The following is a 288,358-nucleotide window of genomic DNA, read 5'->3' as shown; positions in this document are numbered from 1 at the left end:
CCATGATCAAGTAAGCTTTATCCCTGGGATGCAAGGTTGGTTCAACATACACAAATCAATAAATGTAATTCATCACATAAACAAAACTAAAGGCAAAACCACATGATTATCTCAATAGATGCAGAAAAGACTTTTGATAAGATTCAACAGCACCTCATGTTAAAAACTCTCAACAAACTAGGTATTGAAGGAACATACCTCAAAATAATAAGAGCCATCTATGGCAAACCAACAGCCAACATCATACTGAATGGTCAAAAGCTGGAAGCATTCCCCTTGAAAACCAGCACAAGACAAGGATGCCCTCTCTCACCACTCCTATTCAGCATACTATAGGAAGTCCTGGCTAGAGCAATCAGGCAAAAGAAAGAAATAAAGGACATCCATTTAGGAAGAGAGGAAGTCAAGCTATCCCTGTTTGCAGAAGACATGATTCTATATCTAAAAAACCCCATAGTCTCAGCCCAAAAGCTCCCTAAGCTGATAAACAACTTCAACAAAGTCTCAGTACTTTGTACAAAATCATTAGCATTCCTATACACCAACAACAGCCAAACCAAGAGCCAAATCAGGAAGATATTCCCATTCACAATTGCCACAAAAACAATAAAATACAGCTAAGGAATACAGCTAGGAATACAGCTAACCAGGAAGGGGAAAGATCTCTGCAAGGAGAACTAAAAACACTGCTCAGAGAAATCAGAGATGACACAAACAAAGGGAAAAACATTCTGTGCTCATGCATCAGAAGAATCAATATCACTAAAATGGCCATACTGCCTAAAGCGATTTATACATTCAATGACATTCATGTCAAACTACCAAGGACATTATTCACAGAACTAGAAAAAACTATTTTAAAATTCATATGGAACCAAAAGAGCTCAATAGCCAAGACAATCCTAAGCAGAAAGAACAAAGCTGGAGGCATAACATTACCCAACTTCAAACTATACGACAGGGCTATAGTAACCAAAACAGCATGGTACTGACACAAAAACAGACACGTAGACAAATGGAACAGAATAGAGAGCCCAGAAATAAGGCTGCACACCCACAACCATCTGATCTTTGACAAAGCTAACAAAAACAAGCAATGGGGAAAGGACTCCCTATTCAATAAATGGTGCTGGGATAACTGGCTAGTCATATGCAGAATATATCAAAACTGGACCCCTTCCTTACAATATACAAAACAAAACTCAAAATGGATTACAGACTTAAATGTAAAGCCCAAAACTATAAAAACCCTGGAAGACAACTTAGGCAATACAATTCTGGACATAAGACTGGGCAAGGATTTCATGATGAAGATGCCAAAAGCAATTGTAACAAAAGCAAAAATTGACAAATGGAATCTAATTAAACTAAAGAGCTTCTGCACAGCAAAAGAAACTATCAACAGAGTAAACAGACAACCTACAGAATGGGAGAAACGTTTTGCAAACTATGCACTGACAAAGGTCTAATATACAGTATCTACAAGGAACTTACACAAATTTATGAGAAAGAAACAAGCAATCCCATAAAAAAGTGGGCAAAAGACATGAATAGAAACTTTTCAAAAGAAGACATACATGTGTCCAACAAGCATATGAAAAAAAGGTCATCACTGATCATTAGAGAAATGCAAATCAAAACCACAATGAGATACCATCTCACACCAGTCAGAATGGCTATTACTAAAAAGCCAAAAAATAACAGGTGCTGGCAAGGTTGCGGAGATAAAGGAACACTTACACACTGTTGGTGGGAGTGTAAATTCGTTCAACCGTTGTGGAAAGCAGTGTGCAATTCCTCAAAAACCTAGAAACAGAACTACCATGGACCCAGCAATCCCATTACTGGGTATATAGCCAAAGGAATAGAAATCATTCTGACACAAAGACACATGTATGTGTTCATTGTAGCACCATTCACAAGAGCAAAGACATGGAATCAACCTAAATGCCCATCAATGGTAGACTGGATAAAGAAAATCTGATACATATACACCATGGAATACTATGCAGCCATAAAAAAGAACAAGATCATATCTTTTGCAGCAACTTGGATGGAGCTGGAGGCCATTATCCATAGCAAACTAATTCAGGAACAGAAAATCAAATACCACATGTTCTTACTTATAAGTGGGAGCTAAAGATGAGAACACATGGACACATGGTGGAGGGGGACAACACACACTGGGGCTGGTTGGACAGTGGAGGGTGGAAGAAGGGAGAGGATCCGGAAAAATAACTAATGGGTACTAGTCTTAATACCTGGGTGATGAAATAATATGTACAACAAACCCCCATGACACAAGTTTACCTATATAACAAACCTGCACATATATCCTTGAACTTAAAAGTTAAAAAAAAAAAAGAAAGAAAATGGGATGAGAGGAGCAAGCCCCTCCTCCAGGGCTGTTTTTCTTCTTTCTTCTTATTAAAAATGGATTGTGAGATTGGCTTCACAGTTGTCAAGGGGTGGGGAGACTGCCATGTGATCGGAGCCCACCAGTAAGTAGCCAGCTCACCCAGATAGAGCAGGGGCCACAGGGAGAAAGGGCAGGGTGCTTAAGCTGTTTTTAATCAGGGTCCCTGAGAAACCTGGAGAAACCCAGGAGGAGCCCAATGTGTGCTACACTTAAGCTAGGAGCACAAGCTGCCCTCTGCTCGGGCATGTGAAATGCATGTGTTCTGCTCTAGGGGTAGCAGATGATGGACGTTGACCTGCATGAACCGAGTTTAGAGAGTCCTCAGCCTCCCTTATGACTCCTCAGGTGTCACACTGTCCTTCTTGAGGAATCTCTCTGGGTTTCCTGGGGATCTCTCCAGACAGAATTGGGGTAGATGTTGCTTTGCAGGGTTAGGTCTGGTGCAGTACCCTAGAAGCTTCATGGGGGGCTGAGTCAGTCCTGCCTCAGAGGAAAGGACAGAGAGGAAGAGGCTACAGAGAGCATGAAGAGACTCCATCAGCTGGGAGAGGGAGAGGGAGAGAGGATGGGCAGGAGATCTCTCTGAGAAAACCTAGAGCCTCAAAAGCCCTGTTTCCCTGATTTTTTGGAGGAGTAAAAGGATTGTCTACCAACACCAAGCACCTGCCTCCCCAACACTGCCCAGAATTCTTGGCTATGCCAAACTTAAGACTCATTTAGGAGTTGGCAAACGAACCAAATCTGGGCCACTACCTGTTTTTGTAAGTAAAGTTTTCTTGGAACACAGATGTGCTCATTCTTTTATGTGTTTTCCATGGCTACTTTCACACTGCAGTGGCAGAGGGAAGTAGTTGTGACAAAGACCGAATGGTTCACAAAGCCTAAAATATGCACTCCCTGGCTGTTTTCAGAAAATGCCAGCTATCTCCTGATTTAGGTTAACTAGAAAACTTTCAAAGATTTTTATAGTAAATTAACTTGGGTTTTAATCCTCAATCTGCAACTTGCTAGTAATACGAATTTGTGTCTCTTAACCCCTCTAGGCTACAGTTTCTCAGCTGTGAATTATTTATAGCTACCTCCCAGCATTAAAAGAGAATTGAATGAGCTTAAGCATGTAGCACACTCAGCCCTGAGACTGGGACCTGGAAATCCCTGGAAATGCACTGTGTATGTGCCACGTCTTAGCCCAGTCCCTGATGTCCTCTGCATTGTGATTGTGTTTAATTGTGGTAAGATACAGATAACACACAATTTACCATTGTAACCATTTTTTATGTGTGCAGTTCAGTGACATTAAGTACATTCACTTTCTTCTGCAACCACCATTATCATTTATCTCCAGAACTCTTTTTATCATGCAAAACAGAAACTCTGTACCCATAAAACAATGTCCTCATTTCGCCTATTCCCAGCCCCTGGCAACCAGCATTCTATTTTCTGTCTCTCTGAATTGGACTACTCAAGGTATCGTATATAGGTGGACTTATATAATATTTGTCCTTTTGTGACTGGCTTATTTCACTTAGTATAATGTCCTCAAGGTTCATCTGTATCGTAGCATGTGTCAGAATATTTTTAAAGGCTGAATGATATTCCATTGTATGTATATGCCACATTTTGTTTCTCCATTCCTTTGTCAGTAGATACTTGGGTAGCTTCTGCCTGTTGGCTATATGTGAATAATGCTGATATGGACATGGATGGGCAAATATCTGTTCAAGTCCTTGCTTTTTATTCTTTGGTGTATATACCCAGAAGTGGAATTGCTGGATTATAGGATAATTCTATTTTGTAAATTTTTTGAGGAGACACCATACCATGTTATACAATAGCTGCACCATCACATTGTAATTTTAAGGTGCAAGTTGTCTGTCCTGTCTTAGAGAAAAGAAACGGGCATTTCTGCTGAAAAGGGAACCTTCCACTCGTATCCAGCTGCTGTTATTCTTTGTGTCCAATCTACATGAGTGGTGGCAATTTTGCCTCCTGAAGGACATATGGCAATGTGTCATGTTCACGACTACACCAATTGTCATGCTTGGGGATAGGTTCCAGCCCATGCTGAGGTCCGGAGGGAGTGAGTGGATGAGCAGAAACAATACTCATGGGGCCATAGGCAGGTGAATATGGTTTTATTCAGCAGCAGCTTTCATCAACAGCTTTCTCACACTGTCCACCCTGTCTTGGCTACTTAATCTGGCGGCCCCCACACACAGCTGTGTGGCCCGCTCTCCCTTGCCTTCAGGGTCAGCAGCTTAATTCTTTCTTTGGGCATGTGTCCTGGCTCCCCGCAGTCTGTCTGCAACGACAGACAGCTCTGACTCTCTCTCTCTGGGCACAAGTGCAAGCATGCCTGCACAGTGTCAACAGGACAATTATACCTTTTACAGACAATAGTGGTGTACAGCCAAGTGATGGCCTTCTCATGTTATGGCTACATGGCTGTGATAACAAGTGGAATTATACGCCTGCACTCTAAACTTGCTGAGTCACGCAGGATGTAAACATTCTACCTCGGTCTATCTTTGACCAAAGCACAGCCATATTCCTTACACAATGTATGGAGGCATTTTTTATTGAAACGACTGGTGAGGGAAGTGCTGCCGGCGTTTAGCAGGCAAAGGCTAGGGATGCTGCTACATATCCTATAATACACAGGATGGTCCCTCCCCAGCCTTCCCCTCCACTACCCCCTTAACCAAAAATTGTCCATTCCAAAATGTCGGTAGTGCCAAGGTTGAGAAACTGTGGCCTATACCACGTAATCAGCCCAAGCCAAGCACATCAAGGTGCAAAGCAGGATAAAGGTTGATCCTGCCCTCCCACCTCCCACTCTCGTCCTAAAGAGATTTTGTATAGCTGAGCTGTACCACATGGAAGAGGGTGGTTGGTGCTGGAATGGGGGTCTGAAAAGAATGCTGTGACTGCCCCAAAAGGAGGGCCAGTGTAATTCTGGACATAAAAAATGGATATCCTCTGATTTTCTCCTCAATAAAAATGTCATGGAAGCATGTTTGAAGCTGTGCAACCGTACACTTGAAGCTACATGGGGTATGTTACTGGGCTGGTGACCAGGAAGGTAAAGGAGCCTGGCTGGAGTGCAACAAAAGACATCACTTTCCCGTGGCTCTGGGGCATGAACTCTCAGTACTGCCGCTGTAGATACCTCATGTTCTAGGTTCTGGAAGGTTGCCAGTCACTATGAGTCTTGCTGAGAATTAGCAGTTGGGCTGGTCAGGATCTGGAGTGTGTGAGGTCTAGACCAGCACTCTGTACATAGGAGCTCAGGGTCTCCTGCCATTGCTCTTAGTCAAGCGCTTATCTATCCCTTCCTTCAACACTTATCTAAATAGTCCATGTTTGTCAGCATTGGGCTAGATCCTGGGGACACAACAGTGCCTAACGAGTGAGGTCCCTGTTCTCAGAGCACTGAGGGAGCAGACGTTCATCAACGAATCACATCTATCAGTATATAAAATGCTAATTGGGAAAGATTTATGAATGAGAGAAAGGTAGTTTGGGGAGCTTGTATAACCTGACCTAACCTGGGGAGGTGCAAAGGCCTTACGGAGGACGTGATGCAGGAGCTGAGAGTGAAGAAAGAGTGAGGCTGGTGTTTAAAGGAGCCAAGGAGTTCTCAAGAGCTCCTAGGGCCATGGGCAGTACGAATAGGAAGCTGAGTTCCTCCTCATGCCTCTCTTTTTCCCTGGCCCACCCTTCCAGGTGTGTGAAAAGCTGTGCGTGCCACAGGATCTCTGGAAGGCTGGGTCTTGGTGCTGGCAAGAGAGACTTTGTGTTCTGATTTTGGTGGTGCTGGTAGGTGGGTAGGTGTGGGAGGTAATGAAGGTGAGGGAATAACAGAATGAATGCCCTGGAGAACTATTAGACAGTTGCTCAAGCCCTGGATGGAAAATCAGTTCTTTTCCCAGCTGTGGTCTGCACTGTGACTTTAGGCTAATCTCAGAGCCTCACAGGCCTATTGCACAGTGGAATAAATAATCTTGCTCCCCTCCACCCTGCTTATCTCACTTAGTTAAAAATGTAGGCCAGGTCCAGTGGCTCAAGCCTGTAATCCCAGCACTTTGGGAGGCGAGGCCAAGGCAGGTGGATCACAAGGTCAGGAGTTCAAGACCAGCCTGGCCAAGATGGTGAAACCCTGTCTCTACTAAAAATACAAAAATTAACTGGGTGTGGTGGTGGGCGTTTGTAGTCCCAGCTACCCGGGAGGCTGTGGCAGGAGAATCACTTAAACCCGGGAGGCGGAGGTTGCAGTGAGCCGAGATCACACTACTCTGCTGGGTGACAGAGCGAGACTGTCTCAAAAAAAAAAAAAAAAAAGTAATAATAAAAATAATAAAAATAATGTAAACAGTACCAGGGGACCATACCAGAATAAGCTGGTTTTCTGTAGCTCTGCAGGCCCTGAGCAGAGCGATAAATAAGAGATAATTATGGTTATTAAGACTAAAAGATTTTTCAAGGAGGGCCAACAAAACAAGGTGAAAGAATCAGGTGTAGTGAAGAATCAGGTGTAGAATCAGTTGCAGAGAAGGCTGAAGAAGCGCTCAGCGCTGACTTGCTGGCACATGAGTAGTAAGAATTACTTGGAACCTATAATATTGCTTTCCCCATCTTTGCTGACAATGGGAGGAGGAAACTGGCTTGAGATGTAGACAAGAAGAACTGGGATTAGACAACAGGGGGATTTGGGGTTCGAAGTGCTGCTGGATTCAGGAATGGTGCCTAAGGTGAGCTGTGAACTAGCCTCTCCTGGTTCATGCTAACATGAGAAAAGTGTGTGGGGTGTTTGAGTGAAAGGCATGTTGAGGATCCCGTTGATCTCTGGAATTTTCTTGCAGCTCATTTCTTGCTCCAGCCCAGTGCGAGAGACCACATTTTGAATCAGATCCAGCAATCCTAGGCTGAGGGTGGGGAAGGAGGAAGGATTATCCCAAGGAAGGACTGGAATGTGAGCGTGACAGGAGCTTGCGCTTTTACCCTACCTCAGGTGTGATGCTTCTTATTTCCAATGATGCTAATAAAATCCCTGCTTGCCAAATTGACTCTCTCCTCACCCGTGTTCTCCTACTGTAGCTTTTGAGACAGCTGGTTTATGGATTGTTGATAAGTCAGAGATTCTGCTGAATGCTAAGCAGATGTACTTCCAGAATCTTTGCACACTCTCTCTCACTCTCCTTCCTTTTCTGAAAAGCCCATTCATATTTAATTCAATTCTTCTAAATGGCTTCCACATCAGCCTGTCTTCCCACTTTATAATGCATCATAGTCTCCCTTAATGCATGTACCTGCCAAATTAAGCTTTATGGCTTATCAGCTAGAACTGCCATAGGATCAAGCCAAGTATTCTTGCCAATTATGTTATGGGCTTTCACACCTGCCAGCTCTTTTTTATTGTTGAGGTTGGTATATACCTTTCTTCTTACAAAGCCCTGCATTCATTGTTTTCAGCTGTCAGTCACTTCCACACTGGCAATTTCGCACAGTTACCGCTTAGGTAACTGGGAGGAAGGGAGATGATCGGCTGAGATGTAACTCTCTGGGGAGTTCTCATTTGGAGACCTAGATTATTTGGGTATGAGGGGACACTTGCTTCAACTATGCAAATTAGCCTTGGCTTGGGACCATTGCACATCAGGCAGAAGGCCAGAAGGGAGCAGCAACAGCTCAGCTACTTTGCTCTTGGGCCTATTAATTGTTCTCTGCCCTTCCCTCCTTATGAGGTCTGAGTCTGCTCTAGACTCAAATCCAGCGATAACCTCCTCACACTATCTTGTCCAGTCCCCCTTTAACACACAAATACTCTTGGGGCCTTGATACTTTAAGCCAATGGCAGTTGAGATCTTATTAGGAATTCCTTACCAGTCAGCAGGGAGCTGGAGTGGAACCTGGACTCGGGGCCTGGGTGTGGGTCACTCAGAGGTAGGAAGGGGGATTATCCCATATCCCCTCAGAGCTCAAGGACCAAAATGTGTGTCCACAGACACTTACAAATGCAGTGCTGAGGCACTGGGACACCAGGGGCCTCCAGCAGGAGAGGCCTCTAAAAGTAAGTGACCCACACACGCATCATGGTACGGGAGAGGAAAGGGGGCTTAGGGAGAGCAGGGAAGACAGGGTTTGAAGCCTGGCTCTGCCATGTACTTCCCTGAGGGGCCTCAGTGGGCCATGAGTCTCTCTCTCTCTCTGCCTCCCTACTACTTTATATTGAATGCTTTCTGTATGCAGGCACTGTTATATGCTTTACATTCACGATTGCATTCAACTTTACAGCACCATGCTGTGTGAGTATTATCCTGAAAGTATTTGGTCCTGTACAGTTTGAGTCCTTTACAGATGTTGAGAGTGCTGGCTTTGGAATCAGAGCTGGATTTGACTCCTGGCTATGTCATTACTAGCCATGTGACTTTGGAGCAGGTAATTTCACCTCAAACTTCATCTGTAAAACAGAGATAATAGTGCCTAGCTCAGAGTGTTGTCATGGGAATTAAATGCAGATAGATAAATAAATGCATATTTACATATTTGTTTATTTATAAATCACCTAGCAAATGGCCTAGTACATTCGTAGGCACCCAATCAATGGTAGTTGTGCTAACATGCAAAGGAGGAGAGGGATGGTGAAGCAGTCTGGATGCAGAAGCTTTCTACTGGCTTTTGTAGGACTGGGCCGAACTCTAGACACTTTCTGGCAGAAGGCTCTGCAGTCCCAGGTCACCTCCCCCACCAGTGAGTGTCAGTGTTAACCAGTACACTCTGGGTTGTTTTCAGAGGCTGCATAAGGAGCTACCGCTCAGCCTGGAGGAACTGGAGGATGTGTTTGATGCCCTGGATGCTGATGGCAATGGCTATCTGACCCCACAGGAGTTCACTACTGGATTTAGTAAGTTCTGATGGGTGCTGGGGACCTCAGGGTTATGGGTCTACCTAACACTGTATAAGGTGCATTCCTGTCCCTTGTAGACCTGGGGGGCAGGTAGTAAAGCTTTCCTGCCCTCCTTTCAGGGACCTGGAGCTCAAGGTCTCCAGGCTCTAGATTGCTTGGGCCTCCTCACATGCCCGTCTCAACTGCTTACATTGCCGCTTGCTCAGTGCCCACTGCACTGCCATTACCAAGCTCCCTCCCACTGGGACTGGCAAGGGAGATGGATGGAAGCTCTGCAGAAGGCATAGCATAAAAGGGGGAGCTGTGATGAGATTTGCAGCCTCTCCTTTTCTGCCTTCATAGAAAAATGGCCAAAAGGTGGGACAACTGGATGGCTCATTCCAACCCAAGTCTGGCTGAATTTTCCAGGTTGAGGGATAACAGCTATCAGAGGAATTTCTAGAAGGTTTGAACAGACTAGACATTCTCAAGGTAACCAGGATGAAGAAGAATCGAGATCTATGAACAATATAAAGAAACCAGACACACTATCCTATCAGATACATCAAAAGCCATACATCTGCCTTATGTGTGGGGCCATATAATTTTCTTGTAAGTGTCTGATGCCTTTCCTGGCCTTCAGGAGCTTCTAATTGACTTGGGAGGATAAGACAGACTGCTGTAACACTGGACAGTATGAGTATGGAGGAAGTACACTGGAAACTGTTAAGGAGCTTGTAGATGTGAAGTCCAGTGATGCTAGCGGGAGGATGACTAGGATGACAATAGGAGCCTCTGCAGTCAGGGTGCTGGAATGCAGTGCAGGGAAAGGCCTTGTTGCTTAAAGAAGAAATCAACAGAGATGCGTTCTAAGCCAGATGTTAAGGGACTGAGAACCACAAAGGAGACACCGTATCCGTCTTACATTCTGCCATTCCCAGATTCTAGCATCACTGATGGGGTGTTTGTGGAAGTGGAAAAGTCACAGAATCTGGAACGTGTCCACGGACCCATGTCCATGGATCTTTGCTGGAGGGGCTTTCCCTTCCCTTTCCTTCTCTCAGATGAACCTTCAATGATTCCTGGCAGGTGAGAAAGCTGAGCTCTTCCTGGATGGGTATGGTCTAATTTGGATCCTTGTGCCCTGCACCCCCCAGGTCACTTCTTCTTCAGCCAGAATAACCCAAGTCAGGAAGATGCAGGTGAACAGGTGGCCCAGCGCCATGAAGAGAAGGTGTATCTGTCCAGAGGGGATGAGGATCTGGGCGACATGGGCGAAGATGAGGAAGCCCAGTTCCGGATGCTGATGGACAGACTTGGAGCCCAAAAGGTGTTGGAAGAGTAAGTGGTGACAGTGATTTGTAGAACGGAGACCAGCGTGGTAGGAACCTCTTCCTGTGTCCATTCAACAATTAACATTTGTTAACCATGTGGTGCTGGTCCCTGCACTGGAATGCATTGAAGGGAAAGGCCCGCTGGTTCTGCCAATGGGGGCCTGTCCTTTGTGATGACCTGGCTGTGTGTTGGGCTCTGTCTCTGCTGTTTACATTTTTTTTTCTTTAGGAATTATTCCTATTCTCCTTCTCTCCCATGCCCTCTACCTTCCTTACTCCTGGCCATGCATTATCCCCCAGTCCTTGGCTCAGCCTTGCTCCTCATGAGGCACTCACACATCAGAGGTCTGTACCATGCTCTCAGGGTTTTTCATGGAGTTCTCCCTAAGGCTTCCTATCACCATCAGCTCCCCAGCATCTTTACCTCTCCTGGGCCTCTAGAGCTACGGTGCCTCCCAGCTGCCCCAGCTGTGGGTGCCTTCCTGGCCAAAACCCATCATGTGGAAGCATTTGCACACAGTGTCCTCGGCAAACCAGGCTTGTGCAGGAAGCCAAGGTGGGAAATGAAGCAGTTTTTAGCAGGCCACTACTTGGAAAATTGTAGATGGCTGAGATCTCAAACAAAACATAATTACCCCTCCACCATTTTTTTTTCCTAAAAAGTGCTTTGGAATAGACACAGGGATCTAAGCCCTGACATTGAAGTAAAGTGAAATAAAATAAGGAAAATGTGGTGTTACAGCTAGTAGAAACCAAACAGAGGGCCTGAAAAGCATGTAATACCTTCTGCCTCTTTAGCCTTTGCCTTTGGCCTTTTTGTTTTGGGGTCCTTAGGTCTTGGGTTAGGTGTGTGTTTCCTGTAGTGTGGGAATGCCCTACTGATTACAGCTGACGTTTCCTGAGCTTGGGAAGAGAAGGGGCTATGGTGGAAAATGATAAAGAGGAGACAAGAGAGAAGAGGCCTGTATACGATTTGCAGGCCGAAGCTCTGTGAATTTTTCAGCAAACAATTTGGTAGACTGTGGCAGAACTGGGAAAGGCTGGCGAAAGTGTGTTCCAGGCAAGAAAGGGATAGGCAAGTGCCTGGGGAAGATCCTGGTGGGGGCGCTACACAGGAAGTGGAACTCAAGACCAGCAGCAGTAGCAGCTTTGCTGAAGGCCTGGAAGGGGCTGCAGCAGGTATCCACCGCAGAAGGTGTAGCTGGCAGGTGGAAGGGGCACAGGTGGGTGGGAAGTTCATTAGTCATACACCTGACCCAGCTTCTCCAAGGACAACAGGCCAGAGCACAGAGACCATTCCTGGTGACAGTGTGACACCTCCTCCTGGAGAAGGGGGAAGGAGAAGGCACTGCAGGTGAGCTGAGGCACCGTAATGGAAGGAAGGGGCCTCTCCGCCCAGCCCTCACTGCAGGGTAGCAGCCTTACTGGCAAGGTTCTCAATTAGAGTCCACCAGACGTGACTCTGAGGACCTATAGTAAGGCCAGTGCAGAACTGAGCCAAAATGAGATGTCCCGAAGAAGAGGAGGTTTTGTGGAGGTTTCAAGAGTGGTCTGTAAAAGATGATACACAGAAGATGGTGACCAGCCACTTCCATCCTCACTGAAGTGGGCTTAGATTGCAGCATGAGGGAAACATTCACGGCTGTGAGACCTCAGATAGGGAAATAGAAAAGGCTATGAATATTTGAGGGCTCTTTAAAGATTTTGCTCACCAAAATGATTTGTGTGTTGTTCTGGAAGCAGTGAAATGGATTGATAAACCTCCCAGAATCCTTTCTAGCCTATACTCCCGTATCCTCCCAGGAGGGGTGGCCTTGGTGTGTTCTAGAAGTTCGAGACTGGGCATCTGCACTTTGACTTTTCTTGGTGGTCTGATTGGCTAAGCGATTTGGCAGCTTAGTGAGCTTTGGCTTGTTTTTCATCAAAAGTTGAAAGACTTGTCCCTTCTCCAGAAATCTGGGGCAAGATGTTGTTGCCATGACTAAGTAGTTCAAAGAGTGTTGGAAGAGGAGCAGGTGGGTCTGCAAATCTCACTGGGGACTTGAGCTCAGTTGGCTCCATCAGGAACCTGGCAGGTGTGGACAGACAGACCTGGGCTGGCAAGGTGAACCTTGATTTTACAATGCATTTACTTCATGGTGGGGTGTCTCAGTCCATTTGGTTTGCTGTAATACACTGCCATAGATGTGGTACTTTATATAAATAAACAAAATTTATTTCTGGCAGTTCTGGAAGCTAGGAAGTTCAAGATCAAGGTGCCAGCAGATTTGCTCTCTGATGAGGTCACATTCCCTCATTCACAGACAGTTGTCTTCTCACTGTGTCCTCATATGGCAGGAAGGGTGAATGAGCTTCCTCTGGCCTCTTTTATAAGGGCACTAGTGCCATTCGTGAGGGCTCTGCCTTCATGATCTAATCACCTCTCAAAGTCCTCATCTTCTGGTACCATCATGTTGGGGTTAGGATTTAAACATATGTAGGAGATATAAACATTCACACTACAGCAGGGAACAACCTATAACAGGGATGGGAGGTCACCATGGTGTCTCTCTGAGACCCTCTTATCTCTGAACCCTTTGCCACATCTAAATTTTACCTATAGGATGAAATAAGACCCCCACAACATGCTGTGTGTGTGTTGTGGGGCTGGGAGGAATGGAACTCATTCTGAGAAACAGAGAGGTTCCTTACCTCCTTTTCTCCCATTTCCCAGATTCACCCATGACATCCAGTACAGTGCAAGGTTTACAACAGATCATAATAAATACTTGTTGAGTTAATAAGGAAATGGGTGGATGGATGGATGGATGGATCGATGGTCTAAATAAGTAGGCGGATGTTTGGATGGGATAGAAGAAAGAATTGGTGGAAGTGATGGAGCAAGGAAAGGAGGGAGAGAGGGATGAAGTGTTAGAGATGACCAGATAACTGATCAGAGGTGGGCCTATTTCTCAGTGGTCCTCTTCTCTGCTGGGTGCAGAGAGTCATGTCCATTTCCCAAGAGCATTGCTAGCATGGCACTATTGAATATCCCTTCTGAATAAGGTTTCTAAAATATAATGCTTAATACGCAAGCACAAAGGATTTTATTCCTTCTCCTGAGGGTTCCTTGTCAGAGCTATCCTCAGATCTTCTGTTTCTGGAATTTAATGGAAGACAAGTCACATTTACGTTTCTATTTTTGTGGTTTTTGTCTTAAAGTGATTTATTAGTGAGGTACTCCCAGAAGAAACTGGTAAGGGATTTGGGGAAGTGGGACAGGGAAAGGAAGTAAAACAAATAATGGCATAATTTTAGGAAGAGTCCTGGTTCTCCAGGGGTATTATTTATGTAGTCATAATAGTATAAACATTTATTTAATATCATATTTGGGAGTTAGCATACAGAGTTTTAAAACAATACTAATTATAGAACACAGTGTCAATGGCACTAGTCCCATTTGTGAGGGCTCTGCCTTCATGATCTAATCACCTCTCAAAGGCCTCACCTACTGATGCCATCATGTTGGGGGTTAGGATTTAAACATATGAATTTGTAGGAGATATAAACATTCACACCACAGCAGGGAGCAAGCTGCCACAGGGATGGGAGGTCACCACCCATTTCTCAGTGGGCCTCTTCTCTGCAGGGTGCAGAGAGTAATGTCTGTACCACAGGGGCATTGCTAGCATGACACTAACAAATATCACTTCCGAAGAAAATTTCTAAAATATAATGCTTGTTATACAAGCACAGATAATTTTATTCTTTATCCTGAGGATTCCTGGGGAGCCAACAGGAATCTGTTGGTGGCAGATTGTCAAGGTGCAGATGACTGTAATGGACAAGCAAATTTTGGAAAGAGCTCAAGAGAAGTATAGGCATACAGATAACTTTATCCTCATAAAACGAGGGTCATAAGCGATTTTCCATAATTAGGTTAAATTAATTAAATGTGAAATATACATTACATAAAGTCTCAAAGTTTAACAGAGTAAAAAATCAAAATGTAATTATGTTGAAAGGATGGAAGGAGGTGAAGGACTTATATTTTCAATAGCTGGAAACTTGAAAGATTAAGACACAGAGTGAATATTTAAGTAACAAAAGACTTTGAGAGGACAATGAACTGAGCTAGTTATTACATCTTGTTATATAGATGTGAAAAAAGTGTTGGAAAATACATATGTGCCCATTAATTTAAAAAATCAAAAGCCTGATTGTTTGCGGGATAAGATTTATATTTATTCTCTACTTTGCTAGAATAAAGTTTAATTGATAATTTATAATAAACTAGCCTGTGAAATTTCACTTGAACTCTACTGTTTATTATTATATAACTTTCAAACTTGATGCTATAACACTCTACTGTCTGCTAGCTGTGAGAAATTATTAACTTTTATTGAATTAAAACCTATCCTCTTTCAGATTTATGTTTAACTTAGCTTGATCATTGGCCACAGATTTTTTAGTTTCTCCAGAAAGGGAGAACAGGGTCCACCATGTGTCTCCTCCTCATTCCCTCCCTGGGTGTCAGCCTGAGCCCCTGTATCTCTGTCACTGAGCTGTGTACACACGTGCCTCTGTGCCTTTGTCTATTGGCCTCTGGGTCTCCCAAGTCTCTCTCGCCTTGTCTTTCTGTGTGTGCACATCTTTCAGACTTGCTCCTTCCCTTCTTTTTGCCTGTCAGTCATCCCTAGTGCCACTAGGCCACAGTGAGGTGCTGCATATTCTCTTCCCTTCCTGCAGTGACAATTGCTTTCTGCCATCCATCACATGGCATGTCTTTACCTCTCAGCAGTGAGGACCATCCTTCCTGGGGGCAACGAGCTCTCTGCTTTAGCTCCATAGTGTGTGTCCTTTTACATGCACTGGGCTCCTGTCCTCCTGTCTTCTTCCTGGCATTTGGAGATGCACCAGAGCACGTTGCTGTGCACACTCAGCCCCATGAGCCTGTCGTGAAGGCCACGGGAGAACAGAAGCAGCAGAGCGAGGTGGGGAAGGAGGCCAACACTGGAGTCAGACAGCCCTGAGCTGGACCCCTGACTCCATCAGTTACTGCTGGGTGATCTTAGACAGCTCACTCCACCTCTCTTCACCTGCTTCCTCATCTGTAAATGGGGTAATTGCAGCTCCTGCCTTGTAGGGTTATTGTGAGGACGAAATGAGCTGATATCCTTGAAGCTCCTCACATGCAGCAAGCATTCGGTCCACGTTAGCTACTGTCATCTTTATAATGATTCTGATGGTACTGTTTCTGGCTGTCAGTTCCTGTATGGGAACCTCTGTATTTCCCGTGAAGCCTCATCTCCACACTTCCACATGAGCGTCCCTTCTCTTGCAGTGAAAGTGATGTCAAGCAGCTCTGGTTGCAGCTGAAGAAGGAGGAACCTCATTTACTATCCAACTTTGAAGACTTCCTGACCAGAATCATCTCCCAGCTCCAAGAAGCCCATGAGGAGAAGAATGAACTGGAGTGTGCCCTAAAAAGGTGGGTACCCCAGTGTCAGCCGCTTTCTGTAACTATGTGTGAAAAAGAGAGACACACGGTGCACTTTCTCTTAGATCTTCTGCCAAAACATCGTGCAATGCCTCCTTTTGCTGTCTGCCAAAGTGGGGACCGGGCCCTGTGTCTGTCATGATATATGTATTTTTAAGTTCTCCGTCACCTTTTTAAGCTATATGGTAGGCACCATTCTAAATACTTTTTATACACTAGCTTATTTAGTTCTCACCACAACCCTTTGAAGGAGGGACTGGTTATCATTTTGCACATTTATTATCTGCACATTTTGCAGGCGGAGGGTTGGAAACCCAGAAAGGTTAAGTAGTACGCCCCAGAAGGCATAGCTTGTGAACAGTAAAGGCAGGACTGGGAGTGAGCTAGCCAGGTGCCCGTGACCAGAAGAAAAATCACTCTGCTTGCCTCCAGGCAGTAAGACCCCAGCATACTGGGCCATCCCCCAGGGCCAGATCAGCCCACTTTGCAGAGGTGGCGTGTTTGGTAAGGTGACCTGTAACCCTGCTGAATGTCCCTCCTCCTGGCCACTCTCTCCCGTCACGGCCTCATGTCTCTTCGTCTGCCCTATTTGCCTCTAAGACCTCTCCAGGAGACAGGACCAAGCATTGTTAGAAACAACCCAGAGTCCTCCTCACTCACAGCCCTGAAGAAGCTGCTGAAGAACTGAACCAGAGTCAGAACAGGCAGGTATATCACAAAACTGGGGCGAGCCCACTAGACACTAGTCCCTTCATGAGAATTAATGCATGGTTATGGGCACTGTGCTGTTCATAGTCCTTTAACAAACATTTACAGCCATGAGCTCGCATTTTATGAACATGGACTTAGATGTGGTATGACTAGGGATGGTTCATAACCCTGAAGGTGAGGCTACAACACAGAGCTGGGTTTGAGTAGAGCTTGGAAGCATACAGAGGAGGCCCTGCCCCATGCTTCTGCCATGAAATCTTGTACACACCCAGAGATTTGCTCATTTTCTGTAGGAAGCCTCAACAATCCCTTGGCTATGCAGTTCCACAGACCACCTGCTCCTCCATTCAGATACTTCCAGCAAAGCCTGGAAGGCAGTTTCAGAGTTTGTGCTGAAATAGTCTTAGAGCAAACATGCAGCCTCTAATTGAACAAGAAGAGATCACCATGTGTCTTGCTGTGTAGATCATCTATTTACACATTATTCTGAGTCCCGGCTCCTTTTCGTCTTGTGTCTCCCCGACCTTAACTCTAAAAATAACTTGTTGAGGTCCATTGGGTATACACAGATCTGGGGAGAAAGGACTTTTAGGACTCTGCATTATGAGGAAGCTGAGGACAAGTATCACTGGAGGAAACATAGTTTGGCTGGAGAACTGTTAAGAACATTCTGGGGAGAGGCTCCCAAAGCTCAGAGAAGGGAAGGATTAAAGGGTATATTTTTATGTAGCCATTACCTAATTAAGAATCAGACAGAACTGAGTTTGATTCTTGAGTCTGCCATTTACTAGCTATGCAACTTAGGACAAGTTACCTAACCTCTCTGAGTCTCAGCTTCCTTATCTGTAAGATAGGGACAGTATCCATCTCACAGAGTTTTCAGTATTAAATGAGATAATGCATGTAAGTATTTGGAACAGTGCTGGCACATAAGTATTCAATGAATGTCAAAATGATAATTATTTGTACTTTAAATAATATCTTTGTTAGTCTTAGAGGATTTGTCTGGCTGAAGTGGAGAGTTTGAGCCTGAATATAATCAGAGGCTAAGTTTAAGGATCCCTGTATCCTTCCAGACAACAGTGTAGAGACTTGCTGTTGAAAGTGTAGTCCATGGACCCGCAACGTTGGCGTCATCTGGAAACATCTTAGGAATGCAGAGTCTTGCCCCCAGCCCCACTGAATCTGCATTTTAGCAGGGTGTCCAGGTGCTTAGTGTGTAACTTTGGGAAGTGGGAGGCTCGGAATCAGGAGTTTCTGGGTTTGAGTCACGTGTGGCTTTGCAACCAGCTAGCTCTGTGACTCTGCTCACATTTCTTGGCTTCTCTTGAGCCTTGGTTTTCCTATCTATAAAATAAGGGGGCTAGATTAGTGGCTGACCCCACTTCACCCTTTCTCCTCTCTGACCCCAGCACTGATCACCTGGAGGAGCCACAGCAAAAGTTAAGTGGTCTCTCCCAGAGAGGAAGGCATTCTTCTGTTCTCTAAGGAGATAATTGCAGTCTGAAACAGTGGGCAATTACCCAGCCTTAGCCTGGCATCTCATCTGCAGGACCTCCTCTGCTGGCCTGCATTTCTGCAGGAAGAAACAAGTACCCCTGACTTGCTGGAGAGCTGCTTAGCCCTGGCATCCATCTTTAAGGGCCTGTATTAGTGGTTTGTCCTCATTTAGTAATTGTGCTCGAAATGTTGTTGAGATAAAAGTCAAGCCACTCTTGGCTGCATGTGCAAAACCAGCTCAGCCAAAGGTTCCAGCCTCTCCATGCCCATCCTCAGTCAGTATCCCTGCCAGCCATGCTTGCTCTGGGGTCAGCTGATCAAGGCCCACTCCCTGCTAGGGAACCGTGTTAGGATTGGGGACTCACTGAACTCTTTGGCCAGTCCCATTCCAGAGGTATTCTCTGGATGCAGAACCAGAGAACTGCAGACTGTTTTGAGCAGGGCACTGAAATAGGAGGCAGGAAGGACTGGAGCTCTTGCCCAGCCACTGGCACTTACCAGCTGTGTAACCTCAGGCAACTTGCATTACCTCTCTGGGCATCAGTTTCCTTATTGGCAACATCGGATGTTTTCTACTAGAGCCTCTTTTAGTCTCTTCTATTTTTTAAAAAAAGGTGGGTCACACCTTGCTGGTGGACCTATGTATAAAGGCACTTGTAACTCAGACATCAAACAAGAGACTGGAAATCCCAATAGGGTATAGGATACGAAAATGGGATTTTTGCAAATGACTCAGGGTGAGGTTAGTGATTCTGAGACATCTAGAAAGTGAGTTTGGAGGTGTGAGGTTGTTTGTGGGAGGGACATTTTCAGGTTTTAGAGAGGAAGTGGGAGGAATCTCTTGGGGATGGCCTGATTTGGGAGGGAGCCTAGAGGAGTCCCAAGAAGAGCGGGTTCTGGTGAGCTGTAAGAATATCTCCCAGGCGCCTCCACACACTCACTTTTCATTACAGTGGATGACATTTCAATGAATGCCTATCCCAGAAGCTGGGGATGACAGCTCAAGTCACGACTGCTGCATGTCTGCCCCAGGCCAGGCACCAGGCGGAACACAGTCTGTGTGTAACCAGTAGCTAGCATCGAACCAGCACTCCCTCCATGCCAGGCTCTGAGTTAAGCAAAGGGAACATAGAGTCCCTCTCCTTGAGGAGTTCATGATCACACCAAGGAGATAGCGCTCAGATGCCTGGAAATTCTGCACAAGACAGACCAGAAAATCCTCCTGCAAATGAAACATTAGACAGCGTTGCCATGGACAGCATAGCCTCTAATTTTTCTCCTTGTGCAGACCACACACCTTTCTCCCACAGGGCCAGAGAAAATGAGGCTGACCTCTGGGGGAGTCTGGCCTAATGCAGGTTAGGCAGGACACACACTCCCTGTCCCCAGCCTCCCAGGCTGGGCCATATCCCCCAGGTCGCACTGTGCCTGTGAGTGGAAAAGGCCCACCCCAGCTTCCTCCTCACATTTACCCCACTTCCTGGGAGGGAGGAGGTGGCAACTGAGGTGGCTGAGTGCTAGGCAGCCCTCAATAGCTAAGGCCAGGAGAACCCCTCAGAGTGTCCTGGAGCATTGTTAGAAACAACCCAGAGTCCTCACTCACAGCCATGAATTTTTTTTAACCTGCATATCAGAAATAGGAACAGGAAAGGAGTCTGGGAGCATTCAGTCTCCCACACCCTTGTCCTTTTGCACAGAGGTTGAAGAAATTTCGGATTTGAGCCCCTTCTGGGCCTCTACTTCTCTCCAAGGAAGGGAGGTGAGACTTCCACTGAGCAAGTCCCTTCTGCATTCACAGTGCAGAGGTGCGGAGGTCTTCACACTTTAACATGAGGGATATAGTGTGGACATTGGGGAGAACTTAGAATTGGGAATTTCTTTGCCATGGAAAGCATCCCCTGCATTTACCTTTTTCTAACAAAAGCTTGAGATCTCCAGGGCACATAGAGCAGTGCTGTCTGGAGGCAGCAGTAGATCCAGACTTTTCACCAGAACCATTTTGGGATGCCAGAGGTCCCACCCCAGGGGCACCAGTTCACTTGTCTGAGGTGGGGGCTTAACGTCTGTATTTGTAATGTATGGGGGCAAGGATAAATTAGGCAGCATCTGAGTGGGGTGCTTTGAGCTGTGAAGGAAAGTGTTTTCTAGATCAAAGGCCAGCCCCAGGCTGTGTTCTGGGAGGGCTCCGGCTCAATCCTCTGCAGCTCTGTAGCCTGGGAATACCAGCTGGCTGCCTGTTTGGCATCACTGGTTGTTGCCTGTTTGGCATCGGCCTTGACAAGCTTAGCAGCAGTCCCCATGCCCTCTTTGGAATCAGCTCCTTATCTGCACAGTGTTCCCTGGTCCATCTGAATCAGACCTCAGGCAGTTTCTTAGGAGCTCACAGGCCCTTAAGTTGCAGCCCCTACCAGCTGCTATTGAGCCACTTCCTGTCCATGGTGATTCCCTGTGCTCTGGGAAGGTGTCCAGACCAGGAGGGAGTGCACCTTACAGACTGACAGGCAGCCCCAGCTATGATGGCCTGCACACCCACACAAGCCTAAGGATCGGCAGCCTGTGTTGTGGAGCCTCGAGGACAAGGAAACTGTCCCCAAAGCTTTTCAGGGAAGAGATGTCATCATGTCACTGGCCCTGCCTCCAGATAGGGCAGCAAATAAAGCCTCATATTCCTGGCAGGTGGCCCTTACATTCCACAGAGTTCTTAGGGACCTTGGGGAAGGCCTCAGCTGCATAGTTCTTGAATGGTAGGTTGCTTAGATTTACCAGAGGATTTTTAAATTAAAAGGTAGTTCCTCCTCCCCTAGAGAGTCTAAATCGGTGCGTCTCAGGGAAGGGGCCCAGGAACGTGCACCATAACACACATCCCAGGTGGTTCTGATACAGGCAGGCTGTAGACCACACTCTGAGAAATGCTGCTTTAGCCAGTTCTTCCAGAATCAGTCAGCCAGCAAAAGGTATATCCCATGGTGCCCTTCCAATCTGGAATGCTAGTCCTATTCTTAGGGTGAAGTTCTCGGCGAGGACTCTAGGTGATGAGGTTGTGACTTAATCTAATGCATGTCTTCTGTGGGTATATTATTATGTTGAGCATATTGTTAACATTGCCCTGAGAGCAAATTGAAAAGTGAGGACGGTTTGTGCTCTGTGTACACCATGGGCATGATTTGTAAACCTGACTAATAAAAGATGGTTTGCTTTATAGAATAGGATAAAGCTGCAAAGTTGGTTTATACAGGCAGCAGAATCTAATTTGGAAGAAACCATCCATCTTGAAAATCCAATCGGCAATTTCACAGCCTTTGCAGAATTTTCTACAAACTCTTACGTTTTCCTTTCATTCAGCTCTACTCTAATCATGCATGTATGTGTGTGTGAGAGAGATGGAGATGGAGAGAGACAGAGATAAGCAGATAATTACAGAGACTGAGAGAGACTGATTTCAGGGGAACAAAACTCTAAACAGGATTTTTCTAGTGAGAGCTTCTTAGCTGTCAGAGGACTGCAGCTGCCTGAAGAAGGTGGCAGAGGGCAGTGGGGAGTCTAAAACCCTGTTTACCATTCCCATCCCAAGCACAAAACTGGCTGAGGCTGAATTTGCTTCCATGTTCTTCTCTTGCAAAGAGCAGACTTCTTGAGACTTCTGCAGTTGAGGGTCTTCATTCTGTGATCAGCACGTTGAGGCGGGGGGTGGGAGGGAATGTGGGTAACATGGGGGAATGGGAGTCAAGCCCCTCCCATAATCTTGCCTCTCTTTGGCCATGGCAGTGTGGACTCTTGGCCCCATAATCTTGCTCCAGTTCGTGCTCACTCCCCAGCTGACAGATTCCAGGTGTAATTTGGAAGACTGACAATTCTAAATGCAAATGTATGGAGTTATCTATTTTACAACCTAGGCTGCTGGGCCAGACATTGTAGTGATGTGAATGGAACCATGGGACCCGAGTCAAGGCCTGGGTTCTGCCTGCTACTCTGACCCTTGGAAATGTGGTTACTTCACTGTTCTGACCCTCATTTTCTTCACTTGAAAACCAAAGGCATAGGGAATACATGAGCTTTATAAGCTTTCATTCTGTGATGGGGAGGAGGGATTCTCCTTCTCTTTGCATCTAACTTTGCAAACCGGGAGACATAATTGATCAAACCGCAGCCCCAAAGACACATGCAATCAGAATGGCAACTCTCCAAGGCCAGGGGCCATTTCTGAAACTGTGCCTTGAGTTCAAGCTCCTGAAATGTACCTAAATTGTAGAGAAATGCCATTTCTTCTCTCCAAGGCCAAGCCTACACTTTCATTTACGAAAGGCAGAAGCTACATTTTTCTTGGAATGATTTCAGCACACCCCTGCCTACAACCTAGGCAGGGGAATGGACGACTTTCTAAGACCCTCTGAAATCCCAGCAGATTTTATTTAAAAGGGAGGGCAAAGGAGAGAGAAAGCAGGAAAGAAATCTTTTGACCAAGCAGGAAGGCCCTGGCCTGTGTGCCGCTAGCTGGAGCTGCAGTGATGTTGAGTATCAATGCTTCGCTCCGGCATAGCACCTCAACTCGCCATGTGCAAAACACTCTGTGAAGGTTAATTAATTTTCACAGTTCCTGTGGGAGGCTGGCAGGATAAGTTAACGCTAACTGCATCTCACCTTCTAGTTCCCTGCAAATTATCTGTAAAGGCCTCTCAGAAGCTACGCTTTGTATTTACATTAGAATAATGAATTCTTCACCCCTATATCCTTGTTTCATATCCCATCCGCCTCCCATCCTTAGCTCCCCAGTAACCCAGCACCAGATGTACACATGAGCATGTGTGCGCGCGTGCACACACACACACACACCACACACACACACCACACACACACACACACACCCCCCACACACACACACCACACACACACACACACACACACACACAGCCGTCCTTTAGGGAGGGACATTTGCCAGAACCAGATATCTTGGGTGAAGATGTTTAATGCCCTGAGCTGGACCTGGGTTTTCATCTGGGTTTTCAGTAGGACTCATTCTTTCCAATCCACTGCTGCCCTTATGGCATCCGCAGTATCTCACTGGTACTCTCTCCCCTCTGCTGTTGAGAATCTCCCTATTCTGAACTCACCTCTTCTTAGCTTTTCCCCTGATAACTCCCCGCTCCTCCCCACCACCAGAGCAGGTAGCTTCCTTTACTTCCCCCTAGCAGGGCTCTGAGGTCACAGATGACCATCAGCCAGAACCTAGGAGGGTTCTTTTGGGTCTGCCTCATGGTGCATGGCTTCTTCTATCAGTTCCTTTCCTCCCTGCCACTATAGCACTGGGCTCAGTACTCTTAGATGCTAAATTACACAGAAAGTATAACTTCAGTCGAAAATATTTTGCCCAGAGTCATACTGTAAGAAGGGCTTCATCAACACTTTTCAATGTTGGCGGGATGTATGGACTTCTCTTTCCACATTTAGTCTTCTCTGTTGAGCCTCATCAGGTTTTACCCACCCCTGTGTCTTCCGTCCCCAACTCCTTCACCATTCCTGCACACATTTCTTCACACCACATACAACAAGCTGCCACTTGATCCTCCACCCCCCAGTTTCTACTTGACCCTTGGCTGACATCTGAAGGAGCTATAGAGCAGTGGCTCTCAGAATGGGGTCCTTGGCCTCTGGAGAATCAGAAAACTTATTTAATTAGAATTTGTTAAATGTATCTTATTGTGCTAGACACTTCCACATGCATTATCTTTTTTAATCTTCACAACTTCTATCTGAAGTAGGTATTACCAACTGATTTTTCAGATATAGGACACTTCAGGCTTACTGAGGTAATGTGACTTATCCAAGGCCAGAAAGTTTGTAAATGTCAGAACCAAGACTTGAACCCAGACCTTCTGTTTCTGGATCTAATGAACTTTGAGGCAACCATACCCGTGTCAGCAAACGGTCTGTGACCTAGACTACCCTGAAACATGCCAGAAGAACTACCCAGCTATCATGGGGAAAGAAAAGGACGGGGAGGATAAGTATTAGTGCTCATGACTGTTGCTAACTCTGGTCCTCCACATCTTTGTCCTTCTCTTCCACTGAGAACTCATGTCTCTTGCCCTCACTCTTCTTTCATCTACCTCTTCTTCGTCTCTTCTGCGTTACATAACTCAAAATGATTAGGGTCAGATGGTAGAAAATGAAATAATTAAATAGATACCATTTGAGTTCTGGGAGCCAGGTGAAAAAGTGTTTGTTTGTTTGTTTTTGAGACGGAGTCTCACTCTGTTACCCAGGTTGGAGTGCAGTGGCCTGATCTTGGCGCACTGCAACCTCCGCCTTCTGGGCTCAAGTGATTCTCCTGCTCCAGCCTCCTGAGTAGCTGGGGCTACAGATGTGTACCACCACACCTGGCTACTTTTTGTATTTTTAGCAGAGAGGGGATTTCGCCATGTTGGTCAGGCTGGTTTTGAACTCCTGACCTCAGGTAATCTGCCCACCTTGGCCTCCCAAAGTGCTGGGATTACAAGTGTGAGCCACTGTGCCTGGCCAGAAGGAGTGTTTTGAGAATGGCTAAGAGAAGATAGGTTGAATAGCTATGCCTACATGTCACTAATTAACATCTCAGAGATCTCTGCTACAGGTTGTCGTCCTCATTTTGTCTAATATTTTTCCAATGGCATGAGTATAGGAAGATAAACAGGGAATGTTTTGAAGTAATAAAAAAATTCCATCCATAAAGAAGAACAACATGTATTAAGCTTTGTGCACCAAACAACACAACAGGAAGACACATAAGGCAGAAGCTTTTAGAAAAAATAAAGAAAACTTAATAAAAAAAAAGACTTTAGACTTTAACAAATTTGCTTCAGATTTGACACATTAGTCAGGCAAAAGTACAAGAAGGATATAAAGTATTTGAAGCCATCAATGAATACACTTTAGAGATGAATATAGAATTGTGTGCCTTACAAATAGAATATATACCCCTCTCATAGAAGTTGTACAAAAATTGATCATGTTTGTGGCTACAGAGGAAAGATAACCAATAGATTCCAAAACCATTTCTTACTATAATATAATTAGAAACCAATAGTTTGTACCTTTTAATAAACTGTCTTTTAAATAACTCTCAGATACATTAAATTATAAAAACCAACATTATAGATTATTTAGCCTACATCCTGATTGAAGATTTAAAATGTCAACGAAACTTGGAAGGTCATTGAAACACTGCATGACCAACTGAAACCTATTAGCATAGTGACAGGCTGGAAAGATGGACTAGAAATAGCAAACACAAAATCTAACAGAATTACATTTGAGATGTTGCTCTGTGTTCAAAACGCCAATGGCAGAAGCACAAAGTGGAGGAGATATGATTCAGTAGTACTATCTTTAAAACAAAAATGATCACACAGACATAAGATTTAGAGATTTTAGTTGACAAATGGGTTCCGCATACGTCAACTGTAATGTGGCTGCCAAGAAAAGTTAATGAGGTTTTAGGCTGTATGAATAGATATGCAGCATCTAGAACAAGAGAGGCAATAGTCAGCTCTAATCTGCACAAGTCAGACTCATACACTGGGCATTCAGTTTGGCACTGCCATGGCTTGAGAAAGATCATTACGGCCCATCTGAAGAAGCACGAAGGGAATTGTAAAGGGATTTGTAAAAAATCCATGTGAGACACAGTTGGAGGAAGTGGAGAGGCTTGACCTGAACCCAAGGCAACTCCTTGAAGTCTTGATGCCGTTCTGAAATACATGAAAGGCTTTTATGCAGAAGAAGAGTAAGGTCATGGAAAGACAGATTTCTGTGAGCCAGAATATCCCAAAGATGAAATAACTGCTTAGAGAAACAGCAAGTTCTCTGTCACTGGGGGTATTCTAACCTAGTCTGGGTAAGTCCTTGACGTGGTATTGTCGCAAGAATTTTAACACTGGAAAAACAGGTAGTTAGATCAGACAAACCTTCCAACTCTGAAGTTCTTTAACTCCCACGGTATCTAGTATTCCCTCGAAATGGTCCATGAGCTTCTGAGTTCGGTACCCAAAATTGTAAATTGAGTTTTTACGGGTTTTTGGCATTAACATTTTGAGTTCAGGCCCTGTGGGTGACATAAATGCCTGCGTTTATAACCTAATTGAGACAACATGAACCCAAATGAAACAGTTGTTCAGGACTATTTAAGATTCATTGTTAAATGATCAAATGAAGACATATGCTGTCATCCGAGTTCAGAGAAGGGGTCATGAGGGTTGGAATAGATGGCAAAATCTTCACAGAGAAGACTTCAAAGTCCATTTATATGCATTAGGCAATAGAAGTGGTTTTAGAAATTGTGGCAACGAGGATGTATATGATAAGCAAACATGATGAGTTGTCTCTTTCCCCGGATGGCAGAATATGGCGAGCCTTGCTGAATGTGACTCACCATATGTGCACATCTTTTTAGTGTCTCTTGCTGCCACTGCCCGCGCAGCCACTGCGGGGCTCCTGCAGACACAGGCTCCTGGCTCTGCAGCTCCTGCTCACACACAGCCTGGGTCTCCAATGGATTGGTCTGACAGGCACTTTTATTGACTGAGTTATTTCTTCTTCATCTTCCCAATTGCATCAGCCTTTCCAAACCCAGCAGGTCTTTTATCCTTGAAACCAAGACTCTCTTCCCCTTGGGGAGCACTGCCCTTTGTCCTCCACAGTCCATGATTAAAATGACAGGAGTAAATAATCCCTTACATTTACTGAGGGCTCTGTGGTTCTGACACTTTTCACATCCACTCTCGTTTGTTCTTTATGACAATGTAGGGAGGAACATAGGGCAGGTACCGCCTCAGGATGTGAGGAGGTCAGAGCACTTACCCAAGGTCACACTGAGGAAAGGAGCTGGTTCTGGGATCAGAATGCAAGTCTTCTCGTCCCTGCGCTGGTTTAGTGACATGACTGGTATGCACAGCACCTTAATCTTCCCCATTCCTGGGATTAGTGTGTTCTAACCGAGGCTTCTCATAGTCATTCAAGCCTGGAGAGTCTCACAGCAGACCAGCTTTCTAAAAGCTTGCTTCCATATATGAGTCTGGTTGGGCCCAGGATCTCTGATGCCCACCTGGAATCCTAGGGCTTCTCTGTGGTAGGCCTAGCCTTTGTGAGTGAGGGCTAGGAGGAGGCACCCTTCAAACCCTGTATCTATCTTCCTGCCAGTTATTTTTTAGTGGTTTGTAAAATAACTTAATTCACATACCAGCAAGCTGGTATGTGAGCATGAAAAACTTAGAGTGTGTTAATTTAATCAAATAAAAAGTAGATCAAAGTTACTATAGCACATTTAATTATATTATAGAATTAATGCCCCGCATGGTTATTAGAAATAAATGGTAAGCCGTTTATATGAATAACTTTATATGAATTGCTTTAGCAGAGCCAAATCAATGTTTAAGTTTCTCTCATCTTACTTTATTAGTTTTACAGTATTTATATAGCTGGAATCTCTGTCTAAAGTTTTCCTTGATATCATTTACCATCTAGCATCTGAGTTTCTTCAAACACAGGAAGGTCATTCCAGGGACCAAGAGAAAACATCTTGCTTTCTGAAAGTTCCTTCAAACTGTATCTGCTTCTGTCACTGAAGTATCAGGGTCAATAGCATGAGCCTTTTTCCTTACTTTCCCTCCAAGATTTTATTTTAATTCTTATGAGTTAGCTCAGAGCAAAAGTAACAATCCCAAACATCGGTCATTTAACAAGAAGAGATTTCTTACTCTTAGCCAAAAAGAGTAAGGGATGCAGGACGTATCCATAAAGACGGGGTCCCGGCTTGTGGAGGTCTGGGAGGACTGTCATCTCTTGCTGAGCCCACCCTGGACCGTTATTGTACAGTCACTCAAAATCAAGTTTCTGGTCTTGGGGGTGCAGCCAAGCAAGGGAACTCCAAGGCTGTGCTCTGTGATGAATGCCCCTGACCATGGAGTCTCACACACTGTTCCTTTGTCTGGGTCAGATTTGTGGTTTCTGTAAAGCTGGAAGGATGCCAATCAAAACGACTCCTGTTCATTATTCACCTGTGCACATGGTGAAAATGCTCTCCCAACAGGTGGCAGGTGAGAAAGGGACAGAAATTGGGCTGTGGCAAAGCCTTGGACAGCAGAGAAGGTCTGGTCCTGGATTGGAGGCCCAAGTGGACATGGGAGGTAGGGGTTAAAATGATGGAGGGCTCAGGGGAATAAATATATTCCCATCCTTTATGTTCAGTTCAGAAATCTTCCTAGTACCTCTTAAAACTGAGAACCAGGGCTGTTTCCTCAATTATTGAAGTCTCTTAAATAAAGGGCACAGTGGGCTTGCCATCATTTAAGTTAGAATGGCAGGGGCCAAAATTTTGTGTGTGTGTGTGTGTGTGTTGCATGTTCAGAACAGGCCTTGATAGCCACATTAGCCTGTTCACAGAGCCTGAAGTTTCCTTAACAGGATGGGGAGAGGATAGGGAGTAGGGGCCACAGAGAGGGTCTTTCACTGCATGGTCAGCAAAAAAGGTATGAAAATGCAACTGCCTGGGAATGTTAATAATTCAGTGTGGTAACTCCCAGTTTCGGTTCCAATGCTACTACCAGATCTTTCCTGTTTGAATTTGGAGGGGCATTGAAGTTGGATGTATCATGGGGAGAGGGGGGAAACAGAAAAGGGTCATCCATGGGGATGACCTACAAAACTTGTCCCCATGGCTGTGTGTTTGTCTCCATCTCTCTAGGTACTTACTTTCTGACAGGGGAGAGGAAAGAGTGGGGAGAGGATGCTGAGAAGGAGAGTGGGGATGAGGACATCTCATTGTCATCGCCATCCTCCAACCAGTCTCGCCTGTCTCACACTGTCTGCCTGTGCCCTGGAGCCTGAGATGGCACAGGCACTAGACATTGTGGCTTTTGCTTTGTGGTGGGGGGGTGTGGTAGCTCTTGTTGTCATCATCATGGAATCTCTTGAGAATCTCATGAGAAACATGGATCACACAAACTCAGGCATACAGGGAGAGTCCCCTGAGAGTGCAGGGTCAGAGGGTCCTGATGTGGACAGGCAGAGAGAAAGCATGCAAACAGGAACAAGATAAACCAGGAAACGGAACAGGAAAGAAACCCACACAATGCAACTTCATATAGTCTATGAGCGTGGGGATCAGCGGGAACAGGGATGATATGTCTGGCAGAGGCCTGTGGGCTTGTGTTGAAATAAAGTAAAATAAAGGGAGATGGTCCAGGGAAGCTTCACCGAGGAGCATAGGGATCATCTAGGAGTGATGGCTGGGGGACAGGAGGAGGAGAGCCACATGAAACCTACCAGTTGCAGGGGCAGGTCTCGCAAGGCCTCTGTGGTCTGCATCCCTTGTCGGGTTAGCTGATCCTGAGGGACTGATCTTATAGCCTTGGCTGACCTGACCTATGCTGTCACCCCCACACCCACAGCTCCAGAGTGGGGGACTGGTGTCTGAGCTCCAGGAGCTACCGCTGTGGAGTAGTGGAACCTCAATGAGACTCTCCTTTTGCCACCTCTGTAGGAAAATTGCTGCTTATGATGAAGAAATCCAGCATCTCTATGAGGAGATGGAACAACAAATCAAAAGTGAGAAGGAGCAGTTTCTCCTGAAGGTAAGTGTACGCTCCCCAGGCTTGGCTCTGAGGCCAGCTTGACATATCTGCTCTGTCTCCCCCAGGTTTAAGATTTTGGTGCCCCCATCCATGCACTATTGATTCCCTCTTTCTCTGCTGTATTTTTTTTTTCAAGGCATTTATCACCTTCACACAGGACATGTAATATCCTTGTTTATTTTTATTGAGTGTCTATCTCCTCCTGCTAGCATATAAGTTGCAAAAGAGCAGAGATTTTATCTTTTATTAACTAAGGTTATAACTTTTATTAACTCAGCACGTAGACAATGCCTGGAACATACTAGGTGCTCAACAAGTATTTGTTAAATGAATGAATGAATGAACAAGTGAATGAATGAAAGGATGGAGGCTCATGCTTTCCCTGTTAAATTGGATCTGACATTGACTTCCTAGATTTATATGGCAAATGCACCCAAATGCACCAGCCCAGTTCACCCTGTGCCCAGCAGCTCCCCTAAGTGGACAAGCATTAGAGCCTGTGCTACCCATCCTTTACCCTTAGACACATGGAAAATTTAATAGCCAAGAAAAAACAAATCCCACCTTCCACAGATACCATGGAGGAAGTGGTAACTCCCTTCCCTCTTCCTGGTCTGACCCTTATCAGCCCCTTCCCAAGCCCTGCCATCTGTCTCAAGAGGTCAGGATTGGCGAAATCCTCTTCTTTGCCAAGGTAAGCAGGATCTTTCTGGAAACATGTTCATAAAACTAATCTTAAAAAAAAAAGCTTCAGAGAACTCTCTAGTACCCATTTTTGGACTATCTACTTGGTGAGTTCTCTGCAGAAAAGGCTTTGATCTTAGATGGCAGCCTCCCTTGCCGCTCAGCACTAAGCCCGGCTATTCTCACAACCCCTTCTCTTGAGCCAATTTTAAGTTTTATGCTGCCTCAGATTATCGACACCACTGCTGCATTTATTATCACAGATGTCATTCAAACTGAGGGAATCGGAGTGCTTTTCAAGAAAATCTGGTCGTGTCCTCCAATTAGCGCCCTCTGGAGGCTTGTCAGCATTTCCAGGCCTCCTCCCTCTTGTAGCGCCTGAAAGCATTCTGGCTGCTCCTGCCCCTCAACCTAGTTGACGGCAGAGAGAACTCACACACTTTTCATCAGCAGATCCCAAAATAGTTCCTGAGAACAGCAGCTCCCCACCCCACCTCCCCGCCATCGGACAGCCACCCCCTTTATCCCAAATGACATCCTGCACAGAGAGGCTGAGCTCCATGGGGCATCTTGTCCCCTCTGCCTGGGCCATGACTATAGGTCAGAGGTCCTAGCTAAAGGAAAAGACGTATTTTGGAAGTAAATGCTGGGCCAGGGCATGGGGAATGGGCGAGGGCAGAGGTCAGAGGAAAAAAATTCAAGGACAAGTTTGCATCACTGTAGGTGACCCAGCCTTCCTGTCCCCTTCTGCTCCCTCCTTCTCCCTTCTTGACACCAAATACCTTTAAAGCTCAGTGCTTAGATTTATGCCTTCTGCGTGAACATGGAAACTGCTCAGATGTTTTTGCAGCACTATTAAGCCATTAGATACAAAGGCTTTTGCCTGGAGATAGATCAAGGATAGTGGCGCTACAGTTTCTGACATCATGGAAAAGGCTGGACCCTCGGACCAGAATTTGGATCCTGGCTTGACACTTACCAGTTTGTTTGACCGTGAAGGAAGTACCTAATCACTTGCACCTTCCAACCCCAGGATGTGATGCTAGACCCCCTGAACGCCCTGTCCTGGCACATTGTGAGGATGCTCTGTAGGCCCATTGTGGGTACAGCCACATCATCATGGGGATTCTGGAGCCACTCGCTACTCCCAGCATTTTTCACAGAGAGCAGCAGCCAAGCTGAAGGAGGCAAATTCCCTGGGGCTGATTCTCTGGAAGCAAATGTTGGGAGCAGGTGCTGTCTGGTCAGATCGTACCTCTGCCATTCATGTGGTTAACATGAGGATAATCACAGGCTGTCCCAGTGGTTCTTCTGCCCATTTACCAGCCTAGAAATGGGCAGAAGAACCTGGTAACATCCATAGAGGATGCGCAAGGAAGCATCCTGAGCCTTTGAATGGAGGTGTCCAAAGGCCTCTGGCCCGAGGGGGCCGTGTTCCCCCACCACGCTGCTGCTGCTGTCATGCCAGGACACCCGTCTAGTGCAGCATCCCACGCTGTCCTCCTTGGGAAAGAGTCCTTCCATATCACAGGAACCCCAGGGGGCTCCGGTAGTGAGTTATATGGCAGTTACAATGGTTTCTTCTCTTCCTGCACATTTTGTACCTCCATTCCGCCTTCAGGCAAGTGGAGTGCTGCAGATGGCATGGGTATTTTTGTTTCTATTCTGTGAACAAACAGTGATCCAGAAGAATGAAGCAAGTTGGTTGGATGAAGCCAGGGCTGGAACCCAAGTTGTGTCCCGCTCGGCTCAGGGGCCTTACACCACAGATCTGGCTCTGCTGAGAGCATCAGGCACCTGACAGCCCACACTCTTTCCTCCTCGTCCCATAGCCAGGCCCCTTCTCACCTGCTTCAGCACCTCTCTGTGGGGGAAGCCCAGCCTAGGGAAGGAGCAGATATGAAAACATCCTGAGGAGCAGGGCTTGGGAGACTTCAGTCACAGTGGGCAAATATGAACACTTAGACCCTCAAGAGGAAGAGGAAATGGCCCTGTGTTTCCAGAGTGAGGCCAATTTAAGGGATCCGATGCCAATGCCCAACCTGGAACAGAATATCCAGGTCGGAAGGTGTCCGAGGGGTCATCTGCCTCCCCCAGTCGCCCCCAATTTGCACACGAGGAGACCAAGGCCTGATGTTTGAACTCAGCCCCAATTCTCCCCATTCAGTATTCCACAACTGGCTGACACTGCCCCTTTTTTGGCGAAGAGGAGGGTGGTGGTGCACAGTCATTGAACATGGCCACGCTTGCTGGGAGTTTGCATCCTGCCTCACTAAGCGCTTGCACTATCTCTGTCTCATTTGGTCCTCCCTGATGGGGCAGGCAGGTTACCAGAGCCCTGCAGTGCTGTGGGAAAAGCCCCATGGTCTAATAGGATGGGCCCTGATGTTGAGTAGGTTCAAGGTGGGAAAAAAAAAATCTATAACCCGGGTGTGCTACATTTGGGTCCTGTGTGTCCCTCTTTCTGGCTTGGCAGGACACAGAGAGGTTTCAAGCCCGCAGTCAAGAGCTGGAGCAGAAACTGTTATGTAAGGAGCAGGAGCTGGAGCAGCTCACCCAGAAGCAGAAAAGGGTATGTTGCCATCCGTGGCCCCAGAGTACCTGGCTCTTCACTCTCTCCTTTTCTCTGCCTCTTGCCCACTTTCCCTGCCATTCACTTAAGGACTTTTGAGTTTTTAACCTGAGAAGAACTATTTAGTCGCGCAAAAGATAGCATTTAAAATCACAGGTGATCCCAACATAAAACCTTTACTTCTCCAATACCAGGTGTTTCACTTGGAAAAGTTGCCGAGCATTCCCCCACGAGGTATCTGCAGACATGTTCCTATAATTATACCCAGGAGCCACGAGAATGCCAAAATTTGAATTTGTTTCCTGCCTCCTGTATAAGAAAAGAGGGGAATGCTGAGGTACAAGAGACACTGTCTACCACTATATCTGGGGGGAGGCTGCAGATAAGTTTCTTCCCTCTAGAATATGGCCATGGATACCTCTGCTGGAACAGGTTCTTCCAAGGTCAGCCTGTCTCTTCCCTGGCTGTGTGGTGCCTGGACTGGTTCATTGGCATCTTTTGTGGCTGCTTCCATCCCTGCAGGAAGGATGCAGACACCAGACACTCCTCTCTGATGTACCCGAGCCTCCAGGAGGCAGGCTGGGTGGTGCCCTCTGCAGGGCAGTGTCTATATGGCTGTGTCTCTATGGCTGGGAGTACCTGGCTAACGACCCCAGAAAGACTGACTACCTAGGCAAGCCTCCTACTTAGTGGCCTCCACTGCTTAGCAAGGGCTCCTGAGGGAGACAGGCTAGGGTGCCACTGGCATCCTGTTTTGTTGTGCCTGGGGCTGGAAGGAATCCAGCTCTGGACAGACAAGACACATTGCTTCCGTTTCAATAGAGAGGGCTATTTTTAGCAGCACATCAAAATCTACTTGAAGACAGCCCTGCTAAGACTAGAGACTATTCCACTGCTGCTGCTACCCAAGCTATGAATTTAGGTCTCTTTCCTTCTGCAGCAAGATGATTTCTACTCCGGGAACTGCCAGCTGCCTCCCCATTTCCCCATCCACAGTTGTACCTTGCTTCTCCTACTCTTTCTCTTCCTCTCTATTATGCATTAAGTTCCTAGCAATTACATTTATCCCTCAAATGAATGATTGCCACTGGATTTAATTACTGCATGCTTGCCCGATTACACAGGAGCCTCTTGAGAATCAGCCAAATTCCTTGTTGTTGCTTCTTCCTCCCCTTGCTGGCCACATTCATTAAACTAAATTTATTATGATATATGTACCTTGGTTTGATTCTTCCTCTGGTGAGAGGATTGGAAGCTCTGCAAAGCATAATCAACAGCCAAGAAAAGCTGAAGCTATAAAAATGCAGGGTTTTTAGTTGCTTTAGGGACATAGAAAAGGTCTATGTTCTGTTTGAACTGTTTTAGTTATTTCCTAAGAATTTTCAGGGCTTCTGGCTACCCTTAAAAGCTTCTCTAGATTAATGGAATTGGAGTTGAGAGGAGAAAAGGGAATATATAGATTTGCTATCAGCGTGCAAAATTGGGAAGGATGGTTTTATGAAGCAGGCCATTTAGCTGTTCCCCTTCTCCATCAAGGACCAAGGAAAAGAAATGGGCTTAAAGGACAACAAGATGGATTTAGGTTAGATCTCAAGGCCATTCACACAGACGGATTGTGGAAGTTCCTTTGCTAGTGGTCTTTTTGAGTGTAGCAGCTCCTCCTGGACTATTTAGTGGTCCTATGTGGAGACAGGGGAGAGACAAGATGTGTCTGAAAGCTCCTTCTTGCCTAGAGGAGTGTGTACGTGTGAACTGAGGAGAGGACAATGCTGATTTAGGCTTGAGGCCAGTGAGGGGTGGCGGTGACGGTTCCTGCCTGCCAAGCAGAGAAAACAAGGTGAGGCCAGGGCAGGCCCTCCTGAAAATGGTGGTCACTCCTCATTCCCCTCTGCTCCCCATTCCTTTGCAGCTGGAAGGTCAGTGCACAGCCCTGCATCATGACAAGCATGAGACCAAGGCTGAGAATACCAAGCTGAAACTCACTAACCAGGAGCTGGCCCGGGAGCTGGAGCGGACTTCCTGGGAGCTCCAGGATGCTCAGCAGCAGTTGGAAAGCCTCCAGCAAGAGGCCTGCAAACTCCACCAAGAGAAGGAGATGTGAGTCCAGCCTTTGTCCACTCCTCTGCTGTCCTCCCGCACCACCCCCCACTATGGGCATGTCCCCTCGCCGCTCAGAGACCCTGTCTCCTTGCCTGTGAAAAGAGGATGTGGGCTTGTTGCTCCCTGAGACTCTTCTAACACTCTTCTAGGATTCTGACACTATTAAGCAGACCAGTTCTGTGTCCAGCATTGCCTAGGATTGACAAGAAATGTACAGCCCCATTCTCAGAAAATGCATTCTGTGATTAGAAAGACATGTTATTCCGCAAACAAATATGAGGTTACTCATATGTACTCATATGTTACTTTATGACTATATAAAACAAGTACTTACCAGAAGTTGTTTTATATAGTATGTGGGCAAATGCTGAGTGAGCACACAGACCCTAAGTGACTGTGGTCGTGTAGAGACCTGGGAGGCCAAGAGGGACCAGAGGGAAGCAGGGAGGCTTCCAGGATCAGCATATGATCTGATGGAGCATGTGTCACTGCCCTGGACTCGCCTCTCCATCTCTGCCCATTTTTTTCACCATGTTCCTCAGATTCAACTGTGTGGTCCCAGTAGGGGGAAACCCCACATCTCTCAGGGCCCGACCTGCCAATGGCATCCAGCCATGGGGGTTAGTTTACTAGGCAGAGGCACACCTGAGGCAGAATCAAGCCTGGGTCTGCACCTTAAGCTGGAGGAGTCCCTGAAGAGTCAGTCATTTATCTTGTCTTGGGAGTATTAGGTTTTAGAACAAATGTACTCTGAGGCTCAGGGCAGAGGATTCTCATTTGTTTATTTGTATATTCATGTATCCATATAGTCAATGACTTATTCATTTGGCAAACATTTATTCTGTGCTAGGTACCGTGCTGGGCATTCAATATATCTCACTTATGTCGATAATTTGACATCCTCTCGTTTGATCTTTAAATCATCCTGGGCCAGGCGCGGTGGCTCACGCCTGTAATCCCAGCACTTTGGGAGGCCGAGGCGGGCAGATTACAAGGTCAGGAGTTCAAGACCAGCCTGACCAACATGGTGAAACCCCATCTCTACTAAAAATACAAAAATTAGCCAGGCATGATGGCGCACACCTGTAATCTCAGCTACTCGGGAGGCTGAGGCAGGAGAATGGCTTGAACCTGGGAGGCAGAGGTTACAGTGAGCCCAGATCGTGCCACTGCACTCCAGCTTGGGTGACAGAGTGAGACTCCCCGTCTCAAAAAAAAAAAAAAAATTATCCTGGTATAGCAGGTTCTGCTATTATCGAGGAGGAAACTGAGGTTCAGAGGTTTAAGTAACTCTCCCAAGATGCTAAGAGTTAGGCACGTCTTGCCGATTTTCCCTAGAGAATAACAAGCCTGCAGAAAATATTCTTACAAGAGTCGGACTGGCTATCATTTACTCACGCATTCGTTCATGCACTCTTCATTCATTTATTTATTCTGAAAAAGGTAGTTGTGTGTCTGATCCTGAAAGGTACCAGGTAGTACTGAAAGTCTGATTTTAGGGAAAAGGGCAGTGCTACTTACCGGAACTTGTTTTATAGATGTTAACTCCCCTTGTTCAAAAGTGAAGGTGCTCACTCTGTCTGACTGCTGGCAGGATTTTGGTCTATAGGCCTAAATAAAACTGCTCTGCTGGTTTGACTTATGTGCGGAATCCTGTACCATTTGGCACTAATTGCCTGGGGTAAAAGGAAGGAGACATGTTTGAGCTGGGAATTTCACCCTAGTAAGATATCCCTAGTTAAAAAAAAGCAAAAACAAAAAAACTCCCAAGTAGCTGACTTAAAATAAGCCCCTCCATTCCAATTCTTGGATGACCAGTTGTGGAAGGACAACATATTTCATTGTGAACAAGCAAAATCAGTTAGTTCCTCCTCATTGAGAACAGGTCAACAAGGTACAGGCATTTAGCTTTACAAACAGAATTAAGGATGCAGGCTCTTGAAATTCAATCGAGCTCTAAAAGCAACAAACATCTGAAGGCACAAGCATTAGAACAGCAAATGGAAATAAACACCCAGTGCTGGAGCATCACATCACAGCATGAGGATTCAAAGCTTTCTGAAGTCTTATCTTAATTAACCAAGCCAGAGACACAATCTCTGGAGGCTGGGAATTGAAAAAGAGGGAGGGAGGGAGGGTTGGGAGGAAGAGAGAAATATGACTCCAGAACCTTCACAAACTTGTTTTCAAGAAGCTTGCAGTTTCTTGTGCAGCCGGTGAGCGTGCTGGGGCCCGGAGAGCGTGTCCCGTCCAGGGAGGCCGGGAGAGCAGTGCAGTGAGAGGCTTAGCTTGTTCTCCATAGAGTGGGGTTGCAGACCGGCAGATGGAGAGGGCTTTGATGCTCTGGGTCACTTCCTTCATTTCATACATGAAGATTCTGAGGCTCAGAGAGGTGTAGTGACCTGCCCAAAGCCATGCAGCTAGCTAGTGCCGGATAACAAGGACGGAGCCCAGTTCTCCTGATAGTCCCATGCTCTCCGACAGGGTCTTGCTGCCCCATGCTACTGCAGAGCAGCTGGGAGAGGAAAGGGTGGAGCTGGGAGGTAAACAGGCTTAGTCACTGATCAGCAAGAATTCTGAACAGGCAAAATTAATTTTCCTGATCTCTGAAGATGCTCAAGGTAGCAGAAGTAGATTTTAAAATGAGATAAAGAAAGAACTATCAAGCAGAGAGATAATGTAAAGATGAAGGTCAGCTGAGAAGCAGCAACTCTGTTTTTTAATTAACTTTTATTTTGAGTAAGTAGTTATGACAAGGCAGGAAATTCAAAAGGCACAAAAGGTTATACGTTCAAAAAGAAGTCTGTGTCCCCCACATGGCCCTGATCTGCAGTCATCAGAGCCACTGGCCATGGTTTCTTGTGGATCCTTTGAGAGTATGCTGTGTATATGCAGGGACAGGCACATATATGTGTGTGCACACACGTGCACACGCATGCATACACACACACTTTTCCTTTATAAAACAGTAGCGTACTAAGCATACTGTTCTGCATTAGCATTGCATTTTTCACTGGACAGTATGGCTTGTGAAGTGCTCCATAGCTCATCCCTCCCCTAAAACAGCCAACAGCAGTTCCCTAAGGGTAACCATAAACGCCTCACCAATTACCACTCCAAACAAACGCAGGTTCTTTCCCTTTCAGTTTACATATTACCCATGTATACACTTTTAGAACCTCTAGGTTAGAAGGACTTTAGAGGTCATTTAGTCAAATATCTAAGTGTCTTTCTTTTTTCAGAAGTGCCTTTCTTTTGTTGACACAAAAATATATTTCTGAATATATGTGTGTATATATGGATGTACAAATATCCAAGCAGATATATGTTTACTAGACAAATAGAACAGTACCTGTATTCACATGTATTTCTAATACATATGTATGGATATGTAGCTCCAGTGGTCACTGATGCTGTGTATGCAGAGCCAGAGAAGACTTAGAATTTGGGAACTGGCTATTTGGTAAAACGCTCCGTGAGAACCCAGACCTTAAGTCCCTGGTGAATGATTTTCCTGAGCAGAGGAAAAAGCTGTGAGCTCCTGGCCACCCCTGGAGAGAGGCAGGACACAGGGTGGGGTGGGGGGGCCCTAAAGCACAGCACCAGGATCTTCAGCTCCCAGGGCCCAGAGTCGGGAGCGGGCAGCTCTGCTCACAGAGCACTCATCACAGCAGAGTGCCAGACAGGGGTTTAGAGACCCAGTTTGGATAATGGGAAATACATTGTTTTACTTCAAGTTGAAATTAAATATAATTGGTAATAAAATGTCAGGAATTTGCATCTCTGCAGGAGCCAGAGAAAGTTTGTTGCTCAATTGGAATTGTCTGTGTTGAACTTAGAATTTCATTCAGCCTGTTATTGCTGTAAATTAACTTTGCAATTATTCTATAAAGTGGGGAAAAAAAGAAACATCGTGCTTAAGGAATCAGGTTAATAGGAGCTTGGCAGGAGAGTCCTGTGGGCCAGCATGTTGGTGCAGTTTTTGCCAGCTCAGTAATGATACTGATGGGGTGGCAGTGGGGTCCTTGCCCAGCCCAGTGTGTGCACAGCCTGGCAGCCCTGACAGCCCATGGAAAGTGACGCCTGTATCAACTTGCGAGATGCTCCCTACATGAAAAGCTGTGCTGCAGTTTGGAAACGTGAAACTATGAACCCTTGTAGTAAGATCGGAGGATGATTAAAAAATGTCTAAAGCATGGTATAGAACACAGAAGGAAAAATGAAGACAGAATTGTGAAGTTAAGCCAGTTTCCCATTATCACCTAAGTTCTTATTTTTTTCTTTCCTTTCTTCCCTGAGTGATGCTGAAGACCTCCCCAATTACCCCATCTTTCCTTCCTCTTTTTTCTTCCTTCTTTTTCTCCTTCCTTCATTCCTTCCTTCCTCTCTTCCTCCTTCCCTCCCTTTCTTCCTTCTTTGCTCCCCCTCACCTCTTTTACTCTCTCTCTTTTCTTTCTTCCTACAACTATTTGCTGATTACACCTCCATGCCAGGCACTGTGTTGAGGGTATCGATGTAAACAAACCAGACACAGCCCTTACCTCCCCACCTGAGTTGCCCTCTAGTTGCCCTGATTCACAGCCTCCCTGCCTCTCTCTTCCTTTCCTCACAACTCCTGTTATAATTAACACGTTTGCACAGTGATATCAATGATTATAATAGATACATTCAATCTCTGCATTACAGCTGGATCATAAGTCAGAGAAATGAGTGCCCAATAGTGAAAAGCCCAGATATCTGGAGACTTTGGGAGGAGGGTGGGAAAGAGAAGGTGATTCTTCCAGAGCTCCTAAAAACATACTGAACCAGCCTCTGGGTGGGGTGAGATTGGGAGGGAAGGTAATACAAATTCTGCTCTCACCCTTCAAGATCTGGCTGGAGAAGAATATTGATTTGAATTTCCTGAAGTCTGGATAGGATAGGGCAGTTTGGAGCCTGGACAAACTCTTTTTTATTTATTTATCTTATTATTGTTATACTTTAAGTTTTAGGGTACATGTGCACAACGTGCAGGTTTGTTACATAGGTATACATGTGCCATGTTGGTGTGCTGCACCCATTAACTCGTCATTTAGCATTAGGTATATCTCCTAATGCTATCCCTCCCCCCTTCCCCCACCCCACAACAGTCCCTGGTGTGTGATGTTCCCCTTCCTGTGTCCGTGTTCTTATTGTTCAATTCCCACCTATGAGTGAGAACATGTGGTGTTTGGTTTTTGAGCCTGGACCAACTCTTTAGTGACCATCCAGCCTATTCACAGGTGGCATGTGAAGTGGCTGTGGAATGAGCTGGGTCTGGGGTTAGGAGGGGACCCTGGTTCAGTCGCGGATTGTCTGTGTGAACTGGAAAGACTTAGCAGACTTCTTTGATGGTCAGAGTCTGTGAAATGAGGATGAGTTCACCTCCCAAATTGGCCATGTGTGATGCCCAAAGCACTTGCATACCGTAGGAGCTCTCCAGGAGGAGGCCACGTTCCTCCAATGCCCTCCGTCCCCAGCGCGGCATCACCTGCTGGTCTCCAGCATGAGGGGTCCGGGCATCCGGCTTCCACCTGGGAGCTCACTGCCATGTGTTTGCCTCCTCCTCAGGGAAGTGTACCGTGTGACGGAGAGTCTACAGCGCGAGAAGGCCGGGCTCCTCAAGCAGCTGGATTTCCTAAGGTGCGTCGGTGGGCACTGGCCTGTGCTGAGAGCACCTCCCAGAAGCCTGGGGTCGGAAGGACCAGTCTGAGGGTCATCCTTGCCTACGTGCTGGAAAAACGTGCCTGCTGAGAGAGTGCCCTCAATTCCCTTGGTCCCCAGTGCAGGGTTTGGACCACCGAGTAGCCACTCTATTATGTTTGGTCCGTTTACACACGCGCCCACATCCAGTTTATTCCTCCTGGTGGGGAGGCTCTGCCCCACTCCTCTGAGTCCCTCACAGGACTGTGCTTGGTACTTGATCACATGCGAGCAGAGCTGGATTTAATGAGCATTTAATCTATGCTAGAAATATTATCTCGTTCATTGTCAGCAAAACTGTTAGGTGAGTAGGGCAGTTCATTCACAGGAATTTACTGATGGGAAGTTGATATTAGAGGAAAGAAGTAATTTACCACAGGCGACACAGCTACTCGCTGATGGGGCCAGAATGGAAATCCGTAACTCGGCTGTGTTCTGTTCATGTTTGTTGAATGAGTAAATGAATCACAAACAGAGCACCAAGAAAAAGCTTTCTCAGCCTTCAAAGACCCCCAGCAATAAACTCAAAGTTTACTGGTCTGGAATGTGCACCACCCTCCCCTCCTCAGAAAGACAAACCTGTGTGGGGAAAGATGGAATTTTTGATGTTGCCCATGAAGTTTCTAAGTCACTGCCTGCTGAGCACCTCTTGGGGAATGGTGAGGAAACAGAAGGACTTTGGGTTCTGATTTTTGAAGTGCAAGTGGTTTTGAATCACTTCCTAGTTATGTTATGAAGGTTTTTGTTTTTGTGAAAGCAAGGGAAGCTCACTGTGTCTGGCATCTATGATGCTACCAAATGGAAAAGTGCTTTAACCTGAATGCGTTTCAGATTGATTGTGCTCAGTACATGATTCAGCCTCCAGAGCCAGGGAACATGTAAAGGGGTTCTTAGGTGACCAGGCTATAATCCATTTGCGCGAAGGTCTTGATTCTTAGGAAGACTTTAGTAAAAGGAAGAGAACAAAACGTATAAGGACAAGTTTGGGGTCTTTTTTTTCTATTGCATTTAGAAAAAAATGAAAGGGTAGATTCAAAGAGAATGAGCAGGGGAGAATGACAAGGCAGCTCTCTACAAATACTTATGGGTCTTTTTAATGGAGGCTAGCATTTGTGCAGAATCACAAAAGGCCTGAGGCCTTTCTGTGCCATCGATCCAGGGTTACCAAGCTTAAGCCCCAATGGCTAATGAAAGCTGAGAGGTGGAGGGAAGGCCTTATGGCAGATCTCCCCTTCACAGTGAAACCACCAGGAATCAAGGGAGAGATAATGCTGAGGTGGGGGTGGGGGACAGCGGGAATGTCAGGGGAGGGGAGGGGTGGGACGGTGGTGGAATCAGGACAACAGCTGGGGTGTGACGGGGTGAGAAGGGCTGCCATCCGAAGGACAGTGGGTACAAACGCAAGCAATTTCAGGGCACTTGATTAGGAACATGCACTTTGAAGCTGGATCTGATTCAAAACCCAGCACTTCCTCTCATTAGCTTGTGTGACCTGGGGCAGTTGACTTAACCAATCCGAGTCTTAATTTTCCCATGCCTAGCTGACAGGCTTCTTTTGAGAATTAGATGATACATGGGAGTAGGAATCACAGTAGAGCAGCGATGCAAACAAAAGCAGATACGTTTCTTTAAATACTGAGGCTTCTGTATGGGGATGGCTACATCCCCATAAAGCAGGAAGCCACAAAGCAGGAAACAACGCAGCCTGCTTTCCAAAAAACGGTGGGACTTTCCAGGTCTCCCAAGGTCCTTGCTCATGTGCAACGGTGCTAACTCACAGCTCCGCGCGGAGCGAGGGTCCCTCTGGCATGAGCAGCTCACTTTGCCATTCTCAGGACTTGTGAAATAACCTCCATGTCCCTCCTGACTTATTCTGAAGGCCCTGGCTGTGTGCCTGCCTGCTCACCTCATGCAGGTAACTGAAAACAACCCTGGCACATTCCTAATGTTTTCTGCAAGACTGGTGGAATTGGAAGTCAGTTGCCCAGGTGGTGACACCTCAGGCCCCACCTAAAATCTCTTTCTATAGTTTACAACACACTTAGCGGAGCGCCTGGCCCACAATAAGTGCTCCATAAATGGCTGCATTATGATGATCAGGGCCTAACCATGGCTGTGCCCTCCCTTCCCCTTCAAAAGTGTGGGTTTGTTCAGAGGCCACTGGCCAGAAGAGTCATAGAATCACAAAACTGCTAAGCACGTTGAGGTCATCTGGCCTGCCCTCTCCACCTCTTGTGTTAACGGATGAAATTCTCTGCTGTGATCCCCAAGTGCATTCTGCAATCGCACTGCAGACCCAGTCAACTCACTTTCCCAACTGCTCCTACTTTAAGTCCTGGAAAAAAGACTCCTCCTTTTCCATCCTCACGCTTGCTCCTGTTTCACAGCTGGAACCATGCAATAAGAGCTTCCTCCCATGCCCATGTCTCTGCCTTCTTCTCTGTTACGGTGGATGTACTCCCCATACTCGTCACAGAGGCCACCCCCTACCCCTGTGCCCAACTCACACTCTAGAATTAGAGCCTGTCCCTTCCTGGCTCCTCAAGGACTAGTCCAGCATTTGTTCTTTCTCTCCTCCATTGTCAGTTTTATCTCTTTTGAAGATACCTACAAATGTACTCTAATGTTTCTTGTCTAACATCTCTTGTCCTCACTTCCCCACCCAGCTACTTGCCTTGCCATTTCTTCAACCCCTTTACAACAAAACTTTCAGAAGAGTTGTTCACATTCACTGTCTCCACGCCTTTTCTTCACATTCTCAACCCACCAATCAGGCCTTTTCCCCCTGCTGTTCCGAAAAAAAAACGGTTCTTACCCAGGTCGCCAATGACCTCCATGTTGCTAAAAATATTCGTCAAGTGTCAGGACCCCACCCTTGCCCCCAGCAATCTGTTCTTAGCACCCATCCAGAGGGATCCTTTGAAAACTGAAGCCAGATCTTGACACTTCTTTGCCATCTGCTTCACCCCCACCACCCCCAGCCCCTTGGCTTCATATCTCATTTGGAGTAAAAATCAAAGTTCGTACAGTGTCCCACAGGGCTGTGAAGAGACAGGTCCTGACCACCATCCACTTTTTCTCTCGCTTCATCTCCTGACTACTCTCCCTTTGGGCACTCTACTTCCTCCTATTTCTTGCCCACACTAGGTGTATCCCAGCACAAGGCTTTGCCCTAGCCTCTCCTCTGCCTGGAATGCTTCTCCCGCTCCTTCAAGGCTCTGTGCAAATGCTGTCTTATCAGTGAGGGCGTCACTGACCACTGGAGTTGAAATACTACTCCACACTCTGGCTTCTTTTACTCCACTTTCCTGCTTTATTTTCTCAGTAACAGTTATCCCTCCACTAAAATACAAGTTCTGTGAGGCAGGAACTTTTTGTTTTGGTCATTGGTGTGACCTTGATGGCTAGAAGAGTGCCTGACATGCAGTGGGTGCTCAGGAGACATTTGAGTGAATGCGTGCATGCATGCATGAGTGAATGAATGAATGAATGGTGCACAGAGAGAAAGAAAGAGGGAGCCCAACAGGAAGCTCCCAGGTGGAGCTGGAATGCTGAGGTCCCCTCTGTAGGCAGTGCCCCTAATAATAAGAGAGGCCATGCATAATCCTGATGGGCCACGGGTGTCTCAAGGGCATTCAGTCTATCCCCCACATCTGTGTGTACCTGTCTGTACACACAAACTATCCTCTACCATTAATCACATCCCTATGGAAGGAGATTCCACAGACTCCCCTGTCTTCCATACCACACCTTCCCCTGCACCCATCTGAATAGCAAATTGGCTGCCGTTGGATCTGTCAACTGCAAACTCCATGTTTGAATAGATTCCCCTTTACCATCCACAGGGAAAGGAACAAGCACCTTCGAGATGAACGGGACATATGTTTTCAGGTAATTGGCCAGTTCTCCCTTACCTGTGGGGGACCAAGGGCTGTGGTCCACTGGACAGCCAGATCCATGTCGAGACTGGCCCAGCAATGTCCTGACACTCGGGATCTATTTGGCAGGATGACGGCATGAAAACGTTGTGCAAATAATAAAAATTCAGGGTGGCCTACTGGGTAACAACGTGTTAATTTTCCACAGAGTAATGCAGTTTCCTCTTGGCACAACAAGACTGAAATATTTGGGAGGGTCGCACATTTCTTGGATGCAGAAATGATAGTTCTATCCATGAGATGGCGCAGTTGAAATGTCATTATCACTTCTAAACCAAAATGCTCACACCTTTCTTCTTCATTTAAATTTTTATCTCGATGAAAATTTTGCATTTTATACTGTCATAGACCACATTAGAAATGTGTATTTCACTGTTTTCATACTTGATTTTATGAACAATTTTTCTCTATCCTATAGGGACCCCTACTCTTCCATACCTGAGTACCATGTCTCTCTCTCTCTCTATATGTAGTGTGTGCATATATTTATGAGTCGTAGAATCACAAAACTGCTAAGCACTTTGAGGTCATCTGGACTGCCCTCTCCACCTCTAGTATTAACGGATGAAATTCCCAGCTGTGAACCCCAAAGTGCATTCTGCAGTTTATATATATATAATATAAATATATATATAATATATACTATATAAATATATATATAAACTATATATATATAGTGTGTGTGCATATATATGTATGTGTATATGTGTGTATATGTATGTACATATATATATATACACACACACACTTTCCTAAACGACATGAAGTCCTATATTTATTTGAAGGTCTTCACTGTGGACCACATTGGCCAAAACCTAGGATTCCATGTTCTTACTCATCTTTCCCTTTAGACAGGAGCCACTGGGTGCTTTGAACGGATGAAAAATGAAGGCCAAATTGATTGATGTGACTTCCTAATTATCAGGGTTACCATCCTATGAATTTCATGTGTGTCCCTGGGCAAGTCATTTACCGCCTTGGACCATGACCTCCGCTGTCACACGAGGAAAGTGAATTCCCATCCCCCCTCCATACAACAGGAATCTTTGAGAAAGATTCTTGGAAAGGGGATGATGTGGATTGCACCCTTAGCTGAACGGTGACCTAGATATGGTCAGCAGAAGGCAATTGGTTTGCCCTAAATTAGATCTGACCTGCTTTATAATTGCAAATCCCTGAGGGACTGCATTACGCCACAGTTTCTTTTCCATTGCTGACTGGCAGCAAACATCTCTGCCACCCACCTGTGTGTACTATTAGAGCAAGACTTGAGCCTACACATGTTTGTTTGATGATGATAATGGTTATAATTGTTTTAGAAGTAACACTGAATTTATTTTAAAACTTCCAACCAAATGTCACCCGAATCCCTTCACCTCCCTTCCCTTTACCTGCCAAACTCATTCTGCTTTGAAAGGGGTATGGAATTAAGAACTTCTGTGGGGAATCAAAGAAAGGGATAAATTCAATAAGAATTGAAGATTGATTTAGAATCAGCATAGCCATACCTTCAGGGGCTCTGGGAGCATTGCAGCCCCTCCTCTCATTAAGGATCACTGGGAATCATGGGATGGCTAATTAACGAGAGAGATTTCCTGCAGTCTAACTCCCCCGCCTCATCTCCTGGAAGACATCTGTCAGGGAGCATAGGCAAAGGGGGTTGTAAACCCCTGCTCCACCCAGGTTCTGTGTTACAGATGTTAGTAATTTATCTACACCCAGCCTACTTCCACCAAAGAGCTGAACTACCTTATGCTAGCTCAGGACAGAACACTGAGTTAATTGATCCTCCTGGCTAGTTACTTTCTCATTACATCTGAGGCTTTAGAAATAAAAAGGGATTGGAGCCAGACAGAAGAGTGTGAATTAAAGATTCACAGAGTTTTTTATGCCTGTAAATATTTTTTCTTTTTTCTGTCTGACCAGGCGTGGTGGCTCACTCCTGTAATCCCAATACTTTGGGAGAGTGAGACAGGAGGATCACTTAAGGCCAAGAATTCAAGACCAACCTGGACAACATAGCAAGATTCCATCTCCACAAAAAATGAGAAAATTAGCCAGGCATGGTAGGGCGCCTATAATCCTAGCTACCCAGGAGGCTGAGGCTAGAGGATTGCTTGAGTGCAGGAGTTTGAGGCTGCAGTGAGCTGTGATCATGCCATTGCACTCTGACCTGGAAGACAGAGCAAGACCCTGTTTCAAAAATATAGATATATTTTTTCAGAAGAGATAAGTGTTTAATGTATATTTTCTAGATGCATTAGAAATATGTATAGAAAATATGCATTAAACACTTATCTCTTCTTTTCCTTTTACAAATCATCAGTGCTCCTGTGAACAGCATGATGGACCCCAGGCTGTAAACTGTGTACTTGTTCATTTGATTAGATGACTGGAAAGGAGATGGAGGGATTCTGGTAAGGGATGATGGCAAAACGGAAGAGTGGCTAGATGATAACAGGGAGACCAGAACCCTGCCTACTCCCTTCAGAGTTTTGCCTAGAGCCTAGTCTATGAGGTGGGAACCATGAGCCCTTTTCTGTTCAAACATCGGGGCAAATAGGCATGGATCTGAGGACATTTTGTGTTTCTACAGAAAAATAAGGCAGCCAAGGCAAACACAGCTGCTTCCAGGGCAAGTTGGAAAAAGAGATCTGGCTCCATGATAGGCAAATATGTGGACAGCAGAGGGATTCTTAGGAGGTAAGTCATCTCCACTTGCTCATCCCTTCATTCCTCTCAGGCTCACTGGGAGCTGGCTCTGGGCCCATACTCAGTGCCTGCTGACCCCTTGAGAGGTGCGGAAACTGAGGTCAGCTGCACTCATTCCCCTCACATCTTGGAACACATGCCCCTCCCTGTTCTGACATCCAAGCCAGAGGGGGAATGTGCAGAGCAAACCCCACAGGAGAGACCTTTGTCTTCTGAGGCTGCCCCACCCTACTGTGTGTTTGCAGAGAGGGACTGCAGAGCAGCAGAGGAGAGGGGTCAAGGGAGAGGGAGGGAGTGTGTAGCTGGGTAACACTACACTGCTGTCTGCTGAGCAGAATGGATGCACTTGGTTTTGGGGTTTTTGTTGTTGTTGTTTTTTGAGACAGAGTCTTGCTTTGTCGCCCAGGCTGGAGTGCAGTGGTGCAATCTCGGCTCACTGCAACCTCTGCCTCCCAGGTTCAAGCGATTCTCCTGCCTCAGCCTCCCAAGTAGCTGGGATTACAGAGGTGCGCCACCACGCCCATCTAATTTTTGTATTTTTAGTAAAGACGGGATTTCTCCATGTTGGCCAGGCTGGTCTTGAACTCCTGACCTCGTGATCTGCCCATCTTGGCCTCCCAAAGTGCTAGGATTACAGGCGTGAGCCACCGTGCCCGGCCGATGCACTTGGTTTTTTAGGAACATGACTATATTGGCTATGAAGGTTAATTAAACTGTCAAATAGAATCTCCAGTAGTTAACTCCTTTTACAGACAAGGCTGGGGCCTGTGCTTGACAGATCATTTCCATGACTTATATTTAATTAACTCAAACATAACGCATTTTGTTGCTCTTGGGCAGCACATGATTGAGCTTGAGTACCCAAAGGTTGGCTCATTGCTCATTGAGAGACAAACCAATCCCCTGCCCACTCTTCATTTTGGCATGTGCTGTGTCCACATAGATGGCCACGGAGAGATAGAGGCATCCCGACTCTTCAGTATCAGACCCAGAGAGACCTTGAAGACTGCAAGCATGAAATGAAAAAGATATGCAAAGGGGAAGTGACTCTGGAGATGTAAATCAGCTCATCAGTAAAACCTTTGGGCCTGATCATCATGAATTCTTGTTCTAAATAGCTGAATAATGAGATACAATTTGGGAGCCAAATCTCTGCAATAGTGATTGGCCTGTTGGTTCCTCAGAATGGAATGGATTGATTGATTGATTCAACAGACGTTTACTGATTACCTACTGTGTACCAGACATTCTTTTGAGTTCTGTAAAGCCTCCAAAAATAAATTAGACATGGGTCCTACCATTAATCTCCATTATTAAATGCTCACTTAATAAATATTTATTGAGTGTCTATTATGTGTGAGCTCCTGTGCTCTTTGCTGGATATACAGTAGTGAGCCAAATGGACCTACCTCTGTGTCATTGAATTTCTGGTTGAGTGGAAGAAGCAGACAATAATCAAGTAAGCAACAAATTGTGAGCCCTGAATTCTAATGCAGACTTTGACAAAAGTAGCTGCTGTCCCTACGGATGGCAGAGAGCACTTGGTGGTAAAACCAAAAATGAACTCAGTCATGCCGTGATGCAGGTATTACAGAACGGCAGTAGTGCTTGAGAATTTCCCAGACAGAAAGCTTTTTCCAAGAAATGCTCTGTTTTAAGGCCTGTTTAAGTGACTATTTCTTTTCTGGTTGCAAAGCCTTTGAAAAAACATGCTCTGTGTGTGTGTATGCATAGTTGCTCATGTGTACATACAAATAGTCACTTGTGTGTGTGTAAGCAGAGTAAAAGTAGATGGGAATACCAATTGTGTTCTTAAACAAATAAGCACTTAATAAGCTTGATGCAATATATAGGAAGTTTGCTGGAAAGAAGACACTTAGCTTTTTTAAAACTGTTTTTATAAGTCAAAGGAAAGGTGCTTTAATTGCTGCAAATCCTTTATTTTTTATATCAAGGAATCCAAACTAATTCACCCTTTCTTTAAGCAAGCACTATATCGTAATTTATCTTGCAGAATCGCAGTTAATTTCAGGATGGTGATACCTGCATTTTCTTTTCTTTTTCCTTTCTACTGTTGATCTTTAAGAGTAATACATATTTTAAATCAGGGAGCAAAAGAAAGTGTATTTCTCTGTTCTGCATATTCTGTGTCCTTCATTTAGTTCCTTTCTCCTTTGGCTCTATCACCCCACTGCTTCATCCCCATTCCATTTTCTTTTCTAGTCTGTGTGCGTGCGTGCATGCGTGTGTGTGTGTGTGTGTGTTTCAATTCTGGACTTAAGGTCCTCCCTGTCAAACTTCCTTTAAGACAATTTCTGTGAGGCCTTTGCTCTCAAAACCTACTGAAAATACAGACTCTGCATTGACCCCCACATCCAGTTCCCTGATTCCCTGCACTGCCTACAGCTTCTCCTTGCCCTTAGTGCTCAAATGCTTCTAGAAGATATTTAGGCCTCTGAGCCACTTACTCCTCATTGTGACTTCTAGGGATACAGAAAGGGGAAGAGAAAGGGAGAGGAAGGAGAGGTGGATGGAGATGCTCTGCCTGGCTTTCTTCTGACCCAAAGCCTCTTGTCTAGGGGGAAGCTGCCTGTGAGCCAGCAGACCTGCTATGTCTGGAGGTGGGGGGCCCTCCCAAAGCAACAGCACCCCTCACACTGCTGAGGATGTTTTGCAAACATGTCTGTTTTTATGCATTGCCTTATTTGGGAATAGAGCAGATGGGCCACGTTTTACAGCAAGGCCTGAAGAGTTGAAGTGTCTTACCTAAGGACACACAGTGAGTAAGGGCTGGCGCTGGGAGCAGAGCCAAGGCCACCTGCGAATGTTAATCGGGGTGCTTTATATCTGAGTCTGAGACATGTTTCTTCACCTTTCCTTCTCCTTCATAGCAGTCTCACAATTTGTAAATGATGTATTTATTTGTGTCATTATTGCTTTAGTCCCCCACTAAATCAAGTATTCTGTGAGGACAGGGATTATGTCCATCTGTAAATGGCATCTTTACTGAATACTTGGTCATCATCATCATCATCTTTGTCATCATCTGCCGCAGCAGTGGCAGCAGGCACTTGGTGGAAGCGTGTTGAATGAATGAGCTGCAGAATGCTGGCTGGTTTGCTTTTCCCTCTCCCGGACTGCTCTTGTCCAAAGGTGTGATGCTCCTTGGGTATCTGTTCGTCACAAAAGCTGTTATGCAGCCCATATTGAAATATTTTGTGAAATCCTCCCAACTCTTCTCTCTTCCCCGCCCCAGTAGCCAGTCAGAGGAGGAGGAGGAGGTGTTTGGCATCCCAAGGAGAAGCTCCCTGGGCCTGAGTGGATATCCCCTAACAGAAGAGGAGCCAGGAACCGGGGAGCCAGGGCCTGGGGGTCCATACCCCCGGCCGCTCCGCAGAATCATCTCCATTGAAGAAGACCCCCTGCCCCAGCTCCTGGATGGTGGCTTTGAGCAACCCCTGAGCAAATGCTCAGAAGAGGAAGAGGTCTCTGACCAGGGGGTACAGGGACAAATCCCGGAGGCCCCACCCTTGAAACTCACCCCCACATCCCCCCGAGGGCAGCCTATTGGAAAAGAAGCCCTGCGTAAGGTAAGGGCACAGCCTACCTTGGTTCATGCACATCACTTCTGTGATCTGTCTCTTGCATTTGAGGTCAAGCGCCCGGAGAGGCAGCTCAGGAGGTCAGATGCTGCAGGTCTTATGATTCACCACGTATGTGTCCTCCAAATACCACTTTCCCCTGCTTAGCTGAGTGTCATGGGGGGAGACTCAGGGGTCCTGATAAATTCTCCTTAAACCTCTGTTGTGTTTGTAATAACGCTCAAAATCCTAAGGAAACTGAACATTTGAACAAAGGATTCTTAGCAAAGCAGTTCTACTTCTGCGCAGAGGGGTGCCTTCTTGGCCAGTTGCCATGAGAGCACACCTCAACAAAGGGGCACGAGAGCCTTTATTTCTGACGCAAGTCCTTCCCCATTGGCCGGGGTCGGGTCATACAATCTAAACTAATCCTGGCTGGCTAAACATTTGATTTTTTTTTAGATAGGGTGGGCACGTAAAAGAAAGTGGAGGGAAAGGGGAAGGGGTGTCTGTAATGAGCCAGAAAGTTAGTCCCCTTTCCAAATAAGGAAAGAAATGTGAGCTGGTACTGATAACGCTTGGTACTGTGGCGTGCCTGGGCATTTAACAAAGGCAAGAAGGAAGAAAAGGAGAAAAAAGGAGAAAATTGGGGATTGAGAAAATTGAATTAAAGAAGAAAAGATTGATCAGATTATTTGAAGAGAAACCTCATCACATCCCACAGTTGTTTGCCCCCTTCCTGACCCTGTGCTCTCTCTTCCGATTCAGATTCAAAAGCATTAACTGAGCACCTACTTAAGCTAGACTGTATGCCAAGCTCCTCGCATACAATTTCATACACTTTTAAAGTTGCATGCTTTGTAACTGCTCTTAGCAGAGCCAGGCCCTGCTTTAGAAAGTTTGCATACCATCATTTTTCTCTTGGTTCTTAATCAGCTGATCACACTTTCATCCCAACATTCCGTGCCTGCTCCTCCCTTCAGTGTGACCCTGTACTTCCCACCAGGTCTTCCTGCTAAATTCTGTAGGAAAAGGGAGATCATATGAAAAGCGGCTCCTCTGGCTCATGGTGGTAGATGTTCTTTGCCTCGTTTGGGACCCAGGCCTTGGAATAGACCCCTCGAGCCCTCATCCTGCACTCAGCCTTCTGAAACAGTTTAGAACGATCCACAGCAGTGTGAAAGAGGCTCCGCCCTGCACGCCGCGGCAGCCATTGAGAACTGAGCCTTTGCCGCCTTGAACTTTTCCCAGTGGCTGCATTAGGGTGTGAGCTACCTAATGGACTTCCCGGCATAGGTTACCATTCTCAGGCCAGGATTAAGACTCATGCCTGCAGATCACTCCTCAAGGGCCCTGGTGCAGGGGAGAGTGGAGAGCTGGGTGGCACCAATGTGGGGTCCCCCTCCCTCCTGCATGCCCTTCCACATCCCCTTCAATGCACAGACCTACACTTGCTGGCAGTGGGTACAAATAGGGTCTTATATAACTCCAAGATGTCCCCGTAAAATGTGAAAGAAGAGGTCAGTAGGAGCTGGGGTTGAAGAAAAAGGCTTAAGCGTCTGCTCAAACATCTGCTATGGCATTTTATCCTCACTGCTATCTGATGAGTCAGATCAGAAATTTATTCTCCCCATTGACAGATGGGAAAGTCAGAGCTCAGAGGGGAGAGAGGCCAGCCCCGCAGTGATGGGGAGTCCAGCCCTCCTCACTGAGCTCTCTCACTTCTGTGCCCACTCCACGAGGTCTTGCTGCCGTTTTGCTGGGAGCAGAAACTGCAGCAGGGAAGAAGTATGATTCACTAGCAGCCACGTAACAGCTCCAGCAAGAGAAGGTACTCTCGTTTGAAGGCTGCTGCAAGGCAGGCCCTGCCATACAAGGCTGGTGAGGTGTAAATTGGTACAACCCTTCTGGAAACCCATTTGGTAATATGAATCAAAAACTTAAAAATACCATATCCTTTGAACCAGCACTTCTACTGCTGGGAATTCTTCATAAGGAAATAACCAAAATCAGACAAAGATTTAACTCAAGAATGCAAGAGTTATTTATAATAGCAAACAGTTTTTTAAAAAGTCCAATAATAGGGACATAAGGCATAGTATATTAATTCACTAGAATATTATACAGCTGTTAAAAGTATTTTCAAAACTCTAATGACTAAAAAAATTTGTAAGTTAATAATATATGATAAAGTAGGATAAAATTTTATATATCTCAAATTTCTGTAAATAAAACAAAGATGATATAAAGAAAAGTTGGAAGGAAAGCATCAAGATATGAATTGGTAAAATGGTGGTAATCCCAGCACTTTGGGAGGCCATGGTGGTAATCCCAGCACTTTGGGAGGCCATGGTGGTAATTCCAGCACTTTGGGAGGCCATGTTGAGAGGATAGCTTGAGGCCAGGAGTTCAAGACCGGCCTAAGCAACATGGCAAGAACCAGTCTTTACAAAAAATAAGAAAATTAGCCAGGCGTGTTGATGCATACCTGTAGTCATAGCTACTCCAGGGGCTGAGGCAGGAGGAGTTCTGAGCCCAGGAGTTCAAGGCTGCAGTGAGCTATGATTACACCACTGCACTCCAGCCTGGGCAACAGAATGTGACCCTGTCTCTTAAAAAATAAAAATAAAAAGATATGAATAGTGACCATTTCAGGATGGTAGGGTAGACTATGAAGAATTAATTTCTTCTCTACTTTTGTGTATTTCCTAATTTTAAAAATTAGCATACACTTTATTTCTTAAAGTCTTATTTTTTAAATTAAAAAGCATGAAGGGAGGGAGGGTGAGAAGAGATCTTCTGATTTGCCAGCCAGGTACTCCTTCTCCGGCCCCCTCCCCGCAATCCAGCCATCTTATTGTCCTGTGGCAGGTGGCCTGTCCCCCAGAGGGGACAGTGGGTTAAGTGCATGAACATACCTGAGAGTTTGCTGCCCCTGTGAGGTGAGTCCTGCCTGACGCTGAGCCATTGATATGTCTATGGGCTTTTGCCTGCAAAATCAAAGTGCTCTGCCTGGGGAGGGGCAGTAGCCACAGGGCTAAGGATCAGGCAACACCTCTACCACCAGGACCATTGCCTGCCATCCTGGGTTTCACCTTCCCTATCCTGTACTGTGCTTGGGTGTATTAGATTGATACATTGAGTTTTAGTCTCAAATAAATAACAATTAAAAGTACAGGAACCAGCAGAGAGTTGGTGCCCTTGTGCATTGCATGAATAAAGAAAATGGGGCAGGAGGCATAGTTTTTGAGTGCAGGTTGGTTTTTTTTTTTTTTTTTTTTTTAACTTTTAGTTTAAATTTTTGTAGATGACCTTGAATTCTCTCCTAAATACTGCATGGAATTGATTTCTCTCCAAAAGGCAGTTAATGGCTTTTTATCTGAAACTCAAGTACTGCTAATACACCTGCCACTACATTATAGTATTTGCTCAATGACAGGAGCTAATTCCCCCAAATTCACTTTTAAATAGATTCAAAAGAGCCTCCCCATGTGACCAGGCAACGCTGAGCTGGGCCTGAAGGCAAGATGCCTGCGTTTGAGCGGCAGCTCCTGGAATGAATGATCATTCCTCAGAAGGACGCTGTGCTGGAAGGTGGCTCCTTACTCTACCTCCTGCTTGCTTTTTGTCCTAGAGCAAGTTCACTCCCCTCTGGGCTTTCCTGTCCCAGCCCTTTCCCTCTGCTGGGCCCAAGAGACAGGGCAGCAGTGACTGGCTGACTCTGGGAAGCTTTGCCCAGCAGCCTAGCATTTCCCAGTTTCCTAAGTGGAGACCCTCGTGCCTCAGTTACCCAAGGAAGATGGCAATGCCTCGATGGGAACCGATGAGATGGACGGAGAGGGAGGCAAGAGCATCCTCCATTTAGTCCAGGCTTCCGAGGATAGGGCAGAAATAAGGAGCTCCCTGTCCCAACCTGGGACGTCTCTGTCCCTGTGATGTGGATAAGCCTTCTTTTGTCCTTCTCTCCTTCTCCGTGCAAACGCCCCACCTTGTCCTTCCCCACAGAAAGAATTCCTGCCCCCTCCTGAAGCCACCGCTCAGATCCCCTCCTCTGTGCCCCGTCACACTTGGAGCACCGAGTTGTCCTTATCCGTGAGCGTGCTGCCTCCTACACCCCACCGGAATCCAGGGTCGGCCTCTGCCTCCCTGCCACAGGAGGCAGACAGCAAATGTCGCTTGGGTGGCTGTTTCTCCTTCCTCCTGCGGATGCTGGAAAAAGCCTCCATGCCCCAAGACCGACTATGCTCACTGCATTCTGAGGCTGTGGCAGCCTCCTGGTGCAGGTCTGGAGGCCGGTCTGCACCTCCTGAGGGGCCACTGTAGGGATGGGTAAAGGGCCTCTGGTGGCTGGGGCAGGGGCTGGCAAGACCATTCCCTGCAGTTGGTCAGACTGTGTGCCGTCCACAGGAGGAAAGCTCTCCCTCTGCCCCTGACCGGCTCTTCAAGATTGTGTTCGTGGGCAATTCCGCGGTGGGGAAGACATCCTTCCTGAGGAGATTGTGTGAGGACCGGTTCTCCCCAGGCATGGCGGCCACTGTGGGTGAGTTCTCATCCCTGAGGTGGGTCCTAGGCCCATCTTTGGGAAGGGAGTTTGTGAGAAGGGGGCCCAGGGCAGGGAGCATTAGAAGCCCATGGGAAGGGCCATGGGGATTGGCCAGTAGGGATACTGGTGTCTGCTCTGTTCAACAGAGAGGCTGGGAGGGGCAAGATGAAGCCACCTCCCCTCACGCTGCTAGCTGCTAAGCTCATCCTGTGTGTGATGGGACCCCTGCGTACTTTGTAAGTCCAACCCTGGGTTTATGGAACTAAATTTGGTAAAGGTAGATTTGAGTCCCCTTCCCCTCTTCAATGAGTACCCCCTCCTTTTGACCACTCCTCCCCACTGTCAGCAGGGTCCTGGGTCTTCCTGCTCCCCCTGAACTGACCGGGACTCCTCCCAAGACCCACATCCTGCCACACCTCCCCCTGTCTTCCTGAGGGCCTGCTACATCCTGGCCTTGCTCCTGGATGGCTTCTTTTACCCATCGCATTGTATCTGTCCTAAGTCCCCAGCCTGCTGGGCGACAGCTGGACTTAAATGTGGAAGCTCATTAGGCTCAGCTATTAATGGATGATCATGGCTTAATGTATTCCCACTCTGGGTGATACTTTATTTAAATAGAGGTGTTTAATCCGTTCACCCACAGTTGAGGGTTGCATTGGAATATGTGGCGAGACCTAAGGGCATATGGACCTTTCAGCTTGAATCACTCAACAGAAGGGTGAATCACTCAGCAAAAAACAAATACATTGCATGCCTATTTCACTGAGCTGATAAGTCAACTGTACTTGAAAATGTATTTGTATGACCTGAATATTTACCAGAAGCTTTTATAGTCATCCTTTCCATCTATGTCCACGACAACCCTGGGGGACAGGTACTGTTCAGCACAGTCGACAGATCAGGAAACTGAGGTCCAGAGAGGTTAGAGGCTTGTTCACATTCCCTTCAGTGGGTTGGTGCTGATACCTTCCCCTCAACTACCTTCTCTTCCATGCCATAGTGTCCCTAAATTGAGTTGTATGCACTTAGCACCCCATGAGAGGTGAGGATGCTTTTCTGCCTCTGGAGGTGGGCAGAGGTTGGTGCAGGCAGGAGGGGCTGTGGAGGTTCAGTGAGACATCAGAAGTCCTGAGTCCTCATCTGGGCCCCGCCACTGACAAGCTGTGTGACCTCAAGAGGATGTGGTGCCTCTTAGGGCTTCAGTTTTCTCTCATTTGAAAAATGAGAGGTTGTAACTGGGTACCTGTATTAGTCTATTCTTGCACTGCTATAAAGAAATACCTGAGACTGGGTAATTTATAAAGAAAAGAGGTTTAATTGGCTCATGGTTCTGCAGGCTGTACAGGAAGCATGGCTGGGGAGGCCTCGGGAAACTTACAGTTATGGCGGAAGGTAAAGGGAAAGCAGGCACATCTTACATGGCCAGAGCAGGAGGAAGAGAGGACAGGGGAGGTACTACAAACTTTTAAACAACCAGATCTCATCAGAACTCTATCATGAGGACAGCACCAAAGGGATGGTGCTAAACCTTTCATGAAGGATCCACCCCCATGATCCAGTCACCTCCCTCCAGGCCCCACCTCCAACACTGGGGATTATAATTGAGCATGAGGTCTGGGTGGGGATACAAATCCAAACTATGTCAGCACCCTAAGACTGCCTCCAAGCCTGGGTCTCTGACTCAACCATCTTCAACCTTTGGCTGTGTGACAAGCTGGTTCTACAAGACCAACTTTGAGTGGTCCAGAGTCCTGCCTGGGGAGACTCCATTTTCTTTCTCTTACCCTAAACTGGCCCTTCTAACATTTCTCCCAGAGAGGGGTCCCTGCCTATGTGCTTCAGGTGTCCTGTCCTTGCTTCAGGTGTCCCATCCTTACTGCTGGGCCTTTTCTTACACTGTTATCACACCTGGAATGTCTTCCCATGCCTTTCCTTCTGCTCAACTTCACCCAGAGACTGAGAGCATCCCAAGACAAAAATTGGGACCCAGATGGGAAGAAGTGCAGAGCCTGCAAACCAAGCTCAGAAGAGCCTGGCCTTGTCTGGCCTTGAGGGAGGGGCAGCTGGGAGTGTGCTGAGCGTGGTAACACAGGAGACAGCGCCTGGGAGGTCGACTTGCCCTCCCTGAGGGCATTCCATGGGGGAGGCCGTACAGTCTCGGCTCTGGCACAGGCCTGGGGGAGGCAGGGAGAGGGTACCCAGCCTGCGGGCCTCAGAGCCATGTCCCCTGAGCAGTGTGCATGTGGTCTGCCTCTCCTGACAACAAAATCAGGGTCCGTTTACATTTCCGACTTGTGGCCCTGAGATGGTAGGCTCTGAAAAATAGAAAATCAGACTCATTTGCACTTCCCAGGAGGCCAGTTATGGAAACACTCTCCAATTTAGGAAGGGGAAAAAATATCAAAAGTTCCAAATCAGGATGCCCTTCATCACAGCACTCCACACATGCTCGAGCAGCAGCTCAAATTAGTTTCCCTGCCACACTGCAGGCCCTGCTCTGGGACACATGTCAGGAAGCAGATGTCACACCAGCCACCTGCAGGCTGCCCCCTTTAAAGAGATATAACAGCCACAGAGTCACAGCCTCTCGGGCCAAAGCTGTCCAACCCCAGAACAGGGCTCCAGCCCATCTCCTGTCAAGGGCAGCAGCTACAGCACAGTGGCAGGGCTTTGGTTGTTCTTCCAGCTCACCTCCATCCTCCGAGGGGTCCTCCAACGTCCTGGTCTCCCACTCCCTCATAAGAGCATGTTTTGTACTGCACCAGTGGCTTGTGTGAAATGCCAGTTGCTCCAGTGCAACTGGTGACTGGGGCGTCCTGCCTGCCCCACCTAGGGCCCAGCCTGCTCCTTCAGGAGCAGGTGCTTGAGCCCTGCAGGCATCCTGGAGGCAGCACGGATGGTTTTAGCGGAATGCGAGGTCTGGAAGGAACCTTGGGAATGGGCTAATGACATCCCCTCATGTTTCAGTGAGAAAATTGAGATCCACAGTAGAGGATCCCCCTGGAACCCAGGACTCCGAGTCCAGCATTCTTCCCACTTCTCCACTTTGGTTCACAACCTCCCTGTGTTAAATCACAGGCCAGAATCCAAGGTGTTTCTTCCAGAAGCTGTTTCTGGAAGAATGCCCCTGCCCTTTCTTGGCCACCGGTCCAGGGTCTGTCCCACTGCACATCTGTACAGAGAAATCCCTGCAGCAGCCCCCTAGGGTATTTCTCCAGAGCAACTTGCTGCCCCTGCTCCCCGTCGCTCCTGCCTTATGACAGCTCAGGGCTGTCACCTCGAGAAAGGTTAAGGTCACCCTCCTGGCAACCGTCACCCACACCACCTCCACAGCACCTTTCAAGGTGCCAGGAGGCTCCTGACTTGAGCCGTCCTTCGGGAAGCAATTCATTTGCAAACAAGGGTCGCCTCGAAGTGAGGGTCGAATGCTCCAGCTGCACTTAAAGATTGTGAGCATCCAACTTAGCCCCTTCATCCCTTCATACCTCCATCTCACTGCCGTCTACCGATGGGGAGAGAGAACCCCCCAAAATGAGCTGCAGCAATGCCATCAAGGTCACGTTGCTGGTCAGTGGCAGAGCTGAGACAGGAACGCACAACACGGGTCTCCTGACTCCTGGGATTTCAGAACTGGTGCTAGTCTTAAAATCAGTTTAATCCAGGCCCTCTGGTCCCCAGTTATTCCGTGTTGTCTATCCCGTTGGACTTGTGTTCTCTGGCTTCATGTTTGCACACGCCACCTCTTCATCCCCACCCCCTTGTCTTTTCCTTGTGTCCTTCACACCCAGCCCCCAAGAGCCTGTTTATCTGCCTCCTCAGCCTGCCTGTCTGAGGCTGCAGAGAGAAACACGTCGCGTGTCCAGCAGGGAGTCTCACCAAGCTCACCACAGCACAGAATTTTTCCAGCACACTCTTTTGCCTGTCTCACTCCCTGCCAGAGGCAGCTGCCTGTCCTCCAGCAAAGCACCTAGCCCGTGAGGTGGAGCAGGAGCTGAGGGCAGCCAGGACCCAGCTGCCCCAGCAAACTCCCTGCCCGTCTACCTGCAAGCCTTACCAGCAGGCAGAGGCCTCTGTCCTCGGGCAGCACTGGCTGGTTTCGGATCTGGCCCTGAAGCTGTATGACCATGGATGCCTTTCCCCTGAGTTGTTACCAGAAAGCAGGCAGCCCCTTCTGTCTCCCAGAGCACAGACCGGGACAGCCCCTCCACTTCTAGCCAGGAAGAAAACTCACCCTTGGATTCACCTCCCAGCCACTGTAATCTGTTTTGCTGGGAGCACTTAGCCCTGGGCCTTCTAGGTGAAACAAAGCTGCCTGTGTCCTGTGCCCTGAGTCTGGCTACAGGAGGAGCAGTGAGCCTCAGAGCTGGGATTGCAGCTCACCTTGCTACCGACCAGCTCGGGCAAGGCACAAAGGCTCGTGAGTCCTGCTTCATCTCTCGGTGTGTGTGTGAACGTGTATGTATGAGTACATATGCATGTGTGAGCATGTGTGTGCAGATAACTCACATGGATGTCACAGTGGGACTCTGTGAAGGTGGAGAAGCAGCACATAGAAATGCTGGAAATAGAAAGCATTCTATTAAGGGGAGAAATCACTCTTTCTCAGCGCAGACGATTGCACTCCTCTCTGGCCCTCATCTGTGAAGCAGAGGGCCTCTAGACTCCCTGCTGCCCCTGACACTCTGGAAGTGGGTGATCCTCCCACGTCTCCTCACTCGTGGGTCTTAATGCACTAGCCTTTGCCCAGCGGCAGTGGCTGGGATGACCGTTTCCATTTACTGACTCTTTGTTATCTGTTTGGTCTCTTCTGTCTCTATCTGTCCAAGCTGCTGTTGCTGTTTGTCTTCCTGAGCCCTCCAGAGGCCTTTCTGAAGGTTGCGGGAGATGCCCTAAAGTTCTAAGATCTGGAACTTATGGTGGTGGCGGGAGGATGTACTTTCGAACCTCTCTATGCCTTTGCAAACATTCTTACAGGATGCAGGAGTGGGGAATACCTGTATCAAAACACCTGTGTTGAGGTCCTGCCCTATGAGGGCTGCAGTGGGATGCAGAATGCACTTCACTGACCTTGCCCCCTCTCTCTGGGGTTGAGGACCCCAGGTAGGGTCACACCCCTGGAGAGATGGTTGTGAACAGCCCAGTGGTAGGATTAGGAGCTCTAATCCATCTCAAGGGTGAACGTTGCCTGTGATTTCTTCTCTTACCCCTCCTGTTCTGTCCTTTCCTCTACCTGCCAGTTCCTACCCTCCTCCTCCTATTCCTCCTCCTCCTCCACATACCTTTGGATTGGTTGATGGAGGCCATACCCCTAGGACATTTGAATTTTACTAGGGGGCCTCTGAAAGAATTTTAGGAAAGAAGGAAAGAAAGAGAGAAAGAGAGAAAGGAAGGAAGAGAGGAAGAGAGAAAGAAAGAGAGAGAAAGAAAGAAAGAGAGAGTTGGAGAGGGAGGGAGGAAGGGTGAAGGAAGGAAGGGAGGGAGGGAGGGAAAGAGAGAGGGAAGGAGAGAGGGAGGGAAGGAGAGAGGGAGGGAGGGAAAGAGAGAGGGAAGGAGAGAGGGAGGGAAAGAGAGAGGGAGGGAGGGAGGGAAAGAAAGAGCGTATGGCTTGTATTACAGTGAAGAGCCCGCAGTTCAGAGTGGTTAAGTGATTTGATCAATGTTCCACAGCTAATAAGTGGCAGAGACAGGACCAGAGCTGAGGTCCCATGCCTCCCCATCCAGTGCTCTGTTCTTTTCTCCATTTTGCCTCCCACGAGCTGCACAGGGAGGGTTGTCACCTTGGGCCTGATGTGATTTCAGATGTTGGAAGCATTGTTTCCTGATTTGGAAGTGAGGTGCCCCTGGTCCAGGGCAGCCCTGACAGGCCCGTTTCACCCTACAGGCATTGATTACCGTGTGAAGACGTTGAATGTGGACAACTCTCAGGTGGCCCTGCAGCTGTGGGACACGGCTGGGCAGGAGAGGTGAGGAGCTGCCCGAAGTTCTGGGCTCCAGAGGGAAGGCCGTGCGTGCCTGACCCGTGGCCCTTCTGTGGCAGGTACCGGTGCATCACCCAGCAGTTCTTCAGAAAAGCCGATGGTGTCATCGTCATGTACGATCTCACAGACAAGCAGTCGTTCCTGTCGGTCCGGCGGTGGCTGAGCAGCGTGGAGGTGAGCTGGCGACCTTCCTAGGAGCATTTAGGCTTGACTGTGGCTTCTTTTTTCTTCTCTGTCCATCTCCCACGCGGGCCTCTGCATTTTCAAAATCTGATTCGGAACTTGCCTTTTCCAGGAACAAACTGATGCAGGCATGTGTTCCTCTGTTCGTCTGAGTTCCCAGTACCAGGCCAGTTCCTGGGGACCCAGAAGTGAACAAGACAGACACAGTCCCTGCCCTCATGGAGAGAGGGACACGGAAAATCCAGATTATGCCAGTAGCTGTGTCATTGCTGGGCCATGATTGAGTGGGACTGGACTGGGGGAGGGGACACAGTGGAGTGTCAAGGAAGGGTCCTGGAGAAATCAGTGTTTGAGTCACAACCAGATTCTTCCCTCATTCTCACCAGCGTCTCTCCCCATCCCCTGAGTCTTTCCAGCTCCAGTAGGCCCAGCTATGCCCTGCCCGGGAGCCACACTATGCAATGTCTGGGGGCCTCTGTCACAGCTCTTCACACAAGGGGAGGTTGATCCAGAATGTGAGGGCTCCAGGCTCACCTCAAAATCAAGAGTCTTGGCAGGGCCCAAGAGCAACTGTGTTATCTTTGCATTCTGAATTATCTGGGAGACTCTATGTTTATGATTCCTACTTGCAGTATGTCGTTTTGTACACGCTTTTTTTATTAGTGCTTCCACCACCCCAGTGCAGGCTTCTCAAGGCCACTGCCAGTGTGGACAAGCTACAAATTGCTTTTTGCCAGGCCTCGGCTGATTCCTTCACAGAACAGCCAAGCAGGATGTCCCGCCCCTTCCACCAGCAGGATTCATGGTTTGTTCATGTATTTGTTCAAAACACCGGCAGGCACTATTCTAGAGCCTGGGAATCCTAGCAGTGAATAAAAGAGACAAAGCTCCTGCCCTCATGAAGCTTATGTTCAGCTCTCTGCTCCAAGCCCATAAAGCCTTGCATATCCCATCACATATTTATCATGCTGCTACAAATCGCTTATTTACCGGCCTGTGTCTCCCACTGGACTCCGTGCTGCCTAAGAACAGAAGCTGCATCTTCGTTGCTATAACCTGGATGCTTTGCATGAGACCAACAGCTCCTGGATGAATGAATGGATACCACATTGCTATGGAGGCAGACTCTTGGAGTTGTCCATTTGTTTGACCCTTTTGGCCCTGAGATCCATGATCCCTTTCACCCAAATCTGTTTCTCTGTAGTTTTGCCTGTAGTTTCTCTGTAGTTTTGCCAGTTTCTCTGTAGTTTTGCATGTCGGGGTCACCTGTCTGTCTTTTGTTAATCTGCATCCTTCTGATTACCAAGAAAAATAAGGAACAAAATGGAAGCCAGATTCAAGGGTTTCTCAAGAATTTGCCTAATACCTATTATTTCTCAAAATTACTGTGCCTAACACACTTACAAATGAGAAAATGCAAGTTTTGAAATGTAGGTAGTAGATTGCCTGTACACCAAACTAATAATGGAAGCAAATGGTATGGGTGAATCCAGCAGTAATTCCTTTCTAAACTTTGGAGTTTACGACACGATTTTTCTCTTCTTTTCTTTTTTTACTTTTGTTGTTGTTGTTGGCAGCACCAAGCAGATTTATCTTCTTTGCAGAAGTTAAGCACCAGGAGGGATGTTAGGGATTACCTAATCCAGGGGTTTCCAGACTTTCTTCCTTGGAGCCCTGTAATCAGACTGACATTCCCCAGAGATTGGGGAGCGGCAGGGGAAGGTTTAGTGGTCACGGATCCAGGTCCCTCATCCCCCATCTCCGTCAGAGCTGCCTTGCCTTTTTCAGCATATTGGAGGTCAGGTACAATTTTGTTAGACAAAAGAGTTTCCCTTTGAAAATCTCCCATCTAGTATGGCCATCTCATTCAAAAGTGAAGAAAGGGAAGGCCTAACTTCTCCAGGGTCACCTGTCCTTTTCACAGACATTTAGTTGTCCCCCAGTATCTAAATTTTGGTGTGTGCTAGGGCTAAGCCTCCAGGTGGTCTGGGATTAACGGGAATGGATGGTGACAAATTCGGGGAACTATGCTCTCTGCTGTCATTAGGGGGTGTTGTTTCTAAGGCTCCTGTTTTGCACAGAGCCTGGGATCTAGAAGAAGAGGTGGAACAGTTTGGCGGTGGAGGTGAAGACATCTCAGAAGGCCATCATCACAGCTTGAAGCATTGGTTTAGTCATCCTCCAGAGACGTTGCTTTGTGGGACGGGGCTGAAATCATCAGCGGCGTGTGGCTGCTAAGAGGCCCACAGAAGCCTTGGTGTGTCTGTGGGCTCGGGAAGCCTGGCTGAGATGGCAAATCTATACATAGTTAAATCAGAATTGCTTATGTGTAAACAGGGCTTTTCTATATGATTTCTAGTTTGAGTTTTTCCTTTTTTTAAGATATTAGCCAAAGGTACATTTAAGCTCTAATTGATTATTCTAAACCTGGGTGAACATCAGGATCACACGTGGAGCTTTTAAAGGGAACAGAGGCCAGGGCCTTCTCTCCCAGAGTGGTTCAGGGCCTGCAAATAAAAAATAAAACGAACAGCTCCTCAGGGAATTTTGATTCTCAGCCACCACTGTTCCCGGCTAAACAAGTGCTCCTTGAACCCTAACATATATAGGACTCTCCTGGGAAACTTCTTAAAATGCAGTCTCTGCTTCAGCAGGTCGGGACTGGGGTCTGAGATTCTGTGTTTCTAGCAAGTTCTCATGTGAGGCTGATGCTGGTGGTCCAGGGATGACCCTGTGAGGAGAAGAGCTCTAAGTCATTTCCGAAGATGCCTGTGACCCCTCACCAAGGATTTACTACACATCTGCGGCATGTCCAGCACACACTAGGAGCTCTGGGACTCAGTATGATAGACCAGGCAACGCGTTCAGTTCAGCAGCACAGTTTCAGAAACAAGTGCAGGAGGCTGTGTCAAATGGCAGAGTGTGTGTTGAAGGTGTGGAACGGTGGCATCATAAATGCAATTATTCTCTAGATTCTTGAAAAGCTAAGTCATTCTGCCTTGGCAACCAGCAATCAGAGGTGTCAGGTGATAGATTAAAACTTGACACCTAATTTGATCTGAGGGGAACTGAAAATAATAAGTACCTTATATTTGTGGAGCACCTTATTTTTCCAAAGAGCTCCGAGCACTTTACCAACTCCCTCGCCTGGAGAAGGTGGGGTGGAGGGGGAGCTTTAATAACAGTCTTCAAGGTTCTGAAGACTTATCAGTAAGTGAATGGTGGCCAGCTGTTCACAGTCCCCCTTCCTCCCTCAGCCTGAAAAGCATATAAGAAAAAAGGGCTTCAGTTGCTATACATGCCTGCATGGGAAGGACTCTTGGAAGAGGTTGTGTGGGGTGGGAACAGATGCTCGGGGGAGGTCATGGAGTTCCCTGAAAGGAAGTTCTTACTATCCCATCTTGATCACTTCCTGGCCATGAAACTTTGGCCAATCATTCAACAAGGCAGCAGACCAAATGCTCCCTCCTGGCCCCCAAATTCTACAGTGTATGATGGCATTTGACTATCTCTCTGGGAGGCCAAGACGGAGCAGGAATGTGTGTGGATGAGGAGATTCTGGAGGGTCCTTCTGGCCCAGAGGGAACCAAAATCCTTTGGTGCAAGAGAGCACCAGCACTGCTTGATGAGGTGGGAAGACTGTGGCCTTGCCCTTGTTCTGCTGTTTCACCCAGTCTAGGCAACTTTACCTTGCCTGCAGGCCTTCTGCAGAAGAGGCCCAGCAGATGCACTCTGCGCCGATTCTCCTGAGTGCCTTATAGGAAGTCACCGCAGGCAGTCTTTCGGCCAACTCGGCATTTCCAACCCACCCCCAATTTCTTATCTCAATTGGGAAGATTGGTTTAACCATTCCAATCTGGAAAAGAAACTAGTCAGGCTCTAAGGCCCCACGTGTGGCCATGGGGCAAACTGGACATCAGAAGACTCTGGGGCCTGTGTCGGGTAGAGAAAATAGAATTTAGAACGCCAGCCTGTACAAGCCTGTATGGGCTGGTATTTCCCCCAGAGCCAGATTGCTGTCCCCCAGTGTCTGCAGTCCTGGGATGCTGAGCTTCTTGTTTAGAGCCTCTTGCCGTTCTGATAGCACTAGATTCCTGGGCATGTGAGTCGAGGAAGTGAAATAGAATTGGCGGAGTTAAGCCGAATAGACCAGTGTTTCCGAGCTGGAAAAAAACGTGGAGATTAATCTAATGCAACCTCTTGTTTTATAAGTAAGAAAAACTATGATCCAAAAAGAGGAAGTGACTTTCCCAAAGGCGCCCACACTTGTCAGCAGCACCACCCGATCTAGAAGCGAGGGCTTTGCCACACTGCACTGCTTCTGTCTTGTCCTGTGGACCATGGCTGAAATCTGCTCCTGAAAAGCAGGTGTTCATTTACTTTTCAGTCCTTCTTGCTTCTCTCTCAAAGCAGAACAGTTCTTCAGCTCAAGGGGTCCTGGCCCACTTCCCTCTCCCTTCCTGGGCTGCTAGCTAAACCTCATTCTGCGATCTTTGTCATTGGTGACAATGTACAGCACGGTGCAAAAAATAGCAGTTTGATTTTTTTTCTCCACGTTCCAAGTTGAGCTTGAAGTGCTGGCAGTTTAAAATGAACCACACAAATAAATCTTGTTTTGACTCATAGTCCAGGGGATGGATAAATATGGAAACCCCCAAGATATAATTTTGCAGTCATTTTTTTTCTTAGCATAACTGCATGCTTTAATGTGCTGAAAAAATTTTTTCTCTGGCTCCAGAGGAATAGCAGCACTATCCCAGCTAAGTGCTTTTTCATGCCTCCTAGCAAATAGATATTAAAACATACACACACACGCACACACACACACGCACATAGGCAACAACCAACCAAACCCAGCAGCTGCACATTCTGAGCTGAATGCCAATCCACTGCTCCAAGTTGACAGCTCTTGTTATTTAAAGTCAGACATGGGTGATCTTTTGAATTTCAACAAGTCTGTCTTCCAACAAGCTCAAGTTCACAGAAAGGCAGCTGAAATAACTGAAGGTGGAGGGAAGGCTCTCTGTTAGAGGGTCGTAGAACAGAACCTGGCTTTGGAACAGAGAGACACAGAAAAGAGGAGAGACTCAGATGAGTCACATGGAGAGATGGTGACAGAGCTAGGGCAGAACCCACGTCTCCTAAAGAGAGATTGTGTGCCTGATGAAGGAGCTAAGATGACTTCACTCCAACCTGTCATGCTGATGGGATTTTTACCAACATCTCTCACAGTCTCAAGACAACAGAGTTTGAGTAGACCTGAGACCTGTTCACCAAAGCCCTAGGGGCTTGAGGGAGGTGTTGCTTCATCTAGGAGGTAATTTTGAACATCTTGTGCTGAGTGGTATGCAGGCTGAAAACCTAGTTAGGTATGAGAAAGGTGTAAAGTTTAGACAGATAGTTCAAGACTTTTGGGGTCAAAGTCAGAGAGGACCATGAGACACCTACCCCAATACCAGCTCCTCTCCCTGCCCCTGTGCCAGAGACTGATGACCTTGGGCCAGGGTGATGGTGACTGACTGTGATAGTTAGCACACTCCCTGGTCTTATGGGTATTCTCATTTATTTCTGCCAAATATTTGGAGATGAGTCTGTTTCTCCTTTATCGGTGGCAGGCCAGGGTCTCTGCAGGGAAGCCAGTTGTCCAGAGTGGCTGTGTAAGAGAGGAACAATACAAAGAACAGAAACCGCAGCTCCTGCTGGGTGCTTTGCTTTTAAATTTTTTTTTTTCTGCTCCTTCTAAGCTCCTTTATTTTTATATCCAGGAATTGCTTTGGTTTGGTTTTTTTTTTTTTTGACAGAGTCTCTCTCTGTCACCGAGGCTGGAGTGCAGTGGCACAATCTTGGCTCACTGCAAGCTCCGCCTCCCAGGTTCAAGCAATTCTCTGCCTCAGCCTCCCAAGTAGCTGGGACTACAGGCGCCCACCACCACACCTGGCTAAATTTTGTATTTTTAGTAGAGACAGGGTTTCACCCTCTTGGCCAGGCTGGTCTTGAACTCCTGACCTCGTGATCCACCCACCTCGGCCTCCCAAAAAAAAAAAAAAAAGAAGAAGAAACCTGCCCTTTCTTTTCCCAGGACGCAAGAGGCACCATTGCTGTTTATGGTGCATAGGACCCAGATGTCGGGCTTATGACCCATTCCCTACCCCGTCCTATTGGGTCATTCAGTATCCATCATCCCCTCTGCAAGTGAGGAAACAGAAGCCAGTGCCCATTCCAAATAATAACAAAACCTGGGGTAGAATTCTGCCCTGGGATTTCAAGTCTGATGCTCATATTTTCAGAGTTTCCATGTCAAGAAATCCCACAAGCCTTAATCATTCCTCACACATAAATCTACAAATATCTCTCTCCCATGTGCTCTAAACAGCAAGCCGCTTGGCCCATTTCCCTGCTTCCTCCTCCTTTCTTCCCTTTCCGTGAAAAGCTCTTCGCACAAGTATCCCGTGGCACGGCAGGGTCAGAGGAGGGGGTGTTGCCATTAGCGAACGCTCTAGCTAATAGGGGGCCACAGGGTTCCATATATGCCATCAGTGGCTTTCTCACTTTCAAGTAGTTGGAATATGTACAATCCACTTAGGACATCAACTGCAGTGTCCAGAATTTAATCTATTTTTGATGGGTCAGAAGACACTGTTTAAGATCTTGTAGCGCCTTTGAGTCATCATTGCAAACACAAGTTACCATCTCACCAATAGATACCATTTTTAGAGAGTTCCAGTTAATAAGACACTAAGTAGCAGAGACTTGATTGGAAATAAGAATCTAGAGGAAAAGGTTGGAGAAGTGAGGACCCATATGCTAAAGAGTTCTCATAATTCAGTGCTTATGGTGTTGAATGTTCTTTTTGATTCTCTGAGCCTTAACTTTCTCATTTGGTAAATAAGAATTTTTTTCCCCTATTAAACGGCAGTAAAAACGAATGCACAGATTAAGGAAACATTGAGGCTTAATTTCAAACATAATAGCTTTTAAATTTAAAATTGGTATATCTGTAAGATGGACTTTGGACGTTTATTTGAAATGCTCAAGTAAAGCAGCTAAAGTATTGGCAAAACTGTAACTGCTTATTAGCTTCTGTTATCCCACAGGTCCCTCTATTTAGTAAAACATTTAGCTACAATGAATAACTATTTGTTACTAAATTATGATTAAAAGCCCCTAATTAAATATTTAAGTAAAAATAACAACCTTCTTCAATGTGCACATTACCGCATTTACTCACTGAATGGCAGTCGGTGGTCCCGGGCCCTTTGGGCGCCCTCAGGAGAGACACATACGGTGCCCCTTTCACCAGGGAGGAGGTGGAGACCCGGGAAGCAGGCCCCTGGCTGGTAAGCCACAGCCATTGGGGAAGTAAACAATGTGATACCTTGAATAAACCTGTGACTTCTGGCCCAAGCAGTGCAGCTGCTATGGCCACAATGTTCCTTCTTACACAGGGCTTTCTTCAGAGCCAAAGCGCCCAGTGACAGGGGTCTGTGGTGCCCGCCTCCAGCAAGGCACATGGCAGTCATTTATGGAGCCTTGTGGGCGCAAGACCATGAGGCAGATTTGGATCCAACCCTCAGAAGCTTATGTGCTATCAGGAGGCCTCTAGTGATGCAGTTTCTAATCAAAGCAGCCTCCAGAACAACTCCAAACCATGGGGCATTCATGGCCTTGGTCCATCGGACTAAGCCTGGCCAATTAGGAACGCCCTCAGGGTGCTGTAAGCTCTGGAAGGAGGCATGCGGCCTGTTGGCATCAACTGTCCCCTCATCCAGCACACCTTGGGGGGCCTGCTGTTCCATCTAAGATCCAAGGAGCATCGTGAAGGGGGAGCGGTCATTGCACACACAGGGACTAGGAGACACCACAGGCAGGCCTCAGGCACCTTGCAAAAGCATGATAAACTGAGGCTCTTGGAGAAGGCGGCTGTTTTCTGCTTTCAGGATGACTCTGTTACAGCCTCACCTTTTATGGCAGCAGGGGATTCTCAAGCGAGGTCCCATCTGTCCAGCCGGCATTGTTAGCCTGCCCTCTGGGCAATCCTATGACACCCCTCTCAGTTGAAAACATTTTCTGTTCTGCAGGAAGCTGTGGGAGACCGGGTGCCTGTTCTTCTGCTGGGTAATAAGCTTGACAACGAGAAGGAGCGGGAAGTCCCCCGGGGCCTCGGAGAGCAGCTTGCCACGGTAAAGAGCAAGCATTTCCATCTCTCTGGACAGAGTGTGACCCCGAGGGAAGTTGGGCAAGTGCCCAAGAGCCTTGGTGGGGACTTTCTCCGGAAGTGCCATGGGAAGGAAGCAACTGGAAAAGATGGGTGTCTTGGTATCCTGGGAATGGCCCAGCTCCTGTGCATGTAGAACTTTGCATAGAAAGCCACAGGTTGCAAGATGGAGTTGGTTAGGGACCACTAGGGCATGGGGAATTATCCTAAAGTCCCTTCCTTGTAACTCAGAAGTATACATTCTTTTTTTTTTTTTTTTTTTTTTTTTTTGAGACGGAGTCTCGCTCTGTCGCCCAGGCTGGAGTGCAGTGGCGCGATCTCGGCTCACTGCAAGCTCCGCCTCCCGGGTTCACGCCATTCTCCTGCCTCAGCCTCCCGAGTAGCTGGGACTACAGCCTTGTAACTCAGAAGTATACATTCTAAGATAGCAATAGTTTACTTATTTCAATCCCCCTCCAATCTGCATTTCCACTTGATCACCCCCAGGGATGAAAAACTCACTCTCTGCAAAGCAGTATATTCTTCTGCAGACCACTGTGTTAGAGAGTTCATGCTTTCTGTCAGGATTGAGCCTCAAAGTCATGAACTCAAGATAAACTCAGGAGACACACTGGAAAACCTACCATTAAAAAGCATGGAGCCCCTTGCTCAAAAATGGAATCAATGGGGCTTAATGGAAATCAGGCAACAAAATGTGGTTCCTTGGCTTCTTTTACTGCCTCAGAGTTTGTTTTCATGGAACTGTGTGTCTGGGAGGTTGGGGTGCTTACCAGCCCCATGATTCTGTAATTCTTTGCATGCTCATCCTAAACAGCATTTCATGAGTTCAGAGCCTGGGAGAACAAGCACAGATGGTAAGACTCAAGGAAAAAGGAGGAGGAAGGGCCTGGCAGGTATCTACATGGAGGGTCACTAGACAGTTACATGTCCACAATTCCGAAATCCAAAAAGCTCTGAAAACAGAAAGGGTTGTTTTGTATTCTATCTGGCAGAAAAATCTGACCAGAAATGACACGAGGCTATTCATGGTTGTAACCTCACTTTGAGTGAATATTCAAAGGTTTCACTGAAGAAATAGTAATATGTTTGATTATAGAGTGCTGTCTGAAATCCACTGAGGGTATTATATAATATATGGTATATACATGTATTACCTTTCTAAGATTCAGAAAATTCTGGATTTCAAAATATACCTGGACCCAAAGATTCTATCCATTCTCTTTTCTTTTCTTTTCTTTTTTTTTTTGTTAGTGAAAAAAAAACTAAGACTCGGGAGTTAAGTGATACGTTCGTATTATCACAGCTCACCCGAGGTGGGGTCAGAACTCAAAGCAGGAAGGCAAATCATGTCTTCCAGTTCTAAGTCCTATGTCCTTCTCTCCCCTCCCCACTATTCCCACCCCATGGAACTTCTACTCTTTGACAGACTGACCCAAGAGATTGCAGATCTGAGAGAAATGCAGACAAGGAGAAATAGAGCCCATGGGGCTGGGTGAAAAGGGCAGAGGGTCGAGCTGGCCTGTGGGTATAGATGGGGAAAGCTGCACTGGGAGCATGGCAGAGCCTCCTGAGCTACAGCCACAGAACTGTCCTCACTCAACTGGCCTGCATCCCCTCAGGGCATCAGCCTCCAAGAACAGGCCGTCTAAAAGCCAGGGCCCTGTGCCATCAGCATTGTCATAATGACACCAGTAATCTATTAATGGGAGTGATCAATGGAATATGATGAGCCTTAACCAAGGGCTCCCGCACCATGCAGGCAGCACAACCTCATCCTAATGAGCTGACGGCCAGTCTGGTGCACCAGTGCTGACAGCCAGGGCAGCTAGAGTATTAATTAACTGGTGCAAAAGAGAATTCCTACCGGAGTGCCTCATGACACCTGTCCCCAAGGCCTATGGAATGCCACTGTCTTGGGAAAAGCATGCTGCAAGGAGCTCTGCCATTAACTCAATGTGGGACTGAACAAGCCAGCCAAGTGCCCTCTCTCACTACAGCTTATCTGCCTGTGAAAGGGGGAAGAATATTGCCCACCCTGGCCTTTGTGTCTTTGCCTGAATCACAGGGCTGGTGTAACCTGGAATGAGCATGTGTGTACTTGAGAGGAATTTGGGAAAGTGTAAAGAGGAACTAAGACAGCGTATGGTTTCATTGTTTTACAATTGTTATAGCTCATCTGGGAGATGGTTACAGAGCTTGCATTGTCAGGGAGGCTGTGGAGACAGAAATCAGCCATGTACAGAGTGGGGAAGGATTATGAGGAAGGTCAAGGGGCCTGCGAGAGGAAGTGAAGGCTGTAGGTAGATGCACAAGGGGGCTCTCCCACCACCCCCCACAATCCCCTCTCACTCCAATACTCTTGTATTTGCTCTGTTTTATGATTCTAGGAGAACAATCTGATCTTCTATGAATGCAGCGCCTACTCTGGTCACAACACCAAAGAGTCCCTGCTCCATCTGGCCAGGTAAAGAGATGTGCTCCCCAGGTGCAGTAACTGCTGTGTCCAGCTGTGTCTGCCTTCAGGGAGGCACCGTGTTTCCCTCCACCCAGGCCACACCTCTGACCCCCCTTCCTCCCTATTGGCCAGAGCCCTCTGAGTATAGGCAACGGGGTCCTAGGCCTTTGTATGGGATTGCAACATCAGGAGCAGCTTTCTGAAACAATGATGTTGGGAAAGAAAGCATCCCTACCTGTCACCCCCATTGCAGTCTTCTTCTGAATCTTAAAGGCTGCCTTTTCCTAGGGATGCTCTTTTTAAATGCCAATCCTTCCGGGGGAAGGCCAGATCAGAGGCCCCTCAGCACTGGCTGATGTCTTAGCAGGGACTAGCTGGAAGCCAGCTGGAGGCAAGAATGGGTTATAATATGAGTTCCTGGGTGTGGGAGGAAGGAGTGGGTGTAGAAACCAGAAAGAAGAGGGGCTGTGATGGGAAATCAATGGGAGGTAACCAAGGTAATGGTGCTGGTAGCATGAAAAGACTGGTTCCTTAAGGCCCTGCCTACACCAAAAATTTAAACAACAAAACCATGCTGGGACTCATTTCTGATACTTAAGAATTCACTCATTCATTCATCCATCCAGGCCTTCATTTCATTCCATCTATTCATCCGTCCAGCAAATACTTAACAGAGCCCGTTTTGTGCTCAGCGCTCATTCTGGGGCATTTAAAAATATTTTTCTTTGAGTAATTAAGAGCCCAGAACAACTCCTCTATGCATTGGCGAGGTTATAGGGTTATGGAGTATCACAAGGAAACATTCTAGGCTTTTCTCTGCCCCTGACTCCCTGGGCAAATGCCCTGCCTCTCTGAGCTTTGTCAGGAAGGTAGGAACATCAATCACACCTTCCTTTCCTGCCCACTCACAGGTTGTTGAGAGAATCAAAGGAGGTGCGTAACGCAAAAGCGTTTGGAAAGTATAAAGCAGAGACAGGTGTTTACCATTATTTTTAATTCCTCACCTCCTACAATTAATCTGGAGCTGTGGCCACATGGCACAGCCCTACTGCAGAGGTCACGACCCATCAGTATATTTTGGAGCCTCACCTGTGTGCTGGTTACTGTGATAGGCTGCAGAGGCACAGAGACAAAAGATAAGTCTCAGTCCCAAGCAACTCATTTTCTGCCGAGGGAGACAGCCAGGGAAGCCACGCATTGTGACACTGGGTGATGGGGTCATGACGGAGGAAGGGTCAGATGCTGTCAGGGGCACTTAGGCTTACCTAGAGGATCAGGAGAGGCTTCCTGGAGGAGGTGTCTTGAAGGATCCATGTCAACTAAACTCTCTGGCTTTACAATTACAGCTGTGCACCTGTACTGTCCAGGGGGAGATGTTCAGGACACTCTCTGATGCCGTGGTGAGGGTGGGTTCTCTCCATATGGCCCAGATGACCTGTAACCTGAGGGTAGCTTGTCCAGGTTGCCAGCCCCTGGGCCTATCAACTTCTCCATCACTGACACGATCTCTTCCCCTCTCCCAGGTTCCTCAAGGAGCAAGAAGACACAGTGAGAGAGGACACCATTCAGGTCGGCCACCCTGCTAAGAAGAAATCCTGCTGTGGCTGATAGGGTCCTACAAGGACTGCCCCCAGCAAACCTGAGGTCACAGAGCCTGCCCTGATCCTGCACATGGCTCCTGCACAGATGCCACCCACCGGGGCCCGCCCAGTCCTTTTCTTTGTCAGTCACTCACCTCCCCCAAAAGGAAGGGAAGCACATCCCATCAGGAGAGCTGCTCTTGGAGCATCTCAGAGTCTTTTCTCTCCTTTCTCTTTCTAGACCCCAGATGCCTGTCCCTCTTTTGTTGTTGTTGTTGTTTTCCCCGACTTAGTTTCCTAGGGGAAAGAAACAGATGGGCTTTTCCAGAAAAGCCACCACGTGCCTTCTCCACCCCCCCTTCTCCTCCCCTTGCCCTTAGGAGCCTCAGCACTGCTGTTGCCATGACAACTATGCAGGGCTCGACTTGCGGCTTCCTGCAGGCCAAAGGTACAGCACTCAGGTGCCACCGGGGTAGTTAATCTTTCTTGGACCCTGTTCTGCGGCGGCCAAAGGGATAGTCTTATACATGCCTCGTGGACCTTGAGATACCCGAGTTGTTGACTGCAGCAAGCCAGGGCAGCCACATTCTATTCTACCCCCTACCCAGGGGCTCTGCTCTTTCCTTAATCCCAGCTTTGAGCCTTCCCTCTCAGCACCATGCCCGCTGCCTTTGTCCCCTTGGGTTTTGTGGAACAGTGCCTTAGGGAGAACCCACAGCCTTTCCTTCTCACCCCCCACCTACAACCCTGACTCCAGGGTGGACTGTGGGTGATAAGTGTATGCCTGGGGTTAGGGAGTAGGTTGACTTCCTACTTAACTTTGACTGAGAAATGAAAAGAGAACTAGTGGAAGAAAGCCATCTGCTGCTAAACAAAGCGACCATTTCTGGAGGGTATAAATGAGGTATATATAGCTATATAAAAGCCATTTTCTAAATGTTTCTCAAAATAGATCTTTGAAAAATCATACGTGATGATTAACAGGGTAGACTGACATGCAGGCAGTGGGGCCCAGCGCGAGGGCCATAGTTACTGACTTCATTTTATTTTCTTTTACTTTATTTCAGAACACTGTATTTTTTTTTCAGCGTGGCTGTGATGTTGACATTTTGCTGGTGTTTGAGAAGTGAACAGAATGTAGCTGCTGGCTTCAGCACCCCCGATTGCAATAGCACAGGGCATTTGGACTGGGGGAATGATCTGGGCCCCGTGAGATTCCTGCAGCTGGGTGGTGGTGAGTTCCCAGCCAGCTCCGGCATCACTAGCCAGCTGTTACAGCACTCTTGCCCTGAGTAGGAAGTCGAATGAAAGTTATTACAAAGACAACTGCCAATCACTGGGCCTGCAGACCCAGGCCCCCACAGGAAAGTGGGTGGTCCACACCCAAGTGGGGCACACAGAGAGGGAGAGGGGCAGAAAGTGTCCACAGGCTTCCAACAAGATAGTTGAAGACAACCCCACACAGCCACGTGGATGGGGGAGAGGCCACTGGCCAGAGTTCTCAAGGCATTCCAATAGCCTCCTTCCAGACTCCCAAAACAGTCAGAGGCTCTCTGGGTCACCAGGCAAGTACCTACCTCTTTTTTGCAGACTTCTGTCTTTCATTGAGCACTTGCAGGAACCAGAGAGCCCATGGAGGGTGCCGAACAAAAATGAGGACTGGGTACCAGGAGGTGCTCCATGATCCTAAGCAAGCCCGCTCCCTCCTTGGTCCCCACCATATCAGTAAAATGAGGGGATGGGATATCTGATGCTTTGAGCTCTTGCTCAGATGCACAGGATGACATATTTATTTTCCATCATAGGCTGGCCCTGGACCCCAGTCCAAGGTTAAAGAGAATTCACAGGAAACTCCCTTCCCCTAGGGAAGAGCAGTGGTGGTGGTCCCACTAATAGGATGAGGCAGGGAGAGGGGATGCATGGGTCACCCAGAGGTGGCCCTCCAATGTGTGTGTGTGTGTGTGCGCGCACGCATGCACGTGTGTGTTGTGTGTGTCATGTGCGGGAAGGGAAAGGAAGGATAGAAGATCATGGTGGCCATGGAGGAAGTAAACTCAGTCTTCTGCTTTTGACAAAAAGCAGATATAGCTATTGGGATTTATGGGGCAAACAGACCATTCCTGGGGTTCCCTAACCCCACAAGTGTCTTTATTCCTAATTCCTTGCCCCTGCTTTCCACTGCATTCTTCCGTTTAGAAACAGGCCATGCAAGGTTTAAGGCAGGGAAGGGTGGCCCTAGTGACCTAGTGCCTGGCCTTCTGGCATGTGGGATAAATCACCATGATTCTTCAAAGGAGAGAGAAAGGAGCAGGGAGGGTCTTCAGGCCTCTGATGCTCTCTTCCCCAACCCCCCTTTTAAAAAGAGGAGAGGGCTGAGTGTGGTGGCTCACACACCTGTAATCCCAGCTGAGGCCTCTGATGCTCTCTTCCCCAACCCCCCTTTTAAAAAGAGGAGAGGGCCGAGTGTGGTGGCTCACACCTGTAATCCCAGCTGAGTCAGAGGATCATTTGAGACCAGAAGTTTGACACCAGCCTGAGTAACACAGCAAGACCTGACCACAACAAAAAATAAATAAATAAATAAATAAATAGAAATTGAAAATTAGCAGAGCATGGTGGCGGGAGCCTGTAGCTTTAGCTACTTCGGAGGCTGAGCCAGGAGGATCACCTGAGCCCAGGAGTTTGAGGTTAAAGTGAGCTATGATGGTGCCACTGCACTCCAGCCTGAGGGACAGAGTGAGGGTCTGTCTTTTAAAAAAGTGGAGGATTGGGACTCCAGAGGAACTCTGAGAAGTTCCTTGTCCCCAGCTCTCAGCTCCCCTCCTCCCATTCCTTTTAAGCCACCATGTTGATCAGAGCCACCCTGGGCTGTCACTGTGGCCCAGAGGCTGCCAGAGGAAACTTCTGGCTCTGTGTCATTCACATCGTTGTAATGGCCTTGAGCAAGTCACTTAACCAGGATCCACATTCATCTATAGACTGGAATTTTCTATGTGTACCTCACAGGGTCATTTTCGTATTAGATGAGGTGATGTATGTAAAGTACCTAGCAACGTGCCCAGAATATAAGAGGTGTTAATACGTAGGGGCTATTTTTGTTGTCAACATTGAGTTGCTGTCCTGGCCACTTGCCTTGCTTCAGTTTTATATTTAGAACCAGCTAACAGTTACTAAGCATCTGCCCAGAACTGGGCACTTTCACAAACACAACCTCATTTGAGCATCTGTTTGCCCAGCCCGTTTGCCTGAGTTCTGAGCTCATATCTGGCTTGCCTCTTGCTGTTCTTTGTTCCTATGAGTTTCCTAGTTTCCTGGTTTTTCTATTAGTGCCTATGCCTTCCAGTGCCTGTTGCCTGATCTCAGCACCCAGCCCTCTCTCCCTCCCTCTCCGTGGTAGTCCAGGAATCACTTGGCAGCTCAGACCTGGTCACAACTCCTGAGTATTTACCAATGAATGGCCTGTGCTCATTGCCATCCCCGTCTCTTGCCTGCTTCCCTGTTCTTATACCTTTTGCTTCTTCTAGGGGCTGATGCTGCCCTCAGTGCTGAGTTGCCAAACCAAGAACCTCATCACAACGCAGTGCCCCAGTTGCTTTGCTCCTTGTCTAGCATTTGTTTCCCACACTCTCTGTGGGACTTTTTTTGTTCCCCTGCGATACTTTTTTTGTGCCCCTGTGATACCTTAGCTTTCTCCCTGCTCCTCATCCTATACTCTTTCTCTATTCTTAATACTTCTACCCACTCTGAGATGCTTCTTCTCCCTGCTTTCCTCCTGGGCCCAGGCCAGGCCATACCTATATAATCTATCAAAAATGGCTCAACCGTTTGTCTCTGTCACTAGCAGTCACTGCTCCAACGGAGCTTAAACCAACTTCAGCTAAATGGAATTGCAACACAATTGGTGGCTTCCAGGGACATATTTATACTTTAACGAAGAACTGTAGGGGAGGCAAACCTTTAACTCCAAGGAATGAGTCCCTAGTTATTGGATATTAACCACTATAATAGGTTATGGCAGTCAAATATTTAGGACAAAGCTGCCTTCTCTATTCTCAAAGAGAATATTTTGGGGCTTTATTGCTAGGTTGAAATATATTTATAATAGTGATTTCTTCTGGATGGATTGACCCTTTATCATTATAAAGTGTCTTTGTTTGTCTTTGGTAACAATTTTTGTCTCAAACTTGATTTATTTTATTTTATTTTTTTTTTTTGAGATGCAATTTCCCTCTTGTTGCCCAGGCTGGAGTGCAGTGGCGTGATCTCGGCTAGCCACAACCTCCACCTCCCAGGTTCAAGCGATTCTCCTGCCTCAGCCTCCCGAGTTGCTGAGACTGCAGGCACCCACCACCACGCCTGGCTAATTTTTTTGTATTTTTAGTAGAGATGGGGTTTCACCATGTTGGCCAGGCTGGTCTTGAGCTCCTGACCTCAGGTGATCTGCCTGCCTTGGCCTCCCAAAGTGCTGGGATTACAGGTGTGAGCCACCGTGCCAATTTTGTCTGATATTAGTGTAGCCACTTCAGCTCTCTTTTTATTGCTGTTTGCATTGTATATCTTTATCTTTTACATCCTTTTAATTTCAATCTAGTTGTACTTTTAAATCTAAAGTGAGTCTCTTGGAGACAGCGTATAGTTGGATCATGTTTTTTAAATCTATTCTTCCAATCTCTTAATTGGAAAGTTTAATTTATGTGCATTTAATATAATTGAAAAAGTAAGATTTGTCTGCCACTTTGCTATTTATTTTCTATACATCATATGTCTTTTTAAATCTCGTGTTCTTTCATTACTGCCTTATTTTATGTTAAATAGATATTTTCTTTCATTCTCTTGTTTCATTTACTATATATTTTTGAATTATTCTCTTGGTAGTTGCCCTGGGGATTACCATTAATATCTGAATTTATAACCATCTGTTCATGTTAATACCAGCTTAATTTCAAGTATACAAAAATGTTGCTCTAAAGTGGTCCTGTTTTCCCCTCCCATATGCTATTATTGTCACAAATTTCATCTTTATACATTTTGTGCCCATCAACATACATTTATAATTATTGCCATACACAGTTTTTATTTAAATCAGAAAAAAAAGAGTTACCAACAAAAAATAAATTTGTATTGTTTTATATCTGACTTCATAATTTCTTTTACTAGCACTCTTTATTTCTTCATGTTGATCCACATTACTATCTTGTGCCTTTGCATTTCAGCCTGAAGGATTGCTTTTACTATTTTTTGTAGGGCAGGCTTGTTAGAGACAAACTCTCTTGTTAGAGATAAACTTTCTCAGTTTATCTGGAAATGTCTTAATTTATCCTTCATTTTTGAAGGATAGTTTTGCCAGATATAGAATTTTTGATTGACAGCTTTTTTTTTTTTTTAAAGAACTTTGACTGTGTCATCCCACTGTTTCCAGCCTTCATGGTTTCTGATGTAAAATTAGCTGTTGGTATCATTGAGGAACCCTTCTATTTGATGAATTGTTTCTCTCTTCGTGCTTTCAAAATTCTTTGTTTTTCAATGGTTTCATTTTGACGTGTGCAGCTATGGATCTTTTTAAGTTTATCCCACTTGGAGATTGTTGAGCTTCTTGAATGTGCAGATTAATAGTTTTCATGAAATTGGGGGAGATTTTGGTCCTTATTTCTTCAAATATTCTTTCTACTTCTTTCTCTCCTTTCCTTCTGGGGTTCCCATTATGTGCGTTTGACATGCTTGATGGTGTCTCACAGGTTTCTGAGGCTCTGTTTATTATTATTCATTCTTTTTTCTTTATGTTCCTCAGATTGGGTAATCTCAATTGACTGATCTTTAGGCTCACTAGTTCTTTCTTCTGCCTGTTCAGATATGCTGTTGGGCCTGTCTAGTGAATTTTTCTTTTCCATTATTGTACTTTTCATTTCCAGAATTTGGTTCCTTATTATAGTTTCTCTGTCTTCATCAGTATTCTCTATTTGGTGAGACATTATCCTCACACTTGCCTTTAGTTCTTTAGACATGATTTACTTTAGGTCTTTATACATATTTAAAATAGCTTAAAGTCTCAAAGAGTAAGATTGGTAGCCACCTGTCCTGTGCACAAACCAAATTCTGCTTGCCAATCTCTGCTTTCTTTCTCATACTTCACACAACCCAGCTAGGACTCTGGCCTTTTTCTTTAGCTTGACCTCTACCCTCCTCTCTAAGGTCTCTCCTTTCTTCTGGATTCTAAGAAGGAGGAGGCCCTTCAGGTCCGAGAACGCCTCCCCTCTTCCTGAGCTTCTGTTGCCCTTCTGGAGGAGGTGAGCTGCCCAAGGAGTTATCCGGTCTCTCAGGGGAAGTAAAGAGAGGCCAGACGTGCTCAGACAATCTTCCCTGTCCTTCTAAGAATTCAGTCATCCTGCAAAGCTTTACTCAAAAGGGATTGCAGGGGAAGACTGCAAATCAGGGCAAATCTGAAGCTTTTCTTTAAAAAAGCCAGCTTAATTACTTCAAAATAATGAAATTATGGGTACACATGCATACAAAACCCAAGACTTAAGTAGCCTGCTGTTGCTGGTTGTGATCAAAGCCCGAGCTTGGTTTCTGAGCTGGCCCTAGGAGCACTGCCACCTCTCCTCCCTTCCTCTGGGGAGCAGAAAGAGGCTGCACAAATTCCAACAAAGTTTAGTCAAAAGCCATGGAATTTTTACTTTATTGGTTATTCTGTCCCTTCTTATCTGGCAGGGGAGAGGGTTAACAGGATACAGCCACCTTCTAAATCTCCTCCCCCACTTCCTAACTCTGCTGATGTTTCTATTAATAGACATATTAATTACTAACAATAGCAGTGACAAAGAACATCATAACTCCACCTTTTCTATACAATTCAGTGGAACCAATTTAATCAAAGTGCCCTACTTAGGGAGAACATTGCTAGAAATGACAGGGATTGGGAAACCATATGGTGCTTGGCAGAGGACCCGAAATCAATGTAGAAACTGAGGAGCTTGGGCAAAGTGTGTCATTTATCGTTCTGGGGCTAGGGCTGAGTCAGGTCCAAGAACTGACCCCCTCTCAGAGCTGGGACTTCATCGAGGCTTTGGCTCTGGTTCGAACGTGGTACTTGCAGGCTCTTGTCGTAGCACCGGGAGACTCCTCTCCCAGCAACTCAGGACTCCTAGGACCAGTGAGGCCTGTGCTATCATAGTGAATTATGAGTGGATCCATCTGACCTATAACAAATACCACCCATAAACAACACTGCAGTGCTAAGCAAAAATGCCTGAAGACCACAGACAGAGAGAAGGGGATTTTTAAAGAAACATTTATAAATAGAAATCAAAACATGTGAAGCTCAGAATGAATTTGGGAAACATGATGGGAACTGGGATTCACTGAGCACGTGCTGCACTAGGTCAAGGGCAGAGTGTCAGGGTGTGGCCCAACATCAGGCGCGTGGGCTCTCCAGGCCACTCTGCACTGAAGCAAATTGCGCCATTCTGTATGGTGCTTGTTCATACACACTGCCCACAGGGCTCTAATGATTTAGAGGCACTGGACTGAGCTCCTGAGGGCAGGAGCATTCATCTCCGTGGCCACATGTTTGGTCCAGTGTCTGACAAATAACATTCACCTTGTAGGAACAAGTGAGAGCAGAGCATCCTTTCTCAGGAACAAGGCCCACCCCCTGGTGAGCCGCTCCACTGGAGTCCCAGGTCCCTAACCTGCGGCCTAGGTAGACCTTAGGATTTGCCTCACGGACGCAAATGAGTTGCTGCTGCTTGCTTTTGAAACAAAGTGTTGGCATGTTCCAGCTCTTGCGATTCAATTGCCTTTCAGACAGTGTGGTGCCCAACAAAGCATCCGTCTCAACACCCCGCGGCCTCCCCAGCTGCCACTAGTAGCAATCCATTACCCGCAGGCAGCTCAACAACTCAATGTGACTTGGGCTCCACGCCTCTACACAAAAGATGCTTCCCTGCCCTGTTCTCCTCCTTCCTGTTGTGAAAGCAGCCTCCCTTGCCCTTACCCAGCTGTGGCTCTCTCAGCGGCTTCCTCTAGCCCCAAAGGCCTGCTCAGAATAAGGACCTGCACACAAGTTGTGTGGCCCTGGGCAAAACCTGGAGCTGCTTGATGTTCTGAGCCTGCTTTCAAATCTGCAAAATAGTGCTCTCTGCCTTACTCCCTCGCAGGCTCGTGTGAAGGTCAAAAGAGAACTCCTGGGAAAGAGCTTAGTCAGCTGAAAGGCTCTAAACAAATGATAGTTATTACATCGTCCTCTGTCTCCCCATGCAAGAGACCAGAACAAAACAATATACAAAAGAGAGAGAAAATCCCACACTTCTTGGTAACTGGAAAGGCTGAGGCCATGGGTGAGAGCACCTCCCATTTCCCTGGGAAAGGAGAATAAGTAAAACTTGAATTCCTTCAATTAGAGACTCATCTAAGAATCCCTTCTATCTTCCCACTCTGTTTTGAAGTAGGACAGGGGGCCCAGCATCACAGACGACAAGGTTCTTACCTTGTAGTTCTGGTCTCATTCGTTTCTGTATTTATCAAGCCTGGTACATAAACACAGTAGGTAGGTGGATGGATGAATTTGCTGTCCGGTCAAGACTTCAGCTAGCACATTCCTAATTGACCTGCCTTTACATATATGGTTTCTAAAACACTTTCACACTGGGATGATGACAGAGTTCTGGAGATGGATGGTGGTGATGGTTGCACACACTATTGGGAATATACTTAATGATGTTGAATTGTACATTTTTAAATGGTTAAAATTGTAAATTTTATGTTATGTATATTTTACCACAATAAAAAATTTTAAGAAGAAACACTGTCACAAACATTTATGTTCTATGAATGAAGGAAGGATTCAATTCTCTTTGATCCCCAGCAACTGAAGCTGTAAGACACTCAGTGTTTGTCTCAGGTTATATTAAGAGATGAGAGAGCTGGAAAGGAAGACAAGCTCACGTACAGCCTTTGGTGCTTCACTGTGCTTCAGGGGAGGAAACAGCTAGAAATGCACAAGCAGAAATTAACATGCCGTACAAATGCCTCTACCGTAACTCCCGCCTTCCTTCCCCTGAGGGCCTCACCCCACCTCACCCGACTCTCAGCTCCGCAGTGGGAGGGTGCTCAGTGCTCCTGGACCTTCTACCCCTGCCCATGAACACGCTTCTCTGTTGAGTGTGGCCCCGCACCCTGTAGACAAGCTTCTGGTCGACAGACCTTCATATCCTGTATGCCAACAGGAGCCCCTCGCCTAGCCCCAGAGTGGATCGTCAGAGTGTGTTGAATGACAACAACAACAACAAAAACAAGTGGCAAAAATCTTGTGTGGTTCCTGGAATTTTGTTGCATTGACTATAGCAGGAGATACATTAATTAACACCCAGAAATATGTTGGTTTTGCAGAGATTTGCATTGTAATAATTTACGGTAAAGACTAGAAATCAGCATAGAAGGATTGGCACTGGAGAGGGAACCTGAGTATGCAGTTCGGGGATGAAGGGCTGACTTCGGCTTTAGGCTTATTCTGAGGGACTCAGGAGGGCCGGATTAGAACTGGTGATGGCAGAGCGAAAGGATTTCAATTTATCCCAATGGAGGGGTTTATCTCCAACAGTGCTGTCTAGCAAGGAAACAGGCTGCCTCACAGGGTGAACTTTCTGAAGCTCTGCTCTTAGAAATGCAGTCGGGAAATTAGGTACAAAGGATTACAAGGCCCCCATCTACACCCCACAGTCCTGGATCTGAGGGTGAAGTGAGAGGATACAGCACAGGTGGTACAGGGAGTCAGGATGACCTGAGCTAGGAAGATTTCCAGGCCCAGGAGGACGGGGAGGGCTAGTTCATTTCTCAAGTTCAGTTTCCCTCCTTTAACCCGTCTCTTCTTCACTTTCCTCCCTGTCCTACTTCTTCCTCCTCTTCCCCACCATCCCTCCTCCTCTTTCTACGTCCCCATCAGGGAGGGGAAAGCACCTGGCTTGGAAGTCTATCTAGCCCAGAGCGATTTGCTCGGCAGCTTCCCTGGCGAGGAGGGAGGTGCTGGATCCTGGCCAGAGCCCTGCCAGCTTCCCTATTGTGGCAAGTGAAATCATCAGCTTCACACTGCGGGTCTATTTAAATCAGCCTTTCATGTCTGATGGATTTAAAAATATGCTAGGAGTCGGCATCTTAAATACAAGAAACACAAACAAGCAGATGAAGCTGCATTTTTCCTTCCTCTGTGCCCTCCCCGCTCCCTCTCCCCTTCTCTCCTTCCCCCTCCCAAAGCAACTTTCATTCATAAGGCCCATCTCCCCTGCTCTCCCCTTCCCTCCAGCCCACTCGGTGGCACAGGAAGCCTTTAGTCTGAGCAGGGGTCTGGGTTCCCTCAACTCTGCCAGAGACCAGTAAGCACCCCTGACCTCTGCTCCACCCCCCAGGGTGAATGCTGGGCGCCCTCACTCTAGCCAATCCTCCCCTCACCCCCACCCCCGGCCAACAGGGTCTTCTGCATTGACTAGCGTGTACAAACAAGCGCCAGGCTGGCTGAGAATTGGCTCATTACGCTCACTATGCTCCCTCCTCAAATCACAGACAGGAAGGAGACTGTGGCCCAGGCAGGAGGAGGGACGTGCCCAGGGTTTGAGGTCAGTGAGCAGCCAAGCTGGTCCCTGGCCCATTGCCCTTGCTATCCACAGCTGGCTCCACACAAGCCTTGCAACTTCTTCCCACTCAGTGCTGGGAAGGGGGTTCACTGCACCCAGAACCCTACAACTCCAGTAAGGCATCTGTGAGAGTCTCACAGCTTCCATGGCAGCAGGGTTCCCCACATCACAAAGGACAGATATTCACTGGGAACCCTTCTGGGGCTTTGATCTAACCCAATCTTCTCCTGCTGTAAATTAAGCCACATCCCCTCTAATCCCTGGGCATCATCCCTTTGAGACTTGCTAAGTGGTCTCTCATATGCCCCATCTCCTGGCAGGTGGCCGGCTGCCTGGCCAGCACTGCAGTCGCTGGAATCAGATCAGCCCCCCAGACCTGGCAGTACTGCCCTGGCCTGACTGCACTGTGTCCCAGACCACATGAGCCCAGGTGAAGGGGCTACTTCAGGTTCTCAACCGTGGATGCAGGTTCAAATCACCTGCGGGGCTTTTCTTTATTTTTGGTAGTTTATTTTATTTTTTAAAAATAGGTCAGGTGCAGTGGCTCACACTTGTAATTCCTGGCCCAGGTGGGAGGATCACTTGAGGCCAGGAGTTCAAGGCTGCAGTAAGCTATGATTGCACCTTTGCACTCCAGCCTGGGTGACACAGCAAGACCCTGTCCCTAAAAATAATAATATCAACTCTTGCACCCCCCCGCCCCGCAACTGCTGCTGGAAATTCTGATTTAATTAGAAGCTGGAAGATCTTTATTTTTCAATTGTTTAACATTACTATTATTAGCACCAACAGTAATGAAATGGAATAATAGCGAAAAATCTCACAAGCGTGCAAGCATTTTCTTGACCTTAGATCCACTCTTTGATGCCTCTTCCTCTTTGACCACACTGCCTGCACTCTCTGAATTCTTTAAGAGAATGTTGATGACTCGCTTAGTGCCACACAGCAGGTCATTAGTAAAGCAGAGATCCCAACAGGGTGCTGAGGCCTCCCGAGTACTGCCAGACCCTCTCAGTGGCCCGGACAGCGGTCAGTGCTGATTGTCTACACCCAGGAAGGAGGTGGGCTCAGGGGCTACACTGACTCATCCTGTGTCTGTGGGTGTACAACACACACACACACACACAGATGAAACCACGCACACTACCCATTCTGATTTCATCCCTGACTCTCTCCTCTTTAGTCCTTTTGTTAATGGCCTGAAATACTTCCCACCCAAGTTTCAATATGTGCTGAGGTGCCATGCCATACCCTATGCTCTTAGAATATGAAAATAAATCAAGAATCAAGGAGCTCCAAGTTGGTGAAAGATCTATATCAGCAAACAGGTAGAAAACAATGAGAGAGGGATGATGCAGAATACAGGATGAGCATCCCTAGTTGGAAAATCCATAATCCTCCAAAGTCTGAAATGTTTTGAGCATTGGCATGATGCCACAGGTGGAAATTCCACACCTGACCTCATGTGATGAACCACAGTCAAAACACAGCCAAAAATTTGTTTCGTGCACACAATTATCAATCTACATAAAATCACCTTCCGGCTCTGTGTGTAAAGTGTATAGGAAACATAAATAAATTTCATTTTTAGACTTAGGTCCCATCCCCAAGATATCTCATTATGTGTATGCGAATATTCCAAAATCCAAAAAAATCCAAAATCCAAAAAAAAATCCGAAACCTAAAATGCTTCTGGTTGCAAGCACTTTAGATCAGGAATATTCACTCTGTGCTATGGACATTGAGAACTGGACACCCAGTTGCCTCTGGGTGGAGGAATGGGGGTGGGGGGGACTGCTAGTTCCAACAAAAGGGTTCATGATTGGTGGGGGGGAAATAACAGAAGGAAATCAGGGAAGCAGGAGAGTGAAAGCTGACGGGGCCCAGGCATGCAGGACACATGGTTTGTATGACCAGGGCGGTGCACAGGATGAGGACTCCGGGGGTGGGGGACAGAGCTGGGGCTTCGACAGTGAATGGGAGATGGGAGATCAGAGCCAGACAGCCTACCCTGGGCAAGCAGGAGTTTCAGTATCAGCCTGTAGGTAACAAAGAGCCACTGGTGGTGGGGGGATCGGGGGGTGGGGTTTAAACAGGAAAGCGACAGGAGCAGATCTGCAGTTGTGCCTGAAGAAAGAGTAGAAGGATGGGGTGGGATGTAAGGCCGGAGGCACTTCGAGCATCACCCTCTGGCCAGCTTCCTCAGGCCAGCACAGAGTAGTGGGGGCGGCCAGGGTGCGTGAGGATGGCGGTAAAGCAAGAAACCGCATAAGCAACAGCCTCAGCTCTAACGTGTTACGTGTTTATTCTACCAGCCAGGCCATACCTTTCATCTCAGTCTTCCCAGAGTCGGGCGTGCTTCCAGGCTACCCAATTGTACCTCCCCCATCCCAGACTTCAAGTCATTAAATCTCAAACACTGAGTTTTTAAAACTTAAATCCAGACAGCCTCCGATTTCTCAAAATAGGATTTCTCAGAATGAGGTGAGGGCATGGGGATTGCACACTACAAGCTTCAAGTCAAATTACATTTTTGGATTATCCATTACTTGAAATTCTGCGGGTCATAGTCTTCTCCATGAATGTGAATATTCAAAGCCAGCTGTGGCTTGTGGACTGAGAGGGAATAACACAAAAAGCTACGTGTGTACAGCTGTGTAGAGTTCACCAGTCACTTCCGCAGCACGCCCTGTGGAAACAGAGCCAGGGAGACTGGCGACCAGGGCGAGGTTGGGGGTGGGAGGGCCAGGGCTTATCTGGCCCCAGGACCCCCGGATTCAGGGTCATAGTCATGGTTGGGGGTGGCAGGGCCAGGGCTTCTCTGGCCCCAGGACCCCCGGATTCAGGACCATAGTCACTTTGTGTAGACGCGGCACAAGGTTTGCCTTCTCGACTGGCCATCGCTCCCCAGGCCTCCCTTGATCCTAGACACTACCCGGCTCTGCTCGCCACTCCTCTCCCCTCACAGAGCCCCCAGAAACCACATTGCCAGAGGCCCACTCAATAGAAACACTTTGCAGAGAAACACCTGAAAGAAAATCTTATGAGCGATAATCAACAGGCAACATCAGCAGAGACGAATTAACTCCCCGTGTGGATGAGAGCCACGTGGTCCTGGCCAGATGCCAGCCAGCATCCTTAATCCCATTTGCTCTCAGTTATTAAAATGGTTTTCCAAGAAATGGCCCATCTCTGTAGTCGCACGCTAATGAACGGCAGTCAAGCAACTGAGAAACCTCACATCTTGGCGGTTCAACCCTCCATTCCTCCGGCTACTCACTGGCAAAGCCTCCACGGTGTCTTTCTGCAGCCCGGGCAGGAACTTCTTTTCCTCCTGGAGCGTTTACTTCTCACTCCTACCCCCAACTTCCACCAAAAATAAGCCATTCTACTCTCCTCCACTACACAGTTGGGGGCGGGATCTTCTTAGAAAGCTCTGAGCCCAGGGTCACAAAATAAGAGCTGTAGAATCACAAAAATCACAGTTTCTTTCAGCTGGGTGAGGACCTGAAGTTAATTCTAGGCAAATACCTTCCTCCCATAAATGAGAACACCGAGGCCCAGGGCGGGGGAGAGAGTAGGTTCGGAGATTAGGAGCAGCAGGCAGGTTGGAGACTGCCGTGGGTGCCATGGCATCAAGTCAGCATTCGCTCATTTAGCAAAGATTTACTAATCACCTCTGATGGGCTAGGGACTTGTACTTGCCACTGACATGCAGCATAAGTGGGATGCAGAGCCTGCCCTCAAGGAGATCACAGTCTGCTGGGGAGACAGATAGACACAAAAACAGATGCTGGAAATGCAGCATGGCGAGGGTGGGGCACAGACGGTGGGCTTTGCTCACCTCCAGAGAGCACGGGAGCCAGGTTGTGGGGCTCAGAAGGGCCGATGTGCCCAAGTCCTGGAGGTGTGCAAAGCCTGGCATAATTCCTGGGAGGAGCAGCTACTCTATACCTACTCATCACATACCTGGCATGCTTCTCATTTAACTCTTACGACAATGCCACCGGGTTGATAATACGATTACCATCATTTGTAGGAAAGGAAACTGAGGCAGAGAGAGGCTGAATGACTTGCTCAGGGTTACGCAGCCAGAAGTGGGAGAATCAGGGTTTGAATATGCTCCTCCGGCTCCAGGGTCCTGTGCTTATCTCAGGTCATTCCGGGTCCTCAGTCTAGGACACCATGGGGAACCTCCTGCCGACTGGCCCGTTCCACACTCTGCAACGTGCAGCCTCAGGCCCCGAGTCACGTTTAATGACCTCAGATGCCTGGAAGTCCTGGCCCTGCTCTGAATTCCCCTGGCATTTCTAATCTAGGTATCTCCGAAGCCACCTTTGGAATTATTCCCAAGCAACACAGGATCCTGTGCCTTCTCTCTTTGGCCACGTGAAGCCAGTGCTCTGACCCACTGTGGAGAGACACTGTACTTGGACTTGTTTTTCCCTCTCTCCCTGGGAGAGCCCGGAGTCATCTGCATGTTCTTGTCTGCAGCCCTCAGTTCCAAGAAGAGAAAGAGCTGCCCTTGATAAGCAGCTGCCTGTGCCCCGGGGTGCATTACCATGTGATCTCACATGATCTCATTTAAATCCTTCAGTGTCATTTGACACTTGCAACAACCCTGGGACAAAGGTGTTATTATCCTCCCCATCTAACAGGGAAAGAATTCACACAGAAGCAGACAATTCCAGTAACTCACTGCCAGTCTCAGCTACTCACTGGGGGAGCCAGGCTCAACCCCAGGCCTGTTTATCCCCATGGCTGGCTGGAGTTCAAGGCATCATCCATGCCCATGAAACAGAGCTGCGTGTCTATGTAGCCTGTGCCTTTGGCTTGAAGTTCGATGCTCTATCCAACGGAGCTAACCAACCATGGCCAAAAAGCAGTTGTCATGATAGCAGAAACCCATTACAACCCACAGAGGCTCTGAAAGATGCTTCAAGAATATGTTCCGTGAGTTGAAAGTGATGCCAAGCATTGTGCTCCCCTGGAAACAGCTGCCCAGGGCTTGAAGCAGCAAGAACAATCCCCAAACGCAGATCCAGCCTTGCACCAACCCTTCCAACTGCCTTCCCCCTCCCAGGCGATGACATACTCTGAGCCAGGAGAAGGCTGTCTTCCTGGGAAGAACAGTATGACATGACACCAGAAAGGACGATGCAAATGATCTCAGAATTGCACAAATTGGCCGGTTGCAGATTTCCTCCGGGTGAACAAGGCAATCCTAAAACGAAGCAATCTATTCAAGCCATTGTCAACAACAGCAACCAAAAGAAGCCTCAGTCCCCATCCTTCACTCATGGTTCCTAGAGTTCTGCCGCTGCTACGGATGACCTGTTCTGCGGTTGATTTTCTGAGGTAGGCAGTGGGTTAAGCGTATTACCATTTTTCAAGGGAAACAACTGCCAAATTGAGCTCGTTAGCTGGTGAGCATGTGTGGCATGCAAATCTTGTCCTGTCACTTTCCTGATTAAAATCCTTCAGTGTTTTCTCATTGCCTAAGGAAAATGTGTCCTCGACATAGTTTGCAAGGCCCTTGACCATGGAACCCAGACTGTATCTCAGGCCTCCCTTCTCTGGGTTCTCCCCTGGTCCTCTGCGGGCTCCTGTTTTTCAGCTGTGCCAAGCTCTCTGGACTCCTTCGGGCTGGGCCCTGACACTGGCTGTTTTTGCTGGATCCTCCCTCCATCTCTCCCTCCCCTCCTCTTCCAGTTTTTCAAGGCTCTGTTTAAAGTCCTGTCTTCAGGGAAGCTCTCTTGTTCTCAGGCTCTAAATAACAGTCTCTTACTCCCTCAGCCTCTGCTTCCTTTTCATAATATTTATCCCTCTTGTTTAGTGTCTGCTTCTCCAGCAGCCAGTAAATTCCAAGACAGTAGGCTGGCATCTCTTTTGTTCAGTGCTGCATTCCCAGCACCTAGCAAGAAGTCTGCTACACAGGAGGCACCCAAGAAATATGCATGGCATGGAGGAAGTCAGGAGAGACCACTCATGTAGCACTCCTGGTTCCAACTGGGTCCAGAACCTGGCCTCATGCTGAAAAAGAAGTAGCATCATCTGCGCGCCGTGCCCAGCATGCAGGTAACAGGCGCTGAGTGAGTGTACCTCCCTCCTGCCTCCAAACAGATCTTCCGTGTTTCGTGGTGACCCGCATACAGCTGTGTGTGCAACACACTATACAGACCATACAGACCATACAGCTGGGTGTGCAACACACTATTTCCACATCTCTAGGTTTTGCTCCTCATTCCTGCACAGATGTTTTCTTGGGAGGCCCAGTCCTTCCCTGAGCACAGAGAAGGACCCCTACAGTTCTGTTCTTCTGTTGCCTTCTGACTCATAATGCCATAGTGGTGCATGCCTCTGACATATTAATGGCAATTTCTGACAGTGGGGATTTGCTTGGTAATTTCCCGATAAATGTAGCCAAACAAGTCTTAAGCATTGATGTGGCTGTTATTGCCATCAAGATTAGGTTCTCAGCCTAGTCCCCACCCCATTCCCCTGGCCGGTCCCCAGAATGTGCTTCCAAGCCACTAACTCCAGTCATCAGAGAATAGGTTCTCCAAGAATACAAATTCAATATATTATTAACTGAAACTAAATATGACTAAAGGAATAATTCTCCCAGGAAAAGCAGCATGTGTTGAATTCCAAAGTAAAATAACACTTTGGATTATCTTCTGCCCTTCTCCCTGGTATGCAAAGCAGGCACTGGGCCTAGCACGCTAGGCACGGTCTCAAGGTCACCAGCAAGTTCTTGTGATTAGAAATGGATGCGGAGGCAGCCAGAAAAGGTGAGGCCCTGCCCGAGTGCCCCAGGTGGGTCTGTGGCTTCTCTCCAACTGAGGATCTTTTCATTCAAATGGAAAGACATACATGGGTGCCAGTTAGTCACAGCATGCCAGAGGGCTAGGAGATGGGTTTTAAGATCTCCACAAGCCAGTTTTGAAGCCCTGAAAGAGTCAATGAACCAGAGCCCTGAAGCAGGCCACTTCTGCCCAGGGCTTTTGGAAAGCTCTGCAAGTGAGTCACCTGAAGTGCTGCCCCAAACTCTGGGCCAGGCCCTGCAGCCCAGGAGCCTGGGCCGCTGCTGCCCTTGGCTCCAACTGTGGTGCCTGCTGCCCTCAGGGCCTTTGCAGACCCTTGGGCCTCCACTTTGTCATCTAAATGTGCTTCTCAAGGACAGAATTGCAATCCAGAGCAGAATGACTATTGAAGCAGCAGTTATCACTAGAATTTCACTGTGCTTTGTTTTTTTCAAACACATTTTATATTGATTTCACTTCATTCTGAGTTGTCTCCTTTTCAGCAGAAGAAGATATAGAGTCTCACAGTGACTTGCCCAAGATCACGTCGTTAGTAAGCAGCAGTGCCGGGAGTTGACTAGGTTCTTTGGCTCCAAAACTCACGTCATGCGGCAGAGCTGTGTGGCGGCTGATGGTTGCCTTTGGAAATGGGGATAGCAGGAGCCTGGGTCTGGTGACCCGCATGCTAGGGCTTTCTCTGCCCCGTTTGCTCCAGCTGCTCTCTAGCCTTAGGTGTCAGCTAATGGTTGGCACACTCCCTTCGGCACTTCTGTTGTGAGAAATGACTTACTGCCAGCTTTAAAAAGGGCGCTGGGCCTCCCGGAGCACTGTCATTCTCTGAAAATGACAGGCTGCCCCCCACCCCATCATGGAATTCACATATAGCAGGAAATTCAAGCATGTTCTCTTTCTGTTTCTAGGGCTTAGTGACTGAGATAAGCCAACAAGCAACATAGCTCACCACCCCCTCTGACAGAGGTTGTGTTGCAGAGCCGGGCTAAGAACTGTGGCTGGCCCTCGGGATGAGATGGGTAGAGCTGGAGCTAGTAGGCAATGGCAGAGGGAACTTACTTTCTTGAAATTTAGGCAAGAGCAGGCCCAGCCTAGCTAGACACTAATAACCACTGAGTTCCATGATGCCTGCTGTCTCTGCTATATTGCTGCTACCTAGTTCAGGGCCTGGAGCCTATTAAGTATCCAATACTGGAATGTGTTGTGTCTGAGCCTTTGCTGAATATGGACTAATTGCTTCCAATGGGACGGGGACATTGGAGGCTGCAGGCCTGGAGCTCAGCACATCCACTATGGTTAGACACGTACTGAGATCACCTGTCCTCGGGAAGTCAGACTTATGTTGGAAGTCACCAGACAACAAAATAAGAGTCTGGGTATAATATGCCACAGCCTGGCGGTCTAGGGAAATCTAGGTGCCCCCAGGTAGAGCTGTACTCAGAAACAAGATATCTAAGGAGATGCTAGTCAGGAACCCAGGCAGGTAGCAGGGGTCCTGAGAAATGTTTCTTCAGGAAGAGGGCTCCTAAAACCAGGCTGGGGCCCTCAGTGTGGTAGTGAGGGGATTTGCAAAAATAAGACAGAGTCCCCATACTATGTGAGATCAAGGAGATCAAGGCAGGGCACATGCCAGGTGATCAGAACTGCCCCTAGGCCAGGGACAGACTCCAGGCCAGGTGAACACGGTGCAGAGACGGGCCAAGATGTCTGGCTTAATTTCATGCCACTACTGAGGTCTGAAGTGAGGTGGAGTCTATAGGTGGGATTGCAGGTATGACGTCAAGGGGAGAGGGAGCCTTCGGAGATGGGTCCATGGAGGGCCTGGCTAAGGCCTCATTTCCGCCCACAGAGTTGACAGAGGCTTGGGTCTATCTAGGGTAGATGGCCTCCATGGGGTGGTTTTTATGAAAGTAAAAAAAATATTGGCATCTCCCAAGGAGCACAAATAGAAGAGGCTGGAGCCTGCAGGCCCTGGGTGGGGGGCAGGTGCTCATGGGCACATTCCATGGGATCAAGCAAGTGCTGGGTCAGCTGCCACTCTGTTACCAGCCACCCGCACCCTGCTGTCTCCAGGCAGGTCTCCGCCCTTGGAGCTTGTGGTTTAGGAGGGGAGAGAAACCATGCCTCTGTGGACTTCAGAACAAGCACAGAGTGGCCTCTGTACAGACAAGCCCAGATGCAATCACAAAAGACGACCACATTTTGGGAGAAGGGAGTTGGGAATAGAAGGGCAAAGTTCCCCAGAGCAGGGGAAGAGTGACAGGCGAGAAAGTCTCTAAAGGGTTTTGTACAGCCTCAAAAATGTAAAAGAGGCAAAGAGTCGAGGAAAAAACAGGTTTTATCAGTGAAGTCATCTTTATAGCATCTCTGTTGTCATTCGAGACCGCATCTCATGCACTGACTTCCATTCAGAGGCTGTTCAAAGCAGAGATGGCTTATTTCCCACTGAATCGGAGGGAAATAATTCCCACTGGAGCATTCGCCTGAGCAGGCGGGAGGAGGCTGCTGTGGAATTGATCCCTTATGCATTACAGGCTTCCCTTCTGCAGCCCAGGGGCAGGGAGGGGTGGTGGTGGGGCAGCCCAGGGCTTGTACCACTCCAGAAAGCTAAAGATGGGGGTGGGTGCGGGATAGGCCCCTGGGATGGCTCTTTTCTCCTCTGATGGCCAGAGAGGCCCGAAAGATTGCTGGGCCTTTGCTCATTCTGGTCCTCCCCTAAGCCTCCTGCCCCAGCAGCCTCCCCACGTCCCAGAGTGTCAGGGATGCCTGCAGGCCCCAAATGCCTGGAGCTCCCAGGAGGCCATCATCTTGACCGCTCCACTGGGCTCCTGACAATGTGGGATTTTGCTGGTTGACCATGGATGGGATCCTACACCAGGTTGAATGAGCTTCCTGCCCAAGGTTAAACCAAGTCAGTAGGCAGAATCCAGGAGACCCCAACTCTCACTACAATGGAAACCAACTCCTGAGTTCTCGAATGCCCCCGAAGGAGCCCCCACTCCAATGTCCTCCTTCAATCTCCTCTCTCCTCTAATACACCTGCTTCTGTCCCCTCTTAAGTTTCTCTATTTTTCTTCCCAATACATGTACACAAAAAGCATTAAATAATTTTCACTCTGTTTTTCTCTAGGTATAAAAAAGACAGTCTTAGCCTCTGGGCCTGAGGCTTGGAAGAATCAGTGCAGGGCAGGGGAGGGCACATTAACTGGGACTTGAGATCTTGGCCCACCTCAGCTACCAAATGGCTGGGGTAAGGCCTCTGCGTGTAACTCCCAAGGCTTCATGGAATTGACAGAGTCCATGGACATCAGAAGGTTATGGAAGTGCAGAGGCCATTGCTATTGGGTTCAGTTATCATTATCCAGGGGCTCTGCCATCACCAGCACTCCCCAACCACGTAAAGCCAGGCCCAAGGTCTCCCCTGCATCTTCCTTCTTCCTGGATCCCATCAGCTCCACCCATCATCTCTAAATGGCCACTCTTCCTTCCTCCACCTGGAATGTCTCTTCCCAGGTAGGTGACATAGATGAGAATCAAGGTCTTGGAAGCTAAAGCATAACCCAAGACCAGACCAAATCAAAACACTCCACCACGCCCTGCAAAGTACATTGCATTTCCATCCTTCACAGATTCCGCTGTTACCACGCCCTGACCAAGGCTGGACATTATCCTAAGCAGTCTCCAGGCTATGCATGGCCTGCCATTCTGGCACACTCTTGGTTAGCTCCTGTCCCCTACCCCAGCTCCATGACCTCCTTACCCTCTAAGGCAGGACCCCTCAGAGTCCATGGGGGAGATGCTCTTAGACCAGCCCTGACCTCCCTGCTGGGGAGCAAACGTGAACCCACGTAGGTGCTGCTGCCCTTGAGTCTCCACTCCATGGTGGCCTCTGGCTTCCCCCCAGCCCTCCCACTTCACAGCACCAGGAACCAGCCATCCCACCAGTTTGTTCTCATGTGTGTTTATTGAGCACCCACGGAGTCCGTGGAACTATGCTCAAGGTTCAGAGCCACAGTCCAGTCAAAAGGAGACCAGAACTAGTACAGAGAATGTTTCATAGCTGCTTAACATCTGGTAAGGGGTGGGGAAGGGGCGAACTAATCACAAAACAAATTCCTATTCAAAAGCAACAGAATCTCCTCTGAGAGTAATATATATTCTAGGCACACGCGCACGCACACACACACACACCCCTCTGAGAGAACACCTAGGTCTACCCACTTGGTTGTATATGCACGCATATACAGGTGTTTGTGGGTAAATATCAACTATGCTGCCCACGTTCACACATGCACGCACACGCACACCACCGCACACACAGATAATCTGGCTTATGCTATCAAAGATGCTATGTCTCCAGGTTCTAGTGGAAGCAATCTGTCCTAGACACCCGCAGCATGCAAAACTCAGAAGACCCGGAGAGTCACAGTTAAGGAGGAGACGGGGAGACGCGAATACGTTTCCACCCTCGGGGCCCAGCCACAGCACGCCAGGTCGCTCTTTGTTGGCAACACAAAGCCTTCGTGAAGGGCTACCAGGGCAGAGCGGAGGAGCTGGAGGCCTTCTGTCCAGTGGCAGAGCCCACGGGAGCCCTGGGGAGTTCACCAATCTTCAAGGCAGAGTTGAAAACTCTGGTTTTCAAGTGTGTAGTCCTGCAAACGGTATTCTTTGGGACGGCACGGCAGATCGAGGTGAGAGTTCCTTTTCTCGTTGCTCTCTGCAGCTTCCCACGTGTGCTAACGCATTTTGTAGTCATTAGATACAGATGTTTCACACAGCTGTCCCTTAAAATCCAAGTCTACTGTGAAATCGAGGTCTCGCTGCAAGGCAGAGAGAGAGCGAAGGGTCAGGCGGCCGTCTGGGTACGAAGCCACAGCCCCACTCTCTGGCACCACCTGCTCCTGGAACCACAGGGATGGGTAGCACCAGCATCTTAAGGCTTTCTGGCTAAGGGGTTCCCCTGAGCAGCCCACAGGAATCCATTCTGCTGCCTCCTTGTCCTCACAGGAAGTTCTTCCATTTCTCCCTAAATCCTTCCTGCTCTAATAACAAAATGTTCCGAGTTCATCCTGGAAGTAAACTGATTGGGGTGGTTGAATGTTCTGTGAGGTGACCCTCAGAGCACTCTGCAGACGCTTTTAGCACTCATGCCCACACCTGGGGCTGCCCAGAAAGCGCCAGCCAGTCTCCCTCGCACCAGGCCAGCTGAAGAAATGCACGCCAAACATCCTCCAGCCACCAGGGCTTATCTTCTGGCCCAGCTCTTACTAAATGAGGTAGGACCCATTTATTTGAAAGCCCCTCACAGGAAGAGCTGGAATCTGTCTTCAAAGCCAAGGCAGTCCAGAATTGGACCCAGGGAAAACCTCTATCTGTGGAGTTTTGAGGGGTCAAGCCTGAGTCCCTCAATTAGGCCTAGTCATGTCCACATGTGGCTACCGACTGCCTCCCTCAGTAAGTTTCTGACTATTCATGAGACACTTAAGAACCCGGGCAAGTGAGTCCTGAGCGAGCCAGCTCCATGGGGCCCTTCTCCCTTATGTCCTTATGTCCCTCGGCACTTACCACATTTTTGGCATTTGGCTTCATGGATATGGTCCCGTAGATTTCCTCCCCCCTCCGGACAGTGAGGTAATCTTCCAAGTAGAAGACGGTCTGCTTCCAGTGGGTGTAGGGAGCATCAGGGGCTGAGGGGTGAAAGAACAGGGGAGGTGGGAAGAAAGAGTCAGAGACGAAGTCTCCAAAGGGATGAGGCTGGGACCCTGCATAGAAGTTGCTGGGCTTCCCCTGGGACTCACTGAAACCACCCACCCCAGTACTCTTGTTGGGTCAGGTGCACAGTCCTTATAGCCTGCCTCCAAGCCCCATCAGAACTCCCTCTCAGTCCCAGTGGCCTCTCCTCCCATCACATCCCCATCTCCTCAGTGCTGGGGATCAGAAGACAAACAACCCGATACTACAAGTTCATAGCAAGGGATGGATGAGGAATACCCTGTCACCCACTAAATGCATGGACATACATGCATCTGAAGATGCTGCTGTTTTTAATTAGTTCAACAGAATGAAGATCTTCAGACAGTGTGGGGAAGAGATTTGTAGAGTAGGCCCTCCTATCTCCCCTTAAATGACATCATTCATGCAAACTCCACAGCTAATCCAGTTTCCCCAGATCCACTGATATGGCAGGTACTTGGTCCTCAATCTTACAACTAGCTTTCCCTGCTGGGCACACATAGTGGGTCATAGCTGTAACCTCAGCTACTCAGGAAGCTGAGGCAGGAGGACTGGTTGAGCCCAGGAGTTCAAGACCAGCCTGGGCAACATAATGAGAAAACTAGGCGAGTGTGGTAGCACACATCTGTGGTCCCAGCTACTCAGGAGGCTGAGGCAGGAGGATGCATTGAGCCTGGGAGTTCAAGGTTGCAGTGAGCTATGACTATACCACCACACTCTAGCCTGGGTGCAAACCAGTGAGTGAGACCCTGTCTCAAAAAAAAAAAAAAAAAAAAAAAAAAAAAAAAAAAAGAGCTTTCCCTGCCTGCTTCTCTGTGCACGGGGAACTAAACCTAGCATCTTGGCCCAGACCTGCTGTAGGGTTTCAGGTGTATCTTCCTAACCAGATCAGAAAGAAATGAGGGATGGTTCTTGTTCCACAGCCCTAATGCTGGCCCACAGCTCATTCATCCTGCATGACCCAAAGCCATAGTGGTACTTGCGCCTCCCCCATATCTGCCATTGAGTCTCTTCCCTCCCCTCTCAGCACACGATACATTCTCCAGTTAAATGTGAGGAGTTCTGCCTCAGAGGCCACCGTCCTTGCCAGCAGCTGTCTCTGAAATCCTTCCTCTCCCTCCTTTCCAGCCTCTCTCTTCCTCATCCTTCCTCTGGGAAGCCTTGCCTGACCCGCAAAACCTGGACTGAGAGCTCCCAAGGCACCCTGAGCTTCTGTTATTGCGGTGCCTGTCACACAAGATAAATGCCTTCCCCCCATCCCCGTTTGTCTGCATCCTCCATGGACTGCAAGCTCCATGAGGGCAGGGACCGGGCCAGCCTTGCTTCCTCGGTGCCTGTCACACAAGATAAATGCCTTCCCCCCATCCCCGTTTGTCTGCATCCTCCATGGACTGCAAGCTCCATGAGGGCAGGGACCGGGCCAGCCTTGCTTCCTCGGTGCCTGCCTCTGTGCTTGGTAGATCTACGAGTATTGAATAAATGAATGATGGTAAGAACCGAAAGAGCAAGTGTCTGTAGTGCTTCAATGTACTCGTACTGGAGTTCAATGTACTCCAGTTACCCTGGGGGCCTTTGGAATCTACAGACTGCAGAAGAACCCATCTTATTACTGGAAGTTCCTCTTGGTTTGGGCTGTTGCATTCCTCTACCAGGATTTCTTTTTTTTTTTTTTTTTTTTTTTTTTAGGACCAAGGGTAAAGATGAGAAGACTTGGGGATAAGATAAGGGTCTTCAAAACACTTATCAAAAGCTGTCACATGGAAAGACTTACATGTGGCCTTATCATGGCTTTGGGGGCAGAACAAAGGCTAGTCACTAGGAATCATTAGAAGGCAGATTTTTAATTTACCAAGAATTAGAGCTGTCCCACAATCATATGAGCCACCTGAGGTCCACCCTGGCAGGTGTTCACACAGCGCCAACTGGGGCTTGATCATGCACTGACTCAGACCAGGTGACCTCTAAGAGCTTTCAAAACCCCAAGGCCAATTTTAACAGCACTGAAGAGTCTGTCTTTCTCTGCCCTTCACAACGAACTGGCTTGATCAAATGTCAGTGGTTTGGAGAGAGACTCAAGTAGCCCTCCGTGTGTGCATTTGGGAAATCGATGCAAACTCAAGGTCATGGGGAGAAAGTGCAGCCTGCACATTTGGAAAGGGAAGGAGGATCATGAATGTGCAGTCTATCCCTTTCAGACCCTGCCTGGGTTCCTGAACACATCCAGCCTTTCTGGCCTTCAGGGCATACTGCTGTCTGCAGACAAAGTCCACCTGCTCCCAACAACCGTCTCTGCCAGCTACCTCTAAATAGTCAAAAGATAGTTCCTGGTTATGTGTGGAGACTGTCAGTGTATGACTGACAGCACTCTCGCCCCCACTTCCACCTACACCAGCTCAGACAGGTGTCTCTCTCCTGTTCCTAAAGACCTTCAGGCAAAGGGAATTCAAGCAGCCTCCTTCTGTCACCTAATCCGATGCCTTATGAGACCCCCAGAGACTTCCTGGCCCAGATTTGTCAGCCATGGGGTCTGCCTCTGATGGTAGTCCCCAAAACATGCCGACTTTGAGTTGGAGGAAGATGATTATTTTCCTTGATATCAACATCAAAGGGTTAAGAACATCCATAAACATCTCATTTCCATGATGGGCCCATTAGCCATGGAGTAATTGTCTAAACCAGTTTTCCCAATCCTGATTCTCCATCAAAGTGCCCAGGAGAAGCTGAGTAAAAGTCAATGTTTTGATTCTACTCCAAGAGATTTGAAGTCAGTAATTCTGGGGGGCGTGGAGGGGCAGGTGACGTAGACACACAGCCATGGCTGAATCGCAGTGCATCTCCTGACCTCCTTTGGGAAGGTAGAGTGGGAAAGACATTAATTAGGTGACAATAGCCCCGTGTCCAGTGTCCACTTTGCCACTGACATGTGATGTGACCTGGGGCTGCTTTTCCACATCTGCGGAATATGGGTCATGATATTCATCTCCTGACGTATTGTGAGGATGAGATGAGATGAGAAAGGGAAAGGATCATAGACTAAGGGTGATCAAACCTCCTGCTGTGCCTGGGACAGTTCCAGTTCACATCTGTTTTCATGGCATAATGATTAATAGCTCTCCCCTTCACCTGCATATGTGTCCTTAATGGAAAGATGAGTTACATGGCCACCCTACCTAAAACATATTAGGCCCATGTTAGGGACTTACTAAGCCATTGCATCAGGCAAGTCTTTGGTCTTTAGAGGAGTGGTATATGATTTTATTAGTCCATCAACTATGGCTCTGGCCTGCAAAGGTATGCCGCCTCTCTCTAGTGGTGGAGAATGTCTTGGAAAACATCCAGAATGTCACCGTGCACAAGGGTGGGCACTCAGGAAAGGGTTGTGGACAACATCTAGAGTTCTACTTGTCAGGGAGGAAAGCTTTCCCTTCCCCTGCCCCAACCCCATCTATGACCATCCAGATTGTACAACTGGCTTTCAGCCTTCCCCATTCTGAAGATGCCTCCCTGCTCTTAGCATTCCGGCCCCACATACCCCTTTTCTCCCTCCCACAGCTCCCTTCCCCATCACAGTCTCTCTGATTCTAGGCTTTAGGCAGCTTTTCTTCTACATTTTGAAGTGAGCATGACCAGTACTGCCTGCAGCATTCCCAGTGCAGTGCATTCATTCACCATTCCACAGACTTCCACTCAGGACGCCTGCCACAGGCCGGGTATGGCTGTAGAATTGGGGAACAGCAAACGGGATGAATACCACTTTGTCCCCTCCTCCCCCGATCATACAGCCTCAGTGAGAAGACATTCAGGCAAATAGTGAGAAGTAGGGTGGGCACTATGACCAAGGATGGGGCTTGGGAACACAGGGAGCTGAGGGTGCAAATGGCAGGGCCTGGCCTCTCACCAGAGTTTTCCTGGTGCTTTTGGAAAGGGAATGGAATCCTGCTTCCCATCTCACTGACCAATGGCTAAGTGGCTGGTCGTCCTTTCTGGGATATAATTTTTCTAGCTGTAAGTTTGGAATTATATTCTCTAGAGAATTCATAGGCCTTTTGGAGAATTGAGGACTATGCACCAAGAAGCTTCTTTAATGTGGGAAAATGACTCAATGTCACAGGATGTCAACAGCAGAAAGGGGCTGCCTGAGCCCAAGGCGCAGAAAGTAAACTTGCCCAAAGTCCTTTCCAATGTCTGATCTGCCTACCTTGCTGATACCTGAAAAAACCAGGGCTTGCACCCAGGCCTGCTTCTGCTGGGGCTCCTGCCCTTCCACCCGCTACCTGGCTTTCCTGGATTACACAGCAGCCCCAGGGGCCCCAGTTCCCACTTCTACCCCCACCCCACTGAGGATGTGTTGTGGTGGGGGGGGCACCGTGCCCACTGGCTGCCACAGCCTGGAACCCTGGCTGTCTGTGCCTATTTGTGACAGTTTCTGCCTGGAGCTGCAGAGACGTCAGAGTCATTAGAAGGGATCATTTTTCAGGCTGTGCGGTATGGGATGTGTTTCTAAGTGGCCCGCAGAGCGCGCTACCGCTGGGCTGAGACAGAAGACTCAGTTGGGGGTTGATGCAGAGGGACCACACACAGCAGGCTACACTTTGCATCAAGTTCAAAAAGAGCTGAGACCAAACAATACCTTGTTTAGGCACACACATCCATGTGATAAAACTTTTCATAAATAGCAAGGGAATAAGGAACACAAAATTCAGGATAATGTTCATCTGGAGGCGATACGGGAGGTGGGATGGGGTGGGGCATCCAGGAAGATGCAGAGGTGTTGGCAGCATTTCAGTCATTGAGTCAGGGCATAGCTCGAATTAATAAGTGTAAGCAAATTAATGCAAATATGCATTAATTGATTTATATTTAATTATAATTATATTACAGTTATTACCATGTCTTTCTAGTCAATATTTATATTTTAGTTAAAAACAATTTATTTTTAATATTAACTAATGTATTTACCTTCTAATAGTAATACTAATAAATTTATTAGTATTTGTTAATTTAGTTAGTATTTATTAATTCATTCTAGTTACTATTTACATTCTAGTTAATAGAAATTAATTTATATTCTAGTTGCTGAGTTATGTGGTGAGTTCATGGATACTCATTATATTCATATATAATATAATTATATATAATTAATATATAAATTAGCAAAAAAAGTGAACCGTGAATGGTCCAATAATGACATATGGCATGAGCCAAGAATTAGGATTAATCTAAGTCTGTGCATCTGAGATCCATGAAAACAGAAAGGGTTACTCGGTCAGTTGTCAGAGTATAGATGGTCTGAGTATACCCCACTGCTAACCCACATGAACTGGGAAAGAAGTTTACTACCTGCTAGAAATAGAGCCCCCACGCTGACACACGAAGGTGGCTGAGAAAGCAACTCAACAAAGTATTCTCCCACCCCCATTGCTACCCATATAGGCATGTGCCAAGAAAAGGGATCTACGTCAGCCAGAAAGCAAAGAGTCTTGGTGAGGCCTGAGGGTATACCTGAGTGAGGAGATGGAATAGCCTTTCCAGAAGAAAGTCAACATTGGTCAAATTCTCAACCCTCTGGTTCAGGGCAATCTTGCACAGAGGCAGTGGTCCTCAAGCTGGCGCATGCATCGCAATCACCTGGAGGTCTTGTTAAGACACAGACGGCTGGCCCCCACCCCCAGAGTTTCTGATTCAGGAGGTCCAGGGTGAGGCTCGAGAATTTGCAATTCTAACAATTTCCCAGGTGATACTGATGTTACCCGTCCAGGAACCACACTTTGAAAACCACTTCCCCAAGGCATGACAAACTGGAGACTGTAGGACCTCCAAATGTCTTTCAGAACCTAAGTTTGTAGAATTCTGTGCAAAAGGGAGGAGGCATAACACTATAATTGCAAAAAGAGGAGCAGGCTCACAACTGGGTTTAGATCCTTGGTCTTTGAGCCACGTAGGACTGTGGTGGGGGTGTGACCAAAGACTAGGAAGGAAAGCCACTGGGTTAGAGCCTTCAGCACTCAGAGCAAATCCTCGCCATCTTTCAGGCAGCCCAGAGCCGATGTCTTGATTCTGGATGTGAGCTTAATCCAGGCTCCTCCACATGGGACCATGAAGAATGTCATCCCTAACACCACAGAGCCAGGGAGCCATCTCTAGACAGGGTCCAGCAGGCTGTCTGCTTGACTTTGGAGACTAGAAATATTAATAGATCATCTCAAGGAAAATAAAACTATGGCTGAGAGCTGCAGGGATAGAGCCTGGGCTTTGGAAACTTAGAACTTTTCCCAGAGCATCCTTGCCCATGGACTTTCTCATCAGCAGGGCAGGCTCAGGGTTAGACATCATCCTGGTGATGGAATAGGCAGAGCCAGCTCCTGTGACTTCATCCCTAGCTTCCAATCACAGCCACTGTCCCCAAGAAGGCTCCTCCCCAGCTCCCTCACTACCCCTACTCTCACCATTGCTAGGCACAGTCTTCCCAATCCTTCAAGATCAAAGTAAAATCCACCTTCCCCCTCCTGGCTGCTCCTGCCCACTGGGAAGACATGTACTGCTCCTGTGAGGAGGGCAGCAGCTGATAATGACCCAGATCAGGGCAGGAAAGCACCAGCACTGCCTGGCTGACGGAGACCAGAAGTCCCAATCTTAGTAATCAGGAGGCACTGGTTCTGGGAAAAGCCTTTCTGTGAAGAGATAAATCTGTCTCTTGCCCTCTCTTTCCATAGGTAAAAGAGAATCACTGAGACCAGCCTGGGCAATGAGGCAAGACCCCATCTCTACCAAAAAAAAAAAAAAAAAAATTAAAAAGTATCCAAGCATGGTGGCATGTGCCTGTAGTCCCAGCTACTTGGGTGGCTAAGGCAGGAGGATTGCTTGAGCCCAGGAGGTCAACGCTGCAGTGAGCTATGATTGCGCCACTGCACTCCAGCCTGGGAGACAGAGTGAGACCTTGTCTCTGAGAAAAAAAAAAAAAAAAGCATCATTTTCTTCATGGCTTCTGGAAGTAAAGAATCATGTCCTCGATTTCTGGTAGAACTCACCTTCCCACTCCCCCTACTAGACATACAACTACTCACCTCCTCACCCCCTGATGACATGCTCCCAATTCCCAGGAAGACTCAATAGGAACACATTCTCAAGGGCAGGGGTCATATCATCATACACTTCTTAGAGCAATTTGTTTAGAACTGTGCTTTAGAAGACAGGAATGCAGAGATCACTGAGATATGATCCCTACTCATGCAGGAGACTGACAGTTGCAAGAAAGGGTGAAAATGCTGAATAAATAATGGCAAGCCCTGTGTTGGAATCCTGTGTGGTTGTTTAAAAAAAGAAGCTAGGTATCTCTGTGAGGCTATGAGAGTATCACATATGAGAGATAACGTTGTTAAATAAAGAAAAAGTAGCTGAGGGCAGTGTGGAGGGTAGGATCCAACCTAAGTTTTTTTAAAAAGGTGTAGTTTTGATATTGTACTATGCTTACGTAAGACACCATCAATGGGGCAGCTGGGCAAAGGGTTCACACAACTCTGTGTACTATTTTTACAACTTCCTGTGAATCTATAATTATTTCAAAATAAAAAGCCAAAAAAGAGGCATCTATGGATATGCATGTGCTTGTGTACTCACTGAAATTTGGTGGAATGATACAAAAGAAATCATTAATAATAATATTTGCCTCTGAAGAGTGGGAGTGGGATGGGTTGGGGGTGAGAATGCTTTCTTTGACTTTTTATACCCTTTTGTCCTGATTTCTTCTTGCTGTTGTGCATATGTCTCACTTGAAACATCACCATGCCAGGCACATGCATGAGATGTTAGGTTCACCCTGAGGACATTGAACCTTGACCCAAAGGGAAGGCGGGGATCAGGTAACCCCTGAGCTGAGACAGGAAACCAGGTGAAGAGATGGCGCAGGGTTGGTGTTACCACCTGAATTGTCCCCCCCTCCAAATTCATGTTGAAGTCCTAATCCCCAGTACCTGAGAATGTGACTGTACTTGGGAAAAGGGCTTTAAAAGAGGTGATTAAGTTCATCCAATCTGACTGGTGTCCTTAGAAGAGGCAATTAGGACACACATAGAGCCACCAAAGGCTCATGAGCACAGAGGAAAGACCACGTGAGGACACAGTGAGAAGGTGGCCAACTACAAGGCAAGAGGAGATCCCTCACCAGAAATCCACCCTGCTGACACCTTGCCTTTGGACTTCCAGCCTCCAGAACTGCATGTGTGGTTAAGCCCCCAAGCCTGGGTACTTTGTTATGGCTGCCCTCGCAGACTGACACAGGAGAAGAGGGGATGATGAGAGCCTCTGACTAAGGCCCCTCCCACCTCCAGGGCACACCTGGATGGGCAAGGGCTGGTGTGTGTAGAAGCCATGGCCCAGAGAATGAAGAGGCCTCACTGAGTTTAGAAGTCAGCAAGGAGCTCGGTGTAGCTGGGCCATCCGTGGGGTAGCAGCGACGGGACAGGGCTCGGCCAAGAGGGGTGGTGAGGAATGAGGCTGGAGAGTGGGCCAGGGCCAGGCCATGGGATCCCCATTTGCCAGGCTTATCTACTGCAGGCAGCGAGGCACCTTGTAAGCGGGGCTGGGATTTGGGAGTGGGAGTGGCAGTGGGGTGATCTTGGGGGAACACCAACAGAGATTTAATGAAGGATGGGTTGGTGTGAAAGTAAGGGAGAAGGGAAGGAGACATAGAGACCAGCGTGCAGGCTGCTGCAAGACAGGCTGTGTCCTGCACAGAGGCATAGCAGTGCAGACTAGGCTTATTCAACTCCATCCATACCCACCACACAGAATGTGCTCAGAAAATGCTACCTGAACAAATATGCATTTGAAAGGTCTTGGGGCCCCTCCATGAGCCCTACCTCCTGCCTCTCCCTCATCCAACACACTCTCAACTTGTGCTGTAACAACCACAACATTATTTACCTTCCCCTTGGACAGCACAAATGTAGGGATGCATGGTTCCTCCATGGCTGGAGAGGGTTGATAGGTGTCACCCAGCTAACACCCAGCCCCTTCTCCCCAAGTCAAGGCCAGCTCTGGTCACCCCACAAAGACTTGAGGAAGCATGGGAGAGGGAGGAGGCTCTGGGAAGCAACAAACAGCTCACCTGTGGAAAACCCCATTTTCTTGTGGCACTTGGTAAATTCAATATTAAAATAGGTGACCAGGGCGTGGACGTAGTCGTTGCGCTGTATCTGCAGGCAGAATGCAGATGTGAACGACAGCTCTTCCGTCTTCACTGTGTAAATGTCCACCTCCTGCAGCCCAGAGAAGAGAGAATGCTGGGAACTTATCGCCTCCACCAAGTCTGGGTCCCGGTCAGCAGCCTTGTTCTATGAGAGACTGTGGTCTGTCAGCTCTCTGAGGGATATCTTTATTCTTGGGGTGATTTCCCAGGCTCCCCACCGCCCTCCCAATCACCTCCTCCATCCTTTCTAGGGTGGAGTATGCTCAAGCAGTGGTGCAAATGGATTTGAATCAAAACCTGAGGGGAGCAGAATTCGGAAGATAAATCTGCCAGGGTTTGGGGCTACAGGGGGATGATGCGGAAGGGAAAGAACAGGAGGGTTAATTAGACAATGCATCCCTTCACCTGTCAGAGCAGCCTCGAGTGGTCCACCCAGGCACTGCTCCATCCATCGCTCTTAAAATGTGGTCCCTGAAATATCAGCATCAACAGTACCTGGGGGCAAATTCTGAGGGGGGCAGACCTGCTGGATCAAAACAGCAATCTGTGTTTTATCAGGCCCTCCAGTGATGTAGATGAACCAGACTACTCCTTCCCCAATTTTTTGATATGCAAGTTCTCAGCAATAGGAGGCATCAAGGATGACATTAGGAGTAAGGACCTGAGCCCACAAAGTCACAGACAGAGATTAGGAAAGTTCTGCTGGCCATTTTTAACAAGGCTGGACTGTTTGCAAAAATAAATAAAAGGGGAAAATAAGAAGTGAGAATTTTCAGTTCTGGCTGGGGAACGCGGAACATGAAGAACTAATAACTCTTAAGAATTTCAACTGGAAAGTGGCTGAAAATCAGTCTCGCATGGGGAGCAGGTGGAATTGAAAGACGTCCGCACTGTGCTGTTCTTTTCTATGGAAGAATGCTGGCCTGCTGCTTGCTGGCCCCGTGAGGCAGGGCAAACCTACTAGAGCCCAAGAGCCATCCTGACAGATTCTAGTGAGGCCCAAGGAAGAACTTCCCATTAGTCAAGGTTGCGCAGCAAGGACCTCTGTCCTGAAAACTCTGTAAGAGCCAGAAGGCCATCTGTATGCCTGGTTGGTTCCACAGGGACCTCCTGAGGCCCGGAAGATGGAATTATTAGTAGGAATTAGGAGAGAGGGACCAGAGGGTAGGAAAACAAGACCAGCAAAGCGATGAAATGGCTTTTGTCTCAATGTATTTCCAGGATAAATAAAGGAAAAACAGACGCAAACTATCCTGGGGCCTTCAAAGAGAAGTCCTAACTCCACGGGGATGGACAGAGAAAAAGTGGTTAAGGGAACCAATGAGATCAGAGTCCTCCTAGGATCTGGGGTGTGTAGCCATGACATCTTCTGTGGAAGCTGAAGCTCTCTGACTGTTGATTGGGAAGAAGGTGAGATTGTAGGTTTAGGGGAATGTGGGAGGCCCTTGGTGAGGTCACATTCAAATGCCAATTACACTGTGTTTCTAGAGCCCAGAGAAGGGGAACAAGAACTAATTGAATGGTGAGCCCTTGGTCAAGCATGCAGAATTTGATGGGATTATAAAGCCCATCTTCTTAAGCTGAGCCTTTTATCCAAGGCAAGAACCTCCTCTTTAGTGGCCATCTAGTGCTGGCTGAGCACCCACCTAGTGCTTGCTGAACACCTTTAGGGATGGAGAATTCACCATCTGCCAGGCAGATCAGTCCACGTCCTGGCATCTCCAGTCATTAGGTCCTTCTTCAAAACTAATGAAGAAAGTTCACACTCATCCCGCTGTAACTTCCACCCACAGAAGAAGCCAAATGTGTGTTCCAATTCACACAGGTCCCTTAAACCTTTTCTTCTCCAATGCAAGCTATCTCTGGCTTTTTATTCATTCCTCATAAGTCGTGATGTCTGACCGCTCATCACCCTGGCCTTTCTCCTCCGGGTGGGTCCTGCCACTTGCAAAACTGAGAGTTATACTGACCACATCAGGTCCTCCGCGTCCTTCCATTGGCACATACTTATAGCAGCCTGTGTTCCCAAGGAGCACACCTGCTGGCTCAGCTTGCATTTAGGTCGGCCAAGCCTCTTCCTCTACCACATCCCTCAAGGGTAGGGGTCCTTCATTACATGTCATCTGTTAGCGTGGGCCATTGCTCAAATCTAGGAAACGTTTTAGACTGAGTATCTGTCAGCCTTCATAATGCTCATTATCCCTCCCAGCCACATGGCCACATGCTGTCCACAGGTTTCCTCCAGCTCAAAAACTCTTAGGACAAGCCTTGGTTGCCTGTATTGTTGTTAATGGCATCACAGTGTCTACCCTTACTGACTTTTCCATCACCTTCTCAGGGCCAATCAGCCAGGCTCCAGGCCCTTTCCAAGGTCCCTGGTGTCTTTCTTTCTTGGTTCCCTCCATCACCAGTGTAGCATGGCCTTCCGATCTCACTTCTGGCTCATATCAGCAGTCTCACCACCTTCACCCTTGCCCTGGCCGATACACTGAAGCCTTCAGTGGCAGAAGTTACACCTCATTGTCCTGTGTATCCTCAGTGCACAGCAGCACCTAATACACAGCAATATGTGTTGACTCATCAATCTTCTTCTCAGAACGGGTCTCCCTGCTTGAAGACTTACTTCTTTGCCTAGGCCCCTCTTTCATAACTCAGGTTCATCCAGACTGTGTCAGTCTCTGGATCTATAACCTTCAATGATTCCTTATGGCTTACAGTCTAGACGTGGTTACTTTCTCCTTCTACCCCGCGCACGCACGCGTGCACACACACACACACACGCACCCCCCATCTGGCAGGAATTCCATCTCTAAAGGATCTTGCTGTCAGACGTCCATCAACAAAATGTCAGCTCTCAACTCTTGTAGCTGACAGCTTTCAATAGATCCCTGAGACATTTGCATCTTAATAGAGGCCTCTGATAGAACAAAAGCCTTTAGGACCAAAAGTATTGAAGCCGCACATTATAATGGCAACAATAAGGGCAGGTGGTCTTTTGGAATGGGGGTCCAGGCCATCTGCGAGGATGGGATCAGCTGTAGCTAGCCTTCAAAAACACAAAGGTCCTCTGGGCTCAGGTTCCCCAACCCCCAACCAAATCAGCCCCAGTTACCCTGACTCCCCAGAGCCCAGCCCCACGACTAGGAGGCTTCCTCTTTTCTGCAGCAGCAACAGCAGCTCTGAGACCCCAGGGAGACCCACTGACTTGGCCTCAGGTGACCCGCTTGAAGCAGAGGGCTTCACCAGCATAAATTACTCAGAAGTGCCCCTGGCCGCTGCGATCCCCACCGCTAAACAATGTTAGAAATGGATGTCTCGGAGCAGAAGTCTGGTTAAAATAGAGCCTTAATTATAATAAAGTGTCACACTCTGCAATGTTAATAGCGATGAAAATAGCAATTAAGTGTGTGAAGAAGGGCAAGTGTTTTCCCAACAGGCTCGGCAAGATGTTGCTTAGCACATCAGCAGGAGAGAGCTGGCGGAAGGGCTCTCCTGGAAGCAGAAGCAAACACAGACAATCGTCATCCTTCTCAGGAACACAGAGGAAGAAAGGGACCAGCATGGGACAGGAAATCATCACAGGTCACGAGTCCTGAGACAGAACCAGAGCCCCGGGAGTTTTCATAAGGAGTGTGCGGAACGCACACCCCTCCAGCCGCTCGTTGGCTGCTTTGCCCCTGGATATGCTCAGGTCTAACCAAGTGAAAGTGCCCTGCTAGTTCTTGCCTGGGGAGTGGAGAGGGCCAGGACAGTGGCTGACATGTCCGGCAGTGCAAACAGAAATGCAGTGGCTACACCTGCCCGTGGGGGCTGGGTCAGGGGCAGAGAGCAACCTGGGGTCCAAGAACATTGAAGGAATTTTATCCCCAAGCTGAAGCCAGTACATGCAGATGCCTAATGGTAAATATCACTGCCACATGTCATTTTGGCAAATTCAGTTGCACCAGTGGACTTCTATCTATTCTACATTTACAGAAGTGCCTTGTACTATGGGTGAGCTTCTTGCTGGGGGCATACTTTCCTTGTTCTTGTTTAGGATGGCAAGGAGAAAGAGGCTTCAGGGACAGAGGGACTGGTAGAAAGAAACAAAAGGACACATTTGCTCACAATTAATCCTGCCTGGACCCAGAAAAGGCTGAATGAAGTAGTGAGAACCCTGTGAATGGAGAGTCTGAGGCTTAGACTCAAAGCCGAACCTCTCAGGCAGGATGTTACTAAAGAGAGGGGGCATCTGATGGGGTCTGATGAGGTTCATTCTAGGTTTATTTGCCCTGTGAGGTCCTTTCTAAAGGCCACAGTGATACTCCAGCCCAACGGGTGCAGTTCTTCCTAGCAAGGCTTGTGTCCAGGACAAAGGACAGTTCTCACATGGGCAAAGCAGCAGTTGTGTCAGTCTTTCAGAAACCTCCCCCACCCCCGTCCTTCGTGGCCCTGAACTCCAATCCCTTTATCCTACTGTAAATATTCCAGTCCAGTACCCTGCCCCGATACTTTCAGAAAAAGAATGATGCGTGCAGGAGCATAGTAGGCCGGCATGTTAGCAAGATGAGACTCAGGTGGGCTGATTTTTAAATTTAAAAATTAACCTGGGCTGGGCGTGGTGGCACATGCCTGTCATCCCAGCACTTGGGAAGCTGAGGTGGGTGGATCACTTAAGCCCAGGAGTTTGAGACCAGCCTGGGCAACATGGCCAAACCCCATTAATACAAAAAAAAAAAAAAAATTAGCCATGCCTGGTGGCACGTAGCCATAGTTTCAGCTACTCAGGAGGCTAAGACAGGAAGGTCACCTGAGCCTCAGTGAGGCTGCAGTGAGCTATTATCACACCACTGCACTTCAACCTGGGTGACAGAGAGAGAGAGAGATCCTGTCTCAAAAAAAAAAAAATAGCTTGTGCTACATGAAACTGTTCAGTTAGTCGAGATTGCAGCGAGCTGTGATTGTGCCACTGCACTCCAGTCTGGGTGACAGAGTGAGATTCTGTCTCAAAAAAATTTTTTTTGGCTTGAATTATATGAAATTGATGTCTCTCTTTATTTTAAAAAGCTGTCAAATATCAATAGTTTTATATGGTTCAACATAATATATTAGCATATATAATGCAAATGCATACAAAAAGGACTGGAAGAGGCAACCCAGCCTGTGAACAGTGGTTACCCCTGGAGGAGGATGGGGCTGGAGGGAGGCGGAGGGCACCTTTCACCTTTATTCTATCTAACTGGACATGTTTGAATTTTTAATAATAAGAATGTACTAGGGATTGGTGTGGCAAAGATGCTAGCAGCTGTTTTTCATCTGCACTGAAGGAAGCCTCGGGCAAAGGTGTTTAGAGCAGGGGTGTCTAATCTTTTGGCTACCCTGGGTCACTTTAGAAAAAGAATTGTCTTGGGCCACACATAAAATACACTAACACTAATGATAGCTAATGAGCTAAAAAAAAATCCCACAAAAAAGTCTCATAATGTTTTAAGTTTACGAATTTGTGTTGGGTTGCATTCAAAGCCATCCTGGACCACAGGTGGCTCAGAGGATGCAGGTTGGACACACTTGGTTTAGAGCATGTACAAACAGGGACGCTCAGGAAGGGGCAACTGGAAGCTCTATCTGGCAGGCCGCTGGGGCAAAGGTGTGCGTGGAGGCGAGAGCATGATGATGATTGCACAGCACACTGAGGTCCTGGATTTCTTTCCTAAGAGAGACGTCTACCTCTGAATGGACCAACTGCCCCAAACCTGAGCACGCTCTCCTCTTCCAGGTGTCCTCTCTGCAATGCCCCTCCCTTCCCTGCACCCCCACCCTTCTGCACGCCACCAGGGCCCCTGTGCTGGGGCCCTCCCACATCCGTGCCACCATGGAGCCACTCTCTCAGTGGCTGTGTCCAGGCGGACTGCCAGCTTTTGACTTGAGCTTATGGAGCATCACAGGCTCTGGCCAAGGCAGCCTTGCCTCACCAGGTGGGGGCTGTGCAGGAGCCGGCATTGCCTGGACTCCAGGGTGGCACAGCGGGGCTCCCAGCGCACCCAGGTCCACCCCGGATGAGTGTCCAGACCTTTATCAAACAGGCATTGGTCACCACTTGCTTTGGATCCACGATGTCCACTAGAGGCTCCTTCATGGCCACGTCCCGGATGCAGGTCATGTCAAAGCCATAGACATTCTCCCACCCTGTGGGAGCAGAGCAAGACATGAAGGCAGGCGCAGGACCCCCAGAAGCTCACCCAACCCTCCTGAGTCCTAGAGCACAGCGTGCCTGAGGGCTGAGTGGCAGCTCGTGTTCCCTCGCATCGAAATAGAGGCAGAACTGCTCACCTGGGGGCACTTTGCAATGTGCCAAATGCTCACTCCCATTTCCATTTCTACCTCGGGAAAAGGTAAGTCCCACTTTGTTGTTAGGTAAACTAGAGCTCAGAGAGGCTGGGAAACTGCTCCAAGCTCCTACAGCTAGAGTGCAGCAGGGCAAAGACTAGAACCCAGGCTAGCTGACTCTTCCTTCCTGTCCCCTCCCCAAGCCGGCAGCGTCTCCTATGAACTCCCTTGTCTGTCTTCTACGTTCCCATTCCTATGATGTCTCGAGCTGTTCTCCACACCTAGAAGACCTAGAAGGCCCATCTCTCTCCCTTTTCCTGTCCGCATCCACTGAACCTTTAATGCAGCACAGAGAATCATGGGCTCTTAACGCGAAATCAACTACAGTTTAAATTCCAGCACCACCACTTACTGGTCAGCCTTTGTACAAATGACCTAACCTCTCTGAACCTCAGTTTTCTCACCTGGGTGGGTCCAGGAGCATCTCTGCCTTCCTTGTATGCCAAGGTGCACTCACTAAGGATCCACCCCATTAGAAACTACCCCCAAGTGGAGCACAAACCCTCTCCCTGTCAGCCGTGCTCCTTGTCCTCTTTGGGCTACTCATAAGATACTTTGTATGGGAGGGAGAAAGATTTAGGGGTTGGTGAGAAATTAATTCAAGTCTGATGGCCCAGGATCACCCTTAATATGGTAATAATTGCTATCTTTTTTTTTTTTTCTTTTTTTGGAGACAGAGACTGGCTCCATCACCCAGAGGCCTAATCTGGGCTCACTGCAACCTCCGCCTCCTGGGCTCAAGTGGTTTTCCTGCCTCAGCCTCCCGAGTAGCTGGGATTACAGGCACCCGCCACCATGCCAGGTAAATTTTTGTATTTTTAGTAGAGATGGGGTTTCGCCATGTTGGCCAGGCTGGTCTTGAACTCCTGACCTCAGGTGATCTGCCCACCTAGGCCTCCCAAAGTGCTGGGATAACGCATGAGGCACCATGCCTGGCCAATAATTGCAGTCATTGATTGATCAGTCAGTCCAGGCCAGACTCTTCATTTAATCTACCCAGCAACCACATGAGGATATTGCTATGCTGCAGATGAGAAAACTGTGGCTGGGAGAAGTTGGCATCTGGCTCTCATATAATATCTGGCCCATGATCACACATCAGGGAAACAGGGGGGGCGAGGGCTCAAGCCCAGCATGTCCCCTAAATCCTTCACCTGCCATGGCCCAGCCGTGACAGCAACCAGGAATGCAAGATTTCTCTCCCTACAGTGCAGAGAGGACGGCTTTAGCAGACTCTTCAGTTTCGGGGCACCTGAATCTCATTCATCTGTTTTTTCAATGGGTTTCAAAATGCCTTGAAGTAGAAATGCTTTTCTCTAAAATCTTACAGGATTAAATTTTATTTTAAAACATTCACCAAACAAGCAGGACCTTAGGGAACGTATGTTCCTGTGTGTGTTTAGGAGAGTGGGTGTGTGCGGCAGGAGGTGTGAACGGTCAGCGACAGCTTTTCTCCTTTGACTCTGATTCTTTTATAAGGCACACAAAGAGCTTCTTTCTTGCGAAAAGAAGGCAGAGAAAGTAATCCCAGAGGATGAGTGCTTGTGAAATTCCAGTTTGAGGAAAAGATGCCCATCAAATCCCATTAAATCACCCGAGGCTGGTGCCAAACACCCGATTAAAACCTACTTTGTGGGGAGGAGGCTGCTTAGTTGGCAACAGGGCAGGTTTCAGAGAAGACTCCCCTCTAGAATGTGGAAATAGCTATCCACCCTCTCCCCAGATAAAACATACACGCCAAAACACATTGCCTTCTGTGTCTTTCTCAAGAGACTTGCAGCTATGCACCTGCTCTTTTCTCCCTGGACTCTGCCTGGAGTTTGAGTTCACTGCTAGTGCTAAGCAAAAGCCTGAGAGTCAATGCATGTAATGGTTAAAGGCCTAGGCTTTGGAGTTCAAATCTGAGCTCTGCCACGTATTTGCTGTGTAATCTTAGGCACGAATGTAACCTTTCTAAGCCTTGGTTTCTAAGGATTCTGTAAAATGGAAATGATGATAAAGATGGTAATCCCATACGATTGCTATGAGGATTAAATGTGATTATATGTAAAGTGCATAAGACATTGCCTGGCACACAGAAAGCACTTGATACATAAAAGTGGTTATCATTATGTGGTTTGAGCTCTGGCTTTGCTGCCATGCCAGCTGTGCGGCCATGTGCAAATCAATCCTTTTTTCTGGGCTTACTTATAAGGATTTTGGTTCAGTGGTTCTGTGTTCTCGAATCACTTGGAACAGTTTTTAAAATGCAGACTCCAGGGCCCACGCCAGACCTACTGAATCAGAATCTCCAGATTTGAGAGCCAGGGAGCTGGAGTTTTACAAATCTATACAGACAATTCCAACCAGTTTGGAAACCTTTGGGGTACATGATCTTTACTGTCTTCAAGTCCCAAAATGGTGATCTTAACGTCTCATGGCCTTTGTGAGACCTTCTCTAAACGCTCCTGACCATACAACCTCTCCTGTACCCTCAACACTGATAGTACAGCATTTGGCACAGAATAGGCTCACAGATAATGTTTTCTGAATTGAGATTCATTCCCAAACATTTAATGCCTGCACTGTTTTGCAATGCCTGGTGTTTTAGTTACCTTTATATGGGTTAATTTGTGTCTTATCTCCTCAACTGGACTGCCCCACCTTCAATCATTCAGAGCACAGATCACCCAAGGGATTAGATTTTTTTTCTCCTTTCTGCTGGCCATTTATTTCCCAGTAGCCCTTTTTACCAGAAGTGGAGCAGAGATGGAGTAGGATACAAATAAATCACATTAATTATTTGTTGCAATTGTATGCTGTATGCCAAATAAGTGTATGTGGGGTAAGAGCCATTGGTCATCAAGAAATATCATGATTATCTAGAAATTAAAAAATAATATCAGAGAGGCCTGTGAAGCTTTTGTTAATAGATGAAAACAGACTCCTGAAAAGGACTATACTACGGCATAATGTATGTAATTAAAGCAACAACAAAGCCCAAATCTACTATTAATACAGACTAGATTGACTCACACACACCCTCATTCTAATAGCCTGGCAGAGGCAATGCTCTTTTCTGGACGTAGGTGTGATTCACCTGTCTCTACTGGTCCTTTTACTCGCAATGCCCAGCATTAATGAAAAATTATAAGACACATGAGAAAGGGAAAAATATGACTTATCATCATAAGAAAAAAGTCACAGAACCAAATTTAGAGATGCTCAGATGTTAGAATTATCCAACAAGACTTTAAAGTATCTATACTAAGTATGTTAAAGAAGCTAGTGGAAAAGGTGGACAGTGTGCATCAATGAATGGAGAATTTCATTAGCGAGATGGAAACTTTTTTAAAAAGCCAGTGGAAATGCTAGAAATCGAAATAACAATATAAGGAAAGAAGACTTTTTAAAATGAACTTATTAACAGAATGAATATATCAGGGAATAACCAATAAAGTTGAAAAAGCGGCAATAAAAATGATCCAAACTTAAACACAAAGAGAAAAAAGGGGTGAAAAAAATAGAGGATCCAAGCTCCATAGGACAATATCAAACATTATTTCATATAATGGGAGTTCCTGAAGAAGGGGAGAAAGATAATCAGGCAGAAAAAAATATTTGTAGAGATACTGGCTGAAATTTTTCTAAACTAACGAAACAATCCATCCACAGTTCCAAGAATTCCAGGTAACCCCAAGCAGGATAAATAAAAAGAAAAACACACCTAGACACATCAGAATCAAACTGCAGAAAATCAATAAAGACAGAAATCTCAAAAACAGTCTGAGGAGAGAAAATTAAGTACCAGGGGAGAAATGTGATTTCTGATTGGAGAGAGCTGTAGCTACATCCTCCCTCACCACCGCTCCCCCAACCATCTGAGTTTCTCTGATGAGGCTAATGGGACTGCCTCAGAATGAGGTCAGAGAAAAATAGAACAAGTGCCACCAGATGCTACTTACAGATTCTCCTCTGTGCAGAAGGGAATGTGTTTACACTAGATTGACACATTTTAGGCTCTCATGAACAAAGTGGAATCCTTGCATAAAATGGGCTGGAACCAGAGGAAACTCTGGATGTCATGAGTGGAAGTGAAGCCCACAGACAGCAGCTGAGCCATCCAAGAGGGCCGCCCTTCAACCATCAAGCTATAAGCACTGCCACCTCTGCATGAGGTCTTTCTTTCAGTCTTCTCATCAGCCAAGAAACTGGTGCCCGTCTCTCTCATTCTCAGCAGGGTGTAGATTCATGCACTGGGTACGATTCATGGGTTGTGCATGAAATTGAATAGAACATCCACCGAGTTTCCTTCCATTTTTGAAATTCTGTGTATTTCCTTTATAGTAGAAAATGTTTGTAAAATGATTGCTCCTCTCTAAGAGTTAAATACTACACTTTGCACATCCCTCTGCTGGTTCACTTTCCTTCCTTCCTTCCTTCCTTCGATAAAATTATGTATTGTGAGCCTAGTATATGCCAGACATTTATCTCTGTCTCTATGTGGTCTCTAGTCATTGGTGAGCAAATGGAGGGCAGGTTCTGCACCGCCCTCATTCTTGCACTCCCATGTTGCTGTGTGTGGTTGAGAAAGAAGAAGAAAGGAGGGGAGGGAAGGGAAGGAGAGGGAAGGAAATAAGAAAAGGAAAGGAGAGGAAAGGAAAGAAAGCTCTCCCTCTAACAATTTACTTTCTGAAAGGGGCTGAACATGTCTCACTCTTCTGCCTCATTTCAAAATTTTTCCTTCTTAGCTGGTTCTTGAGCCAATAGAAAATTGCTTACAATTGTTGCCTTAGCAACCAGCAACCTTTGTGCTTTACTTCTGATTTAGAACTCATAGTAACCAAAGTCTCCATTTATTTGAAATGAATTTCTAAGTGGGTTTGCTTCCTTTACAAAAAAATAGATTATTTTCAAAAATGTAAATAGAAAACGTATTTTAAATACATTTTAAGTGTCTGTTTCTTGGTGTTCTTTTGGGGTGGGGAGGAGGTTGGGGTATTTTTCAGAGACTCTAGAACAAGCACAAGATAACATGGTGCTAACTTTCAGATTTTTTTTTTCCTTTTCCAAAAGGTATGAACACTGCAATGAGAATCAAAGAAATCACATGATCTCCAGTCTGGGGCCAGTGCCTTAGGAACCCCTCCCTGCCCCAGGCTGGCTCATTGCAATGTGCATTCCTGCAAAGGCTCCTGACACAGGTATCTTTGTTGTCGAAACCATGAGAAAGTTTCTTAAAGAGGTGTGCCTCGGGTTGGAGCTCAATAAATATCTAAGTGAACTTGACAATGAAGAATGTACCTAGAAGTTTTCCTCCTGAAAACACTATTCAGTACAATTGCACAGCAAGAACTCCAAAATGCAGCTCCAGGGCAAAATACGTCCTATTTATACATGCACTTGATCAACACTCACTGTGGAGTTGTGTCTGCAATCTTCCACGAGAGTACATCTGTCCTAGATTCTGAGCCACCAGGGGCTTGGCAGTCAGGCTCACTTGCCAGAGCCAGGGGCAGAGAGGGGCTTAGCTACACAGTCAGAAACTACATCCCATCTAGTCCCATTATAGGACCAAGAACTGTCACGTCCTTTAATATACGTCATCTCACTTAATCCTCATGACAAGTCTGTGGGATTGAGAAAATTATCCCTTAACTGAGGCCCAAAGATATTAGATAATTTGCTCAAGGTTACCCAGTTAGGACATGGCAAAGCCAAGATTTAAACCCAGGGCTGGCAGTGTGCAAAGCATTTAACCTGGGCCCCCCTACCTCTCACTGTCCTCATTTGGTATTTTGCCTCCTTCCCCCAGGAGGTCAAATAGTGGAAATCACACCAGATTGGCTGGAGGCAGACAGCAACCAGAGATGGTTTCCAGGGCACAGAGCTTCAAACAGCTGTCCCACTTTTGTCTTCTTCTGAACCTGGCTCTGAACTTCACACTTTGAGTTTATATTTCCAGAAAGGCATGAACCCACACAAATACACACATCCATAGCAGAGTCCAGCCGAGTTTTCATCAGTGCCACTAACGACGATTAGATGGCAATTGTTTAAATCCACAGAGCCTCAATTTGTTGAACTGTGGATGGAGTCTTAGCCTCTTGGAGGCATTTATTCTTCTATTCAATCTGTGAACCCCTCCACAGTAATCTTGCCAAGTAGGAATGGACCACCCTGTTGGGGCAGGAACCGCAGATGTGCCCAGTCTGATGGATAGGTTGGAGCTTCTGCCTCTTGCTTTAATTTGGATTTTTGTGTGTTTGCCTGTTTGAGGGGTTCTTTGCTCCTTTGTTGTATTTGGTTCTGGTTGAGGAGACACAGCCATGTTCAACTTTACAAAAACATGTTTGGTATAATCTCATTAAGGATCAGGCCTGTGTCACAGAGAAGTGTCACCCTTTACGAGAAATAGGAAAACAGCCCTTTTCAGACCAGGTAAAACATTGGTGGGGAGGAGAAGTTTTTTGGCTTTATTGTTCTCAGAGAACCACACACGCCTGGCTGATAAGGCATTAAGAATACATGTTTAGATACGAGCCCCTGCCTTATGCACACATGCACACTCGCCTTTCGTTTGATTGTTCAAAGCAAAATCTCCACTCTTTCCCACCCCCTCTGCTATCTATTCCTCAAAAGAACCTCAAATAATATGTATTTGCATAAGAGAATCAATATTATTTTGATAAGTTTGAATGGAATGAAGGCAGGATTCAAAACAATTGGCCTGGCAAGAGACCTGCTACTTCGGACCCCTGCGGTGGACTTTTGGGCTAACTGAACCTTGACAGGTTTCAAGCCACTTGCCCTGCTGATCTCTGCAAAAACTCAGCTTCTGCTGCCTCGGTCCAATTTTTAATTCACATTGCATTCATTCTTTCACCCCAGGACATTTCTCTCATCCCAGCCATATGGCTTATTTTCTGTCTGTAGGCCTCACACCCTTGGGACTAGATAGAAACATTTAGAGAGCAGACTCCAGAAAGGGTCCCAGATAAGCTCCTCTTCAGGGACAGCAATGGTGTTCATGTCACTGCCTGCTCATCTCGGGCCCACTGGAGTGCCTCCCACCCCAATTGTGCAGTGGAAGCCCACCGGAGAAGCAAGAGGGGACTTACAGTGGATTTTGAAGTCCTTGTACTGTCTGTCTTCAATCGCTACCACGTACAAAGCTGCCCGGTCTGGAAACATAAGCCCTCCAGGTTTCTGTTGATGAATTGTGGGGAAATTGGTCTCGTAATCTATTCACCTGACAAAGACATCACATTTTGAACTGCACATAGAGTCACCAGACAAGCACCCCCTTGCCAACATCTCTCATGCAGTGGACTGTCACCTTGTCTGGGGTGAGGGCTAGGACAGCAGTGCTCAATTTTTATTTTGGAGCAAGGAAAATTTAAGGGACCTAGGGGGAGTCAATAGGACAAATGAGGTGAGGTGAAGGTAAATCCAGTGAGGAGCAGTGAGAGATGTTACGACTTTGGCCTGGAGAAGCCCAGATGAATAGCACACCTGGCTCTGGCAGCCATGCAAGTCCTAAGTGCTTGCTGACCGAAACGGACCTTTAACTCGACAAGAGAGAACGGATGTCTGTTATTGCAAAAGAGGCTGCGGTGAGACCCACGGAAGTCCACTCTGATGGTTACACATGCTGGACCCGGGGCAACCATTCTGTTCCCTGATACAGATCTGCTCTAGAGAGAGGGGCTTGGGGCAGTGACCTCCTGGCCTCAGTCTTCTCTGAAGTCTTCGTATGCCTCCTAGGCTGCAGGCCTTGGGTAGAGCAGCAGGACAGCCAGCCGGCCAACGCGGGGACAGCATGCAGGACACTTACCAGCCACTTGTCCCTGGCAAAGATCACCGTGTTGAGCATGGACTCATAGAACAGACAGTAGCCCATCCACTCGCTGATGATGATGTCCACCTTCTCCACAGGCAGCTCCACCTCTTCCACTTTACCCTTAAATATGGTGATGACTGGAAAATAAGAACCCCAGGGCCATACTTTGCAGGGACCCCACCCGGGAACCACAAGCACCTCACTTCAGGGCCAGATCTCCAGGTTTCAGCCCTATTCTGATTCTACTTTTAGGATATGATGTAGCTCACCCTTTACCGAACTAGTTTATACCAACATAATTGGAAACTACCTGCATGTTTTCCCTGTAAAATAAATTGAGCCATTCCTATGTGCCTGGCATAGTGCTAAGCCCGTTATGTGCCTGGTATCACGTCCTCCTTCCCACAGCCCTGTGAGGTAAGCACATTATAACTGACCCTTAACAACCTGGCTTTGAACTGCACAGGTCCACTCATACGCAGATTTTTTTTTTTATTTACACCAAGTGTGCCTGCCTCCCCTTCCACCTCTTCCACCTTGTCCACCTCTGCCACCCCTGAGACAGCAAGGCCAGCCCTTCCTCTCCCTCCTCCTCAGCCTATTCCATGTGAAGGCAATGAGGACAGAGACCTTCATGCTGATCCACTCCACTCAGTGAGTTGTAAATATATTTCCTCTTCCTTAGGATTTTCTTAACAATTTCCTTTTCTCTGGATTACTTTATGGTAAGAATATAGTATAAAATACATATATCAGATATGTGTTAATTTATTTTATTATTATTATTTTTTGAGACGGAGTTTCACTCTTGTTTCCCAGGCTGGAGCGCAACGGCGTGATCTCGACTCACCACAACCTCCGCCTCCCAGGTTCAAGCGATTCTCCTGCCTCAGCCTCCAAGTAGCTGGGATTACAGGCATGTGCCACCATGCCCGGCTAATTTTGTATTTTTAGTAGAGATGGGGTTTCACCATGTTGGCCAGAGTGGTCTCAAACTCCTGACCTCAGGTGATCTACCCGCCTCGGCCTCCCAAAGTGCTGGGATTACAGGCATGAGCCACCACAGCCAGCCAATATGTGTTGATTGACCAAGTTATCAGCAAGACCACTGGTCAACAGTAGGCTGATAGAGGCTTACTTTTGTGGGAGTCAAAAATTATGCTTGGATTTTCAACTGTGTGGGGGATTGGCACCCCTAACCCCTGTGGTAGTCGGGGTCAACTGTTATTTTTGTTTACAACTAAGGAAACTGAGGCTTGGAGAGGTTGAGTAGCAGCAGTGGAAACAGAGCCCAGATCTGATATGACATGACTCTAAAACTCTTCTCAAGGCCCCCACCCCTATGTTAGGTTACCATGACAATTCAAACCCAAAGAAAGCATAGATGCCTCCTCTATTGCTTTTGCATCTGTTCACAGCCAGGCTCAGTACCAAATGGGTGCCCTTCTAGTGTTTGTGAGGGAGGAAATTGATATTTTGATGAGAGCATGGTCTCTGCAGTCAGGGAAACCTAGGTTTAAGTGCCAGATCTTCTCACCATTAGCTGTACGACTTTAGACAAGTTACTTGACCTAACTAAACTCCAATTCCCAAGTGAACAACCAGGAAAAGCAATATCAATTTAGAGGGTGATTGTATTGATCAAATGAAATAACACATGTGGAGTGCCAGGCCCATAGCTAAAGCTCAACAGAAGGTGGACATTATCTGACATATTCCTGCTTGTTGATCCACAGATGGAGAGGGGAAGCGGATAGGGCCAGGGTCAAAGCCCCTGTCCCCAGTGGCTTCTTCTTATGAGTCACCTTCAAGAACTTCAGTTTCCTCTGTGGGAGGAGACACTTCTTAGTTGAGTTTTTGATCAACTGACATAGACATACACATAATTTTGGAGTCCCTTTTTGTATTTGTTGCTGTAAAGATCTGAGCAAGCTAGTTTAGATACCACTGTTAAATTGGCAGGCTGATGTATTGGTTGGTTTGTTCTTTCTGAACATTTCCTTTGAAAGGTTACATATATTCATGCTCTGAAACTCTCATTCTGCAATATCCTCTGAAAAAAACTCACACAATGCCTGAGCTTTGCTGGGAAAAACGAACAATGGCCTGTACTTAGGAGTAAAAATAAAAAGAACCACATCTGCCTAGAATCTGAGTTTCATGAAAATTAATTTGGACTGGAGGCTCCTGGATGGCAAAGAGCACACCGTTTGCTGGCTTTATTTAGTTTCTTCACAGTGAATAATGCAGGTGATGGAGTGTCCATTAGCAGCTTCTAATAACAGTTTACTCTCCACTATGTGGTATTTAATCAAGCTTTAATTAATCAAGCTTTAATTGGATACAGCCTGCTCTACAAGGAGTAAGACACTTTGTACACATGCATTGACCCTGATCACTCTACAGTGAGGTTCAGTCTTGGGTGGCCCTCCTGATTGGTTACTGCTCGAAAGCCCCTACCATTAAAAAGTATGAGCAGGAAGAGTTATTCTCCAAAAGTTTTGGTGGGAGTGGGAGGGGTAGGTGTTAAAGTTTCTCTGGGTCTCAGAGACCCCAGGGCAGGAACTCAACTGAGAGCAGGGCCCAGGGTGCACTAAGAAAATTCATAGAGTGGCAAAGTAAAGGATTTTTAAAAATGCAAACATTGTGCCTAATTTATTTCTTATTTTGAAAGAGAACTGACAAATATATGCATGACTCACCTGCCTAATCATTTGCATGCAAAGCCTGGCTTGCCTTAGTTTTGTAAACGTAAAATTTGTCTTTAATGGCCTCCCTTATTTTTTTTTCTTTGCACATTTCTTGAAGGTTCTTCCCTAATGTCTGCCTGTGTCTGTGTGGCTATGGGTCAGTTCCTCCTCCTGCATTTATATCATGACCTCTCTGTAGCCCTAGAAGATGTTTTCTCCTGCCTCCGGGGCTTCATGACCTCCACCCTAAGTGTTTAGTACAAGGCTCCACCCATGACAATTTTTGTGGACAGGACTCTATTAGGAGCTGCAGGAAACAGACAAGCAGTAATCCATTATCAAGTCTAACAAACAGGTATGTATCAAATATTCCTCAGGTGTCCCCCAAAGAGAGTTACTGCTGCTCATGTTCTCTGTGTTAGCCCTCTTATCAATTAGTTGCTGTAACCTCATCAATATGGATTACAAGAGATGATTGATAGATAGACAGATGACATAGAAGACAGATAGATGATAGCTAGATATAGGGGGTCACAGAATAGCAAAAATCACAATCTCTGCTTGCAAAAAGGCAGAAGGAATCAGTTAACCCTATAAAATCCTCAACAGTCTAGACTTCTGTTCTCTTAACATCACCCTTCTACATCTATTCAAGTGCAAACATTTCTCAGTGTGGACATGGCCCCACAGTTGGCTTGGTGAGGAGATGAGCCCTTTGTCAAAGGAAAAGGACCCATCTCCCTTCAATCCAGTGCTGGACTGGCTTTTAGACTCCATTTATCCCCTTTCTCCGGTGCTTTTGTGCTCAACCTGCACAACTTTATGCTGGAATCCTAAAAGGCAGCAACTTATGCTCTTGTTCCAGGTGACAGCTTATCTCAATCAAACATCTCCTCTCTTTTATTTTCCTCATTAGGAAAAAAAAAAAGAAGGGAGGTTGAATCTGAAATTCTTTGCAGTGCCAGAAAGCTGCGGTTCTTCAAATGTGTACTGAGCACTTGTTATGTGTAAGGCATTCTGCAAGATTCACTGGTGGAGACAGCTGGCATCAATAAAAAAAGATGGTGCCTCCAAGTTCCAGTTTGACTGTCATTTTCAACACTTCCTGTGTCCTTTTATTTTTATTTTTAAGAGGTCACATTCTTTCTGTGCAGCCAAATACAACTGTCCAGCTGAATCACCATGAATATTCTTCCTGCAGTCTGTAGTCACCACCAGCAACCACTTAAACTTCCAGATTCAATTTTCCAATCTACAAAATGCTACCTGTCATGGTGGGGCATATGCCAACTTACTAGGGGCTATTGGCCAACATAGGGCATTAGGCTGGCTCAAGGAAGTGTGTGGGCACACACAGCAGCAGTCTTCCCTTCTCCTCCATGCAAAGGATTTTCAAGGGGGTCTAAGCTATTGATATTAAGATTCTCAGCAGCCGTAGGCTGCAGAGCTCCATGCCCAATCTGGACCCCAAGTCACTAAAACTGCATCAACTCAAGGTTGCACTGAGGTCACTGTCCGGATCCATGTTTTTATTCCAGAAGGATGATGGAAAGTTTGTTCAACGAACTATGACAGGACTCTGGCTGGTAAATTATAGAATGATTAATCATAACTAAATGCACAGCAGAGAGCAATAGACTCTAAATTGGGAAAACTTCCCCTGTAGCTTCAAGTTTGTCAGTGAGACATCCAGATTTTTAAAAACGGTTTTGAGTGGAATTTTTTCTTTTTGGTTTGAGTGGTTCTTACAGAAATCTAGTCATTCTCATTAATGGTCATTTCTGTTTTTAAACAAATCAGGCCAGCTCAACCTCATTTGAGCCTCCAGTGCGTCCATCAGGGTCAGCTGATGCCCGTAGGATCTGAAGTTAGTGATCATTTTTAGGGTCCTCACTCTTTCAGAGAGCAGATCCTGTGCCACACAAGAGGAGGCATGAGGGTCATAGGCATGGGAACATATTATGAGCCTATGAAGCCCCCTGACCCCCCTGCCAACCCCACTGCAGCAAAGCCCTTCGCTCACCCTCCCCACTCCCTTGGTCCTTGCTCATACACCTATTTTGGTGACACCCATGCTGGCTGCCTTGCACCTGCGGAGGGCCCGGCTCACCTCCAGCGTATGCATTCCTTCTCTTCGTTGTCTATTTTAGCTTCCTATTTCCAGGATATAGCGGAGCATTTGACTCCTCACAAACATTCAGAATCATTACTCAATGAATGGATGGATGAATGAGCAATGTTGAAGAAAAAAAGGGGGGGGCATTGGGTTAAGAGACAAAAGATATTCAAACTAGTCCTAATTGTGACAGTAAAAAATTACTAGCATTTGAATAGCAGCTTGCAGAGTGATTTTCCGTATGTTACTTCAGTAATCCTCCTAGGAACTTGTGTGCTTGGTTTTATTATTATTTTTGCCTAAGGAGTGAACTGGAGTTTAGAGAAGTCAAGTTGTGGGGGCTGAACCTAGGCCTGTTGTGCATGTTTGTGCCTCTCCGTGGTTCCTTTCCTCACCCGGCAAATGGGTGTATATCTGACCTCCCTACCACCTGGGATTCTTGTGGACATGGAGCAACTGCTTGGGATGTTGAGAGAAAAGAAATCAGAGAAGGCAAAGGACTAACCTACCCTTCTCCTGCGGCTGGTCAGGAGTGATGGGAAAAAGGATGTCGATATCTCTACCCTCCATGAATGGTGGGACTGGGACTATGTCCTGCAGCAAACTGACCCTATCGCTGCAGTGGCATAAGGGAGCCCCGGGTGTCATGAAGCCTCAGGGTGGTCGCTTCCGCAATATAGTACCCCTCTCCCTGCCCAAATCCCCCACTCACCCGAGAACATAGGACTCGAGGGTCTGCTTTGTCCTCACTGTGTAATCTGCCTGGCTTCATGTTCTAGCCCGCTCTGGCTCTCTTGAGGGCTCAGGGCCCAATGTGCTTGGCTGGAGCTCTAAAGCCCTGCTAGCTTTGCCAGAGCCATTCCCTGGCCAGAGACCCTGCCTGGTTTCTCTCCTCCCTTAGGCAGTGGCTGGAGTACTCAGTGAATCAGAACAATACCAGGACTCTTCCCACCCCAGATCATCGCCCACCACTTAGAACCCCACCTGTGGTCCAGCCTGGCAGACACCCAGCACCATGGCCACAAGCAGATGCTCATGTGGGCTTGGCCAAAGGGGGTGAGGGGTTATCAAGAAGGCACTGGTACTGGGTAGAGTGGTTGAAATCAATGGGAATGTAAAGGGCAACCAAAGCTTCCCCAGGGCTCAGGTATTCAAAAAACCATTCCAAGTTTCTCTATCTGGAATGGTTTCACTCTCTCCCTGCAGCAGAAGCTTCCATGGGACAGAAAGTATCTCCCACCTGAGGGAATGTATACAGGCAGGTAAAACGCTCTTCCCACTGCTCTCAGCATGGCCCCATCTTCACCTTTAGGTCTCCAGAAGGGAAAACAAAACAGCTCCGGTTTGTAGCATCTGCCAATGTCCGTGGTGTAAATACTTCCACCATAGCCGATTTCAAGCTAATGACACAGATGATGTCATTCAAGGCAGAGTTGAGAAGAGATGAGCGCACGCAATTGGCTCTTGGCAGGCAGTGTGTGACAGCCAGCATGCCCCTGCAACCACCCAATTGGAAAAAGCACATCCCCATTTTCTCAATTATTCCATGCTGTTTTTTTCTAAGCACGTTCACAGTTTGTGATGATGTTGTGATTTTGTTTGTTCACTTGCCTTCATGTCTGTCTTCCCCCGAGACTGTAAGCTTTATGAGAGCAAAGATGTTGTCTGTGCTAGTCACACCATGAACTCCCCTACGCCCGACACAGGACCTAGTACGTGGCTCAATAATACTCGAAAGGATGAATACATGAAACTCACTTTGAAGATTATTAATGGGTTGTTTCTCGAGCTGTTAGGGAAGGAAGTAGCAGTTGCCAGCAGTCACTAGTACAGGCTCATTAAAAATAATTACATATGATTGGTCTCATTTCTTTTTTTGATATGGTTATTAGTCAAGTTAATAAACGGAATAATCATAACAACCGCTAATGTTTATTGGTTGCTTAGTGCCCACCGGATGCTGTTGTGTTTTATACAGTGGTGTGCTGGAGATACTTAACAACCGGCTCTCCAGGAGATAGAAGCCCTGGTTTGTCGCCTTTGCTGAATTCTGTGGTATAGATACTTCCACCATGGCCAATGACGGCATCCATTCTGCAAATTTACTGAAACTTTGACAGTCAGCTCTCAGGATCCTGTAAGGTGCTGACTCCAGAGTGCCACAGTTATACAAACAGCAACTATGCGATCCCCACAATGGCCCTGGAATGTATGAACCACTAATTCCCGTCTCATAGATGAGGAAACTAAGGCACATAAACTAAGTCATCCAAGAGCACAGCCTAATTCTGGCAGAGCTGGGTGTGAGCCAGAAAGTCTGATTCCAGAGCCCATGCTTGCAGTATATCATGTGGGACTTCAACAAGGACGTTTACAAGGCCCCACCGCCATGGCATCCTAAGGGAGAAGATGACAAAGTACTGCGTGGATTCATGACTTGGCTGCATGACCCTATTCCAAGGAGCTGGTTAAGAGCCTAATGTAGAGCAGCCTGTAGGAGCTTCCACCCTCACCGTAGGACACCCATCACAAACCGGGAGCAGTGACCCCAGGAGAGTGATCATCTGCAGGGCATCTTAGTCATTTGTGATAGAAGACCAACTCTAACAACATGGTGTTGAATATGAATAAAAACATGTGACTCTTGGTTTGGATTGATTCAAAACATCCACCAACCAGATATAGGTTAGGAGGTATCGCTTGGCAGCAGTATGTGAATAGACAACAGATTGTATTTGGTCTCCAGCTAGGAACAGTGTGACATGGTGTTTTCCACAACCGCTGGCAGGCAGAAACTGGAGGTGCATTGCCACAAGTGCAGCATCTGGGCCCCTCCCATTGACTGGCTGTGTTTATTTCTTAGCATGACCCTCTGTTGGTGAAAGAGATGCTAAAACATGGCCAGAGGAGAATGTTCCAACCACTGCCCTCCTAAGCAAAAGAGGAAGGAACTGGGGATGTGTAGCACTTGTGGAATCCCCACCAGGAGAATCATCCCAGGACTGGGTGGTTGCAAAGCACAGAGGATTACTGTCAGAGCACTTATATAAGGCTGGGAGTGTGTGGCCAAGAATCATCAAAGTGCAGACCCTTACACCTGAAATGACCTGTAGCTGACATTTGAGCACCTACTGTATGTGAGGCCCTATATCAGGCACTTGACCTCCACAGTCTCTGAGCCCCTAATAACCTTACGAGCTGTGCACTGGCCTATCTCCTCTAAAGGGGGCAAATAGAGGCTCAGAAGGGGGAAGAGATTTGACAAAGTCCTCCCTACCATTAAGTTGCAGAGGCCTAGCTGTCCCTTGCCACTACCTCATGTCATGCTACCTTAAAGTTTCTTGTAGCTATGACATTTATGCTTTAGGTCATGCAAAAGTAGGAGAAGGACAAGGAGGGGCATGCTTTTTTCCTTGAGTTTTCTGGGAAGTAAACGGGTTATACATTTTTTGTTTCTAGAGTTAAACCAATGCAATCAACCTCTGAGCTCCTATGTCAACCTTCACAAATGAATCTACCTTTTTAAGCATCTCGGCAGCCCACTGGTTTCCTCATCAGATGGGGAGGAAATAATAGTTGTTAGTGCTTAAGTCAAAGAGGAGTCACTGAAGCGCGCGTGTGGGCCACACATGTGGAAGAAGCCATGTGAAGGCTGCGTGCCTGCTGCAGGTGGCTTCCTGTGGGTGTGTGTCTACATGTGAATAACTCCATCACGGGAGCTGTACGGAGGTGGAGAGGGAGAGAGGCTGATTGCTTCTGGGAAGCAGGTATTCTATGCCTCTATGCCCCGTGTTGTTATTTATGTCTCTACACCTACGCTCCTGAGACCCACATGGCTGGCTGTTGCAGCATTTCAAAAGCATTTCCATGGAAGCATCCGTGCAGCCAAGCTGTCCTCCTCTGAGTACATACACCAAGGCTAAGTGAGTGAGCAGGTGCAGCAGCCAGGGCCCTGCGTGGCCTCGCTGGCTCTACCCACCTGTTGCAAACCCTGGGAGGAAAAAGTAAAGACCACTCAGCTTTATGGAGGTCCCTGGACCTGGAGTTCCCTCCTCCCTGGAACAGGTGTGTGAAGGGAGGAATGGGCACGAGGGCAGCTATTCCCTTGGGGACAAAGGTTGGCACTCTTCAAGCCTTTGCCTCGGTAGCATAGAATCAAGTCTGAGCCATCAAAACCCAGAGCACAAACGATTCCATGCTAAAGCCATGAGGTGGGGCTGAGCAAACCCAGGAAATGGTAGGGGTGCAGATGCCACAACGGGTCAGCATGGACCACAGCAGCCCGGCTCAAGCAGAGGAGGGTGCCCATGTGGGACGCTGCCCAGCAAGGGTGTCAGATCCCAGCATGGGGTGACAGACATCTGCCTGGGGCAGGAGGTGGTGACAATGGGAGATTGGTTACATTCAGGGGTATGTAAACATATTATAAGTGAGTAGTAAGTAAACATATTACCAATAATGAGAGTCTGGTTTTTCTGGTAGAGAAAGGCGGTAGAAATATGGAAAGGGAGGAAATGAGAGGAAACTCCATGGTATTGGTTAACACTGAAGTATCATGTGAGCTCCTACTTGACAATACATATAAATAGATACAGTAATAAAGTTTGTGTAAATGTGTCCACTCACGCAGAGACACACAATCCCCAGCTCTCTCCAGTGAAACAGCCTGGGAGCATCAACATTCTAAAATCAATGAGCATCTAGCCCCGACCTTAGTTTCTAAATGCTGTGGTCCACTAATTGGAATCAGGGAGAAATGACTGATTCCAGAACAGAGGCATGGAGGCACAAGACAAGCCTGGAATGTCTTGTGCTGGAAAGTAAGAAGGCTTGGGAAAAGGGAAAACGGCATTTCAAAGGGACACAGAAGCCAGCTGGAACGGCATCAGTGACCAAATCAGGGACAATTTGAGTATCGAAGCAAGTAGTGATAACAGCTGTAACCTATTACATAAAATAGGAATCTACAGTGAAATGAATGGACAGATCGGTAGATGGATGAACGCTGGCTGTCTGACTGGCTGGCTGGCTGGCTGGATGGATGGATGGATGGATGGACAGATAGACAGCTAGATTAGATAGATTAGATAGACAGGATAGATAGATAGATAGATAGATAGATAGATAGATAGATAGAGATGGATTAGATAGATAGGCAGATAGATAGATAGACAGATAAATGTTAGTTTGATGAATAATGAAATATTTACATGCTCTCAAAGTACCTCCCCCAGAAAATCTTACTAATTACAAAGGGAAAAGAGCAGCTTTCCCACGGCGAAGCCTGGCAGCAGACACTGCCTTCCCCAAGTGGCCTAAGTGATGCTGTCAGTAATGAGACAAGCCGAAATTGTATGCAATGAGAACACAGCATCCTGTCTGTGAGATTTCTACCCAAGATGCAGAACCTGAATCCAGTCACGAGGAACCATCGCACAATCCCAAACTGGGCGACATCCTACAAAACACTGGCCTGTGCTCTTCCAATGTGTCAAGACCATGAAAGTCAAGGAAAGTCTGAGCAGGCCAGCTTGAAGGGAACCAGTCATGACAACTAAATGCAACGTGTCATTCTGAACGAAATCCTTTTGCTACAAATGATGTTACTCAGACAATTGACAAAACATGAAAAGGATCTGGGCATTAGGTAATGATGACGTGTTAATTTCCTGACTTTGATGGTTGCATGTGGCTTGTAGAAAATGTCCTCGTTGGTTTGAAATGCACACTAATGTATTCAGGGATGACGGAGCATTGCATCAACCACTTACTGTCAAAGGTTTCCATAAAAACCCGGCTGTGTGCGTGCCTTTTCTGTACATTGAGTATTTCAAAGGTTAAAATAAAGAAGGGAAAGGGGAGGAGAAGGAAGGGGAGGAAGGGGAGAGCCCTATGGTGTGAGGCAGAGCAGGATGATGAGGGGGCTGTGTGGTTCCTTTCCTGGCAAGCAGGACGGAGATGCCTCAGGGGAAGTTAGCCACCTCCCCTGCCGGCCCACCCCACACTCTGCTATGAATGGCTGCAGGGCAGTAGCCCCTGCAAGCCTAGGGAGGAGGGAGACCAAGGAGGCTGTGTTTCCAGAGCCCCAGACATTTACTGGGGGTGGGCTGGCACTGAGAGGGAGACGAAGAGTCAGGGGCTGGGTCAGAGGTCAGGAATTACGGCACAGGTGAAACCTGTGCAGAGGGAGGGGAATGGTCTAGGTGCTGTTTGGAAGCCTCTCAGGGCTCAGGGATGAGACTCAGGACCACTGAAAGGACATCTGATCCTGCTGTGCCCGCACACTGCCTCCCCTCCCAACAGGCTTTCAGGCTCAGCAGCACTCCTGGTGCTTCTGCATCCACACAAACACACCTTAGCAAAGGGCTCAGTCACCCACTTCTCCTAGCCTCAGTTTCCACACCTGTTAGTGGGGAAAACCATCTGCCCTGTTTCACAGGTTGGGGAGAAGGAGGCCAGGCTCTGTCACCCTCCCAGAGAAAGAATCGACCAGTTTTCTTTATCCGTCTTTAGTAAGCAGATAGGGAGCCTGGGTCAAGCACTTCTCTGAGGAGGGCACAGAAGAGACCCAGCTCGCTGGGTGAGCCAAGAGAGGCTGGACACCAAGCCAGAGGCCGGGGGGGTCTGAGCAGCATCCCCCACTTGGGCCTCAGGATCGCAGCTCCACTTGTGGCCACTAGAGATGCTGCCCACCCCTTGCCCCAGCCTTTGTCACAACCACCACCACCCTTCTCCGCTTCCTTCCTGGCCCAGCTTAGATCCCACGGCCCATCACTGTCATCAACTTCCAGCTCTCCCTCCCTCTGCTGCATGCTCCCAGCAAAGCTCTGATCCCGGCAACCTTCCACTCCAATCGCACTCGAGCTCCTGAGAGTGGTAAGAGAAAGATCACACAACAGCGAGGATAGGACTCACTGAGCCTCTATGGTCACACATCTCTACAGGCATCAGACACATTGCAGCAATCCTCACTCCCCCAGCCTATCTGCTGCCCTCCCTCCTTCCCTCTCATTCCAGGACTCACCTCCCTTCACCTTCTCTCTTTTTGGCATGCAACTGTCTCATTCTTCACTAAGCAAATGAAAGCAGCAAAACAAGGGCTTCCCACCACTGGCACCTCCATCTGGACCCACACTCCCCACTTTCCCCCACTTCTATGGCTGAACTGTCCCTGCCCCAAGGCAAAGACCGCCTCTCCACCTGTGCAAGGCAAAGACCACCCCTCCACTGGGCAGGGCAAAAGCCACCCCTGACACACACACCTTACCTTCTCAAGGTCTTTGCTGCTGAATTTACTTTTTCCTGCATCTGCAATTTTTCTCTGTCCCTCTACTACACCAGTGAATCACATACACATTTTCATATCTCTTATTTTTTTAAAAACAAAACTTCTTCCCTTAATGCCACCTTCCTTTACAGCTACTGTTCCATTTTTCTATTCCCATCATTTCTGGTCCTTGCCTCACAGTCTTTCCTGAACCTACTGTAACTGGATTTCTCTCCCAGCCCCACATTGAGCCTGTGCTTGTTAAGAGCGCTGGTAACCTCCATGTGGCCAAAGTCAATGGTGGTCACTTCTCTGTTCTTACCGGACCTGATCCCTCCGCATTCCCTACAGTTGAGCAAGCCCCCCTCCCTGGGCTTCATGGTCCTTCTCTCTCCTGAATGCCCTTCAACCGACTGCATCTTCTCTACCTCTTTGCTGCCCTTCTCCCCTGCTTGACCTCCGAATGTTGCAGTGTAGTGCCCTAGAGCCCCATCTTTGGCCCATTTCTTTCTTCTAGCTACACACCATCCCTAAGTGACCTCATCCTCTGGCTTTAAATACCACCTATAGGTTGATGACTCCCAAGTGGAAGTCTCCTGGTCTGGCTCTTCCTGAAATTCTAGACGCACGTATCCAAGTCTGACTCAACGCATCTACCTGGATGTCTGATGGGCATCTCAAACCTAACACATGCAAAAAGGAGCTCTTGATTTCCTTCTCACTCCTGCCACCCCCATGAGTACTTCACTTCCAGCCAACCACCGTCCACCCAGTTGCCCAAGTCAAAAAGAATCCTTGCTTCTCTCTTTTTTCTCATCCCCACACTCAATGCATCCTCAGGTCCTGTGCCTCCATCTCCAAGCATGTCCCACAGGGATTACTTCTCTCCATCTCCACTGCTGCCCCAGTTACTGCTGCAGCCCCTCTCACTGGAGCACTGCAATAGCTGCTCCCGTGTGTCTGCTCACACTCTACTTGCTTGCGACTTATTCCAACCCATCCTCCATAGAGAAGCCACCTCCCTTGCTTGAAATCCTCCAACAGACTGCAGCACCTGGAGAATAAAATCTAACCTTGTTTTCCTGGTTACAAATCCTATGTGATCTGGTCCCCTCCTCCCTCTCTGATCCCTGTGCTTTCCATGCCCTGGCCACACGGCATGATCTTCTTTGTGTTTCTGGGCATGCCAAGCTCAGTCCATCCCAGAGGCCTTTGTACTGGCTGTAACTTCTGTCTGAGATGCTCTTCCCCTCACCTTTGTCAGCCTGGCTCCTTCCTGTCATTCAAATTTGAGCTTCACTGTGACCTGCTCAGAGAGCAGCTAACCTAACGCAGCCATGGGGTCTCTCTCCATCCTGTCAGCTGACTTTGTGATCTGCAAAGCACTTATCACCACCTGATATTTTTCTTTGAGTGTCTGCTTCTTTATTTATTTTCTGTAACCCCTGCCCCTAAATGGAATGTGGAATCCATGAAGTCAGGGACTTTACCTGTCTTGTTCCCTGCTCTGTCCCAGAGCCTGGCTCACGGTGGTTTGCAGAGAAGTTTGTTGAGTCAGTAATGCTCCTGCCCTTGCAAAGAGTCTGCAGCAAGTAGGTCAAGCACCAGAGAGGACAGGTGGCAGGGCTGAAGCCACATGGACACAGGTTTGTAGTGTTGTGTGCAGGCAGGTACCACCTGGGCCTGGGGACTCAGGTCAGACCCAGAGGGGTGACAGGGCAGCAGGCACCCTCTAGGAGGGCAGAGGAATTCTGGCAGGTCAGCAGGGAGCATGGCAAGGGCTGCATCCATAGAGCAAAGGGTCGCACAGCACAGACAGGGGAGGCTGAGCTGACTCCTTGGTGCCTCGGACTTGACAAAGCCCACCTGCCAGACCTCCCTGCCCAGGCTCCCTCAGGAGGGACACTGAAATCAGATTCCTTCTCAACCTGGCCTCTTTTTCCCCCTGCCCCAGACCCCTCAAGGGAACGTCCTTCCCTCCCAGCTCCAGCCTTCCCACCTTTTGGAACTCTGCAGTGAGCTCTGCCTTTTGGAGCTGACCCTTTGCAGCCCTCTGCTGCAGGCGGCCTCTGTCTCACTGTGGCTCACCTCCCTCTCTGTATTGCAACTTCCTGTCTACCAGTTCCTCTCTCGGCCTCACTGCAGCCCCGGCGCAGTAGGACAGGATGCCTACAGGGGGCTAGTGCCCTGTCTGCCTTTCTGATGTTCTCCCCAGCACTGAGCACAGGGCTCGGGACTGCATCTAATCCTGCTGTCAGATGCAAGCTCCAAGGACGTCTCCTGATCAGGGACCCTTGTGGGTCTGTTTCCAAGATGGGCTCCAGAGAGGAGGGACTGGGAAATGTCGCTGTCCATGGGAAAGGTGGGAGGGGAGGAAGGGAAGGGACGCCCCTCTCTATAGTCAGACTCCAGCTGAAGAAGGGCCCACTCCCAAAAGCAGCCTCATTCCCAAAACAGCCCAGCAGTAACAGGGCTTGTGGGCAGTGGAGGACCACAGCGTGGGGTCTGCCATGATGCCCCTGGGCAGGTGGCAGGGAAAGATTGGGTTGGGGCTCATGGAGAGGGAGGGAAGAGGAGGAAGAGGAGGAGGAGGAGGAATGTGGCCATTTTGCAGAACGCAATAGGTTGCCCACAGCTGGGGACAAGCAAAGAGTATGGCAACTCAGGATTTAGCCACAAGCAGGGCTTGCCAAAAGCGGAGAGGAGTTGGCTGTGATCCTTAGCTGGCCTGGTGAGGGTGGGAACATCAGCACCCATGGCCGCAGTCTTGCTGGCGGGGGCCTCAGCTGGGTGCACCACCTCCCCAAGTCCAAGTGCTCTGCGCTCCTCCCGCTATGCCATCCCAACAAGAAAGTGTGAGCTTCCCGTCCCCTCCATCCAGGAGAAAACACTCAGAGGTATGTCTTACTGTTGTCCAAGTGGTTGGCCTTAATGATCTTCTCTGAGTAGTCAGAAATACTGGAGCATTCGATCTGGAAAGGGCATAGGACAAAGGAGCAAGGCGTCAAAAAAAATCACAGCAAGACCCACACTGATTCAATGGATAGAGACGCTGAGGCCCAGACAGGGGTGGTGACTTGCCCACGGCTGCATCACAACTCTGTGGCAGATTGAAAACTGAAACCCAGCCCTCCCACCTCAAGGCCAGCGGCCTTCCATGAAATTGGGCTGCCTTTGCGAAAAGACTCATGTCCAGTCACCACCCGTGATGGAGGGATTGATCTCTGTGCTGGAGACTCAAAAGGGGCTGGCAGACCTCGTGCTCCTGGCCAGCAGAGAATGGCAGGAGGCAGCACGTCCTCCCCACAGCGGGGGACGCGGGAAGGCAGATCCAAGCCAGAGTTGCGAGCCTCCCTCGACATGATCCTCCCCACCGCAGCCCAGCCCTTCCAGGGTAAACGAGCCGCGTGCCAGGATGGGACCATCTGGAAAAAGCCAGGTCAAGACCTCAGGGCTGGTTTAAGATCTTTCTCTTCCCCTCCCACCCCCCACGTTAGCTCTCGCCGCTTCATCTTTGAAAGAAAGTATTCCTTTTAATTCAGACGTCTTTCCAGGCTCTCCAGACCTCCTAAGCAAAGGGCCAAGGTATTTGAGAGATGAGTGGACCTTCCCTGAGAGCAGGCCCTCATGGGAATGGTTGGAAGCCAAGCTCCAGCCCAGGGTTAGCGTCTCAGGCACACTGCCAGGGGTTCTGGACATGGAGGGGCAGCTGCCAAGAGCTCCGGAGCCGGCCCTCTTACAGAGGCTGGCCTGTGCTAAGGCCCTGGGCTCTACTCACCTCCACACTTGGGGGCCCCTCAGACTACCCCCAGGCCTCGGGCAGGGACCATTCCCTTGAGAAGTACTCGCAAAGGGGCACTGAGGGAGTTTCTGACGCCTCTGGCCACGCCTTGAGGAAGGGTGAGGGCACCTACGGGGTCAGAAGGGGTCACTTGGTTAGAGCTGCATCCAAGGAGGCCGACTCCAGCCAGGGTGCAGGTCCCAGAAGAACCAGCCCTTTCCTGGGCTGCCAGGTCCCTGGCCTTCAGGCTGCACTGTCTGTGGGGTGTGATTCCCTCCTCTTCTTCTCCCCCTCTGGCCATGTCATCATCTGATCTGCAAGAGGCGACCGTGTTGAGTGATGAGGAGCATGCGACCTGGAGCCAGCAGCCTGGATTTATGCCTGGCCACTGCCCTTCCTAACTGCGCCTCAGTGTCCTCCCGAGAGAAGTCGAAGCCCCCGATGCATGTGAGTGTGTGAGGGTAAACTCAGCCGAAGCTTGCTCAACACTCAGAGTGCGGGGTGGTGTCCTTCCCTCCTCGTTTTCCTTTCTTCCATCTTCTCCTCTTCCATTTCTTCCCTCTTCTCTCTTTACCACCTGTCTTCACTTTTCTGATTCTTTTTTTTTTTTGAGACAAAGTCTCACTTTGTCGCCCAGGCTGGAGTGCAATGGCGCAATCTGGACTCACTGCAACCTCCGCCTTCCGGGTTCAAGCGATTCTCCAGCCTCAGTCTCCCAAGTAGCTGGAATTACAGGCGCCCGCCACCACGCCCGGCTAATTTTTGTATTTTTAGTAGAGACAGGGTTTCGCCATGTTGGCCAGGCTGGTGTTGAACTCCTGACCTCAGGTGATCCACCAGCCTCTGCTGATTCTTTTCTTTTGTGCTTTCTACTTTGTCTTCTTTCTGCTTTTCCAGGCCCCTCTCCCATTTCTCTAGCTTTTCTCTGCACCTTTCTCTGTCTCTGTCTCCTCTCCATTGCTCTTGTCACATCTGTCTCTTTCTCTGTGCCTGTCTCCACTCTGGGACGATGGTCTTCCTCCCTCCCTCTCTCTCTGTCTCTCTCTCCCGCCATCTCGTCTTCCCACTGGAGGACAGCAGTGGGTGGAAGGGGGTCTGGAACAGGAGAAACTGTGAAATGAGCCATCCGGAAAGGAGCCCAGCTAAATGTGGTGGAGCCATTTATAAAAGAGCTGTTAGAGAAAAGGGCGGGAGGCAGACAGATCGCGCCAAGTCACCGCAGCTGGAAGGCGCCAAGTGGGAGCCTCCTCCTGACAGCTCCTTGGCTGGAGCCCCCGGATGACTCAGGCGCCAGGGACACCATGCTCAGCCCTGTCCCCCACCAAGGCCGGCACTGAGACGGGGCCTCGGTGCTGGGAAGGAAAGCACATGGGGGTCACCAGAGGACTCAAGTCCAGCTCTGATGCCCTGTGACCTCACTAAGACCCTTGCCTGAGGTCTCCATCCTGGAGAACCAGCAGTTATACCAGTGATGATGACATGACCTGCCCTTGGGCATCCGGATGGGCCCCTGCCCTCAGCAAGTGCCTCGGCTGAGAACGTCACAGCTTTTCCTGGTCAAAGCTGCACCTGAGGCAGCTTGAGGGCAGCCCAAGCTTCCAGAAGACCCTCGGCAGCCATGGCCAAAGGGTTTTCCAAGTCAGGCTTGGAGGAGGAATGCTGCCCTGCTGGGTGACTTAGGAGCAGACCTCTGGAGGCAGCAGGTGGCCAGGAGGATCTAGGGGGATCTAGTCAACCTGCGAGTCAGTGGGCGGGGGGGGGTGGTCCCTAGGGCTGGCTATGGGATGGCCCAACCAAATGCATGGGAGCAAAGACCCACCGAATGCTGCTCAGGTCACTGCGGCCTCTGCAAATGGGCCGGCTCACATGCAGACTGGGAATCTCATTGTGGTTTGCCTTTCATTTTGACCAAGATGAATGCTTGTGCTCCAGCCCTGGGCCCACTGCATTTTTCAAATATCAGCCAGCATCTCGCAGCTCTTCTTTTTAGTTTCTTTCCAGCTCTGGACCTTCCCAGGCCCTCTGTCATCAGGCTGGGCAAAGCTGCCTTGGGAGAGCCAGGGGATAGGTAGGAGGCTTCCCAGAGGGTCAGCCTCCACATCTAGCCTGGAAACGCTGCCACAGCCAAAGCAACAGAATTTAAGTTGACCAACTTGCCCTCTAAAGAAAACAAGAAGGAGATGTTCCCATGATCTCTAGGGCCCCATCTCAACTATAATAATAGACACCGAGCATTTGCCATATGCTGGGCACTGTTTTAAGCACTTTACATATGTATTAAACTCGTTTAATACTCACAATCACCCTATGGGCAAGGGACTGCTATTAAGCTCATTTTATAGATGGAGAAAAAGTGAGGTGCAGGGAAGTGAATAGTCCAAGGTCACATGCCTAGTGAATGGAAATGCAGAGATTCAAACCAGAGCTCCCCCGAGTAACCACCTGCACTGCCTCTGAAGCTGACCTTGGAGCTAAGCACTGAAAGGTCATGATGGCATTGGAATGGTCTCAGGAAAGCCACCATTCCTCCGCAAATGTCAGTGGTTGTAAGGATCCAGGAGCCATGCACAGGGGACAGGCAGCCTGCTCCCCTTCCTGAGAGTCACACCTCATTTCTTCTACTCCTCAAAGGTGTGACCCCAGCAAAAGAGATGGACCAAATTTTGTACTTCTAGAAGGGCGGGTGGAGGCAGAGGGCAAGAGGCTGGCTCTGTGGAAGCCAGCATGCAGGAGGAAGCGGCGTGCTCACCCCAAACACCTTCTTGGCCCCTGCCTTGGCAGCGAACATGGAAAGGATCCCAGTACCACTCCCCACATCCAGTACCACTTTGTCCTTGAACACGTGCTTGTTGTGGTACATGGAGTTCCGGTAAGTGAGCGTCCGCACCTCATCCTTCAGCATTTCCTGTGATGGAGGGAAAAGAAAGGAAATGTCAGTGAATTCAAGACACCTGGGAGTATGCCATGGCTATGGGCCCCTGGACCACCCCAGGTGACCCTTCAGGAGACCCAATAATATCATCAGGCAGAGCCACAGAAGACAAAACTGGGGTAGCTGGGCCATGTGCTACCAGCATCATTCCAAACTTCCCCTGCCTTAAAACTCTACTCAGAAAGATAGCTATTCACCATCAGAAGAGAAACTCATGTTCAGACCTGGGAAAGCTCTGATGTACTAAAGGACCAAAGGAAAGATCAGTACAACACAGCATAAAAGATTTAAGTTAAACACGAAGCAGAACTTTCTGTCATGGTGAGAGAATTGTCATTGAACACGTCATTCAAAGAGGTTTTTGTGAGTGTATATTTTATTTTGTTTGCCTTTTTTTAAAAAAAAAAAAAGACTAGAAAATGTGTTTCTCTGTCTAGCATATCGGCTTTGCAGTGAGAGAGAAACAAGATTACTTGTTACAATGGACTCTGACCCAAGGAGAACATGTTAATTCTGTGTATGGTAGTGAGGTAGGGATCTTTGGCCATTCAAGGTATTAGCAAACGCTTTTAACTAATTCATCATCAAAAGTATTGGGGTGATTTTTTTTTTAGAAATCAACACTATTAAGGTATAATTTGCATACAACAAAAAGCCCAGGTTTTAAGCTTCTGGTTCAGTAAAAGGGCTTTGACAAATGTATACCTGTGTAAGCACCACCATAACCAAAATCTAGAACATTTCTATCACCCCAGAAAGTCCTTCATGCCCTTTTGTAGTCAATCTTCAGCCTCTCCCAAGATGACAAATGATCTGATTTCTATCACCAAAGCTTCCTTCTGCCTATTTTAGAACTTTATATAAATTGTGCAACATAAAGTTTTTGAGATTCATGTATGTTATTACACAGATCCAAGGTTTGTTCTTTTGTTGTTGTATGGTATTCCCTTCTACGACTATACCACAATGTATTTATCCATTCACTTGTTTGTGGGATATTAGGATTCTTTCTAGTTTTTTGCTATTTATTCATAATAGCAAAGGATATGTTTTCATTTCCCTTGGGTAGATACCTAGAAGTAAGTTTCCTGGGTCTTAGGGTAGGTACATGTTCAACTTCATAAGAAATTGCCAAAGAGTTTTCCAAACTAGTTGTACCATTTTACACTCCAACCAGCAATGTGAGAGTTCAAGGTGCTTCATAGCCAGGCACCTTAGCATTATTGATCTTTTAATTTAGCCATCCTAGTGGATGTGAACTGATGTCTCATCGCAGTTTTAATTGCATTTCCCTGATGATTACTGGAGTAGATCTTTTTTTTCATGTGCTTATTGGCTATTCATATGTATCATCTTTTGTGAAGTGCCTATTCAAGTCCTCTGTTCATTTTTGTCTTGAACTGTTTGTCTTGTTCTTACTGAATTGCAGTTTATACATTCTGGGAGCTAGTCCTTCATCAGATATACTGCATATATATTGTGAATGTCTTCTCCCAATCTGTGATTTGCCTTTTCATTTTTTTTTCTTTTTTTTAAAGCAGTTTTTAATATTGATAAAGACAAGTTTTTCCATTTTTTTCATTTATGATAGGTGCTTTTTGTGCCCTGTCTGATCTTTGTCTGCCCCAAGTCACAAAGACACTCTCCTTTGTTTTTTACCAGAGTCTTTATGGCTGTGGCTTTTACATGTCAAATTAATTTTTGTGTATAGTGTAAGTTAGGGGTGTGAGCTCATTTTTTCTTGCAAATAAATGGTCCAAGAACCATTTCCTCCATTAATTCCCTTGTCACCTTTACCAAAAATCAATTGACTCTACATGTGTGGCCTCTCTGATCTAGTCCACTGATATACAAAGTCAACACTGACTTGACTGCTGCACCTTTATATTAACTTTGAAATAACGTAGTGAGAGTCTGCCAACGTACTTCTTTAACAAGATTATTTTGATTTTTCTAGGCCCTTTGCATTTCTATATAAATTTTAGCATCAACTTATTAATTCATACAGAATAGCCTCCTGGCATCTATCAGACTTGTATTAAATCTATAGATCAATTTGGGGAGAACTGACATTTTAGCAATTTTGAGTTTTATAATCCAAGAACACTTTGCAGCTCTCCATTTATGTAGATCTTTCATTTATCTCTGGAATGTTGTATAGATTTTTATATAAAGGTCTTACATTTCCATTCAACTATTTTATTTAGTTTTTCAAAAAAATTTATCTTTTTATTTATTTTGAGACTGGGTTATGAGACTGGCTAATTTTTGTATTTTGGGGGTAGAGATAGTGTTTTACCATGTTGCCCAGGATGGTCTTGAACGCCGGGGCTCAAGCAATCTGCCCACCTTGGCCTCCCAAAGTGCTGCGATTACAGATGTGAGCCACCATGCCTGGCCCCATTCAACTATTTTATTTTGTGATACTGTATATGGTGTTTAAAAATTTTTCATTTTGCAATGGGTTGGTGTATACATGACCTTGTATTTTGCAGCCTTTCTCCCTTCACATATTAATTCCAGTAGGGTTTTTTTTTTTTTAGATTTCTTTATTTTTCTGTGTGAAAAATCCTGTCGCTTGTGAATAAAGACAATTTTACTTCTTTTTTCCTATCTGTACGCCTTTTATTTTTTGGTTCTTTCCTCTTGCTTTATTGCCCTGGCAAAGACTGCCAGTAAAATGTTGAATAGAATTACAGAGGACAGACATCCTTCCTTTGTTCCAATAATATATCCATTAAGTATAATTTAGGCTTTCTATAAATGTCTTTTATCAGACTGAAGAAGTTCCCTTCCATTTTTAACTTGGTGAGAGATTTTATCATGAATTGGTATTTAATTTTGTCACATGCTTTTTCATTTATTGAGATGGTATATGACTTTTCTCCTTTATTTTGTTAATGGGGTGAACTTCACAGATTGGTTTTTAATGTTAAATGAACACTTTGTCATGATGTATTACCCTTTTAAAATATTGCTGGGTGTTTTTTGCTAATATTTTATTGCATATTCATAATTATGAGAAACACTGATCTGTAACTTTGTCTTACCTTTTCTTCGGTAATCAAAATTATACTGGGCTCATTACATAAGTTAGGAAGTGTTCTCTGCTCATATATTTTCTGCAAAAGTTTGTGTTAGGTATATTTCTTCTTTAAATGTTTATTATAATTCACCAGTAAAACCATATATGCCTGGAGTTCTCTTATAGGAAGTTTCATATGAATTCAATTTCTCTAATTAGTAAAGGGTTATTTTAGCTTTCAATGCATTTTATGTCAGTTTTGACAAGGTATTTTTTCAAGGCATGTATCCATTTTATGTAAAATGTCAAATTTATCAGCACGACATTGTCATAATATTCTCCCATTGCCTGTTGAGTATCTGCGTGATCGTCATGAGGTCCTTGCCTCCATTTATGTTATTTTAATTTGTGTTTTCTCTTTTTTTCTTGATTAATCTAGCTAGATATTATCAATTTAATTAGCCTTTTCAAAAGGCAACTTTTGGCTTTGCTGGTTTTCTCCACTGCTTGGTTTCTATTTCATTGACTTCTGCTTTCATCTTAATTATTTCCTTTCTTCAACTTACTTGAGTTTTATTTGTTCTTTCTCTAGCTTCATAAGGTAGAAGTTTTGATCATTGATTTTATGCCTTTTTTTCCCCATAAGCATTTGAAGCTGTAAATTTCCCTCTAAATATTGCTTGAATTTCCGTCTCCAAATTTTAATATGTTGTATTTTCACTATCATTTAGTTTGGGATAGTCTCTCTTTCCTTCTGTGACTTCTTCTATAACCCATGGGCTATTTAGCAGAGTGCTGCCTACTTTCCAATTATTTGGAGATTTTCTGGATAGTTTATTGTTCTCAGTTTCTAATTCAATTCATTGTGATCAAAAAACATACTCTGCATGACTTTAATCTTTGTTTTGTGACCCAGCAGAGGATCTATCTTAGTGAATGTTCCCACGTGCACTTGAAAATAACATGTCTTCTGTAGTTTGGGGATGAAATGTTCTAAAAATGTCAATTAGCTCATGTTGTTTGATTGTATTATTCAAATTTTCTACATTCTTACTGATTTTTTTTGTGCATTTGTGTGATCACTTACCAAGAGAGAAGTGTTAAAAATATTTAACTATGACTGGAGATTTGCCTTTTTCTTCCTTTAGTTCTGTAGGTTTGGCTCCATGTTTTCTGGAGTTCTGGGTACCACGTTGGGAGGCTTTGTAACGTGTCACCTCAGCCAGGTGGTGCTACATTTCCCAAATTCTCTTTCTGTTATGTTTCCAGTTAGGGTGAGTCACAGAGGAGATTCAGGTGAGATATAGAAGGTGAAAAGGAGGCAAGAACCATTCTGAAGCCCAGCCATCACTTCCTGTGCTGCCCTGGGGCTGATATCTTTGATCTTATTAGAAGTTGAATAAGGTGGGGGTTTGGTTGGATTCAGTTCAATTCTGGCTTTAAATACTTTGAAGGTGAGCTGAAGCCTTTCGCTTTAGGAGATCTCGGACCAAAGACAACAAGACAGATGGTATATCTAGAACCAGGCATGGGGCATGGCGCATAGCAGGTGCTCAGTAAGCCGGAAAACCATACAGCACAGTGGTTAAATACACAGACTCTAGAGCATTCAAATCCCAAATTCCCGCATTCAGATCATACCTCCACTGTTTGTGAGCTCTCTGACCCAGACCAGCTTTCAGCTGTCTGTGCCTCAGTTCCCTCATCTGGAAACTGGTAATAACATCACCTACTTCCTAGGGTTTGTTATGATGATTACACAAATGTAGTAAGTTTCAACAAAAATGCTAGTTCTGGCTCTTAGTGATAACTACAACCCTTTCCTTCATCCATGCAAGGAAATAGCTGAGGTGAGCAGGGAATGGAGGCAAAATAACGACAAAGGCTGCAGAAATGTTTCAATCATAACCACAGTTAAAAGTCTGAACTGCCTTTAGTAGATGGAAGTGGATTGACTGAGTACCCCCGGAGAGCCTGTTCGTCCAAACTGCACCATTTTGTAAGCTCCCAGCTATTTTGCAGACCTTGGTCAAAGTGAAGCATTTCACGGGGGTTCAGGCCATGAGAGACACCCTGCCTAACCACTTGACCGCAAGGCAAACAAAGGCCCAACTAAAGAAACATCCGTATGGTATCTTGCTGGGGACAAAAGTCCAAGGAACACGACGACGACATCCTGCCAGAACAAGGGCCAGAACCACCTCATCACGGGAACATCTTAATATCCTGCCAGGCAGCGAGCCATACTGCCCAGACCCCTCCCGCCCATACCTATAAGTACCCCCAGCCTGTAAGTAGCAGGGGGCTCTGGCATTAGGCGGTCCCCCACTTCTGTAGGTTTTATGCTGGACATGAAGCCTGTATTTGCTGTCGAGCTGCACTCTTTCTGTGGGCGTGTCTTTCTTTAACCCTTGCCTTCCCTTCAAAACCTAACAGAGAGTATGTTTGCTAATGGGGAGACCCCCCCCAGTGGTCACCCTTTAGTTCATTGCCTTTGTCGCTTTTTTGGCCAAGTCTCCTTTCCTGGAGGTCCCAGACCCCAGGAGTTAGGTTGGAAGGTACAAGTTCTGGGAGAACAGAAGTTGTGACTTAGCAAGGCTTCCCCTACCTGACTTACCAAAAGAAGAGGTCCTCTATCCCCTTCCTGGGAGAATAGCCCAAAGAACTCCCAAGACATTTCAGGAAGGAACATGCCACCCTGTGGAAAACAGTTCCCAGCCTCTAGCTGTGGATTCATTTGTGTCCTGGCTTTCCTGCCTCTTAAATATATGACTGCCCATTGACAAATTGTTGGACTATAAGGCCCCAAAGAGTCTGTTTCAACAGAACCTGCAGCGAGAGTGTCAAAGGAAGGGAGCTGGCCGGGAGTGGGATTGGCACCCAGAGCTCAGGGTGCTGGAGGGACAGCCGCATTGGCAAAGATTCTTCTCGTGGCTGAGGCACCAAGCCCAGTGCCAACTGTTAGAGACGCTGAGATTTCAGAGCTGGGGTCTGGGAGGTCATGGAGCCTACCACCTCCTCTCTAGGTGGTGGCCTCAGGAAGCACACATCTTCCACTTCAGCTCCTGTTCAAGATTCCATGTTTCCCAGAGAGGCCTAAATTGGAAGGCCAGGGTCTTCCTCTCGCTAGCCCCTGCCCTCTGGAGGCTGGGGACAGAGTTGTCTCTGAATGGAGCATGGGATGAGAACAGAAGTGTCCAGAGTCACCCCCTGCTGTGCTCTCCAGCCCCAATAGTCCCCTGTACTCAGCATTTCTTGTTTGTATTTACAGATTAATCAAACCCAATCCATCCACACCATGTTTCCTCAACACTCACTGATGGCTATTAATCAGCAGGCCGGTGGTGCTGCTCCGCACCGTGTGAGGGTCTTGTTAATGATGGGGAGAAGACTGCCAAATGGCCAGCGTGGCTCCAGATGGATGCAGAAATATGGGTCTTGCCCAGACCAAGGAGGCAAGGGCATCACCACGATCCATCTGGCATGGAACAGAGATCCCTGGTGCTTGATAACAAGAACTGGGTAGGCCTTCTCTCTGCGAAGAATGGTGTTAAAAGTTCTTCCACGTGTCCCCCACCTCCTTTCATGCAGATGATCTGGGAAACTGAAAACAGGGTAAAAGGAGACCTCGGGGGGAAGCAAGGTTACCTAGCTCTTCCTGCATTAAAGGACCTATGAGATGGTCTATAGCAGCAGCAGGAGGGATTTAAGCTAGATGTCCAGAAGTATTTCCCAATGAGAAGGCTGCTAAGCACTCTCCCAGGACAGGAATGTGATCTATGACTCACAGGTCTTTTACTCTAAGTCCCCTGCTCAGCCCGCACTATGTTTATATATATGTATGCACAAGCTTGACTTTTCCATAAGTACACACAATTGAGGGAAACTGGTCTAGTATTTATTTGGTGAAACTTGATGTCCTCTCCCCTGGGTGCTGGGTCATGGTGCTGGCCAGGCATCGCCTGAATGACTGGATTAGCAGCCATGTCAACAAGCCTTTGCTCTCCAGACAATGTGCCAAGCTGTAGGTAACAGGCTGGGGACACCAAGTCCCAAAGGAATTATAGAGATCAGTAATAGCCTAGTGGAGCACACTCTAAATGCCAAAGGTGTGGCTCAGCAGGAACCTAGCAACTCAGAGGGAGGTGTCCAAGAAGCCGATCACGGAGGCTCCAAGTGGGGAGGGGAGACTGCAGACCTGGCTTGAGGTGCACCTCATGGTTGTTTGGTTTCTAATGGGGGAGTTCTGGGCAGGCCCAAGAGGAGACATTTTGGGGTCCCTGGAACTGCTCTCTTTTCCCAAGAATCTGTCCTGAAATGGGTACCCAGAGCCACAGGCCTGTTAGAACTTGTCACATGGAGAACATGACTTTTAATTAGGGACAAGGTCTTGAGGAAGGGGCCTTCGCAGAGTCTCTTTTGCCCCCCAGAGCCTCTCACAGGCCAAGGACGGGGCTCCAGGAATCCCTAGCCCAGTGGAGAGCAAGGTCAAGGAAGGGGTAAGAGTTCATCCATCTGCCCTGAGATGGCATTTTATCTCCCAGAAGCTGCAGGCTCAGCTGTCCAGGCCCTCCTGGGCCAGGACCTTCTGGACCAAACACAGGCCCCAGTCCTCCTCCCCTGCAGGTCCAGGCTTAATGGTTTTACATGGTGAACAGTTCTCAGGGACCCAAACCTTGAGCCTCCCTGGATTAAATGAGGCTGAGCCCCTGAGTCTAGAAGTAACTGAGGGGCCTCCTTCCACCCTCTACCTCCATGTGGGGCTGCAGAAGAACCAGCAGGAACAAATATGGCAATTTAATTTTTACAGTTTCCAGATGGAAAGAAAGGAAACTTGTTTTAAGGGCTGTATGGCATGATGGTTAGGAACAAAAGGTGAAGGTTTGATTGCTAGCTGTGCCATCTACTAGCTTGTGGCCTTTCACACACGCACACACACACACACACAAAAACCATCAAGGATGAATGAGGGTTGATTTGATTCTTAAGGGCCTAAATCATCTGGAGAATGGGGACAAGCAATAACACCAACCTTGCAGGATTGACCTGAAGAATAAATGAACCAATAATATAAAATGCTTGGAACAACACCAGCATGTAGTAAGCACTAAAACGAAACAAACAAACAAAAGAGCTGGCTATTATTACTAAACACCCTTCCGGCAATGGCAGGGTCATCATTTCCACATAGGAAGAGTTTACAGCAGTGAGTACGTGGAAGGAAGATCTTCAAGACTTGTTTTGAAAACCGATTTGCACAGCAAGCAAACTTTTGTTCCTTTTTCAATTTTTTCTTTTATGCTGTAAGAGGATCACGGACATATTTTCTTCATAGAGTTTAAATGAAATGATACGTATAATGTGCTTAGAACTGTGCCTGTCACTTAGCAAGCACTCAGTAAATCCTACTTGTTTATTTGGGGTGGCTGGAGAGAGTGCTGGAGATTATAATGAAAGATATACAGTAGGGGCACCATTAGGCCCCCACTATGGCCAGGATGCCTCTTGTTAGGAGGCTCTGTTCTGTTCCATAGTCAACATTAGTCTTCCCTGCTATGGGGTAAACTGGCATTTAGACATAAGAATTTCCAGACAATCAATCAGGGTGTCAGACCTGGGCCAAGCTCCCAAGAAAGCTTCCTGCACCTCTTCCCCCGGAGGTGCTCATTGGTCAAAAGAATGCACATCATGACCTCTGAAAGGTCCTTGCTGCCTCAGGACTCTGACTGCAGCATTTGAGCTCCTGGTCCAAAGACCAGCGCTATCCAGCCCACACTAGATGAGCTGGGTTTATGGCTGGGGAGAGACACGGGAGCTGGAATGTAAAACAAACGGACCGTAAGCACCTTGTGTGCTCTCTCTGGCCATGGAGCATACAGACACACACTTTCGCCTGCTCCCCTGCTCCAGGCCTGGCCTGGCCCCCTCCCAGAGGGGCCCCCCAGATTGGAGAAAGGGTCAGAGGACTCAGGAACACTGGGAGCACTCCCTTTACCACGGTAAGGAGTTGAACACACTATGCTGCCTCTGAAAACAACAGAACAGCAGAGTCAGCCTCGCCCCATTAGCCACCCACTCGGGACACTTTACCTCGTGGATCCCAAAGTGGGCGTAGGAGTCGAAGTAATAATCTCTCGAGGTCATCTCCTCTGGGTTCAGCAGCTTGGACATCTTGCCCCGTCCCGGGCAGCTGGGTTGAGTGGACACATGATGGACACATTGCACGGGCTTAGCAGGGACGACGGGCTGAGGGGGCTGGGAGGGGGGGCTGTTCACCTGAGGGGAAGAGAAGGGGGTCGGGTGTTAGGAGAGACAACGGGGTCCCGCCCTCGGGGGCTTGCGATCCTCTTTCCTTCCCCCTCCCTGAGCCCGGCCTCAAGCAGCCGCAGCAGCCCTTCCTGAAAGGGAGGTAGGTGAGCCCTTCCAGCTCCCAGCAGTTGGGCTCATGGCTGTGATCTGCCCGGAGATGGCAGTCCACCGAGGAGCCACGCACACCTAGATTTCACCCACCTTCAGCTCTTATTAGCTAGGTGACCTGAGCAATGCAGGCCTCAGTTTCTGTATCTGTGAAATGGGGAAAATAGTATCTTCCTTTGGAGGCAAATAGGAAACATTCAATAAAGGGAAAGATGCATAGCACAGCATGGTGCCTGAGAGTGTAGATTCCGGAGCTGAATCCCAGCTCTGCCATTTCCCAGCTATACAACTTTGGGCAAACTTATGAACTTCTCAGTGCCTCAGTTTCCTTTTCTCTAAAATGGGAATAAAATGGTCCCTGCCTCCTAGAGTTGTCCTGAGGATTAGACAAGTTTGTATTTCAAAGTGCTTAGAAAAGGGCCAGGCATATAGTAAGAGTTTGTTAGAGGAAACAAAGTCCCACCTGCATCCTCAGGAACGTGAACCCATGGGCTTCTCTCCACTCAACAGGCAGCATCAAGCTAGAAGAGGATACGGCCCCCAAAATGCAGATGTCTTAGGTTCTGGTGTCTCCTACCTGTTATCTTGCCCCCTAGTTTCTGATTCACAGTTCTACCCTGAATTCAGCACTGTGGATACCCACACTGATGGCCTCCACACGACCAATTATTGCTATTTCTGGGTGCCCCAATCCTGAGGCCCAGCCCAGCTCTACATCCACTGCTGCTGCCCATCACTGTCTGCTCCCTGGTCCTCCACAGGCTAGGCGGAGCAGGGAGAAGGAGATGGGGGTCCACAGAGCTTCTGGAGCCCAGAGACAGCAATTGGAGCCCAGAAGCTCAAACACTGCAACAGAAGCAGTTATGCCAGGAGACCTCCTCTGCCTGGAGTGCGGGAGACCCAGATGTACAAGGCACAGTAAAGGCCTCAAAGCAGGGCTGAACTAGAAAAATAAAAAAAGGAGTATTATCTAGTAGTCAGTCCTCTAGAGCTGGGAATCCAGGCTCCTGGGTCCTATCCTGGCTCTAGTAAAATTAAAAATAGATACTAGGAGGCAGATAGCAAACTGGCTGAAAGTACAAACCCTGGAGCCACACTGCCTGACTCTGAAACCCAGCGCTTCTTGGCTGTGTGACCTTGGGAAATAATTTGTCATCACTGTGCCTCAGCTTTTCCTCCTCTATAGAACACAAATCATAATAAAACCTACCTGAAAAATTTGTCCAAAAGTTTGGAGGAGTTAATATATGGAAAGACTTTAGAACAGGCTGGCACATAGTAAGTGCTTATGATTATTACATACATCATGTCCTTATTCTATGTCTCGATTTTCTTGTCTGTGAGCTGGGTCAGCTCAGACTTACTGTCTCCTTTCTAGCAAGGGAAACGGGAATCCTAGGACACAGCAAGATCAAGAAAGCCAAGTTATTTCATCCCCTCCGTGGAATCACTCCGTGCAGTCCCAAGACTGTTCTGTGTCCAGGGCTGCAGGGGAGTGAGCTGGGGGCAGTGGGATGGTCCCATTTTCCCAGTGTATCTAGGCTACCGCCCTTGGGAAATAAACAGACTTCCCAGTTTAGCAACATCAGATTTCAGGTCGGTGAGATCCCGGGTGGGCTGGCAGAGGCGAGTGGGGCTGCCTCATTAGAATGCAGCAGGTGTGCCCACTCTCAGCTTGGGATGTTGCTCACGGTCTCTGGGAGGCTAAAAATAGACTGTGTCAAGTGCACACTCCTGTGCAGGCTGCAGAATCACCTCTAAAGCTGAAGAAGGCTCTGTGCATGAAGCTGACCCCAATATCGACTCCATTTAAATATGTGAAGGAGAGGAAAAAGTCGGAGCTGGTCTGGGCATTGTGCATGGTCAAGGTCACAGGGGCCTCCAGCACCCCTTAGCTGTCACTCCACTCTGGTTCCAAGGCTCTCTTTTCCATGTGCTTCCTGGGACTCCACAGGCTAAGACTCCCCGGAGGCTGGGAGTGGGTGGGAAACGGCAGTGGCCTGTGATCCCTGAACATTCAGCGACATGGGGTGTTGCTTTTAATTCCACAACTGCCTACTGCACAGATCTCCAACAGCAAGGCAGCGTGCAGGTCCTGTGGAAGAAATAGACGTGTGGGAACTGTGCCCTCCCAGGACCCTGTTTTCTAGATTCTAAGACCCTTATTGTCTCTGATAGATGCTAGAATAAGGTTTGTTCTATAAGAGAAGTTCAAGCAAATTGTTCTGGAGGTTCACAGGAAAGAGAATTCACTTTAATGCAGAGAGTCAGGAAGCCCTGGGATAGCAGGAGGTGGGGTGAGGTGGGAGCTTTTTGAACGGATTTTGGCAGGTGGAGGAAGAGACAACTTGAGCAACCAAGAGGCGGGAGAGCAGTGAGTTTGTTTGGGAGCAGCTTGGCTGAGACAGTGAGAGATTCATTTGAAAGGAAATTATGGCCAGGCTAAGAGGTCGTAATTAAATAAAAAGACAACGGGGAGCTAATGCCGGTTTGTAACCAGGGAAGCAGCGACTTCTGTGTTTGGGCTCCTCTTTAGGAAGATAGATGTGGTAGCAGCACACAGGAGGGGCCAAGGAAAAGAAGGGAATGGAAGAGAGGCAAAGTATGAACTTTGGAGGCTATGTTCAAAGTCCAGTCAAGAAATAATGAGAGCCTGAACTACTGGGGTGTCCGAGGGGCTGCCTGCCAGAGAAAGTGCAGAAATAGACTCTACAGGCTTTGGCAACTGACAAAATGTAGGGGAAGAGAGAGGAGCTGGAATCAAACATGACTTCAACATTTCAAGCCTGGGTGACTAGGGAAATGGTGGTGACATTAACAAAAATAAGCCAGTCAGCAGGCAGAGCAGGTTGGGGTGGGGGGAAATAATGAATTTCAATTTGGATATGCAGAGTTTGAAATGTCATTGAGTCATATAAGAGAAGATGTCTAGCAAGAAGACATTAATGCAGTTCCAGACAATAAATATCATAAACAAAATTAAAAGGCAAATGATAAACCGAGAAGTACATTTTAACATATGTGGCAGACAAAGGTTAATGCCCTTAATACGTAGAGAGCTCTTACAAGCCAATACAAAAATAGATGAACACCCACAATGTAATATTGGGGAAAGGATTGGATAATCTGTTCACATGAGGCAAGTACATGTGAAATACAAATGGCAAGTTGATGTGCAACAAAAATGTTTAACCTCATTAGAAATCAGGTAAATTCAAATTCAAATAGAAAACTTACAGCTTTTAAATACCAGATAAGCTCTTCTCCCACCAAAACAACCACAGCTCTGCATATGTAAGAGTTGCAGAGAGAGAGGTCCTTTCACACATTTCTAGTGGGAATGAACATAGGTCAAGACTTTTAGAAAGGCCGTTTGGTAAAATGTACTTGAAGTGTTAAAGAGCACAAATCCGTTAACCCAGCAATTGAAGTTCTGTGGACTTTACCATAAGAGAATCATGGATCATCATAATGATGTAGCTGTTGAGAATTTCATGACAATGCTGTCCTTAGTGACAAAAGGTAGGAGTCAACTGAAATGTTCCACAAAGTGAGACATTAAACTGTGGTGTAGCCACACAATAGAACACTATGCGGCCATTAAAGGTATTATGGGAAGAGTGTTTGATTACACAAAAATATGATCATGACAGATTGTTCCACCACTTCCAGGCTGCCCTTCCTCCAAGGATGTGTGGCCCGAGCATTGCACTCCGGTGTCCAAGCAAGGGCTCCGAAACAAAGTCAACCTCCATCCAGCCTGGCTGGGGCCCTCCACACCTCAGCCACCAGGGAGGACCCTGCTCAGGAAGCTGTGCAGATCACCTCACCTCTAGGGCTGAAGAAGGCTGTGTGCATGAAGCTGACCCCAGTATTGACTCCATTTAAATATACTAAGGAGAGGAAAAAGTCCTAGCTGGCCTGGGCATTGTGCACGGTCAAGGTCACAGGGGCCTCCAGCACCCATAAGCTGTCATTCAACTCTGATTCCAAGGTTCTCTTTTCCATGGGGCTCCCTGAGACTCTCCCCAACAGCCAGCTTATGAAGTGTCTGCTGTGTGCCATGCAGGAGGCAAAAGGATGCATGGATTTGGGGGCATTCATTTCAATAGCCACAGGTCATGGGGACAAATAAATGACTGGCCCAGACCCTGGTCTGCAGCCTGGCACTCTGCCCATTGGCTGACAGGCGTGCCCTCTCCCTGAAGGCTGGGAGTGGGTGGGAAGCAGCCGTGGCCTGTGATCCCTGAACATTCAGCTACATGGGGTGATGCTTTTAAATTCTACAACTACCTGCTGAACTTCTACAACAGCAAGGCACTGTGCCAGCCCTGTGAAAGAAACAAGAGACATATGGGTATTCTATGGATCCTATGCAGGCAAATTGGAACCCTTATAGGAATCCAGATGCATCTCCAAGAGATATACATGATTGTTCAGCCACAACTGAAGGCTCTTGAGACTTGAGGAGCACAGGGGATAGGTCTTGGGGGATGACAGTGGTCTCCTCCGTAAAGTCAGAAGGCTCAACTCCTCCCTAAGCCACACCAGGCAAGCAGAGTCTCTGAGTGAAGGTGACTTTGATTTGGAATCACACTCGGATGGGCAGCTGGACTCTCAACATCAGCGTCTTGGTCTGCTCATGGCTGCAGCTATCTCACCTCCAATTTGCTCACTGTGCCCAAGTTCCTCCCCACTGGACATTCCAGTGCCCCCAGTCCCTTCCAGGGTTCCTGTGCCCACATCACCCTGGAGGTCTGGCCCTGCCTACTCTGCCCTGGAGTCGGTTCTGGTACCTGTTTCTGCACCATCGCCTCCAGCCTTGTCCTGTTGGGTTCTTGGGCCCCAGGGCAGAGAAAGCACCCTGCCTTGCTCTTTCCCCACCTCCGTCCAAAGGCCCAGGCCCAGGGCCCTGTTACTTGCTGGAGGTCTCCCGATGTTGTCTGCCTCCCTGATATGGTGAGAATCACCCTCCACTGTCAATACTTCTGATTTGCCTTCGACTCACCACGCCAGCAGCTGATCAGGACTCCCCCAACACAGTGTTCTGCCCCCAGACTGGCCTTACCCAGGGCAGCTTCAGCACAGTTTTTCTCCCTAATAAATAAAGTGCGATCGTCTTAGTCTACCCACTCTACTGGGGTGAACAGGCCTCGGCCCCACTAAATACAGAGATGAAAGGTTATGGACACAGCAGAGCTGGAGACAGGAGGAAGCTGGCTTCCTGAAGAAGGGGCATGTGAGCTTGTGAGCTCGTCCTTCAAGGGTAGGTCGGATTTCCACAAGCAGGGGTGGGGATTTGGGGGAGCATATTTGACCTAACCCACATCCCTTGAAAATGCAGGTAGATGGCAGATGATGATGATGGTGATGAGACCTAACATTGACTGAGGGCCCACTGCGCCCCAGGCGCTGCACCAAGCACTTTATAGATAGACACCATCTCGTGAAATCCTCATAGTAACTGACATTTACAGATGAGGAAACTAAAGCTCACAAAGTCCAGTCATTTGCCAGGGCCCAGAGATAGCAAGCAGTACAACCAAGATGTCAACCAGTATCTGTTTTATGCCAAAACCTGTGCTCTTGAAATTGATGCCATGGTTAGCTCAGTTTGGCCCAACCAAGCTTAACCGAGCTACTGCCAGGAGCCAGGCCCTGTGCTCAGAAAAGGGTAACACAGCTGGCCCAGGCAGGAAGCCCAGTGTTGAGGGCAGAAAGAGAGTCAACAGGCAATAACTAGACAGAGGAGAGTGCTTCAGTGGAGGTAGGCACAGGCAGGCACCTCTCCAAGGTGACAGAGTTTAAAGAGAGCAGACAATAGGTGTCAGGGTGCAGATGGAGAGACTGAGGCCCACAGAAGGAAAGGAATTTGTTTAGACTCACCTAGGGGAATCTAGGTCCGGAGGTGGATCTGGAACTGGAACCTCCAAGAGAATAGGAAAGAGGTGGTAGAGGAGAGGAAAAAGAAGCTTTAAGGAAGGAGAGTGAAGGTGCTGGACATCTGAAGGGGGAAGGCAGCCTGCAGAGGGGAGAGGGAAGCCAGCACTCTCTGCACCAGGCAGCCAAAGTGAACCTAAGCCCTTTGGGCTATAAATGGCTCCTGCTGGCACGAGCCCAAGCTTTAAAATGATTTCCCTGAGAACAAGAGGCTCCACTAGAGGAGCCAAATCCTGCTCTGTTCTGCAAATGTCAAGAGAGCTTTTTCTAACCTGAGTCGTCTGTCCTCAGCAGCCGCCTGCCTGGCCTGGAGGGCCCACGGAGGGAAGAAAGAGGATCGCAGTGGGAGGGGACAGAGTAGGGGTGGCAGGAGGCTTCCAGCCTGGGCCTCACCCCACTCTTTTGCCTTCACCTTCTTCCCTCCTTGCCCATCTTCGTGCCAGCCCCTCTGCCCAGTGTCGCCCTTAGACACTCACCACACCTCTCTTCAACCCGTGTTTACTCACCAGGCTGTGATCTAAGCTGTGGCTCCCGTTGTGCATAATTACACAAAGGGTTAGCTCTTCCAGAACCATCTGCCTGCCCTTAGATAGGGACCAGAGGTTTGCAGAAAAAAAGAACATTCTTATGTGAAATGTCAGGCAGCAGCAAGACAAGCAAGGGCTCTGCTGGGCATTGGGACCTCTCCTATCACCTAAGAAAGCAAAAGTACAGCTTTATTGCCTGCCTTTGGCCAAGACGGCCCTACATGCACCCTCTCTCTACTCTCCTGCACCCCTGTGTCTTATCATCGGGGCTGGCAGATGAAGTCAGCCCCCTCAGAGGGGTGTACTGTGCTAGGGTAGGTAGCTCTAGCTTGCTGCTTCCTACCCTCGGGGCTGGAAGCTCAGAGTCTGGGGGCAAAGGGGAGGAGGGTCAGGGTTGTCCAGGCTTCCCTGGGCCACATTAGAAGAAGAAGAATGGTCTTGGGCCACCCATAAAATACACTAACGATTGCTGATGAGCTAAAAAATAAAAATCCAAACAAAATCTCATAGTATTTTAAGAAAGTCTGTGGATTTGTGTTGGGCCACATTCAAAGCCATCCTGGGCGGTGTGCAGGCTGCAGGTTGGACAAGCTTGATCTAGGTGTTGCCAGTCCTGCGAGACGGTGTTGTCTTCTGCATGTGGCCTCCCGGGCTCCCCAGCTTGCTCTGGTTTATTCTTCAGTCGTCTGCCTCATGCCCTTCACAAGACTTGGCTTCGTAGGCACAGACGCTCTCCAGGTCTGCCTTTTCCAGGCCTGGATGTTGGGGGCAAGCCACTGATGCCTGTCACAGAGGGTCGGCTGTCCTGCATTTGGAACCCCCTGTTTTATAGAATCTCTGACTCTAACTCTGGGATCTTGGCAGAGCCCATCCCTACATAGGGTTTTCTTACCTTAGAGTCAAGCCTCCTCAAGGCTGTGTTTCCTGGAAACCCCTTCTCTTAGCTCCTGCTGCCCACTGCTCTCAGTCTCCACCCTCCCACTCTGGGAGGCCTCCCAGGACCCTCGGCTGAGCCAGGGCTTGCAGAGGGGTCTACGGCAGTGGTTCTTGAAGTGTGGTCTCCAGACCACCAGCATCACCTGGGGACTGGTAAGAAATGCAGATTCCCAGGCCTTGAAGGACAGAAACCAATGAATCAGAAATTTTGGGACGGGTCCCAGCAGGTGATTCTGATACACCATAAAGTTTGAAAACCACTGGTCTAGAGTAACATTTTCCCACATTGTACTCCTAGAAAAAGGTTCCATGGCAAGTAGGTTTGGGCAGATAAGCTAAAGAGAGAGCTTTTTTTTTTTTTTTTTTTTTTTTTTTTTTTTTTTTTTTGAGACGGAGTCTTACTCTGTCGCCCAGGCTGGAGTGCAGTGGCGTGATCTCAGCTCACCGCAAGCTCTGCCTCCTGGGTTCACGCCAGTCTCCTGCCTTAGCCTCCCAAGTAGCTGGGACTACAGGCACCCGCCACCATGCCAGGCTAATTTTTTTGTATTTTTAGTAGAGACGGGGTTTCACCATGTTGGCCAGGCTGGTCTCGAACTCCTGACCTCAGGTGATCCACCTGCCTCGCCTCCCAAAGCGCTGGGATTACATAAAGAGAATTCTTAATTGCAATACTTTTAAGCCTTTAAAATGCTAAAATAAATGATTTTATTATAGTATATATATTAAATATATTATATAAATATTATATAATATAAATTTCTAAGAGGAATTAGGGCATCTACTACTATCACATTTATGGCTGTGACACACATTTTCCTGAGATCTATAAACATCTCTAGAAATTAACGTTCTGAAAGAACCTGGGCTCTGATTTCAAACAGTGCTTCTGTTTTACAATCCATGTCGGCCGTCGCTGGTGGATCTCCAGCCCACCGCAGACCAATGAAATCAGGGTGGGACTGAGACCCAACACTGGGCATGTTAACAGGCTCTCCAGCTGGTGGCTAGGAACCCCGTCCTGACAGTGCCGAGGACAGCTTCAGGCCTTCTCTCTTCCTCGCTGAAGCCCTGAGCTCTGCCATAGCTCTCAGATGGCAGCCTGGTGCTGCCATCTCAGAGCCAACCGAGATTCCCAGAGCCGGACCAAGGACATCTGGAAGAGAGGCACCCAAGGCCACAGAGAGCACTTTAGCTCTGAGAGTAGAGGGGCTGGGATTGGGTGTGGGCGCCGCCACCTTCAGGCTTCGTGACCTTGGGCCGGTCACTGGTAGGGACTCGCTGTCCTGACCAGGGTCACTTGACGCGAAGGCCGCCCTCAGCAGCTGCATGCTGTGCACGGGCGCCTCCTGCCAGCCCTGGCTGTCTCTTTGTGGTACAACAACAATGTCTGCTTCAAATCAAAATGGCATTGCACCCACACAGCACTCCCTCTGTCTCCTGGATCCGTAAGTGCTGAGAGGGAATCTATCGGATTTGTTGGGCCTGACCTATTTTTTAAATAAACTGGGGCTGTTTTCCACTATTAGTCACTTGTCTCCCAAGCCTCCACATATTAAATTCGCTTCTTATATCCTCAGATATTTTGGCTGCAAGAGATGTCAGGTTAATTGGATGCTTGGCTCTTCCTCATTAATGGGCTTAAAAAGCAGACTTCCCTATGCATTCCCCTTCTCTTCCTCCCTCTTCCCTCCCCGAGGCAAGGGAGCCTCCTCCCCTCCTTTGACTTGAAGGGGGTTACGGAGCCCTGGCTTCCCTCTCCACTCTCTTTTATGGGCAGATGTGTAGAAACACACAGCCAGTGTCCTCTCTTACCCTCACCTTGCCTGGAGTTAGACTACACTTTTAGTTCCAGATTTGGGTCAAATCATCCCTGTGGGACCTATGCTATGTTCATGACTCTCTTTACCCCAGGCTGGAGTCCTCAGAGGAGTTTTCCCTGTACCCGCTTCGTAGGCACACAGCCAGAAACAGCACCAGTGGGTTCTGGACTTGCTTCTCTCCTTCCCTGTTCATGTCACTGTGCAAAGGCCATTGAGCCTTCCTTATCCTCAGTTTCCTCTTCTCCAAATGGCAATGATTTTCTGTCCCGCCTCTTTCGTAGGGCTATGGTGATGACTGGAAGATGCTGAGCGTGTAAATATTCAGAGGAAATTCGAGCGTGTGGTACAGGAGTACCAGGCTTCCCGCTCTCGCCGTATGACTCTGTGCCAGGGTGCTATCTTTAGATGATCTCTGGGCCTTTCCTGGCACAGGACACAGTGGCTTTGGCTGCCCGTAGAGCCCTGTTCTGCTGGCTGCTTGGCCCTGGCCCCTCCCTTACACGTTGTGCACTCTCAAGCCTTTGGTTCTGCCCTTCATCCTCTGAGCTTTCTGGGCATTATGGGATTGATATCTTTAGGAAGGTAGCCATCATTGAAAATCAGTCATTTTCTCCAGCCCCTGATGCTTGGGTCTCTCCTGCTCCTATTTTGACCTCCTATGGCATCTGCTTATCTGAAACTATGGGCTATGTTCCCATTTATTTTGTTGGCAAATTGTCTCCTGAAGATTATCTCACAATTGTAGGTGTTACTTCTACAACAAGAAGTAAATTCCTTCAGACTAGTAACCAGATTTTATATGTCTGTGTTTCCCTCTTAATACTTAGTATAAAGCTAGATAATAAAGATGTGATAATGGTACACTTACACTTCAACTGGGTGAATGTTGCCCTTCATAAATTTATTATTATAGTCGAGTGAAGGAGGCCCTTTCCCACCATGTGATCAGAGAGCATTCACTTCCCTTGAGAGGGCAGAGAGGTGGCAGGAAGAAAAGCAAAATTGGGAATAATAATCATCAGAATCTCAATAATACTCAATACTCTTTGGAGGGTTCAGTGATACTCAAAATGTCTTTACCAAGAAGTGTCTTATCTCCTGGGAGATAAGGAGATTTCTAGGAGAAGAACATATCTTGCAAACATAGAATGCATTTATTAAGCATCCATAATTCCGCACACTACAAGTGGCTTCAAATACAGATCTAAGTGTATTTGTTAGACATTTTCCAACCATGTCTTTGCACCCATGTAGTACAAGCCCTCTCTGCAGGTAATGATGCCATGGTTCAGAGACGCTGACTGACTGATTCAGCCTATAGAGCATAACTGGTGAGGATCCAGGAGCTGACTCCCCATAGATTCTCAGGCTCCATCATCTGGCCATTGAGCTGAAGGTGGAGAAAAATGAACTACAAAATCATGTTATAAGAGAGAAAGAAAATCACAAGTTGCTGGCCAAAATCATAGCCATACCAACTTAATCTATATTCTCACCTGGCTTCCATAGACTCTTTCTAGACATCTTCCACCTAATTCTAGCAAACCCATCTACTCCAAATAATTATATTTCCACTCATATTTTTAGAAGAAGTGACTGACTTCTTTAACCAGAAATTCCAATGTACATACTCACTGAAAATACTGGCATTCCAGCTAGAGAGGGAATAACGTCAGCCACTGGGTAATATGCATGTCTGCTCAAAAGGTGGCCTCATATTAGCCAATACAGATTCCAAGAAACTGGATTTTTTAAAGCACTCCCAAGCAACCCAACAATGAGTTAAAAAAACAGATAAAAGATAAGAAATAATAGGTTTTGAGATATTGAACATTAGGCAATAGAAAACCATGATCCCTGAGAGATGACAAATAAATGAGGTAAACCCTAAGATTACCCCAGCTTACTGCCTAGAAGGATTATCCAGGCTACCATACAGAGAACAGGAACCCAGGCAGACCCAGTAATCTCTCTCAGTTGAAGGTGGGAATCTGGGGACAGCAAGACAGATAAAGTCTGCAATGCAGAGTCTTGTAGATTAAAATACTATACAGAGAAGAGCCTTCAGAGATCTGTAAAGAGTTCCCTGCAAGCCTTCAGCTGAGACTGATCAAACCATGGATGTGAAAAAACTATCACAGCCTCGGAAAAGAACTACTGAAAAGACACAGGGACTTCTCTGTGGGGCTCACAGAGCCAGAAATAGTTCTTGCTCTCCCCAGCCAGAGTAAAAACTTCATAATTCATGAATACTCAGAAGAGGTGTTTTGTTGTTGTTCTCCTCAATAGTGGAAAATTAGCTCCAAAGATAGCTCTAATCCCACCAAAGCTTAAAAGCAAGATCTAAAAGGATTAAACTGTCTAAATTAACTGCATCTCAAAACAAAGCTTAGAAGCATAAAATATCTAAAAATATCCATCACCCAATGAGGTAAAATTTACAATGTCTGGCATCTAGTCAAAAATTACTAGGTTTGCAAAGAAGCAAGAAAATACTACCTATAAAGAAGAAAAAAAATCAATCACACAAAACTGAACCGAGAAATGATACAAATGATGAAATTAGTATATAAGACATTAGAGTACTTATTAAACTGTATTCTATTTCCTCCAGGAAGCTGGAGGAAAGATTGAGCATGTTAAGTAGAGATATGGAAGATATTTAAATGACCCAAATTGAACTTCTAGAGATAAAAACTATATGAAATAAAAAGGAAATACACTGATTGAGGTTAATAGCAGATTAGACATTACAGAAGAAAATATTAGTGAACTTGACACAAGGCAATAAAGATCATCCAAAAAACCCACAGAGAAAAAAATACTGAACAAAAGTTAAACAGAATATCATTGAGCTGTGGGTCAACTTCAAATAGCCTAATATGCACGTAATTGTAGCACCTGAAGGAAGAGGAGACACAAAAATGTTTAAAGAAATATGGCTTTAGAATTTCATCTTCCAAATTGATGAAAATCATAAACCCACAGATCTGAAAACCCCAACAAACCCTGAACACAAGAATCGTGAGGGAGTAAAAAAACTATACCAAGGTACATAATCAAATTGCTCTACACCACTGATAAATGGAAAATCTTAAAAGTGGCAGGGGTAGAGGGGGATGGGGAGATATATTACAAAGGAACTAAGATAAGAATGACAGTCAGCTTCCCATAAGAAACAACACAAGCTAGAAGATAAGGTAGCAACATCTTCAGAGGACCAAAAAGATAAAAGAAAAAAACTGTCAACTTAGAATTCTATACCCAGTGAAAATATCTTTCAGAAATGAAGGTAAAGTAAAGTCTTTTAGAGACATACAAAAACTGAAAGATTTTATCATTCACAGGCGCACACTACAGAAGGAAAACAATACCACGTGGAAATCTGGGTATGCACCAAGAATGAAGTGCTCTGGAAAGGGTAACTCTATGTGTAAATATAAAAGGCTTTTTTTCTTATTATTTAAATCCCTTTAGAAGATCATTAACTATTTAAATTTTTTAAAATCTTGTAAGAATTATAAATACGTAGGAATAAAATCAATGACAGCAATAGCACAAAGGCCAAAAGGGGAGGAATGGGGATATATCATTGAAGGTTTCTATACAGTAGTCTCCCTTTATCTATGGCTTTGCTCTTCATGGTTTCAGTTACCAGATATCAACCATTGCCTGAAAATATTAAATGGAAAATTCCAGAAGTAGGCAATTCATAAGTTTTAAATTACACACTATTCTGAGTAGTAAGTTGAAATCTTGCATCATCTCACTTTCCACCTACCGAGGAAATGAATCATCCCTTTGTCCAGCATATTCATGCTGTATATGCTACCCACCCATTAGTCACTTAGTAGCTTAACTGTCTTGGTTATCAGATAAAAAAAAATAGTACATATACGGTTCAGTGCTATCTTTGATTTCAGGGATCCACTAGAGGTCTTGGATTATATCCCCTGCAGCTAAGAGGGATTACTATATATAAGGTGCTATAATATTACCTGAAGGTAGATGATGATAAGTTCAATACATATACCATAAACCCTAATGTGGCCACTTTGTAAAAGTACAAAAGGTTATAGATTGCCCCCAAAATGCAGAAAAAGAAGATAAGCATAACAAAGAACAGATAAGTAATAGAGAAACAAATAGCAAGATGGTAGGTTTGAACCCAACTGCATCAATAATTACATTAAATGTAAATGGTCTATACACTTCAATTAAAAGGCAGAGGTTAGAGGTTATCACTTTAGATTTTACAAACAGCCATATGCCATTCTATTTAAAACTTACTTTAACATAATAAAAGCTTAAAAGTAAAAAGATGACAAAAGATATATACCATGTTAATTCTGATGAAAGGAAACCTAGAATAGCTATATTAATATCAAACAATGTATATTTCAGAACAAATAATATTACTGAGAAAAAGATCATTTCATAATGATAAAGGAGTCAATCAAGAGGACATAACAATTCCAATTGTTATGTTTGGAATTATGCTTATTCATCTAATGAAAGAGCCACAAAATATATGAAACAAAAACTGATAGAACCAATAATTAGGGAAATGCAAATCCAAACTTCAATGAGATACCACTTCACACCAGGAAGGTGGCTAATATATATTTTTTAAAAGAAAGACAATGACAAGTGTTTGTAAGAGGGTGGAAAATTGGAACTCTTGTGCACCGTTGGTGAGAATGTAAAATCGCACAGCTGCTGTGGAAAACAGTATAACCGTTCCTCAAAAAATTAAGTATAGTATTACCATGTGATCCCATAATTCCATTTCTAGATATATACTCAAAATAATTGAAAGCACATTCTTAAAGAGATATTTGTACACCCACATTCACATAGCATTTCTCACAATAGCTAAAATGGGAAAGCAAACCAAGTGTCCATTGATAGGTGAATAGATAAAATATGGTATACACACACACTTTAATATTATTCTTCCTTAAAAAGGAAGAAAAATCTGACATATGCTACAAATGAATGAGCCTTGAGGACATATGCTAAGTGAAATAAGCCAGACACGAAAAGACAAAAACGGTAAGACTATACCTATAAAAGGTAGCATAGTCAGAATTATACAGACAGAAAGCAGAACAGTAGTTGCCAGGGGCTGGAAGAGGGAATGGGGGTTGGTGGTGTTTGATGGGTAGAATTTCAGTTTTGCAAGACGAAAGGAGTTCTGGAGATGGGTGGTGGTGATGGTTGCACTGCAACGTGAATGTACTTAACACCACTGAACTGTGTATTTAAAAATGGTTAAGATGGTAAATTTTATGTTATGTGTATTTTATCAAAATAAAACGATTGGAGAAAAAAATCTGATAGAATCACAAGGAGAAATAGACAAATTTATTTATTTTGGTGGTTTTAAACCACTGAAATCAGCAATCCTTAGACTTACGGCCTGTGAAATCTAGACACAGCCTTTCCCTTTCTATCATTTCTATCACTTCCCAAACTCTCAAATCAAAGACTTTTAAGCATTTACTTGTCATATAAACATGTAAGTGTGAACACACTCATGAGGTTTCTTCACTCCTAAAAGGAGGGGGAAAGCACATTCCAATAATGATGGGAAAGAGAGAAGAACAAGTCCAAAAGACCATTTTCCCAAGGAATATCTGTGGGTCCTGAAGCCTAGAAAAGGCAATCTCTAGAAGCAAAGGAAGGCCATATGCTAAATGGAGAAGTAGGAAGATTCAGAATGCAACGGCCATCCCCTCAGTGCTCCAGAGTTCTAAACTTTGATCCTCAAACTCCTGTATCCTCTGCATACCCACAAGGCCCTGCAACTTTCCCAGCCCCCTCTGCTCTTCAGCCTCTGTCACCCTGATCTTTATTCTGCTACCTGACACCCACAAACTAAGGGTTTCCACCTAGAGACTATGCACTAGCTGTTTCCCTTATATTTGAATAGTTCTCTTTATTTTTTGAGACAGAGTCTCACTCTGCCACCCAGGCTGGAGTGCGAGGGCATGGTCTTGGCTCACTGCAATCCCTGCCTCCCATGTTCAAGCCATTCTCATGCCTCAGTCCCCTAAGTGGCTGGGATTACAGGCATGCACCACCACACCCAGCTAATTTTTGTATTTTTAGTAGTGATGGGGTTTCTCCATGTTGGCCAGGCTGGTGTCGAACTCCTACCTCAGGTGATCCACCCGCCTCGGTCTCCCAAAGTGCTGGGATTACAGGCATGAGGCACTGCACCTGGCCATATTTGAATAGTTCACTCTTTCACCTTCTGAGAAACAAACTTACCCATTTAAACCCAAACAATGGACTCAGAGACTTGGAGAACAGTGAAAGCGAGACTTTCAATGATGGTTTTGCAAGATTGGGTGTTTGATAGGCAAGCACATCCAGCACAGTTTTAACAAGCAATTTATCCCCTAGTGGGCAGGTCCCTCTCCCGTTTCCTTATAGACTGGACACATGGGGTCACAATTTTCCCAAATGTCGCCTATTGATTGTTGGGTAGGGGCTTTAGGTGCTTTTTTTTTTTTTTTCAGGTTGTCTTGCTGCATTTTGTTGCAGCCCACAATGCATTGCAATTCTAGTTAGCTCAGGGGCTCTTCAAGTATTTGATTTATGACCTAAGTAGCTGGGCAGGCTGATAAGAACCCACAAAACAAGCTATTTTGTAGGCTAGTAAACTCATCTTAGACTAAACTTCTTTGGTTCGGGTGAGGGCAACTAAGGGGCGGGGAAGATGGGGAAGGTGGGGAGGCTGACAAGCAGGCATCGGCTATCGAAGCAGGGGCCTAGTATTTCCTGTTTCTTCTGTAGTTTGCTGACCTAAGCCAATTTAAGGCACTTTGTCTTGGAAATGGACCACTGTATGCGTTGTTTCCTTTAATACCTTCTTCTTTTTCTTTTTACTCTTATTGTTCCCATTTCCACATTTATTTTTGTATTCTTTGGTTTTTAAATTTATTAGATACTCCTTTAGGAACTCCTATTGAGTTACCATAAATGTTGGAATTAAAAGAACTTATTAAATTTTTCCACCTTTGGTGGCCATGTGGATTCTTGGGGATTTTTATGGAATGTCAAGGTGAATGGAATGGCCAATTGAACTAAGTAAGGCACAAGTTCCGGTGCAATTGGATACTAACAGGTTACTGAGGTTTCTCTTCCCACAGTACCACCAGACATTAGCCCAGGGCATATGAAGAGCCGAGTAGTCGCCTTTGTTTGACTCATCAGTAACGCTTAGGATGTGTGTACAAATTGGGAGTTTTCCCATAGGCTTATTGAACTTTGCCCCTGCATAGAGAGGCAGAAGGAGGGGTTTATATTCCCTATGGAGAACAAGGGGATTGCTCTAGAACTTGACCTTCGTAAGGCAGGAAAGAGCAATGATAGGCTTTTGTCAGTCTTATTTCCCCATGCATTTCTGTTTCAGTACAGAGCCAACATGCAATGCCTGCCTTTGGGACTGGTATTCCATTTCAGGGGAAACAGAACTACCCTGTGCCTGAGGCCGCCCAGCAGACCGTGCGTAACAGTCGCTCTTATTAAGAGCTAGTATGGAAAATTTGACCCATTTAACCCAGGCATTTACACCCCCATATTCAGTCTTAACTTTTTAAATTTGCCTTAAGTTAGTTATTTTAATTATTTTTACTCTCTTAGGGTTGTCTGGTGGGTTAAAGGAAGTAGTGGGATGGGGAGTGACAGTAATCCTGGGTGGGCTTGGCGTGGAGATGGTGACTTGCCTAAAAGCTAACCGTCCTACAGGATCCCTTCCTGAGATATTTATTCCTAATCCATACCTCCAAGCTTCCTGGTTTAGAGTAGCTGGGTTGTTTATGGTAATTAATATAGGATTGCATTCTAAATTTTTACAGTTAGGTGGCGTAGGGCCCTTATACAAATGTATTTTCTTTTTTAAGGGTTTGTTTTTGGAAGAGTGACTCACCCAGCCTTGAAATTGGGTGGTTTACCAGACCCCATTTCAGCCAGCACAGGGCTTTTCCCAATAGCAACCTGTTTTAGGACATATATTTGTTTGCTTGTGACAGCTGCCTTTGGTTTCCTAAATTTTCACAATGTAAGACTTGGCAGGCATTGAACTTTATGGTTTGGGGGGTGGTGGTTTTAATTCTGCTGACTATTAGTTTGATGGGATTTTTTTTTTTTCTATCGGGCTGCATTTAATAATTGTGAACCCCCTTACCCCTGGTAGTAGAATTAATTCTAACCACATGCACCCCCAGTGACGGAGCCTGCTTATAGCTTCCTTTTAGGCTTTCCTTAGAGTTAGCTTTAAGGGTTTCTTAGGTGATTTATACACCTCCCATTTACCCTTTTCCCTTTGTTTCATTTCTTTCTGTTTGTTTGTTTTCTGTTTGTTTGTTTTCCAGTTTTTTGACCCTAGTGTAATGTATTTACCCTTGTTTAGCTATTTGCACGGTGGTTTGGTGGTTAGGAGCACTTGATGGGGACCTTCCCAGTTTGGGTGGAGCTTGTTTTTTTCTTTTTTTTTAATGGAGTCTCAGGCTGGAGTGCAGTGGTGCAATCTCTGCTCACTGCAAGCTCCGCCTCCTGGGTTCAAGCAATTCTCTGCTTCAGCCTCTCAAGTAACTGGGATTACAGGCACCCACCACCACGCCCAGCTAATTTTTGTATTTTTAGTAGAGATGTGGTTTCACCATCTTGGCCAGGCTGGTCTCGAACTCCTGACCTTGTGATCCTCCCACCTCGGCCTCCCAAAGAGCTGGGATTACAGGTGTGAGCCACCGCGCCCGGCCTGAGCTTGTTTTTCTTTAAGTGGTAATTAGCATTGAGCTGCCAGGCTGGAAGTGGTGAACTGTGAACTTCAGAGGCAGGGTTTGAGTTAGAAGTCCTTTTAACCTAAGGAATGCCAGGGTGGAGGATATGGCCAGTATACAATTTTTTTTTAATTGGTTTTTGAGTTTTATAGTAGGAAAGTTAGTGGTCCTACCTAAATACGGGAGTCCATATAACAACTTGTAAGGGGACAATTTCAAGTTTTTTGTGGGGGCTGTCTTAATCCTAAGGAGTGCTATTGGGAGACATTTGGTCAAAGGCATTTTAGTTTCTAAGATTAGTTTAGTAAATATACTTTTTGAGAGTTTGATTTATTCTTTTTACTTTTTCAAAGGAAGAGGGATGCCAAGGGGTGTGGTAATCCCATTTAATGTGTAAACTTTCCGTAATTCCCCTTAGTACCCTTGAGGTAAAGTCGCTCCCATTGTTTGAATTAATACCTTCTACCAGGCCAGATTTAGGTATAATTTGTTTTAAGATTATTTTGACCGCATTCAGGGCAGTGGCAGTTGGGAGGGAGAAGGCCTCCACCCAGCTGAAGAGGTGGCCTACCATTACCAGCAGATACTTTAGTCTCCCTATTTTGAGCATTTTTGTAAAATTTACTTGAATGATTTGAAATGGCCTTAACTCAGGAGGTCTTTCTCCGGTAGTTTGTTTTCTGACTACATTTTTTCGTTTACTTTTTGTCAGGTTACACAATTTTCACACGCTTGTTTAGCAAGGGTATAAATTCCCGTACACCCATATTTCTTGTTTTTGTTTTTTTGAGACGGAGTTTTGCTCTTGCTGCCCAGGCTGGAGTGCAATGGTGAGACCTCAGCTGACTGCAACCTCTACCTTCCGGGTTCAAGTGATTCTCCTGCCTCAGCCTCCTGAGTAGCTGGGATTACAGGTGCCTGCCACCATGCCCAGCTAAGTTTTGTATTTTTAGTAGAGACGGGGTTTCGTCATGTTGGCCAGGCTGGTCTCGTACTCCTGACCTCAAGTGATCCGCCTGCCTTGGCCTCCCAAAGTGCTGGGATTACAAGCATGAGCCACCATGCCTGGCCCTCCCATAATTCTTGAGTATTGGATCACACATGGCCTGGTGACCCCAGTGACTTCCCCTATGCAGTGTGGATGTTTGTTAGTTCTCTTATTATGGGTTTGCTTATTAGTTCTCTCCCACCAGGGAGCACCCACGTCCCATCCTCAGTTTGAGTGGCCCTGATTTTGCCCAGCTTTTCCTTTCTCTCTTTAGAAAATTGGGGTTTTGATACCACCTTGGGATATCTGGGATTAGGCCAGAGTTTAACTTCTTCCTCCAGGGAGACTTGCTTAGCAGCTTTATCCACAAGCCTGTTCCCTAAAGCTTCTATAGTGTTTCCTTTCTGATGGCAGTTTACATGAACTATGGCTATCTTTGCTGGGAGCAGGTGGCTTTTTAGAACTTGTTTGACCAGTTCCCCATATACCAATTCTTACCACCTGCTATTTATTAGGCCTTGCTTTGTCCAGATTTTTCCAAAGGTGTGTACTACTCCATAGGCATATTTGGAATTAATATATATAGTGTCATTGTGGTCTTATAGGAGCTTCAGGGCCTGGCTAAGAGCATATAATTTACAGATTTGGGCTGAACAATTATTGAGTAATTTACCTTTTTTACATAAGGATTGTTTGTTTTCATTGATGACAGCATAGTTATTGTGTTTTTTTTACCATCTATTACTTGGGATGACCCACTTACAAACAGCCTTATTCCATTATGTAGTGGAGTTTTTTAAGGTTTGGTTTAACTTTAGTTTGATATTTTACGATATTTAAACAGTTACAGTTTGATGCCTTTTTATTCTCCTCTCCTTTTTATAAGAAACTGGCTGGAGTTATGTTAGGCACCTTTCCAGGGTGCACTGGGAAACGTGGGGAGGCAAGGGACTGAACAGCTGGGCTCCCAGGGTGCCTTTGGCTGGGTCCTGCTAGGTCTGGCTTTGGGCCAAGAGCCGCTGGTTTGAAGAGCTGTCAGCCTGTGGCTCCTTCCCTGATGGGCACTCTCATGAGCAAAGGCATCCCTGGCTTCGCTCTCCCTTCCTCTTTCTTTGCTTTGAAGGCACCGTTGGTTTTCCCGACAGGCCGAGAGATGCACTGTTTGTATTTTACATCGCCCCTTCTGGTGACCCAGCAACTGCAAAGGGTCTCCAGTTTGTCCCCACTCTGGGAGGGGACTCAGTGGCTTTTCCTCCTCCTCAGCTGCAAGGATCCTCCCCTGGCCCAGCCTGGCTCTGGGAAACTTTCATACAACCCACCTCAAAGCGTCTCGGCAGACTTTTCCCCAGCATGAGCTCTCTCTATTTCAGAGATGGCAAAGTGGCATCCTCTTTCGCCTGTATTGGGTTTTTAAGATTTTTGAACTGATTACCAGCATTTAAAACTTATATTTTACATTAAAAAATTAGATGTTTCCCAAATTTTGTTGACAATTTGGCAACACAGGGCTGGCACTGTAAGAGCAGCCGAGCAACCATGGCCCCTTTAACAGGGTGTGCCCTCTTGAGTTAGTCACAGTCCCCATCCAACCCTGCAGCCCTTTTTCTCACCATTTGCTGGCCCTGTAGTCCTTGGAGTTTACAACCCTAATTTGGATCTTCCTTATGTAGCCCCCCAGCCTTTCTGCAGCCTTACTGACAGCTGCCCCTGGTGGACTCACAGCTTCTCAGTAAAACAACAACAAAACCTTAATAGTCATCTCATCCATTTACCCTTCCACATCCTCAATGCTTTCTACCCCCACCTCACAAACAGCCATCTACCCTTTGCCATAGGCAACCCACTATTCCTCAAGCAGCCTGATCCTAAACTCTCCTCCACATCCCTTTCTCACTTGCATCCCCCAGTTCCTGGGCCCTGTCCCGCCTCAGTGGCCACACTGCACCCTTTCCCGGCACCTCCCTGTTGCTTGAGCCTCTAGAACCTTCCCCCAGCCCTGCCAACCTCTCCGCATCCTCTCACTTCCTCTTGTACTCTTTCTTCCTTTTCCATTATTTTTCTCCCCAGTCTCATCTTCAGTGTCTCCCTTTGGTCTCTGTTATTTCCAGTCTCTATCTCACTCATTTTCTTTTTCTATCTCTCTCTGTCATTCCCTGTTTCCTTTTTCCCTTACACTTAGTTTTTTCTTCTTTCTCTCTCTGGCCACGAGCTGAGCCGTGCTGGGCCCTGGCTCCCCTCTGTCCGTCTGCAAAGACGGACAGTTCTGCCAAAATGACAAAGATTTAGCAGTCACTTCTATTAACAGCTTTCTAGCAGCCAGCTTCCACATATAGCTGTGTGGCCGGCTCTCCCCTGCCTTCAGGGTCAGCAGCTAAACTTTTTTTCTCTCCTTACAAAAGCCTTTTGAGCTTCCTTTAGTAATTTTTAATTTTTTAAAACTTTATTTGTTAATTTTTTGCAGTTTCTTAGTAATATCAGCCCAGCTTTTAGTCACAAAATTAACCTTTAAAAGGCCTTGCCCTACTGGGTTTTCTGGATTTAATCCTGAGTATTTTCTTATTTGGTCCCCAAGAGCCTTTGCAGAAACACAGAGGGAGTCTCCTCTTTTTCTTGTTGAATTTTGAATGCTTTTGAGACATTCTGTGTTTTAGGAGTGGACTCTTGAATCCCTTTAATTATTATTAGCTTTCTAGGGTCTTGCATTTGGGCCCGATTTCTGGGGTTATTGTTATCCCATCTGGGATTTGCATTTGGGAATTTCTGCTCAGCTGGCAGGAGTCCTGGCCTGGGAGGATGCCGTTTTTCCCAAATGGTTATGGCTGCCCTTTTCATTATTCCCCTCTCTTCCCCAGTAAACAAAATATTCACGATTGACATTACCTTAGCTCAGGTACAAAAATTGGGTTTTAAAAATTGATTTAGCTGCTTTGTTAAACTGAGGGGATTTTCCAAGAGTGGCCTTTTTTTTTTAAAAAAAAAAGAATTCCTAACTCTAGTACTTGTTAGAGGCACACTCACAAATTTAACTCTTCCCTGTCCCATAGAGGCTTCTCTAGGAGGGCGCACATTAGATGCCTGCTGTTTACAAGGAATAGGGAAATTCTTAATGTCCTTCTCACGTTGTTCTAATTCTTTCCTCAAGTTTAGGTAAGGATTTAAGGGAGCATTGGGTTTAGCTTCTTCTTGACCCCCAGATTCCTCTTCCTCTGACTTTCCTGTTGCCCCCGATCTCCCTGTCCTCTACTTTGTGACATGTATGGTGAGGGGGGCAAGCATGTTGGGGAATCCCAGGGCTTTTCATTGGGCAAGGGCTTTTTACTATGCTTTTTTTTTTTTTTCTCTTTAAGGGGGAACATGTGGGTTAGTTCACTAATCCAACAAAGAGCATAACCCATCTCCTCTTGTGGGGATGGGATTTTATTATTCACATAGAAAATTAAAGCTTGGCACACTCAATCCTTATCTGAGCCAAACTTAGGCCAAAAGACTGAAGGCTGGAAAATAGGCTCTTTAGGCCAGATAAAACAGCAATACTTTATTATTTTTTGCTTTTCCTTTTCCCTGGTTTGAGGATTATCCCTTTAAACCTGCAACATTCTCCCCAGCAGACTATCTGGGAGAATGTTAGAAGGGGTTTTTCAGTTCCCTCTTTCCCTTGTTCCCTAGGCCTAGAATTTCAGTTTCTCATTTTCAGCTGGTTTCTGTGTTTGAGCTTTTCCCTGTGTACTCAGCCTCCCTTAATGGAGGTTTCTTCCACACCTCTGTGTACTCAGCCCCGCTTACCGGAGGTTTCTTGCACCCCCAAGACCTCCAAAGATGCCCAACCACCAAGGCAGTACTTACAGTTCAATTTTCCTACCTTAGCTCATGCATGAGCTTGCCTGGTTGCTGCAGTGCCTGCTTTTCTCCCTGTGTCACTTTCGCTGTCTCCTGAATAACAGTGTTGGGTTTGTCTATGGCTTCTGTGGGGAGCCAGGACACCTGGACAGAGCGGGCCACATAAATCAAGTGGGATGTGTCTCCCCTCTCGGCCAGAGACTCACTCCACGCGGGCACAGAGATCCCTGTACGGGCCACCAGGTTGTGAGAAACAAAGTCACCCATCCAAACCCAAGGAATGGACTCAGAGACCCGGAGAACCGCGAAAGTGAGACGTTTAATGACGATTTTACAAGATCGGGTGTCTGATGAGCGGGCACACCCAGAACAGTTTCAACAAGCAATTGATCCCCTGGTGCACAGGTCCCTCCCCCGGTTCCTCATAGGCTGAGTACTATGGGGTTACAATTTTCCTGGACGTTGCCTATTGATTGTTGGGTAGGGGCTTTAGGTGTTTTATTGTTTTGTTTTTGTTGTTGTTGTTGTTTTTAGGTTGTCTTGCTGCATTTTGTTGCAGCCCACAATGCATTGCAATCCTAGTTAGCTCAGGGGCTCTTAAAGTATTTGACGTATGACCTAAGTAGCTGGGCAGGCTGATAAGAATGGACAAAAGTGAGCTATTTTGCAGACTGGTAAATTCTTATTTTAGATGAAACTTTTTTGGTTTGGATGAGCGCAACTAAGGGGCGAGGGGGAAGGTGGGGAGGGGGAGGCCAACAAACAAGCATCGGCTATCGAAGCAGGGGCCTAGTATATCCTGTTTCTTCTGTAGTTTGCTGACCTAGGCCAAATCAAGGCCCTTTGTCTTGGAAATCGACCACCGTATACATTATTTTCTTTAACCTCACTCAAGTCTTTATTCAAATGTCACCTTTTCAGAATGCCCTCTCCAGATTACCCTCTCTGCAAACACTGCCACCTCCATCACATTCTATTTTCTTACTTGCTTTAGTTTTCTTCAGAACTCTCTTCAGCACTGGACACCACTTCATATATTTGCTTATTGTCTGTTTCCCCCATAAAATGAAAGCTCTGTAAATGCTGGCAGCATCACGCTCCTCCGTACTGTAATCCCAGTTTATAGAACGGTCTCTTACGCTGAGTGAACGTTCAATAAATATTTGTTGAATGCAATGCATGAGTAAATGAACAAACGAATGAATGCATGAATGAATGAACCCCTTAACAAATCACCAAGAGGGGACCAGGCAAAGAAAACAACAGAGAAGCACAGTGACAGAGCAGCTGAAGCCAATCCTGGAGACCCAGTCTGCCACATGCCAGGTAGCTCCATACCAGAGAGCCCTAGGGCCTGTGGTAAAGAAAAGTGCTTCCTCAACTGCCCAAGCATGGCCCTGGCCCCACTCAATGCTGCTCTAGGATGCTCCACCATGTGAATGGCCCACCCTGCCTTGCTTTATCTCAGAAGGAGGTTGGGCACTCCAGAGCCCAAGAAAGCTGGGTCAACTATTGGCGGATACTTTATCCACAAGGCCAAAATATAAGCTGGAGCTACCAGAGACCTTACAGGTAAAGTTCAATTCATCAGGGAGAAGACCAGCAAAAGACAGAGCCAGGACAAACAGGTACACAGACCTGAGAAACCAACCACCAGGGAAGCCTGGGCTTCTGGCTGGCCACAGTCACCAGAAGATGGGAAATAGGAACCGCCAGCACTAAGGACAATGCATGGGTGTTGAGGCAGCCTGTTTCCCAGAGCAAGCTAGAGAATGGGGCCCGCCCTGCTAGTTCATCCACACCAGGCTCAGAGTGCAGAGACCGTAAATACCCCTGCGGGAAAGCAAGGTGCTTCTACTCACAGGGCATGTGGGTGGGTTCTGTGCAGTGTGGTGGCTGTCAAGCCAGCATGTCCACAATCACCTGGACAACAGATTGCTGGCCCCGCCCCCTGAGGTTCTGATTCAGCAGGTCTGGGATGGGGAGGCAATTTGCATTTCTTTTTTTAATTTTATTATTATTATACTTTAAGTTTTAGGGTACATGTGCACAATGTGCAGGTTTGTTATGTATGTATACATGTGCCATGTTGGTGTGCTGCACCCATTAACTCATCATTGAGCATTAGGTATATCTCCTAATGCTATCCCTCTGACAATTTGCATTTCTAACAAGTTCCCAGGTGATGCTGATGCTACTGGCCCAGGGACCACACCAGTGAGCAGGTGGAGGGTGGACCTAACTTTGCAAACCAGGTCTGCTTTTCTGAATTCATCCAAAACATGTGAGCAGCTAGCAATCCTAATGAGCAGTCGCCACCACAATCAAAACCACAGCCACCACGTGTTGACCAGACCCTGTGCTGAGTGCACTCTGGAATAGGACTGCTTTTGTTTGAAACCTTGTTATCCTGGGAAATTTGCTGAACCCATCTGTGTCTTAGTTTCCCTGTTGTAAATTGGAGATATTAGTATATCCTTAGAGGATTTTTTTAGGATTTAAAAGACAGAATTCATGTAGAAAGCTTCGAAAAGTGCCTGGCACATAGCAAGTGCTTGATGAATGGCATCCATAATTTCTGTTTGTCAACATAGCTTAGAGGAAGCAAAGTGGCAGTTGCCTGGGATTGGTAAGAGAGGAGCTCCAGGATGACCCCTAGATGTAGGAGGCAAGAGGGAAGAAGTTACTGGAACCCAGAGGCTGTGAAGGAGTATGGGGTCTGCTACACGAAAGTTTCAGGTCAGGGAAAGAGCAGGTGGACAGTGACCCCCATAGGGAGAGGCCGAGGGAATCAATGCCCCTCCCTCCTCCACCCTCCCACTGGTGCTCCTGTTGCCCTCCCACTGGTGCTCCTGTTGCCCACAGGCAGAACCCAGCCAGAAGGGTCAGCTTTGCAAGGAAACCTCTCCAGAGCAGGGTGCAGACAGGTGCAGACTGGAAGGGCACATGTGGGATGCTGGCACACTCAGAAAAAAGGCTCCACGTGTTATTTATTTACACTCCACTTGGAGGCAGGGTGACCCTGACCCACTTATATTGGACATCTTCAGTGGAAGTACGGATGGATTTGGAGAGGCTCTGCAGGCCTGGGTGAGCAACCCCTCTCTAAACCACATCTTGCAGCCCGAATGCCAGCCACACCCCAACAGCAATCTGGTGCTGGCACCCCCCACAAGGTGAGCCAGAGGGTCCTGGTGCCAGCCCAGCCAGGGCTCTGACACTGAGCCAACCGGATACCAACCTCAGAGGAACCAGAAGTGCTCAGTGTTCTGTGGTGAACAAAAGAGCACCTTAGGGGTAACAGAAAAAAAAAAAGGCAGGATGAATTCAGAGAGACTAGAAAATCTGCAAGGCAGCCTGACACATGGAACAGTCAGGGCTCACAGCCTGACTTTGGCCCTGCGGCCAACTCTTTGACCCCTACAAAGTCCCCTCCTTGGAGCTTCCCTCTCCAAAGGACAATCACAATAAATCCTGCCCCTGCCCCCTGCCTCTGCCCGGATCTGCCCGATCCTTCAGTATCCGGGGGCTCAAGAAGGATTCCAAGATGTGCTAAGTCACCGTGGGCTCCTAGGAGGAAATCACTAGAGCAGTACCTGGTATAATTGTGATTATTCATTATCTAAAATCGAATAGGATAAAGTACCACAAAATACTTTTTTAGGGAATGGATCTGCTGAGGCAATGAACTGAACTAAAATAGTTGTTATTAAACATTTTTCCAAGACTGATAACTTATGATGCTCTCTATACCCATATTCTGGCTCTCATCTCCAGAACCCTTGAAAGGGGCTGAGGACAGGAAAAGTGACATGAAAGAACCACATAGCTGGCTTTCCAAAAAGATCCAGATATAATGAAGTAGAGAAAATTTGGCAGGGAACTCACCATGGACAGAGAAGACTGCACTCTCACGGAGCGCACGCATTCCCTAAAAACTGCAATTGGAAGAGTAGAAGTAACAGAAGGAAACACAGAAAGGAACACATTCCAAGATGTGCTAGAATCATGGGCCCCAGCCCCTGTCTTCAGGTAAGATGTCATTACGCAGGCTCAAAGGGTCTGAGGGACTTACTGGGGGCCACACAGTCAGCTACTCAAACTAGATATAAAATCCCTGTTCAAGCCAAAATATAAGGGAAACTGAAATAGGAGTTATCTGTTCAGTAGGTACATCGCATATTTGGTTTAGGTGTCAGGGCTCTGCAAAGAGGCTTCCAGAATCCCCAAGACCAAGCCCTCTTTGTCCTGAGGGAAAGAGGAACAGAGAACTTTCTGAGACGACTGGGTGATGATGGGGGATTGAACAATGTTTTGCGTTAAGAAACTAGCAAGATACCTCCTTACAGATTCCGCCGCTTCTCCAGCTTCACTCTATCTCTATCTTTGTCCTTCCTTTCCAAGGAGAGTGCTGCATGGTAGACGCAGAGCAACTGAGACACTCAAACCCTTTGATCCCCGGTGTTGCAGTTCTCTCAGGGACAAAAATAGTCTCAAAAAGGACCTGTCACATGATGAGCAAGTTACAGAGCCTGGACAACAGCCCCAGGCTCCTGAATCCCACAAACCTCGTTCTAAAGTGGGTTCATTCACAAGCAGCTCACTGAGGGCAAATGAGATGAAGAATGGTGATGCCTGGTGGTTACTCACAAGGCCAACCAGCTGTGGAACAACCACCCTGCATTACTCCCCTGAGCAGGCAATCTCTACCCATAGTTCATTTACTTATTCATTCATTCATTCCACCAACATCCACTAAGTCGTCCTGTTGGCCAGGCATTGTGCTGCAGTGCGGAGACGAGACAGGCACGGAGCAAGAGCTGGGAAGAAGAGTTAGTGAGTGCTGATCTAGGGCAATGTGGATAGAAAGAAGGAGATGGACGTAAACAGTGTTAAGAAAGTAGAATTAGCAGAATTTTGTCATAAATCATCTGAGATTGGGGCAGGGGAGGTGAGAGTAAGGGAGGCCTCTGGTCTGACTCCTGACTTCTGGCTGGGGTGAAGGGGAGAATGGCAGTGCCCTCCATGAGACAGGCAGACAAGGAGAGAAGCAGATGAGCAAATTGGAAGGAAAGGTGAGGAACTCAGTTTGGGTCATGTTGAATTTAAAGTGCCTGCAAAACACAAAGCAAGAGAAATCCAGCCAGAAGTGCAGATCTGGATGTCCCAAGATGTAGCAGAGGATGAGATCACCCAGGGACAGCAGGCTGGAGGCAACTTCCCTGGGCGAGAAAGAAGAGTCCACAGGAAAGCTTGAGAAAGAACAGTCAGGGAGGTGGCAGACGCAGGAGAAAGCAGAGCTCAGAAGCCCACAGAGCAGTGGGTATCAAGTCAAACGCAACAAGCAACAGTGTCTGGTGTAGCTGGCTGATTGGCCAGGTGAGATGAGACCAAGGAGAGTCCACGCAGTGAGTCACAAGGGGGTCTCCAAGGCCAGTGTCAAGAGCCACATCAAAGGAAAGTAACTGCAGGGATGGCCATGGAATCACTTCCCACTGCCCCCAACACTCCTAAGGCCCCAGTGTGAAGTTCAGCTGCTGGCACCAGCCATGGTACCCAAAGGAACACAGCATCCTGGCTCAGGCCTATGTCCTGGGAGATAAGCCAGCCCCAGCACTTTAGAAATAATGGTCCAGCACTACACACTTAGGAAGCCAAAGAAGGATGGCTTTAATGGATTTGAAACTCAAATCTTTGCTTTTTTTTCCCCTTTAGCCCTTTTCATATTCAGAACAGGCTAGATCCTTGACACCTATGTAAGGTTATGCATCAACTGCCCAGTGAAGCAGGCACCAATAGAACAGCTGCCTGGGACTGGATTCTCTCCAACTCCCAGGCCCACACAGCCCAGAGCCGAGAAGCTGGGGCTGCCACTTGGATAGTGAGCCCCTCACAGTCTCTCCTGTTGGAAAAGAAAGAGCTCTTGCACTTAGATGCATAGAAACCCAGGCCTGGGAAGGGAAGAGAAAAAGAAGACTGAGCCAGCAGGTGAGAAACAAAAGTGAAGGCAGAGGTTTCTGGAGCAAGGTTTCTTCCCCAGACAAATAATTGCCAGCAGGCTGCCTGCAGTGAGTCACGTCCTTTGTCCAAGTCACAGACCCAGAAAGTTCAGCTTGTCCAAGTCCTTTGTCCAAGTCACAGCCCCTTACGTTCTTTGTCCAAGTCTTTCTGCTGCTCCCCAAACCTCCACCTTCTATGCCATTTGCTGCCTAAGGGGAAAACATCTCTCCATTTTCAACAGCACGAATTCAGCACCCATGGGCATGTCTGGAAGGGGCAGCCATGTGGAGCTGGCATCCAGCTCCATCAACAGCATGATAAGGGAAGACAGGCATGGAGCTACCCTGGAGGCCCCTGAGAGAGTAAGGTTATAACAGGCAAAGTGTGAGGTTATAAGAGCAAAATGTAAGATCTGCACACAACCTCTTACCTGTTAAAGTCCTCATGCCCATTGTCTCCATTTATTTAAGGGGTAAGCCTACAGACTGAGATAGATGGGGATCATTTCATCCACTTTTCAGATGTGTAACTCTCTGCAGCAGGGTCAGGATCACGGGTTCTGGCTCTTGATTCTTGACTTTTTCTATGTTACTTGGTATCAGCTGAGGGCCCGAGGAACTGGAGTGAATGTGTAAGGAAAGTTGAGGCAGCTACTCCTTGGGGCTCAGGATAGGTCTCTGCTGCCTTGACTGGATTACGTGGAGTGCACTCCCGAGGTGGAGGTGGACCTGAAGACCTCTGAAAACTCTGATTTCTGCCGCTGAGGCAAAGCTGTAAGAAGAAAGTGGGGTGGGGTACAGGCTGGCAGCAGTTTGGTTAAGCCTCCAAGAAAAGCCACCGGAGCTGGCCTTGTGGACAAGGCCCCAGGCCCTGCAGTACTGGCAGTCCAAGCCATTAGTTTGGTTTTCTTTACATCTTGGAGTAGGGAGCAACTTATTTTTATCTATTTTTAAAACTCAATTTAATTTTTTCATTGACAAATCATAACTGTACATATTCATAGGGAATATAGTAATATTTGAATACATAGGATGTATAGTGATCAGGTCAGGGTAATTAGTACATCCATTAACTCAAACAGTTGTCATTGCTTTGTGTTGGGAACATTCAATATCTTCCATCTATTTATTTGAAACTGTATAGTATATTATTGTTTACTGCAGTCATCCTACAGTGCAATATATAGAACCCTAGACCTTATTATAAAGAGAAAAGTTCATGGTTGTGTCGGACCCACAGCACACATGAGTAAAGGGACCTGGACCATGCTGGGAGCAGGGGTCATGTCCGCTCTGCAGAGCTGCCCCACCCCAGAGCAGGACCCCAGGCCCTGAGTGCCCGCAATTAGGAGCCTTGGCCTCAGCACAGTTCAGATCTCTGGTCTGAGAACATCCCCCACTGCATCTTCTGCTCAGAGCAGCCAGTAATGGTGGATAAGGTCAAGGGAGAAAATATATTGGCTCCTCCAAACCCTAAAATACTCCTGCCTCAAGCAAGGTTTTTCAGGGGCTCCCTACAGTCTCTCTGCTGCCACTGCCTAAGCACAGGGCATTCTTGATTGTCTCAGGCAAAGCCCTCACTCCCCTAGCCCTTTCTGAGACTTATGTCGTGCCGGTTACACTTGTCTATGTGAAAATCTCTTACTCAGTTTGCATTGATTAAAAACCTCTCTGCAACTCTGACTTTGCCTGACTTTGCTCTTCAGCAGTGAACGTCTAACTGGGACAGCTTAACTGCGGACTTGCTTTAGGTCAGATGGATGGTGGCTTTGACCTCAGAGGTATACTCTTCTAGTGGGATCCTCTGTGACTGATAGAGCCTCAATCACTGAATTAAGAACAGGATCAACAAATATTCATTTAATTGCTAGCATCCATAGAACATTTTTTTTTTCATACAGGAAAGGTACATGTGGCCAATGATAGTTCATTGAACAAATAGGTTTAAGTCTCTAGCAGACACCAGCTATCGTGGTAGATGCTGGGGTTCAGTGGTAAAGAGCATAAACAGTGTCTACTCTCACAAAGTTGATGGTTGACTTCTAGATGAGGAAATAGGGAAATAAAGCACAAGGTGATATGCGCTGAGACAGCAGGAACTGGTACTATAGGATAACACAGGAGGAGACTTGGATCTGAAGGTGGTGGCAGGAAAGCCTTCTTGGAAGAAGCGACATCCACACTGAGACCTGAAGAGAGAGTAGGAGCAACGAGTCGAGGAGGGGAGGTAGGCAGCTGAGTGTGGCTGGAGCAGAGGGAAGGGCTTGTAAGAAATGGGGATGGAAGAGGACTCAGGGGCATGATTACGCAGGGGCTCCTGAGCCCGGGTGAGGGGTGGGTCATGATCCTAAGAATAGTGGAAAAGCCACTGATGGGGTTTAAGGAAGGGAGAAGCATAATCAGGTTTCTATTCTAGAATACGCACTCACACTGCTGTGATAGGAGAACCAAGCAAGGAAAGGGAGGGAGTGCAGACAACATCTAAAAGATCACTGCAGAGATCCAGGCCAGAGGTGAAGAGACACGAACAGGGATGGCCACAGTGGGCCTGGAATGGGGAGGACAGATTCAGGACACAGAGGAGAAACATTTCAGATGTAGAATCGCCAGGTCTTGTTATGGAGAAAGGAGAGAGCAGAGTTCAGGCTTGTGATTTTGGTGACTTATTACCAAGAAAAGTGAGAATGGCAGGAGCTGGGAAGAGGGCAGGACTCCGGAGGCAACCCAGCGAACCTGAGGTGCCTATGAGACATCTCAGTGAAGATGTCCTGCAGGCAGGCGGCCATGCCTCGCGAATCTCAGAGGAGAGATGTGGGCTGCAGTCTGAGAATGGGAACTGGTCATGACACTGAGAGAGCGGATGGGGTCACCCGGAGACAGCATGCAGAGAAGGTGACCAGAACCCTGCCTGGAACAAGCCTACAGCACCACAACTCACAGAATCAACGAAGCACATCAGCTGCAAAGTCAGGGCTGCATAACGTCTCTGACCCTAAAACTCGGATCTATCTTTACAAGACTCTCCCTCAACTATTCCCACGCCCGGCCTCACCTTAACATGTTTCTCACAGGAAACACACTCTCCCGCGTTGAGATGTCAGACCCTGAGTGTAGCTCAGAAGCTCCAGGCCGGTAATTAAACTTGTACCTCATGTCTCACATATTATGAACTACAAATCACACAGGATATGTATGTTTGTATATGAGCATGTTCTCCTGCATGACGCACCTACTGACTCAGAAGCGTGTACATATCCCCACACAGAAACATCCCGACACCCTGCAGTCTGTCTGGAATAGGTCATTTATATCTACTTTCGGCGAGCACCAGAATTGACTATTCCCATTTTGAACTATAAATTTTCTCCTAAAAGTGAAACAACAACTGGGCAGAAAAAAATCTTAAAGTTGTAACAGTAAGAAAAAGAAGAAAACATCTACCAGCTTTATGTCGTATCCCATTATCAAATGTAATCCTCATGGCCAGCCTATAAAATGGGATTTATAATCCCACAGGGATGAAAGTGAGATCCAAAATCAGATCTCACTATTATACTCTCCCCTACACCATACTGGGTCAACAGCTTTAATGTGGGAAAAAAGGGGAAAGAATACAAAAATTAGCAGGGCGTGGTGGCACACACCTATAATCCCAGGTACTCAGGAGGCTGAGGCAGGGGAACTGCATGAACCCGGGAGGCAGAGGTTGCAGTGATCCGAGATCGCGCCACTGCACTCCAGCCTGGGTGACAGAGCAAGACTCTATCTCAAAAAAAAATAAATAAATAAAAATAAAAGGAGAAGAAAAAGAATTCTAACAAAAGGAATAGTATGTGCTATATACAGGTTTATTTTCTTTACTCATTCAATAAGAGTAGTCATCAATTTTCTACTATGTACCTGTGGGTGAAAACTGAACTAATGCATGTTAATAGAGAACATGCCTTAATTAGGGCCCTATCTACACTTCTGATGGGCTATAATCATTTGTGGAATCCTTTGACTGAGCCTCCCCAGAGAATTACCGTCATAACTGCTTGTCAGAGAGAGAGGAAGTCCTTGAATTTAATGTGACTATGGGAATTATAGTCTTTCATTTTCTGGGAGACCCAGGCTTGAAAGGCCACCACTTGGCCGGGCGCGGTGGCTCACGCCTGGAATCCCAGCACTTTGGGAAGCCGAGGCCGGCGGATCACGAGGTCAGGAGATCAAGCCCATCCTGGCTAACACGGTGAAACCCCGTCTCTACTAAAAATACAAAAAATTAGCCGGGCGCGGTGGCGGGCACCTGGAGTCTCAGCTACTCGGGAGGCTGAGGCAGGAGAATGGCGTGAACCCGGGAGGCGGAGCTTACAGTGAGCTGAGATCGCGCCACTGCAGTCCGGCCTGGGTGAAAGAGCGAGACTCCATCTCAAAAAAAAAAAAAAAAGAAAAAAAGAAAAAAAAGACAGGCCACCGCTTTACTTTAGCTAACAAGAGATGATATTTCACAATACAGTGACAAATGGGGCCCTAATTGAGGAATTTGTTAACAGCCCTTCCCTTTATAGTGTCATTAGCCCAATTTGGCCTTAGCTGTACCACTCACACAGCTTATATTCTGCAGGATTTAGCGCCAAGAAGACGGGGAATTTAACTCAATAATTAAACCTCCAAATTGTCATGTCAGCCTGTGTATCTCTCTCTCCTACCTCCTATCCATGCCTCAGTTTCTCTCGGTAGGAGCACAGGGGAAAGTCACCAATCAGTCCGGTAATCAACATGTAGGAATTGAGCAAGGCTTGAGTGGTGTGTCAAGCCTGAGAGAAGCCTGAGACAGCGTGTCTATCTCGAGGGAGCCTCCCGTAGAGCATGACCACTTCTTTTCCGTGCCCCCATTGCCTCACGCCTGTAGGAACTCCATGAGGCTTCATTTTCATTTGATAGATGTGGACAAACACCTGAGTTCTACATCCCAAAGCTGAGAGTGAGCCTGGAGTGCGGTAGGCAGCCTGTGGGTCACGAGGCTCCCTATTCCTCCTGTAACGGGCCCTTCACATGGCACAGTGGACCTGTGGGCAGGGAAGCTAAAGAGCCCTGTCTTCAGCTGCTTTCTTGACTCCACCTGGCTGACCTGAGGATGAATTGCCTGAATCAAAGGTGCCTTCCCTCAACTGTTCTGCTCCCGTCTCTTCCAGTGCCGATTCCACACTGTCACAAACAAGGCCCTGTACTTATCTGTTCTCCTTTCATATACTGTTGGGTAAGCCCAGATTACTAATAAAGCTAATCTTTCTTGAGTATTTACCATGTGCCAGACATGTGCTTTATGTGAAATAACTCACTTAGTCCCTATGATAACCCTATGGGATAATGCACCGCTACCCATACATATCATAGAGGATGAACCCCACACACAGATAACTGCAGTAAGCAATGCAAGCTAGGAAGCAGCAGAGCTGAGCTTGAACCCAGCTAGCAGCCCCACACTAACCCCAGAGTCTGCACAATTAACCCCCACACAGAACTGCTGCAGGCTGAGAAGTCGGTGGGCCTACATGGTTTAGTTATTCATTGTCCTTCCTGCCCTCCAAAAGAGCCCTTCAAATAAACTGCTGATCAGCACCCAAGTTTACCACTAAAGTAATTCCTCTGACAACTACAAAGCAAAACCGCTAGGAAGATGAGGGGATCTAACCCAGGGAGCCTATTACAGGGCCACAAGCTCCAATCAGTTATAGGCTCGTTTCCACACATGGAAGTGTATCTTCCAAATCTCCAGGTGGGTAGGAGCTGGTGTGGAGCAAAGGTTAGGACAAGCCTGGGGTTGGGAGTGTGGACAAAAGAGAGGAAGGAGGCCATGTCAACAGCAGAGAGCATTCCAGCTCTGCTACTTACTGGCTCCGTAATGTTGATCAGGATAATGAAACTCTGCAAATTTCAGTTTCCTTAATTGCAAAACAGAATTAATAAGAGTTGCTTTGTAATGTTGTTGAGTAAATTAAATAAGGCAATGTTTACAAAGTGACTGACACGGCACCCAACCCATAATATGTATGCTAAAATGGTAGCTCTTGCTATAGTGATTGCTACTGCACAAGGAAAAAGCCATGATAAAGACCCTGGGAAGCCAGTGGGTGCAGTGTGCAGCTGAGTGAGAAGCAGGAAAGAGATAAGGGAGAGAGACCACTTTCTCGGATTTGCAACTATTCTGAGGCCATTCATCAGCCATTTGCTATATGGCGGGCACCGTGTTGAGTAACGTCATGGGTTGAATTGTGTCATCCAAAAAGATGTGTCGAAGTCCTAAACCCCCAGTACCTGTGACTGTGAGCTCATTTAAAAATAGGGTCTTTGCAGATGTTATCAAGTTAAGATGAAGTCATATTGGATTAGAGTGGCCCTAATCCAACAAGACTGTTGTCCTTATAAGAAGACGTATAGACACACACAGGAAAGAATGCCCTGTGAAGATGAAGGCAGAGACCAGATGATGTGTCTATAGCCAAGGAAGGCTGAGCATCGTTGGCCACCACGGGAAACCAGAAGAAAGGCAAGGAACAGATTCTCCATGAAGACTTCAAGAGGAACCAACGCTGCTGGCATCTGGATTTCAGACTTCCGGCTTCCAGAACTGTGGAAGACATTTCTGTTGTTTTAAAGCCACCCAGTTTGTGGTACTTTATTACAGCAGTCCTAGGAGGGTAATACAGGTGATGAAACTACAAAGATAAATTTTAAGAAACAAAGTTCCTGTCCCGGAGACTTTAGTATTCATTTTATCCCAATAAAGTAGCTGGATGAGAGTCCAGATCTAATATTGATGGCCTAGGGTCAAGCTTCCGAAGAGCTATACTTTGTTAGACAAGTACATCGTCTACTGGGTCGAGCCAGGAACCCAGGCCTAGGGATAGTTTAGATGCGCAGGGAGAGTGAGGTGATGGCTGTCCCTGCCACAATTATGTCAGGCCCCTGTCACTCACACGGTATAGTATTGGAGACTGTGAAAGTGAGGATGGCAAGATGGCGGTGGAAGCAAGAAAAGACGTCCTGGAAAAAGGAAAGCGGGGCTGGTGTCTCTTCCTAGGCTTCTTCCAAATTCACCATTCCACATTCCTGCTGTTAATTTCTCCACCCTTTCTCTTCACATTTTAAGTTTCTACTCTGGTTCTTCTCATGCCTTCACAGCCTAGTGGACTAGAAAAAGCATTTTGGTGATTAGAAAACCAGACTTTGAGCTCTAGCCTCATCACTTACCAGCTGTGGGATTTTGAGCAAATAACAGTAACTGTCTGTGCTTCAGTTTATTAATCCATACAATGGGGATATATGTAATTCACAGCATTGCACACAATGCAATGTATTAAGCGAGCATTTTAAGTTCTACAAGAAGGTCAGAGCTCTCACTATGCACAATTCCTAGACCTTATGCAGAGAAACACTGGTCTTAGACAGTACAGATCAGGATATACCAGAAAGTTGGCACAAAAAATAAAAACAATAAATGAGATGCTACGTTTAAAGGAGGTATAAAGAGCACAGACCCAGGAGTCCACAGGGTCTCGACCCCAACACGGAAGAGCTCTGTGATATTGGACAAGTAGTTCCTATCTCCTGACTTAAGTGATTTGAGTTTCCACCCAACTTTAACATTCTATGACTTTATGAAAATATGCACATCAAGCTGTTTGCTCAATATAAAATTACACTTTAAAAAGAGATCTTTACTTATGGGCCACTCATTACAAATATGGGAAAAACTGTGATGCTTGAGGGAATTCTTATAACAAGTGAAGTAAGAAAAGACATTTGATGTGTGAAATATCCAGTGGCTATTTTGGCTGGATAATACTGGAGAGGCAAATCTCAAACACTCCTCTCCTAGCTATTCCTATTAGAAGTCTAATACCAGAACATCCGAAAAAGGGATTGGAATCAATTGGAACAAAAACTAGTAAAAATGGTGAGACAACCCCAGATGAAAAGGTAGCAGTCAGTCTTCATCTCTTTTTAGAATAACATAAACGAAGGTGACTCAGATTGCAATCGAAGAGGTTGAGCTCAGACTTCAGGGAGAACTTCCGACTACTGAGACACTCGAGGAGTTTGGGGAAATTCCCTTCTCTGAAGCTTTTTAACAAGAGACCAAGTGGCCAACAATGCATCTTCGGTTAGGTGGTTCTCAGAGACAGAGGCATGGACAGAATGACCTTTCAGAGGTCCCTTCTTTCCTGTGCTCACTCTATCTTGTTACTAAGCCAGTTCACAACAGCACCACCTGCTTGCTTCTCACACACAGAGGCTGCTTTCAGTTACCTTGGCTGTTCACATATTTTCAGGCTGCCCATTTTCCCCCTGCTGGCAGAGTAGACTCCAAGGTGTAAGGACTGTTTTTACAGATTTTTGCATGTTCCACACTGGTATGTGATAATCACTTCACATTGCAGTTAGCAAAGAGGAGGAAATGAAACCCACTCCTGAATTGGAGACAGGAGTGTTGTGTTTCACTGTCTTTGACAGCCAAAAGCCAATTTAGGACTCTGAAAAGCCAAATTAGCCAGGCAAAAAAAAAAAAAAAAAAGTTGGGTATCTTCTTAATTCTCCTGAGCTCACTTAAGGACTGAAATCAGTGTTTGCGGAGGGAGGAAAAAGTCACATGCACTATGGTTTTATGGATCATTTCAGCTACAGAAATGAGAAAGTGGGAGAATACTTTCAGTTTGCACTTTTTTGGCAAGACTCCTAAAAGCTAGCAGGATAATAATCATAAACGCTTATTGAGAACTCACCATGTATAAGGCAATGTTCTAATTCCTTTGCATAAATTAACCCTTTTCATCATCACAGCAATCTTAAAAGGCCCAGAGACATTAAGCAACTTGCTCAATGTAGCAACACATCTACTAGGTCCAGAACTGGATTGAAAACCAGGAAGTCTGTCTCCATAGCCTACTAGTTAGTGTACACGCTCTGCAGAAACAGACATAGATGAAGACCATCCTCAGAGAACTATGCCTGGTTCCTCCTCTTCCTCAATTCCCTGACCCCTGTAATAATGGGAGCACATTCTTCAGCTGAAAGTAACTTCCTGAGGAGAAAGATCTATTAGCCAAAACCACCAAGATACACCATGCAAGAAGTCAGCTCAGTTATCCCCATAACTCACTGCAACCCCTAATCTCATTGTCACATTGTAGGATTTTTTCCAACCTGTAATTATTCCCTCTCCCTGGGCCAGCAAGACAACAGAACAATTCAAAAAAAAAAAAAAAAAATATATATATATATATATATATATATATCAGTTTCCAAATTGACTGTTTGCTAAAACTGTTTCCCGACTCCTGGGGGCTCTCCTTTGAGGTGATAAAACCCTAATCAGGGAGTCATCGCCATAAATAATGCATCATGCATCAGACTTTCACCAAGTGATCAGTAAAGCAAGCAGTAGCTCAGGAGGGTCCATTATTCCCCATGGTTCATAATTGGGCGTTGTGATTAATCCATTTATCTGCTATTCAGATGAGCACTCCATAGTAAGAGTCGATAATTACTGAATATTGAATAAGTACATGAATAACCAAAATGTACCCATGATTTGACTGGCTTCAGCACCTTGATTCCCAGAATATTTACCCATTTTGAGTTTCAAAGGTTCACAGCAACTAAGTACAGCAGACAGGTGGGGTGGGAGATAGGAATCCCAATTTCCAGGAAGCCGTGAGTGACTAAAGCCCAGAAGGCTCAAGAGTTTGTTCACAATCACATACATCAATTCAGTCAACATTTATTAACATTTATTACTTATTGTGTGTCAGGCCCACAAATTCAAAAAAAAAGTGCATTATCTAATAGACATATAAATAGACACACAAAAAGCCAATTATCTTGCAATAGGAAAAGTGAGAGACAGGCGTTAGGAACACATAAGAAAGGGTAATGCCCCTCCCTGGGGAGAGAGGATAAATGGCAGATCTGGGAAGCCTGCCCAGAGGAGGTAACATTTGAGCTGGGTCTTGCAGGTTGAAAAAGATTGTTTTCCAGAGAGAAGAAGGAGGAAAGACTGGCACAGGCAGAGGGAAGAGTATGCACAAAAGCATTCACGTATGCAGTCGGAGGTCTTTTCCAAGAATTGCATGATGCAGATATTGATGGGCTTTGCACACCATGCTAAGGAAACTGGGCTTTATCCAGTGTCCTGTAGGCAATAGGACAGCATCCTAAGTTTTTAAAGAGATGCCTGATCATGAGCAGATTTGTGCTTCCAAAAGCTGATCCAGTACAGTAGGATTATGAGGCTGGATTAGAGAAGAGGACCAACAGTTCAGAGGAAAGTGCCTTAGTGAGGGCAGAGGTGAGATGACGTGTCTTGGGCACTGACAATGGGCTGAAGAGGAGAGTGGGACTGGAGGCTTTGCAAATGTTTCAGAAGGCCACAGAGGAGGTTTCTCATGACACCTAGGGAACAGGGGAGAGGGAGAAGAGGCTGGAAGAATGGTGATTCCCTTAGCTGAGGAAGAGAAGCATAGCTGAGTGATCAGGAGAAAGCGTACATGGAACTAACACTACTGCGTGTTTGCCATGTGCCAGGGGCTGTCCTGGCATTTCCTTATACCCATACCTGCCCTATTCCATGAGGAGAATCAGCTCAAGTTAACAGAGAAGGGAACTGAGGTCAGAGCGGTTGAAGAGTGCCCCCAGGGCCACCCATTGCCAACAGTGCCCAGCAAGCACGTGATGTTGATGCTCTTGTACCCTAGCTGGGTACTTCGCTTTGTGGAGGGAGGCTTTGGTCAAAATGTAAGTACTTTTATTCTTCACTTGTTCCCTTCCTGCCCAATGGTTAGAGTATCTCTCCGTATCTTTACCTTTTGAACGAACACTTTCTCCCATCCTTGCCCACCTCCATCACTGCATCTCCCCCTTCCAAAGTATTCCTCTCCGCCCACTCCTCATCTACTCCCATTCACACATGGCATCTTGTTAGAAATAGCAAGGGCAGGGCAAACAGCAATGAATCAGAAGTGGGGGCAATCTGTGTTTCAGGGCTGACTTAACCCACCAGAAGACTTTCAGCAATTGCTTGACCTCAGCCTCAGTGTCCTCAACTATAAAGTGGGTATAAGAAATGAATACTAATCTTTGCTTATCTCACAGGATTGTTGTGAGGATGGAATGAGATAAACAACAAAAAGCAGGAAAAGGTGGCTATAGGATTATCCATCATAGTTGTCCATGAGACTGTGAGCCCCTCCAGAGGAGGGACCAGGTGGTCCTCATGTTTGGAACTTGGGTACCTAGCTTTCCTGGTACAGAGCCGGTGCTTGACAAAGGGGTGTGGAATTCAGAACTAGGACCACTACCACGCTCCCCACCACCCACTGACACACGTGGAGGCGTGCTCCTGCCGCTCTCATCTACCATAAATGCAGGCAAGCCCACAACACCCCACTTTTGGAAGTGCTGCTCTAGTCCTGGCTTATTCCAAAAACAGCCAGTTCCTGGAGGGAAACCAAGTGATTGTCACGCTGCCTGGATGCCTCCGCTAGGCACGTTTGACCAAGTCTGGGTTCTACCCCTTCTCCAGGGAAGTTGCTAAGAACTGATCCGCCAACCTGGCTCACACCCCTCCAAGGAGCCCCAGCTGGGTCTGTCCCTCCCCGCACTGCCTTGGTGCCCCGCACGCGACGTGGTTTTTTGTTTGTTTGTTTTGTTGTTGTTCGCAGGAGCCCGGCCGCCCCTACTGCTGTTTTCATTGATGCCTTGAGCAGAGCTGGCATGTGCAACTGCTGAGAAGGGGGAGCGCGGAGCGGCGGGGGAAGCAAGTAAAAATAGCCTGGCGCCCGGCGCTCTGCCTGCTCCGGACGCCTTTAACCCTCGCCGAGGCTGGGAGAGCGCAGCAGCCGCCGCTGCACACTGCGGAACCTGGCAGGGGTCTGCACCCAGACCCCGCGCAGCAGCGGGGGTACGAGGCAAAGGGAACCGCAAAAACTTTTTCTTAGAAAAATGAGCCGGGGGTGGGGTGAGGTGGAAATGCAGGGAGGAAGCGCCTTCTCGCTTCCAGGGCTCCAGCCACCTGGCAGAGACCGCTACGTGCCCGCTCGCTCCACACTTCACAGAAGCGCGGCCTTGAAGCCCTGGGCTATTTTTAGAAACCCTTTCGGCGGGTGGGCGATCAGAGGGCGGAGGGTGAGGGGAATGGTAAGGATGGCTTTCTGCTGGGAGGCTAGCCGCCTCGCACTACACATCATTCCGAATGTCTGCTCTCAGGTGGGGGCTGGGGAAGAGGAAGTGGTGAGGGGACGGCGGGCACGCAGGCTTTGCCCTAACTCAAGGAGACAGCATTCGCTACTGAATGCCCCGCTGCTTTCAAGTCCCGGAGCGTGTTTGTTTTGAAATTGACAATTGTCAGATGCATGCTGCTTCTAGTCTCTCAGAGAAGGGGGATGTATAAAGCTTTGCTGCCTACGCGGTGGGGTAGGGGTTTTAGCGCAGAGTTAAGACCTCGAGGGAAGAAGACCAGGAAGGGTCTCTCTACCTTTTTGCATTCCGGCAAGACAGAGGGACAATCCCCGCGCCACACCCCCATCCCCGCCCCCCGCTGCATATGGGTAACCATATGTGAAATGTGCGGCAGCCCCACCAGACACCCAGCTATTAATAGAGCCTGGGAGTTTGCTCTCTGTGTCTTTTTCCTGCCACTGAGTAAGGGATGATCTTCACACACATGCCCCACTCCGCCCCCATCTCGGCGCACCGTTTCTCCAGGAAGGTAAGGGGGCTGCCCACGCTGATCCCCTTCGTGACTACAGGTGCCCAGAGCCTACGGAATAGTCCGGTTGTTGTAATGACAGCGGGGTCAGAGGGAGGCGAGGGATCACAGCCTCGAGTCTCGGGACGCAAAGCCCAGCAGGGCTCTCTGCGGCTCAGGGCCAGCTGGAGAGTAGAGAAAAAGGCTGCCGAAGGCGGGGGCCAAGAACACAATTTGCGGAGCTAGAGCGACCTCCTCAAAAGCCCTTGCGGGACGAGTGGCTGCAGACCCATTTCTCACTGCAGCCGACGGCGCGCAGCCCCCACAGTCCGCGCAGGCTCGGCTGCTGCAGGGGCGGGCGCTGTCCCTGGTGCTGAAGGTGGCCGCGGCCCGTGTGCCCTGCCGGGTTTAGCTACCCAGAGGCGGCTCTGACATCTGAGGATTGCAGACTTCTCTCTGGCCCAGATCTGGGCCGGAGGGTCTGTAGGAGGTGCCCGAGTCCTCCTGCCGGCTCGGCCCCCGCGGCCGGGAGCTCTCCGCGCTGCTGCGGGGACGGAGAGCTCGGGAACCGACTCGAGCTTGAAGGGTAAAGCTGAGGCAGCGGCAGGAGATGGTCAAGGCACTGCAGGGAGCAGACCTGGCCCCAGGATTACCCACCCGAGCTCTGCACAAAGCCGGGACCCGGGAGCCCTCACGGAGCCCAGAGGAGAGGGCAGGGGAGCGCGGCTGCCCAGGGTTTGGGACTTGGGGGCAGGAGAAGGGAGCAGCGGGTGGCAGGAGAGGGTGATGGGGTGAGAGTGACTGTTTTGCATTTTCAAGAGGGAGGGGACCTGAGACATGAACTTCCCCCCCACCCCCCACCAACACACACACACACACACACACACACACACACACACACACACGAGGAGGCCGGCAGAAGCAAGCGGGATGAAGCTGGGGAAAGTTTGGCACTCGGTGCTGAGCGGCGGCGGCGGCGGCGGCGGCGCGGTGGTCTGGGTGGGCGGCGGGGTCTCCGAGAGCCCCTGCTCGCTCGCCTCCTTACCTCGGTGTTCTCGGCCGCGTTCTCCGCCATTTTCCTCCTTAGGAGCAGGCAGCGGGAGGAGTGTTTCATGCCCATAAGAGCCAGCAAGGGTTTGGTGATACAGAGATAGTAGAGAAAGAGAGAGAGCTGGTGTAGCTTTAAAAGAGAGAGCGAGAGGATGGGAGAAAAAAAAATCCAACCCAGCCCCTCAGCTGGAGCGTCAGCCGGCACAGTCAGCCACAGCGGAGTCTGTTCCGCAGTCTCCACTTTGTTTTATTTTCCTCCCTTCTCATCTGCTCCGGATTCCTTCACACAGTTTCAAGTTCTTCTCGTGCCCCCGACCCCCTCCCCGCCCCTCTCCACCCGCGCTGCGGGCTAAGCTCGAGGGAAGCAGCCCCGAAGCCTCCGCGGCGGCGGCGGCGGTCGCGGATCCTCTCCAGGCTGCTCGCAAAGTCCGGCCGGCCAGAGGCAGCCGCCAACTCCTCTCAACTTCTGCCGATCCGCTGGGCGAAGCAACACGCTTCCTGCGCGTCTCTCCTAGGGGCTGAGCCGGGTGAGTGGGGGCGGGGTAGGAGGTTCGGTGGAGCAGGCGGCGGCTGGGCGCAGACCGAGGGCCCCCAGCGCCCCCGGGCCCGCCCCCTCCCCTCGTCTCCGAGGGTCTCGGCCGCCTCCTCTCCCTGGCGCTGCACACAACTTACGTGGAGGCCAGGCCCGCGCGGGGGGCCCAGAGAAAGCCGGCGCCCGGCAAGGCTCTTGCAGGTTCTTAGACCCGGTGCGCGTGCTCCCACCTAGGGCGAGGTCCGGGCGGGACCGGGCCACAGTTAACTCGCACCCTCCCCACCCCGTCCCACCCCAGCTCTCCCGCTCCTCTGCCAGTTCCTGGATCCTTCCTTGGCGAATTACGGTTTGGGGAACGAAGGGGTGGGTGTCTGGATGGGGGAGGGTCCTTAACTCCTTCAACTCTAGGGGTAAGTGTGGTGTCATTCTTTATCCTCTCTCTCTCTCTCTCTCTCTCTCTCTCTCTCTCTCTCTCTCTCTGTACCCAAAGCCCTTGGGACTCCAAGCCCCTTTCAGGCTGAGAGGGAGGGGCAAAGGTGGCGGCCAGAGTGGCTTGGGAAAGAGGGTGGGAGAAAGTCAAATGCAAGACTGCAGTGCCCCCCGCCCCCCACTCCAGTCTTCCCTGGCAGCCCCCTGCCCACGCATTTCTCTTCTCCCTCCTCACCCTTCCCCCACCATCGCCAGATTTTGAAGTCCCTTTTATGGGAGAGAGGGAGGATGTCACGTACCCGTCAGGATTCTCTTGATCCTTTTTTAAGGGAGTTTGGGCGGCAGCAGGGGGTGTGAATTTTTATACAATGCATTCCTGTCTTCACTTTGAGAGCTTCTTTTTCTCTGTTTTACTGGCCATCTGTCGGGCAGTGGGAGATAGAACAAAAGCGGGGGACCCCATTCTGCCTCTCCCTTTGCAACAGGACACTCAGGCTGACTCCTTAAAACAGCTGTACTTTTAAGCTTTCAGCCTACAAGTCAAGGACTGAGACCTATAAGATGCTCCCTGAGCACCCGGCTGTCTTCACTTCATCTTTGTACTTGTTTGGGGAGGTCCCTCCCAAATGCCCTATTTGCTTTTTATCATCACCTTTGATAACTGGGAAGTGTGAGCCTGACTGTCCTCAATTAACCCCAGAGTCCATTGAAGAAAAGGGCTAGAATCATTCTCAGTACGAAACATGCCTCCATCATCTGGTCCTCGGGGAAAGAGAGGATACATTGCACTAAGTAGAGGTGAGAAGTGAGGGATAGAGAGAGGAGAGGATGAAGAATGAGAAGGATGAAAATGTAGCAAGAGGATTGAGTGTGTGTGTGTGTGCGTGTGTGTGTGTGAAAACTTGAATAAAAAGATGACCTTAACCTCCTTAACCTTTTCCCTTCTCAGAACACAGACCTGGGTCAGAGTTGGGGGTGAGTGAGCAGAATTCTTGACAACACCCAGTCGTTCCTCCCGTTCTGTCAACATGCAGAAAGTGGTAGGAAAATAAATGATGTGAATCTGGAGAATGACTTTTATCCTATTGAATTCCCTTTTCTCTAGGCATCTTCTCAGAGACAAAAGATTCTGAGAGACATCTAATTCCCTACCAAAAGTGTCTCAGTGTTTGTGCAATCAAAGGAAATCAGAAAAGAAATGATCCTCACCGCTCTGTGGTCCAATCCTCTCATTTTACAAATAAGGACCCCAAGATTGGAGAGAGGAGGACATTTGCCCATGGTCCATCAGCAAGCAGAGGACCCAGCTCCCCAGCCTCCTGACTTTCAGTCCGACACTCTGCCCCCACCCAACACTGCTTCTGCTTGTGCATCCCTTCTGTGACTAACCAGGGAGGAGGGGAGCTGAAACAAGCTCCCACCGAAATAGGCTGCTGCCTGTGCGTGATTATGTTGCTATGAGAACCTCAGTGGGTGTGTTTCCTCCTTTCGCTGTTGAAATCTTTTGCTTTGCTTGGCTTCTCCCCAAGCACAGACACGTCTCCCTTTGGAATGGGGAGTGGAGAGGCTGAGATGGAGAGCTATATTTTCATGGCAACAGTTTTCTGTCCCAACCCGTCCAACCCAGAGCCAGCCTGGGGCTGTGAGTGAGGAGCCTATGCCACTAGGGTGGTTCCATAAAGGCTGGAGTACAGGAGTGAACTGTTTTGAAAGTGGATACTCTAGCCCCCTGTTGAGCTGTCTTAGCACAAAGAGGTGCTGTTCCTGCTATGTAACCACCTAAGAACAAATTCATAAGCAAGCTAATTATTACTTTAACAGACGAAGTTTGGGGTGATTTGTTATACACCAAGAGATGACCTGAACATTCACGTCTCATGATTGTGAAAAGTGCCTAGCACATAGTAGGTACTTTGTAGAACTATTTTCTCAGCATCCCCACCATTCCTGTGAATTCAGTCTTTCTCCATCTCTTTTGCAAAAATATATTAGCGTAGTCTTTCACCAGGTTAATTAGTTTAGTCATCCCACAAATAATTTACTAGGCATCTCTTAAATGCCCAGCTCATTAATAGGCACTAGCCTTAACAAGAGGCAACAAAACATATTGAATTGACCATTGATGAGCTCTTAATGTAGTCATGTTGGATGCTTTTAAAGGTACAGATCTTCTGTAGAACTCTTAAGGAGATTTTCATGGGAGGCAAGAAAACATATGGGATGATAAGGGGTTCAGAGAGTTCACTAGGGTGTGAGTCAAATGGGTAGTTTGAAACAATAGACCCTACCAGGTAAAGAGGTTCTGAAGATGCATTTTATTTATGTAATTTTTCTTATACTAGATCTTCAACACAACAAAAGTAGAGTGCTTAGAACAATGCCTATCTCATGGCAAGTGCACAAATATTATGTCAACATTCGCTAGGCCCTGTCCTAGGCACATGAGTTAAATTTTATAGAACACTTGCTAAGTCTTATAGAACACTTAATATATGCCAGAGATTATTCTTGACCTACCTGTGTTCTCATGTAGCCCGTTCAACAGCTTTTTGAGGTAGATACTATTATCCCCATATAACAGATGAGAAAACAAAAACACAAGGAATTGCCCAAGTGGTAGAGGCAAGATTCAAATCTAAGATACCTGATTCCATAGCATAAACCTCAAGAAGTTGACCAGGTTCAGGGAGCAAGACAGTGGTTCTCAACCTTGGCTATACAGTGGAATCATCTGGAGAGCTTTAAAAATACCAGTGCTTTAGTTCTACCCCCAGAGAGTATGATTTAGTGAGGTTTGGGCATCAGGATTCTTTAAGCCTCTAATTCTAAGGGACAGTGATGATTGGAGGACAACTGGACAAGAATATCTGGAGACAAAAAGACCTGCAGAGGAAGAAGATCCCTAAGTTACAGAAGATCCAAAACAAGAACCCCACACTGTAAGGAGGTCTATCTCTAACTCACAGGTTCTTGAGAGGCCTGGACTGGAGGAAAGCTGTGTTGATGGTTGGGATGAGACCCTTGGGGAGGGTTACAATTACAAAGGTTATCCAGCTTTGTGAGATGCTGCGGAAGAAGTGAGTTTCCTATTACTGGAAAGGCTCAGTTAGATTAATTGTTGGCGTAAATGATGTAGAGGCCCCACAAACACCAGAAGGCTGAGCAAGCCCTCTGAGGTTCCACCTGCCTTGTGCTGGGACTCTGTAATTCTGTCTCCTGTCAACTCTGAGCCCATGCTGGAACCCCAGAAGGTGAAGACTGTACCATACTTCACCTCCAGGGGCCAACCAACACTTCCTTTTGCTGCTGCCCAAAATCCCAGGCCCCTAGAATCAGGAAGCAGCATTATTAACCTGCGGACCATGCTGCCTGGGAAATCTCAGGCTCTAGCTTGTTCCAATGGTCGTTGCTGTTGAAAGGGGCAACATCTTATGTGGTTTTCTCCTCCTCCTCCCAGGGGACCTCACACATGGCCAGGGTTCACATATGGCCACAGCACACTGCAGTGAATCCAGGACTCCTCGAGAATCAGGCCAGAGCCATGATCCATCACCACCTCATGGCAGCTAACCCAGCAGTGTTCTTAGTGTCTTCTGGGCCAGATGGGAGCCAAGCCAAGGCTGCAGCAGCCAGCTACCTGGCTGAGCCTCCAGGCAGCCCCACACCTGGGCCGTTCTCCTACACAAAAGCCTCTGTGGTCCTATTCCTCCCTAACCCAAGGCCCAATATTTTTAAACTGCATTCCAAAGAACAACTCTCTGAGTGCCACCAATACCTGCAAAGCAATTTGAGGTGGGATTTTTTTTTTGCCATTAAAACCAGAATGTTATTTCTTCCTTGCTCTGATAATGTCTGATTAAATCAATTCACTGCAGTTTTGTGCTGGATATGATACTATTTGCTTTAACAATATCTGGGAGGCATTTTCTTAGTATAATGCTTTTGCATTTATAGCTTAATCCTGCTGTTTTATTCTAAAAAGTTGAATACTCTTGTTACCTACCTTTCTCTAAGGATGAGAAAGACCCAAAAGATTCTGTTGTGCTGCCACAACAGAATTAGCTTTTTCTACTGGGTGGAGGTTGTATACTCTACTCCTTTCCTCCTTTTTAAATCTTTCATTAAGGCTCACCTTTTTATGGGAAATCTCTCTGGAATCCCTGAAAGCCAACTGGAAGCCATTCAGTCTTTCCAGTGCAATAACTTAATACATATTTTTTTCTGTTAACCTTATATGACTATGGGCCAAGCATGTGCTAAGTATTCTGGACTAAAAGGTGAAGACACTTATCTCTGCACTGGTGACCCTTATCTTCCAGGAAGAGTTGGTTAAATGACTAACTCTAATATACTAACTGTTATAATAGATTTAGGTACCATCGGGGGTCTTATGCATTGGTTCTCATAGGTTAAATATATATATAATATAATCAATGGCTTACAGTCAGGTAGGCCCTGCAAGAAGTATCTACTGATATGGACTGGGAGACCCTGGAGGCTGTAGGGCCTCAACCAGAAGCATGGTAGATTCCAAGTGTGCCTGGAGACACATTCTTTTTACCAAGATACCAAAGTTCTTGTATGCCTTGGAAACTTTTACAGATGAGAAGTTTTATAGCCTTTTCTCTCCAAATGCACTATTTACCAATGTCACTTGTGGCATAACACATTGTCATCTGCCTTAGCATAGGGCTGACCTCTGGTGCGTCAGGGCAACCCGACCTGAAAACGCACAATGAGTGGAGGTAGTAAAACAAAGCTGTGATTGAGTCCACCTTTTCCTTTCTGGACCATGTAACCATTCTGATCCCTTTCTTCTCAGGGGATTTTATTTTAATTTAAACTTTGCTAGATTTTTCTTTCATTTAAAACTTCACCCCCTTAAGGTAATATTAACATTTTACTGTGTACTCTTCTCTATTTTTTGCTCATGCAAATATATATAAGACCTAAGTTATATATATAAAAGTGTGTGCTGTTGGTGTATGCTGTATATAAATGGAATCATGTTATATACATTACTCAGAAACTTGCTTTCTTCATTAAACAGTGTATAATGGGCCTCTTTCCAGGTTACTACATGTAGATCCAAGTTATTTTTAAAAGTGTATAACATCTCACTGTATGGATAAACCATACTTTCCAAACAATTCACCTACTGATGAATTTTCAAGTTCTAAGCAATATTTTAATAAATGAGTTTTAAATATACCCTTATGAACAGAAGCTTTTATTTTCATATGATAGTTTCCCCCAAAGTGATATTACCTTAATATCCACTGCCAGTTCCTCATCAAATTGTAATTTCTAAGACTGTAGCTGGAACAATCAGAAGGTGCAAATCTAATTTTCTTTCCCTTTCCTACCCAACATCGCCCTGGATCATGCACTTGAGGAGGAAGATCCATGAAATAAAAGACGCAATCCTGTTTTAAATGTGTTTCTATAGCAAGAGTCTTCCAATGCCTGGGGAAAGGCTCATGAGAGATGCTGAGACCTGGGGCGTTCTTTCCGAGAGGTCTTTACAGAGAACAGATCACTTCCAATTGCTGGGCAACAGAGCATGGATTTCATGATACCAAGAAGTACTGTGATCCGAAAAACTTAAGATTTTCTTAATTGGCATCAGTTACCTGTCTCTTAGGTAGAACTACCACAAAGGATACTCAGGCCTGAGGTGCACCCTCTGTTTCCTTTCCTTCCAGAGGTTGTGCCTGCAGGAGAGCCTGGATTGATAGCAGCCTGCCACCCCTGCCCATACCAGTGCCTAGTAGAAGCCCACTCCCTCAGAAACCACACTCCCCACTCCCCAGAAGGTCTTGTTTGACTCCCTTTTAAACCAACATTTTCTGTATTCAGACTTGCCTGTAACAAGTGACCTACCCATTGCCCTCAACCTAAGGAAGCCTTGCCATTTAAAACCTCCCAATGGAGCCTATCAAAGCGTGCTTCAAAGTGTGAGGGAGGCTAGGAAGTAAGTGCGATGAAGGAGGCATTTAACAGAGCCTAGGAGAAAGAGCTTTGTGGTCTTACAGAACAGTAAGTTAACCTCTCCATCTGTGTACGAACAGCTTAATGGTGATCACTGCCTGGCTAAGGGGTGGCCAGGATAAAATGAGCCAATGCAGATGAAGCATCTGGCACAGTTCCTGGGACATAGCGTTGTTAACACAGGTGAGTTTCCTTTTCTTCAGCTCTTCCTAAAAGACCGTATTTAACCATAGCAGACAGAGACACAGAGTACTAAGGAGAAAGAGCATGACAGCAGGGGTCAGCGTGCCTGTGCACTACTAGTCCCAGCTCTGTCGTTTAGCAGCCAGGTGGCCCTAGGAAAGTCATTTAACTTTTCTGGGCCTGTTTCCTCCTCTTTAAGAGATTTGCTTGAGACAAACCCTGCATCCTCCTTCTGTTTGCCATTTCATTCATGATGTGGATTATGATGCTAACCACCTCCAAATGACAGCAAAGACTGGTCAGAGGCATCTCAAATCAAAATTCAACTCTGATGGCCAAAATAAAGGCTGAAGAGCAGAACGCCCCCTCCTTCCCACTGTAAAACTGATGGGAAGGGAAGTCAGCCTGCCATCAGTTCAGGGGTTTACAAAGGAGGCCTGTAAGTAATGTTAATTACTGTGTTCATTCCAGCACTGGGCTCTAGTTTAGCTTTTCCAGAGGTCGAAAGAGGTGCCATTTTTTAAGAGCCCCATTTGGCTCCAGCAGCCTCAATAGTAGTAGCCAAACAGCCATTATAAGTAGTCATCACTCGATTTCCTCATCACTTGTCAGGAGGCAGAGCTTGATGGGGAAGTCAATGAATTTCTCAGCAATACAGGCTACTGGGCTGTAAGTCAGCATAACCCCATAGCTCTCAATGATCCATGTCAATACGTGAATGACACAAATCAGCAGATTATTGAAAAAAAATTGCTCTTTGACTCATTGTATGTATTATGTATTTTTACATGCAAATAAAATTTCTACCTGTCTATCGATTCTTGACTACAAAATATATTCAAATTAACGTGCTGCTCAGACATACGCAGTGATGGCGACAGACCATAGTCCTTAAAGCAGGGGGCCAGGTTGCTGGAGAAGCCAGCCAGAGTCCTCATCTTACCAGACACAATCTACTCTGTGGCTAATTCACCTACGGAGAAACAAAAACCCATGTTTATCCCAGCGTAGCTCTCAACCTCAAGTCTCAATAAAGTGGGGTTAAGGACCATTCAAGTTTTCCACGGAAAAAAAAAAAAAAACTATCATGGTTAAGTGACATTTTAAAATCACACAGCAAGAGAAGAGTGGTTTCCATTTCTTGGATCTTCCAGGTATCCATTTATTTCCAACACAGCTGTCATTTACAGAGGGAAGGGCTTTCGTCTCCAGGGATGGAAACCCTGCAGGCGAGTATGAGAACTGTCTCCTGTGCTGTGCTTCTTTCTGCCTAGGGCCTTGCAGAAGGGAGAGGGAGCCTGGTATCATCAGGAGAGTGACCACAGGCCAAGTACCCACTGCGGACCGGGTGCTGTGCTGTGTGCTTCCCGTGGAGTACACCCACCAATCCCCACAGCAGCCCCAGGCATTAGTTACATGGTTACCCCCATTTTACAGATCACGGAAGGATGGCTCAGAAAGGTTGCTGAACTTGTCCAGGTCACACAGCAAGGTGTGGGTCTGAACCCTGCCTAAAAACCTTGTCTCCTTGACATCAGCAATGGCACAGACCTCAGAGCCACACAGACCTGGCCTTAAATCCAGGCTCGGACAAGTTAACTGACTCTATAATCTTGGACACGTTGCTCAACCACTCTGAGCCCCCAAAATTCCCATTTGCCGAGAGAGATGGGCCTGGTAAAACCTACTATTATGGGCTGCTGTAAATTGCCTCACCCAAAACCAGGCTAATTGTGGACCTCAATAAATGGGAGTGATGACATGTGGCGTATGGCTGAAGGTGACAGGCTCAACCCAGCAAAACTGCATCTGTTGTTCAACTCTCAGGCACACATACAAGTGTAAAAAGGACACCCCAGTCCCAGAGGCCAGAGTATCTGTCAGCCTGACAATGGCTCTTGACAGGGCAACTCCACTTAAGTGACACCTGTCAACCTGTGTTCTTGCTGCAGCTCTTTCACATCCACTTAGTAACTTCTCTAAGTGCTGTCACTCCAGCTTGCACACCATATTTGCAGGTGTTGAAGACATAGCTTTTTATTTTTTAACTTCTAGAAAACTGAGCTTACATACTGCCCAGATCTGCTATGCAACGACATCAGGACTTAGTTAATGCATCCTGAACAAATGTGGGCTTCATCACAGGAAGGAAGGAAAGATCTAGCACCTTGGCAAGTGGCTGGTGGAGGAAGAAGGAGGAGAATAGTATCAGAACAACTTTGCATATATGCCCCAACTCTTTTCCAACCTACAAAGATGGTCTTTTCTTTTCTTCCTTTCGCCTTCTTTTTTAAAACCAATCTATTGTCATCTCGGGCAGGATAGTCCATGCTACACTGGGATTAATTTAAACTGAACATCTGTACCTTTTCCTCCTGGCCCATAAAACAAGCCCTGGAAGGTTCAATTCAGAGTTTGTGACTGGAGGGCTCTGAGCAAATCTTGCCCTTTTCCTTCAGCCTCATTTTATCTCAAGTTAGCTGAGACAAAGATTGGGCCTCTCCCTTCCTTTCCCCTGATTGGATAACAGAGTCCCTGAAGCCATTCTCATCACTATCCTTTTGCAGACAGAGTTTGGCACAGACTTTCTAGTCATGTAGAATCATAGCCTAAATTTGGTTGCATTCGAAGGGAAGAGCTTGGGCCTGTGAGCTTCTGGGCCACTTTGGTCCATCAGCATCTCAGGAGAGCTTCTAAGGATCTAAGAGGAGCTCAAGTATCATCAGGCCATGACAGCTAGTGTCACACCATGTAACAATTGTCCAAAGTTCCTCTTCTGGGCCCCTCTTGAGACAAAGCTCCCACCACCAAGGACTTCCAGGAGACCCTGCAGGACCACATCATAGGTTCACGTCTTCTTCACCTCTGGCTGCCCTCAGTCAATACTCCATAACCTCGAGGTTGCTTTCAGAAGCCCTGCTGTTGCTCACATTAACAGTGTCCCTCATGAGGTGGTCGAGGGCTATGCCAGGGCTGCTGCATCCCAGTACTCTCAGAGCTGGATGTTGTGCAGAATTAGATGAGCCCCAACCCCCACTCCCTGTGTTCAGAGTTCCAAGGCTCCTGGAGAAGCGCCCTTTCAGTTTCTGGCCCTAACTCTTCCATTCCTCTGTAAGGGCACAAAAGCCAGTGTCAGGGTGGAGTGCAGATGACATCCCTTCCCCTCTGTTGTCTAGGTCTTTTGCCGCATCTTCCACTCACAGGATAATAAGACAGACTTCTCCTCTCTTGAGCCATAGACAAAAGTGCCCATAAAGGTCAATCCATGCAAGTGAAGCCTTGGGGGAGGAGAGAGGGCACCTGTTACAGAGAAAACACTGGGCTGGCTGCTCTCAGATAGTATGTGGGGTGGGCAGCCCTGCCTCTCCCTCTGGGTTTCCCTGGGAAGGGGATTTCCCAGCAGTGTGCCTGGGCCATGGTCTGTCTTCTGCATTTGGTCAGGCAGATAGTAGCGTTTATCAAATATCCACAAAAGAGTGGACCCACCTTCACATCAGTCTCACATGCATCCTCCCATGTGAACTCCCTGTCCTGGCCCCTCCTCTAGACCGCCACCACCTCTTGTGGGTATCAGCTCTCAGAGGAACAGCCTTTCCTGTTTATTAGCTATCAACACTTAGCTTTCCCAGAGGGACTTCTGTTTCAAAAGGAGATTCTGGAAGAAAGCCTCCTAAGCTCAAGTTACAAGAGAAAGAATCTCTAATGGTGGGAGGTCAAGCACCAGTTACAGGCTGGTGTGAGCATGATTTTGGGGGTGGAAGTTCACCCTGCACTCTTTAAAATCATGTTACACTGGTATTTAATTCTGCCTGCCAGTAAGTTATGCCGTGGACTATAGGCATCAGAGAAAGCATGAAGCTATAAGAAAGCGGTTGGGGGCAGGAAGCACTGAACTAAAGTCAGGAGAATCAAATTCTAGTCCCAGCTCTGCCACAAGTTACTGGAGACCTCAGGGAAGGTGGGTGTCAAGAAAAAGACCCCTGAGAAATGGGGGTGGGGAGTGGTTAAGGTATGCTTCCGCCCTTAAAGTCCCTCATATTCCTAGTTTTCATTTCTTCCTCTATAATGTGAGAAGTTTGGACAAGTTGAATTTGTCACTTTCAACTCTTCCATTCTAAGATTGTGAACCCTGTGACTGGCATTCAGAGTACAGATACTGTCCCCAGTTCTTGGAACAAGCAAGGGGGAAGAAGGAAGAAGTACTGGGAAAGCCTGTGCTCTGGGGCTCAGGCACTTGGGCCTCAAGAATAACCAACCCTACCTATCTTCCAGGTTGTTTTTCTTTAAAAAACATTTTTTAAGCTTTAATTTAAATACCGCCTTTTCCCCATGAAGAGCTCAAATGCTCATGGTCTTTGGGCAGAAATCATCTGTTTTAAAATATGGCATTCAAGCCAGACTTGCAGAGAAGGTCTTTCTAAATAGAAATTTTAAAGAAATATGCCCATCAGGGTTTGCATTCTCCATGTCCATGGAAGAGGCTTGCTGATGAAATGCATCTGTGGACTGCTACTTCTGGGTATCATTTTGCCAGGCGACCCTGAACAACAGCCTGTCCCTCTCCCATCCTCCCCACCTTCACACGTCTTAACCTTTTCTACCTCTACCATAGTTTCCTCTCATTCTGCTCAGCTGGTTTTAAGTGGGTATATAGTGCCTGATGCATGAAAAAAAAAATCTGAGAGTAGAAACTGACACTAACATGTAACAAATAAAAACTCTCTACAGCAGGTTCAAGAAGCAAGAGGCCTTCTTATTCCTAGGCAAAGATGGCATAAGGCCAAGGGCATTCAGTGCTCTTTATGGGGTGGGGAAAATTCTCAGGCTGGCCCTTTCCATAAGTCACAGTGGGTCTGCAGAGGAGTGACTTAACCATTCTTGGTCCACAGCAAGAAATGCAGGAAAGCCTTCCCAAGAGATGCTACAGTAGCCGCTTCTTTAGGGGAGTATTGCTTTTTCTTAAAAAATTGAGACGATGGCTATCTGAGGAAACTGTTCAAATTCCGTCCTCTCCAGTGCCAAGAGACAGGACATAACAGCTTCAAGGGCTTCTTCTAGGTTGTACATCCTATGATGACAATAAAAGGACTAAAAAAAATTAGCCAAGTCCATGGGGCTTTTTTGAACACAATCAGTTAGGCACAGTGTCCAGTCTCCTTCCTACCTGGAGAGCCAAGGGGCGATGGCGGAAAAGCCAAGAGACAGATGCCCACCCAGGTGAAGGAAGATCGAGGGGGCTCTGTTTCATGGAGGGCCAGGCCCAGGTGAGAGCTGGGGGGAAGCCATGGGGAGGCATGAACCTGTGCTGGGAACATTAGCCCTACTTGGTTTTCTCAAACCCAATTAGGCAGAGGACAGAAATTTGAGGGGGAAGAATTACTTTAATAACCTACGAATTTTTAAAGAGCCTCCAAACTATCCTCTGTGGAGAAGCCTGCCAGGGAATCCAGGCCACTTCCCGTCAGAGCCTGCTGTACCCTGACTCTGACTCTGGTCACCCGTGAGGCCGCCCCTTGGCCTCCTCTCTCTCACACCTACCCAGGAAGCTTACCCAGGTGCTTACAGCAGCACGTACAGCCTCCGACAGCAACTGTTACTTTCTTCCTAATGCTTCCCTGTAACTTTTATTTTTTAAAACTAACTGTGGAATCATTGACCTAGTGACTGATTTCAAGTAGATGCCAACCTTGGGACATGATGGTGATCTCAGGCCCCAGGAGGGCAGCTTGCACTTGCCCCTCTCTATTGCTTCAGATTCCCTGAGGATTGATAAGCTGGAGAGAGACCCTAATATTTTCCATTAATAACAGGTGACCACATGAGCTAACACCCATTGGTAGCTCCTGATTTCAACTTTTTAACCCTTCTGAAATATTAGGAAAATTCAGATTCTAGGGAATGGAATAGGCCTTTGTCAGTGCAAGAAGAAAGTGAATCTTCTTCCTCTGCTGCCTTAGAAGCACCTAGAGAAGCTCAGGAATATATGGTCTCCTTTCATGTCATCTGAGGGAAAGCCAAGGTACAAGGTTCTCTTCCGCAATTCACCCTTACTATCAAGGAAGCAGTCACAACCAGAAATGAACCATGGCTTCCTTCAGAAGGTGGAGGGGCCCAAGCCAAGGTTCTGTAGAATAAATCCCTGCATGGCCTGGCAGGGTGGACCACAGGGTATCATCTATAACCTCATGATTAGATAGACAGACAGATAGATAGGTAGATAGATAGATAGATAGATAGATAGATAGATAGATAGATAGATGATAGGTGGATCAATAGATATAAATATATGATGGATAGGATGAAGACTCCATTTGTTTCCATTGGAGAGTTCAGTCTACTCCTTTTCATTAATTATGTGGCTACTTCCTCTCAACTCGCCCAGGCCCTGTCCTGTCCTCAAAGTCCAATTAAGTTTCCAAACCTTTCCTGGGCCTCCCAACCCATAGGAAATCTTCTTTTTCTTCTTTACACTCTTAGAGCATTATAGATGATGCCACCCATTCTGACACCTCATCTTATAGAGGACCATCCTCCCCTAGCCAGAAGTTACATCCAGCTACTGTGATTATACAGAACACAACCTAAGAGAAAGGAAGGAAAACATCCTCAGAAAGGTAGGAGAATATTTATTCCATTATTCATGCAACACCCAACCACCAAACCAGAGCTTATTAACTTTGAGCTGGATATAAAGTTAAGCTTGCTCATAAAATAGTTCTCTTGTTCCTCCAAGTCAATCTTCAGTCTTAATGGTTACAGCCCATTCGGGTACAGGAGCAGTGGGGACTTTATGTAATGAGAAACGACCGCCAGTGGTTTGGAAGGAAAAAGCACCAACAATCGGAAAAGGTTGAGGGATATTCAAGGAAGGGCGAGTTTGGCGCACACCATCAAAAGGAGATAAAATTGTGTTCTGTGAATTCTTTTTTAGGAGGCAGAGGAGGGTATCTTTTTAAAAATCTCTATCAGAAGTGTTCAAATAAAACGTTTCAGAACTCAACGTCAATAAGACTACATGATGCAAGAAAATCCAGGTGCTTGGGACACCTCACGTCCAAGACAAGACAAAGAAAACTCAAGCCACCTCCCCCTTCCTTGCTGTACAGGTGCTTGGCTATTTCAGGTTATACCTCTTGGTTTCTCACTGTAAGCTCCAAAGGACAGGCCATGCCTTCTGTTTCATTTCCCTCTCAATGCCCAGTCCAGTGCGGAGCACTTAGAAGGTGCCTACAGACTCGTTAAGTGAATAAACGAATGAATGAACACCTCTCAGTTCTGATTCCTTCCTCTAATATTTTAGTCCCACTGGCTTTTATGACTTTGGAGAATGACCAGGAAACAGGTTTCTAAAAATAATTTTTGAACTAGGTAGCCTTGTTACTAGACCACAGTTTCAAGAGCGTCAGTTGGTCTGAAGCCCCCCAGTTCTCATCACCCCAACTTTAAGCTTCTCCTCATTCCCATCACAATGATAAAGAAAATGAGGTCTCGCCTATAGTCAATCACACTCCAGGCTGACCCTACAAATAGAAGTTCCCGAACAAAACAGTGCAGGATACGGATTCTCTCTAAAATGCTTCCCAATTTCTCCATGGCCTGGACCTTGTGGGCCCAGCTCTTGAGGGGCTCTCCTCTCTCCACCACTCACTAAGTGGACAGACCCGAAGCCCAGTGCCTACTTAGCTCACAGTCTTGCTGCATGCATAGATGCTCACATCCAAACCCACAAACGTAGCTGCAGACACTTTGACAGGTAGACAGGAGAAAGAATACAAGAGGCTGCTGTTGAAGTTCCCAGGGAAGGCATCCTTCCACTGGCTATTCTGATTTAGCCCAACCTGAAGAGAACTTTGCCTAAGAAAGCTTTTTTTGCAATGACTCATCCAGTCCACCTTGTCTCATGACCTTTCTGCAGAGTGACGAACAAAACTCCTATCCTAAGAGAGAGAGATGGGAGAGGGAGAGGGAACACATGCTCGCTAATGAGCCAGGGATGAGGCTTTTGTTGAAAGGCCTAGAGCACCTGTAGGCCTTCCGGACAGATGCAGACCAGCTCGCAGGCACTTCCCTGGTTCACTGTTTATGTATCTGCCAATAACAAAACCTAATTCAAGCAGAAAATCAGATTCCTTGAAAGAAATGGTCTGTCTGAGACCAGCAGACGCAGGCTCCCAGTACCCAACAAGCCCACATGTCTGGTACCCTACATAGAGGAGAGCTCACCCTGTTTTAAAGACCTCTGCGGAAAGGTTACAAACGCTCAGATTTCCAAAAACATCTTGACTTCTAGCAAGGAGTGTTGATGTGTGTCTGGCCTAAACCACTCCCACTTAGAGCTGAAGCTCCCTTCAGATTGCTTGGTTCCCAGTAGGGCTAGAAAGTGTCTGGCTCTCTGCTCTGGAAACTCAGTGTTCAGAGGGAAAATGAAGTCATTTTTATTATCAGTCTTAGGACCTGTTACTCAAATGAGATTGTCCCTCTATAAAGGTGTCCAGATCCTAAAGGCTCTGCTGAGTTTCCAGCCCAACGCTATTTCTTAGCAAATTATAAGAAAGGCAACTTTGAAAGCTCTGACATGGAAAAGGTGTCTATAAACAGAATTGGAGGCATAGAATTCCTGACTCCTCAGACCCTTCTCCACATACATCATACACCCACAGGATGTAGAAGAGAATGAGCATAACAAACAAGAGTGTTCTGGGACACCAGGCCGCCTTCCCCCTCCCTCCCCAAGAATCAGCAGCCGAGGCCCCCCATCCCGACCCTCCCCCTCCATACCCCACGGTACTGGAAGGGAGGCCCTGCTCAGGCCCTTTCAGGACAAGGAATGGGGAGCTATCTGCAGAGGCCTTGCAATCTGCCTCCACTTCTGTTACAGACCAAAAGTGGCGAATACCCCAGTGATGTCTAACAACTCAGGAGGTGGTAGCGTTCTCTAGACATAAGGACGCTGCGGACAGAGGGCTGGTGAGCCAGCCTGACCCGGATCCCGAGGCAGAAAAAGTCCCTAGAGCTCCCTCTAACTAAAAACAGGCAAGCTCACTTGTGATCTGCTGGAAAGTAATGTTCTGAGACTCTCTGTCCTGCCTGAAAACTGATTTAAAAACAAAACCTAAAACCAGTTTGGTGGTAAAAGTCAGTCCTCATCTGACAGTCCCTGGGGCAAATGTCCACAATTCTATCAGCCAGCCAGAATAAGAAATCGTGCATTTCCTGTGGGACTTTTTTCTGCCCTTCCCCTCCCAAACTTCCTCTGCCTCCCGCCCACAATGTCCCCCTCTCCTTCATGACTGCCACCACTCCAGGACCTCCAAGCCAACCCAAGATGTTCCACAGCCACTGGGTTTGGTTTGCACTAGGCGAAGTGAGGGCCCAGCTGCCTCCTGTTAGACTTCCCTTCTTTTAGTGGCCAGGCAGTCAGCCATGAGATCTATGATGAGAGTCACCTGTCTGCTAATTCTACAGGTCACCATGCTGCTAGGAGCCTGCCCTCAGGGAGCCTCACAGTGTGAGGGTGGGCTGGATGACAGCCACTGTGCCTGAGAAGAGCAGAACAATAACCAAGAAACAATGAGAGCAAGGGCATTTAAATGCCATCTGGATTTGAATTCCATGTTTGTTTGTCCATCCAGCAAATGTTCACTGACAGCCTAATATGTCAGGTCCCATGCTAGGTACTGGGGATATGAAGATAAATAAGACATGATTCCTACCCTTGAGGAGATTCTGTGCAAGGGGAAGAGCACATGAGAGGGAAGGCAATTGCAAGATGAGAAAGTGAAGGCCTTATGGGGGCATGCAGACTGCTTTGGAACCTTTAGGAGAAGCAGCTCGTCTTGCTGCTTAGGAGAAGCTTCCAGCAGGTCATTCCTGAAGGGAATCTTCAATGACTGTGAGGGGTTAGTCAAGCAAAGAGGAGGAAGGCCAGGGGAGAGCATGGAGTCTGCACAGTGTCAGCTGGTGGAGATGAGGCACAGCTTCTCTGGGGAGGACAAGCCCCTCAGGATGACTGGAGCAGAGAGCATCGGGTGAAAAGCCAACAGGAAGAGACAGGTGGGGGACGGGCTGGGAGCAGAAACCATGGGTCCCGCATGCTGGGTGGCTGCAACAGAGAAAAAGGCAAATGGAAGAACAAAGGCACAAAAGTGTGCATTTTATCCTCTCTACACTCATGAAGCAGGCAGGGTACCCCCATTATATACAAAAAAACACAGAAGCTTATAGAGGCTAAGTAACTTACTCAAAGTCACACAGCAAAAATGCTGCCAGGATCTGAACCTGGGCCTGTCTGAGCCCCTCTCTCCAAGTGCAAGCCCCTCACCGTGTGATGTGAAGGGACTTGGATGCCCCACTAAGGAGTGTGGACTTTATCCTGAAGGCAGTGGGGTTACCCTGAAGAATCTCAAGCTGGAGGAGGGCAGGGCATGAGCCAATTTGCATTTGTAGAAGCTCATTCAGGCAGCTGTGTGAATGGACTGGGGGAATCCACAAACCCAGAAGAGGAAGAGTTGAGTGGCCATTGTATTAACCCCAGCAAGGGATGGCAGGGTCTGGAGTGGATGGGAGCAGCAGGGATGAAGAGAAGGGTGACCTCCACAGAGATTGAGAAGGTGGGCAGACGGGACAATGACACAAGGATGGGGTGTCGGCCTGAAGGAGAAGGAACTGCCCAGGATGAGAGGGAGAAGCAGGGAATACGCCCAGCTAAACTAAGGCGGGGCTGGGGCTCATGGGATGATTTATTTGGCCATTTGGGTGGTTGGAGACAATATTTACCAAGATAGGGAATAAAGGAGCAGAATAAAGGAGAGGATTTGGGGGTGAGAGAAGGAACTTTGTTGTGGGGGTGGCCAAGAGGAGATGCCCAGGTGACAGGTGGCCGTGCAGACCTGGTCCTTAGGAAACACACCTGGGCTCTAGATCCCAGTGGGGAGTTGTCAGCAACACAGGGGTCGTTGGACCTTTGAAGAGAATCAGCTCACCCAAGGAGAAAGTATTGATTGGGAACTGCAGAGAGCACAGGACTCTGGAAAACCCCGATCTTTAAGTGAGGTGGGCAGAGGTAGAGGCTCTCAGGAAGAAGGCTGAAGAAGACCAGCTAGAGAGGCAGAGGAGAACCAGAGGCAGCACCATTGGGAAGTCGAAACAGGAGACCGTTCTGGGTGGAGCGATCAGCTGCATCCCATGGAGAAGCCTGGAGGTTCGTGAGGCCTGAGAAGCCGTGTCTGTTGGGCTTTATGATCCAAAGGTCAGCAGGGATTTCAGCCCAAGGGGTTGCATGGAATGTTCTTGGGGAGAGGGGAGCTGTGAAAGTCAGATTGTGAGGGATGAGAAGTGAGGGAGGGGAACACAAAGACAGTGCATGCAGGTGATGCTTTCAAGAACTTTCTACTGTATATAGAAGTGATGATGAGGCCACAGTTTCATAGGGACAAAGGGCTGAGAGGGGGTCTTGCTATAATTCCATTGAAAGCGCCTGGGGCATGTTTGAATGCCAGTGGGGAAGAGCTGGAGGTGGGGTGGGAATGGCATGGTAAGGGAGATATAAAATACGAGAACTGGTTGGTTTGGGCACCACTGGTAGAATTCCCCTCATATTTGATCCTGGTCCTTCCCAGCGCTTCCCCAAGACCTGGCTTCTGGAACACAGCCCCTGCCTGCCAGACATTTTAGCCTGGCCGTGGCTCCACAGCCTCCCTAGTTCCCTGGGTGGTGAAGAGAAGACATGGAGCTTTGGACCTTCCATTCATTTCCCCCTCTCCACCACAGTCAAGCAGCTAAGTGTCCCAGGCTTCTCCATGCACCCTGCATATGGGGACCGAGATGCTCTGACCCTCCTATCCCTTTGAGTCAGCCTAATGATTACAGCCATCAAAGCTTACTGGGTCAGGCCCTGTGCTAGAAAACACAGAGTCACTTGGATTTCCCAAAGAACTTCTAAGTGGGCATTATCCTAGCCTTACAGTTGAGGGAAAGGAGGCTCAGAGAAGTTAAGTAACTTGTCCCAATGTCACACAGCTTGCAAGCGGCAGAGCCGGGATTCAAAGTGAGGCCTTTCTTACACCAAAGCCAAACACCTTTACCCACTCCTGTCCTGCCTTCAGTGAAGGGCTGCTGACAAATTCATGTTTCATTTATTCATCCATCCATTCACTCATTTATCAAACAGTTAAGCATTTACTATGCTCACAATACCACTTGGAAATTTAGAAATGTAAAGTTTAGCATAACAAGGAAAAGGCTGAGGCCAACTGGAATGTCAAGCAAACAGAGGCCCTGGGGAAGCCATTTCACAGGGCAATCTGTGGATCACCTCCTGTAGCCAGAAGGAACACCACACACCTTTCCGATCACCTTTTCTTGTTCTCAGTTACAGAACCGCCTGACATTGGCTGCAACCTGATGGGGAGAGCTGACTCAAGGAACAGTACGATGGCCATTGATGTCCCCGCCCACGCACTCTGTAGAAGCCTTGGGAATCTTTTCAAAGCACTGCCCCCACCCGAGAGCATCATGACTTCCGTTGCTGGGACAAAGGTTCAGAGAGGCCAAGTCTTGGGAGACCCGCTCTTCCCTCATTCAACATTCTCCTACCCTCACCCCCCTACCTTACCATCAATGTAAGCAGAGAAAGCCCCTCCACAGGGCAAAAAAGCCCATCCTTGGCAAGCCCACCATCCCAGCTGCAGCTGATTCCACCAGGGATGGGCGCCTGCCTCCAGCCCAGTTGTGTCTTGGCGGGCCAGCATGGAAGTGGGTACTTACAAGGGCCATGGTGACCAATCAGCCTTATTAAATTCTCTCAGTAAGTGTGAATGTGAGAGAAAAGGCAGCTGCTCGTGTGACTAGAGCCTAAAAGCCACACAGAGCAGAGCCATAAACAAGCAGAAGTTGGGGTGAGCAGATGCCCCATGCTGGCGGAGGGAGCCCAGGGGTTGGGGGACTCAGGGCCAAGGGGGGGTGACTGAGGAGGCATCGTGCTGGGAAGATGGGGAGACAACCAGATCCTCGGAGCCCTGAAGAACCAGAGTCCTGGTCCAGGCTCTGAAAACAAATCTGCCCTTGGTGTTTATGGAAACCTGAGGATTGGTGGCCTGCTGATTTCCAGAAATATCCTTACCATAAATCCCCATTGCTGACAGTAACCTGGGAGGGTCTCTGTGGCCCTGAGGGAGTCTGACTGATACTTAGGCTCTAAGCACCTGGGGTTTGCAGAGAGAGTAGGGGAGAGCTGGGAGCAGAGCAAGCCACCGCACTCCCACTCTTGTCTGTTTTCATTCCACCCTGCCCCTCTCCTTCCCGCCACAGTGACAGACTGCACCCACCCAGAAGGAAGCCCAGGGTCAAGGCTTTGGGTGTCAGTCCAATCTCTTAAAGTGCAGCCTTCAGACAGGCACCTCTGTCACTACCACTTGCTGCTCTATGAAGAAACCACCGCTCCTTCTGCTCCTCGGAGCCCTGCGTCACTTGGTTCCAGGCCCCTAGAGCTTTAGACATGTGTCACCATCTCTTCATTTTCAACTCCCAGGTTCCGCCCAGGGTGGCCTGAAGGAAAGCCCCACTGTCAGAGTGGGAGTCATCCCATTAAGCCTGTCTTTTGCAGGAGCAGGTTTGAATTGTCATCTTTAAAAACTCCAAAATACTTATTTTACAAAGCAGGCCCTGTGTCCCAGAGCTTGCAGCAAGTGGGGACCTTAGGTGAAATCGCCTGAGTGTGGAAGTGGCGACGTACAGCTGAAGAGATAATCTGAATTCACCAGGCTGGTGTGGAGTTGAAAGCAGGCCCTGGTTCTGTCCCTCCATCCCTGAGGCCCCTCCCATCCCCCACCCCGGACACCGGGACCACAGAGGCAGTGCTGTGTGCAAACCTCACTCCTGCGTATTCTGGAGACCCTGTTCCAGGAAGGAGGTTTCCCCACACCTGCCCCATGCCCCCCACCCAGCAAACTCCAGTGGGCAGAACCACGCCAGCAACGGCTTCTCAGTGAGGCCCTGGAGGGACGGAGCTCACAGACCTCCCACTTAGTGAGAAAAACATGGTAGACAGCCTGGGGAAGGTTGGCAGGTTCAAACAGAGCCCCCACCACATCCCCTGCCCAGCCCCTACCATCCGACCTCTTCCCTCCACCTGGACTCAGCACTGTCCTGAGTCCCTGTGTAAGAGCACGTTGAGTCCTATGGAAAAATAACCAAAGTGAGAACAATTGCTGCAGTTGCCATGAGGCCCTGGATGCCCAGAGGACTGGAGGCTTTGACGCCCTCTGACTCGGCCCCTCTCAGGGGATCCTGAGGACTATGGGGATGTTTGCCTCTCCACACACACAGAGCATCCCATTCCCTGCTATTTGAAACCAGGGGTTTCAATATTTCTTTAAAAGGTTGGTAATTTTGAAATTTTTTTTATGTGTATTTGTTATAATCCGCTCCTCTGCCTTCTTATAATTGAGCGTTTTGAAAATAATTTAACCTTTCCATCATGACTTGGGGTCCTGATGACGAACACCGTTATTGTGTTGAGGTGTCATTCCCCCCAGAGTGCAGGGACCACGTCTCAGTCCTCTGTGTGCTCCTCAGCACCTTGGCCAGCACGTGGCGATGCTGTGTGTGTGTCTGCGGGGTGGCACTGACAGAAGCCCACAGAGCCTCTGACATGGAGGCCGACAGAGCCCTGCTGCTCTAGGCGGCTCTGCTTGATGAATACACATTCCTTAGTGTCTTCCAGATCCTCTCTTGCTATCAGGCTATGAACTTGCCAGATCCTGAGGCCCTTCTTCTTTTTTCCACTTTTCAAAAATTGAGATATCATTCACCTATCATAAAAATCACCCTTTTAAGGTGGTTTTTGTATATATTCACAAAGTTGTGCATCCATTACCACTATCTCATTCTAAACATTTTCAACACTTCCAAAAGGAAATTTCTGGCCAACGGTCACTCCCTACTCTCCCTTCCCCTAACCCCCGGCAACCATGAATCTACCTTCTGTCTCTCTGGATTTGCCTGTTCTGCACGTTTTCATGGAAATGGAATCCTGGGCCATGTGGTCCCTTGTACCTGGCTTCTGTCATTTGGATCATGTCTGCAGGGTGCACCTGTGCTGTAGCGTGAACCAGCACTGGAAGCTCTTTTTGCTCCTGCCCCTAAGCATTTCTTCACTTCTAAGGACAATTTCCACTTTATCTTTCTCCAGTAGACTGCCTTCAATCTTAAGGACTCAGCTCCTTACATGGGCTTTGGTGGGGGTCGTGAGGCAGCACCTGAAGGTCTAAATCAGGGTAGGGGTGTTTGGTCCTTGCTGGCTTCACTAGATCTGTTCCTGACTACTTTGCTGTGAATTGCACACTCACACAGGAATATAGCTTCACTTACAGCTTGGGAAGCACATAGGCATAGAAGACACTTGTTTCAGAAATGTCCCTGACTGCTGCGGCCTCCACTGTGTTTCAAATGATGAATTTCTTAATGGCCTTGTTGTCAGGCACGCATTGTGCACAGTTCACGCAGTGAATAGACAGCACGTGGCCATGGCCCTTTTTGGCATAACGCTAGTTCCTTCTTTTCTTTGTCATCTTGGAGGCATGGACTGGAGAGAGGAGCCTTCCTTTATTTCTTATGTTCTATGAGCAGGATAACAAGGCACGCGAGAAGTGCGTGCAAAACAGCATACATAGACCTTGTGCAAAACTTTCAGTTCTTGTAAAAACGTGGGACATTGGGGGACTTTTATTTCAGGTGTTTCAGGGACATTGCCTGCTTGCTGACCATTTCTTGGCTATTTTCTCAATGGCTAAGGTTTCTGGATAAGTGGGCCCCAGATAAGTATCAATCTAAGACTTATTCATTTCATCTCCATTGTGCTGTACATTTTTACAAATCAACTTTCATAACTATTCTCTATTTTGAGTCTCCCATCAGGACTCAAGAGTTGGTGTACGGAAGAAAGAGAAAAGCAGCCTCTAACATCCAGGAATTGGCCCGATGCCAACGACTGGGCCTCAGTGTTGGGAGGAGCTGGCGTGGGTACTGGACCTTGGTGTTCTGTTGCACATACACAATCCCGTGGGACCCATATCAGAGATGGGCACTCTGTGATGACAAAGTGAGAGAAAAAGCAAGACTATAATCTTGTCTAAGCACAGACAAAAACAAGGTCTCTGTGCACATCGCAGAACTATCAAACATCTCCTCCTCCTGGCCGATGGGAATAGCTGCTGCCTCTTTCCCAGCCACATCTTCAGTCTTGCTTCATTTTTTCTCGTCTTCTAGGTAAGAATCATTAGGAAACACGATCACAGTAGTGCACCTGCTTACGCACGATATCCAGCCCAGAGAAGGTCCCGCTTCCTAAGCCCTCCTGAGACTCACCAGCCACAAGCCCACATCTATACTAAGTTCTTTCGAAGGCCCTCTTTACTGCTGGACATTCTTCCTTTGTGCAACACGTTAATAAACCCAACTTGGTTCAGCCACAGGTGAGTTCTTGATGGTTTTTAATTTAGGAGGATTGGCAGAAATAGAGGTTCCCTGAGTCAGCCAAAGCCCTCCCTTCTTGGACAAGAGCCCCCGCCTCAGTTAGGGTGGACACAACTGAGACACACAGTTTGTCTCTGCCTGTCTGAGGTGCCGGGTGGCCCACAGCTGGGAGGCAGCTCAGGCTGAATGGAGTCTGATATTCCCTTGAGGTCCCTTCGCTTCGCTTCAGGTGCGTTCTGTTCTAGGAATGAGGTGCTGTGAGACTTTTCCTGGTGATCTGATCAGATTTGCCCTGCTCCTCGGTGAAACTGCTTTCTAGCCTTCTGAGAAATGCTCCTACATCTATCTGCTGGTTGAATGTTATAAGTGTTGTCTCTAAGTGGAAAGTCCACAGTCGACAGGGGCCTGGGAATTCTGTCCTTAAGCTGGTCTCGGAGGCCACAGCACTCAGGAGCTCTCCTCAGACCAGCATCCATTGGAATGAGCTTTGCGGGGGGTCACCAAAGGGTTTCCACAGCTAAGGGTAGATCTCCCCTCAACCTCGTCTCTGTGTGGTTTCTGAGAACGGCTCGCTTTAAAGTTGTCTCTGCCTGGAATCAAGATTGGGGACAATCAGCCTGTGGCCTCTGACCAAGCTCCAGAGGCAAGAAGTCTCTTCTCAGACTGCTCGGGTGTCTGTGCGACCTTCTTCATCGGAAGTGGCTTTTCCCCAGGCCAAACACCTGCTGCTTCCAGATTTCCTCACTGCCGTGTGAACTCATCTTATGTTTCTGCCACATTTCTTTTTTTTTTTTTTTTTTTTTTGAGATGGAGTCTTGCTCTGTCGCCCAGGCTGGAGTGCAGTGGTGCGATCTCGGCTCACTGCAAGCTCCGCCTCCCAGGTTCATGCCATTCTCCTGCCTTAGCCTCCCGAGTAGCTGGGACTACAGGCGCCCACCACCACACCTGGCTAATTTTTTTGTATTTTTAGTAGAGACGGGGTTTCCCCGTGTGTTAGCCAAGATGGTCTCGATCTCCTGACCTCGTGATCCGCCCGCCTCCGCCTCCCAAAGTGCTGGGATTACTGGCATGAGCCACCGCGCCCAGTTGTCTCTGACACAATTTCTTAAGAGACCATTTGAAATTACAGTGGCCACTCTGGGGAATTTTCACATGAATGAGATTGTTCATTTGAGAGGTTCCATACAGCAATAAGTGAAGGAGCTCCATGAAGAGTTTGTTTTGTAGAAAAGAGACATCGATTTGTTTAATGCAGGAGACATTAAACAAACTTTTTCCTTTGTTTCTATACCTCAGGGATTAGTAAGTGCTGCTGTTTTGACAGATTGATAAAACTGTCAAAGGCCCAAGCTATTGTCTAAAACAAGATAATGTCACTAGCTGTTGAGCGTATTTGTCAAAATCTGTTACTCTAACTTTTCTTTTTTCGCAAAAAGAACCCATTTAGCCTGATAGTGATAATGTCATACTTATTGGAAGCCAGCTCCCTCTAATATTTTGGTTTCCATCCCTCCATTTTTCTTGGGCTAGAGAACATTGACTCATTATTTTTCAGAAAAGAAAACAGAGGCTCAGAGAGGTTAACTGACTTGCCCAGATTCACACTACTAACCTACAGCAGGGCCAGGACTCCACTCAGACTGTGAGACCTGGCCAGGGTTCTGAACAAAAGCACATCTCATTGTGTTGCCTCCCTCAGCACCAAAGAGTCAAAGGAGAGAAACTTGGGGATCATCAGACCGGCCACACCAGAGCTCCCAGAGGTCTCACTCAGTCCCACAAGCCCACAGGATGTCAGCACCATCCGGTCTCACCTCTCAGTTTACAGACGCAGAGACTAAGTCCTGGAGAAGAAACGTGACTTATTCAAGCTCACACAGCAAATTAGTGGCAATGCCCAGACTTAAACCGAGATTGGCAGAGCTTGGCACAGTGCAGCGTCACCTTCCTCCTCCACAGCAGGTGCAGGGAGGGTCCATCCTTCTGGTCACTACAGCATGTTACAGTTTTCTGCGTCAGTGCCCTTCCTCCTAGGAAGAAACCTCTGGGCTGAGTGGCTAGCTCCCCCCTATCAGCTATGTAGAGTTTCTCTCTGGGCATTTTAGGTAGGAGTGTTGACTACATTTCTTAGGCGTCAGAAGCTATCCCGGCTACAGAGATGAATTAGAAAAAATCAACCCTCCTGCGTATGTGTGCAGAGTTCTCCATCCAAAATAAAGTGTGAGTGAGAAGCAGCAAATGCTATTAGCAGGACGGCAAGCCAAAACGGCTATGCCCTCTGAAAGGTCCTCAAGTCGTCCTCAAACCCACCCATGTAATTATCTTATAAGTTCGTTTTCAAAAATCCGATTCTAAATTTCAGCGTCTGTTTACAGCCAGGTGATCATGGCACTCCCCTGTTCAATAAGCCTCGATGACTCCCTATGCCTTCAAAATAAAGTCACAAATCCCTAACCCATCATCCAGGGCCTCTTGTGATCTGGCTCAAACCTGCTTCCAGTAGAATTGCCCACTCTTTCCTTTCCAGGCACTCATCAGATTTCCTAGAAATAACTGCTCCTCTTTCTAAACCCCACAAACAAAAGTTCCCAGAAAAGGAATTTGGAGCAAAGAGACTTTATTCCAGTGGACAGTTAGCACACTTGGGAAACCTGCCTTCAGTGTTAAAATGTAGGTGTGTTCAGAGAACAAAGAGAGGAGTCGGGTTTATTTTATTTTTATTTAATGTATATATAATATATATTTTATTATATATTATATATATTTTTATTTTTATAAATATTTATAAAATATATTTATATATAAATATATATATTTTATATTTATATATAAATATATTTTATAAATATTTATAAAATATATTTATATATAAAAATATATATTTTTTACTAAAAAATTATATATATATATATATTTTTTTTGAGACAGAGTTTCACTCTTGTTGCCCAGGCTGGAGTGCAATGGCGCATGGCGCAATCTCTGCTCACTGCAACCTCCGCCTCCTGGGTTTAAGCGATTCTCCTGCCTCAGCCTCCCAAGTAGCTGGGATTACAGGCATGCACCACCACGCCCGGCTAATTTTGTATTTTTAGTAGAGACGGGGTTTCTCTATGTTGGTCAGGCTGGTCTGGAACTCCAGACCTCAGGTGATCCACCCACCTCAGCCTCCTAAAGTGCTGACATTACAGGTGTGAGCAGGAGTCAGGTTTCATAGCAAAATTTCCTACCCAGGTTTCCCATGAGGTCTGTTTATGCGAATGAAAGATTGAAACTTGCTTAGTTCTGATTGGTTGATACAGTTGAGTCCTGGTTGGCCAGGGCAGATGAGATCTGATTAGTCAGTATCCAAGCTCCAAACCAGAAGTCTGTCAGATGTTTCTTTTAAGGGGTAGAGGCTACAGATACCGGGGTATGGGTCTTTTCTTCCCTTAAGGGCAGGGATTTATTTTTGTTAACCCCATCTAGCAGACAGCTTGGCACAGGATAAGTAATAAATATTGAATAAATGAATGCGTGTGTACTTGGAAAAATTACATTTACCCTCCCCCACTCCATGCCTGAAAAAAACCAACTACTACTGAGGAGAGAACAAGTAATGTCTTGATATTTTCTCAAAAGAATATAAACATGAAGCTCAAATTAGATAGCAAGTTGAAGAAAGTGTGACACTGCTTTATTTTCAGGGTTTTTGTTTTTTTTTTTCTTAAGGAAACACAGCACGTTAGGAGTTGAGGTGAAGGTCCTGACTGTCTTTGTGGTTTGTGTGCAGTTTTTTTTTTTTTACCAGGATTCATAACTGGGGAAACAAAAGCACCTCTTTGTCTGTATAACTTTGTTCCCTTCCTTTATTGCTTTAAATAGGCAAGATGTGGTTTGCATTTCTTTCACTGCTAATGTTTGCTTTGTGTTCCTTAATAAAAATAACGTGCCGTTCACATTGCTCTCAAAGGTCGCTAAAGATCCCCTCCCCACTTAGTCATTCCACTCATTTGTAACCAAGATCCTCAGTGCTGCTAACACAGGCTCCCTCAGCCCCATATCTTCTGTGCATAAAGCAGTAGACAGTGGGTCCAGTTATATTAAACATCAGGTAATATCGGTACCTTTAACTTTGCTATGAGAATCCTCAAAACGGAAGCATTATCCTCTACTTACAATTGCTGTAGGTGAGAATGTGCACCAACCCTCCCAGGAGTATAGGGATCATCACCATCACCATTGTAAGATGACAGCTCTTTACTGTTCACGTATCTTTGTCCCGGTTATTCTCCCTCTTAATCATTGAGAGTCTTGTGACCAGGTGCAGTGGCTCATGCCTGTAATTCTAGTGCTTGGAGAAGCCGAGGCAGGAGGATTGCTTGAGAGGAGGTAGAGGTTACAGTGAACTATGACCTGGACACCACTGCACTCCAGTCTGGGTGACAGAGCAAGAGCCTATCTCTAAAATTAATTATTTTAAGAGTCCTGCAAGATGGGTGTAAATCTTTCTAGAGCACAGCTGAAAAGTTAAATGGCTTGTCCTAGAGTACACAGCTCAGCAGAGCCAAGAGTAAAATGGAAATCCAGTGCTTTTCCATCTATGCTGCAGTGAACATCCACTAGAGTTTTATGAAAGTCCAACCTCCCAGCAATAGGGAGAAAAAGCAATTATAGCCTTTCTTGATATTTAACCTAGCTAACAACTTCAGCCCAGAGAAAATCTTCCAAAAGTCCAAGACAGACAGGTCTGGATGTGTATGCTTTCCCCCATCAACCATAACCTTAAATTTGAAGCCAGGAATTAGAAAGAAATTCTCAGGGTAACACAATTGTTTCAGTCATGAAGTCTCACTTCCAGCATCAGTGAGACTAGCTGTGAGACTCGGGCAAATCACTTAACCTTAATTTCCTCAGTCTGTAAAATGGGGATATAATATTGGGTAACACACTAAGCCTAATGTCAGGGATATAATTTGGGTGTTTGTCTCCATCCTCCCAGATGTCTCTGATCCCACTGTAACCAAACCCCAAGAGTTCTAGGGCCTTCTTCTGCCAATTTCACAGTTTCTATACATATTTTCCAGGCACTTCTACCGCTCACCACCCTCCAAAAGGGACTGAGCCCTAAGCTTGTGCAGTGATTAATGCTTTCCATGTCTTTTCCATCCGCCTGCAGTTATGCTACAAGATCTCTGGGTAAAGGACTAGCCAGGTCTGTCTAACACATACTTTGGTGTGACTTAACAAACTGGTTTCTACCACTTTCAGCCTGAAGTGACAGTGCTTTTAAATGTTGGTTGCAGGCAGGGGACTGCTGCCCCCTCCCAAGCACTTCAACTTCCTTGGCTTCTGTCTGTCCCTGCCAGCAGCTCTTCATGGGACCCATCCTGACACTCAACGAAAGCAGAAAAGGGAGTTCCTGATGCAAAAAGTAAAGAGCTTTCATCTGAGGAAGGTGGGTCCTTTTAAGTCATCAGGCCTGGAGAGACAGTAAAATGAGAGCAATCATGTCCCACTCCTTCTTTTGAGCTATATATTCATTTTTTAAAACTGCTTGCTATTGCCACATATAGCTCTAATAATGCCACACTGGACACTATCACCTATAGTTTAACAATGAGTAGCAAGTCATTCATCTAAGTTATTTCTGTAAATCAGTAAGATGGTTAACGAACAACCCAGTACCGGCCCACTCTGCCCCCTTCTTTTGCCTTTAAAAACCTTCTTGTGCTGTACATATATCATATTTTCTTTATCCCATTTGTCATTGAAGGGCATTTAGGTTGATTCCATGTCTTTGCTATTGTAAATAGCGCTGCAATGAACATTCATGGCATAAAAAGGAATAAGAGCATGTCTTTTGCAGGAGCATGGATGGAGCTGGAGGTTATCATCCTTAGCAAACTAACACAAGAACAGAAAACCAAATACCGCAAGTTCTCACTTATAAGTGGGCACTAAATGATGAGAACACATGGACACAAAGAGAGGAACAACACACACTGGGGCCTATCGGAGAATGGAGGTTGGGAGGAGGGACAGGAGGAAAAAACTCTATTGGGTACTAGGCTTTGTACCTGAGTGATGAAATAGTCTGTACAATAAACCCTCGTGACATGAGTTTGTCTGTATAACCTACACATGTAATCCTGAACCTAAAATAAAAGTTATTTTTGTTTTGTTTTGGTTTTTTAAAAAACCTGCTTGTAACAAAGGCTGTAGGAAGCTCACAGCCAAGGGTACCTGGGACTGAGTCTTTCAGGCAGTTGTCCTTGTTTTGGTTCAAGTAAACTCTTTAAATTATACTTTGTGTCTCAGCCTCTTCCTTTTAGGTTAACACTGAGCAGAGTAAATAAATGAATGGCCCCTGCTTCTCTGTCTGAAGCTTGGACTCCTCTTGAGAGGACTTCCTGCTCTGAGATAGGAGGGAGTCTCGCTCAGAAGAAGGAGCTTGTGTCTGCTGAGGACACAGTTCCATCCAATGAGGTCAGCAGGGCTGTTGGCAGCTTCCGTTAATTCCGCTGGGGCAGACAAGTGGCAAGTGGCAGTTATTTGAGCTGAGGATGCTGGGATGGATTTTTACATGAGCAGTTGGCCCTTAAATCATGAGCCCAACTTAAGTGCCCAAGGAAATGGCACAGCAGGGAGAGGGACATCACACACACCACCAAATCCTCTTGTTAAGTCTCTGGTTTCCACATCCTTTTCCAAATCTTCGGGCCAGCTCATAGCCTCACTTTTCCATCTCTTCTCCATTCCTCCAAAGTAGAGCTTCCTGCTGCTACAGGAATAGCTGCGAAGTGGGAAAGAACAAGGGCTGTAAGAGCTGCCCCAGATAATCTACAAAGAGCTTTGCTAGAATTAGGTTGTGCATCTCTGAACCTGAGCTACTACATGTGTTGGGTCAGGGACCATGCTTACCTACCAGCTCAAGAATTGACAGAGGAGGTATCTAAGAAATGCTTGTTGGATGAATAAATAAACAGCTGCGTGGGTGTTTATATGAGCCTAAAAACTGCCTGCACCAGCACAAAAGTAAAGCCCTGACACCCTCAGGCCACACCTACTGGAAAAATATATGTCAGCCCCAGAAAAATGTGGGCAACTTGAGGCAAGTCCGGAGCAACACAGGAAACTTCCCTCCTCTTCTGTCTTCTCTTCCAAAAATCTCTTCAAGGCTGGTCATCTAATCAGCAGGATGTAAGACGGTCATTCTTCACTGTGGCCATTCAGAAGTTTCCTGGTAACCTGGCTTTCTCTTGACCATTGCCCCACGAGCATGGTGGTGACAAGCTTGGGCTCTGAAATCCGACAGCCCCAACTTTGAAACCTATAGCTTCTTACTTGCTAGCTGTGAGACTTGGGCAAATTACTTAACCTTAATTTCCTCACTCTGTAAAATGGGGATATAATATTGGGTAACACACTAAGCCTAATGTCAGGGATATAATTAGTGCTCAATAAATGTATCTCTATTACCCCCACATCCCATTCTGCCATTCCCTTCTTTCTCTTCCTCCCGCAAACCTCCAATTTCATCATTGCCTATGAACAGCCAAAAGGTAAAACAATCACAAAACTAGGCAGTTTTGGACAGCCCAGAAGTTGTTTACAAGTCTACAAGTAACCACTGCAGTCTGCCCAGCTGCCTGGTCTTCTGAAAAGCACACTTAGAAGCCGGTGATGTCCATGATCTCACAGAATTTCCTAGGAATGACAGGGACGTGTATTCACAAAGTTACTCTTGACTCTTTAAAAGAAGACAACCATGTTTTGCTCCCATGATATCCCAAGGAGCACCTAGATTGCTGGGGGCCTGTGGTCCAATAAGTAATGCCACCTGGAAAAGGGGGTGTGCCTGGTTTAGAGTACAGGTCTGAGAACTGGGGTAAGCCACTTCGTGTCTTAGTTCGCTTATGTGTAAAACAGAGGGATTGGACCAGATGATCAGTAAAAAAACTTCCAATGTTAAGACTTCAAGGGTAAATGGCTCTTTGATAGAGAGGGATCATAGAAAAGTAAGATCCACACAGCTTAACCTCCCAGGGGACAATTAAAATGCTTTAATGTGAAGTGAATGACGGTGTGGTAGGGTTTGGCATGAATGTAATGGCATAGGAAGGTCGGAGGGCACGGGGGCCTCTCAACCTCATTCTCAGCACCAGATGTGGTGCCTGGAGCATCTGAAGAGGGACTAAGAGATTCCGTCCTCACCCCAGCTCTAAAGATGCCTCCACCGTGAGAAAGAGACAGGGAGTCCCTGACACTTTCTGCTCCCACCTTGGAAGACAGGGGAGGAGGAAGGCCCCAGCGTCTTCCATCACTGCTGCAGACACCAACCAACCCCCTGCCCTTCTCCCTGCTCCTCTGCTTCAACTCTCCCCTGGGCCCCCACCCCAAACAGCCCTCTGTTCCCCTTTAGATGTTAGCTGCACTTCACCTGTAAAACACCTTTCTTTGCCAAATTTGTCAAAAATTTTGGCATAGTGTTTGCATAAATTTGCAGGTAGGATTCCAGAGACCCTGACTCCGATGGTGTAAGAGAAAAAGTCATGCCTGCACTTGCAGTCAAAGGAGGCTTTCAGGAGGGCACACTGGATTTGCTACACAGGGCTGGGAGAGGCACTCAGTTTGTGAGGCTGAGATGCCCTGACAGGAGCTTCCCCTCAATCGAGGAAATCGGAACTTTTTCAATGTTGGCTTCAAATCGTGGCTAATAGGCAGAAAAAAAGCTCTTCTCACCATGAGGGAAGACTGGGGAGGTGGGAAGGGGGACAGGGCCCATCTATTCCATCCAAGAGGGGTCAAGGAAGGACAGTGGCAAGCTCAAGTCTGGAGCTGTTTCCTCCCCATAGTGAAAGTCTGGTAACTTTACCCAGAAGTTCTGATTTTTCTAGTTAGCCAAACAGGGCTCTGATTTCCAAGATTAGGTTAAATCCAGAAGAGTTTGGGGGATGAAGGAATCTGGATGAACAATGGGAGTTGGAACCATTGCCCCACCATCAGCAACACCTTAACGGGAACAAACTCCTCTGCCCACTCGTCATATCCACAGTTTCAGAGAAGAGAATGTCCCAGCTAGAAAAGCAAGTGGACAAGTGCCAACCCGATGAGGCCACTGCATTGTGAGTGGAGACCTCTGAGCAACTTGGTAAAGAAAGCAGCCTCCCCCTGAGAAGTGGGGGGCTTGGGAAAACCTCCCCAGGTGAACAGACAGGAAGGAGGGGCTTAGTGACAGCCCTCGGAAGGGAGTGTCTATCCACTGGCCACAGTGATGACTGGGGTGACACCCATGCCACAGAAAAACACAAAGTGCACCAAAGCCAGTTAGAGCAGACATTGAGTCTATTATTTGCCAAAGAAGAGGAGGGTCTCACTTCATTAAGAAAGGTCAGGGCAGCTCTCCAAACTGAAGGTGAACAGGACAGATATACTGTGGTAAAGTTTTGTTCAAAGGTCTCATTGGCTGAAAAAGCAAGATGTAAACTCTTTTGGGACTGGCTGCTGTTCTGATTTTGTGTCACAGAGGAACAGGCACGGCTCACGGGAGATCCTGGATGGATCTGACCTGTGGTGCGTGGCCCTGGCAGGCTGGTGTCTGTGCCTCCTCTCGTCGAGGTGGGAGTTTTCTCTGGCACCCACTTGGGTTAAGAGTGAGGAGCCCTGGGGCCCATGGGCCTGCTGCACGGCTCTGTGCCCATCAGCACCTGGCTCTCTGATCCTCACTGCCAAGGATGGAGAGATATGCAGCCCTCCTGGCCACAGGGATGAGGAAACCTCATGAAAGCAGTTGGAGAATTTTGTTAGCATGTAGCCATCATATTTTCTAACCATGAAAACTGAGTCACAGAGCGCCACGCCCCAGTAAGTTGGAGGATACACAATTAAAACACTGCTGAATTGGGGGGGGGGGAAGGCAAACTGGGCCAGGCACGCTCATGCCTGTAATCCCAGCGCTTTGGGAGGCCGAGGTGGGTGGATCATGAGGTCAAGAAATCGAGACCAGCCTGGCCAACGTGGTGAAACCCCGTCTCTACTAAAAATACAAAAATCAGCTGGGCGTGGTGGCACACGCCTATAGTCCCAGCTACTCAGGAGGCTGAGGCAGGGGAATCGCTTGAACCCGGGAGGTGGAGGTTGCAGTGAGCCGAGATCACGCCACTGCACTCCAGCCTGACAACAGAACGCCGTCTAAAAAAAAAAAAAAAAAAAAAAAAAAAGGCAAACTGTAAAGACCTAAAGCAAAATTAATCATGTCCAAATCCAGATGGGGGGTTGCAGATCTTTATTTTCTTCTTTTTTGAATTGGTTTCCTACATTATTCTTCGCTATATTGGTATTCTATATTCGCCAAATTTTCAACTATGTGTGGTTCGAAACTATATTTAAAAAATGTTTTTCATGCAGCAAGGATGAGCTCAAGGTCAAGGTACTATAGATACAAAGATGTGCATAGGTCAGCCATGGTGGCTCACGCCTGCAATCCCAGCTCTTTGCGAGGCTGAGGCGGGAGGATTGCTTGAAGCCAGGAGTTTGAGACCAGCCTAGGAAACAGAGGGAGACCCCGTCTCTACAAAAATTAAAAATTAGCTGGATGTGGTGGCGCATGCACCTGTAGCCCCAGTTACTCAGGAGGCTGAGGTAGGAGGACCACTTGAGTCAGGAGTTCAAGGTTACAGTGAGCTATGATCCCTCTACTGCAGTCCAGTCTGGGTGACAAAGTGAGACTCTGTCTATAAAAGACAGAAAAAAAAATGTGCTTAGCAAAGTCAGGACATTCTCCCAGAACAGGAGTTGAGAACTGAGAGCTTGTGGCTAAGCCTGGCAGCCTAGATAGGCCTTCCTCTGCCCTCCCACAGCTCTGAGAGCCCAGCAGTGCTCAGGGACACCAAGCCTGCCCTCACAGAGCTCACTCAGACACTGCTGCTGCAGACACCAAACAGCACCTCCCCTTTAGGAGATGCCTCCTCTGCAAACAACAAAACAAAACAAAACAAAACAAAACAACAGCACTCTTCTATTCACTCAAACCAGTGGTGGCACAATAGTCCCAGTGGTGGCGCTGGAACTCTATTTCTCCAGCCTTACAGTTGCCATGGCAGGCGAGGTCAGCCAGGCCAGAACCCCCACCCCCTTAACACGGCTAGGACGTCAGCCACAGCAAGGAAAGACGCACGTGTCCTCTGTGTTTAAAGCCTTTAAGAGAGCCCCAGGTGCTGTTCTGTTGTTGATCCGCTTTCCTGGCTAGAGGGGTCCGATTCTCTTTGTTTGGTGACATTTTTTTTTCTTGTTCAATCTTAGTCAAGGGTGTAAGAAACGGTGGCTGCTCCGGGCGTTGGCCCCTTCTCACGGGTTCCTCACTGCCCTCCCCTCCAGGCCAAACTAGCTCACCCCTGCACCCTCCCGCTTAAGGTCAGCTTCCCCACTGTCCACTCATTCCCTCGCCTTTCATCCTCACCCTGTGGGTAATTCAGACGGATGGTCCCGGGCGTTTCGCGAGGAGAAGGCTGTTGGTGAATTGGGGGATGATCGGGCTGCACAACAAACCGCTCGTGATGCCGAATGTGTGCTCGTGGGTCCTGCCCTCCCACCTGGGAGAGGAGTTTTGCTTGTGGCTTCAGAGTTTCTGGGAGTTCCTTGAAATTCTGTCGAAAACAGTGTGGGTGATGGATATGTGGGTGCTAGGTTTTTTCCCTTGGGAAGGGGATCCACGATCCAGAAAAATGTCGTGAACATTTATTTAATAGCTCCACTTTGTAAATGAACCACCCCCAGAGGAACTGTAGTTTGGGCCATCGAGAACAGTGAGGCCGGAAGAACTGCAGGCAAGGGGAGGCTGCCATTTCCCGCTCAAAGGTGGCGCTTGGTGTGGCAGCGCTGGCGTACTTGGATGTGGTCATCGGAAATGTGGTTTAAGTGAGGAAGAAAAGCACTCTTAGCACCTAGCTCATGGCCAGGAGTTGGGCTAAATAGTTTGTATTTGTCTTCCTGCGTTAGCCTCAGTTTCCCTGTGAGGTGTGACTTACTATCCTCATTTTACAGATGAGGACACAGGCTCAGAGAAGTTAAGGGACTTGCCCTACGTCACATAGCTAGCAAAGAGACAGAGATAGATATAGAACTAGGACCACGTGGTCAAAGGAACGTGCTGTTTTCATGGCATCACGCGGCCCTGTCCCATCTATGGTGTCACTGAGGGGTGTGGTAGGGGGCACTGGCACAGACATGTCACCTGACCTCTTGAAGCTTCAAGTTCTTACACCTTGAAAATTGAAATAAAGTCCACCTGTCTTCCCTCCACTTTCTGGCTATTTGTCAAAGAGCAATTAAGAGAGCCAAGAGGACCAAGCCAAATTCAATGTAGCAGGCTCAACCCCACCTCCCGCTGACCCTCCAATTCCGGGAGAAGGTTCGGAGGTGAAGGCCCTTGCCAGGTCTCCCAGGACCGAGCCAAGAGAGCAGGCTAGCGTGGTGCCTCCTCCATGCACACACCTACTCCCATGCATGTGTGAAGAGCTTGCAGCGCAGGTCAGTGAGTGGCATTTCTTTGTTCAGGGTGGCAAGGGGAAAGGGTGTGAGTCAATTCCCCTTAGGGAGAAGGAGGGCAGAGCACAAGTGAGGGCAGCATCGACGCCTGAAGCAGCTCACCCCTCCCTCCATCCTGTCTGTGGGTTCTCTTCCCCTCTTGCCTTCCACACCCCAAGCCCAGGCTAGAAGGCACCTCCCCTCACCCTCATCCTCCACTTCCAATCTGCAGCCACAAAGGGTGCGAAAATTAATCTGGTGCTTTCGTGAGGGACTGGTGTTATAGGGCCAACAGGTTCGTATGCCCACTGCACAGGAGCAGACCAGTTACACAGTAACAGACCAGTTATGCCCACCGCACAGTAACAGACCAGTTACCAGTTAGGGCTGCAGCAGAGAAAGAGTTTAATGGTCACGGGGCACTGAGCTAAGAGATAGGAGGAGCCCCCAAACTCCATCTCCCCCAGGATTTCTGGGCTGGAGTCTTTAAGGGGACTGTGGAAGACAAGGGACTGGAGAATTGGAGCTCTTGATTGGTTGGGGTAAGGCGGATGCATTCACCAGAATGTAGAAACTGCATTCTTTGGTGCGTCAGCTCCTATGGGGTCCTTTAGACCAGCTGACGTGGTAATTTCACAGGTATGTAGGATCTGAAGGACTATCTCAAAGGGAAGACTTAACATTTCGTACTGCTCCAGTTGTTATCTGTAGGACCCTTAGGGTGACTATAACCTTGTAGCGGGGTCTGTGGGATTCTAGGTCAATAGGCAGCAAACAACACGAGGAAGCAGGTGGGAGCGCAGGCCGACCCGCGATGAACACGAAGTGCGCTGCAAGCTGGGTTTGGTTTCACTCCTCCCCTTCCTTTTGTCCTGATTCATTTTATGAAGTTTATAGGGGTGGCTTCACTGGGAGTGCTGTGCTCCCTTTGAACTTGGTCTCCCGCTTGAGAAATGCCACATGCCGCTCTTGCCCGCCCCCTCTTCCCTGGCCCCTGCTCCTCCCCTCTCCTCCAGGGCTGGGCATGACGGGCTTCTTCTGTGGTTTACTTTCCCTCCCTTCCTAGACACCCCCCTCCCCTAGAGTGCTTTTACATCACGTGGCCTCTGATTAACGTCAGTGATTCAAACCTTAAATACTCTCCCTCTGGAGTGAGTGATTCTTAGACGGGAGCCCAGGTGGCTGCCTGCCCTCTTGCTCCCTATGGCACCAGCACCCTGGCCGGGGATGTCTGAGCCAACAGCAGCCGCCTTGAGGAACCAGGTCCTGGGAATCCATCCGCACGCTCCCCCTCAGGGAGTCAGAAGAAGCGGCTTCAGGAGAAGGCAAAACAGAAGCCAAAAGACACAGGGCGCGGGGTGGGCGGGGGCGGCATTAAGCTGCAGGAGAGTGAAGAGACAGCAGGGGCTAGGAGCAGAGACAGAGCCAAGCCAGATGGGCCTCCGTGTTTGGCCCCAGGCCCCTCTGAGCCCCGTGGTGCTCCAGTTCTCTAGAGGCTGGGCTAGGCTGACGCCCGCATTGCTGTGCCTGGCCTTCCTGCAAACCCTCCGCCCTGAGGTGACCCGAGCACGTCGCTGCTTCTCGAAACCTGAAAAAGCCCATGGTAAATGTGCCATGAGGAGCACACGAGGCACCCCGTGTTGAACGCTGAGGACAAGGCTGCACCCGAGGCTGCAGTCATTTTCAATCGCTGGAGCAGGGCCTGCATCGGAAGCCCAGACCTAGCATAGCAGGAGCTGAGAAATAGACACAGCGGGCAGGAGGACACGGGGGTCCACAGTCGGGCCACGTCAGGACACAGACCACAGGGTGCCGCAGGAGATGTGTGGGCAGAACAGACGAGGAGATAGCCAGCATGGCTGCGCCCCAGCATTTGCCCTGGCTGTGAAGGGCAAGCTCCTCTCCTAAGGGTGTCCCCTGACCGCGCTCACCAGTTCCTGATCCAGACACCTCATTCTCAGCCCTACTTCAAGGTCACGATGGCATGCGGAATGCAGCGTCTGGCTTCCCCAGGAGAAAGCAGGGCCTCTGAGGTCAGAAATCATGTCCTATGGCACCGCACAGTCCCAGCAGCAGTAGCCTCCAGGGGACTCACTCAGACTTGGCAGGGCTGACCTGGGAATCTGCATTCCCCATGCACTCCCTCACCTGCTGACGGCGACACCCAGCCACCAGTGCAAACTCTACCCCTTGGGGATCTGCTGCCAGACTCAACACTGGGGCCTGAGGCCCAGGAGTCCTAAGGGTGCTATTTGGTCATATTAGGCCTGTGTAAAGGGAGCCAGGACTAGAGTGAGCGAGGGGCCTGGGGAGGGAAGGAACCGTGGCTTCCCCACACCCTTTCAGCAGCTTCCGTGGTTCTTGCTGGCCTTTTCCATCACAGGCCACTCTTCAGGACAGTCTCCCGGATTGACCCCTCTCCTCTCCAGCCTACCTGATTCCCCGTGCAGTGTCCTCTGTGCATCCCTCATTTCATCTCCTTTCATGTGATCCTAGTCCAGGGTTTAGCTTCCCTCCCCTCTTAGGCTGTAAGCTCTGAATAGGCAGGAATGTTTTGTGTGGATTTTTTGTTTGTTTGAAATGCCAAGTAAGCTGCCACTCTGCCTGTTAGTCAATGGGACTTGCCGAATTGTCCTCTCACCACCCCACTCGCCCTTAAAGATGCTGACTTCTCAGGCCTACAGTTCTTTCCACAGCAGCCTCCTGGCAGCCAGCACTTCCCAGCAGGACCTAAGCTGTGGCTTTACCTCTCCTCTGCCTTGAACGTTCCCCAGTCCAGGTCTTCACCATCTGGTGAGGCCTGACCTGAGAAGCCCAACCTGGTGAGGCAGAAGTCCTGGGAAGAGGCCCAGAAGACAGCAGACCCTGTTCCTAGGATAAAGCAACGTGCTTCTGGGCTATACAACTGCCCTGCAGGTGACAATCCTGAGATGTGAGGCTGTTAGTTACCACAGGGGATTAGAGAGCTGGAAGGGACCAAAAGAGGCCACCTAACCCAGGTTCTGCCCCTGGACAGGTGATCCCCCAGCCCAGGGCAGCTTCCGAGGAGACCGCTTAGGACATTAATTCTCGGGTCTATCTGGTGGGAAAATGTATGAAAAATGTGGCTAGAAATAATTCTCAAGTTCCACTGAAGACTTCTAAAGTTTCCTGTGCTCTTGCATGTTGCCAGTAAGTGGTCTCCTTGTGGGGGTGTGTGTGTGTGTGTGTGTGTGTTTAATTTAGGTTCAGGGGCACATGTGCAGGTTTCTTAAATAGGTAAACTTGTATCACAAGGGTTTGTTGTACACTTATTTCCTCACCCAGGTATTAAGCCCAGTACCCATTAGTTATTTTTCCTGGTCCTCTCCCTCTTCCCACCCTCTGTCCTCAAGCAGGCCCCAGTGTGTGTTGTTCCCCTCTATGTGTCCATCTTTGTGGTCTTTGAAAGCAACTAAGAGGGTACCCATTTTCTCAGCTCAGCTGTCTGGAAGCCAAGCAGGCCAGGCACTTTCTTCCTAAAGAAAATTGCAGGTCATGGGAGGCGTTTTTCATCCTAACAGTCACTAATAGTTTTTGACTGGGTGTTGTACAGCTTATTTATGTGGAGAAGCCGCATCTATCTTCTGTACTCCTCAACTGCCAGGCAGAGAAAAATGGCCACAGTTTTCTTCTGAAACACCATGAGGCACAATGGATCAAGGATATGACTGGAATCAAGGAAATTAGCAACGTCAAGACACTCCAGTTAAGGCAGTTCCCATGGAAAATGTTCCAGAGGTTTCCTTTAAGTGAATCAACATGTAGGTGGAAAAGTAGAGTCCTAACGTCATCATCAACAGCACTGCGGCCTAAGCGGGTGGGAAAATGCATAGCTCTCTCGGCTAACCAACTCTATAGGATGTCTAACTGTTGGAGCACGAAAGCACGGCTAAGCACCCATGTATGCCTCATGGCCAGTTTGAGTCCTTGTAGGTCAAGCAACCAGAGAAAATAGGCAGCCTCCTGAATGCTGGCTGGGCAAAAGCCAACTTAGAAAACAAGAGCAAATATGCCAACAATCGTAAAACATTGTTCAAGCTGAGTATAAAAAGGATCTTTTCTGCACAGGAACGTGTGTTAGACGCTCTACAGAGTGCTTGCAAAGAGCAGGACGTGGTAGAGCACTGCACTGGGAATCACAAGACCTGAATTCTAGATCTTGTTCTTCCACAACTAGCTGCAAGACTTTGGGTGTGTCACTCCCGCTTTCTGGGCTAAATATGCTCATCTGTAAGCTGAAGAGGCTAGATTAAAGCATCTCAAAGGGACCTTCCAGCCTGAAATCTTGAATCCATGACTACTTCCTTGGCAGTTTGTGAACCAATCACATAAATAGAGCTCCTGTGCCCTCATTTCTAACTCTTGTGGCAGTTTTAGTTCACCATCAAAGTAAAACAACATTGGCGTAGACCAGCAATGTGTTCTAGGCATCCCTGGGGTCCCAAAACCTTTCGGGGGGGCGGGGTCAGCAAGATCAAAACTGCTTTCATAATAAAACTAAGATGTGATTTGACTTTGTCCCTTGTTGACATTGCACTAAAGTTGCAAGAGCAGTGGTGGTGAAACTGCTTTGCCTTAGCACAAATCTAGGCAGTACTTGTGTTTCTAGTCATCATAGTGTTTACAGCTGAGTGCTTGCAGAAGCAAAAGAAAGCCAGTTTCACTTGGAAATGTCCTTGATGAAACAGTAAACATTTTAATTATATTAAATCTCAACTTTGGAGTACACTTTTTAAAATAGTCTCTGTGACAATAAGAGAAGTTCACATAAAACATATCAAAGCATGATAGTTGTCTTGAGGAAAAGCAGTGTGGAATTGAGTTGCAGGCTAAACTAGCCACTTTTTACATGGAACATTATTTTTACTTGAATTAACAATTTATGATCTATGGTTATATAGACTTTGGTGTTTGATAGCCATTTTCTCAAAATTAAGTGAGCCATTCACTTCAAGAAAGAAAACTGATAGTAATTTGACCAATGATACAACCTGAGCTTTCAAGAGGAAATTGGAATTTTGGAAAACCTGCATCTGCTATTGTGTCCTTGAGAGCTTTTCAGTACTTAGAAACATTTCTAAGGTTAACAAATGTAATTTCTCTTGTATAATGAGACTTGTCAACATTTAAAAGAACAGCATAAATATTTTCCAAATGACTAGTATACGATGTTACAAAATCTCATATGGGTAAAAGATCCATTCAACATCCAAGATAAACCAATACATTTTAATGTAACAGAGTAAGAAAAGTGTATTGATGTGGTTTCAGATTCCACATTACAACAAACATTTAAGAAACCACCACTTTTTGAGTTTTGGTGTAGTATCAAAGAAGAATATCCACTATTATTATCTTTAAAAGCTATTAAGATACGCTTTCAACTATCTATCTATGTAAGGCTGTAATTTCACCATCCACCTCAACCAAAACAAGATATGGCAACAGAATAAATGCAAAAGGAGATATAAGAATCCAGCTCTCTTCTATTAATCAAGACATTTAAAAGGATTTCCTATTTAATAAATGGTGATGGGAGAACTGGCTAGCCATAAGTAGAAAATTGAAACTGGACCCCTTCCTTACACCTTATACAACAATTAACTCAAGATGGATTAAACACTTAAATGTAAAACCCAAAACTATAAAAAACCTAAAAGAAAATCTAGGCAACACCATTCAGGACACAGGCAGGGGCAAAGATTTCATGACAAAAACGTCAAAAGCAATTGCAACAAAAGCAAAAATTGACAAGTGGGATCTAATTAAAGAGCTTCTGCACAGCAAAAGAAACTATCATCAGAGTGAACAGATCTCATAAAGAATGGGAGAAAAAGTTTGCAATCTATCCATCTGACAAAGGTCTAATATCCAGATTCTACAAGGAATTTAAACAAATTTACAAGAAAAAAACAACCCCATTAAAAAGTGGCCAAAGGACATGAACAGACATTTCTCAAAAGAAGACATTTATGCAGCCAACAAACATATGAAAAAAAGCTCAACATCACGAATCATTAGAGAAATGCAAATCAAAACCACAATGAGATACCACCTCAAGCCAGTCAGAATGGAAATTATTAAAAAGTCAAGAAACTACAGATGCTGGTGAGGCTGTGGAGAAATAGGAACGTTTTTTACACTGTTGGTGGTAGTGTAAATTCATTCAACCATTGTGGAAGACAGTATGGCAATTCCTCAAAGACCTAGAACCAGAAATACCATTTGACCAGCAATCCCATTACTGGGTATATACCCAAAGGAATATAAATCATTCTATTATAAAGATACATGCACACGTATATTCACTGCAGCACCATTCACAATAGCAAAGACATGGAATCAACATAAATGCCCACTAGTGACAGGTTGAATAAAGAGAATGTGGTACATATACACCATGGAATACTATGCAGCCATAAAAAGGAATGAGATAATGTCCTTTGCAGGGACATGGATGGAGCTGGAAGCCATTATCCTCAGCAAACTAATGCAGGAACAGAAAACCAAACACAGCGTGTTCTCACTTATAAGTGGGAGCTGAACAATGAGAACACATGGACACAGGAAAGGGAATAGCACACACTGGGGCCTATGGGGGTGCAAGGAGAAGGAGTACATCAGGATAAATAGCTAATGCATGTGGGGCTTAATACCTAGGTGATGGGATGCTAGATGCAGCAAACCACCATGGCACATGTTTACCTGTGTAACAAACCTGCATGTCCTGCACATGTATCCTGGAACTTAAAATAAAATAAAATAAATTTTTAAAAAAAGATTTGCAAAATAAAAAAACCGTGGTTTTCATTTAGGGTGATGTTTTTCTCTCTCTCCATCTGTCCAGGGGATATCAGGTGACTTTTTGGTTATCAAAGTGGGATACTATCATCTAGTGGGTAGAGGCCAGTGATGCTGCTCACCGTCTACAATGCACTGGAGAACTTCCTACAACAAAGAAGTATCTAGTCCAAAGTTTCAGTAGTTCAAGGTTGAGAATTCTGATACAAAATAATGCCATTCTTCTCACTAAGTTTTTTGTTTTGAACATATGTATGTTAGCTTATTATTTTAAATGAACTAATTTTTAGATTTTCCTTATTTAAATTTGTAATACAATAACTATCAATAGATATAACCCACATAAACAAAAGCTCTTTGGTGCCCTCAATGATTCTTAAGATTATAAAGGGGAACCAAGCATGGTGGCTCACGCCTGTAATTCCAACACTTTGGGAGGCCAAGGCAGGAGGATCACTTGAGGCTGGGAGTTCGAGACCAGCCTGGGCAACATAACAAGACCCCACCTCTACAAAAAATTTAAAAAAGAAAAAATCAGTCAGGCATAGTGCCACATGCCTGTAGTCCTAGCTGCTCAGGAGGCTGAGGCTGGAGGATTGCTTGAGCCCAGGAGTTAAAGGGTAAAGTGAGATATGATCGATCACACCACTGCACTCTAGCTTGAGCAACAGAGCAAGAACCTGTCTCACAAAAAATTGTAAAGGGAGTCTGGGGCCAAAACGTTTAACTCTAGATGTAGACAATCGACCATAGAGATTAGAAAAGTCAGTGTGCTAAGCCTCCCTGCACATCCGTCCTTATTCAGAAGCATGGCAGGTGTGCCCAAGGACATGTAGTTTTCTCCTCAAGAAAAGAATTGTCTAAAATGAGGCAATGTAAAGAAGTCAGTGCAGGAGTGAACACCAATTTAAGCCTTGATGATGTGTCAGGGTTTGTGATGGCTACAAGGAATGTAATCATGACTGAAATTCCTCATTATTCCAAAAAAGCTATTGTCTAGAAGGAGAGAGAGACAACTGAGATTTTGCTTGACATGTGGTAGGGAGAAGCGGGGTGGATGCACGGGTACAGGAGGTCAGTGGGGAGGGGCTTGGGTTAGAGATGAGGCAAGGGGACAAGACAGGCTTCCTGAGAAAGAGATGTCTGTGCTGCGTCTTGAAGGATGAGTGGAAATTTGGTGACTGAGTGCGAGAGGCACTGCGGGAGAGGGGGGCGACTCAGCTGTGGGAACAGCATAAGCAAAGGCCCAGAGGTGAGAACCAACATGGAGTACTTGGAGAAGACATGAAAGCAGATAGAGAAAACAAAAAACAGACTGGAGTGCACCCCCAACAAAACAAATGTAATGTCCCCAATAAAATTAAGATTGTTTGAAAATCAAGAAAGAGCAGCACTGCTGACATCAAACATCTACTCTGTTTTTGGAAGAGAATAGCTGCTTAATAACTTAGGTGACGGATACAAGCGCCTGTTTTGGAAAACAAAATGAGACTCTGCTCTTGAATCTTGATAAAAAGGGAAATGCTCCTGCCACCCCTTCCCCTTCCAGGTGCTTTTCGGTCTTTGCACGGGTTCTGTCTCTGGCTCACGAGGGCTGCCCAGAGTGGTCACTGTGGGTGAACAGGTCCCTGGGAGCTAAGGGAGGAGGAGGAAAGCCCACCCGCTCAGGGCTCCTCAGCATGGACCCCAGGACTTCACTCCACATGGTTCATAAAGGGGATGTGTGGTTAGTTCATACCACACATGTGGAATTGTGTTTCCCAGCAAAGGAGTCAGTCAAGGTGGTTGAATGTTTATTTCGGAAGCAGCGGATCAACACCATTCTGAAAAAGCAGTATGCTGTTCTAAAGCACACGGGGCAAAGGGAGGCCCCACGTGGTACATCAAATAAAAGAGGAGAGGGAAGAGAAAGGGAACATTTTCTGATAGTAACTGATAGTAATCCGCGCCCACCTATTCCCACCAACAGCTTTCATCAAAGGTTGAACTGACCCAAAAGACACTCTGGCATTTGCCCATGGGTCCCCAGGGAGAAGTTGGCCTTTCCAACAGGCATTGGTGGGTGGCAGAAGAAACCTATATGACACACAGCTGGGACTCTGTTTCCAATAGAAGTCTGATGGAAAGCCCTGGAATTAAAGAGGGCTAGACAAGTCCCCAGACCGGGGACTTGGGTCCCTCAGAAGGCCTGTGCAGGCTGGTGGCAACCTCGGCCGGTGTTTACCAGAACAGCATATGGCCGAGGGAGCGCAGCTGCAGCTGGAGCAAGATTCTGCAGGCAGTCAGGCTGGGGGCCGAGGCGGTGCCCACACAGAGAGCCGGCTCACAGTAGTCTGCAGGTCGAGAGGATTCTACAGACAGGAGCAGGTTGAGATGGGACTCTCAGGGCAGACTGGGGGCAAGCAGGAAAGGAATAAGGATTTGACTGGAGAGATAGGAGGTGAGTCTGTCCTTCCAAGCAAAATAATTCAGCAACAGGCCACCTAACATAAAGGATTTCATTCTTAGGGACCTGGCCTTAAACCCCTCTTGCCAGTAATCTGGTGGTCTAGTGTCATTCATGGGCTTTAGGAACATCTATGGGCCAAGGAGGGCAGTGCATGTGCCCAAGGAACTGAGGGTGGGGAGGGGGAGTGGGCCACATTTCCCCAGGAGGGCCCTGGCTGTCCCTCTCCACTGATCCAGGATGCTGTAGGAGGCCTGATAGTGAGGGCTCATCAATCTAGTCTCTGAGTCCCAGTGGAATCATATGGGTACCCCCTACCAATGGGGCCAGGAGGTAGGTGGCTCAGGACGGTTCTCCTAAGTAGTCTGATGGTCTCACAGCTGACTGCAGTAAATATCGCCTTGGTGTTTACTCCACCATTGCAAACAAGTAGGTTCCTGTTTCACCAACAGATGTGCACCTTGCATACATTATACGACACATGCATGTGTATGTAGGGCCACTGGAGAGTATTTCCTTTTCAGAATCTCCAGCGTCAGAAATATTTAGTCAGAACAAATGACTGTGTGCAGAGCCGTTCCTTCAACCTTTTCTCTTCATGCCTTTTAAGCCCATCAGGCATGCAAATGGAACTGATCAGCATTGCCCTGATCCCTGTGGAGTAACACCGAGAGCTATTTGTCTACACAGGCTACCTGAAGTCAGTAGCTGAAACACCATAGCTGCAGTAGTAACGATTGCTGTTTGAGGAATAGCTAACAGTGCCAGGCACTGGGCTAAGTTTTACAAATATTAACTCATTTAATTAGCAGTAGCTGATATGGCATTTTATAAGCAACTTTAAATCAATAAAGTGAATTACCTGTGTTTGGCGACTAATCAAACACAAAGGTTATGGCATCAACTCACTATTACACCACACTCTGGGCAGGCCCAGCCCTCCCAGGGGAGGCAGTGGCTAAGCTGCAGGCTACCTGGATCGCTCCTCCCCGGCCACCTTTCCCTGGGCACCAGGAGGGTTAGCATTTCCCTCTCTACATGCTAGTTTTGTTTAAGTAGTGACGACAATGAGGAGAACCCATGAGGCAATGTGGATGTAACCCTGAATTCATTATTTACACACTTGGTCTGATTAAAAGCAGGAGCAAGCGGTCTCCATACTAGAGGCTGTCTCCAAGCCACTGCTCCAAATAACCTTTTATGCTTCACTCAAAATCTCCCCTTCCTACCAGTCATTCCTTTCTATGGCACAAAGCCCTCCCTTCCCCATCACCCCTAACCTTCCCTAAAGGGAACGGGGGGATCACAGGTGGTCGAGCTCCAGATGACCATGGGCTTCCACTACCCACTGTCTTTTCCTTGCAACGCCATAGCCCCAGGTGGGGTTTGCTGCCAGGCACCCGAAGGGGCATGTACAGGGCAGCCCCAATGCAGCTTTTCCTCAGCTTGGACCTCCACATTCGTCCCTTCCACTCTTGCCATTGGGCAAAGGCAATCTCCCACGGAACTGCTGGGTTTTCTCCTTGTTTGACTCTCTTGCTCCACGATGCCCAGTGGCCTGTACAGTTTCTCTTAAATGTGCCAGCCTAACTCCTTAAATAGGAATTGTGCTAACTGGCATGACCTGGATGCCTTTCCCTTCACCTGTCATATAGACTTGACCTCTAAGTTTCCCCTCTAACCAAGACCTTCGCTCAACATTTGCTGATCACAAAACATGCCTAGAAGAAACAGAATATGACCAGAGTGTCAGGTTTTGCAAAAAGACTAAAAGTGGGTGACTTCGGAGGAAAGCTCCTTGCCCCTCTAGGATTTCGTCCTAGCAAGGCTAGCTCTGGGGCTGCTTAGGACAGTGGTCTCCAGGCTGTTACCTGGGCTAAGTGTCCTTCCCCTTCTTCCTGCTCGCCTTAGAGGTCTGCAGGCCAAAACAGTACTAAAAGCAAGGCGGCAGAGTCAGATGAAATCAACGCTAGGCCAGGAGGGCACTGCATGCAGGTCAGGAGTGTTTACTAAGCATCTGGGACGAGGACTTTTCTTGATCCAGAACCGCTGGAAAAAGCTCCACAGCACATCTGATGAGAAAGGAAATTAACCCAAGTCCTTGTCTGGGTTCTGGGTTAAGAGGAGATAGGACAATGAACCTCTCATCACTGGCCATTTCTATACGTATACAGAAATGCATGAAGACTTTTAGATGGTGTTGTACATAATATAATGAAAATATAACAGGGAGATGTGATAGAGTGAATGGCAGGGAGAGCCTTACATCGAGTTTAAAGCAATGATGTTTAGGCTGAACTCAGACGAAAGAAATGCCTTGTCTTTTGAGGGGCATGGATTACAGGAGAGAGCGCTAATGCAAGTCTCTAAGGCAGGAACAAACTTGGGGGACAGACACAAAAGCAATCGTGGCTGAACCATATGGGGTCCAGGGGTTGGGGGTGGTTGGCAAGGCCAGGTGCTGATAAGGTTGGCAGGGTCCAGGCCTGTGCAGCCTCTAGGGAGAGGGGTCTCAATTTCATTGCAAATCTGATTGACAAGCCTTGGAAGGTTTAAACCAGGAGGATGATGTGATTTACTTCATAAAGATAACTCCAGCTGGTCTAAGGAGAACATCTGAAGGGGGAAAGAGCACAGGCATGAAGACTGAGTAGGAGGCTGCTGTAGCGCTCCAGGCAGGAAATGATGGTGGCTTTGGCCAGGCTGGACGTAGTGGAAAGGGAGGGAACTGTATCCATTCGGAAAATGCTTTAGAGGTCTCTTGGCAAGACTTTATGGTGAATTGGATGTGAGTTAGACAGGAGAAGGGAATCAAGGATGAACCTCTAAGGTTTTGGCTTAAGCAACACTGGGCAAATGGCGGGGCCATTTAGTCGGGTGGAGGAGAGAGACAAAGCCGGTTTGGGGGATCGGGGAGGCACCGTCATTAAGAACTCTGTTTTTGGACAAGTGAATTTGGTTATTAATAGCTTATAAAGTTTAATGCTATCATTGGATCCATAACACCTGCCAGGAACTGTGGCTTTTTCACTGGGGTGTTGAGTTCCACTGGGAAAAACATCGGCAGCATCCACAGTGTGAGATGTCATCCTCAAGGGCAGTAGACAATAGCGTTGTCTTAGGATCACTCATTCATTCATCCATTCATCCCACAAACACATAGGTGTTAATTCCAGAAAGAAAGTCCCTCCATTTAAAAAATAACCTATAGGGGACTTTAGATTCAGAATCTATCATTTTACTTTTTTAAAAATTATCTTTCTTAATAGATATGGACATAGAAAAGTACAAATAAGGCCGGGCGTGGTGGCTCACACCTATAATCCCAGCACTTTGGGAGGCCGAGGCGGGTGGATCACGAGGTCAGGAGTTCGAGACCAGCCTGGCCAACATAGTGAAACCCCATCTCTATTAAAAATACGAAAATTAGCCAGGTGTGGTGGCACACACCTGTAGTCCCAGCTACTCGGGAGGCTGACGCAGGAGAATCACTTGAATCCGGGAGGTGGAGGTTGCAGTGAGCCAAGACCACGCCATTGCACTCCAGCCTGGGTGATAGAGTGAGACTCCATCTGAAAAATGTACAAATAAGGACATCACCTAGTTTAGGAAATGCATCCAAGCAGTGGCCCTGGCCTGGGCTCCCTAGCCTCATACCCGCTCCAGGCCAAGCCCTGGTACCCCATTCACTTTGCAGCATAGATGGGAAGCTTCTGTTTCCCATCCCAGGAGAACAGGCAGCCGCACCAGGAGGGACTGGGCTGTTCACATGGGGGTGACAGATCAGGAAAGATGTCACCAAGAGCCCAGGCAGAGCTGCCCCAGCCAGCTCCCCTTTTCTCTGCCTCCCTACACAGAGTTCTGGGAGGCAGCCTCTGAAAAGTCATTGTCCTTCATGCCTTTGGTTTTTTTTTATTCTTTCTCATTTTCAATCTTGTATTTCTGCTTTTTCGGTTCAAAAGAAAAAATAACAGTCACCCTATCGTTAGCTCTTTGACTTTATCAAGCCTTTGGATTTTCTGAGTTGCAAAACATCTTGTTCCAATATTATTTCCATTGTTCTGCTTTCCTTGAGTTACTTTTTGTCCCATTTCTAGCTTTTTTAGCTTGATGCTGAGTTGCCCAATCCGTTTTCACACTTTCATTTTTAGTTATGTTAAGAATTCGGTGCTATGCATTTTCCTCTTTGAATAGCATTTGCTATGAGTTTGGATGTGTTGTGTTTTCATGGTTAGTATTTTCTGGATAGTTGTTCAGTTTGGGTTCTGATGATTCTCTGATCCAGAGTTTATTGACGGGAGGTTTGTGATTTCCACAGTTGCTGTTTTTACTTCGATTTCTGTTACCTGTTTCTAAATGTACTGAAATGTCATTACAGAAAATGATCTCCATTAGAGAATTGTATTTTTCAAACAATTTTTAGGTCCTCTTTGTAGTTTAAGGGTGAATTTTGGGGAATGGCATGTGGTCACCCAAAGCTAAACATTTGTTAAATATTCCCAATTACATTGCACGAATATTCGACATCCACAGGAGTTCTGAACTCTCCTAATGCAACCATCTGCTGCATCAGCAGTGCTTTGTGAGTGACTCCTCAGGGATGGCCAGTGCTGGCTTTGTCCCTCATCATTAATTCCCTCATGAATTCCTCTGCAGGCATGTGGAGCACGGAGCACCCTCTGTGTGCCAGGCCTTTCCTGGGCACTGGGGAGACACAGGGTATGAGGCCCAAAGGTTACAGGTGGCCTTGTGATGGCCACGCGGGCAGTAAGCAAAGGCATTTTGGAAACAGAAGGAGCAGCAAGTGCAAAGGAAGGGGAGGTTGGCTCCTCTGGAAAAGGGGAGCCCTGGCAGTGTTGAGGAAACGTGAGTTGTTTATTTCATCAGAAATATGTCTTCCCCACTCTCTCAGAAAGAATGAAAAGACCTTGGTTTTTCTGTATGTACTTACTAATACGTCCATTATGAAACAAACAAAATACTTTTAAAGAGATGCTACAAAAGTAAAAAAAAGTTCTTAATACATAACTGTAGTGATTAATTATACAAAAATGTCTGCCCTCGTTAAAATATTATCTGTAATCATATTATTTGTGAGAGCAATGTGGTAGAATTTGCATCATTTTTTACATGCTGGAGTTATACTTTGAGATACATCAATTAAAATATCCCATATATCAAACTTTTGATAATCAATTCAAAAGTTCCATTTATGTTCATGCTTGCTTATAATGATTGTCAGAGCTGAAAAAGATAACTCACAAGGGCGCAATTGGCACACCGAACAAAGAGTATTGTTAACAAGAGGAAGTAAATCCCTATCTTTAGAGAATTGGGGGGTTTAAGGCAAGTTCTTGTCTGATCCAATTAGATCGTCATTGTTTGTAGCTCATGATGACACTGATGGAAAGATTATTCCAGGCACAGAAGGAGGGTTGATTCTGCCATTTTCTTGCTGTTTTCTTGTCCTGGTATAATTACTGTTCTTCAACCTCCCCATTTCTTTGCAGGAATCTTTAGAGCGCTCATTCACTTCGTGAGAGTTTCTTTGGTTCAAACTAAATAATACAATGTAATGGAGCATCGGCAGATTGTGGAACATTGCAATATGAAAGCTAACAAACTAGTCAGGAGGCCACTGTACACACCTTTGTATAATGAACCTCCTCCTTTCCCCAGTAACATAGCTGTGATGTAACTGTCTGACATCACATGTATGTTACTGGGGAAAGGATAGTGACCAGTCACTATCTAAATAGGTTTGTTTTGTTTTGTTTTGTTTTGTTTTGTTTGTTTTGACGGAGTCTTGCTCTGTCTCCCAGGCTGGAGTGCAGTGGCGCGATCTTGCTTCACTGCAACCTCTGCCTCCCAGGTTCTAGCAACTCTCCTGCCTCTGCCTCCCAAGTAGCTGGGACTACAGGTGCGTGCTGCCATGCCTGGCTAATTTTTTTTGTATATTTAGTAGAGACAGGGTTTCACCATGTTAGCCAGGATGGTCTCAATCTCCTGACTTCATGATCCACCCGCCTCAACCTCCCAAAGTGCTGGGATTACAGGCGTGAGCCACCACGCCCGGCCTAGATAGGTTTTTTAAAAGATAATATAATCATCAATTATCAAGGTCTAATATCTTCATTTTGTACCTCAATGGTCTGTGTGGGGACCCCCATTTAAAGACCATTATATTTGTTTTCCAGATGCAGAAAGATGACGCACAGAGAAGTGGCAGCCTGCTCCAGTTCCCGTAATTAAAGATTACAGTCAGGATTGGAGCCCGAGGTCCAGACACCCAGTGCTCTCTCCATACTACCGTGGTGCCCGACTCATACTTCTGCCACGACCGCCCTCTCCATTTCTGGCCCTGTTTGAAACCCCTAATTCTCACTGAAAACAATAAATCCTCCAAAATTAAGACAACAGTTTCACACACAGTAGAGCAAATGGGTGGATGAGAACAAATTTATCCACAGCAAAGACAATACAGGCACTTTGTGGTTCCCGTTAGGTTAAGGTTGAGCCCCCTAGAGACACCCCCACCTTTGTTTCTCATGTGAACCCGAGTTCAAATAGTAACAACAGCAGTTGCTGTGAATGGAAGTTTTAACATTGAACTCCTGACTCTTAAAAAGTGTACATTGTATAGTGAACACTGTAACAGTGAGCTAGCAAAGGAGTTTTTCTGCTGCTGAGTCCATCAGGAAAGTCACTGGGATGTAAGCTGAGAAAGGGAGAGTGTGAGGTTTCAGAGAAATAAGGGAGTCATTTAAAAATACGTTTGTTTAGTTTGTTTTTAACGGTTACAGAACAATAGACAATAGAGCCAGGTGTCTCAGTGACATCTCTCAAGCTTTCCCAAGGTGTAACATGACTGAGAGCCCATTCTGTTGAGACCACCGGTACCCAGGAGAGACAGGGAGAGAAAGAGACCACCTAGAATAGTGTCATCTGTACAAATAACATTAAAACAGATGGGTGGAGGGAGCCAATGAATTCAAGACTTATTCAAGTTTAAGTGAAAACAAGTCATACAAAGTTGAGATAAAATATAGAACAGAGTTAGATTTATTTTTACTGCTTTTATTATCTAGGTCACAAAAAATATAAATGAAATGTAAACTACACATCCAAAGGTATGCATGATACTTAAAATTAACTGGCATATGGCCAACTGTGATTTTCTTGCAAATATTTTCCTTAGGGATTAATGTTTTTAAAATACATCTTGCAAATTGATGTGAAAAACTTTAACATCCAGTGGAAATGTGGACAGTGTTCTTGAACAGAAAATCACAGAAATTAAAATATTGTTGAAAGTTAAATGTTTCCCTTGTAAAAAAGGAAAGAAAAAATAAAAAGAAATGACCATCAATTTTAAAAGGACATTTAATGCCAAGAAAGTAATCCCTGAATCCCAAAGGGCAAAGAGCATCCCCATAAATAGAATATACTTAGCTCTATGAAACTCACCACTCTGTTCTTATTTTTCTCATTTCACTGCTAACCAGTGACTGAAGTCAGTCTGGGTCACTATTCGAACTACTGACCTAGAAAGTTCTGAGTGCATAGACAAGTAAGCCTGTGCAAATGGACGGAGCGGTCCTAATCCACATAAACACCCAGGATTGCTGGGATAGCAAAGGAATTTGCCATCGGTGCATTTGTCTGGTGGCCCTGAGGCCTCGTGGGAGAAACAGAAGACGTCGGGACTACCCGCCCCACTTCTGGACCCTAGGACGAAGAGGCTCTGTCAAAAGACCTTGTTGATATCATAGCAGGAAGGGAAGCTGCCCGTGAAAGCAGGTGTCATGAGAAGAACGCTCTGCCCTGGAGGGCAGCAAGCTGTCAAGGCTGACGGCCCGACCCCACGTGCCCTAAGGAGAACTGCCAGTGGCTCTGGTCACTTCACACAGGGTGTGGCAGTGGCTGCAGCCCACCAGCCACATGGGCGACAGCAGGGTCCCTGACACCGCGAGTGACTAAACGGGAGACGGTCCTTGCAGGAGGACCTTGCTTAAGACCCTCTGCACCAGAGCAGCCTCCCTCCGCTTCTCTGAACACGATGCCCCCATCTAGGATAAGCCAGATGCCTCACAGGTGCGCTGGCAGCTCACAGAGCAGAAGCAGGAGGCTCTGAGGCTGCCCAGGACTTCCCCAGGCTCCCCACTCGGAGGTGGCTGTGCCTTTTTCTGCAGGAATCGTAGACTCAGGGCAAGCTGGATCTGCATTTCTCCAAGGACTTCCTCCTTGGGACCCCAGACCCCGTAAGAGTCCTGTTCTTCAATTACGGCAGTGAGAATTCTGGCAAGATGAAGACTCCCAAACCCCAAGTTACTGCTCGAGCTAACTGGGCCCTCGCCGTGTGTCAGGCCCTGTGTTAGAAACACACACTGTACATCACCTCATTCCATCACCGCATGTGACACTGTGAGCTGTCTGCTGCTCTCATTTTGCAGTTGAAGGCCTTGAGGCTAGACGACCTTAGAGAACATCCCTAAGGTCACACAGGAAGTGGTCACGCTGGGATTCAGGCCCAGGTCTGCCTACGCCAAAAGCCCCCGTGTTAGGTATACCACACTCCCAGCCCCCGTGTTAGGTATACCACGCTCCCAGCCCCCGTGTTAGGTATACCACGCTCCCAGCCCCCGTGTTAGGTATACCACGCTCCCAGCCCCCGTGTTAGGTATACCACGCTCCCAGCCCCCGTGTTAGGTATACCACGCTCCCAGCCCCCGTGTTAGGTATACCACGCTCCCAGCCCCCGTGTTAGGTATACCACGCTCCCAGCCCCCGTGTTAGGTATACCACGCTCCCAGCCCCCGTGTTAGGTATACCACACTCCCAGCAAGAGTAGCTGAATGCAATATATATATATATATATATAGCCTGAATGCACACCAGAAAGGGAATGATTACATCAATTTTAAGATACCCACACGGACACAAAGAAGGGAACAACAGACACTGAGGCCTACTTGAGGGTAGAGGGTGGGAGTACGATGAGGATTCAAAAAGTGCTTATCGAGTACTATGCCTTTTACCTGGGGGATAAAGCAATCTGTACCCCAAACCCCTAGGACACACAATTTACCTATATAACAAACCTGCACGTGTACCCCTGAGCCTAAAATAAAAGTTTAAAATAAAATAAAATATATAAAACTAAATTGTACAATACCCATACTATGTAACTGTACGTAGCTATTATAAATAAATGAGCTAGATTTACTTGTATTAACCTAGAAACTTTCTATGTCATATGGTTGAGGGGGAAAAATGAAGTTGCAGAAAATATATATAAATATATATTTTTCTTTTATAAAAAGCCCTGTGTATGTGATAAGTTTCTAGAAGCATCAAAAACTTGTGGAAGCCTACAGTGCAAACTCAGTGTTGGATACCCCAGGAGGGTGGGGTTGAAGGGGTAAGGGGTGGCCTTCCAGCTGTCATTTGAATTGTCAGAACTGGAATATTTCATTTTCATAACTTAAAAGGTAAAAGAGGACCCTTATTTTGTGTACTTTGGACACAGTAGAAGGTGAGTAAATGTTTGCCAAACTGAATCAAATTGAACCTACCAAACTCTCGCCATCCACTGGGACACCCCACCAGCTGGGCAGGCTGCCCAGAAGCAGGAATGCAGAGCCTGTGCTTGCCCTGCCGCAGAGGCCACAGCATCAGTAGAGAGAAATCACAGCCTTGCCTGCTGGATCCGTTTCTCCCATCACCCAGGCCTCCATGCTGTCGGGGAGATGCTGCAATCGATCCGCTGGAAATAACTTCACCTTGATGTTTAACCGACTCATGGCTTTTGCATTTCCAGGTGGCACAATCATATTAGCAGCCCCGTAACCCAATTATGGCCATGCACCCAGCTGAAACTTCTCAACGCAAAAGGGGACAGTGGAGCCCAGTCGGCCGCATTCCTGCCTCCTCTTAGAAAAATTACTGGTGGCATGAAATCTTTACTCTATTAATAGAGATCTTCTGCATGCTGACAATAGCAGCTCATAAAAAAAAAAAAAAAAAGAAAAAAGAAAGAAAGAAAGCAGCTACCTGGGTTCTGAGGGATAAAACCAGAATTTTATCACAGTAGCTCAGCCCCTGGCTTACCTGGGGCTGCTGGTGCTAAAAAGATGAGGAGCTTTTGCCTTTCAAAGGCATGAACTTGAAAGTCACTCACTGTGTCTGTGGTAACTGTACTAAGATGTTTGAAAAGCAAGTGAGTGTCAAAGACGAAGGTGACGGAGCTATGCAACAGGAAAAACTAAATATTTCTCCAGGACTGAGATGAACTTAGTGCGTGATTGGATCCTAACCATCCTCACAAGGTCACAAAGGGGAGGGGATGACTTGACTTTTTTATAAGCAGGTAAGCAGGGCCTGAGGCACCCAATAACCTTCACTCAAAGTCACAGGGCAACCAGAGCCAAGCCTTCGCCCAACCTCACCACAGGTGTGAACTCTCCATCCTGAACACATACCATCTCCCCTTGCCCGCTAAAATCACCTCTCCTGAGGAGGAATAAATTGGACATCAAGCCTCAGTTTCCTTGCGGACACAGGGTGTCATCAGGGACCAATCCCTCGGTATCCTATAGATGAAATATATCAAGCTTAATTCGCCATCCTAGGACTAGGAAAGGACCCACAAGCCTGAGCGGTTCAGAGAAGGTGGGGTTCAAAACACACGACGTTGGCCGGGCGTGGTGGCTCGTGCCTGTAATCCCAGCACTCTGGGACGCCGAGGCGGGTGGGTCATGAGGTCAGGAGATCGAGACCATCCTGACTAACACGGTGAAACCCTGTGTCTGCTAAAAATACAAAAAAATTAGCTGGGCATGGTGGCAGGTGCCTGTAGTCCCAGCTACTCAGGAGGCTGAGGCAGGAGAATGGCGTGAACCCGGGAGGCGGAGCTTGCAGTGAGCCAACACTGCGTCACTGCACTCCAGCCTGGGTGACAAAGGGAGACTCTGTCTCAAAAAAAAGAAAAAGAAAAAAAAAGAAGAAAAAAAAACATGACGTTGTCATTTCTACAGCCATATGGCACTTGGCAGTTTTGAAAGCATTTCTGCAGGATGAACTGCATGAACCTCTTCCCCCTTCCCTTGAGAAGGATGCAAGGTGGTCTAATTATCCCTGTCTGATATGCAGAGAGATTCAAACAGCTGGGAACAGGCAGAGCCAAGACTAGAAACCCTTCAACTCACCAGCTCAACGCCCTTTCTGCAGTGTGTAAAGAGCAAAGCAGGCTGGACCGGGTGGCTCATGCCTATAATCCCAGCACTTTGGGAGGCAGAGGTGGGAGGATCACCTGAGGTCAGGAGTTTGAGACCAGCCTGGCCAACATGGTGAAACCCCATCTCTACTAAAAATACAAAAATTAGCCGGGTGTGGTCGTGGGTGCCTGTAGTCCCAGATACTTGGGAGGCTCAGGCAGGAGAATCGCTTGAACCCAGGAGGTAGAGGTTGAAATGAGCCGAGATCGCGCCACTGCACTCCAGCCTGGGCGACAGAGCAAGACTCCATCTGAAAAAAAAAAAAAGAGCAAAGCAAAGCAAACTTCACTGGGGACTCCTCTACCTCTGAGATCTTTGTCTGGCCTGAGAGTGAGGGCGTCTATGGAGCCACAGCAGTCAAGCATTGTGTTGGGAACACTTCCTCCTGAGGCCCTTCGCTCAATCTTGCCTTTTCATTGCAGCCTCATGTAAACTCTTGCACCCTGTGAGAGTCCCAGCTGGAATCCGAGTTAAAAAAAAAAAAAAAAAAGATGGGGGCTTCATTCATGTTCACCATCTCCCCTCCAACACACACCCCCCAACCCCCAACACACACGGAACACCTGCCCTTGGCACCAGTGTTTGAAAACAGCCCTGTCATCAGCTCCATTTTCTGGGGGGCTCCTTCTGTAACTTCCTCTGTCAGCCATGTCCCATTGTGAGAGGGAAAAGACACTGATGAATCTGTAGGGGATCTGGACGCTGTGCCATTTTATGGTGTGTGTGTTTAAATAGCTCTTGCTCCCTAATTTCATGTTGCTTAGGGTTATGTTAAAATTAGTATGTTCAGGAAATCGCAATGAGGAAAGGTGGCCCAGAAACCTTTTTTAGATAGCAAGAAGAACGGTGGCCTGCTTTTAGTTTTGTGCATGTGGATAGACTACAAAGTGAATGGGAATTGACAAAATCTGCATTTTCCTACTACCTTTTCTTGCTTGTGCCTAGTAGCCCTCAGAAAAATGGGCTCAATGCAGGGGTTTCTCTGGAGCACCTCAGCTTCAGCCTTCTCCTGTCTGGGCTACCTTACCCCGGATTTCTCAACAGTTCCTAAAGGGTTTTAATGGTGGTGCTTTCTTGTTAATGACTAGACCTCGAGTTCACAAAGCTCATCATCCTCTCCAGGTCACAACAAATAATTTCATTGTTGTGTCCAAGGCTCTTCACATTCCCTTTCATTCTCCCTTCCTGCTCCCGCCTATGGGGACCCACTCAAATGTTTTTTCACTGAAGAACATCTAACAGTTTTTTTGTGAATGTCTGTGCTCGTATAAGAGTAATGTTGGGCTATGCATCTCACTTTTTCATGCAACATGAAATCTTTTAAAAATCTTGTCACTAGGCCGGGCATGGTGGCTCACGCCTGTAATCCCAGCACTTTGGGAGGCTGAGGCAGGTGGATCACCTGAGTTCGAGACCAGCCTGGCCAACACGGCAAAACCCCATCTCTACTAAAAATACAAAAATTAGCTGGGCATGGCGGCATGCGCCTGTAGCACCAGCTAGTTGGGAGAATGAGGCAGGAGAATTGCTTGAACCCGGGAGGCCGAGGTTGCAGTGAGCCGAGATCGCGCCACTGCACTCCAGCCTGGGGGACAGAGCGAGACTTCATGTAAAAAAAAAAAAATCATGTCACTAAATCTAGTTCATGGTTTCTAACTTCCACTATGTCCACCCCACTGTATCCCACTCTGCCACTTACCAGCTGTGTGATCTTGAGCAAATTACTTAACTGCTCAGTGCCTCAGATTCCTGATATATAAAATGAGACAGTAGGAGTGTCTACACTGCAGGGTGGTTACGAGGATTAAATGAATTTTGAATGTACGTATCTGAAGAGCATTGAGAAATCCTTTGCACATAAGTGCTCAAAAAAGAAAAACCCTAGCTGACATTGTTATCATTACTTCTCCATTCCCCCGGTGAAGGGTATGTCTGTCAGAGCTCTCTGCTACTGCAAACAATACTGCAATGGGCATCCTCTTATAATCGTCCAAAGGATATGAATTCACAGGAGGCTAACTAATGCATGAAGGGATGCTAACCTCACTATTGATCAAAGACACACAACACAAAACAAGAGGCCACTTTCCATCCATCAGATTAGCAGCCAGTGGGAGGTAAGCTACCACCAAGCATTGGAGAGGATGTTGGGAGCAGGATCTCTGAAGGCTGCCTCTGGGACTGCTGTAAATTGCACATCCTGGAGAGCAGTATGGCATTTCCTGTGAAGCCATTTACATACTCTGTAAATCAGCAATCCCACTGCTAGGTCTGTGTCCCAGAGAAATCTATGGACGATTATAAGAGGATGGCCATTTCTTCTGGGAATAGGACGATCCCTTTCACCTGTTGATTCAATGTTCCTGCTCTATTTTTAATCCATTTCCACACTTTCACCACCTCATTTCATGTGTTGAGTCCCAAGTGACTGCATTGCTTTTTTCAAAACAAAACAAAACAAAACAAAAAACAACAAAACGAAGACCACAAAAAAAGAATTTTTTCTTGGAGCTAGAGACCAATTTGGGTCACATGACCAGGCCATAAAGATGAGCACCTAGAATGGAAGGCCAGACAGGCACCGAGACCTGCAGCCTCTTGCCCAGAGAGCCTTTCTCACCTCTCCTGTTGCTGCTTTCCAGCCCCATCGGCCTCCTGAGCTGTCTCCTCCCTCCAGCCCTTCCTGCCTGGGCTGGGCAGATTTCCCTCTCGGGAGTCTCAGGTACTGCCCACTGCCTTGGGATCACATGCTTTGCATGTCATCTCCTCTGCATTCTGACCCTGCTTTTGTCTTTCCCCAGTGGAATTCCCTGAACCATTATTTCAAAGTGTTTCCATTCTGCCCAAACAAGAGAGTTAAGTTCCTTGAGCGTGTGTCTTACTCTGCAGTCGGCCAATGCTCCGAATGGCAGAATCACAGTCCTGGGTTCACCTCCACAGGCTGAAGTGCAAGGTGACTTGCTTCCTGCAAAATGGAAAGTGAAACCAAAAAAAGCCCTATCTCTATCTTGCAGTGAGGCCTGCTGTGGGCAGCCCTGTCAGATTGTGGCCTTCTCCCTGCCATCGCCATCATCTCAGCCACACCAGGCCTCTGCCCAAACCCCCTCTGATCTGGGTCTTCCACTTCAACTCGGGCCTTCTCTGAGAAGGGATCCCACGTCCCTCACAACCCCTTCTGGGGGGACTTGGGGGCACTTGCCCCACAGGCTGAGAAAGAAGCTTCAGCATTCTTTAAACTCTGCAGTCTATTCCAAACTCCTCTGTCTTTAAGCAAAAATTCCTGCTCCTTTAATGCCCTCACTGCCTGCCGAGAGCATTCTGTACCCCTCCCTGGCTGCTGCCAGCCAGGTTCCTCCCAGTAGGTAAATAGGCTCAAGCCTCAGCCAGCTCCCTGCGATGCGCTTTCAAGACAAGCTTCTTGGAAGAGTACACTATACATTTCTCCATTTGCTCACCCCCTATTCAGTTCACAACCCTTGGCTCAGACTCTCCGAGGAAACAGTTCTGGCCAATGTCTCTAGAAGGGAGCTTCTCCTTTGATATGTAACATTTTTCAGCCCTTACCTTGCTTGACTGCAGCCTTTGACACCACGTACCTCTCTTTCTTGGAATCCCATCTTTCCTTGATCTCTGGGATGCCATTCCGTTGTGGTTTTTCATCCTCTCCAGGTCCCTCCCCTCCACCAGCTCTGAAACTTGCATGTCCCCAGGTCTCACACTTGGCTCTTCCCCCTCTGACTCCTTGATCCTGACCTCCCACGCTCCCCATCACAGTGAACATCATCTGTCATGCATATCTGGAGGCCTCTGCCTTCTGGAGGTCATTGTGCATCTCTCTTCTGCCTTCGGCCCCACATTGAAATAGTCCCCAAGTGCTAGTAACTCCAGTTTGGTGCCCTCTCTGCTACTGATCTCTCTCTCTCTCTGTGCCCACTCTCACTGCTTTGGATCAGGCCCCCACCCTTGTCAAGTCAAACCACTGCTGTAACTTTCTCACTGGTCTCAGTCTTGCCTCCTCCCAGCCCATTCTCTGAAATGCAAAAGGGTATTTCTAGAACAAAAATCTATGTCACTCCTCTGTCTAAGGGCTAGCCATTGCCTTCAAAACCAAATCTAAATTCCTTAGCATGACACACAAGGCCCTGCAGGATATGGATATTCCTTGTCTCTAAAGCCTCAAATGTCTAACTCCTGGCTAACTCCTCTCATCTCTCCAGAGTCGAACAGCCTCACCTCCAGCACACCTGCCTGGCACTGCCCCAGCTTCTGGCTTGAAACTCTTCCCAAGTGCTCCAAGAGGTCCCCCAGGCTCACTGGTCTCTACTCCTGCTGATGCTGTATTAGATTGTCCCCCACTAGGCTATAAACTCCCTGTCTTTAGCTTCTGTGTTTCCAGCAACTATCATAGTGCCTGGGCCTTAGCAGTTGCTCTAGAAATGTTGGATGGATGAATGAATGGACGAGTAAATGAATGAATGAATGTTCTACTCTATGGGTCAACCCTGCCTCAAGTATATTATAGTATGAATAATTCTTGCTGCCAAACTAGAAAGGTTCAGAAAATGTGAGTACAATTAAGTGACGTGAAACTACGTCACTTGACAAGTTTAAAATGGGTAGGGAGTAAGGTAAGGGAAAGAGACTTAAGGTTTATTTGGTAGCTACTTATGGTTTCCTGGTAGGCATTTTTAAAAATGTTATTTTAGTTAATCACCATAAGAATACTCTGAAATCAATATTATCTTCATTTTACAGATTTGGAAACAAGATATGAAACAATCAACTTGGTTGTAAGGGAGGAGACCACCCCTCATATTGTCTTATACCCAATTTCTGCTTCCAAAGAAAGAAGAAGTAAAAACTAAAGGCAGAAATGGAATCCACGGGCAGATAGCCCAGCACTGTGCTCTGGGCCTGGTATTAAAAATCAACCCCTGACCTAACTGCTTGTGTTATCTATAGATTGCAGACATTGTATGGAAAAGCATCGTGAAAATCCCTTCCTGTTCTGTTCCGTTCTGATTACTGGTGCATGTAGCCCCCAGTCACATATCCCCACTTGCTCAATCAATCACGACCCTTTCACACTGACCCCCTTAAAATTGTAAGCCCTTAAAAGGGACAGGAACTGCTCACTCAGAGAGCTCAGTTTTTGGAGACATGAGTCTGCCGGTGCTCCCAGCTGAATAAAGCCCTTTCCTTCTACAACTTGGTGTCTGAGGGGTTCTTGTCTGCGGCTCATCCTGCTACATTTCTTGGTTCCCTGACCTGGAAGCAAGGTGATTAACAGACAGTTGAGGCAGCCCCTTAGGCCTGCCATGTGCTGCTCCGGTAAGGTGGTCCACCGGGGCAATTGCCTACCCAGGAGTGCTCTTTGGATCCGCATCACTCAGGCTGGTCAGAGTCCCCCACAGGGATGCTCCACAGGGCAGGCCCCCATGGAAGATCCACACAGTGGCTGAACACCGAGAAGGAACTGGCACTTGGGAGTCCAGACATCTGAAACTTGGTAAGACTGCTCTTTGGAACTTGCGCACTCCATTTGAGTGGAAGCATGGCCTGATCACCCACGACATGCCTGTACTGTCACTTTGTTTTTTGTTTTTGACTTGACTTGGATTGCTTGATACTTTGGTTTTGGTTTTGACCTGGCTTGGATTTCTTGATACTCTGATGGTTTTGGTTCAGGTTTGGTATAAACTGTAAAAGTGTGTGTGTGCCCTTTTTACCTGTTCTTTGTTTTGTGGTGTGCGTGTGGTGTTAGCATGGTGTTTTGTCTCAAGGAAGCATGGGTCAGGCACAAAGTAAGCCCACCCCACTAGAAACTATGTTGAAAAATTTCAAGAAAGGATTTAAGGGAGATTACGGTGTTACCATGACACCAGGAAAACTTAGTAACTTTGTGTGAAATAGGCTGGCCAGCATTAGAGGTGGGTTGGCCATCAGAAGGAAGCCTGAACAGGTCCCTTGTTTCAAAGGTATGGCACAAGGTAACCTGTAAGCCAGGGCACCCAGACCAGTTCCTGTACATAGACACTTGGTTACAGCTGGTTTTAGACATCCCCCTCCGCCCCACCCACAGTGGTTGAGAGAACAGCAGCATAAGCAGCTGACAGAGGCAAGGAAAGACCAGCAGAGACAGAGGAAGAGACATAGTGACAAAGATGGGGTCAAGGAAAGAGAGATAGAGAGAGAGAGAGGAAGAGACAGAGAGACAAAGATGGAGTCAAGGAAAGAGAGATAGAGAGAGGCGGAGAGAGGAAGAGACAGAGAGACAAAGATGGAGTCAAGGAAAGAGAGATAGAGAGAGAGAGGCGGAGAGAGTAAGAGACAGAGAGACAAAGAGAGAGTCAAGGTAAGAGAGATAGAGAGAGAGAGGCAGAGAGAGAGGAAGAGACAGAGAGACAAAGACAGAGTCAAGGTAAGAGAGAGAGAGAGAGGCAGAGAGAGAGGAAGAGACAGAGAGACAAAGACAGAGTCAAGGTAAGAAAGAGAGAGAGAGGCAGAGAGAGGAAGAGACAGAGACAAAAGGAAAGTCAAAGAGAGAGAGACAGAAAGTCAAAGAGAGAAAGAAATACAGAAACAGAGAAATATACAAGTAGTTAAGAAAAAAAAAAATGTACCCTATTCCTTCAAAAGCCAGGGTAAATTTAAAACCTATAATTGATCATTGAAGGTCTTCTCCGTGACCCTATAACACTCCAATACCACCTTGTTGTCAGTGTAAACAAGGGCATAGCCTGAAAGCACTGAGGCCGCTGACAACCTGTAGCCTTCCTATCAAAAATCCTTAACCCAGTGACCCGCAGCTGGCCCAAGTACATTCAGTCTGTAGCAGCAACTGCTACACTAACGGAAGAAAGTAGAAAAATAACTTTTAGAGGAAACATCATTGTCAGCACACCTCACCAGTTCGGAAGTATCTTAAGGGGAAAAAAAAGGGGGGGGACAAAAAGGTAGCTTACTAACTTAAAAATCTTAAAGTATAGGGCTATTGTGTTAAAAAAAAAAAAAAAAAGAAAGAAAAAGATGATTTAATAACATTAGCCACTGAAAATTCCCTTAACCCAGCAGGTTTCCTAGCAGGAGATCTAAATCTTAATTACCATACAAAGGTCCGACCAGACCTATGAGGAACTCCCTTCAGGACAGGATGATAGATGGTTCCTCCAGGGTAATTGAAGGGAAAAATTAAAAAGCCATCTATACCAATTCTAAGTTAATTTGGACTAAACAAGATCTTATTAATAGCAAAGGATAATTGAAATCTCAAACTTACAAGGTTTTCAACAAAAGTAAAGTTTGCTAAAAGTTAACAATGTAACATGTATTATAGTAACTTCTAATCTTGTGGCCTTGGACAGTCTAGTCCACAGACATAAAGGAAGTTCGCTTTGGAAAAGAATGATTATCTTCGAAAAAAGGGAAAAAAAGAGGGGGAGCAGAATTTATGTAAAAAAAAATGTTATATGGTAAATTCTTGTCCTGAAATAAATTAACTAGTTGTTTAAAATATGTATATTTGTAATAAGTCAGAAAGTTGAGGCATGTCAAAAAATTGTCTGCAAAAGTTGTGAAAAAAGTTATAAAAAAAGAATTTATGCAAGAAATGTTATATAATTTAAAAGTAATTAGGCCTCCCGAATGTAAAACTATTGAAAAAAAAAAAACAGTTTATGTGCAAGGTGTGTAAGGAAAGTAAAATATACCTCTGGTAAAAGAATTACAAGAAGGCATAAGAATGTGAATTTTTACCTACATTAAATGGTTAAAAAAATTTGTTTTGAAGGTTTAAGCAAGTTTTAAAACGTTAATTATAAAGAAAATTCTGTGTGTAAACATATTGGCTAAAGTTAAAGGGGTATCATCCAGTTTTTCTGTGAACTGAACATTAAAATAAAAACACAGTGGGTTTTTCTTAAGGCACTAACCTGCTCTTTAACAAAAATTATAAAAGGTTAAAAAGAGTCTATAAAAATTTTACCTTATGGTCAGACATTAAAAATTAAATAAATATGTCTACAAGGTTTTATTAAAACTAAGTTTAACATTAATAACACACTAATATAAAAGTGAAATTTAGCTTATCTGGTATAAAAATCATACAGAAAACATTGTCAAATATAAAATGGTGTTTGGCTTTCTTTGGTCTAAAAAACTAGTAAAAATAGGTGCTAAAGGAAATTTCTCAGAAGACACCAAGGACTATAAAGTCCACTGCTGATGTCCCCACATTTAAAACAAAAGGTCAATTTCTTAAAAATTATATACTTGGTTTAGCACATGTACCACCCCTAGAATTTCTGGTAATCCAGCACCAGCCTGACGATCATGTTCTCATCAAAGGGTGGAAAGAAGGAAAACTCAAGCCAGCCTGGGAAGGACCCTACCTTGTGCTGCTAACCACTGAGACTGCTGTTCATACAGCAGAAAGGGGATAGACTCACCACACCCGAGTCAAGAAAGCGCCACCCCCTCTAGAGTTGTAGGGCATAGTCTCAGGGGAAAACCCTACCAAATTAAAGCTAAGAAAAATTTAACTCTCTTTCATCTATTCTATGATTGTTTCTTCTTTCCTCACTCTATTGCTGACCATCTAGTTATTAACATAACCAAGTCAATTTCGCCTCAAACTATTGCATTTAATGCTTGCCTTGTTATATCCTGTGGGGACTTGCCAAGTCAAAGACAGCTCTCTACTTCAGAAAAGTACCTCTATCCCTCCTGACTCTCCTCAGACTGGGCATTAGTAAATTAGGACCATTTAATCCAGGGAGATTTCAATAAAAACCTCGATATCAACCAGTAGTCTTGCCCCCAGATGTAGAGCTTTTATGCCATAGTTGGTCCAACGTTCTGTGGACCACTAAAGAGCAAGGATGGACTGCCCCCACCGTTTTTTGTAGTTTCCTAAAATCATACATTCATTTTACTAGAGAATCATAGAAGTTAAAACTTAAAACAAACTTTGGCAGTTAAGACAGCATACCAAGATGCAAATGCCAGGTTGGAATGGATCAAATACTCTGTCCACACGTTAAGCAAAAGCAATTGTTATACTTGTGCGCACAGCAGGCCAGAGGCCCACATTGTCCCCTTTCCACTAGGGTGGTCCTCCAGTCACCCAGGCATGGGCTGCATGATAGCTCTTTTCCAAGATTCTACAGCCTAGGGTAACAAGTCTTGCCAAGCTCTCTCTCTGCTATATCCCGAAATCCTGCACCCTGCGGGTCAGCCCCCGAGGGCCATCCAGCTTCCGTCTCCCAACATTAAGTTCACTTCATGTCTCTCACGACAGGGAGGAAACTTAACGTTCCTTGGAGACCTGAAGGGATGCAGTGAGCTTAAGAATTTTCAAGAGCTTATCAATCAGTCAGCCCTTGTTCATTCCTGAGCGGATGTGTGGTAGGCCTTTACTGGGCACTCTGCCGAATAATTGGAGTGGCACTTGTTCTTTAGTCCAATTGGCTATCCCTTTCACCCTGGCATTTCATCAACCAGAGGGAGAAAAATAAGACACTGTAAAGCGAGAGAAGCTCGTCTTTCGACACTCACATCTATTTAGATGCAGCTGGAGTCCCATGGGAAATACCTGATCAATTAAAGCCCAAAATCAAATAGCTGCAGAATTTAAGTAATATTTTGGTAGGTGACAGTTAATAAAATGTAAACTAAATAAACTACATCTATTACAACCAACAGCAATAAGCTTTTCATGACTTAAAAGAAAAATTCATGTCAGCCCCAGCCCTGGGGCTACCTGACCTGACAAAACCTTTTACACTATCTGTGTCAAAGAGAAAATTTTTAAAAATGGCAGTTAGAGTTTTAATCCAGACTGTGGGGCCCTGGCCGAGGCCAGTGGCCTGCCTCTCTAAACAACTAAACAGGGTTTCTAAGGGTTGGCCCCCATGTTTGAGGGCCTTGCCAGCAATAGCCCTGCTAGCACAAGAAGCGGATAAGCTAACTCTTGGGCAAAACCTAAACATAAAGACCCCCCATGCTGTGGTGACTTTAATAAATACCAAAGGACATCAATGGCTAACAAATACTAGACTAACTAGATACCAAAGCTTGCTATGTGAAAATTCCCACATAACCATCAAAGTTTGCAATACCCTGAACCCTGCCACCTTGCTCCCAGTATCAGAGAGCCCAGTTGAACATAACTGTATAGAGGTGTTGGACCCAGTTTATTCTAACAGGCCCAACCTCCGAGACCATCCTTGAACATCAGTAAACTGGGAGCTGCACGTGGACAGGAGCAGCTTCACCAACCCTTGCAAAGTGACTCTGAGGAAGATGATGAGCCCTGCTCCAGTCACACCCGGAAGCTGACTGGTCCACGCATGGCCAAAGCATGAGGAAACTCATCGTGGGACTCATTTTCCTTAAAATTTGGACTTGTACAGTAAGGACTTCAACTGATCTAGGACTGTTCCCAGTATATACATCAAGTCACTGAGGCAGGACAAAAGGTTGCTACAGTCCTATTATTTTATGGTTATTATAAGTGAACAAGGACCCTAAAAGGAAATTATTTCTTTAATGCTATACAAGGTATGTAGCCCAGGAAACAACTGGCCAGTATGTGTTATGACCCCTCTGAGCCTCCCATGTCCACAGCTTTTAAAATAAGATCAAGGACTGAAGACTGGTAGGGACTCGTAAATGATACAAGTAAAGTATTAGCTAGAACAGAAGAAAAAGGGGTCCCCAAATGCATAATCTTGAAATTTGATGCCTGTGCTATCATTAATAGCAGTAAGTTAGGAAGGGGATATGGCTCTTTTAATTGGAAAAAAGGCTATATGACCGAAAATAAGTACATTTGTCACGAATTAGGACTCTGTAAAAATGAATGTGGATGCTGGTCTTGTGTCATTTGGGCCATTGGATAAAAAATGAAAAGGATCCAGTATACCTTCAGAAAGGAAAAAGTAGCCCTTCCTGTACTAAGGGACAATGTAACCCCTTAGAGCTAGTAATAACCAATCCCCTTAATCCTCGCTGGAAAAAAGGGGAGCATGTGACCTTAGGAATCGATGGGGCCAGACTGGATCCTCGAGTAAATATCTTAGTTTGAGGAGAAGTTTACGAACACTCTCCTGAGCCAGTGTTTCAAACTTTCTATGATGAACTAAATGTGTTAGTACCAGAAATTCCAGGAAAAATAAGAAATTTGTTTTGCAATTAGCCGAGCATGTAGCCCAGTCTCTCAATGTCACTTCATGTTATGTATGTGGAGAACCTGTAATGGGAAATCAATGGCCATGGGAAGCCTGAGAATTAGTACCTACAGACCCAGTTCCTGACGAATTCCCAGCTCAAAAAAATCACCCTAATAATTTCTGGGTCCTAAAAGCCTCAATTATTGGACAATATTGCATAGCTAGAGAAGGAAAAGAATTCACTCACCCCATAGGATGACTTAGTTGTCTGGGACAGAAACCGTATAATGGTACCACAAAAACAGTCACTTGGTGGAGTTCAAATCACACAGAAAGGAATCCATTTAGTAAATTCCCAAAGTTACAAACCGTGTGGACCCACCCAGAGTCCCACTGGGACTGGACGGCCCCCACTGGATTATACTGGATATGTGAGCATAGAGCTTACACCAAATTACCTGACCAGTGGGCAGGTGGTTGTGTTATTGGCACTATTAAACCATCTTTCTTCCTACTGCCCATAAAGACAGGTGAACTCCTGGGCCTTCCTGTCTATGCTTCCCACGGAAAGAAAAGCACAGCTATAGGAAATTGGAAAGATGAAAAATGGCCCTCTGGGAAAATCATACAATATTATGGGCCTGCTACTTGAGCACAAGATGGCTCATGGGGATACCAGACCCCCATTTACATGCTCAACCAAATCATACAGTTACAAGCTGTCTTAGAAATAATCACTAATAAAACCGGCAGAGCCTTGACCATTCTGGCCCGGCAAGAAACTCAAATGAGAAATGCTATCTATCAAAATAAATTGGCTCTCAACTACTTGCAGCTGAAGGAGGGGTCTGTGGGAATTTTAACCTTACTAATTGCTGTCTACGCATAGATGATCCAGGGCAAGTAGTTGAAGACATAGTTAGAGATATGACAAAACTGGCACATGTGCCTGTGCAAGTGTGGCATGGATTTGACCCTAGGGCCATGTTTGAAAAATGGTTCCAAGCACTAGGAGGATTTAAAACTCTTATAACAGAAGTTATAATAGTAATAAGAACTGCTTACTGCTCCCTTGTTTGCTACCTGTACTTCTTCAAATAACAAAAAGCTTCATCGCTACCTTAGTTCACCAAAATGCTTCAGCACAAGTGTACTATATGAATCACTATCGATCTGTCTTGCAAGAAGACGTGGGTAGTGATAAAAGTGAAAACTCCCACTAATAAGTGAGGTTCTCAAAGGGGGAGAATAAGGGAGGAGACCACCTCTCATACTGTCTTATGCCAAATTTCTGCCTCCAAAGAAAGAAGTAAAAACTAAAAGGCAGAAATGGAATCCACAGGCAGATAGCCCGGCACTGCACCCTGGGCCTGGGAGTTAAAAATCAACCCCTGACCTAGCTGCTTGTGTTATCTATAGATTTCAGACATTGTATGGAAAAGCTTTGTGAAAATCCCTCTCCTGTTCTGTTCCGTCCTGATTACTGGTGCATGCAGCCCCCAGTCACATATCTCCACTTGCTCAATCAATCACGACCCTTTCACGCAGACCCCCTTAGAGTTGTAAGCCCTTAAAAGGGACAGGAATTGCTCACTTGGGGAGCTCGGTTTTTGGAGATGTGAGTCTGCCAACGCTCCCAGCTGAATAAAGCCCTTTCCTTCTACAACTTGGTGTCTGAGGGTTCTTGTCTGCAGCTTGTCCTGCTACAGCTGAGGCTACACAAATTAAATTTGAGGCAAAGCCAAAATTTAAGCACAGATCCCTGCCTGATTCCAAAACCCATGCTTGTCCTCCTACATGATACCAAAGTTCTGTCCAGGTAACCACGAAGGTTAGCAGGTGGAGCTGACACCTCAGAGGCTGGTGGGAAATAACAAGCACCGAAGAAAACCTACAATTAGAAATGCTCTTGGGGATCATTTTACAGGTGAGAAAACTGAGGCCCAAAGAGCTGAAGGGAATGCAGGCTGCTGGGCTGCTCCATAACTCAGGTGGACATGTACCCCTTCCAGTGTCCCAGATCAGAGCCCTTTCCCTATGGCCCCACCCCATGCACTGCCTCCTGGAACCAGAAGCCTCCCTGTAGGCTGGCCCCTGGGAGTGCACTGAGGAAGGGGGCCATGCTGCCCAGAGCTGGAGCCCACCCCAGTGGCAGGCCAGCAGCACAGTGGTGAGTTTCCCTGTAGCAGCAGAGAGAGACCTTGCAAACTGCCTCAGCAGCCTCAGCCTCCATCCCGTTGCTCATGGCTCTGAGTTCTTTGTGAGGTTAATGGTTCTGCTTTTGCATAAGTCAGCCTGACAACCTGCTCTTTCAAACACTAAAACAAAACCAAAATGCTGCGATTAAATGTGGTGTCATCAAAGTGCCTGTTTCCCAGAGATGGCAGTCAACCGGGAGGCGAGCCAGGGTGAGGACTCAACAGCAAGTCCTATTTGTCCCCAGGGACACATTTCAGGCTCTTGTGTCTCAAAGTTTTCCAAAGTGGCCAAAACAACAGCATTTGGGTAACGGGATATGAAAACCGTGTCTTTTATATGTGGCCCAGACCATTTCACGTGACAGATGGCTGGAGCCCAGTCTCCCACCAGTCCTGGCACCAGCTCCTGAGGACCCAGGATCTAAGCAAACAGATATAAGCCCCTGGATCCACCACCCCACCCCCCGGCAGGATGGCGATGGCTGGAGAGCAAGGGAATCTGCTTCTGCTGCTCTGCCAAGTTAAGCCCAGACCTTAGCGTGGAATGTGTCTACCCCAGAGGAAGCCGAGGCCGGAGCATGGCTTGCAGGAGTGTCCTTCTGTCCCACCAGATAAAAATGACTTGGGAGGCTGCCAAAGCCAGACTTGAGACCCGACAGGCACGGCACAGAAATAAATGTCTGCTCCTCGATGCTAACGATCTATGGGAATGGACATGTGCCTTTCCTCATTTTAAAAAAACAATTATGTTTTTAAGCTAAATTTAAGACATGGAGGAGGAGGAGTGGGAGGGCTCTCTATTGGTAAGAAAGTCTTATATTTTCCTTGTCCTCTCCAAAGCATAGTCACAATATCGTCTCCTTCCAGTGGAATGCCTGATATTTGATGTGATTTTTGACTCGGGTTCCAGCTCGACTGAAAACACGCAGTAGATGCCGTGCTCCCCGTCCCAGGGCTTTACCCTTCCCCACGGAACTGCACTCCAGATTCACTGAAGCAGCCCCAGCTCCACATTTTGCTTCTCCCTCACTGCCCTGTGAGTAGGTGAGTACTTGAGTCAAGACTCGATTTCATCTATCCACAGAAACAGACTCTGGTCAGCTAAAGAGCACAGATGGAACTCACTGGGAGGAAATCAGGCTGTTCTAGACACGACTAGAAAGCATGGAAGAAAGCAAGCAAGCTCATGCTGCAGCAAGAGACTGAGCTGGACACCGTGGTGACCGCCCTCACTGTCATTGTCACTGCCACCCTCCCAACCCACTGCCTCTACTGGAATGATTCTCAATGGGGCCTGCACCTTTGCATTACCCTTAAGTTGCAAAGACCTAGACATGAACACCTAACTCTCTCACTGCTGGGAGGCTGTCACAGCGTCTGGCTTTTTCAGCTTCTCAGTGGGAAACAGTCCACTCCCACCATGGAGGCTCATACAAAGGGGGTCCCCAATATGGAAGGGGGTTCATAGGCTGTGCAACCAAAACAGACAAACAAAAAGACATCTGCACAGCAGGTCAGCTATTATCCCCATTTCACAGATGAGGAAACTGAGGCCCATGGCTTCATTACATTAAGTGACTCACTCGGTATCACACAGCCAGTAAGAAATGTCCCACCTGTTATGGGTCGCTGTGCTTTGGTCACCAAATCAGGATGAGCTGTCTGGAGAGAGAGAGAGAGAGTTTTGAGTCTGCCGCCTTGCATTGATGGACTACACCCACCTCTGAGGCTCGTGCCAATGCTCTTGAGTTGAGAACATCCCATATGAGGTGGGTTCTTCCATGTTGGCCAATGGTTCAGTACAGCCAGTCTCAGCCTTTCTCTCTCTCTCTCTCTCTGTCTGTCTCTCTCTCTCTCTTTCCCCTCTCTCCCCTCTCTCCCCTCTCCCCCTCTCCCTCTTTCTCCCCCTCAAACCACCCCCCCATTCCTGTGATCTTTCTTGGCTCCCTCTGGCTCCATCACCAACATACTCACAGCATGATGAGGTCAGGGAACTGAGCATCCTTCTGGCTGGGGTGCTGTGTGAGGCCATGCCTTGGACAAGCCAGGAGAAAGGACGCGAGCCTTGTGATGAGGTGTCTGGGCTTCATTTAACTCGAGGCCATTGAGAGCCCTGGAAGGGTTTTCAGCAGGAGAGTGATCTGATTAGGTATTCGGAAGTACAATGGATAGGAGGGAATAAAGAGTGGAGGTGAAGAGGCTAATTAGTAGGCTCTGTGGTAGACAGAGAGTGGTAGCGGGGATGGAGAATAGTGAGCAAATCAAATACTAAACAGAAGGAATTCAAGGTCTTGGTGATTGCTTAGGCAAGGGGTGGGTGGCGAGGGGGCAAAGGGGAGAAGTCAAGCCGCTTGGGAAGCTGGGAGCTCAGCAGTGTCATTTTCCAAGAGAGACAACCCAGGTAGATGAGCAGGTAAAAGAAAGCATGCAGCTTCAGGGTTCGAGGGCTCAGAAGGTAGGTCTGGAAGCAGATAGGTCAGATACAGCTTTCTCCTTGGTCAATAGATCGCTCCCCTTCCCTCCTCTCTGTTCCTCCAGCTGAAGGCTGTAGCCAGTCTGCTTCCGCCTTCCTCACTGGGTATTGCAAAGCAAGCTATCTAAGCAAGGCGGAAGCCCCTGGCAGGTAGCAGCACAAAGCCAAGACACCAAGGCTCTCCCGTCAGCTCAGCTGCAAACCAGCTTTGTGACCGTGAGCAAATCCTCCTCCCTGGGTCTTGGTTTTCTGGCCGTCACTACCATTCCAGGGTTTTATGGACGAATATTTGAGGAGGTGAAGTGCTATGTAAATGTTTACTGCTAATAACAAACCATCCACAAAACGTCTGTGTATCGCCTGGGCAACCCAACGGCTTTAAAAATCTTAAGTGGCTCTTGTTCTTCTGATTCATCACATTCTATGCATTTAACTTCCAGAACAAATTTAGCCCTCAAAATATCTTGGTACATTTTCTACCCACCCTTTAACATTTAAATCCTCCATCTTCCATGCCACTTCACCATTTCTGCACACCTGTTCCCCAACACACCCTCATCCTTTTCCTCTTCAAGCAACCAGCCCAGCCCCACCCACCCTTCCTCCAGAGGAGGCAAAAGCCACCGAAGACACTGCTTTCCTGGGTCTGCTCCAGCCATAACCTGAAAGAGAAACTGGCAGAGCATCTCAGGTGGGGAGGGGAAGTTAGGACCCAGTAAAGTGGGGTGAGGTAGCTAGAGTCAAAGTTGACAACTAGAGTAATCCCCGCCTCCACACACAGAGTGGGCCTGAAGCCACAAAATGGGGGAAGATTGCAGCAGGATGCCCCTTGCAGCATCAGTATCAAGCCTTTCTGATGATTGGCTAGAGCAATGGCATCAGCAGCCATGGGCTGGACCAGCTTGGAGGATAGGACCAGCCCATCCTGTCACCCATGTGGAGCAGAAGCTCATCAAAGAATGACGAGAACCAAGATTGGCACTGTCCTGCCAGAGCATTTGCCTTAGCCACACTCAGGCCATGCCCCCTTTTCTTTTTCAGCAAAAAAAACGCCTCTAAAACACCTTGCAATTCCAAGTTCTTAAACACGGGACTTAGAATAAGCTGTGAAGGTTGCTAAGGAAAGGGCTGAAGAGCCTTTCAAGGTGTTTGCAGTTGAGAAATGGAGAACTCAGAAATGTCTGCTTCCCCTGGCAACCTCAGCCTCGAACTCTTCTGCACTTGGCTGGAGCCTAGATGGGAAAATCTTTCAGAACAGCAGGTGCTGCCATCCTGAAAGCTAGAAAGAATGATAGAAAATGTTTATTGAGTACTTGCTATGTGCCAGGAGCTGTTCTAAGTATCTTGCATGCATGAACTCATTTAATCCTCACAACCTGTGAAGTAGGTATGACCATTTTTCTTCATTTTACCGGTGGGGAAATGCAAGTACAAAGAGGTTAAATAGCTGGCCCCAAGTTCCCCAACTGGTAAGGAGCAGAGCCGGGATATGAAACCAGGCAGGTGGCTTCAAATCAGGCCTCTCTGAAGATAGAGCACACTCAAGGTCACTCTCAAGGCAAAACAAGTTGAGTGCATGGGATTTTTGTCTCTTCTTCATCTCTTCTCTTCCCAGGTGCCATTCAAAGTCCCTTCAATAATGGGAAAAATAATCCCATAAACCTCACTGGAGTGAAGTACGAGTGACGATATGGAATGAAGACCTGATGGTAAAGTTTCAGGAGCTGAGTTCCTGAGTACAGGTCATATTTTAAGCTGGGGTCAAATTACCAACCCTCTTTAAATTATATTACACTACTTCAGTGATACATAAAGTTCCTCCTGCCCTACCCAGCTCTTCTTTCTCACCCTCCCCAAACATTTATATCACCAACATGAGATGCTTTGGATGCCTTTTAAAAGCTACTTCCAAAACCCACAGTGTCCTCATTCTTTTGTGAATAACATGAGAGCTGGACGCTCCTCTGCATTCTCAATAATTCCTTGAATTAATTCATGTTGCATGGCTCCCTTTTCCACAAATTAATTCCTATGAGCCCAGCCTCTGAGAATCTGCCAAAATCCCCCAGCCAGGGAAGGCAAGATTTGTTCTCTCTCCCCACCCCTGTGTTGCTGTCTGAAATCTGATCACAACAGCCGCTAATTCTAATATGATAGACTCCAAATCCTTTCCCCCAAATAAACCTCTGTGTGGCAACAAGAGACTCCAAAATTTACGAACTCCACATTTCTCATTCAAACATCCTTGGTTTATAAATCTCCTTGGCTTCCACATTCTATTACACGCCTCTGCTCAGGCACTTAATGGAAGTCATCAAAAACCTGAAAAACTCTGGCTTCAGATCAGTATAATAGTTCCCTTAATAAGGTTCCGTCTGCTAAACGGGAAGTTGCCCCTCTTTCCAAACCCAAGCACATTGGCTTATCATTATTTGCCACCAAAAATCTCACATACTGTTTGTTCTCTGCCCAAACTCATATTTCTGTTCTTTGTTCTCAAGGCCAGCCTGCCCCACATCTGAGAAAATGTACTTAAGCCTGCAGCAGCGCAATCTCCATCCAGGCAGTTTCTAATCTCTCCAGACCTGGGTTTCCACTACAGTGCTTCCTCCTGACATTGTCTTTCCTCAACAGCACAACTTGTTTTTCTCCTTCTAATATCTGCTCCCTCCTGACTCAGGGTCCTAAGTCTTTCTGAAACTGACATCAGAATCAAGGGAGGAAAAGCAGCCAGCAGAAAGCCTTTAACAGGCTCCTGTAAAGAGCTCTGTGCTGCCCACTACTCTTCAAAATCCTCTGTCAGCTCCTTCTGGATGTGCCCCAGCCTCTCACACGTTTCTTTCCAACAGCCCACCAGTCACTCCGCAAGTGTTTACTTAGTGCCTGCCTCATACAAGACATTTTCCTCCATGCCTGGGAGCACGCCACCAAATGGGAGAATTGATTCCTGCCTTCCAGACCTTAGCATCTCTGCAAGAAGACTGACACCAGCCAAAGAAAAATGCAAAGCCTGGAGGATCCTCTCCACATGAGACACTTGGGCTCCACTAGCTGAAGATGGTGAGGATTAGAATTACACCTTGAGGGGTAGGTAGATTTCAGGTAGGAGAGAGGGAGTGGAAAAAAATCTCTTGAAAGGGGATGATGTCAGCAAAGACACAAACCTATTTAGGGGCAGTAAGGTCATAACTCAGCATGAAGCCACCAGAACAGAGTTGTAGGGGGTTACAGGAGTTAGAGGAGAGGCCCGTGGAGCGAGGAGACCTAGGCAGGCCGAGGAGGCTTTTGAGTGCCATGCTAGAAAGGCGTCATAGACACTGCCATCCCTGTTGAAGCTCATCTCTCACCAGCCAAATGGAGGGCCTCCCACCAACAGCCATGTCTCTGGCAATTCCTCTACCTGAGAAGGTCCGGCTAGATCAAGTGATCCTGCACAGGCAGCCCTAGTTTGTCCCTGTCCTGCGGGGAGAGCCCTGTGATTACCCCAGCTCACATTTACTCCACAAGCTCCTCCGGAAAGAGCACTGGCCTGGGAATCAGGAGACCTGGCTCCTGACCCAGCACTGTCACTAACTCGATGGCAAGCCATGTGGCCTCATGAGCCTGCGTGTCTGCATGCATACAACGACAGTGAGGGGTTTGGAGAAGATGTACTGATTCCTTTCCAGCTCTTGGGTGTTATTTTGCAATCATCTCTCTGTAGCCCCACCTTCCTTCCTCCACTGTTCTATGGGTCTCATGAGAGATCTAATTTTTCAGTTTCTGGTATATTGTGATAGTGTGAAATATTTATTTGGTCTTCATCCAGTTTCCTGACATGCAATTCCTAAAATCCTGGAAATCTCCAAAGTGATGTATTTTTGTATGCTAATGATTGACTGGTGGCTGGCAGCCCCTAGGTAGCTTCAGGATGGGGCTGGTCACTCAAACCAAGACAGGATTAGAGGGTTTGGACTTTCAGCCCCACCTCATGACTCTAGGGAAGGGAGAGGGGCTGAAGGTTAAGTTGATCACCAATGGCCAATGATCTAGTTAATCATGCCTATGTATTGAAGTCTCCATAAAAATTCAACAGGACTGGGTTCGGGGGGCTTCCAGAAAGCTTAACAAGTGGAGGCACCTGGACAGCGGCACCCAGGAAAGGCGTGGAAGCTCCATGTCCCTTCCCCATGCCTCGCCCCATGCATCTCTTCGTCTGTATCCTTTGTGATAGCCCTTACAATACACTGGCAAATGTAAGTGTTTCCCTGAGTTCTGTGAGCCACTCCAGCCAATCAATCAAACCTAAGGAGGAGGCTGAGGAAACCCCAATGTATAGCCGGTGGGTCAGAAGCACAGGTAAACCAACCTGGGGCTTGGGTTTGGCATTGGAAACGGGGGCTGGCTAAACCCCACCCTTAAGCCTGGAACTTTGGCCCTAAGCGAAACAGCTGACCTGGTTTTTCTGCCCAAATGTTGCTGTTTTGGCCTGCCATGCCCAAATCCTGTGCTCATAAAAAGACTGCAGCTGGTAGAGCAACACAAGCGACTGAGCAGTGGGGATACAAGAGGCTGAGCAGCGAGCAGAGATACAACTGAGCATCAGAGACTGTGGAGAGACTCGCCTAACTTCGGATGGTGCAGCTTCAGGAAAAGATCACCTTCTTCCCACACCATCCCCTTTCCAACTCCCCATTCCACCAAGAGCCTCTTCTATCGCCCAATATCATCCTCTGCATACACTGCCCTTCAATCTACTTGTGTGACCTGATTCTTTCTGGATGCCAGACAAGAACCCAGATATTGAGGGAGCAGGGGCTTGTAGGCTGCTGCAGGGCCTCAACAGAGCCTGCTCCAGCCAGAGAGAAGCAACTGACCAGTCCCATCATTCCATTCACTCCGGTTCCCACACTCGCTTGCAGGCTCCTTCTCAAGAAAAGTAGCCATTGACAGGCTGAGTGAAACAAGCCACTCCAGTTCCCACCACTAAGAGTGTCAAGGTCAAGGGAATCTCAGATAGTGTCGGAATTGAAATGAACTGGAGGACACCAGCAGGTGTCCCTTCTGGAGGATGGCTTGCTTGTTGATGGGGAGAAACCCCCAGACATCTGGAGTCAGAAGTGCGGTGAGACTGTTGGGGAGTGCAGCAGGAAGAATCCAGGTTTGTTATTCCCATATTATCACCTTTTCCTCCAGCTTTCTTGCCTTTTCTGCCTTTCCTGATTGACTACTATGACCTGGCAGTCATCTTTTACAAAATTAGCATTTTTAAAATACAAAATATCCGTATTTATTTTAGAAAATTTAGAAAATACAAGAAGCACAGAGACAATGAGTAACTCACCTATATTCCAGTCATTCAAGAGAACCACTACTAACAATTTGACCTATGTCTTTTTGGTCTTTCGATACATAAATCAGTCATCCCTCTGTATCTATGGGGGATTTGGTCCCAGGACACCTGTGAATACCAAAATCTGTCATTGTTCAAGTCCCTTATATAAAATGGTGTTGCATTTGCATATAACCTATACACATTTTCCCGTATACTTTAAATCATCTCTAGATTATAATATATAATGTAATGTAAATTTTATGTAAATAGTTGTTATACTGTATTTTTAATTTGCATCATTTTTTATTGTTTTTTTTCCCCCGAATACAGTCATGTACCACATGACACTTTGGTCAACGACACACCACATATGGAATGGTAGTCCCACAAGACTACAATGGAACTGAATAATTTCTATCTCCTAGTGACATTTAGCCATTGTAACATTGTGGCACAATGCATTACTCATGGGTTTGTGGTAGTCCTGGAGAAGGCATTGTTATCATAGGCGATAACAGCTCGGTGCATGTTATTGCCCCTGAAGACCTTCCAGTGGGACAAGATGAGGAAGTGGAAGACAGTGATATCGATGCTCCTGACCCTGTGTAGGCCTAGGATAGTATGCATGTTTGCATCTGTATTCATTTGTTCTCACACTGCTAATAAAGACATACCCAGGACTGGGTAATTTATCAAAGAAAAAGGTTTAATTGACTCACAGTTCCACATGGCTGGGGAGGCCTCACCATCATGGCAGAAAACAAAGGGGAGGCAAGACACATCCTATATGGCAGCAGGCAAGAGAGCTTGTTCAGGGGAACTCCCATTTATAAAACCATCAGATCTTGTGAGACGTATTCACTACCATGAGAACAGCCTGACCGATATGGTAAAACCCCGTCTCTACTAAAAATACAAACAATTCAGCCAATTCTTGGCTGAATTAAGGTGGCCTACCCTTGGACTAGCTAACAGCCAGAAGCAAGCGTATATACTTTCTGGAGGAAAATCACATCACCTAGAACCTCAAATTACCCCTATATTTTTCAGACACAATGTTTAGAACTCAAAAATGTAAAATAAAGAAGCCTAGAGGGCTTTTGCTACCAGGATTGCTATGACAGACCAATGCCCCATGGAATGTAATTAGAAAAGCAAATAAAATGCAGCTGGGCATGGTGGCTCACGCCTGTAATCCCAGCACTTTGGGCGGCCAAGGTGGGTGGATCATGAGGTCAGGAGTTCGAGACCAGCCTGGCCAATATGGTAAAACCCTGTTTCTACTAAAAATACAAAAATCTTGTATAAGGGAACCGCATCCATAATTCAATTATCTCCACCTGGCCCCGCCCTTGACACATGGGGATTATTACAATTCAAGGTGAGATTTGGGTGGGGACACAGCCAAACCATATCAGCTTCTTAGTTTTTAATAAAAAGGTTTAAGAAGTAAAAAAAAAGAGAGAATTTTTAAATAGAAAAAGGTTATAGAATAAGATATAAAAAAGGAAAATATTTTGTACAGCTGTACAATGTGTGCTTTAAGCTAAGTGATATTACAAAAGAGTCAAAAAGTGTTTAAGAATTTAAAGTTTGTAAAGTATAAAAGTTACAGTGAGCTAAAGTTAATTTTTTGTTGAAGAAAGAAAACATTTTTTATAAACTTAATGTAGCCTAAGTGTAGTGTTTGTAAAGTTCGCAGTAGTTCTAGGTCTTCACATTTACTCACCATTCACTCACTGACTCACACAGAACAACTTCTAGTTCTGTAAGCTCCATTCATGGTAAGTGCCCTGTACAGGTGTACAATTTTTAACTTTTCATACCATATTTTCACTGTACCTTTTTGATGTTTTGATACACAAATACTTACCATTGTGTTACAATTGCCTACAGTACTGAGAACAGTAACATGCTGTAGAGGTTTGTAGCCTAGGAGCAGTAGGGATAGCCTAGGTGTGCAGTCGGTTATAGCATCTAGGTTTGTGTGAGTACACTCTATGATGTTAGTACAACAATAAAATCACCTAACAACACAATTCTCAGAATATATCCCCATTGTTAAACAATGCATGCCTGTATCTTCAATCTCTGATTGGTTGACCCCACCAATGAGGAACCCATGATTAGGGAGGGCTGACTGTACAGTTAGTCCATTTTCTATTGCTATAAGTGAATAGCTGAGACCGGGTCATTTATAAAGAAAAGACATTTATTTCTTAAGTTCTGGAGTCTGGGAAGTCTAACATGAAGGTTCTGGCACCTTGTGTGCGCCTCCTTCCTGCATCACAGCATGGTGAGAGGGCAAGAGCGTGCCAGCTCAGATCTCTCTGTCTTCTCTTATTAAGCCACCAGTTTCATCATGGGGCCCCTTGACCCATTAGATAAGATGATCTTATCTAATTCTAGTTATCTCCCAATGGCCCCAACTCCAAATATCATCTACATGTGAATTCAGGGATCAAGTTTCCGAAACATGAAATGTGGGGGACACATTCAAACCACAGCACATATTACACGCTTTTAGTTTTAACCAAGCTAGTACCATACAGCACATACAGGGGTTTTTTCCCGTGAAGAATTTTGTATTGTTGAAAGTTCCACCTCCAGTATGTACTGGCTAGGTTGGTGCTGAACTTGACTCCCTGGAGAACTAGAAAAACTGGACAACATACAACAATATTTGTTTGAAGGCAACTGAAAGATGATCAAAGCAATGAAATTTTGTAGTGCTACAATCTGAAAGAGGAAGGAAATCAAGATAAATGAACCCAGAATTTGAGGCCTCTCCACCCCTCAAAGCAACAGGTAGACTCTATAAGCAAGAAGAGTGACTGAGGATCAGGAGCTGAGAAGTGAATGAGCTTTTAGCAGCCTTGTCAAACTGCTGTAACCAAAATGGAGGGCAGGTTCTGCCAGGGAGGAGGAAGCCTGGCAAACACCCCAGGCATTCAGCTGGGACCCCAAAGAGCTATGCTCTAGTTACAAGAGTAAACCAGCCCTCCAAAGACTGAAGCCAAGCCTCAAAGCATGCCAATTCCTGGCTGAATTAAGGTGGCCTACCCTTGGACTAGCTAACAGCCAGAAGCAAGCATATGTACTTTCTGGAGGAAAATCACATCACCTAGAACCTCAAATTACCCCTATATTTTTCAGACACAATGTTTAGAACTTAAAAATGTAAAATAAAGAAGCCTAGAGGGCTTTTACTACCAGGATTGCTATGGCAGACCAATGCCCCATGGAATGTAATTAGAAAAGCAAATAAAATGCAGCTGGGTGCGGTGGCTCACGCCTGTAACCCCAGCACTTTGGGAGGCCGAGGCGGGTGGATCACGAGGTCAGGAGTTCGAGACCAGCCTGGCCAATATGGTAAAACCCTGTTTCTACTAAAAATACAAAAATTAGCTGGGCATGGTGGTGCGTGCCTGTAGTCCCAGCTGTGTGGGAGGCTGAGGCAGCAGAATTGCTCGAATCCAGGAGACGGAGGTTGCAGTGAGCCGAGATCGTGCCACTGCACTCCAGCCTGGGCGACAGAGCAAGACTCTGTCTCAAAAAAACAAACAAACAAACAGAAAACCAACAACAACAACAAAGAAAAGCAAGTAAAATGCAAGGGTCATAGTTACAGGCATCAGAGATCTTGAGAGCCAATGGGACCTATACAGGATTTGATTATGGGGAGGGGGAATTGCAGAGAGGAAGCTGGGAGCCTCTGTCAATTCTGTGAATAGGTAAAAAGCTGAGAAAGCTTTGCCCAGGCAGTGGGTCACTGCCAGGGGACTGAGAAACCATCAGAACTTCAGAAATCTCATGAGGTATAAGTGATAAAAATTGAAAACTTGAGAAACCTAAAAAACATGGTTTGTTTTTGCCTCAATAAGTTTGCCAAATTCTGTAACTGCACATGGCAGATGCCTCAAATTTCAAGGAGAGAATTTTGGGCAGTTTTATGGTGCTGAGAAGACAGATTAGAATTTAGGACCTTCCAGAAAAAAAAGAGTCTTGGTGAACATTCCAGAAATTCATTTGGAAAACTTGAAGGTATATGTTACAGGATCAGGAGCTAACCAGAGGTAACAGGCTGCCAGAGGGCCAGAGCCACTCCATCCACGCCTCCCAGTTGCTGCTACACCCTGCCTCTCTTGGCCTGAGCTGAAGCGGCACCCCATCTCTGGGAAAATCAAGAATCAGTGACTTGGCTACCCAGAACAATCACACCCCCTGGTGCTGAAGCTGATGAGGCACTGTGGATTCCCAGGGAATCCCTGCCTTATCTACCCAGAGCAGTCACAACCCCAGCACCTGAGCTGAAGTGGCTCCCAACCTCCCAGGAAATAAATGCCTTGGATGAGCTGAGAAGCTGCATCTTCCAGGGCTGAGCTGATGTGGCATCCCACATCCCAGGAAAACAGAGCATTGACTGAGATGGGACACCTCACCCCCGCCCCCAGGCCAAACAAGTGGAAAACCCTGCCTCCCTGGGACTAGACTAGCCACCCAGATTCGGAGCTGCTGAGGCACCCCACCTCCTCGATGAATAGAGTCATTGCTGTGCTGCTCCATGCTTCCTGAGGCCCAAGCCGCAGCTGAATTTCACCAAGGACCCAGGGGTCCTTGCTATCTTGCCGAGCCTCAGATACTGGCATGTCCCACCATCCCAAGGTCTAGAGACACCACTACATGGTGCCTTATTCCCCAGGGCCTGAGTTGCTGCTGTGACCTATTGGCTCCAGCTCCTGAATTACAGCTGTGTTCTGCTCACTGGACCTGAACCTCCACAGCACCCCTTCTTCCCTGAAGCTGGGCCAGTGCTGTGCCCTGCACCCCAGAGTCAGGGTCATAGTTAAAAATCCAGCAGGGCCTGAGCTGCTGCAGTGTGCCTCAGAGTCACCGACACCAGCTTTGTGGGCCATCTGCATTCACCCATGCTTCACAGAGAGTGAACCTTCACCCCAAGTCCCAGGTGCCACAGTAGGTTTGTGAGAGCCTGGGCCCAGGACTTGGGCTCTACAGCCACTCTGAGCACCTGCACCCCAGAACCCAGCACCACTGCAGCCGCTCGTGGGCCATGTCTAACCCAACACCAAGAAGGATACCCTCATCTAAAACTCACCCTTGTGGATAAAATGAGAACAGGAAAACCCCAAAAGCTCTTGCTACTAAGAACAGCATACACTGCTGCCACAAACTTCTGCAGCCTAGACTACTGAGGCACTCACAATCATCCCTGACATTGATTACAGCTGAAGAAGCTGCACAGGGGCTATACTACTGCATCCACTTCAATCCAGAGCCACCACAGCCTGCCCAACCGGCACCTGAACACCCCTCTGTAGGTGAGTCTTTCCCTATGAAAGCCACTCTGTAAGGTTTTGAAGGGGTAGCTGTTCCACCAGATGCACAGATATTAATGCAGGGGTAAAAGAAACATGAAAAAGCAAAAAATAAATGACACCATCAAAGGAACAGACCTCAAAATAAAGAAAATTTATTAATCACCTGAAAAGAAATTCAAAATAATGTTCTTAAGAAAGCTCAGTTGGGTGCAGTGGTTCACTCCTATAATCCCAGCACTTTGGAAGGCCAAGGCAGGAAGATCGCTTGAGTCCATGTGTTTAAGACCAGCCTAGGCAATATAGGGAAGTCTCATTTCTACAAAAATTTTTTTTTATTTAGCCAAGGATATTGTTGAGTGCCTGCAGTCCTAGCTACTTGAGAGGCTGAGATGGGAGGATCACTTGAGCCCTGGAGGTGGAGGTTGCAGTGAGCTGAAATCACACCACTGCACTCCAGCCTGGGCAAAAGAGTTAGACATGATCTAGAAAGAAAAAAAAGAAAAGAAAAGAGAGGAGAGGAGAGAGGGAGGGAGGGAGGGAGGAAGGAAGGAAGGAAGGAAGGAAGGAAGGAAGGAAGGAAGGAAGGAAGGAAGGAAGGAAAGAAAGAAAGAAAGAAAGAAAGAAAGAAAGAAAAAGAAAGAAAGAAAGAAAGAAAGAAAAAAAGAAAAGAAAGAAAGAAAGAGAAAGAGAGGGAGGGAGGGAGGAAAAGGAAGTAGAAATATTAAATAAAGATAAAAAAGAAAACTCATCAAGATATGAGATTCAAGCTACAGATAGGTAATTCAACAAAATCAAGGAAACAATTCATGATCTGAGTGAGAAATGCAACAAAGAGATATCATAAAACAGAACCAAAGAGAAACCAACAACCAAACAGAAATCTTGAAACTGAAGAATTCAGTGAATGAAATGAAAAGTACAATGGAGAACTTCAAAAGCAAACTAGATCAAGCAGAAGAAAGAATTTGCAAACTTGAAGATAAGTTTTTTGAAATTACCCAGTCAGAGGGAAAAAAAGAAAAGAGAATGAAAAAAGTAACACAGCCTACAGGACTTATGATGCACCATTAAGCAATGAAACTCTGGCATGATGGGAGTTCCAGAAGAAGATACAGAGAGAGGCACAAAAAGCTTATTTAATGGAAAAATTGCTGAAAACTTTCCAAGTCTTGGGAGAGACATAGACATCCAGATCCATTAAGCTCAAAGGGCCCCCTGACAGATTCAACCCAAAGAGGTCCTCTTCAAGGCATATTATAATCAAATAGTCAAAAGTCAAGGACAAAGAGAGCATTTTAAAAGCAGCAAGAAAAAAGCATTAAGTTGCATATAAGGGAATCGCCATTAACAGAACCATCAACAGAGTTCTCAGGAGAAACGTTGCAAGACAGGATAGAATGGGATGAGATATGCAGGATAGAATGGGATGAGATATATTCACAGTGCTAAAAGAAAAAAAAAGTCAGCCAAGAATACTAGAATACTATACCCAATAAAGCTATCCTTCTTGATATGGTTTGGCTGTGTCCCCACCAAAATCTCATCTTGAATTGTAATTCCCATAATCCCCACGTGTTGTGGGAGGGACCCAGTGGGAGGTAATTGAATCATTAGGGTGGTTACCCTCATGCTGGTCTTGTTATAGTGAGTGAGTTCTCATGAGATCTGATGGTTTAATAAGGGGCTTTTCCCCCTTTGCTCAGCACTTCTCCTTCCTGCCACCATATTAAGAAGGACATGTTTGCTTCCCTTTCTGTTATGATTGTAAGTTTCCTGAATCCTCCCCAGCCATGCTGAACTGTGAGTTAAGTAAACCTCTTTCCCTTACAAATTACACAGTCTTGGGTGTGTCTTTATTAGCAGCATGAGAATAAACTAATACAGTAATTGGTACCAAGAATGGGGCACAGCTATAAAGATACCCAAAAACAAAGAAGTGACTTTGGAACTGGGTAACAGGCAGAGGTTGGAACAGCTTGGAAGTCTCAGAAGAAGACAAGAAAATGTGGGAAAGTTTGGAACTTCCTAGAGACTTGGAGGGCTCAGAAGACAGAAAGATGTAGGAAAGTTTGGAACTTCCTACAGATTTGTTGAATAGCTTTGACTGAAATGCTGATAGTGATATGGACAATGAAGTCCAGGCTGAGGTGGTCTCATGATGGAGATGAAGAACTTCTTGGGAACTGGAGCAAAGGTGACTCTTGTTACGTTTTAGCAAAGAGGCTGGTGGCATTTTGCCCCTGCCTTAGAGATCTGTGTAACTTTGAACTTGAGAGAGATGATTTAGGGTATCTGACAGAAGAAATTTCTAAGTGGCAAAGCATTCAAGAGGAAGCAGAGCATAAAAGTTTGGAAATTTTGCAGCCTGACAATGCAATAAAAAAGAAAAATCAATTTTCTGGGAAAAAATTCAAGTCCACTACAGAAATCTGCATAAGTAAGGAGGAGCCAAATGTTAATCAACAAGACAATGAGGAAAATGTCTCCAGGGCATGTCAGAGACCTTCACAGCATCCCCTCCCATCACAGGCCAAGAGGCCAAGGAGGGAAAAATGGTTTTGTGGGCCAAGTTCAGGGCCCCCTGCTGTGTGTAGCCCCAGAATGTTGTCCCCTGTGTCCCAGCTGCTCCAGCCTTGGCTAAAAGGGGCCAAGGTACAGCTCAAACCATTGCTTCAAAAGATGCAAGTCCCAAGACTTGGCAGCTTCCAGGTGGTGTTGCTTCTGTGGGTATGCAGAAGACAAGAATGGAGGTTTGGGAACCTCTGCTTAGATTTCAGAAATGTATGGAAATCCTGAATGTCCAGGCAGAGGTCTGCTGCAGGGGTGGAGCCCTCATCAAGAACCTCTGCTAGGGCAGTACAGAAGGAAAATGGGGGGTTGCAGCCCCCACACAGAGTCCCCACTTGGGCACTGCCTAGTGGAGCTGTGAGAAGAGGGCCAGCATCTTCCAGATCTCAGAATGGTAGCTTCACCAACAGCTTACACAGTGTGCCTGGAAAAACCATACACTCAATGCCAGCCATGAAAGCAGCTATACCCTGCAAAGCCACAGGAGTGGAGCTGCCCAAGGCTATGGAGCCCACCTCTTGCATCAGCATGACCTGGATGTGAGACATGGTGTCAAAGGAGATCATTTTGGAACTTTAAGGCTTCATGACTGCCCTACTGGATTTTGGACTTCTATGAGGCCCCTTTCTTTTGGCCAATTTCTCTCATTTGGAACAGGTGAATTTACCCAAAACCTGTACCTGCATTGTATCTACAAAGTAACTAACTTGCTTTTGATTTTATAGGCGAAAGGGACTTGCCTTGTCTCAGATGAGACTTTGGATTTGGACTGTTGAGTTAATGCTAGAATGAGCTAAGATTTGGGGGGACTGTTAGAAGGGCATGATTGCATTTTGAAATGTGAAGACATGATATTTGGAAGGGGCCAGAGGTGGAATGACATGGTTTGGCTGTGTCCCTACCCAAATCTCATCTTGAGTTGTAATTCCCATAATCCCCATGTGTCATGGGAGGGACCCAGTGGGAGGTAATTGAATCATGAGGGCCATTACCCTCATGCTGGTCTTGTTGTAGTGAGTGAGTTTTCACAAGATCTGATGGTTTTATAAGGGGCTTCCCCCTTTGCTTGGCACTTCTTCCTGCAACCATGTGAAGAAGGACATGTTTGCTTCCCCTTCTGCCATGATTGTAAGCTTCCTGAGGCCTCCCCAGCCATGCTGAACTGTGACTCAAGTAAAGTTTTTTTCCTTTATAAATTACCCAGTCTCGGGTATATCTACATTAGAAGCATGCAAATGGAAGAGTACACTTCATAAATCAAAAAGTGGAAAAGATATCCAAGGCTAACCAAATGAAAACTGCTATGGCTATCCTAATAGAGGGAAAAAATAGACTTTAAGGCAAAAACATTACTCAGGATAAAGAGAGGTATTTCATAATCATAAAGTGGTCAATTCACCAGAAAGCTATCACAATTATAAATCTATATGCATGCAACTACATAGTTTTAATATATTTTAACAAAAATTGACAAAATTAAAAGGAGAAACAAGAAATTCCTACTCATAGAGAGAGAGTTTAACACATCTCTCTCAATCACTGATAATGGACCCAATAAAATCAATAAGGAAAGAGAAGAACTGAACAACTTAATTAATAATTGAACTAATTGGCAAATGTAGAGCACCACATGATTCCTACTATATAATGTTCAAAAACAGGCAAATTGATGTTATTAGAAATCATGACAGTGGCTACTTTTGTAAGAGAAAAGGATAGTTTTTGGAAATGGGCATAATGGAGAGTTTCTGGGGTACAGATGATATTCTCTAATGTTCTATTTCTTGACCTGGGTGGTAGTTAGATGAGTATGTTCACTTAGCGATAACTCATTGAGCCATTACAATTCAGTTTTAAAAGTGTATTAAATATGTTTTTTAGTTAGAATACTACATATAGCAAGAAAAATTATTTTATCTACGTATATCAAACTGGGTAAAATCTTGGAAATTTTGTTGAATGAAAACAGCACATTGAAGGAAGCTAAAATGTTTGTAAATTATAAAAATGATATATATTTTATGGAAATACATACGTGTAATAAAAGTATAACTTCTGAACAGGAAGTATACATACCAATTTCAGAAAAATAATTATCAATGGGAAGGTAGGGAAGAGAGGAGTACAAAAGAGGCCTCAACAGTATCTACAACATTTCATTTCTTAAAACATTCTTAAGTAACTATGACAAAATGTCAACATTTGTTGAATTTGGCTAAAGGGCATATGGATGTTTGTTTGATTTCCTGTGATTTTCTATAGAAAATATTTCATAATATTTTTAAGTTTAAAAAATTACAAATATGTTTTCATGTCACCAGATATCCTGAAATAGCAATTTTTAAAGACAGCATTTTTTCTCTTTTTTTTTTTTGAGACAGAGTCTTGCTCTGTTGCCCAGGCTGGAGTGCAGTGGCATGATCTTGGCTCACTGCAACCTCCACCTCCCGAATTCAAGTGATTCTCCTGCCTCAGCTTCCCGAGTAGCTGGGACTACAGACGTGCCACTACGCCTGGCTAATTTTTGTATTTTTAGTAGAGACAGGGTTTCACCATATTGGCTAGGTTGGTCTCAAGCTCCTGAGCTCAAGTGATCTGCCCGCCTCAGCCTCCCAAAAGTTCTGGGATTACAGTCGTGAGCCACCGCACTCATCCTAAAGACTGCATTTCTCTACTATTATAAACATTACCATGATAAACATCTTTATCTTATTTATTCTATGTGTATTTTTTTCAGAGAAATTCCTAGATGCTGGATTCTTTTTTTTTTCTTCAACTTTTATTTTAAGTTCAGGGGTACATGTGCAGGATGTGCAGGTTTGTTACATTGTTAAACGTGTGCCCTGGTGGTTTGCTGCACAGATCATCCTGTCACCTAAGTATTAAGCCCAGCATCCATTAGCTATTCTTCCTGATGCTCTCCTTCCCCCAACCCCTCCAATAAGCCTCAGTGTGTTGTTCCCCTCCTGTGTCCATGTGTCCTTTATCATTCAGCTCCCACTTATAAGGGAGAACATGCAGTGTTTGGTTTTCTGTTCCTGTGTTAGTTTGCTGAGGAAAATGGCTTCCACCTCCATCCATGTCCCTGCAAAGGACAAGATCTCAATTCTTTTTTTAGGCTGCATAGTATTCCATGGTGTATCTGTAGCATATTTTCTTTATCCAGTCTATCACTGATGGGCATTTAGATTGATTCCATGTCTTTGCTATAGCAAATAGTGCTGCAGTGAACAAACATGTGCATGTATCTTTGTAATAGAATGATTTCTATTCCTTCAGGTATATACCCAGTAATGGGATTGTTGGGTCAAATGGTATCTCTGCCTCTAGGTCTTTGAGAAATTGTCACACTATCTTCCACAATGGTTGAACTAATTTACACTCGACCAACAGTGTAAAAGTGTTCCCTTTTCTCCACAACCTCACCAGCATCTATTGTTTTTTGACTTTTTAATAAGAGCTGTTCTGACTGGCATGAGATGGTATCTCATTGTGGTTTTGATTTGCATTTCTCTAATGATCAGGGATGTTGAGCTTTTTCTCATATGTTTGTTGGCCAAATGTATGTCTTCTTTTGAGAAGTGTTTGTGTTCTTTGCCCACTTTTTAATGGGGTTGTTTGTTTTATTCTTGTAAATTTGTTTAAGTTCCTTATAGACTATGGATATTAGACCTTTGTCAGATGGATGGATTGCAAACATTTTCTCCCATTCTGTAGGATGTCTGTTCACTCTGATGATAGTTTCTTTTGCTGTGCAGAAGCTCTTTAATTAGATCCCACTTGTCAATTTTTGCTTTTGTTGCAATTGCTTTTGGCATTTTCATCATGAAATCTTTGCCCCTGCCTATGTCCTGAATGGCATTGCCTAGATCCTCTTCTATGGCTTTCATAGTTTTGGGTTTTACATTTAAGTGTTTAATCCATCTTGAGTTAATTTTTGTATATGACGTAAGGAAGGGGTCCAGTTTCAATTTTTGCCATATGGCTAGCCTGTTCTCCCAGTTCCTATTAACTAGGAAATCCTTTCCCCATTGCTTGTTTTTGTCAGGTTTGTAAAAGATCAAATAATTGTAGGAGTGCAGTCTTATTTCTGAGATCTCTATTCTGTTCCACTAGTCTATGTGTTTGTTCTTTTACTAGTATCATGCTGTTTTAATTACTGTAGCTGTGTAGTATAGTTTGAAGTTGGGTAGAGTGATGCCTCCAGCTTTGTTATTTTTGCTTAGGATTGTCTTGGCTATTTGGGCTCTTTTTTGGTTCCGTATGAATTTTAAAATAGTTTTTTCTAATTCTGTGAAGAATGTCAATGGTAGTTTAATGGGAATATTATTGAATCTATAAATTACTTTGGGCAGTATGGCCATTTTCATGATATTGACTCCTCCTATCCATGAGCATGGAATGTTTTTCCATTTGTTTGTGTCCTCTCTGATTTCTTTGAGCAGCGGTTTCTAGTTCTCCTTGAAGAGGTCCATTACTTCCTTTGTTAGCTGTATTTATTCCTAAGTATTTTATTCTTTTTGTAGCAATTCGGAATGGGAATTCATTCATGATTTGGCTCTCTGCTTGCGTGTTGTTGGCGTATAAGAATGCTAGCAATTTTTGCACACTGATTTTATATCCTGAGACTCTGCTGAAGTTGCTTATCAGCTTAAGAAGCTTTTGAGCTGAAATAATTAGGTTTTCTAGATATAGGATCATGTTATCCTGTATCAAAGAAATATAGAGATAATTTAACTTCCTCTCTTCCTATTTGAATACTCTTTATTTCTTTCTCTTGCCTGACTGCTTGGCCAATAGTATGTTGAATAGGAGTGGTAAGAGGAGGGCATCCTTTTCTTGTGCCGATTTTCAAGTGGAATGCTTCCAGCTTTTGCTTATTCAGTATGACATTGGCTGTGGGTTGGTCATATATGGCTCTTATTATTTTGAGGTATATTCCTCAATACCTAGTTTATTGAGAGTTTTTAACATGAAGTGATGTTGAATTTTATCAAAGGACTTTTCTGCATCTATTGAGATAATCATGTGGTTTTTGTCTTTAGTTCTGTTTATGTGATGAATAATGTTTATTGATTTGCCTATCTTTTTTTTTTGAGACGGAGTTTCGCTCTTGTTGTCCAGGCTGGAGTGCAATGGTGCAATCTTAGCTCACCACAACCTCCACCTCCCAGGTTCAAGCAATTCTCCTGCCTCAGCCTCCCAAGTAGCTGGGATTACAGGCATGCACCGCTGTGCCTAGCTAATTTTTTTTGTATTTTTAGTAGAGACGGGGTTTCTCCATGTTGAGGCTGGTCTCAAACTCCTGACCTCAGGTGATCTACCCACCTCGGCCTCCCAAAATGCTGGGATTACAGGCGTGAGCCACCACACCTGGCCGATTTGCCTATCTTGAACCAACCTTGCATCCCAGGGATGAAACCAACTTGATCCTGGTGGATAAGCTTTTTGATATGCTGCTAGATTCAGTTTGTCAGTATTTTATTGAGGATTTTTGCACTGATGTTCATCAAGGATATTGGCCTGAAGTTTTCTTTTTTATTGTATCTCTTCCAGGTTTTGGTATCAGGATAATGTTGGCCTCCTAGAATGAGTTAGCGAGGAGTCCCTCCTTTTCAATATTTTGGAATAGTTTCAGTAAAAATGGTACTAGCTCTTCTTTGTACCTCTGGTAGAATTCAGCTGTGAATCCCTCTGGTCCTGGGCTTTTTCTGGTTGGTAGGCTATTTATTACTGCCTCAATTTTAGAACTCCTGATTGGTCCTTTCAAGGATTCGATCTCTTCCTGGTTCTGTCTTGGGAGGGTGTATGTGTCCAGGAATTAATCCATTTCTTCTAGGTTTTCTAGTTTATGTGCATAGAGGTATTTATATTTTCTGATGGTTGTCTGTATTTCTGTGGGGTCAATGGTGATATCCTCCTTATCATTTCTGATTGTGTTTATTTGATTCTTCTCTCTTTTCTTCTTTATTAGTCTAGCTAGTGGTCTACCTATTTTAGTAATTTTTTTCAAAACAAGAGCTCTTGGATTTGTTGATTTTTTGAAGGGTTTTTCATCTCTTTATCTCCTTCAGTTCAGCTCTGATCTTGGTTATTTATTGGTTTCTGCTAGCTTTGGGATTTGTTTGCTCTTGGTTCTCTAGTTCTTTTAGTTGAGATGTTCGGTTGTTAATGAGATCTTTCTAGCTTTTTGATGTGGGTATTTAGTGCTATAAATTTCCTCCTAGATGTTGGATTCTTAGGTCAAAAGTTACGAGCATTTTTAAAGCCTTCAAGAGATTTTGACAGTTGTCATAACACTGTTACTCATTAACCAAGCCAAAAAAAATTTCTTCTATCTGGCCTTGGGGTATAGTCATTGATCCACTAAGAATCAGACTCACATGCTCACTCTAGCCTATGCCCTTCCCCAAATCCTTGTCTTATTATGAAGATAATCTTTATAATCTGCATCCATGATGAAAGTTCTACTGGTTGTCCAACTTAAACTAATATCCAAAGTATAAAAATTGCATGTAGATAATAAGCCTACGTTATTGAGGGCCCTCCCAAAGGAATGAGGGAGAAGATGCTGTAATGGTTGTCCCTAACTTCACTGTGAGGGAGAGCACAATTCACGACATTGACTCCTCCAAGGACATCATTTCAGGTACAGTTATATTCCTGATACGGTTTTCTGTACACAAGAGGCTCATGATGTCTCTGGGGCCCGGCTCCCTTCCACCACATCATTTTAGTAAATTATAGACAAACCTGCTGCATCTCAGCAGAGGAATACTGGTTATTCTCCCCTGAATGCAGTTGAAAGAAAACTGGGGATACTGGTAGAAGTTTCTCCCTCCAGTCCCCAAACTGCAGCCTTCTTGCTTAAACTCCCTGAAAGCTTGACACTGGGGATTCTCTGAACCACTCTATTTTTGCCCCTCTCCAGCTCCCCAGTCGCCAAATTTGAAAGCTACTTGCTGGTAAAAGGGTTGCTCATCTGCATCTGTGTCCTGTGGGTTCATGATACCTAAGTGTTCCATCTAGAGTGAGTTACAGTAACCATAACCCTAGGTTGAAGACACACTAGTGAGCAGTGCTCAGGCCTGCTCCACAATGAAGCAACAGAAGTATGGTGGGGAGAGCCAACGAGCCCTTTCAGTTAACTTAGACTAAGTCAGAGTGAAAAGGTGAGAGGGTGAGACAGTCTTAGCTGTTCAGAGTCAAGGCAGGAAAGTGGACACCTTAACCTCCAGCCTGGGAACAAGCCCATTCCTTCAAAGGAAAGGCTGACAGCTTTCACTTTGACATGAACTTTCATCTCCATCCTCCCAGGGCCATTCCCCCACACCATGAGCAGCCCCACCGCATATTTAGAACCCAGTGTGGTTCATTGCCAGATCTATCAGATGACCTCAGATGACTGCCTTTGCATTCCCCCTGCCTGGTAAGCCTCCTAACGTCATCATGACTGACCCTGGGCTTCCAGGCTAAATAGTAATGGAGCTACATGCCACCCAGGGGCACAACACATCATGTCTTGACTCTACCAGTCTCCTCCAGCACAGGAGAAGAAACGAAGTGAGCCCAGGAAGCTTATGGCTGATTGATTTTACATAAGGGCTGGATGGTTGGATGAGCAGCGTAGTGAAGTCATCACCACTCCTGAGCTGGACGCAGGCTCCTACTGGAATGCACCTGAGGAAACCACTAAATCTTTCACTGTGCAATGTCTGAGGGCTCCTCAAAGGGGAATCCCCAAAGGCTTCTGTGAAGTATGAGATCAACTCTCTTTCTGAACATGACAGTATTTCTACACACTAAATTGACACAATAAACAGTGCTGTGTTGCAGCTACACTGTGAGGCACTGCCTCCCATACACAGAACCATTTTTGGCATTCTCCACTGTCCTCACAGGTTGCAAGCCAAAACCTAATGGGCTGAATCCCACCTTTGAAAATGGCCCCACACCTGTAAAGTCCTGCAAAGGCCCCCCCATTACCTGCAGTATAAAATCCAAATTTCGAGGGAGGAGCCAAGATGGCCGAATAGGAACAGCTCCGGTCTACAGCTCCCAGCGTGAGCGACGCAGAAGACGGCGATTTCTGCATTTCCATCTGAGGTACCGGGTTCATCTCACTAGGGAGTGCCAGACAGTGGGCGCAGGCCAGTGAGTGGGAGCAGGCCAGTGGGTGCGCGCACCGTGCGCGAGCCGAAGCAGGGCGAGGCATTGCCTCACTCGGAAGCTCAAGGGGTCAGGGAGTTCCCTTTCCTAGTCAAAGAAAGGGGTGACGGACGCACCTGGAAAATCGGGTCACTCCCACCCGAATACTGCGCTTTTCCGATGGGCTTAAAAAACGGCGCACTAGGAGATTACATTCCGCACCTGGCTCGGAGGGTCCTACGCCCACGGAGTCTCGCTGGTTGCTAGCACAGCAGTCTCAGATCAAACTGCAAGGCGGCAGCGAGGCTGGGGGAGGGGCGCCCGCCATTGCCCGGGCTTGCTGAGGTAAACAAAGCAGCCAGGAAGCTCGGACTGGGTAGAGCCCACCGCAGCTCAAGGAGGCCTGCCTGCCTCTGTAGGCTCCACCTCTGGGGGCAGGGCACAGACAAAAAGACAGCAGTAACCTCTGCAGACTTAAATGTCCCTGTCTGACAGCTTTGAAGAGAGCAGTGGTTCTCCCAGCACGCAGCTGGAGATCTGAGAACGGGCAGACTGCCTCCTCAAGTGGGTCCCTGACCCCTGACCCCCGAGCAGCCTAACTGGGAGGCACCCCCCCAGCAGGGGCACACTGACACCTCACACGGCAGGGTATTCCAACAGACCTGCAGCTGAGGGTCCTGTCTGTTAGAAGGAAAACTAACAAACAGAAAGGACATCCACACCAAAAACCCATCAGTACATCACCATCATCAAAGACCAAAAGTAGATAAAACCACAAAGATGGGGAAAAAAACAGAACAGAAAAACTGGAAACTCTAAAAAGCAGAGCACCTCTCCTCCTCCAAAGGAACACAGTTCCTCACCAGCAATGGAACAAAGCTGGATGGAGAATGACTTTGACGAGCTGAGAGAAGAAGGCTTCAGACGATCAAATTACTCCGAGCTATGGGAGGACATTCAAACCAAAGGCAAAGAAGTTGAAAACTTTGAAAAAAATTTAGAAGAATGTATAACTAGAATAACCAATACAGAGAAGTGCTTAAAGGAGCTGATGGAGCTGAAAAACCAAGGCTTGAGAACTACGTGAAGAATGCAGAAGCCTCAGGAGCCGGTGTGATCAACTGGAAGAAAGGGTATCAGCGATGGAAGATGAAATGAATGAAATGAAGTGAGAAGGGAAGTTTAGAGAAAAAAGAATAAAAAGAAATGAGCAAAGCCTCCAAGAAATATGGGACTATGTGAAAAGACCAAATCTACGACTGATTGGTGTACCTGAAAGTGATGGGGAGAATGGAACCAAGTTGGAAAACACTCTGCAGGATATTATCCAGGAGAACTTCCCCAATCTAGCAAGGCAGGCCAACATTTAGATTCAGGAAATACAGAGAATGCCACAAAGATACTCCTCGAGAAGAGCAACTCCAAGACACATAATTGTCAGATTCACCAAAGTTGAAATGAAGGAAAAAATGTTAAGGGCAGCCAGAGAGAAAGGTCGGGTTACCCTCAAAGGGAAGCCCATCAGACTAACAGCGGATCTTTCGGCAGAAACTCTACAAGCCAGAAGAGAGTGGGGGCCAATATTCAACGTTCTCAAAGAAAAGAATCTTCAACCCAGAATTTCATATCCAGCCAAACCAAGCTTCATAAGTGAAGGAGAAATAAAATACTTTACAGACAAGCAAATGCTGAGAGATTTTGTTACCACCAGGCCTGCCCTAAAAGAGCTCCTGAAGGAAGCGCTAAACATGGAAAGGAACAACCGGTACCAGCCACTGCAAAATCATGCCAAAATATAAAGACCATCAAGACTAGGAAGAAACTGCATCAACTAACCAGCAAAATAACCAGCTAACATCATAATGACAGGATCAAATTCACACATAACAATATTAACTTTAAATGTAAATGGACTAAATGCTCCAATTAAAAGACACAAACTGGCAAATTGGATAAAGAGTCAAGACCCATCAGTGTGCTGTATTCAGGAAACCCATCTCACGTGCAGAGACACACATAGGCTCAAAATAAAAGGATGGAGGAAGATCTACCAAGCAAATGGAAAACAAAAAAAGGCAGGGGTTGCAATCCTAGTCTCTGATAAAACAGACTTTAAACCAACAACGATCAAAAGAGACAAAGAAGGCCATTACATAATGGTAAAGGGATCAATTCAACAAGAAGAGCTAACTATCCTAAATATATATGCAGCCAATACAGGAGCACCCAGATTCATAAAGCAAGTCCTGAGTGACCTACAAAGAGATTTAGACTCCCACACATTAGTAATGGGAGACTTTAACACCCCACTGTCAACATTAGACAGATCAACGAGACAGTCAACAAGGATACCCAGGAATTGAACTCAGCTCTGCACCAAGTGGACCTAATAGACATCTACAGAACTCTCCACCCCAAATCAACAGAATATACATTTTTTTCAGCACCACACCACACCTATTCCAAAATTGACCACATACTTGGAAGTAAAGCTCTCCTCAGCAAATGTAAAAGAACAGAAATTATAACAAACTATCTCTCAGACCACAGTGCAATCAAACTAGAACTCAGGATTAAGAATCTCACTCAAAACCACTCAACTACATGGAAACTGAACAACCTGTTCCTGAATGACTACTGGGTACATAACGAAATGAAGGCAGAAATAAAGATGTTCTTTGAAACCAGCGAGAACAAAGACACAACATACCAGAATCTCTGGGACGCATTCAAAGCAGTCTGTAGAGGGAAATTTATAGCACTAAATGCCCACAAGAGAAAGCAGGAAAGATCTAAAATTGACACCCTAACATCACAATTAAAAGAACTAGAAAAGCAAGAGCAAACACATTCAAAAGCTAGCAGAAGGCAAGAAATAACTAAAATCAGAGCAGAACTG

General features: G+C 46.7%; 2 protein-coding genes across 6 annotated transcripts in view; one reads left to right on the top strand and one right to left on the bottom strand.

Annotated features, from left to right (window-relative positions):
- The window catches only part of CRACR2A (calcium release activated channel regulator 2A), a 146,637-nt gene extending 69,854 nt beyond the window's left edge, over nt 1-76,783 (top strand). The window contains exons 5-21 of one of the 4 annotated variants that reach the window (XR_010148240.1): nt 9,212-9,323; nt 10,463-10,646; nt 15,963-16,109; nt 29,842-29,932; nt 33,093-33,188; nt 35,098-35,285; nt 40,878-40,949; nt 44,855-44,900; nt 47,544-47,650; nt 50,916-51,249; nt 55,648-55,780; nt 61,665-61,746; nt 61,821-61,935; nt 70,023-70,124; nt 72,547-72,623; nt 74,138-74,642; nt 75,283-76,783. Coding sequence is in view for 3 of the 4 variants with exons in the window: in XM_016922807.4 (XP_016778296.4) it covers nt 9,212-9,323; nt 10,463-10,646; nt 15,963-16,109; nt 29,842-29,932; nt 33,093-33,188; nt 35,098-35,285; nt 40,878-40,949; nt 44,855-44,900; nt 47,544-47,650; nt 50,916-51,249; nt 55,648-55,780; nt 61,665-61,746; nt 61,821-61,935; nt 70,023-70,124; nt 72,547-72,623; nt 74,138-74,222 (1,971 nt within the window). In the remaining variant the exon portion in view is untranslated. The other 3 variants (XM_016922808.4, XM_016922807.4, XM_016922809.4) reach the window with 3 other exon arrangements.
- Nucleotides 76,784-95,582: 18,799 nt separating this feature from the next.
- PRMT8 (protein arginine methyltransferase 8) lies at nt 95,583-263,730 on the bottom strand. Of its 2 annotated transcripts, XM_054663021.2 has the most exons (11): nt 263,592-263,730; nt 263,234-263,279; nt 148,647-148,832; nt 139,349-139,504; nt 135,727-135,790; nt 120,740-120,882; nt 120,024-120,111; nt 112,607-112,722; nt 106,477-106,627; nt 97,203-97,324; nt 95,583-96,457 (listed from the first exon to the last, which is right to left on the bottom strand). In XM_054663021.2, the coding sequence occupies exons 3-11, from the start codon at nt 148,725-148,727 to the stop codon at nt 96,374-96,376; spliced, it is 1,005 nt and encodes a 334-aa protein (XP_054518996.1). In that variant the 5' UTR covers nt 148,728-148,832; nt 263,234-263,279; nt 263,592-263,730; the 3' UTR covers nt 95,583-96,373. The 2 variants fall into 2 exon arrangements, with proteins under 2 accessions (XP_054518996.1, XP_024203409.1); XM_024347641.3 differs by lacking the exons at nt 263,234-263,279; nt 263,592-263,730 and adding an exon at nt 191,588-192,117.
- Nucleotides 263,731-288,358: the final 24,628 nt, after the last annotated feature.

Source organism: Pan troglodytes, chromosome 10 (assembly GCF_028858775.2).
Source record: "Pan troglodytes isolate AG18354 chromosome 10, NHGRI_mPanTro3-v2.0_pri, whole genome shotgun sequence".
Classification (NCBI taxonomy): Eukaryota; Metazoa; Chordata; class Mammalia; order Primates; family Hominidae; genus Pan; species Pan troglodytes.
Note: the sequence above shows the minus strand (reverse complement) of the source record. Positions and strands in the feature narration are given on the sequence as shown.

Bases quoted from the DNA above. Each gene is read 5' to 3' on its own strand.
- PRMT8 (XM_024347641.3), bottom strand. From the start codon at position 191,662: ATGGGCATGAAACACTCCTCCCGCTGCCTGCTCCTAAGGAGGAAAATG. The intron at 139,505-148,646 runs GTAAAGTGTCCC...CCTCCATCACAG, and splicing joins CCCACTTTGGGATCCACGAG to GAAATGCTGAAGGATGAGGT. The intron at 106,628-112,606 runs GTCTGGACACTC...TCTGGGCTGCAG, and splicing joins CCAATGCCTGTTTGATAAAG to GAGGTGGACATTTACACAGT.